Raw genomic sequence first — 286,591 nt, 5'->3', positions numbered from 1 at the left:
CCACATCGATGACATCCTGTAGCACTTTGTGCACTTCTGGCTCCAACTTCTTTGCTGCAGTAGCTTGCCTATGAATGATGCAGGGAATGAATTTCACGTGTGGTGCTATCTCTGTAACCTTACTCCAGAATCCTCTCTTTTTTCCAGTCAAAGCAGCCACTCCATCAGTGGTTACACTTATGCAGTTTTCCCATAAAACATTGTTTTTATTAAAGAAGTCATTTACTGTTGAGAATATATCTTCTCCGGTACATCTTTCCTTTAGTGTTTCACAAAAAAGTAGTTCTTTGTGTATTTCATTATTGAAACAGAATCTAGCAAATACCATAACCTGAGACATGTTAGAAACATCTGTACTTTCATCCAAATGTATAGCAAACCTCCCACACTGCGTAATTTGTTCTAATACTTGTTTCTACAAATCTTCAGCAATGTTTTCTATGTGTCTTCCAACAGTATTTGCTGACACAGGAATGCATTTTAGTTTGTCGCCATATTGTTTTCCGTGTATTATTTCATCCATTTTCACCACAGCAGGAAGAACAAGTGTTTCCCCAATGGTATGTGGCTTTTTGTCTTTCGCTATTAAGTAAGAAACCTCAAAAGAGGCTTCTAAACATTTATCATTAAGTTTAGTGAAATTTTGTAAAGTACTGGATTGAGTATTGCATGACTTTAAACATCGCTGAAAAAATTGTAGAGGTTTGTCTTCATGTTCTGGATGCTTAGTTTTTAAATGTCTTGCTAATCGAGATGGCTTCATACTATCATTAGCTAATATCTCAAGGCACAATATACACTTTGGGCGAGGTTCATCGTTAAAGATAGTGGATGTAAATCCATATTTCAAATAGTCTTCTTGATCATTTCGAATTTTTTGGGCCGACTTCTTGTCAGATCTGATTAGATCATCATTGGTTTTTACCTCGTAATGTGGCTGACGAAGTCCTCGTACTAGGAGCAGGAGAACTGTCAGCTCTGCCATTTTCTTGTTGTTCGCTTGTGCTCGCATTATTAGTATTATCTTCAATCCGCGGTTTCTTTGCAGGAATCTTTTTAAGCCACTTGTCCATTTTGTGAGGGTTAGTTTAGTTAAAACTAGATAATATAATCCGTAAATCCACTTAACCGGGCACACGTAAACTGCAATTCATCGCAATATGCTGAAAGCGAACAAACGAGTGAGGGCGCCACTGTCAACCCCTCCACATTGTGGAACTCCCACTCTTCCCTCAGGATACCTCGCAGGGCCGGATCCAGGCACCAGTGCAAGAAGCATGTGCCTGGGGCCGCACACTGTAAGGGGCGGCATTCCGGCCAATCTCAGGGTGGCTCTCCTCCAGCTGCCCCCCCCTTTTTTCCCTCCGGCGGTGCTCCTCCTGCCGCGTCCCACAATGGATCGTCTTGTGCACCCCCTGGGGTGCGCGCACCCCACTTTGGAGGCCACTGGTCTAGATCACAGAACCACTACTACAGCTGGCACTAATTGGGATCCCTGCTAGAGAGCATAGCTGAGAAGCCAGGGACTGAAGGAACCCGGTGCCCAAACTCATGGATAAGTTCCACCAGAAGAAGATGGAGGCTTGTGGGTGGTGGCAGCATGAGGGAATCACTGCCTGTGCATAAAGAGAGGACCGCAGGGCAGACACATAGATCCAGGCCATCCGCGTTTGAGGCAGACCCTTTGGCCTTTCCTGTGAGGAGGAGCAAACTCTGGCCCCACCGTGAGACAGCGTGGGAAAGCTCTGCAGTGAGATCTTGGTGGACATTTCCTTCAGAGGAACCCCCTCCCCTCCCATGATCTGGGCCATACCCTTGACATTACATTGATCTGATGGAGGCCATATTTGGAGGCCAGTCCTCCGAGACACTGAGATGAATGGTGCCAAGTGCCCTCCTCTCCATTGAAACTGATGAGAGTTGAAGGTGCTCGGTACCTCAATCAGTCAGGTGCTGGGTGTATGCTACAAGGCCCACTGATTCTCTCTGGCAGAGGGAGAGCTGGTTATTATTTTAGGATGGGTGGTTTCCTGGGAGTGCTCTAAGAGAGGACACACACACTGATTGTACCACTGATTTGTAGTGCTGTCTGTTTTAACATGTGAGCACCTAGGACTTGGGACAGGTGCTTTAAAATCACACTAAACAAACAATCCACAGCTACATAGTGCCTTCCTTTGTGGACATCACAGCACTGCACACATGGTAATTAAGCTGCAGGTAGGCAGGGACTATCAGAGCCATTTTATAGTTGGTGTAGCAGGCTGCAGCCCTTCTCCCAGCTGGACACTTTAAACTACCCTCAGTCACTTCCACCCAGGCTGGCAACAAAGTCTTTCAAAACCAAACAGAACAGAACAAAACCTTCCCAACTGAAGCCCCTTCCTGGCATCTGTCTGTGCTGGGGCTCAGCCTTTAGCCTTCCTCCCTGACTTGGAGCCCCGATCTCACCACATCAGCCCTTTCTCTCCTGGGCTAGGGCTGATCAACAGAAGCCGTCCTTCCCTATATGGGAGGAGGCCTGTTATATGCAGCCCACTTTACCAGAGCTTATCCTGATTGGCTGAAAGGGGAGCCTTGTCCCACCCTACACTACAAAGGGTCCCACCTCCTTAAAGAAACAGTAGCCTGGATTTTCCCAGATGCTAATATCACCCCAGGACCACTTCCTCTCTCCTAGCACCTGCCTCTGTCATTTTCTACGCCTATGTCTACTCCTGAATTCCTGGAACAGGACAGCCTGGCCTCTCAGCTTTCCTCCTCTGGCCTTAAGGGGCCAGTACACCCTGTTACAGCTGGGTGTGATAAAGGCACAGAACATTTTTCATTCACAAGCCAGAAGGGACCACTTTGACCATCTAGTCTGTCCTCATGCATAACCTAACACTTTACCAAGGCCACACAGCAAATCAGCAGCAGATGGGAACAGAACCAGCAATCCTGGCTCCCAGTCCCCTATTGTTATTAAACAACACTAATATTATGGTAGCAGCTAGTGAGCACAATCAAACTGGGCCACATTCTGCTAGGGGCTAGAACCCTAGAACACTCTGCCGCTGCTTTGTCTGCTTCATATGCAAGTATCAAAATACTTTAACTCTTTCCCAGAAAAAACAAAGAAACAAAAAATCCCTCTTGTTCACTATACATCGCTCTGTTTGTTGCCCCTCTTGACATTGGATTGCATGCAAAAAGCTTTGTAGAAGTTTCACTGTTCACGTCTCTGAGAACCAGCACTCGTTCTAACCAGCACTCGTAGCCCACAGTGTTTCAGTCAATCAATTTGCAGTTACCATTTTATGGATGTAAGGAATGGTCCTGGGTAATCCTGGCTAATCACGCAGCATTACACAGAGCAAGATATTTTTGCACGTGAGAGAAGAATGACCTAGGCTAGGTCATAACCAGAAATTTGGGCTAAAGCCCAAACTTGGTAATGATTCATGTTTTAACAGCTTCCCTGGAGTTTTAACCTTCATTAGCCTGGCTACTGGCATTATTATTGAAAGAAAAAGAATTTCAAAACAGATTTTCGACTCTTAAAAACAAAAAAAGACTTTAATAAGCTGCTTTATTTCAGAACCACAAAAAGAAGATTCACCCTATATTTCCTGCATTTATGTTCTGTGAGAAAGCACATGTCCAGGTCATAACAGTTCCTTTGTACAGGTGTCTCTGGTTCCATAAGAAATATTGCTTTCTGTTTCATATGTGAATGTTATTAAATGGTGTGCAACAGTATTTACAGCATGTTCGTTGTCGCAGGAAGCGATCTGCGTTTAAAATCTTGAATGTGTGTTCTAACTATAGTGAGATTTCCCCAAGTCCTTGCTCACAAAGCTTTGACTTGAGCTATTTAAAAAAAAGGCTCTTTACTTGGCAAGGGCTTTAATTAGCAGAAATTTCCACGCTAGGAATATTATTCTGCATGAGCAGAAATTGCATAGCTCTTGCCTGTAGATGCCTTAGAGATGCCATTGATTGGCCATATTCAGAACAGGGGAATTATGTGACCCAGTGCTAATTTGAATTCCTTTACCAAACACATTTTTATTTCATCATCTGAGCGGCATAAAAGAGTCAAAGTACTAGAGCTTTAAAGCCTTTGAATTCCTGCTGTTCTGCAATAAAATAAGGCAAGAAATATTAGCCATCCCTGGTTGATTCTTTAATTCTTTCCCAACAATGTCAAAGTATCAGTGTCCTACAGGTTTTAGTGCAGGTTAAAGACTGATACAAAGTGTAGGCTTGAATAGGAGTTTGGAGTGAGTTAAGGGGAGAGAGAACATTTTAATAGGACATTGGTCCAAAATAGCCCAGCTTGTTCCTACCTCCTGCTGCCTCTTCCTCCTTTTCACAGGACCTTGATTGTATAGAAACACTACAGACAAAAACTACAAACAACAAAAGGTTTGCTCATGCCCCCAGTGGAGGTCATGAGCATGCTACCATGGCGAAACAGAAAAAGCATCAAAGGATGGTCTGGATTATTTATAAGCAACGATTAATTAATGGGAGGTTTGATACTTTAGCAACTTACTCTGGGCAAATTTGTATTTGCAAATTGTTCATTTCAGACATGGAAGAGGAGTAGAGCAACTGTAGCCTGGTGCTAATTTTAAAAATGAATCAAACCTTTCTTTGTCCCGGTCCAAAAACGACAAACTTGTGGTTCAGAGGCTTTCAATGGTATCTGCTCCGATCTGACACTCCAAGGTTAGAAAATCACAAAAAGGTTGTGTTATACACAGCAACAGGAGCTTTTTCCAACATTTTTTTTCAATTATTGCATTGTGTACTCTCCAAGAAAAGTAACTTGTCTTGGCTTTGGGAGGAACAGCTTTAAAAAGAGAGGCAGAATGAACTAATTCAGTTCAAATACACCCCTCTCCCTCACAGATCGACTTGAAAACTGCAGTTCACTGTAACTACATTTATATCCACTGGGCAGCTATGACCTGTAGTTCAGAAAAACCTGCATCACATGACGAATTGGCCATGATGCAACATACACCTAACTGAATTCCCAGCCCAAGTAAACCCTTCAGAAATCCCTCCAGCCTCTTCCCCCTTCAGATCACATTCAGAAATGCTTCCAATGCTCTAACTCCAAGACTTTCCTCCCCCTTCAACCCTTGCAACTTAAATACCTGCTTCAGAATTAGCAATGAGCCTTGTTTCATGGCAGGACAGCTCAGGTTAGCTCTCCCAAGAATACATAACAGTTGCTAGCTGATTGATTCACCTCTCCTACATTCTTGCAGCAAACAGAAAGGGGTAATGCCTTTTGAGATTGCACGGTCGGTTTTGCTTTAATCCAACCTAACAATCCCTCTGTTTCTTTCGTCATCTATCAATGTATCCCTCTTGCTTTGTGTGTGTTTCTGCTCCTATCTACCTATCCCTCTCTACTACTTGCTTACTAGGGCGACTTCCTCCTAGCTGTCTTCCGATGATTCTGTTCTAATCTCTGCTCCCTCCTTCCCCTGGCTTTCTGGAACCCAAAGTGCTCCCCTGTTCAGGTTGGGGCCCCAGCCCTGGCTGTGACATGTGTCTCCCATCAGTGGCTGAGCTCGAATTAATGCAGACGCTGTATTGGAAGCAGAGGGAACTAACTGTAGCGCTCCCTGCAAACTTTCCCAGCCCCCGGAAACCCTCGCCCCCCGGCGAGTCAATTTCGGAGCCGCGCATGGTCGGGTGTGTGTGTCCCTCCCCCCGTGCCCCCAGCCCAGCCCGACCTCCCCCCAGCCCCGGTGCCAGCGCTGCTCACCTCGCGGGCCAGGGGATTGGCCGAGCGGGCTCGGCATCAGCAGCGCGGAGGGGTCGCTCCCACCTCCCCACCCCAGCCCGCATCCCGGGGCACCAGGAGAGCGGCTGCAGCAGGGGGAACCTGGAGCCCCAGCCAGCGGGCGCCGCTAGCCAGGCTGCAGCATCCCCGAGCCGGCGCGCGGCTCCGCAGCTCCCCGCGGGTCTCGGTGCAGCAGGATCCCCCCGATGGCCGGCCGCCTGGCGTGCTGGCTGCTGCTCTGGGCGCTGGGGCAGGGGGGCTGCCACACGCTCCCCGCGGAGGAGGAAGGTGCCAGCCGCAAGCCCAGGCCCCCAGCGGCTCCCCTGGCCATCGCCTCCCCCAGCAGGGACCCCCCGGGGGGCTCTTCGCCCTCCCCGGCGCTGGGCAGCCTCGCTCAGGACGCGGTAGCTGTCCACATGCTTAAACTCTACGAGAAGTACAGCCGGGAAGGCAGCCGGCCTGGGGACGGCAACACGGTGCGCAGCTTCAAAGCCAGGCTGGGTAAGCCCCTTGGGGAGATCCGCGTGTGCTGGGGGGGGGGGTCAGAGGCACTGCGGGGATGGGGGGCCCCGGGATCGTGGGCACAGCTCCCGCCCTCCGGTGCAGGCGGACCCCTACGAAGCTGTCCCTAGCTGTGCGGAGTGTCGGTGACGGGGGCTTCCTTGCCTAGATCATTGAATCCTAGACTAGCAAGGTTGGAAGGGACCTCAGGGGTCATCTAGTCCAACCCCTGCTCAAAGCAGGACCAATCCCCAATTTTTACCCCAGATCCCTAAATGGCTGCCTCAGGGATTGAGATAGCAATCTTGGGTTTAGCAGGCCCATGCTCAAACCATTGAGCTATCCCTAAGCAATGCTGGACGTTTCCCTGCTAGTAACACTTACGCTGCCCCGTCGCTTTGCTCCGGGAGCCACGTCCAGTCTCCCTGCGTGCCCAGAAGCCGGCAGAGGACGCATTTGTTTACCAAAAAACTACTGTCCGCCTTTTTGAGAGCAGCCCTTGGCGTGGCAGAAAGCTATCAGCCAGGGGAAGCGGTTGCCCAGATGGCCTCCCGCTAGTTCAGAGGGGTCTCCTCGCTCCTAAGATCATTAAATAGTCCCCAACTAGGATGACAACTGTGCAAACTTCACCATTTTTTTTTTTTTTGCATCCAAGTCTTTCAAAGACTCCCAGAAGCTGCTGTTAGAAACAGCGCCACCTATGGGACTTTCTCTAACGGCTCACTCTCTTCCTGCGTTGTGGTACCTAGTATTAGCTCTAAAAAGAATAGAGCGGGTGGGGGAATCTGTCTTCCTTTGATGTAGGGCAGCAGTAGGAGACCGGCTGCATCCAAAACGCTTTATTCTGAAACGCGTTTGATAAATCAATCTAGGAAACTGTCCGTCACTTAACTGAAGAAAAGCCATGTTCAATATTTAGACTGATGCTTATTTGGCACTTTGTTAAAAAAAAATTACATCACTGACGTTAGTGCCTGGGCCAATGGCATCTTTGGGAAACCTTTTCCAGCACAGGGTTAACATATTGTTTAGACTAATTAGGAAAGATCAGCAAAATTAAAAAAAAAACCCTCCCTTTTGGAATTCCAATACATGTATCATTTTTCTCGCTTCAAAAGAGGCTTTTCATTTTAGTGCATTCAGGATGTTTTAGATAAGCACATTCAAAACTTGAATCTGTGTCAGGATTTCTTAGGTTTTTAAAGACATTTGCATTCTGTGAAGTGCAATGCAGTATGTAAGATTTTATAGTAAGCAGTTATTAGCAAGTCATTGCTATAAAAATGCATGTTAACTTACTTTTCAGCATTGTAAGTATCTGTAAAATGTCATTTAAAATGAACAACATTTTCTGCACAGAGCTGATGCTCAGTTGAATTCATGTAAGGTTAATGTGCACTTCTAGAGTTTTATTAAAAACCCCAGACATTTGGAAGGGAGATGAACCCTCCTGTATCAGAGCATTAGCCAACCACTTACTGACAGGGCCTAGGAAGAAACTTCCCCAATGGCAGATGATTCCCTATCATCCTACTACAGCATTTCTTGCACTTTCCAGTGAAGCAGTTAATACTGGCTACTGCCTGAGACAGGGTCCTGGACCACTGGTCTGATCTGGTAAGCCAATTCCTTCTTTCCTATGATGTAATCTTACTCATACTCTGGTTAATCTGTTTTTAAAGTAACTCGAATAGACTTGGGTGGCTGAGTTTATTTTAAAACACACACACATACCATTTATTGAAATGTAATAGTACTTAGCATTTATGTAGGAGCATTTCTTACCCACAGTCTCACAGATCAACATAACTTCACAAAGGCGGGTATTTTTGTATCCATCTTATTGATAGTCCAGCTGAGGCACTGAACATTGGAAGTAATTTGCCCAGACTCACACAGTGAGTAAACTGCAAAGCCAGGTCTGAAACAAGTGTTCTGACTCCCAACCTAGTGTCTTCTTTACTAGATCTCCTTTCTTCAGCAGCCTGAAAGAGGAAAGCCCCTCCACCAGGCCCCTTGTGGCTGAGTTATTAAGGAAATAACATTCTTTTCTCATTATTGTCCCTGGTAATTTACAAAATATGGATCACTATTTTCTGAGATTAACTATAAGAGTGCCCAAGACCAGTATGGGAGAAATGATCTGATTTTCCCTTCCTTTCCCTCATGCTATTCTAGAGTTCTTGGAAGAGGGGAAATTTGGGGGGCAGGGAAGCATCACTTTCTTTTAGCAACATACATGAAATTTCTGTTCAGATCACACCTATGGCAACCCTTTACTGTGGTAGGCAAAACAATGTGGCAGCTATAAAATCTGTTCATTTCCCTCTTCCAGTGATAGCTCTAGGTTAAAAAAAAATTCTTGGGTACACCCTTCCTAAGATTCATATGGTCCGCTGTAACATAAGGCTGTTTGCATTAGGATATATCATATTACATATTTAAAAGACAGTTGGATCAAGCACTCTGAAGTTAAGAAATGCCAGAATTAGGGTTGCCCATGTGATCTTAATTTGTCCCCCTGGTACATATACATTATGAGACTGTCTTTAATGACAAGATCACTTACTAATGTTTTCCTCCACCGGATCCCTGCCTCATTCACTGCATAGCATGGATGGTGCTCACTGACTGAGTAGTGATTCAATATTTCTCATCTTCCTCATTCAAATGTAGCTCTGTGCCCTATTTGCTACACACCATCTAAACTTTGCACCGAATACCAAGTTAACTTCCTCGTGGGCTCATCTGTAGTGCTCCTTGCTGTAATAAGAGTGCTGCACAAAGACCAATGGCATTACCTCACAGGGGTGTTGGACAACCGGGAGGCATCAACCCTCTGTTCCAAATGGGGATGTGAGGCAAACATATTAAGGCCCAAATTGGCAAAAGTATCCGCTCACTTCGGGCTCCCAATCTGAGACTCCCCAGGCTTGATATTTGTTTCCAAGCACTCAGAACTCCATATGTTCAAAGCACAGCGCCAAACGGCTTCAGCTGCAGTCGTGAGTGCTCAGCAGTTCTGCAAATCTGGCCCCAGATGTTTCCCACTGGGCATCCAGAAAGCCGGATGCACAATTTATGACCACCTGTGACTCGTTGAGAATCACCTACGCTTTTGCAGCGGACAGAATTCAGTTCTCCTGGGCAGTATTCAAGAGTGTCTAAACCACGAGACCATCCTTTCCGTTCATGTCTCATTACTACACGCTTCCCAACTTCGTGAACAAACAAAGCAGGGCTCCAACACACACCAGCCTCCTTTGCTACACAACCCCGACTCATTCCCTGAGTACCTCCATCTTATGCACTGAATAAGACAGGGGTCATGCAGATGTGGGAATAGCAATGCAATCATGTACTTAAAGATTGCATCATAATGCACATGCACAAAGAGAGCCTAATAAAGGCACAGGCAACTTGGTCTCCTGCCACTTTGCCCACATGGCTCTTCCAGGGTCCCATTCCATTTTGTGGAGAACATCAAAATTTTGGACTTTTTGTTCTGAATTGGAATGAAACCAAATTTTGAAATGTTGAAATCCTCCTCAAAATGCAGCCTAGCTCTAGTCTGAAGTCATGCAACTGCTTTGGAGTCCCCTAGTGGAGTGTCTGCTGAACAGCCGGCCTCCTTCATCTGGACCATGGACCTCTATATTGCCAAACCAATGGCTATGTCATCACAGAGAGAGACTTTTTTCCATGCTTTCCTGAGTAGAGCAGTGGCCACGCCTGGTGTCCAGCAGGACATGGAAGTGCTAAGAGGCTGTTTCTGCTTCTGCTCATGGTAGTTGGTACGGGAAAGCTTGTTGATATGTCTAGCCCCACTTTCCCAGTCTCTAGAGGCTTGAATAAACTGGGGCTACCCAAATCAAACCTGAATGCTGACCCTTTGGAGGGTTACCTGTCACTAGACTCCACCGCGTGATTGTATGACTAGACTTAACCCTTGAGACTGGAGCTGGCTGAAAATTTTCCAGTGGGAAAGTTGTTCTGTCGGAAAATGCTGATTCAACAGCGTGACACTTTCTCGGGGATCTTTGGATAAATACTATAAAAGCAATGTGTTGGGTGTAGTGAGTTCATCAGGCCTCTCAGGAGCTACTGTTACAGAACAGTGAACCCTTTTGTCAGGTGGCATTTTGACAGATTCTTAGGGTCACAGACAGAATTGAAATGTTCTGTGGGAATGTGTCAATTCTGTCAACAGGTTCAAAAGAAACCAGCCAGCCTCATTTCCAGCCTGGCAGATGGGCAGGGCAGGCAAGCTGGCTGGCTGCAGGTATGTCACCTGGTAAGCCAACACAAAAGTGGATTGTCTCATGTCATTGGATCATCCCATTTCAATGGAAATTCCACAATGTCAGTGTCTTGTTTTGCCTTGGAACGAAGTGTCACAACTGTGGAATTTCCAGCTAAATGGAAATTCCCTTTTCCAGCCATCTCTGCTTGAAGCACTGTAGCCTTTGGACTTCTTTAAGGCACTGGGCTGAAACTTGGGAGGTCCAGGTTCAGTTCCTGGCTCTGCCACAGGTTTCCTGTGTAATCTTAAGCAAGTCACTTAGCTTCTCCATGCCTCCATCCCCCTTCTATACAATAGGGCTAATACTTCTTCCTTGGTGTCTTTCAACTGTAAGTTCTTTGGGGCAGAGACTGTTTTTTACTGTGTGTGCACCACACTCAGCACAATGGGGCTCTGAGGTTGGTTTAGGCATCCAGATGCTACTGCTGATTAGATGCCTATATTAAAGTGTGAAGAACAGCGGAGATGCTTTGGCTAGCTAACATCAACACTATCAGTTGAAGGCCTGTTTTTCAGCCAGGCCAACTGATGTCAAGGTAGATGTCAATATGATAAGGGGGCAAATGACCCACTACTTCAGAGACTATTGTAAGGCTGATGATGGTGTTTTTAGGGGATGCCATATGTTCTTGGAGCAAGTAAAAAGTTGAGTTTAGCAGGTAAAAGTATTCATTTTGCTGTACATAGCACCAGAGACATCAGGTGGAAATAAACCGATTAGGGAGTTTACTCCATCAACCCTACCCCAAGATATATGGCATTGTACCCTACAAGACATTCTCCAGTGTAATGCCCAGTCTTAAATGTCTCCCAGGAGAACAGAGTGGAAGCTGGACTGCTTGAGGCTATTCCATAGCCTAACGGATCTAACAATTAACAACCAACCTAAGCTTTCCTGTGCTTGCTTTCATCCTGCTACTTTTATTTATATTACCCTAGATCATCCTAATTCTTGCCCTCCTTGGCGTGCTACATTCTGTTGTCAGCCGTGTCCTTGGTTTCCATTGTCTTCAGTGGGAACCCTATGCTATGGGACTCCAAGGACAGACTTTCCCTGTGGTGTTTACACCTTTCAGATCCATGCAGCTCTTGAATATGTAAATGCTTTACACCTAGGGCTATGGATAAATTAGAAGGGAAGCTACCACTCTTTTGAGCCTGGAATGCCCTTACAGCTGTGTCAGAAATAAAAACACCAAAATTTTGTTTTGATATATAACAGATTGAGGGCACAGTCTGCTGATTCTGGTGCCATTTTTAAACGGCCCTCTAAAACTTGAATAACTGTACCTTATGGGACAATTCAGGGGATGGTTTGAATAGTTACTTGCTGCATGGAATAACAGCACACTTTACAATGCTAATTACACAGGTATTTTGCATGCAGAATGTTGCAGTGCTTAGAGGTTAAGAGTCAGGTTTGAATCCTAAGGATTAAATCCTGTGTAATAGGAGTCTTGCCACTGACTACAGTAGGACCAGAACTTGGACATATGTGCCAAAACAAAGTATATTTTCCCCTGTGCATTAAACTAGACCCCCCAAATGCTGCATACAGGGAGGAAGCATGGTCTACTGGCTAAAGTATAGGATTAGAAGTCCCACTGTGCCATAGGTTTGGTGGGTGACCTCAGACAAGCTTTATAGGTGAAAATCTTCAAAGGTTAGAGATTTACATCTATTTTAGGTTCCTAAATGTAGAAGTAACCTCATTTACAGATATGATGAGTTCCCACTGTCCCAGGTGAAGACAACAGGAGCTGTGGGTACTCAGCACCTCTGAAAATCAAACACCCAAGTTTGAAAACATTGGTCTTAAATAGAGAAATAGAAATGAGAGAATGTATTTGTAAAATAGGGAAACATACTAACCTGACTTATAGGAATATTAGTTTTAGTTCCTATCTAAAATACTCTGGGAACCTCAGATGTGTTTTCCATTGTCAGCTGCCCTCCCAAAACAGAGAGCAATATTCCACACCCTCCCATATTCTGCATTGCATCTTCCTTAATCTCCTGTCTGATTATTCCCTGGAAATAGTCATATTAATTACCAGTTGATTTGCATACTTACAAGAAGGCCTGGATGAAGGTGTATCTTCCATTCTGTACTGCAACTGGTGGCTCTTTGGATCAGCTGGTCCCACTGGGACTCAAATCCAGAACCTTGCGCATGTAAAGCAGACATAAGCACTACACTGTGTGCTTGTGGCCGATGGCACCTTACCCCCGATAGTGAGTTCCGCTGGGAATCAGCAACTGATGTTCCCCACTGACCATAACTGATAGGATGGGGCAGAAGGGGAAAGGTAGCCTCAGAAAATAACTGGGTCCCAGGTAACTTCAATAGGAAATGAACTGGCAGCCAGCACTGTGATCAGTCTGGCCTGGTTAAAAGTCTAGCAGCTTCATTTCACACTAGCTAAAGCTGTTCAGAGGCCTTAACCTCCCCAATCCATTTCACCTGGGTCTCTTGCTACTACTTGGCCACTGCAGAAGGACGTCCAACATCTCTTCAGCATCAGCTGTGTGCTTGATTGGTGTGATTATGAATTAGTTTCTGGTGGGGAAGAATTAGCAGAGCCCTGATTTCATGTCCATATCCCTAGTAGTTGGGGGGCGGAGAAAGGGGGCGATGGGGAGAAGGGGTATGAAACTATATTGCACTGAAGTTCTGTGTGTGCACCTGCAGCTATGAAGGCATTTTGTAAACAGTTGCAGCAGAGTCTAGCAGATATTGAACTGGACTGTGAGTAGAACCTGGCTACTAGTCTCAGCTCTTGAGCTACTGTGTGACTGTGACCAACTCACTTCCCTTCTCTCTGCCTCTGTTCTCCCCTCTGTCAAACAGGAGTAGTTTTACCTATCACTTGTGTAAAGTGCCTTCCGATCAATGAATGAGAAGAGCTATATAAGAGCTAAGTATTAAGTCCTGGGAAGTAGGTAAGCACTCATCTCTATTACAGAGATAGGGAAGCTAAGGCAAGGAATATAAGTGACTTAGGCTACAAGTTAGGAGTGTGATTCCCCAGCCCACGTACACATACCTGTGGTAGCCCAATGAGAGCTAGTATGTGTATAAATAGTGTAGCTGGGGAAGCACGGCTTAGCCACGTCGAGTACAAACCTGCCTGAACCCTGTGTTGGAGTAGAACCCATATCTCCTGATTCCCAGTCCTACACTCTGGATCAGTAGATTACTTTCTCTGCAGAAGTGGGAGGGTGGGAATGGGGGGGAGGGTTAGAACCTCCACATCCTTATACCCCTAGGACTGAGTGTTCTAGGGTTACACACCTCCGATCTGTTCTCACTGGCCTCTTTTCCCCCTTGCATCTCTCACCTCTGACTCCCTCTTGCTGCCTTGGCCCTCATCTGCAAAGAAGCTGGAGTACAGACAGGCCTCTCCTGCAATGAAGCTGGTAGCCTTGTGCCGCTGCCCCACCTGTTGTGGCCGCCACAGCCCTGCCCCACTGAGCTATATCCATTCCTCCTAAGGAGGGCTCTGCTTGTTTCCTGTTGGGAACTGGCACTGGGGCAAGGGGGAAGCAGACAGGCAGACGAGTTGCCTGGTAAGGGGAGGCAGAGTTGCTAGAACTCACATAGGGCAAAAATCCCGGCTAGCCCCACTACCTAGCAGCCAGAAACCCTCCCTCCCTATTGGGTTGACTCTCTGGTGGCTCCTCCTTAGTGCCACATAACTGGAGATCCTCTAAGGTACACATGGCCTATGAACTACCCAACTAGTAGCCATGGGCAAGCCCCAAAGCTTGGAACTGGCTCCCAACCTAAATATCCCCAAGTCTCACTCGGGCTGGTTCTGGCCCATCTCCAATTAGAAGCATCTCTATTGCCTCAGTCTCAGAGCTCCATGGGACTTTCCTCGTCCGAGACAAATAGTCCCTTCTTCTTTGCACCGGTGCCCAGAGCAGAGGGAAGGGCGTCCGGGGAGACTGGAACCTTTCACCTAGCAGAAGCAGTGGGGACAAAGCCAGGGATGGCTGAGGGCAGTTATTGGGAACCAGAGGGCCTCTAGGCCAGATGGGGGAAGGAGCAAGAGAGCATGAGGAAGGTCAAAGGGAGGGATGGGAGAGCTTGAAGCAGCCACCCAATCCTGTCTCTGCTTTGCACTTCCCCTCCCTTGTGCCCCATCCTGTTAGTCTGCCCTGTCCTCACTGCATTAATACCCAGCTCTACCTAGCATTCTTCACACATAGATCTCAAAGCACTTTGCAAAGCAGAGCAGGATCCTTGTCTCATTTAAACTGAGGCACAGAGAGATGAAGTGACTTGTCCATGGTCACCCAGCAGGGCAGTGGCAGAGCTAGGAGTAGAACCCAGGTTACCTGAGTCCCAGGCCACTGCTCTGTCCACTATGCCAGGGGTTCTCAAACTTATTTGATCGTGCCCCCCTTCTTTGTGTCTGTAGTATCTTGTGCCCTCCTTGGATGCCCAGCCAGCACCCACCGCTCTCTGTTCGCCCAGCTCTGAAGGCAGAGTGGAGAGCGTCGGCTGTTAGCTGGGCACCAAGCTCTGGTATGGCATTGGAACCCCTACTTCTCTGCTGCTGCTGATGGCAGCGTTGCCTTCAGAGCTGAGGGCCTGGCCAGCAGCCGCTGCTCTCCAGCCACCCAGCTCTGAATGTGCACAGTAAATTTTTTTCGTAACGCTTTTCGCGTTTCCACCAGAATACGTTCCATACCCACTGAGGGGGCATGCCACCCACTTTGAGAACCTCTGCACTATGCCACTCTGCACGCAACAGTCAGGTCAGTTCCTCCTTCTCCGTGCTAGCTGGGCACTCATAGAGGATGCATTATGAGCACAGGAGCTACTGTCTCGCTGCTGTCAGTGCCAGCATCAGAGTCCCTGGTGACTGGGAGGAACCTGCTTGGCTCCAGCACAATGCACAAGGGGAGGAGTAACTGTCATGGGGGGCGTGGCTGCTTTGTCCCAGCCAATGGGAAGATGGTGACACAGCATCAGAATGACCCTTGGGCGTGCATGTGTGTATATAGGCTGAAAGCAAATCCTGGGTGCTGGCTTCCTGAGCTCTGGGCTTGTTGGATTCAAGGCTGTTCCTTCTCTCAGGATGGGGGAGAGGACCTGTGGGAGGGATGTAGCAAAGAGAGCGAGGTAGGGAAGGAATAGGAATGAGGAAGCACAGAAGGAACTGGGAGGAAGGCTGGTCTTTTCGTTAAGGCAGTAGGCCGGAATACAAAAGATCTGGATTCAGTTCCCATCTTTGCCACACACTCCCTGTGTGACCTTGGGCAAGTCACTTAATTTCCCTATGTCTCTGTTCTCCATCTATATAGCAGGGATGATCATCTTTCTTTTCTCTGCCTAGACTATAAACTCTTTTGGAGCAGGGAGTCCTGTGTGTTTACACAGAGGCTAGCAGACTGGGGCACTGACCTTGTTGGGGTCTCTAGGTGCTTTGAGTCTCCTCTCACTTAGCTTGGTTTTAAGCTGGTGTAACTCCATTGAGCCCAGTCACTCTTGGCCTACAGTGGGGTACATGAGAAGAGCATTGGGTCTGTAAGCCCAACTATTTAGCAACACTTCGCATTCATGGTTAATTATATATTGTCCCCTGAGTGTTGATCTGTTGGTCTCTCTTCACTCTCTTGCAGAGCTATTGGACCAGAAGCCCCTGTACTGCTTCAATCTAACGTCCATGCAGGACTCAGAGTTGATCCTCACCGCCACATTCCACTTTTACTCGGACAAGCGCCCCCGGCACCGGGAAGCGTTCTGCAAGCGCTCCAAGAACTCATCCTGCCGCCTCCTCCACTTGCCCCAGATCCCACGGCTCAGCCTCATTTTCCGAAGCATTCTCCAGAACTCCGCCTATGGGCTGGTGAAAGGGAATGTCACAGTGTTCCTCCACAGGCGGGGGGCTTGGCAGATGAAGGACATCTCCCACATCATAAAGGAATCTAAACGGGATGGTGAGCTCATCCTTTGTGCGGAGCTTGACTCTAGAGAGAAATACCAGGGCTTCCCCAAACAGCAAACCAATCACTTACCATACATACTGGTTTATGCTAATGACCTGGCCATATCAGAACCCAACAGTGTGGCCGTGACTCTACAGCGATATGATCCATTCCCTTCCAGTGATGGGGAAACCAGCCTATCCCCCAATGCTTCCACAGACACCCGGGTGAGGAGGGACATATTTCTTTCCAGCTCTATCCAGAACAACGAGCTGCCAGAGGTGGAATATAACAACAACAAATACAACAAACATGACATATGGGAAAGTGCCTACAAGTCCCTAAAACCCAAAACCTCACGCAAGGACCGAAGGAGGAAAGGGCAAGAAAACACAGAGCTGCTCTCAAAATCTCAGATGCTACATTTTGATGAGAAAACCATGAAGAAAGCCAGACGAAAACAGTGGAACGAGCCCAGGATTTGCTCTAGAAGATACATGAAAGTGGACTTTGCTGACATTGGCTGGAATGAATGGATCATATCTCCCAAGTCATTCGATGCATATTACTGTGCTGGGGCTTGCGAGTTTCCAATGCCCAAGGTAGTATGAGTCTCTAGTGCTGATGCACTTGTCTTTATTTGCAATAAGTTGATTTAAGATTACTTAGTCCATCTAACTGCTCCTTCTACAGTGGGATTCTTCTTCACAATGCTGAAATGCGCCGCCCAATCTAGTTTAATGCAAATAACTAGCTCTTCATCCACAGATCTCAAAGCCCTTTTTAAAGTAGGTCAGTATCACTATACCCATTTTACAGTTGGTGAAACTAAGGCACAGAGAGGTGATGTGACTTGCCCAAGGTCACCCAGCAGGCTAGTGCTGAAGCCAGGAAATAAACCCAGGTCTCCTGAGTTCCAGTCCAGTGCTCTGTCCATTATAGGGTTTCCACCAAATTATTCGGAGCCTATTCTGAAACCTAACAGATATAGCCATTAAGGCATTTTTCTTAATATGAATCTGCACCTTACACTTCATCCCAGTATTTCTAGTTTTATGACCTCAAACCACAGGCATACGCAATGAATTAAACTATTATCACCAAATCTTCAACTTGCTTTTGGATGGGAGGGAAGATTCTACATTAATGGGGCTCAAGAATACATCTTACAATAATGTTACTGCAGTGTTCTGAATCCCTTCTATAGAAGTAGATGAAACTTATTAATAAAGTTCCAAGCTGAAGTCCTGTGGGAGCTTTGCCTTCTAGATTTGACCCAAGATGTACATTGTGGTTATTATGATTTCCTGCTTTTCCTCTTTGCTGCTAGAACCCACATATGTCAAAACAATCATCTATCTAACTCCTCATTCAGCAGTACCAGACAAATGAGTTTTCTACACTCACTGGAGATGTCCTTCAACATCCAAGTGTGTAGATATCATTTGTTCCCTCAACAGGGCACCATAATACTAGAAAATACTGGAAAGGATAATCTATGGAGTTCTTATGAGATATGGAGGGAATTAATTTTGTAGAGACTTGGATTTTTAAATAACACACTTTCAAAGCAGGGCACAACTTATACAACTTCAGAAACCTGACAAATGTACATTTGTTGGGGAAGAGTCCACATGGTTTTTGTAAAGGGAAATCATGCCTCCCCAACCCACTAGAATTCTTTGAGGGGGTCAACAAGGGTGATCCAGTGGATATAGCGTACTTAGATTTTCAGAATGCCTTTCATAAGATCCTTCACCAAAGGCTCTTAAGCAAAGTAAGCTGTCATGGGATAAGAGGGAAGGTCATCTCCTGGATCAGTAACTGGTTAAAAGATAGGAAACAAAGGATAGGAATAAATGGCCAGTTTTCGGAATGGAGAGTGGTAAATATTGGTGTCCCCCAGGGTTCTGTACTAGGACCAGTCCTATTCAATATATTTATAAGTGATCTGGAAAACGGGGTAAACAGTGAGGTCACAAAATTTGCAGATGATACAAAACTACTCAAGATAGTTAAATCCAAAGCAGACTGCAAAGAGTTCCAAAGGGATCTCACAGAACTGGGTGACTGGGCAACAAAATGGCAGATGAAATTCAATGTGGATAAATGCAAAGTAATGCACATTGGAAAACATAATCCCAATTATACTTATAAAATGATGGGGTCTAAATTAGCTGTTACCACTCAAGAAAGAGATCTTGGAGTCATTGTGGATAGTTCTTTGAAAACATCCACTCAGTGGCAATCAGAAAAGAGAACAGAATTTGAGAATCATCAGGAAAGGGATAGATAATAAGACAGGAAATATCATATTGCCTCTATATAAATCCATGGTACACCAACATATTGAATATTGCATGCAGATCTGGTCACCCCATCTCAAAAAAGATACATTTGAATTGGAAAAGGTACAGAAAAGGGCAAAAAAAATGATTAGTGGTATGGAACAGCTTCCATATGAGGAGAGATGAAAAAGACTGGGACTCTTCAGCTTGGAAAAGAGACGACTAAGGGGGACATGATAGAGGTCTATAAAATCATGACTGGTGTGGAGAAAGTAAATCAGGAAGTGTTATTTACTCCTTCTCATAACACAAGAACTAGAGGTCACCAAATGAAATTAATAGGCAGCAGGTTTAAAACAAACAAAAGAAAGTATTTCTTCACACAACACACAGTCAACCTCTGGAACTCCTTGCTAGAGGATGTTGTGAAGGCCAAGACTATAACAGGGTTCAAAAAGGAACTAGATAAGTTTGTGGAGGATAGGTCCATCAGTTGCTATTAACCAAGATGAGCAGGGATGGTGTCCTTAGCCTCGGTTTGCCAGAAGCTGTGAATGGTCAACATGGGATAGATCACTTCATGATTATCTTTTCTTTTCATTCCCCTTGAAGCACCTGGCATTGGCCACTCTTGGGAAGACAGGATACTGGGCTAAATGGACCATTGGTCTGATGCAGTATGGTCATTCTTATGTTCTTACATAGAAAATGCTTGTGTACATGCAAACTGCTTAGATGAGCAGTTAAGCATAATGCACATACTGAGGACTTTTGAGTAGCAAGGTTGTATTACCTCTCTATTTGGCAACCACTTCTGCAATACTGTGTCCGGTTCAGATGTCAACAGTTCAACAAGGATGTTGATAGATTGGAGAGGGTTCAGAGAAGAGCCACGAGAATAATTAAAGGCTTGGAAAACATGCCTTATAGTGAGAGACTGAAGGAGCTCAATCTATTTAGTTTACAAAGAGACGGTTAAGGGGTGGCTTAATCACAGCCTATAAGTACCTTTATGAGGAACAAAAATTTGATGATAAAGGGCTCTCAATTCAGCAAACAAACAAGATCCAAAGGCTAGACAAATTCATACTAGAACTAAGGCACAATATTTTAACCATGAGAGTAATTAACCACTGGGGAAAAAATTACCAAGAGTTGTGGTGAATTCTCCATTACTGGCAATTTTAAAATCAAGATTAGATATTTTTCTGAAAAGATCTTCTCTAGTTTGAAAAGGAATTAATTGAGGGAGTCCTATGGCCGGTGTTAAGCAGTGGGTCAGGCTAAATGATCACAGTGGACCCTTCCAGCCTTAGCCTATGAATCACACAAATAACAGATAAAGCTTTACATCAGAGAATCTCCAAAAACTGAAATAGGTGTCATCCCTTTTTACAGATGGGGAAACCAAGGCACAGAGGCACAGAGCCCACCTGTGAAGTCTCTGGCATAGTATGTACATCAGACTCCCAATCCTGTGCTTCAGCCATAAGCCCCTTTGCACCAACAAATCTAGGTTCTTGTGAACAAATTGATTATGTCAGTTTTTCTGTGTTAAACCTGCTGTTCCAGGCCAAAAGTAAGTGAAGAATTCTTAGTCGGAATACAAAAAAATCTTAAATCTGAAATATATCATAAATAGGCTAAGTTGTTTCTAAGGTAAGGAACAGCAAACTATAGACGTAGGTCCCTCTAGTTATTCAGGTGTCAAAACAAATCCAGTTTTCATGCTGTCACTACTTGGCCTTCAGAAGTATTAGGCATGTAGATGTATCTGAGCCACAGAGTTGAAATTCTGATCGATGCAGATCCAAAATTTGTGTGGGTTCAGATCGGTGGTTTTGGTTTGGGCCCGTCTCTTGTTATATCCCACTGTTCTGGAAAGTCTGCTTGCTGGCTGCTCACAACTTGTATTTCAGAGAAAATAAATACAATACTGAGATATAAAGCCAAATTTTCTGTCATTGCTTCTAAGTTTGAGCACCCACAATTTGAGCACAGAGAAGCGAAACTAATTTCTTGGATACAGTCTTCAGCTATCCACTTCCAAGCAGGCAAATTACTTAATTTCCAGGATTTGGGGGGCGGGGGGGGCGGAGAAATACTATTTCTAAGGGCAAATACAAATGTTGGGACATGTAAAAACGTGGTCACCCAAAACGAGGTGGTCAAAAATGTGGGCATGTGATTTTGGATATCATAAAAGTTAGAGGTCAGGTTCAGGCTGCTCTGAAAACTTGTTCTAGACCAGCCAACATGGGAATGGGAGATTGATATACTGTAACTAAAGAACTAAGTGCTCTATTTGTGGAATACAGTGCTGGAGCCATGTGGTACATCTGGGATGCTGAGCATCAACAAGTCAGAAGAGAAGTGTTTTCCTTTCTGCTGGGATCTTAATAATGAACTGACTAGAGAGTGAAGTCCTCAATCTATGCCCAAAACACAGGAATCAGCACTGCACACTGACACCCGTTGCCCAGGTGCCTCTCCCCTGCCCTGGAGAGGCTTCCTGTGAGGTAAGGGATAAGTCCCTTTTCCATGGCCTGTCAAACATTAGCCTGGCTACCGGTATTGCCAAACAATTGCAACTTCTGATGGTGGCCAGTTTTGATTGTGTGGATGCCTGTCTGCTGGGAATTGAGTCCCACTAACCAGTTCACTTTGATCCCCCCAACAAAAGAATCATAGAAATGTTGGGCTGGAAGGGACCTTGAGAGGCCATCAAGTCCAGCCCCCTGTGCGGAGGCAGAACCAAGTAAACCTAGATCATCCCAGACAGATGTTTGTCCAGCCTGTTCTTAAAAACTTCCAGTGACAGGGATTCCACAACCTCCCTTGGAAGCCAATTTCAGAGTTTGACTATCCTTAGAGTTAGAAGGTTTTTCCTAATATCAAACCTAAATCTCCCTTGCTGCAGATTAATCCCATTACTTCTCATCCTAACTTCAGTGGACCTGGAGAATGATTGATCACCATTCTCTTTGTAACAGCCCTTAAGATATCGGAAGACTATCAGGTCCCCCCTCAGTCTTTTCTCAAGAGTAAACATGCCCAGTTTTTTTAACCTTTCCTCATAGCTCAGGTTTCCTAAAGCTTTTATAATTTTTGTCAGTCTCCTCTGGACTCTTTCCATTTTCTCCACATCTTTTCTAAAGTGTGGCACCAGAACTGGACAGAATACTCCAGCTGAGGCCTCAACGGTGCCAAGTAGAGCAAGACAATTAGCTCCCATGTCTTACATACGACACTCTTTTTAATACACCCCAGAATTATATTAGCCTTTTTCTCAAAGGCATCACATTGTTGACTCATACTCAATTTATGATCCACTATAACCACCCCTCCCCGGCCCCATCCTTTTAAGCAGTACTACCACCTACCCAGTTATTCCCCATTTTTTAGTTGTGCATTTGATTTTCCTTCCTAATTGAAGTACTTTGCACTTTATTGAATTTCATCTTGTCCAATTCAGACTAATTCGCCAGTTCATCAAGGTCGTTTTGAATTCTAATCCTATCCTCCAAAGTGTTTGCAGCCCCTCCCAGCTTGGTATCATCTGCAGATTGTATAAACATCCTCTCCACTCCCTTATCCAAGTCATTAATGAAAATATTAAATAGTACCCAGACCCAGGACTGAATCCTGCAGGACCCCATTAGATATACCCACCCAGTGTCACAATAAACAACTGATATTGAGTACGGTCTTTCAACCAGTTGGGCACCCACTTTATAATAAATTCATCTAGATTACATTTCCCTAGTTTGCTTATGAGAATGTCATGTGGGACTCTGTCAAAAGCCTTACTAAAACAAAGATATATTACAGCTACTGCTTCCCACCTATCCTATCCACTAGGCCAGTAACCCTGTCAAAGAAGGAAATTAGGTTGGTTTGGCATGATTTGTTCTTGAAAAATCCATGCAGGCTATCCCTGATAACCCTATTATCCTGCAGGTGCTTTCAAATTGATTGCTTAATAATTTGTTCCAGTATCTTTCCAGGTATCAAAATTAGGCTGATTGGTCAATAATTCCCAGGGTCCTTTTTGTTCCACTTTTTAAAGATAGATACTATGTTTACCCTTCTCCTATCCTCTGGGACCTTGCCCATCCTCCATGAGTTCTCTAAGGTAATTGCTAACGGTTCTTAGATTGCTTCAGCTAGTTCCTTAAGTACTCTAGTATGAATTTCATCTGGTCCTTCCAATTTGAATACATTGAGTGCAGGGTCGGACTCTGGGATGGAGTTTGGGTGCAGCAGGGGGTGAGGAATGCAGGCTCTGGGAGGGAGTTTGGGTGTGAGGGGGTGTGGGACCCGGGAGGGAGTTTGGGTGTGTGTGTGTGGGGGGTGCAGGACCTGGGAGGAAGTTTGGATGTGGGAGGGGGTGCGGGCTCTGGGAGGGAGTTTGGGTGCAGGAGGGGGTGCGGGCTCTAGTCTGGGGCATGGGGTTGGGGTGCACGAGGGGGTGTGGGCTCTAGTCTGGGGCATGGGGTTGGGGTGCAGGAGGGGACCAGGGGGTCAGTGCTTATCTCAGGCAGATCCCGAAAGTGACCGGCACACCCCTCTGGCAACGGCTCCTAGGCAGGGGGCCCAGGGGGTCTCTGTGCGCCGCTGCCCACAGGCACCAACCCCACAGCTCCCATTGGCCACAGTTCCTGGCCAATAGGAGCTGTGGAGTTGGCGCTCGGGGCAGGGACAGCACATGCAGACCCCCTCCCCAGGGCTGCAGGGACGTGCCGGCTGCTTCCGGGAGCAGTGCGGAGCAAGGGCAGGCAGGAAGCCTGCCTTAGCCCCACTGTGCTGCTGGCAGCTGCAGCTGGGGGCCCCAGGGCCCTTTTAAATCTCCCGGGCCCCTGGGCAATTGTCCCTTTTGCCCCCCCGTCGGCGGGCCTGCCTTCAGATTTGTTACCAATTCATCCCTGTTGGTCAGAATCAAGTCTAAAATGGATGTCCGCCTGGTTACTTCCTCCACTTTCTGAAACAAAAAGTTGTCCCCAGTGAATTCCAACAACTTACTGGAAATTTTGTGTTTTGCCATAATACTTTTCCAACAGCTGTCTGGGTAGTTGAAAGAAAAGGAGTACAGCTCACTAGTAGCTCACGAAAGCGTATGCTCAAAAAATTTGTTAGTCTCTAAGGTGCCACAAGTACTCCTTTTCTTTTTGCGAATACAGACTAACACGGCTGCTACTCTGAAACCTGTCATTGGGTAGTTAAAGTCCCCCGTTACTATCATAGAATCATAGAATATCAGGGTTGGAAGGGACCCCAGAAGGTCATCTAGTCCAACCCCCTGCTCGAAGCAGGACCAATTCCCAGTTAAATCATCCCAGCCAGGGCTTTGTCAAGCCTGACCTTAAAAACCTCTAAGGAAGGAGATTCTACCACCTCCCTAGGTAACACATTCCAGTGTTTCACCACCCTCTTAGTGAAAAAGTTTTTCCTAATATCCAATCTAAACCTCCCCCATTGCAACTTGAGACCATTACTCCTCGTTCTGTCATCTGCTACCATTGAGAACAGTCTAGAGCCATCCTCTTTGGAACCCCCTTTCAGGTAGTTGAAAGCAGCTATCAAATCCCCCCTCATTCTTCTCTTCTGCAGACTAAACAATCCCAGCTCCCTCAGCCTCTCCTCATAAGTCATGTGCTCTAGACCCCTAATCATTTTTGTTGCCCTTCGCTGGACTCTCTCCAATTTATCCACATCCTTCTTGTAGTGTGGGGCCCAAAACTGGACACAGTACTCCAGATGAGGCCTCACCAGTGTCGAATAGAGGGGAACGATCACATCCCTCGATCTGCTGGCAATGCCCCTACTTATACATCCCAAAATGCCATTGGCCTGCTTGGCAGCAAGGGCACACTGCTGACTCATATCCAGCTTCTCGTCCACTGTCACCCCTAGGTCCTTTTCCGCAGAACTGCTGCCTAGCCATTCGGTCCCTAGTCTGTAGCGGTGCATTGGATTCTTCCATCCTAAGTGCAGGACCCTGCACTTATCCTTATTGAACCTCATCAGATTTCTTTTGGCCCAATCCTCCAATTTGTCTAGGTCCTTCTGTATCCTATCCCTCCCCTCCAGTGTAACTACCACTCCTCCCAGTTTAGTATCATCCGCAAATTTGCTCAGAGTGCAATCCACACCATCCTCCAGATCATTTATGAAGATATTGAACAAAACTGGCCCCAGGACCGACCCCTGGGGCACTCCACTTGACACCGGCTGCCAACTAGACATGGAGCCATTGATCACTACCCGTTGAGCCCGACAATCTAGCCAGCTTTCTACCCACCTTATAATGCATTCATCCAGCCCATACTTCCTTAACTTGCTGACAAGAATACTGTGGGAGACCGTGTCAAAAGCTTTGCTAAAGTCAAGAAACAATACATCCACTGCTTTCCCTTCATCCACAGAACCAGTAATCTCATCATAAAAGGCGATTAGATTAGTCAGGCATGACCTTCCCTTGGTGAATCCATGCTGACTGTTCCTGATCACTTTCCTCTCATGTAAGTGCTTCAGGATTGATTCTTTGAGGACCTGCTCCATGATTTTTCCAGGGACTGAGGTGAGGCTGACTGGCCTGTAGTTCCCAGGATCCTCCTTCTTCCCTTTTTTAAAGATTGGCACTACATTAGCCTTTTTCCAGTCATCCGGGACTTCCCCCGTTCGCCACGAGTTTTCAAAGATAATGGCCAAGGGCTCTGCAATCACAGCCGCCAATTCCTTCAGCACTCTCGGATGCAACTCGTCCGGCCCCATGGACTTGTGCACGTCCAGCTTTTCTAAATAGTCCCTAACCACCTCTATCTCCACAGAGGGCTGGCCATCTCTTCCCCATTCTGTGATGCCCAGTGCAGCAGTCTGGGAGCTGACCTTGTTAGTGAAAACAGAGGCAAAAAAAGCATTGAGTACATTAGCTTTTTCCACATCCTCTGTCACTAGGTTGCCTCCCTCATTCAGTAAGGGGCCCACACTTTCCTTGGCTTTCTTCTTGTTGCCAACATACCTGAAGAAACCCTTCTTGTTACTCTTGACATCTCTTGCTAGCTGCAGCTCCAGGTGCGATTTGGCCCTCCTGATATCTTTCCTACATGCCCGAGCAATATTTTTATACTCTTCCCTGGTCATATGTCCAACCTTCCACTTCTTGTAAGCTTCTTTTTTATGTTTAAGATCCGCTAGGATTGCACCATTAAGCCAAGCTGGTCGCCTGCCATGTTTACTATTCTTTCGACTCATCCGGATGGTTTGTCCCTGTAACCTCAACAGGGATTCCTTGAAATACAGCTAGCTCTCCTGGACTCCCTTCCCCTTCATGTTAGTCCCCCAGGGGATCCTGGCCATCTGTTCCCTGAGGGAGTCGAAGTCTGCTTTCCTGAAGTCCAGGGTCCGTATCCTGCTGCTTACCTTTCTTCCGTGCGTCAGGATCCTGAACTCAACCAACTCATGGTCACTGCCTCCCAGATTCCCATCCACTTTTGCTTCCCCCACTAATTCTACCCGGTTTGTGAGCAGCAGGTCAAGAAAAGCGCCCCCCCTAGTTGGCTCCCCTAGCACTTGCGCCAGGAAATTGTCCCCTACGCTTTCCAAAAACTTCCTGGATTGTCTATGCACCGCTGTATTGCTCTCCCAGCAGATATCAGGAAAATTAAAGTCACCCATGAGAATCAGGGCATGCGATCTAGGTCTTGTGTTTTGGGTATTTCTGTTATTTGTTCTAAAAAGACCTCATCCACCTCCGCTTCCTGATTTGATGGGCTATAGTAAACCCCTATCAAGATATCACCTCTATTTTTCCCCCTTTTATCTTTACCCAGAGACTATCAACTGATTTTCCTCTCACCTCCTTCTGGACCTCAGCACAAGTGAATATATTCTTGAAGTATAATGCAACAAACATCTCCTCCTTTTTATCCCACCTGCACCAGCTGTAGCCCTCTATACCAGTATTCTAGTCATGAGACTTATCCCACACAACTGGAACCCTTCCTCATGCTGGCAAGCAACCTCTCAGTAGGACTACTCACATAAGTGTTCACCATCATCAGTGAGAATTTCACAAATGAGCCTCATGACTTTCAGTCACTCTGGATTCTACTCCACTTACTAAGGGGAGCAGCTCTGTAGCCACTTACCAACTCCTGGGCCATCCAGTCCCCTCCAGAGAGGCATGGTTTATGTCAGGGAGGACATATTGCTAACAACATCTCCAGGACCGCACCCTTGTCAATGTCAACCACCTAGACCTTCTGGTGATGTAAATCATCACTGCTGCATTGACTTCAGTGCCACTATGCTGACTTACACCAGCTGTGGATCTGGCTCTGTGTCTATAAGCATCTACCTAGCATTGAGTCATTGTGGAAAAATCAGTGCTGTAGTGTGAGAGTATGAACAAAGAGCCACGCTTTAAGCAGCAACTCGAGAACTCCCTCTGCCAAGAAGTTCCTGTGCTTATTAAGCTCCCTTCTACAACACATCCTGGTTCCCTCTGGAGAACCAGGAACTCTACAACCATGCCATATCTGAAAGATTAAAACTTAAATTATAAAACCAACATGTGTACTCCCAACCATTCAAAATAAGCTTATTTACTCTACTGTGTCCTCTTATCAATTCCATGTAAATAGTCCTGAACAGTACTTTAAAGATTAAGCCTTGGAGGTGATCTGATGAATCTCCCAGACCATTTCTCACTTCTGTTGAGAGAGAGAGAGAGTGTGCGAGTGTGGAGTTCCCTGTGTAGGGCACTGGGAAATATTGAAGATGAACCCCTGGAGAAGTCCTTTTGGAGTCTCCTCTAGGTAGGATCCAGGAGTTTCTGCCAAGTTTCAAATGTCTGGATGCTTTTGATCTCCATTTTGTTCCCTGGTCTCCGTTCAGGTAGTGCTTTTGTTATGTGTTGAACACTGATGTTTTGTTGCTGCTGAATTTTTATTTCAGCATCCCATTTTCAAAATTCCTTCAGGTCAGGCCACTTAGGTTCAAGCTTGATCAGTGACACAGGTAAAGCATCTTCAGTCATCTTCCCAGCAGAACTTCTGCTGGAGATAGTCAGGGTGTAAGTGGTGGTTGACCAAAATGCCAAGAGTGCTTTATATGGGTCCACTTATTTTGCAGAAGTCTTTTGAAACTCTGCACCGCTCTCTCCTCCTCCCTGTTGCTCTGGGTTATTGTGGACTACTAGTATGTTGTTCAAAGTCCTGTGAAAGTGCTAGGAATGTTTCAGAGGTAAATTAAGATCCATTATCTGTTATAAGGCCTTCAGGAACTCCATGCTAGCTAATATTGACTTTCATTTCTGGATGACCTGTGCTGATGGAGTCTGTGAAACTATAGCCAAGTCAATATATCTGGAGAAGTAATAAACTATAATAATATATGTATGTCCTTTCCAGAAAAATGAATCTGTGACTACCTGCTGCCAAGGCTGGTCAGGTAGCTTTGTAGAAAGGAATGGTTCTAGTGATTGTTTTATTTTGTTTTGTTTTTCTTGTTTCATATCTTGCAGCCCTAAGATCCGAATTTGCCTACTCAGACTAGGCCACCATATGAATTGTTGTGCTCATACCCCACATATGTTTATACCTTGGTGTCCCTTATGGATTTTGAAGACCACCTCTTTCTGAAGTACCATGGGGATAAGAATGTGGTGTCCTTTCAGAAGCAGGCGATCAGCCATGTGAAGGTTGTTTTGTTCCTGCCTATATGGTGATAGGTCTCTTTAGAGTTGCCTCCTTCCATCGCACCCTCTTTAGCAGAGTTGAGTCATTTTCCTGCAAGTCTCTTCCTTTAGTTGTTCATCTCTAATTTGCTGAAGTCAGCTAGCAGATGTTGAAATTGCTGCCAGGACCAGATCAATGGAGACTTTGACATCTTTCTTTAAAGCCTTTTCTTCTTCCATTGGTGGCTGCTCAACTGGGGCTCTAGGTAGCACCTGCTGCTAGGCGTGCTTTCCCTGATATGTGTTTAATGTTGAAAGAAAATATAGCATCAGCCATAGTGAAAATCTTTGAACCCTAGGTGGATGATCATCCAGTGGTTTTGAACCCAATGATGAGACTAAGAGTGTTTGGTCCGCTTCTGTGTTAAAATTCAAGCCAAACAGTTATTAACTGAGCTATTCAAAAGCACAAGTGATTGCTAGAGCTTCCTTTTCCACTTGAGCATGGTTTCTGTGAGCCTTCTTGATATGAATGCAATGGGTCAGACCAAAGGTCCATCAAGCCCAGTATCCTGTCCTCTGACAGTGGCCAATGGCAGATGCCCCAAAGGGAATGAACAGACAGGTTATCATCAAGTAATCCATGCCCTGTCACCCAATCCCAGCTTCTAACAAACAGAGGCTAGGCACACCATTCCTGCCCATCCTGGTTAATAGCCATTGATGGACCTATCTTCCATTAATCTATCTAGCTCCCTTTTGAACCCTGTTATAGTACTGGCCATCACAACACTCTCTGGCAAGGAGTTCCAGAGGTTGACACTGCATTGTGTGAAAAAATACTTTCTTGTGTTTGTTTTAAACCTGCTACCTATTAATTTCAGTTTAATGCCTTCAGTTTGTCTAAGTCCAGATGAATTCCCTGTTTTCTAATTATGTGTCCTACAAATTTTATCTTCTCCTTTCCAAATTTACACTTCTCATTCAGAGTGATGCCAGCTTGTTGGAAGCATCTCAAAACTGCATATAGTCGCTCATTGGATTCATTTTTATCTCTGCCAATACCAACACATCATCTGCATGGCAGAGGCCGCCAGGCTAACCTGACAGAATCTGTGAGATTCTCCTTTAGAAATGTTCTGGTGCTGAAGATATGCACAATGGAAGATGATTGAAACAGTACCTTCCAAATTGGGTGATGAACGTAGTTAGCCGTATAGATTCTTTAGCCAGGGTTATTTGATAGAAGCCTGCTGTAGCATATAACTCTGAGAGGACTTTCAATTCCGATAACTGAGCTAATGTCTGATCAACTGTGGGAAGCATGTGTCTTTCTCTGCACATGCTTTTTATTAAATTATGTAAGAGCCACACTAATGCAGATTTTGAAATTGGGCTTTGGTACTACACCCATCCCTGCACACCAGTCAGTGGATTCTTCTGTCTGGAACATAACCCCCATATCTTTCATTCTCTTTAATTCTTCTTTGACTTTCCCTCACAAAGGTATAGAGATGCAGCATGGGTCTGAGAGAGCAAAAGGAGTCGCTGATGTCACCAGTTTTATTTTGTACTTTTTGACAGCTTTCCTGGCCCTGTAAAGATATGTGGAAACATCTCCTGTATAGTTTTTGCCATCAAGGCATTCCAGTTTCTCCACTATGTGTAGTCCTTATATTGCTAGCAACCCTAGTAGGGGAGTTTTCAGTCTTTGTTTTACATGTATATATGTTGAAGAACTTTCTGTCCCATCTCCAGTTTTCCAAGGAACTAGCCACAAAACATCCAGTGTTCTAGCCCCACATACAATTTCATTTGGTCTCTGAAGATCTCCAACCCGGGATCAATTACAATTTGTATTTGGAATTGCAGTGACTGTTGCCCCAGTATCAATATTCACTTTAAGATTTTGACTGTTTATTTATGCTTATGTACCAAGGTGTTGTCTGTTCTATCGGAGATGAAGTCCCTAGAAGATTGGATTCATTGTCCTCTGATGATAACACTCATTCTTGGATTGTTTCCGCTACTCTTGGTGACCTGCACACTATTGCAAAATGCCCCCTTTTGTCGCTTCTCCCATGTTCTTCCTCTTTTGCTGAACATTGTTGCCGTTCGTGGCATGGTGTCTTTCCACAACTTCCACAACTTTTCCAAGCTTCCCTACTATAGCAGTTCTTTGGCCTCCCCTGCCGCAGTTGTGCATTGTTCTTATGTTGTAAATTTGGTCTGACTGCTCCATTCATATACATTCTTTTCTGTTTGCTGTGTCAGTGTTTTCTAATGCAGTCTCCCCTACGCTGCTAGCATGTAAGTCACATTGCTATTTCTTTATGGTTTCTTGCATTCTCGCTTTTGCTAGTGTGAGATCAGGATCTAACTGAAGCTGTGCTGATAAATTGGTCTTGCTTATACCAACAACTATCCTGTGTCTTATTAGTTCCTCTAACATTCCATATTTGCAATGTTCTGCAAGGCTATGAACTACTATTACTCCAGTAATAAGTCTTAGCTGTTTCCCATTGTTCTGGGCACCACCTATTACATTTGGCCCTTTCATATATAATATTCTGTCTGCCTATGAAATGGACATCAACAGCTTCTTTCACTTTGGAGTAGTCTTTCTTTTCCTCATCAGTGACTGATAGGGCACATAATTTATCAGCATCACCCATGGCAAATATCAGGGCATTTACCTGCTACTCTTGTATTTTTTCTATTAAACCAGAAATCTATTGGAACTGCTAAAATCTCCAGATCCAGCCAGGCCAGCTGCCTGAGTTGACAAAATCAAATTTCTCTGATGGAGCCATTTGCATTATGGGCTCCATTGCTGTGCTGAGATAAGGCTCTGCCTTCTTCCTGCTCCTGCTTTCATAGGTCTCCTCTCTGATTTTCCAATTCTCTTTTCTTTCCTCTACTCCTTTAGAGAGAGGGATCCACTGCTGACACCATGTAGGGTGAGGTCGTAAACACAAGAATCATGCTTTCAGCAACAAATAGAGAACTCCCTCTGCCAGGAAGTTCCTATATTTATTAAGCTCCCTGCTGCAACTCACCCTCGTCCTATCTGGTAACTGTGGAGGACCAGGAGCTTTATAATCATGCCACAAGTGCCTGTCTGTGAGATCTATGGTAGCGAGAGCTTTTTCACTTTCAGCCTTTGTGAGATTTCAAGCCCATGAGTTTCACTTTGTCCAAGGCTCAAAGCCAAAAATGAAACTTTCCTGAAACTAGTTAAGTGTTGCCTGGTTTTTCTGTTTTCCAGGGGAGAGGGAAGTCAAAACCCTAAGATAACACCCAGTTCTTAGGGTGGCGTGAGTCAGGAAATTGGCATAGTAGGTATAATTTCTTACCTGGTGGGATTGTAGAAGAGGAAAGCAATTAATGAGGGTCTGAAGGTGTAAGATAAAAGGTGTGGGGTGGCTACTTTATCTTATACCTCCTGGCTGTTTTTTTTTCCTGCGTCAGCCCCACCCTTCTGTACTTTTAGGACCAAATTGCTCCTGAAGTGGGACTGGATAAGGAGTAAATGAAGACAGAATTTGACCGGCAATGTGTAGCTTAAACTCACTACCATGTAACATCTGGACCATGACTATACCACTGCCTCAGCACCATCCCTGCTGTGCCTTCAGCTCTGACTCTTGCAAGCTTTCCTGTAAGAGCATGCACTGGCACAAAGATAAAGCAAAAGCTAGCTCACAGTTGCTCAAAACTTGGGCCAGGCTTCCTGCAAGCCTGGCAAAATTCTAAGCCTGGACTGAGTAAGGATAAGGCGCTAGACAAGACTTGTTGTAGGGACACTGTCTTGGAACCTGAAGGACCAGCACATAACGTACTCTCATAGTAGAGCCAAGTTCCTTGGTTTAGTTTGAGAACATTTGAAAATTTTAGCATGGCTGAGTCTGTACTGATGTGCAGCTGTAGCTAAAAAGCAGCAAGAGATATTATGTTATGACTGTTAAAGTAAGAGGATCAAACCTGTTCTCCTAAAACCCTTCCCTGTATATAAAAAAAATCAAATGCATGCCAGGTTTTTCATTTCAGTGAAAGCAGCACTGTTCTTGTTATGGCAGGGAAAAACTAACTCTACCTTCTTAAATCATCCTACAGTTTCAGCTGCATGTGGTATTGTTTCTATCCTAAATAGCTGTGTAATGCTGCTGTGTGCTGTTCAACAGCTGCCATGTTCCATCCTAGAGGTTGCTGCATTTCAATAGTGGGTGAAGGGACTTCCTTCATATGCAACCCTGGATTTTCAGATCTGCAGGCATGTGTTTGCGGAAACTGTGTGCACCAATTTGGTACACAATTGTTCATGGCAAATGTTTCCCCATATGGCCAGATCGAGGTTTGACTATCAAATGTAGTGCTAACTAAGATATGAGCATCCCCAAGTTAAGACAAGCCTGAACAAGGAATTGCTGAAACAATTAACTCTTGTTAGTAAATAAGGAAGGCAGAAACTAACAATTGTGGGTATGTTTATAGAAAGCAACTATTGTGGGTATGTTTATAGTAAGCAAAGTAGGAAGGAATACCCTGAGAGGATGAGCTTGCCTTAAATCTGCAAAGCGATTGGTCTTTACATGCAAGAAGTACAGATGTTAGTAGCTAAGAAAGTTGTATGTAAGTTGGGTAGTGTATGACATGAATTGGAATTGTGGTACCACCTTGTATGTAAACCTCCCTGCAGCTGGGCTTGGCCAGCATAGGCGAAGAGCTGTTATGTACCGAATAAAGTAGCTGAGCAGCAAGCTGGAGCTGAACTGCGTTTTTTGGATTGCAGAATACTGGATGAAGTGTGCTTTCAGTACCTGGATCCAAATACTAAGAACTTATTCCTGGCTTATTTTATTACCTTGTACTTAACTATTTCCATTCTGTCATACCTTTTTAAAGTCTCCCCATTGCTGAACATCACTGGTCTGTTGCTATTAGAAAACCAGTAGTAAAAGTAACACAAGCTGGGTTTAAGTCGTTTAAGGCACCACTATTGCACCAGTTGAACTGCAAACTCACTTCATACCCCTTTTCCTTTTGAGCCAATGGTTTCCTCCAAACATCATGTTAGGCTGCTGGGTGCCAGAGGCCTGCTGAGGTGGAGGAAAAGGGAGAACCTATTGTGAGCAGGCAGGGGCTGGAGGCAGTGAGACCTGTCTACATAGCAGGGAGAGGGAATCCCCTCACTCCAGCTGCAAGTTGTAGTGGCCTAGCCATGCCCCCATCCTAGGTCATGGAGTGCTAGCTGTACTGCCAGTGCTCTCCTATATGCACAAGCTAAAGGGAGTATGAGCACTGCAGTATGACTGATAGCTGCCTCTTGAGTAAGAATCCAGTCCAGGTAAGGGGGCAGGGGGTGTCTCTGTGCTTTGCACCCCTCTGGCTCACTGGCCTGAGAGAAGCCATGATCTGGGCTCATATTTTCATTTGTTCAAAAAAGAAAAAAAAACCCTACTGTTCTTTTCCAAGCCCATGGGAAAGTGACTTCCCGTAAATGAAGGGGTAATTTATTTCCTTCTCTGTTCCAGATTGTGCGGCCATCGAATCATGCCACAATCCAGAGCATTGTAAAAGCCGTGGGAATCATTCCAGGCATTCCCGAACCCTGCTGCGTTCCTGACAAGATGAACTCCCTCAGCGTCTTGTTCTTTGACGAGAACAAAAATGTTGTTTTAAAGGTGTACCCCAATATGTCTGTGGAGACCTGTGCCTGCCGATAAGTCTACACAAATGCTCCTTTAAGGAGACCAGCGCCCCCCGCCCAGCTACACTGGGAAAGTTGTGAATGGGAAATCAATTGGCCTGTGCTCATGAATGAATGCAAGTCTACAACTCCATCCACAGAAAGAATGAGGAGACTCTAAAGTAATACACAAGCTCCCCTCGAAAGATCTCCCTTATTGTCACCATGCGTCTTGCAAATTAACAGGGATTCATCAGCCAGAATTCCCTCACTTTAAAAAACAAAAACAAACAAACAAACAAAAATCCTCTTCTTAACCTGGCTAGCTAAGAAATCTGGCATTTAGCGTAATCACTTCTACTTAAACAATTTGCCATAAACGGAAGACTAAGATACATTCTTAGGTGCTATTTTCCTGACTGTTTTATCTCTTCAGCTAACCAAGAAGGTGAAAAATGGACTCTGCAAAAGCAGGCTTACTCTAGAATCACATTTTTTGTATAAAAATTGTAAGGTTTCTTTTGTGCCTAAAACACTCACTTATACCTTTTAATCCACATATTTATACTGAAAAAGAATGCTGTAATAAAAGGCTTAATATGTACATTTTTCTTTGGGATTCAAATGTAGTGTACTGTATAAGCTTTTATATATACAGTATGTTAATATAACCACTTTTGGTTACCTTTCCCTAATATATATTTTACAAAATTCGTATGTAACTCCTTCCCACCGTCACTTGTTTGCTGGTTAATTTCAGATTGTTAAACATATATATTCTCTGAATAACACAAACTATATAGTAATATGTTTAAATACTAAAAATAACCAAGATTTATATTTTTGTAAGTTATACTTTATATCCTCTAGATCGATTGTTAAATGCTTTTAACAAAAGCTAAATAAATTAAAGGTACAGTAGTATCTAAACTAGTTAAAATGGTTCTCTAAATCTCATGCATGTTTCATGTCTCTAAATATAGATTATTGCATTGTGCTAATTAGAAGGAAAGCAAAGTTATCTTACTTGGAAAAGCCTAGTTATGCTTGTCATTAATAATTTTTAGTAGCTTAAGCTAGAAGGGACCGTTATGATAATCTCTTCTGGCCTCCTTCATAATGCAGGCCAGAGAAAAATGCCCCAGTAACTTCTGCATCAAACCCATAACTTCTGTTTGGAGCTAGAGCAGGTCTTTGAAGGAGATCTAATCTTGATTTAAAGCCTTCAAGTGATGAAGAATCTATCTTTTCCCTAGGTAAGTTGTTCCAATGGTTATTCCTCCTCCCCCCCCCCCCCCCCCCCCCGTTAAAACTGTGCCTCATTTCTAGTCTGAATTTGTCCAGCTTCAAATCACTGGCTCTTATGCCTTTTTCTGCTAGATATAAGATGTCTACTATCAGAAGTTTCTTCCATGTAGGTACAGTAGTTACCTCAGAGTTACGAACTGACCAGTCAACCACACACCTTGTTTGGAACTGGAAGTATGCAATCAGGCAGCAGGAGAGACAAAACAAAAAATCCAAATACAGCAGCACAGTACTGTGTTAAATGTAAACTAGTAAAAAAATAAATAAAGGGAAAGCAGCATGCATAGTAAAGCTTTAAAGCTGTATTAGGGTTTGAGTCAATGTTCAGTTGCAAATTTTTGAAAGAACAACCACAATGTTCAGAGTTAGAAACAACCTCTATTCCTGTGGTGTTCGTAACTCTGAGGTTCTACCGTACTCATATACCATGATCAGGTCACCTCTTACCATTCTCTTGGATAAACTAAATAAAGTTTCTTTAGTCTCTCACTAAGTAGTTTTGAGGTCTGGAAAAATCTCTCACCTGGCTCTTTTCCGAACTCCCAAGTTTAATATCATTCTTTGGCAAATGGAGACCAAACAGGACACGGTATCCAGAAGCGGTCTCACTAATGTCTTATGCAGAAGTAATACCACCTCCCTACTCCTACTTGATATTCCCCAGCTCCTACATCCAAGGCTCTCTAAGCCTCTTTTTTAGCATCACTGCATTCCAGAAGACTGACCCCATCTTGTTTCCCACTTCCACTGACTTGCTGTATAGTGAGACTATAGGACCAGGATTGTAGGTTTTGTTGTTGTTGTTGTTAACTCCACCCACTGAAGTCCATGGGGGTAAGCGAGAGCAGGATGTGGCCCCGTAGTGGTGAGATCTCCCTGCACAATCTCCCTAGACTGACTACTCTGTCAAAAGCTCATGCACCATTTAATTCCAGACTTGTACTGCCCCTCCCCGCTGTGGGGTGAATATTACGCCGTAATTCACCGCTCTCTGCTGAATGTCCCTGTGTGGAGAACACTGCAGGTGTTGGAGAATGTAAGTAACTTAGATAGAAGGGTAAGATCCAAAGGCTTTTGTCTGATGTATCTACATCTTAGGCCAGGGTGCTGATAAGAGTCTTACTTAAAAATACAGGGCCTGATTCTCCTCCCACTTATCTTGCTATAAATCAGGAATAACTCCACTGAAGTCAATGGGAGTACATCCGGCACTGCTTCTGAGGCACAGACTTGCTCACCAAATCATGACGATGCAGGCAGCTGTGAGAAACAGCTCACTGATCCACATAAGGCCTGTGGTCTGCAGGTAAAAATTCCTCCCCTATACACAATGGGTGCACTTAAAAAGCATAAGACCTGGTCTACACTTACAAGTTATGCATGAAGAGCTATGTCAGAAGCGTGAACAAAAGAAATCACAACCCCTGCCCAGCATAGCTATGCCAGCAAAAGCCCTAGTCTAGGCACAGTTGGATACTCAGAGAACTGGTATAAGCCATCCTCTCAAAAGAACTCCTGCCTGCTACCAGCTGCATCTCCACTAGGAGGCTTTACCAGTAGAGATGGACTGGCAAATCTTTTATGTTTTTAAGGCCTAACCCCAGATTTTCAAAACTGATTACTGATTTCTGGACCCTTAATGTTTGGTTGCCCAACTTGAGACATCTGTGCAGAGGCCTGATTTTCAGACAGTGCGGAGCATTTGACAACTCAGAGTCAGGCCCCTTTTTAGGCATGTCAAATTTGGCATCCAAAAATCACGAGTCACTTGAACATCTAGACCCTAAGCTGATGACCTTTGAGCAATAGCACTGTGGAGGGGAATCTGGAATTGGAGCACCTGAAAAAAAATTGCTTCTGGCAAACACTCTGCTGCTTCCGGTGTACTCAGCTCCATCCCTACCTGGCAGCAGGGTGCTACCCATTCCAGGCTTGAATGAACTCCTGTGGACAGAAGCCACCAAGCATTGCATGCTTCCCATCATTGGCTTCAGATTCTACTTGTTTGCTATTTAAACCCAATACAGCATTCCCCCTTCTACACGCAAGTTTGGGTCAGAATCTATCCTTCAAAATGAGTGATAACATGTGCACACCCATCTCGGAGCAGCACTTGTCCTGTGACTCACTGTGCTCTGCCCTTTCACAATGATGGTGGCCAAACATTTCAATTATTGGTGTCAAAACTTAGGTCCCTAAATCTGTATTTAGGCTTGTAGTGGCCTTACTTTCAAAGGTGCTCAGGAACTGAAGCTCCTGTTGACTGCAGAGGGAGTTGCAATTGCTCAGAACATCAGGAATTTATTAAATGCCTAAATATGGATTTAGGAGCTAAAAGCAGCTGTGTTTGAAAACACCGGCTACTGTGCCCAGCATAAGGATCCCCAATCCTTACTGGGGCCTTTGGATGTTACCATAATATAAAAATATTTGCTATTAAACACTTTGGTTTAGTAGGAGTTGGGTCTGAACCAATGAGAGTTGGCTAGATCCTTGTGGCAGTTGACTTTGCTGTAATATGACCATTTTAGCAACTGCACTTGCTCTTAATTTCAGATGTCATCTCTGGTCCATTTAAAATCATTCTTAATGGTGCAGCTGTCACCAGCTGCAATTGGGGGAATGACAGCCTTGCTCCTGTTCCCTGTGTCTGGTCTTCTTTTGAAGTGGATTTGCTCAACCCACTTCCATTCAGGTTCTCTTCTCTTGCTAAGAGTATCCCATAAGCCATTTCGCTGATGACCAAATGAACTGAGGAGATACTTTCCAGTCTGTTAGTTACTGAGGAGGATGTTAGAAAATATCTACGAGGGGTAAACATTTTTTTATATCAGCAGGCCCTGCAAACTTGCACCGAGTGTATGAAAAGAATTGGATGAGGAGACCCACTGATGTTAACGTTTAATAAATTGTAGAATACCTGAGCAATTCCAGAAGACTAGAGGAGTGCTAATGTTGTCCCAATATTCAAAAAGGGCAAATGAGATGACCTGGGTAACTACAGGCTGGTTAACAGGAAATCAGTCCTGGACAATATAATGGAAAAGTGATCTGTGGTTCAATTGCTAAAGAACAAAAAAATGAGAATAAAGTTATGCCAGTTAATGTGGCTCTATGGAAAATACATCTGGCCAAACAAACCTGACTAGATTCAGATTAGAAATGTGGTCGATAAAGGTAAGTGCATGGATGTGATATACTTTGTCTTATCTAAGGTATTTGACCAAGTACCACACAACATTCTGATTTTAATAAATCCGCACTATACAAAAATCAATGGAGACTGTGTTAAATGGATTAAGCTCTAGCTAACTGACAGATCTCAAGTAATAGTTATAAATGAGGAATCAGCATTGAACAGGGCTGTTTTACAGAGATTGTTACTAGGCCTAATGGTATTCAACATTTTCAATGATATCTGAGTAAACATTAAAAAAAATCAATGACAATACATTTGGGGATGACAAAGATTGGTGGAGTGGTTAATGATGAGGAAAGGGCAGTCACACAGAGCAATCTGGATTGCTTGGTAAAGTGGGTCCTTTCAAACAAAATGCATTTTAGTACAGCCAAAAGCAAAGTTCCACATCTAGGAACAAGCCATGAGGTCCATACCTAGAGAGTGGTGGGCTGTGTCCTGAAAGTGGTGAGTCTGAGAAGGATTTAGCAGTCAGTGTGGACAAAGAACTGAACATGAGCTCCCAGTGCAATGCTGTGACAAGAAAGGCTAATGTACAGTTAAATGCATAAACAGGGGACTAGTAAATAGGGAGGTGATTTTCTCTCTTGGTGAGACTAATACTGGAAGACTGCATCCAGTTTTGGTGTCCATATTTTAAGACAGATGTTGAAAAATTGGAGAGGGTGCAGCAAGGAACCACAAAAGTTATTTGAGGGCTGGAGAAAATGCCTTGGGGTGACAGACTTAAAAAGCTCAACCTATTGAGTTTATCAACAAGATTAAGAGCTGACTTGATTACAGTGCCTAAGTACCTTCACAGGGAAAAGATACCAGGTTCTAAGGGGACCTTTAATCTATCAGAGAAAGGCATAACAAGAACCAGTGGCTGGAAGCTGAAGCCAGACAAATTCAAATGAGAAATTAAGCACAAATTTTTAACAGAGAGGGTGATCAACCACTGGAATGAACTCCCAAGGGAAGAATAGATTCTCCATCTCTTGGTGTCTTCTGATCAAGACTGGATGCCTTTCTGGAAGATATGCTGTAGTCAAACGCAACCTGTTGGGCTTATCACACAGGTACATGGGTGAAATTTAATGACCTGTGATAGACAGGAGGACAGACTAGGTGATCGAGTGGTCCCTTCTGGCTTTACGCTTTATGAATCTATGAACCCCCTAGGAACTGCTGCAGGAACCAGAACCAAGGATTCTAGGTCTGCTTTGAAGAGAAATAGGTGGAAGTAACTGAATTACAGAGAGCTTGCATTATGCAATGGGCTAGATATGTCCTGCGAGAAATCTGAAGAATGACCAGCAATGAGACCTAGTTAGAGGCAGAAACTTTCATGAGTCTTTGCAATGAGATATTTTGTTTAGGTGATCTGAGATCTCATAGTACCAATAAGACAACATAGCACCCAGGCACTAGGGGTTAATTGGTTCTCTAAAAATAATACGCAGATAGATTAGGTAAAATGATTATGTACACTTAGATTAGAGCATTAGAATGATTAAATTAAATTAGATTAGATTAAATATCAGGTAATATTTTTAATATTTTAACTGGAGTTTTTCCTCCTTAAGGCACACAAATATATATCATAATTCTTATTTTTTGCCTTGGCCTATATTCACATGGCACACAAACATATCCTTGGCTAGTCTTCAGTGTCTTCACAGGGACTTTATGTTTCACTCAGGCTTAGTAGGCCTGGCTTTATCTTCAAGAACAACCAGTTATTGTTGCAGTGACATAGGAGTGAACTAGTTTAACCAACGACCTCATGTACAAGAATCTAGGAAAATACATTACATAACATACTATAAAGCCAGATTTTTTTTTACCCCCTCCACCAAAGGATGTAAACTAAAAATGGACAAGCTGGCAAACAATTTGAGGCAAACTTGACACAAAACAGATATTTCACTGTGTACAAATAATAGCTCTTGGATGATAAATGGAAGAAAATTTTAAGGCTGTTTGTATTGTCATGAGATCACAGCTTGCAAAAGAACAGGGTTCCATCAGATGATTGATTTTTGGAGGACATACATTAAGGGACCATGGTATAGATTTGAGGGGTGATATTTGCTCCCCGCTAATAGAGCTGTTTGTTCTTACTCCCTATTTTTTATTTTTATGGAGGACTGGGGAAAACCAGTCTTATTCCTCCCTCCCCTTCCCCCCACAAAAAAAGTTCCTCTGAAGCCCTCTCAAAGTTGGCAAAGAAATGATAAAAACATAATTAAGCAATGATGACCCTGAAGTGAAATGTGAATTCTTTACAGTATACAGTGTCCAGCCACATGTGTTTTTTCAGATGTTTATAGAATCTTCATTAACTAAGAGCTTTGCTAGATAACAGAAGCTGAAGCATGGCATCAATGGCTGAGATAAGGGCAAGTGTACAACCAATCTGCTTGACAACTGACAAGAGGCTGGGGTTTGCAACAGACTGCAAGAGAGCTCAAGAAAGTGTTTTGCAAAGGACACTCCAGTTGTTCGCCTTCTGTTTCCCTTTCTTCTGCCTCTAAATGAAAGGAGAGCTCTAATCAACTGGAATATCCCTGTCTTTTTTCCCCCTCCTCCGTTGGAAAGTGAACATATGAAATATGCACTATTTTGGGGTGATGGCTGCATTGTCTGTTTTCAACATCATCACTTGTTTGGCAAGAGGCAAGCCCTTGGAAGCCTGGGGCAAATTATCAGCTATGGAGAACTCTGATAAATCCTTTGGTGATCCCGGAGAGGTGGAGGGTGAGACCCATTTCAACTTTAAAACCTTCCTGGAAAACATGAAAGCGGATTTCCTGAGGAGTTTGAACTTATCGGGTGTCCCTTCGCAAGAGAGGTCTAGAGAGGAGCCACCACAATTCATGATTGACCTGTACAACAGATATGCCAAGGACAAGTCTTCCATCCCTGCATCCAATATTGTGCGGAGCTTCAGTACTGAAGGTATGAGATGTTTTAAGAATATAGGCTGGGGTTTTAAGAGAAGCATGAGAGTCAGTTTCAAATCCCATTGAAATTCAAAGGCAGTTGGGAGCTTAATTCCCTTACGTTTCTTTGAAAATCCCAGCCATACTCTGTTTTGTTATCCTTTCCACCGCTCCCCATTTTATTATAATTTTCAAGGTCTTAAATCCTTTTCTTTGATTTCTCATCAGACCATCTCCCCTTTCTTCTCATACTGATTCAGTTGAGTCACCACAACTTGGTAACCCAGCATTTGTTTCTCAAAGCTAGAGATTTTGAGCTGAGCTGCACAATTTGGGTCTAGATTTTGGAATATTTGAGGATGTTTGGCTCCAGGATGTTGCTCCAGCCCTTTATAAAGAGAGGAGCTGAGCAGGAAATATGGCTCCAGAGTTCAGTTATGAACACCAGCCCTTGCCCTCAGAGTTCTGGAGTGTTTGGATTTGGGGTTTTGGTTCAGGCCCAGCTCAGTTCAGCCCATCAGTAAAATATCCATCCATCCAGTGCTTAATTTGTGCCAGGGCTTGCCAGGGCTGAGCCCCAGCACTTCTGGGCTTGCTGCATCAGTTATGAAGGTAAAAAAATTTTCTTGAGCCCCGGCACCTCTTTCATTACAAACTAAGCACTGCATCCATCTAAGATAACATACAACTCAAAGATTTTAAAAGCCGCATCAAAAGAAGCAATAAAAGCGGGGGGTGCAAGTGTTTTAAGTGAATTTAGTGCTGGCAAAAGGAACCAGCCAAGAAGAATCCAAGCTTCCATTTATTTACAGACTAGACACAGCACAAACAGCACCACAGCCATCTCCACGTTCCCCCACAGCCATACCCAACCCCAATGCAGAAGGACCCTTATAGAGTGCAGTCTCCAGGGCCACGTCCTCTGCTCCTCTGGCCATTGTGAAGATGCTTTTGGCAAGGTGGACACTTGTCCATTAGAAACTGGACTGACACCCATCCACTCATATAGACCAGTAGACAGCCATCAGCTGGGGGAAACTTACCAAAGCACAACCAGCCTGATCTTCCAGACATTCCTAGCACCTCCAGCTCCCATGGACTTCAGCAGGAATTACAGGTGCTCTATTTACCTCTGAATATCAGGCCCTACCAATCTGGGCTGGACCTGAACCATAGACTTAGAGGTGAAAGGTTCCATATCTGATTGCTGAGCCACCAAGCTAGCCAGAACCTGGAGCTTCTAATTCAGACTTTTAAAGGATTGATTGTCTTCTCTAATTCTTCCCCAGTGCAAGATGATTTTTGCGCTAGCTGTATTGGGGAACTCAGCTAAGTTGGCCCAGGGGGGCATAAACTAGAGATATAAATTACAGCTCCCTACACCTGAGAATCCCTCTCCATTGGAAGGGGAATTCACCCCAGGGCAGAGTAATGGCAGTGGAATTGTATTATAAACCTCCATGGATGCTTACAGCTTTAATTCCTGCCGGTGCTCTTTAGGAAGGCCACATGGCAGAGCCTCTATGGGAAGCCACTACATTCACAACCCCCCTCTCCCCGCCCCAGTCATGTCCCCATTATAAGCCAACACCATCTACTTTTGGGGCAGTGCAGGCTCCTTATGTGTGAGCATGCCACACTCATGCACGCACATACAGAGTGTAATTGAAGGTGTGGTTATTGTGGACCACCGCAACTTGATCCCCGGTGGAGTTGCCACCATTAGGGACCGCCATCTGGGTTTTTAACCCATAACTCTGAAGTGAAGCCAGTCCGTTTAATTTAATGCTAGTGGCCACGGTGTAACTTCACTCCCAGCAGCTCCTAGTAGAGGGTGGGCATTTCTTCTGAAATATAGTATGCAGCTTGCTAAGTGCTTTCGTCCTCCTCATTGGATTAGCCTCTCTCATAGGAGGCAGGGTGACAGCTTTTCTTAATTTCCTGTTGCAGATGTTGTTTCTCTGGCTTCCCCGGAAGAAAACCCATTCCAGAAACACATCTTGCTCTTCAACGTCTCTATCCCACGGCACGAAGACGTCACCAGGGCTGAGCTGAGAATCCACATATCCTGTAATAGGGACATTGGGCCTCTCTCTAGACTGGAAGGCAACATGGTAATTTATGATGTTCTGGATGGAGACCTCTGGGAAAATCCAGAAGGCACCAACTCATTCCTTGCCTCCCAAGATATCCAGGAATGTGGATGGGAAATGTTTGAGGTGTCCAGTGCTGTGAAAAGATGGGTCAGGGCAGACAAATCAAAGACTAAAAACAAGCTTGAGGTTGTTGTTGAGAGGAAAACCCTGGGTGACTTCGCTTGTGGGAAGCTGGACATCAGTGTTATGCCCGACACTAAAAATCTGCCCTTGTTAATAGTGTTCTCCAATGACCGAAGCAATGGGACCAAGGAGACCAGAGTGGAGCTCCGGGAGATGATTGTTCATGAGCAGGAGAGCGTGCTAAAGAAGTTAGCAAAGAATAGCACTTTGCCCGAAGAGGAAGAGGAGGCAGAGGAGAAATCCTTATCCGTCACTGGACTCCACCAGCCTTCATCGAGAAGCAAGAGAAGCACTGGTACCAACCACTGCCGGAGAACTTCCCTCCGTGTGAACTTCAAAGACATCGGCTGGGATTCCTGGATCATTGCGCCCAAAGATTACGATGCATTTGAATGCAAAGGGGGATGCTTTTTTCCTCTGACGGACAACGTGACCCCGACAAAACATGCTATCGTCCAAACTTTAGTGCACCTCAAAAACCCCAAGAAAGCTGCCAAGGCCTGTTGTGTTCCTACCAAACTGGATTCGATTTCCATCCTCTACACTGATGATGCTGGGGTACCCACTTTGAAATATAATTACGAGGGGATGAAAGTAGCAGAATGTGGGTGCAGGTAGTACAGGGCAGCAGCTTTGAGAGCAGGATCCAACCTTTCTGCTCTTTTGTAAATCTGTATATTAACGATGTAAATGTAAATCCACACAGGCAAGCTTTTTTGTTTTTAAAACTAAAGCTTTCCAGAATGGCAGTCACTGTAAATAAATTGCACATAACGGGGTACAATGAAACCCGTGTTACAATATTGTGCAATTGAAAGCCCAATACATTATTTAATAACAGACACCAATTCATCCTGCAGAATCTGAATATGGTTTTCTGTTAATTTAATTAAACCTTGTGATTGCAAATCACAGGATTTGCCAACCTGGTTCCTGATTGTCAGAGCAGCCTAAGGGATTGGGAAGCCCAGTTCATTTTAATGGGAACTGAGGCTCTAAGGCCAAGATCCACAAACGGACTTAGGCACCTACAACCCAGTGCCTAAGTCCCAGTTTCAGGTACCACTATGATCCTAAAAACCCCTGCTCAGCTGCCGCCTAACCCTACAGACACCTAAACTCACTTGGCACCCAGGTTTTTGCTGTTAAGGTTTCCTAGGTGCCTATCTCCCACCTAAGCCCCAAGCAATCCATGAGCCAGGAGAAGACAGGCAGAGGAGTGCCTCTCTCACCCCGGGGACCTACTCTGCTTGGCATGCTCAGAGGCCACCGGAATTCACCCAAAACAGTAGGGGAGAGACCAGGCAGTTAGGCTGCTCAGCTGGGATGTGGGAGACCCTTGGTTCAAGTCCCTCACTCTGCCTGATGAGAACGGATTTGAACAGTGACCTCCTACCTCTCAGGTGTGGGCCCTAACCACTGCACTAGAGATGGATTCTTGTGCTCTCTGGCCCAACCAGTATTTTATAATTAATGTGGAACAACCTCAATAGGAGAGACACCCATCAGAATAGCCCAGTGGCTAGGCCACTCACCTGAGAGGCATCAGATCCATGTTCAAATCCCTTCTCCCTATCAGGCAGCCCTACGACTTTAACCAGGGTTCTTCCACAACCAAGGCTAGTACCCTAGCCACTGTGGGGAAGGCTAGGAAGGAGCACCTCCTCCATTGCCGTTGTGTGTGGAGCGAACCAGGCACCTAACTCATTCTCACCAGCTGCGCATCACAAGCAGAGACAGGTGCCTCCCTGAAGTCTGGCCTTCGTCACTGAGCTCCATGACAGCACTGGGGATTAGGCCACAACCTTCTCATCAGGATCTCTGATTGGCTGGCTTCATGGGGGAGCTGAGGCAGCCTAGTGTGCTGGCTTTTGTGGACCACATTCTAAGGTGTCCCCCCCCCCACCCCCCGAGATTGTATAGGAGCCTTTCTAGCCATAAGTATAGTTAACACTGGAACAGGTTGTCAAGCTGCCTACATCACTGTAGTAACCTCAGGGCAGATTGTTAAGAAGCAGGGCACAAACCCCAGACTGCTTGTGAATTCCATCCTTAGATTTCACCAACCAATTATCAAATGTAAACTGCTCAGGCACTGTACAGCCTTAACATGGAAACAGACAGTCCCCTTGGGTACTCCAATCTGTCTTGCCACCCAGATACACCTGCCTTGGTGATAGATGGTCCCTTACACCAAGAATCACAGCAATATTCAGGTTACTCCCAGTCCCAGAGGACCAGTCACTTACCCCAGGTCAATTGCAGCTTAGATCTCACACCAAAGACAATGCTTGTAGCCAAACTATATAGAGATGTATTAATAGGGAAAGGAAATGGGAGAGTTTACAAGATTAAAGTAGGTAAACAGACACGCTAATTACAATCAACTTCAAAAAGATAATTGAAGCTTCTATAATCAGCAAGTTCTAGGGCTAACCCAGGCTAAACAATTGGGGACCTCTGGCTTATGCCTAGAGACCTTGCCCTCCAGAGTCAAGGCGGCATGGAGATACTCATTTCCTTCTGTTTGGGGTTTTTATGCCCCTCCTGCCATATGCACTGAGCTGCAAACTCAGCTGATGGGCAGAATCCACTTGCATGACTCATCTTCATGGTGGGGGCAGGGCAGAGCAAAAAAGCCTTTTGTTCTGTTTAATGTTCCACAATATATTCTGTCTGGTGTCGATGGGCTTTCCCTTTGGGGCAGGACATAATGCATTTGGTTGCCGATCACACTAATTAACGTCTCCCTCCTGTCTGGTGATTTACTTAGTTACGGAGGTTTATAATACCAAGGCAGAAGTATTATCTTACAATAGGAGAAACAGATGTTGCAAGTGAGATTAATGCAGGCAGCAACTCACAAGCATTTCAATAAAGATTAAATTCTTAAAAAGAAAAGGAGTACTTGTGGCACCTTAGAGACTAACCAATTTATTTGAGCATGAGCTTTCGTGAGCTACAGCTCACTTCATCGGATGCATCCGATGAAGTGAGCTGTAGCTCACGAAAGCTCATGCTCAAATAAATTGGTTAGTCTCTAAGGTGCCACAAGTACTCCTTTTCTTTTTGCGAATACAGACTAACACGGCTGTTACTCTGAAACCTGTGATTAAATTCTTATAATTCTCCTACCGATTTTAACACACAGGTGAGCCAAACTGATTCCAGCTAAGTATTTGGCAGTGTTCAGGTGAGACATGGGGACCGCAGCATGGTCTGCCAGCATCACACAGGTTAGCAAGGGCAGTTGTGGGAACCCCCATCATTGGAGCTTTTTAAGAACAGGTTAGACAAACTTAATCCTGCTTTAGCACAGGGGATGGACCAGATGACCTCTTGAGGTCCCTTCCAGCCCTATATGTCTATGATTCTGACTTATTCCTTGTAAGTGATGATTTGCAGTATTCCAGCTGAGGTTCTCAAGTCTTAATTCTTTCCAGTGGCTCCCTTCTGCGTGTGGCAGGTGCCTTGCTTCAGCTTTCTTATCCTCCATGTCCCTATTTTTAACCCCTTTACCACACGTCCTTGAACGATAAGAAGTGCAGCCTTCCGCCTCTAAGACACGGTTTCTTCGGAGGAGCTGCATCCCTTCTTATCTCCACACACAGATAAAAAGCCACTTGGACCTGCTGTACATTCTTAGTACTTCCGCAGGAAAATATGCAGGCAAACGAGATTAATAATTAGAAGCTGCATCCGGCTCCCATTGACGTCAGTGGAAGCTGTGGAGCATTCAGCACTTTTGAAAAGCAGGCCATCTTCTTCAGTGCCGAAGTGTGGACTTAGAAGCCTAACATTAGGCTGCTGTTTTTTAAAATCTTTGTCATTTACCATCCAAAAGCCTCTCTTCCCTAGGTAGAAGCTGAACCATGTTTGGTAAGACATGGCAGCATAAGGGAACGTCTCATCATACAATTTTCCTCCAGTCTTTAGGTTTTTGTCCACTAATCAAGGACCCATTCTTGATGCCTTTAATCAAACAAGACTTACTGAATTCAGTGAGTGTTTTCCCTGAATAAAACCAAAGGTGCTTTCAATTGGGCCCAGCTGGTTGGTTTAAATACTGCACATGCAGTCATTATTTCCTCTCCCCACCCCCCCACCCCACCCCCAGCATTTCTGCTTCTCGTGCAAAGCCTCCCATGAAAATCCTAAAGAACAAAATTCTGTATCTCTAGCCCATAACAAACTCGCCATCTGTTCAAACTGATGTAGCTATCAAGGAGATAAGAATCTGAACAGTAGCTGAATGTATGGCAGGCGATGTGATTTAAATGAATACATGTGTTTTAAATCAGGGCAGCCTGAGGATAAGACAAATTCATTTGACAAGAACCATTCCACTCCAGAATCCAATACACAGTTTATTTACTATTGTTAACTTGATACAGAGCAAATTACAGCCACCTCTGTCATGGCTGCCTGCTATTCCATCAAGAGCTTCTGGTGACATCATAAGCCACGAGAACAAAGCTTGATTCAATAGAATGCTGGGATTGATTTATAGCCCTTTTGTTCAGAACTGGCTTGCAAGACATAGATCGGGGGGGATCTGAAGTCATGCGTGCCCATCACCCACCTTCCACCTCGCCCCCCTCTGGGTTTCCATTGTCTCTTCTCTGCTCCCTCTCCCTGTGTTCTGCTATCTTCACTCCTATTCATTATTGCAACTCCCCTCCCTCTAAGCACCCACTGTTCCTGCTGCCTCGGTTTCCCTACTGTCTCCTAAGAGCCTGATCCTGACAGCAGCCTTTCCTCTCCCCAGTGCACACTTCCAGAAACACACAGTAACATGTCAAGGTGCTGGTAGCTGATAGCTCCCATGTGATTCAAACACAAGGCCTGATTCCATTCCGATTGCAACTGCAGAATGGTGTCCGGAATCAAATAAAAAGGGGGGAGGGAAGAGACACTGTTTTCCTGATAGTAGCTGGGAGAAATGTAATGAGCATCGACATTTCTATTTTCTCTAGCCTGAAGTTATATGTTGATATTTATTTACAGAGCTCATTGGTCCCAAAGGCCAAAATACACATTTTTGGACCCATAGTCAAATTTCAGCCACCCTAGCCTAATTGCAGAGTAACTCCATTGAGCACTCTGGATTTACATCAGTGAAACCAGTTCATCAAGAAAGACGCAGAGCCAGATCCTGGCCTCTAATAAGGCTGCTAAAGTGATGCAAAACAGTCTGAAAGCTGGAGATTCTTTAGGCATCGTGCAATCCCAAACTGGTGAGGAACTGATATACAGCCAACTGATTTTAGGACGGTGGCATGGCCAGGGGAATCCCTGTCTATAGGAATGGCCCCCTGAGAGCTTTGCCTGAGTAAAAATCTCAGGATTTTGTAAAATAATTAAATAAAACAGTTAATTAATGACTGATTTTATTAGAATTTTTTCTGGAGGCTCCTTGAGGCATTCGAGAACAGGCATGGTAAAGCACACAACTGTGTCCTCATTGTTCCTATAGATTCACATTTCATCCCAATGTCCAATAATGCTAAATGCGCTTTAAAAACTGATTACCATCTCTACTGAAATGTAGCCAATTCTTTGGCGGAAGGTGGCAAGTAGTTAACAGTGCACAGGAACACAGGGCTACAGATTTTAGGAAGGGAAGGGAAGCCTACCATATCCAAAGGAAACCATGAAGGGCAGATTTAGGTTGGCAGGATGGAATCACCCATTTCAGATTTGGCCAGGACATCCCTGGTCTAGTGAGTGCTACGGGGTCTTTTGCATCTTTTTACACATCACAACATTTTGGGAAGCGGGGGTGGGAGGGGAATTCTTTTACCTCTAATTCATGGCACACAGTTGAGTTTAGCTTATATAAGTTGCTTCTCCACTACGTATAAGGGAAAGAGTTTTGCCAGCTTCAGAAGCTGGTTTAAGAGGTTTGCCTAGCCCTGAATACTGCCCATTTCCAAGCTTCACTAATCCATGTCTCTATATCTATACATTCTCCCCCAAAAAAACTTTGATAGCTAGCAGCCAAAGTTGACAAAACTCTAAGCAAGACATCACACAAAGCTGGTGCAGATACTGGGCCATGTCTGCACCGTGCTTGACACAGCATAGCAAAGGGTGCTGCAATTGTGCCACATTCATGCCACCCTGATCCTAACCCAGCCTGGTGCAATATACAACCTCAGGGCTGCTCTAAATTAAATTCATCTTCCCCTTTCCAGACTGCTATGGCAGCCAGGGAGCCCTGGAGATTAGGAGTGCATATCCCAATCCTGTCCCCTTCCAGTGGTGGCTCAGCCACTTAGAGGTTGATAAACATGTTCCACACTCAGCTAACAGAAGGGGGTGTTTAATTTTCAGTCAGTAGCAGTTCATGCGTTTAAAACCAGAGATCTGGGATTCAATCCCCATTGCCAACAATCCATCCAGGGCACAGATGCTCCAACCACACCCCCAGTGTCGTTCTTGACGTTAAGGTGAGGAAAGCTTGTGTTAGACAAAGAAGTTCTTTTATGCATAACTGTACATCCACCTAACAGCTCACAAACCTGAGCCTGATCCAGCTCTGATCAGCATTCAGAACCCTGTGCGCCTGTGTGAGCAGTGACCCCTGTTACTCTCCAGCCATCCCATGCACACACACACCCTTGCAGAACTGTTACTCCATAATGCCCCCATGCCTGGGCCTGGCTTGGAGTTGAGCTTAGGGTGACCAGGTGTCCAGTTTTCAACCGGAACAGCCGGTCAAAAAGGGATCCTGGCGGCTCTGCCGTTGACCGTCTGGCTGGCGGCGCCGCACAGCGGGGCTGGCAGGCTCCCTGCTAGCCCCCACGCTGTGCAGCTCCCAAGAAGCAGCCAGCATGTCTGGCTCCGAGGCTTAGGGGCGACCAGGGGGGTCCATGTGCTGTCCCACCCCCCGCCCGCAGGTTGAGCTCCCATTGGCCAGGTCATGGCAGGAGACAAACTAAAGCGACTCACAAGCGCGGCTGTTGAGGGGTCTTGGCGCACGCCTCTCCTGCTGCTGCTGGCCCTCTCCTCCTCGCACTCCTCCTGTGGCTGGGCTTGAGCTGCGGCGCATGCTCCTGCGGCAACCCTGCGGTCTGTCGCCCCATCGCCAGCACCCAGGAGGTGGAGGTATGTATCCCCGTCTCCGAGTGCTGGGAATGGGCCTGCTGGAGAAGAGGGGAGAAGAACGAGACGAACCCAGTGCCCAGTCTGCCCTGGCCACCTCTGGGAGTCGGGGGTGGGCCCGGCCTGGCAGCACCACCCCAGCACCGCCTCCACCCCCACAACACCACCCCCTTATCCCGAGACAGTCCTCCTGAGTCCACTGCTGGCCTCAGCAGCCCCGGATTCTGGGCAACTCCTCCCCCGCAGCCCTGCACCCCTATCCCTGCATCCCTCCCCATCCCAACCTCCCCTACTCCCCCATCCCCCTCACTGCATCCCTCCTTGTCCCAAGCCTCCCACGGGGGCAGGGGCTCGGGAAGGGGCAGGGGTGTTCAGTTTTGTGGAATCAGAAAGTTGGCATCCCTAGTTGAGTTGCCTCACCTGCTCTGTGCCACCTGTATGCTTTCTTCAGCATTCTGGCTGATTTGCACTGCCAGAGCAACCCCAAGCAGCGGCAGCATCGAGGAGAAATCAGGACCATTGTTTTTCTGAAAAACCCACATGTTCTAAACTATGGAAACAGCAGCTAAGACTAACATATACAACACTGATACCAAACATCACATACCATTCATTAATGCAGCCCCCTGTCCCCCCCCAGCCTCCCTTCTGCCCCCCTCAGCCCCTGAACCCCCCAGCCTTCCTCCTGACCCCCCCCACCCATCCCACTGCCCTTCACAGCCCCTGCACCCACCTCAGCCTCTCCCTGCACTCCTACCCAGCCCACTGCCCCACAAATCTCCCTGCACCTCCTCAGCCTCCCTCCTGCCCCCCCAACCCCTGCACCCCTCTCAGTCTCTCCCTGCCCCCAGCCACCTCACAGCCCCCTGCACCTCCTTTAGCCTCCCTCCATAGCCCCCTGCACCCATCCTTAGCCTCCCTCCTGCCCCCATCCCCTGCACCCCCCAGCCTCTCACTGCCCCCCTACCCAGCCCACTACCCCCCACAACTCCCCTTAGCCTCTCTAAGTCTACCTCCAACCCTCACACACTCCCTCCATCTCCCTTTCACAGGGTCTCTGTGCTCCCCTCATCCTATGTCCTGTCCAGCCCCTTGAGCCCTAGACTGGCAGCCATCTTGTCCATGGGCAGCTTCAGTCTTGCTGAAAAACGGTGGGACATGGCAGCAAACTGTACTAAGGGCGGCCTCCCTTCCCCATGCGGGCAGGCTGTGGGGGATGGTGCCCATCGCGCTGGCTTCAGCCCATTGACAATACTAGATGGTGGCCATCTTGAATAAGGGAAAAATTCACACGTTGATGCCTTTCACCATGTTTTCACGAGGCAGGAAAAAACTGCCTGGAGTGGCTGGAGTTGCAATAAAATCGCAAGCATTAGTCATACTGCATCACGTTCTCTTTCCCAGGCAGGGCCACTGCTTCTGGGGGAACAGGCCCCAACTCTCCCCAAGCTCGGCACCTTTCCCCCAAACTGAGTGACTCGCCTCTTTCCCTCTCTGGAGCTATTTTCCCCTTAGCACGCCTGCAACAGTCCCTGGGTTCCTGGGTGCTGCATCTCCTGCTCTCTCTGCAAAGGCATGGGTCTGCTTTATATAGTCCCCTTCCCCCCCCCACCCCAGCAGCAGCCTCTTGAAAGGACTGGTTCATGGGAGTCAGCTGTCTGGTTGCTTGTTTTCTCCCCCAGGTGACAAGCCACGTCTCACACACACCTGTGCTTTGTCATCAACCCAGCCAGCTAGCTGCTGAGAGCTAGTGATGTCACAGAGGCCTGTGCTTTGTCATCAGCCCAGCTAGAAGTGCTGAGCTAGTGACATCACAGAGATCTGTGCCTTGGCTGATCTAGTGATGTCAGACAGGCCTGTCCTATGACATCAGTGCAGTGCACTGGAGTTTGGGAGCTAATAACCGCTCAGAGGCCTACTTCCTGATACCAAACGAACTAGCTAGAGATTCTGTCAACATACATTGGGCATGTTCCTCCTACACCAGAGTGATGGCTAACAGCTCCAAGATCTGTTTGACCTGGGTTCAAAACTGGCAGGCTTTCAGCATGACATGCTCTTAGAATCTGTTAGGCCACAGTCATTTGTGAGTTTTGGCAAAAAAAAAACCCCAAAGAGTATTGGGAGTCACTGGAATTCTCATTGTTTCATGTAATAAGCTAAGAAAGAGAACACTTTATGAGGGTTTAATAATTATTATTTGGCTAACTCTGGCAGTGTGTACCAAACGTTTATGATCTAAACTGGACAAACAAGGGATAGGAAGGTGCACACCAATACATGCTTATTCCCTAGTTTCTTTGGAGAATTACTTGCATCAGGCCCATAATTCAGCATATGGGTCCAAAATTAGTCCAGGTTGTATTGTTGCAATGCATTTTACTTGAAACCCACTTAGAGGTGTCTATTGGTGAGGTATATGGCAGCTCACCTGCTAGGGTTGCCAACTTTCTAATGGCACAAAACTGAACACCCCTGCCCCGCTCCTGCTCAGAGGCCCCACCCTTGCCCCTCCCCTTCTCCAGGGTCCCGCCCCCGCTCACTCCATCCTCCCTCCCTTCGTTGCTTGCTCTCCCCCACCCTCACTCACTTTCACTAGGCTGGGCAGGGGGTTGGGGTGCAGGAGGGGAGTGAGAGCTCTGGCTGGGGGTGCGGGGGATGAGGGGTTTGGGGTGAGGGAGAGGGCTCCAGGCTAGGGCAGGAGGTTGGGGTGTGGGGGGGGGGGGTTGAGGACTCCAGCTGGGGGTGCAGGCTCTGGGGTGGGGCCAAGGGTGAGCAGTTTGGGGTCCAGGCTGGGGCCAAAGGGTTCAGACTGGAGGAGGGGGTGTGGGCTCCCACTGGGGGTGTGGGCTCTGTGGTGGGGCTGGGGATGAGGGGTTTAGGTGAAGGAGGCGGCTCCGGGCTGGGGCAGAGGGTTGGGGTGCAGGGGGGTGAGGGCTCTGGGGTGGGGCCAGGGATGAGAGGTTTGGGGTGCAGGAGGGAGCTCTGGGCTGGGGAAGAGGGTTGGGGTGCAGAAGGGATTGCAGACTCCCGCTGGGGGTGTGGGCTTTGGGGTGGGGCCGGGGATGAGGGGTTTGGAGTGAAGGAGGGGACTCCGGGCTGGGGCAGACGGTTGGGGTGCGGGGGGGTGAGAACTCTGGCTGGGAGTGTGGGCTCTGGGGTGGGGCCAGGAATGAGGGGTTTCATAGAATCATAGAATATCAGGGTTGGAAGGGACCCCAGAAGGTCATCTAGTCCAACCCCCTGCTCGAAGCAGGACCAATTCCCAGTTAAATCATCCCAGCCAGGGCTTTGTCAAGCCTGACCTTAAAAACCTCTAAGGAAGGAGATTCTACCACCTCCCTAGGTAACGCATTCCAGTGTTTCACCACCCTCTTAGTGAAAAAGTTTTTCCTAATATCCAATCTAAACCTCCCCCATTGCAACTTGAGACCATTACTCCTCGTTCTGTCATCTGCTACCATTGAGAACAGTCTAGAGCCATCCTCTTTGGAACCCCCTTTCAGGTAGTTGAAAGCAGCTATCAAATCCCCCCTCATTCTTCTCTTCTGCAGACTAAACAATCCCAGCTCCCTCAGCCTCTCCTCATAAGTCATGTGCTCTAGACCCCTAATCATTTTTGTTGCCCTTCGCTGGACTCTCTCCAATTTATCCACATCCTTCTTGTAGTGTGGGGCCCAAAACTGGACACAGTACTCCAGATGAGGCCTCACCAGTGTCGAATAGAGGGGAACGATCACGTCCCTCGATCTGCTCGCTATGCCCCTACTTATACATCCCAAAATGCCATTGGCCTTCTTGGCAACAAGGGCACACTGTTGACTCATATCCAGCTTCTCGTCCACTGTCACCCCTAGGTCCTTTTCTGCAGAACTGCTGCCTAGCCATTCGGTCCCTAGTCTGTAGCGGTGCATTGGATTCTTCCATCCTAAGTGCAGGACCCTGCACTTATCCTTATTGAACCTCATCAGATTTCTTTTGGCCCAATCCTCCAATTTGTCTAGGTCCTTCTGTATCCTATCCCTCCCCTCCAGCGTATCTACCACTCCTCCCAGTTTAGTATCATCCGCAAATTTGCTGAGAGTGCAATCCACACCATCCTCCAGATCATTTATGAAGATATTGAACAAAACCGGCCCCAGGACCGACCCCTGGGGCACACCACTTGACACTGCCTGCCAACTAGACATGGAGCCATTGATCACTACCCGTTGAGCCCGACAATCTAGCCAGCTTTCTACCCACCTTATAGTGCATTCATCTAGCCCATACTTCCTTAACTTGCTGACAAGAATACTGTGGGAGACCGTGTCAAAAGCTTTGCTAAAGTCAAGAAACAATACATCCACTGCTTTCCCTTCATCCACAGAACCAGTAATCTCATCATAAAAGGCGATTAGATTAGTCAGGCATGACCTTCCCTTGGTGAACCCATGCTGACTGTTCCTGATCACTTTCCTCTCATGTAAGTGCTTCAGGATTGATTCTTTGAGGACCTGCTCCATGATTTTTCCAGGGACTGAGGTGAGGCTGACTGGCCTGTAGTTCCCAGGATCCTCCTTCTTCCCTTTTTTAAAGATTGGCACTACATTAGCCTTTTTCCAGTCATCCGGGACTTCCCCCGTTCGCCACGAGTTTTCAAAGATAGTGGCCAAGGGCTCTGCAATCACAGCCGCCAATTCCTTCAGCACTCTCGGATGCAACTCGTCCGGCCCCATGGACTTGTGCACGTCCAGCTTTTCTAAATAGTCCCTAACCACCTCTATCTCCACAGAGGGCTGGCCATCTCTTCCCCATTCTGTGATGCCCAGCGCAGCAGTCTGGGAGCTGACCTTGTTAGTGAAAACAGAGGCAAAAAAAGCATTGAGTACATTAGCTTTTTCCACATCCTCTGTCACTAGGTTGCCTCCCTCATTCAGTAAGGGGCCCACACTTTCCTTGGCTTCCTTGGTTTCGGGTGCAGGAGGGGGTTCAGGGCTGGGGCAGGGGGTTGGGGTGTGGAGGGTGCAGGGTGTACATTCCAGGAGGGAGTTTGGGTGCAGGACGGGACTCCGGGCTGGGGCAGGGGGTTGGGGTGCAGGTGGGGGTTCAGGGTGCAAAGTCCCGGCAGCACTTACCATGGCTGCCGGGAAGCAACCGCCAGGTCCCTGCAGCCCCTAGGTGCATGGGCGGCCAAGGAGGCTCTGTGCGCTGCTCTCGCGCTGGCAGATGCTGCCCCTGCAGCTCCCATTGGTCACTGTTCCTGGCCAATAGGAGCTGCGGAGCTGGCCCTTGAGGTGGGGGCAGAGTGTGGAGCCTCTCTGGCCGCCCATGCACCTAGGGGCTGCAAGGACTTGGCTCCTGCTTCCAGAAGCCACGAGGAGTTAGGGCAGGCAGGGAGCCTGCCTTAGCCCCGGGACCCTGCTGTACCGATAACCAGAGCCACCAGGGTCCTTTTTTGACCGGGTGTTCTGGTCAAAAAATGGATGCCTAGCAACCCTATCACCTGCTCACGGGAGTAGTTTGGCATGAGCTTGTTATATCTGTGCTCTCTCTGTGGCCTACATGAGCTCCCCATGTGCTTCTGATTGCAACACAAAGTCTTGGCTAAAATTGGAGCTGGTTGAAAAATGATGAGTACATTTGGCTTAAAATTTTGAAATTTTCCAATTTTTCACCAAAATATGATTTTTTTAAAAAAATTTCCCCCTTTTTCTTCCTGTTTTCCTCTTCCCCTTTTCCCTTTTCTCCATTTTGCCCCTAGAAAAGGGAAGGGAGTAAAAATTGGAAAAATACCCCCAACAAATGGAGGAGGGTCATATTTTCATCAAAAAATTAGAAAGTTTCAAAAAGAAAATTTGTCATGAAAAAAAGTTTCAAACAAAAAATTTCAGCTCACTCTAGTTTTAATCTATAAAGGCCTGTACAGTCTGGGATTTGATCGCCTCAGGGACTGTCTCTCCCCACACAACATCATGACAGCAGAAGACCATTTGCTGAGAAAGCCCTACCTAGCCTTAGTTCTTTCAGGTTGGGATAGTTAAAGGAACCTAGGGGAGTTATTAATTATTAATTATTTGTATTACCATAGCAACTAGGAGCCCCAGTCACAGACTCCCATTGTGTTAGGTGCGCTACAAACACAGACAGTTACTGCTCAAAGGAGTTTACAATCTAAATATAAGACAACAGATGGATACAGACCACCAGGACAGTGCTAAGAAATAATGGGATGATATTGGTCAGTGTAATAGGCAGCAGTCTTAGCACATTAGCAGCTGAACCTCTTCCCTGAGTATGTGGGAAGTGTCAAGTTTTTTGTAGGCATCATGGCAAAGGAGAATTTGAAGGAGGGATTTGAAGGAGGAAAATGTTTTGTGGATATTTATGGGGAGCTCCTCCTAAACATGAGGGGAAGCATGGGAGAAAACTAGGAGCCCAATTAATCTTGCCTCCTATTAGTCCAGTCCCCTGGTGATTTCTTTTGCTCTTCCTGGGATTCCATCACTTTGCAATGTTGCAGTTGTGTTGGTCCAAGCCTATTAGAGGGACAAGGTGGGGGAGGTAATATCTTTTATTGGACCAACTTCTGTTGGTGAAAGAGACAAGCACACAGCTGTTCTTCAGAGCTTCTTTTTCAAGCGGCGTCTCTCAAAAGCTTGTCTCTTTCACCAGCATCAGCTTTGTTGACATTTGAGCACCATGGTGGCCCTATAAATTATCATATCTGACCCATAATCTACTTTTTTTCTATTTAGCATCACGGAAACTCTCATTGCCTTAAAATGACTTCCAAGCACATTTCTGTCTATGATACAATATTCTAAATATAGCCATGCTCATTTTCTCAAGCCAAAATCAGTTTGTGTCAAACGTTTTCCTTTAGCCTCTTGACATGTACAACACAGTGCGGAACGTACCAGATGAAGTCAGTGACTGATCTTTATTGATGACAAAGCTGCTCTTTCTGCCACCTTCAGATGACTCTGTTGCTACTGCAGCTTTGGAATGAACTAGGGTTTTAGGATTGGCCTTATAAGAAAAAGGATAGCAATGTTTGCAAAGAGAAGGAAAGTTCACAGGAGCTGAAAATGATTAAATCTGCCCATTGTGGAACCCATTGAGTGTATGGGCTGAGAAATTTGGGACAGGTAAAAGGATGTAAGTTTTTCCTGAGTATGTGGGAAGTTCATACCTACAGGATGTCAGAGAGTGAAATACTTGTGGAAGCTTTCTTAAAAGGGTCACATAATTTTATGATCTATAAAAACTAGAGCTGAGCTTGAGCTATAAAGCTCAGATCCAAACTAGATTAGTTCAGAACTGGGTTTTTGCTTTAGCTTATCATAGAGGTCAGTCTCAGTTGTGAAGTTCCAATAATGGCATAGAGAGTACACTTATAAAGTTTGCAGACGATACCAAGTTGGGAGGGGTTGCAAGTGCTTTGGAGGATAGGATTAAAATTCAAAATGATCTGGACAAACTGGAGAAATTGTCTGAAGTAAATAGGATGAAATTCAATAAGGAAAAATGGAAGGTGTACTGCAGAAAGGGATATGGGGGTCATAGTGGATCACAAGCTGAATATGAGTCAACAGTGTAACACTGTTGCAAAAAAAGCAGACGACATTCTGGGGCGTATTAGCAGGAGGGTTGTAAGCAAGACACGAGAAGTAATTCTTCCACTCTACTCTGCGCTGATTAGGCCTCAACTGGAGTATTGTGTCCAGTTCTGGGTACCACATTTCAGGAAAGATGTGGACAAATTGGAGAAAGTCCAGAGAAGAGCAACAAAAATGATTAAAGATCTAGAAAACATGACCTTATGAGGGAAGATTGAAAAAATTGGGTTTGTTTAGTCTGGAGAAGAGAAGACGGAGAAGGGACATAACAGTTTTCGAGTACATAAAAGGTTGTTACATGGAGGAGGGTGAAAATTTGTTCTCCTTAACCTCTAAGGACAGGACAAGGAGCAATGGGCTTAAAATGCAGTAAGGGCAATTTAGGTTGAACATTAGGAAAAACTTCCTAACTGTCAGGGTAGTTAAGCACTGGAACAAATTACCTAGGGAGGTTGTGGAATCTCCATCATTGGAGGCTTTTAAGAACAGGTCAGACAAACCCCTGTCTAGTTCGGCGGTTCTCAAACTGTGGGTCAGGACCCCAAAGTGGGTCACAACCGCATTTTAATGGGGTCGCCAGGGCTGGCTTAGGCTTGTTGGGATCTGTGGTGGAAGCTGAAGCCTGAGCCCCATTGACTGGGGCCAAAGCCGAAGCCCGAAAGTGACAGTGCTTGGGTGGGCTCCGGCTTTGGTCCCCCCTCCTGGGGTCATGTAGTAATTTTTGTCGTCAGAAGGGGGTCGTGGTGCAATGAAGTTTGACAACCCCATGTCTAGTTATTACTTACTCCTGCTTTGAGTGCAGGGGACTGGACTAGATCAGTGGTTCTCAAAGCTGGTCTGCCGCTTGTTCAGGGAAAGCCCCTGGAGGGCCGAACGGGTGTGTTTACCTGCCGGGTCCGCAGGTTCGGTCGATCACAGCTCCCCCTGGCAGCGGTTCGCTGCTCCAGGCCAATGGGGGCTGTGGGAAGGGCTGCCAGCACGTCCCTTGCCCCGTGCCACTTCCCGCAGCCCCCATTGGCCTGGAGTGGTGAACCACGGTTAGTGGGAGCCACGATCTGCATAACCTGCAGATGTGGAGGGTAAACAAACTGGTCCGGCCCGCCAGGGGCTTTCCCTGAACAAGCGCTGGACCGGCTTTGAGAACCACTGAACTAGATGACCTCTTGAGGTCCCTGCCAGTTCTATACTTCTATGATTCTGGATCAGGGTACTCAGAAACAGGGCTTTGGTTCAGGCCTTTCTCTAATAAAAGTATTAGTAAGGTACATATGTTAAGAAAAGAGGAAGTCAAATTTTGTGCTTCAAGGCACAAGTGTTCCTTTGAGGTCAGAAAGGATTTCCCCATATAAGTGGCTATGAATATAATGGGTCATTTCACCTTCCTCTTAAGCATCAGGTATTGGCCACTGCTGGGGTCAGGGCAATGGAACTGATGGACCAATTGGCTGATCCAGTCTGGAAAATCTTCCGTTCCTGTGTCATGGATGTTGAGTTGTGCAAGTTGGGGAATTTTTCATCACCCATCATGTAGAATTTTTATTGCGTGCCCTGTGTGAAACTAGTTCTGCCTGCATGCCGTTACACTCTAATGTCGGGGGAGGGAGGGGGGGCAACGATCTGAAACGAAAGAATCAACCAAACTGAGATGAAAGCAGTGTTGCCAAGTTTTGAGCTTTAGCATGAGTCTCAAGATATTTGGTATGTTTCTTAAAGCCCCAGTGCCTGGAGTCATGTGAATATGTGAGACTCTCAACTTCCACTTTTTTAAAGTAACTTTCTAGCCTTGATGGTTGCCCAGAAAAGCTTTCAACATAACCAAAATGCACCCTAAAGGTTAACAGAAGGCAATAAAAAGAACCCGAAATGCTTTTGAGCCAATCTTAAAATTTTTTGGTTCCTGACTCATGATTTTTGAACACATAGAGTTGGCAATGCTGGATGAAGGCATTCAGAACCAGGTGGGACCAGGCCCCAAATGGGTACAGGAAACTAAGTAATCAGTTTAACTGTGGATAGACAGAGATCATGTGGGTTTAGGTTGCTACACAGCACTTATTCTGCTTGGGTTCAGTTTGAAAATGCTTGGCCACTCTCAGAGCACAGGCCACACAACCTCCCATCTGTGTCTTGTTCTGTTCAGAGAAGAACAGGGAGAATCTGTAAGCTTCTTTTCATGGCAAGTTGAAGTAGAGCTAAGCCAGGTAATGTTGCGTCGATGTCATGCTACATTACCTAGTGTCCTCCCGCATCACAGAAGCAGGAAGTGACGGAGCACAATGAGCATAACTTGATGTGACAATGCAACACCTCTCAGATATTTTTGAAAGCCCCGTTCATTTTTTGGTACTTTGTTGTGTTTTAAATGGTGAAGAGATGGGACCTCTCCAGACACCAGGAAACTTTGAGTTCCCCTTGTTGTCATTTAGCGCTTTTACTGCCCTTCCCCATACTGATCACCTATCCCCATATGAGCAAGTCTGCATTATGCACTATGTAGTAAAAGATTTTAAAAAGCCATCCCATTGTATGTAAACATGCAACACCATTAATGTTTTCTGGGATGGAAAGGTGGATGCTTGAAGCATTCAGGCTAATGTACAGATGGACAGGAAAAGAGATCGGTGCTGACACATTCTCAGGGACATGGGTTATTGTACTTTTTTTTACTGATTCCTGTCACAATGGATCCATTTTGCAACCCTGCTCTGTGGCTTGTGGGCATACCCTCTTGCAGCAGCATCACTGAAAGAAAGGAAAGAAAGACAGAAAGAAAGAAAACCCAACACCCAACCCCAGGAGGGAAAACATGTTAGTCTTTCATGTTCTGTGTCATTCAGATCACAGGTATTTTGTTCTTAATAATCTTTTTTTTTTTCTTGTTCATAATCAGCCTTGGCCAACATTATGTTTTCTTTTTCAAGTGAAGGTAATGCAGGCAAAAGGGGCCATATTGCCAAACCTGGAAACTGACATACTCTGGCGATTGACAAAGGCAGTTCAATTTTCCCACAGAGTGGGCCCCAACCCTGATCTGAAGGGGCCACATCTAAGGCCGAGAGGTTAAGTTGACCTGCCTCGTTCTCTCTCCAGCCATGGCTATGGGGGCCAGCGTAGATTGGGACAAGGAGCCTAGGAGTGAAGGAGACTGGGACTGGATGCTGGTGGTTGATAGACTGCGTGGGGGAGGCTACGCAAGGAGATTGCAACCTAGGAACTAGGAGGACTAGAACCAGTGGAGGGGAACAAGGAGTCATATGGCCTTTTCCATCAACAAATAGCTATGAAATCCCCTGGCAAAGTGTGTGCCATGCTCCTCTGGTGCCAGTCGACAATAGATGATAACCTACTATTGCTATCAGTTACAATCTTAGCTCAACTGGTGAAGGTCTATGTGGTGGATCTAAAGGTTCCAGCCCTGCTGATGATCTATGTGGATGTTGATTTGATTTCACATGATGGAATTTCTGTTTGCTTTTTATAAAAACCTAAGAAATTTCATGCATAAAATTACACTAAAAAAACATTTCTAAAGGTTGCAAAGTCAAGCACTCAAAAGTTAGGACGTGCCAGAATTAAGATTGTCTGTGCAACCTTAATTTGGCCTCTTGTGCATATGCATTATGAGAGAGTTTTAATTATGTGATCATGTACTATTTTTTTCCCACAGGTCCCCCTCCCTCATTCAGTACAGTTCTCTAAACATAGTGTTGTGTGTGTAATTACTATTATTATTATTACAGAGATCGGGGGCCCATTGCACTATGTGCTGCATATACCCCTAGAATGAGACAGTCCCTGCTCTGAAGAGCTTACAAACTAAACCGACAAGACAGACAGTGGATGGGAGGGGAAACAGAAGCCCCAAGAGGTTAAATGACTTGCCCAAGGTCACATAATGGATCAGTGGCAGCGCTGGGAGTGCCATGACAATCTTTTGAGACCTAATCCACTGCTGTATCCACCGGAGCAAGGTCCCTGGGTATGAAGGTACCATGGTTTTGCCCCACCTCTAAATGCCATTTTTTAAAAGGTATCAGAGAATTCTTAGTTAACAAGCAACCTCTTCTAAGCAATCAGTTTTTGTATCGTTGTGCCAGCCACTCCTGGCCCTTTGGGGTAAGAGGGTTCTGGAGGAGAAAGGGAGCACACCAGGGGTGGGAAAAAGACAATGTGCTTTGGTGATCATAAGCAGCAGGGGGAGCCATTATCTACCTGCACAATTTAGAGCAGTCTCCAGGAGTGGGGGGTGTGGGTGTGTGTGAAAGGTGACTAAAAGCTTCTTCTGCCCTTTCCACCAGGAGTCACCAACCCTGCTCTGGCTCACCCGGGCATCTCACCCTACACCATTACTAATAAATGATCAGCAGCAGCTTTAGCCTCATCTCGGTCCTGCCTTTGGTGACCCAGCTGGCTGCCTTTCTGAGAGCAGGACTGAATCCTGACTGACGCTGGCCCAGCTGCTGCCTGAGACAGCAGCAGACAGAACATCCTGTACTCAGCACTTTGGCCACAGAATGTTCCTTCCTTCAACAGCCTCCTGCCCTGGCTGCTCTGCAGGGCTGCAAGCTGTTGGGGTTTCCCCATTCCCTAGTTAAATCCCAGGGGTGACACTGTGTATTTACGGGAGACGCATCATAACCTTTAAGGAGCGTATTCTTTTGGTAATGGCAGTGTTCTCTATCAGTTTGGATAAACATGGCAGGCCCTGAGTTTCGCAAGCAAACTGAGAGTAGCTCAAAAGGCTAAACTGTTTGAGTCACTCTCGCAGCCTGCAGCACTTCCATTAGCTGTGATTAGGGTTGGCACGTCTCTGAGTGCCACTGCAGCAATAGGCTCGGCCTACATATTGTACGTTTTAGGGCCAGGATCAAAGGGAGGTCCTGACGCTCTTGTGCAATTGGAGATCCCATTGCTTCAGGGACCAGTCAATAGGTCTAACCCCGCAATTCACTGGTGGGATGAAAGTTAATGTTACATTTAAATAGTTAGGACCCAGAAGGGGTGAATACCTACATACTGGGTCATATCAATCCACTGGGGACCTGGCTCATTGAATCCAATGGGACGACACTGATTTACAGTGGCTGGTGTAAATTAGCATCGCCCCATTGGAGCTAATGAGCTAGCTCCTCAGCTGGTGTAAATCAGTGTAGCAATACTAAAGCTGAGGATCTGGCCATTGGAGTTCAGGTTCAGGGTGGAGATGCTTCCTCGGGGTCCAGCTGCTTGTCAGTCACAACCTCTTGAGTCTGCGAAACTGGACTGGAAATTTCATAAGAACATGCTCTCTTGCCAGATTTCTGGCACTGTGATTCTATTTTTATCTTGGGTTCTTGTCTGGCCCGCCCCATCACCACAGCATCTGAGCACCGCACAGCCCTTAATATATTTATCCACACAGCCCCTCTTTGAGGCAGAGCAGTGCTATTATCCCCATTGTACAGATGGGGAACTGAGGCATGGAGAGACCAAGTCATTTATCCAAGGTCACACAGAAAGTCTGTGGCAGAGCCAGGAATTTAATCTGGGTCTCCCAAGCTCGTGGCCAAACCGCTGGACCATCCTTCCCTCCTAGGGTACCGCCTCTTCATAGTATTTCAGTAGTTTCAAGTTGAATCTATCAGCGCTGAGTCCTCAGGAAAAAAAAATTGGCCAAACAGACCTCATGCGTTCATTTCTCAACATGAGCCAAGGTTCAACAGGGAGCCAAGGTCCAAGATACCAATGACCAGAAGTGAAGCTAGACACATTCAGACTGGAAATCAGGTGTAAATTTTTTATAGTGAGGGTAACTGGACCAACTTACCAAGGGTCATGGTGGATTCTACATCACTAGTGATTTTAAAATCAATATTGGAGCTTTTTGAAAAGCTCTGCTCTAGCGCAAACAGAATAATTTAGGGGAGATTCTCTGGTGTGTGTTGTGCAGGAGGTTAGACTGGATGATTACACTGGTCCCTTCAGGCCTTGGGAGCTATGAATCTATGGTTAGACACGGCCAAAATTCTTTTGCTGAAAAAAAATGGAAAGCAAAAAATGTTCAGAAGAAATTTTCAAGACTGAAACTCAAAAAATAGCTATATTACCAAATGTTGATTTTTTTATTTTATTTTATTTTTTTTACTGAAAACAGTTTTTGTTTCAGCTTTTTATCAAAAAAATTTTCATTGGAAATTCCAACGAAAATGACAAAATTAATCCCCCCCCCCAAAATTTCCTGAGAGAAAATTATTGGTATTTTTTAATTATCTCAAGCTATTATTAGAAATTATCTCTGTCTATGTCTATGAAAATGATTTGCCTCCTCCCCGCCCAGCTTACAGAGTGGTGGAGAATTCAGATTTGTAACAAAAACCTCATGGAAATGTTTCTGCATTTTTCTAGCAGCTCCGGTTATTCTATTAGCTAAATCCCCACCCTTACAGCTAATGCACACTCATGTGTGGCATAAACTACATTCATACTAGGCTACAGAAAATGCCTGCACCACTGCCCATAAAGGACACAGGCAGAATATGAGTCACTGGTGAAGCAGATCCCAAGGCCAGGTAGGACCAGTGTGATCATTTAGTCTGAGCTCCTGTGTAATGCAGGCCGTAGAACTTCCCCAAAATAATTCCCATTTGAAGTAGTGCTTTGATCAAAGCAGAAGTCAGCTAGAAGTCAGTCACCACTCCATGACACTGAGTGGGGGTGGCCAGAGCCCCTGTGCACCCACCGGAACATGGCAACAGGTTGATGCACATTCTTCATTCTGGAAGCAAGTGAAAGGGCTGCAGCTCCTTCTCCCTAGGCTATTCTTGCATCTGCCGCATGGCTCAGAGGATCATCACTCAGCCAGCACTTGTCTCAAAGGTAAAGCCAGAATCTGGCCCCTTTGTGTATCTTTGTTATGTCACCCTGTAGCTCGGTATGTTGACAGTTCAAATGGATGCCACCAGCAGCTGCATCCCGCTCGTGCTGATCCGCTTTCAAACTCTTAATACAATGGGGTTCCGAAGACATTGGAGAACAAAGTTCTATTTTAGTATATCAAGTCGAATGTCTATTGGCTGGAAGCTGTTGCCAGACACGACCATATGTTACCCAGTGGTATTACCAGTAAATCCTCATTGAGTGCAAATTATGAAGATTAAAGTCACCTCAGATTTAGCTGCAGTATGTTGAGGCAAATGTATTTTACACAGCCCCATTCAAAATTATGGGAATTGTCACCACTGAAATGAATGGGCTGTTGTTACCTTGCATTTAATAGGCTGTTTCCAAATGTTCTGTGTTTCCAGTTGAGACGCCGTAGTTGCAGACTGTAAATAGAACCTGTTGCAGTCAGTGGGCTGGAAAATACCAAGGACAGAGAATTATAAGTAATCACCAGGGCAAAAATACCAAATTATCTGCTGATCTCGCCTAATTCAAAATGTTCCAGGTATTATTTTGCCACAAGTGACAATAATAGATTGGATTATTGCTCTTCTAATTGTGGTTCTCCGCCAAATGGCTCTGCATTTAAATGATTTGAGGTTGATAAGTCTAGACCAGTTTAAAATGGGCAGTGGTGTATTGAAAGCAGTTAACTGTCAGAGGGAGACCTATAAGTCTAACAACTTGGAATAAACATCTCCTTGAGTGTTCTTCATTACTGTTTCATAAGAGGTTTGGAAAGTGGCATGATGCTGAACTTCATCTATTCATGCACTTTGGCTGATGCACTCCAGTTTAATGAGATTAGAGGTTTAATGCAGATAAAAGACTTATCGAGTCGGTACTCCCAGATTTAACACTGGGCTTTCAGTGCTGATTCACAGACAGAGAGGGTCAGTGGAGAGCTAAACGCGTCTAGATCTACAAGCGTCTCTGGTTTCTTATCAAGGTGCAATTTATTTTCCTCCCTCTAATGATTCAAAATGATTGGGGGACCTCTCTTGTTGTTATCAGCTCTGGTTTTCTGCAACGTATGTACTGAGGAAATCTTCCAGCCAAATCTGGTGCTGGACATGGCCAAGGTCCTTCTGGATAATTACTGCTTCCCTGAAAACCTGGTGGGGATGCAAGATGCTATCGAACAGGCCATCAAGAGTGGGGAGATCCTGGACATCTCAGATCCCAAATTGTTGGCCAATGTCTTGACGGCTGGTGTACAAGGTGCCTTGAACGACCCAAGACTGGTGATCTCCTATGAGCCGTTGGCTCCTGTGGCTCCAAAGCAAGAAGATGAGGCTTCCTTCACTCAGGAGCAGCTCCTGGATCTTATCCAGCATGTGGTCAAGTACGAGCAGCTGGGGGGAAACGTGGGCTATCTGAGGATTGATCACATCATTGGCCAAGATGTTGTGCAGAAGATTGGGGCTTTCCTAGTGGACAAGGTGTGGAAGACTTTGATGGGGACCTCTGCCCTGGTGCTAGACCTGCGCTACAACACTGGGGGGCAGGTCTCCGGCATCCCTTTCATCATCTCCTACCTATACGAAGCCGGCAAGGTGCTGCACGTGGACACGGTGTACAACCGGCCCTCCAACACCACCACGGAGATATGGACCCTGCCCCAGGTGCTGGGTGAGAGGTATGGCAAGGACAAAGATGTTGTCGTGCTGATCAGCCGGCATACCACTGGGGTGGCCGAAGATGTGGCTTACATCCTCAAGCACATGCACAGAGCCATCATCGTGGGGGAGAGGACAGCTGGGGGCTCACTGGACATCCAGAAGCTGCGGATCGGTGCCTCCCATTTCTACATGACAGTGCCCGTATCGCGGTCTGTGAGCCCTCTGAGCGGGGGTGGGCAGAGCTGGGAGGTCACTGGGGTGCCGCCATGTGTAGCCAGCCAGATGGAACAGGCCCTGGAGAAGGCACTGGCCATCCTGTCAGTACGCAGGGCAGTGCCTGGCATGATCAGCCGCCTCATGGGCATACTACAGGACTATTACACCCTAGCAGAGCGGGTGCCCGCGCTGCTGCAACACCTCTCTGCCTTCGACTACTCCTCCGTCCAGTCTGCCGAGGACCTGGCCACCAAGCTCAATGCCGAACTGCAGGCTGTGTCCGAGGACCCACGCCTCCTGCTCCGGGTCACCATGCCAGGTGAGGCTGCTACCTCACCCATGGAGGAGGAGACCCCGGTGGCTGCTGACCTGCCCGACAATGAGGAGTTGCAGCGTGCCCTGGTGGACACCGTGTTCCAGGTGTCAGTGCTGCCAGGCAATGTGGGCTATATGCGCTTTGATGAGTTCGCTGATGCCTCCGTGCTGGCTAAGCTGGGCCCCTACATTGTGCACAAGGTGTGGGAGCCCCTCCAGGCCACCGAGAACCTGATTGTGGACCTGCGCTACAACCCTGGGGGCCCATCCTCAGGCGCCGTGCCCCTGCTGCTCTCCTACTTCCAGGACCCCACCACCGGCCCTGTCCACCTCTTCACTACCTATGACAGGCGCACCAACCACACACAGGAGCACAACAGCTGGGCTGGACTACTGGGCCAGCCCTATGGGGCCCAGCGTGGCATATACCTGCTCACCAGCCACCGCACGGCCACTGCCGCTGAGGAATTCGCCTACCTCATGCAGTCCCTGGGCCGCGCCACTCTGATCGGCGAGATCACAGCGGGCCGCCTCTCACACACCCGCACCTTCCCTCTGCTGCAGCCAGAGGAGGACATCACCCAGGGCCTCAGCATCACCGTGCCCGTCATCACCTTTGTCGACAACCATGGAGACTGCTGGCTCGGTGGCGGCGTGGTGCCAGATGCCATTGTGCTGGCTGACGAGGCTCTCGAGAAAGCCAGGGAGGTGCTGGCTTTCCACCAGGTCATGGGAGCACTTGTGGAAAGCACTGGACAGTTGTTGGAGGCTCACTATGCCATCCCAGAGGTAGCTGGGAAGGCCAGTGTCATGTTAAACACCAAGCAGGCCCAAGGTGGTTACCGCTCAGCTGTGGACTTGGAGACATTGGCCTCCCAGCTCACCAACGACCTGCAGGAGGCCTCAGGGGACCACCGTCTGCACGTCTTCCACAGCCATGTGGAGCCCACCGCCGAGGAACAGTCCCCCAACAAGATCCCCACTCCAGAGGAGCTGGCCTACATCATCGATGCCCTCTTCAAGGTTGACGTGTTGCCAGGCAACCTAGGCTACCTGCGCTTCGACATGATGGCCGAGGCGGAGACAGTGAAGGCCATCGGGCCGCAGCTAGTGCGCCTGGTATGGGACAAATTGGTGGGCACTGACGCGATGATCATCGACATGAGATACAACATGGGTGGCTACTCCACCGCCGTGCCCATCTTCTGCTCCTACTTCTTTGAGCCCGAGCCCCAGCAGCACCTCTACACCATCTTTGACCGCAGCACCTCCCACAGCATTGAGGTGTGGACCCTCTCCCAGGTCACTGGCCAGAGGTACGGCTCCCTGAAGGACATCTATATCTTGACCAGCCACATGAGCGGCTCAGCGGCCGAAGCCTTTGCCCGCTCCATGAAGGATCTGCACCGGGCCACGGTCATTGGTGAGCCCACCATGGGCGGCTCGCTCTCGGGGGGCATCTACCGGGTTGGCAACAGCTCCCTGTATGCCTCCATCCCCAGCCAGGTGGTGCTCAGCCCCCTCACCGGCAAAGTGTGGAGCGTGTCGGGGGTGGAGCCGCACATCACCATCCAGGCGAGCGAAGCCATGGCTGCAGCCCAGCAGATTGCCGCCTTGCGCTTCAAGGTGCCTGGCATGCTGCAGACAGTGGGGAAGCTGGTGGCGGACAACTACGCCTTTGCAGACATGGGGGCCGACATGGCGACCAAGCTTACTGCCCTTGCCCCCAAGGACACTTACAAGATGGTTAATTCCGAAGAGGAGCTGGCCAAGAAGGTGGCAGCTGACCTGCAAGCCCTGTCTGGAGATGCGCACCTGAAAATAGCCCACATCCCAGAGCCCTCCAAGGGCCACATTCCGGGGATCGTGCCAATGCAGGTGAGTCTCTCACACGCTCAGCTAGGGACTCGCTACCATCTGTCACGTGGGTTCTAGGACTGTGTGCAGCGAATTAAGGACCCCAGCTACATTCCTGGCCCATATTTCTAAACCTCCCAGGTTTCCCAGGTTCCAGCACAGAGGCGAAGGCCCAAATGGGTATAGGGCATGCAGGGCTTTGTAGGGGGACCTTGTATGGCCACTGCTCTGGGGCTGCTGAGCTGAGCTCTCCCATGACCAGTGAACATGGAGGGGTTGCTGGGGGTGGGGGGTAGGGAGTGTACCACTGATTACATGGAAGATGTCTCATACCAGGTGACTTCTGACTTCTTCTCAGATGCTCTAGTTTTGCCATGTTGTATTAAGTTGGCCTCAGTAAGTACATTACTTGCATGACCAAGCCTGATGGCATCGATTTTTCGATCTGAGATGAAGTGGTTGCTCTAGGGGTCTTTAACAAGAGACACGTCCATGCATTTTGTAATCTACCCTTCTGCACGTATAAGATAACCTCACCCACCATCTAATTTTCTGTGACTCCCAGGATGGTAGGGAACTCCTTTATATTGACCATCCTCTCCTAATGGGTCTCCTAATCAACATTAGAGAGCTTGGCCGTGCTTTGCCTTGGAAACGTGGCTGGATAGACGCTAGATGACCTCAAAGAGAATTTGATTTTTAATAATTCACTTTTGCCCCCGCTGTGCGGTTTGCCTGGCAGTGCTTCTGCGTCGTTCTCAGCTGAGCTGCTCATACCCGTGGAGTGCCCCAACAAACCCTTTTCTTTGATGTGCTGGAGGGAGCTCCCAGGAGTCACTTGTTAAAATTCCATCACAGATGGACTCAGCCCCTCCTTGGTTACTGCTGTAGCATCCCTGACCCAGACAACTTACCCCTAGGGCTCTTAATGTTGCCTTTGGAAGAGCGCCTTATTTTGCTTTTGGAGCGGACCACATGGTCGGGCATCTTCCTGAGGAAAGAGATCCCTGAGCTTCTCCCTGTGAGGTCTTTGGCTCGTACAATTTATCTTGGGGGGTGACCCTGTGCCATGCTCTCAGCCTCTGTGCCTGGGGATCACGATTGAGCATTTCCAGGGAAGGGCACTTGGTTTAGGTTTGTTTGCCCAGAGGTGCTGCCCCTGTCCTTGGCTGTGAGAAAGAATTTGTGCTAAAAATGGGGAAACTAATCAATGCATTCTCCGTTCCATTGCTCACCCACCTCCCAGTGGTCCTGGGGCATGGGGCATATCCCAGGCTAATGGGGAACTTTTGTGGGAGCTACTTGCTAAAATATGGGCTACACCTCACTGATGATCTGCTGTCAGGTCCGTAAAAGCGCCATCTAGCAAGTCAATCCCCCTACCCCTGCATGTAATAGTTATTTATGAGTGTCTATTATTGCCTGGTGAATGCTGATTGTTGGAAGCAGATTCATAGGATAAAAATCTAACTTAGCACCTCATAGGTGAAATTCCAGCCCCGTGAAGCCAGTGGGACCCCACACTCAGTAATGCTTCTGTTCAGTCCTGCTTGTCCAGGGCAGGCATTGGAAGAGGTAGGATGGCTCCTCCGTAACAGTAGAGGGGGAGAATGGAAAGGGGTCGGTAGCCTCCAAGAGGGAACGCATATCTCAGGAGCAGGGAAGGTCTGACAGTCAGCTACGGGTGGGGAGCAGTCTGGGAGCAGACTCTCTCATGGTAGAGTACGAACTAGGAGAGGGATAAGGGCTGGATAAGGGGAGGCTGGGCTTGGGGAGTTTCCAGAGCCGAGAGCAGGAGTGGACTAAGAGGTGGAAGTGAAAGCCTCAACCTGGTGACAGGGAGAGAGCAGCAGAGGCTGGGGACACTATTGTGCGGAGCACTGGGGCAGCAAGAGGGCCCACGACGCGCCAGCAACGTAGCCTCTTCTCTCTTTCCATAGCCAACTACAGCAGCTGGCCAAGCGCCAGCAGTGAGCGGGCTCAGCCCAGAGTAGCACCATCGGCCCACAACTCAGATGGGGCCCCCGCTCCCCTCTTGACCCTCTTTGCAGGACGGACATTGGCCTCTGCCTTGCTCTAGCTGCCACAAGGGGGTGCTGTCTATGCATTTTTCCTGAGAACCCCAGTGCCACTGTCCAGAGAGCACATACCTCAAGGTCACGTTGAAGCTCGCATTCCCAAGTGGCAGACTGTAGTAGATGAATCTTTCCCAGGGCATCTTCATTCACTGCCATAATAACCCCTCCAGCTTACTGCCTACATCCTTCCTAAAACGAAAGGCACCAACCTTCAGAGCCAGCCAGTCCCTCAAAAGTGGGGTTTGCTTTAGCTTGACCCTGATAATAAAGCAGAAGAAAGCGATGGTGTGCGGGCGGAAGAAGGGGAAGGATGCAGGTGACATGCATGTAGCCCTGGTGTGGCCACCCCATTGAAATAGCTGCTAAACCAGCATTTAGCGAGTGAAGAGATCTCCTCTGTGACAGCGGCAAGGTCAGTGCTAGCTGGAGTTCCCTGGTGCAGAAATGCTAGTTGCCCCAGTCAGGTTTCCCAGGGGCTAGCATTATGTAGGCGTTTGCTGTTCAGAACATAGCCCACACTTTTGCTGTGAAGCAGGGTTCCATATGCTCACAGATGCCTGCTCAGCAACCCTGGCTCCAACTCCCCAGGCTTATCCTCTGGGCTGATTCTCTCGTCTCTCTCCCCCCCCAAACCACAAAGTCTCCAAGGACTTTTCCCTTTGCGTACTGAGACGTCCATGTGAATGAACACCCAGGCCCTGTAAGTTGCATGGGGCTGGGGCAGAAAGGACATGCTGCCCAATTTTTCCGCACGTGATGCACTAAGTTCAGATGACAAGGGTCACAGATGGGGCCCTTGCCTCCAAGCTCCCACTAACCCCCTACATTTGGGGTTTAATTTTCTGAGTCTCCAGCTGAGAATAGGGCCCCTAGTAGCCTCCTCACTGCACATCTCTAGTAAGCAGGATTCATTTTAAACAGCAACTGTCCTTGCATCTCAAATCTTCCCTTTCCTAGGTAAATATTACATATGCACAGTCTCTAACCCCAGGAGTGCTTTCTGGGGTATTGTCAGTATTTGGGGAGGAACGAGGGGGTTTATGGACAGTTCAGTGCGAGTGGGGAAGGGAAGCTTATGTCTTTTTGCTTGGCTACACTAATGAATAAAGGCATAGCTCTTTGCTTAAAGGGACAGTGTCAGGACAGGGGTAAAAAAATCAATATCTATTGTATTACCAGCAGATGAAAGAATTTAACTGTGGGCCCAGTTCTCATCTGGTGTATACAAGTGTAACCCCATTAAAGTCAATGGAACTGTGCCAGTTTACACCATCTTAGAATCTGGCTCCTATACAAATCTAATGGACTCTTTGCTGTTTATTTCCTTTTCACATTTCGCTCGGGCTGGACCACGGCAACGCATTGACCCAGATCTCCAGAGCTCTCTTCCAACCCTAATCTTCTGTGATTCTATGTCCCTTGCTTTTGCCTCTCTCAGATCCTCACCCACTAGCACAATGCAGTTACATGTAGGATTCACAACAACGCAGCCAGAGCCATTTTTTAAAAAAGTAAAAACACCACACACAGTCTGTTTAAAAGTGCCTGTTCATTTTTGGGTTTTGTAAAACTGATTTTGAATGAAATCCTAAATTTGGCTGCCTACAGTGTACTTGCAAGCTTTCCTTTCTATGATAATATGCCACTGTATTTGTCTGGAAATAAAAATGTTGCAAACTAACTCCAGCCAGAATATTAATTTACAGGACACCTGTTCAAATAGCTCTGTAGCAGTGGGCCGGCTAGTGTGTTTGTGCACCACTGCTCCCTGCTGGGTGGAATTAGAACAGCCCAGTTGTGTGTTTTTCTTGACGCTCTGGCTGGTAGAGTGCTGTGATTACATGAGAACCTCAGTTCTCATTTTAAAAAGAAGTAAGTTTCTAGCCTTGCTGGTTGCAGAGAAGACATGACCTGAATGTAATTCTCATGGTTTAAAAACCACATGCAAGAGAAAAAGAACCCAAAATGTATTTTTTTAAAATCTGATGATTTTTAAGCCATCAGGATTTCAAGGCCGTATGGCCCATCATTTTTGGATGCCTGGAACTGGCAAGGCTGTTTGTTTATAGTACAGAAGCACCTAGAGGCTCTGAGATCAGAGGCCCATTGTGCTAGGTGCTGCACAAACACATAGTAAGAGACATTCCCTGCCCCAAAGACAAGAAAAGAGTGGGAGAGGAAACTGAGGCAGGGAGCAAGGAAGTGATATGCCCAAGGCCATAGAGATGATCAGTGGCAGAGCCAGGAATTAAACCCTACTCTTTGAAGGCCAGGCCGACATCTTAATCCTGCATCAAGCCACACCATCGCATTCACGTAGCATTACTATTGTGTACTCAGTGTTTACAGCACAGGGCCCACAGACCCTATCCTGTTAGTTAACAGCAATTCTTCTGTCACTCTGGTGGCATGGGCCTGGTCTGTTGGCACGGGAAAAATCTCCATTCTAATCCCCACTGCTTGCAGTGTTCTTCTTATTAAGGCCCAGAGAGCTTAAATTAAAAGGGTTGAATTGTTACATATAACCATGCTGTAATGAATTTCCAATTGTGTAAGAGGAAATAACTCACTACTGTCAACCACCCATGTTTAAAAAACAAAGCACGCATCAGGCCACTCCAAATCATGAGATTTAGAAAGAAAGGAAAGAAAAAAAGCTTTTTATTTGCCTTCCAGCTTTTGAGCCATTGGGATACCCATATTTTCCAGCTTTTCACTGCAACCATCAAGGCCAGGTGGAGATACTCTCCTGTTCACATGACTCCAGGAGCTGGGGCTTTAAGGCAAACACCAATTAAACACAAGACTAACAATAAAGTCAGGAGAGCTGGCGACACTTCTAACAAGTGTGGCGCTCCGAAATGGGCACAGATTGGTTACAAGCATGTTCAAGGAGCGGGTAAGAAGCTAGATCATAAACCACATAAGTGTGAACAAATACAGAGCTTATTTTTAACCAACATGCTTAGGGGCAGTGGGTCATCCCTGATATAGAGCAAGGCCCCACTCTCAGCTCACTCTTACTTCTCCCAAATAACTTGTTTGCAGTCCAAAGTACTCACAGTAACATTCCCCTACCTAGCATCCAATTTACAGAGTCTCAAAATATCCAGTTTCCTCTAGCCCTTCCCCCCAGCTAAGGGATTCCACAGCCTCCTTTCCCAGGGCTGTGATATAGCTCAAGCCAGCTTCCCCAGCAGGCACATTCCAGCCCCACTTCATAGAGTTTCCCTTCCAGCAAGTCAACTAACAGCTAGGTTTTGATCCTGGTCAGGTGATACCTCTCTAATTACCACCTGGTCCCATTCACTAGCTGGTCCTCTCCTCCCTTAAACACCTATTCCTTAAAGGGGCCATGTCATGGAACAGGATGGGCTGGCCCAGAGGTCCCCCTTACTCTCTAATGGGGCCAGAACATTGTGAAGGTATATTCCAGGGATCTGTGCTTACGGATGAAGTCTTATTTGTAGGGTAATTCTTACTGAGAAGAAACACATCTGTAGATGGGGTTTTTTCTGACCTCTCCATTGCAAGGAGGGGTTCAGCATTTCTGCACCAGACCAAAGCAGCATCAGAACAATGCAATGAATGCTGGCTTTTTTCTTTAAACCCTGGGAAGATCAAGTTGCATGGCTGTCACAGGCGTGAGTGACAAGGTCAGCAGCGATGAACTGATATGTCTGCAGCCCAGACAGCGGGGTTGTTTTCCAGAGGGCACAGAGAGAAAGAGGGGCAGAAAGGGAATCCACTAGGCAGCTCTTGCATTTAGGTCAGTAGCTGGTACCAGCAGGGACTCGGGATCAACAGTCAAAGTTTTGGCTTTGCAAAAGGCACTGGGATGGTGGCAGCAAATAGCTTCAGGAGCAAAAAGGAAGAAAAGCCCTGGGCCTCCAAGTAGCACTGCCTAATGGGCTAGCACTCAGGAGACCTGGTTCATTTCCTACCTTGGGTGAGTTACTTCCCCTCCCTGTATCCCAGTTTTAACATGGGAATAATGATACTCCTTTGTGATGCAGATGGAGATATACTGCTGGGAAGGGGGCATTTGTACTTGCAGAGGCAAAACCACGATCAATAATGTACATTTACCTTAAACTGTTGGGCTGCATTCAGTCTGGGCAGGCTTTTCTTATCACTGCCATAGCTCAGTGTCCCATCAGCGTTTATAAAGGGAGCCTCTCAGCTCTCCGGTAGGGTGGGGACGTTTAATAGGGGGAATAAGGGATTTGCTCAAGGTCACATGGACACTGTGGCAGAGCTGGGATGTGCATCTAGGGACCAAGGACGTTGTTCCATTCTCAGAGGCGTGCAGGCAAAGCACTGAAGTCTGACTGGAGGAGCAGGCTGTGGCCCCACTATAGACAGGGGTTACAGGGACTAGAGCCCTGCCCCCGAACCCGACAGGACCCTACAACAAGTGTCGAGTCTGGGCTGTGCCGGGTGGGAGAACAACTGGATCCTGTTGGACCTGACTCAGATCAGCTGTCCTCCTCCTGCCTGCGGGGTTGTTGTGCTGGCATCTGCATGCCCTGCTCCTGCCAGCCATTGCCACCTAGTTGTGCTGCGAGCGTGCTGAGGAGTGCTCTAAAATTAGGCCCAAGCAGACCTCACCCATGGACACAGTTCTTCTACTCGTTGGCTACACCTTGTCTTTCATTATTTGTTTTCTATGTTTGCCCTGGAACATCCAGATGAACAAAATAAAGTTAATCACTGCCCTGCATGTGAGATTCCAGACACATGTCCCACATAGAAGCATCTTAGCACAAGGGCACCACATGATATTCCTGACACATGTACCATGTATAGGAATCTTAGTACATGGCCACCACATGATACGCCTGACACATGGCCACCACATGACATTCCTGACACATGGCCAACATATCAGCCTCTTAAAACAAGTCTCCCACATGACATTCCTAACACATGCCCACCACATGACATTTTTAACATAAGATTCCTAACATATGCCCAGCATGGGCTAAACCTGACATATGTGATTCCTCTCCAATCTTATGCCAAGAGTGCAGTGCCAGATAATGATTTTTTTTTTTGCAACTCTTTCAGATCCCTTCCCCAGAAGTATTTGAAGATCTGATTAAATTTTCTTTCCGCACCAACGTATTTGAAAACAACATTGGCTACCTGAGATTCGATATGTTTGGAGACTGCGATCTTCTAACCCAGGTTTCTGAGCTGCTGGTGGAGCATGTGTGGAAGAAGATCGTTCACACAGATGCATTAATCATAGACATGAGGTAAATTCTGGACAGAAATTCACCACATATTCTGTTTAAGTATCATTTTATTTGAAACAGTGAACTCACAGATTCCAAGGCCACATGGGACCATTGTAAAAAGAAAAGGAGTACTTGTGGCACCTTCAAGACTAACAAATTTATTTGAGCATAAGCTTTCGTGAGCTACAGCTCACTTCATCGGACCATTGTGATCATCTAGTCCGATCTCCTGTGTAACACAGGCCAGAGAATTTCCCCAAACTATTTTGTAGAGCAGAGCTTTTAAAAACACATCAGATCTTGATTTAAAAATTGCCAGTGATGGAGAATCCACCACGACTCTTGCTACATTGTTCCAATGGTTAATTACTCTCCTTGTTAAAAATGTACACCTTAGTTCCAGTCTGAATTTTCTTCAGAACTAGATTTATGTGGTTCACTGTCATGCCATGTCAGCCAATACTGGGGATGAAATGAAGAAAAGGAAAATTCAGGGTGAATATCCAAGGAAAATTTCCTAACAGTGAGATCTATTAGCATATGGAATGATGTCTCAAGGGAAATTGTTCCATCACTTGGGACACTGAAAACTAGATTGGAAAACTAGGAAATATACCATAGGACAGCGTTTTTCAAAGTTCGGGTCGCGACCCAGTACTGGGTCATGGCATGTCAGGCACTGGTTGCTCTGGTCAGCACCGCCGACCAGGATGTTAATAGTCCCGTTGGCGGTGCTGCCCAGCTAAGGCAGGCTAGTGCCTACGTGCTCCGACACTGCGCTGCGCCCCGGAAGCGGCCAGCAGCTGGTCCGGCTTCTAGGCAGTAGGGCCATGGGGCTCTGCGTGCTGCCACTGCCCCGAGCACCGGCTCTGCACTCCCACTGAGAGCTGGTGAGGGGTGGTGCCTGCGGGCGAGAGCCACACAGAGTCGTTTGCACACTTCCGCCTAGGAGCCAGACCTGCTGCTGGCCACGTCAGGCGCAGCGTGGTCCGCGGTGCCAGGACAGGCGGGAAGCCTGCCTCTGCACCCCAGCGGCGCCGCTGACCGGGAGCCACCCGAGGTAAATCCGTGCCCCAATCCCTGACCCAGCCCTGAGCCCCCTCCCCCCCCAAACCTGGAGCCCCCTCCTGCACCCCAACTCCCTCATCCCAGACCCCACCCCAGAGCCTGCACCCCCAGCCCAAAGCCCTGACCCCCTCCCACACCCCAACCCCCTGCCCCAGCCCTGAGCCCCCCAAAGCCGGAGCCCCTCCTGCATCCCAAACCCCTCATCTTCGGCCCCACCCCAGAGCCTGCATCCCCAGCCCTGACCCCCTCCTGCACCCCAACCCCCTGCTCCAGATCAGAGCCCTCTCCCACGCCCTGAACCTCTCATTCCCAGTCCCACCCCACAGCCCTCACCCCTGCATCCCAACCCTCTGCCCCAGCCCTCCGCCCTTCCCACACCCCCAAACCCCTCATCCCCAGCTCCATTGGATTGCAGGCATCAACAATTATCTTCAGCTGGGTCCCCAGAAAAAAAGTTTGAAAAGCACTGCCATAGGAAACAACCCTGAACTGACACAGCGCTGGGACCTCCCAGCTGTTTTCCATCTCTGATCTCTATACAAGCACTGACTGTATATGCCTTTGTATATGCCTGCTTGTGTTGGTTAATGATATATTTTATTATAGGTGATGGTCAAGCGATTCACTAGTAGAACAATAGATACTACTATGGGCTGCACTAAGTTACACCAGGGGATCAGTGCAGATTGGTCCAAGAGTGAGGAGCACGGAGGTGGCCCACCCACCCCCCAGTAGCCCTCCGGAGCCCAGTTGCAGCAAGGCACTTAATCACATGCCTAACTTTAAACAACAACTTTACTGAGCCGCCCAATGTCTGAAAAATGGTACATGTTCTTAAGGGTGAGTTGCTGCTGCTCTTTGTCTTAGCAACCATCTACAGAGGTGCAAATAGTTCACTTTTACACAGCACTCCCCTCGGTGGTTTTCTTGCCTCAGCCCAGAGCTACCGTATATGAGGCCCCACACAAGTGGCAAATATTTACCTAAAAAATAAACCCAGTGTCAGAAACGGTTTCAAACGCTCAAGAAACGCACATGTCAATTACAGTCAGGAGTCTCGCCGTGTTCGGCATTTTGCTTAAAGCCTCAGCTTCTGGAGTCTGGTGGTTCTATGAGAATCATCTCCGCTTTCATTTTTTAAAAAGTAGATTTCTAGCCCTCGTGGGCGCAGCGAGAAGCTGGAAAAGGAGACACAAGCACATGTCAGGGCACAGAATCCAGTACAAAGGACCCAATGTTTATTATGGTTTTAAAATCTTGTAACTTTTCAGCCAATCTCACGTTTCTCTGAGGGGCCCAATGTCTGATTTGTGAATGCTGGGGACTGGCAATCACATTGTTATCTAGGTCTGGCCCCCACCCCTGTGCTATCTGAGCCCCTTACCATCTTTAATGGATTTATCCCCGCAACACAGAGCTGTTGTCACCATAGTGCAGACAAGGAACTGAGGCACGGAGAGACTAAGGCCCAGATCCTCAAAGGCCTCACTCCTTTTGATTGGGACGTAAGTGACTCGCCTCCCATCATACAGGAAGTCTACGGTCAAGCAGGGACTTGCACCCAGGTCTTGAAAGTCGTAGACTAGCGCTCTAACCATTGGACCATCCAGGCTGGATTTTCCACCGCAGCTCATATTCCTAGAAGCAGGACACATGTACGGTTAGACACACAAGGCGGGGGAGGTGATATCTTTTATTGCACCAACCTCTGTTGGTGAGAGAGCTGAGTAGCTCAAAAGCTTGTCTCTCTCACCACCACAGGCTGGCCCAACGAAAGCTATCACCTCCTCCGCCTTGTCTCTCGGATATCCTGGACTGACACGGCTACACCAGCACTGCGTATAGACAGTTAGTGCTGCTGTATTATTATTATTGTCTTGTCGAAACACTCATCATCCCAGAGCTCTCAACAGTGGGCTAGAAAATTTGCAGTGCCCCCCCTCATGGATTTTCACAGACAGGAGGCATTTGACATTTTCTGCTCCTTCCATGTCCTGTAGACTCGATCAACTCAACACCATGTGAAATCCGCACTGCAGGGCAGGCAGCTGCTCTGTCATCTCACTGCCTGGCTTCAGGATGGCTTTGAAGCTTTGTCTCTCTCTTCCCCAGCCAGCTGCTCTAGATTTGCATTCTGGGGACTCTCCTTAATAGCATCCTGGTGAGAAACGTTTGTCATCCTCCCTACCCGAAGAAAGTGACCTCAGTGATTCAGATAGTCAAAGATCGGAAGGGAAACGGCCAGGGATCTTTGGCTGAATTAAAGTGGTCTTGGATTGATGGCATATGAAAAATAATCACTTTAATTTACAAAGAGGCGTTCCTACACCAAAGGGCTTTACAAGCTGGTTTCAAGGATCACTTCCCCTCTCTCTGAAAGGGGCGCTGCCTGTGGGGGGAAAGCTTGTAACAGTTTAACAACACTCAGCAATGCTACAGGGCAGTTTAAGACAGGAAGTGAAGAAGATTCTCCTCCAATTGTAGGGGAAGTTTAGGCAGGCAGAACGTAATTGCTTGAGATAGACTGGAACTAGGGATGTTAGTGAAGAGGTTCCACTCACTGCTGGTGCACCTCCGTGAGGCTAGGTGTGGGATTAGCTCTCACCCCCTCCTGTCAGTTGCTCATGCTGCGGCCCTTCTCTCGCTCTCTGTGACTCAGGGTGCTCTCTCTTCATGACTCGGCCCTCTGGCCAGGTCACTCTAGTGTTCCCCCCACTTGTGGGGTAACAAAGTCACACCAGACAAGCTGTCTCAGGTGGTCTTTTGTTCCACGTTGCCAGGTCCTGTGCCACTTTCCCAGTGGCTGGTAGGGGAACCCAGGCCCACCCGCTACTCCGGGTTCCAGCCCTATGACTAGCAATCCAGATCTGCTCAATCTCTGTTGCAGTAGCTGTTTTCCTGGGCTCCTTCCTACCCCATTCTTCTCTCTCCTGGCCTATCTCTGGGTTTACCACCAGAGATTCCTCTGCTCTCCGTAGCTACTTCACCCCTCTCAGCTGCTTGTCAAGTTCCCCAGTCCAGGGCAAGACCAGCACTTACTCTCCCCCTGGATCTTCTCCTTGTCCCTGGCCAGATCTCCTTCCCTCTAGGGAGTTTCAGAGTAACAGCCGTGTTAGTCTGTATTCGCAAAAAGAAAAGGAGTACTTGTGGCATCTTAGAGACTAACCAGTTTATTTGAGCATAAGCATCCGATGAAGTGAGCTGCAGCTCACGAAAGCTTATGCTTAAATAAATTGGTTAGTCTCTAAGGTGCCACAAGTACTCCTCCTCTAGGGAGTGACTGCAGACCTCCTCCCTGCTCTCACTTCCTGGCTTTACACTCCTAGCCCTGTTCCCACCTCAGCTGGGCTTCACCTGTCATTAATGCTTAGCAATCCCTGATTCCCTTCCAGGTGCAGTGTCTAAGGTTAACTGGCCCATCCTGGCCCACATTAACCCGCTCAGGGCTTGTGTGGGGTAGACACCCCATCACTCACCCTTCCTGCAAAGGGACCAGAGGACACCAGTTCTCGCTGACAGCACGGTTTGAGGTTTCAACTTTGTCTGGGTTCCATACTGGAACAAAACCAAACCTGTCTGCATTAAAGCAGAACTGGGTCTAAATGCCTCAGAGTGGGCAGTCGGGCATCGGCACATGGGGAAGTCCAGGTTCAAATCCCAGCTCTGCCTGATGCAGGGCACAATTTTTCATTCCCAGATCATGCTGATTCCAACAGAGCAGATACTTGAATCTGGGTTTCCTATACCCCCAGGGCAGCACCCTACCCACCACCCTAGAGAGTGTGAGAGATTCCCTCTCTCCCCAGCCTGACAGGCTTCAGCAAAACTGAAACATCTCGGTTCCAACATTTCATTCTGTCAGAAGTGGTCTGACCCGGCCAGCCTCACCCTGGCCAGCACCTCTAGTTGTTTGGCTCTGCGCTCAGGATTGCTCTACACCTACTGATGAGGAAAATGGCGTGTGCTGAATTACCAATATCACTTGCTGCAGCCACGATGCTCTTTAGTGTGAGTTCCTCAGCCCAGCCCAGCCTAGCCTGATATAGAGCAAAATTCTGCTCTCTGTTACACTGGTGTAAATCTGGAGTACCTGCATCGGAGTCAGCAGAGTTATTCTCAGTTTACACCATTGTAACAGAGAGCAGAATTTGGCCCATGATTCCCCTTCCAAGCCCTTTCTCATTTCATTGTGGGGGGAGAGAGGGGGAGCTCATCTCCTGCCCCCAGCTGGCAGTGAGCTCGTAATGACAGTCCTGCAGGAAAGGGACCATGACTGGAGCCCAGTGTGGTTCAATGGTGTTCATGGTGCATGGCTAGTGAAAAGCTAAGGGTCCGGGCTTATCCGTTCACATCCATTAACCATGGCATTGCCTCCTGCACCCCATTCAGAACCTTCCAGCACTCTGCACACCCCTCATTATAGTGACAACTGCAGCAGCTTGGGCTGTGACAGGTACAGCTGGATCCCTGGGATGTACTGGCAGCAGAGCCTCGCTCTACTCTTCCCCAGCATTTTTCATCCCTAGATCTCCACATGTGTTACAAAGGAGATTGGAATCATTATCCCCATGTTACAGATGGGAAAACTGAGGCACAGTGACAGAAAGTGACTTGCCCAGGGTCACCCAGCAGGCCAGTGGCAGAGCCAGAACTAGAACGCAGGTCTCCTCTGAATCCCAGTCTAGTGCTCTGTCCACTAGCACGCAGGAGAACCATGTCTCAGGCTGATTTGGCTATCACTGACTCCAGCATGAGTCCACTGTGGCCGTTCCCACATTGCGTAGGAAGCTGGGCTGATTTCCCTGTCTATGATGGAGTCACCCCCCTGGATTCTACTAACCCCTCCCTGGGATGGAGAGCCATTTTTTGCCTTGGGGTTTGGCTGGATTGCACTAAATATCAGTTACCGCCAGACCCTACTACAAGGTCTGTGCCTTCCCCCGGATGTTAAATTACAGCCCGGGAACACCTTGCCCTCACTAGCTGGGGAGCAAGGGCTAAACATTTCCAATACAGTGCACCAGACAGTGTTCTGATTGAAAGGGGAAAATAAATTAATTCATTCTCCTCCTCTACACCAGCATGTTGAAATCGGCCCTGGGATGCAGGGCAAAGGGGAAATACTTGTAGCAGCCTCTTGTGACATCTCTGTAGCACATTACATTAATGTGTGTATACGTCTGCTGTGCATGCCGTCAGATATACAGATTAGAGATGCTCCGGACTGCCCACTCAGGGGCGCTTTACACCACAGCACATATGGCATTTATTTACAGGAGAGAAATGGCTGGTGTCATTAATGGGGACGTGTTTAAAAGGAATGGTGTGTCTTTGCGGCAGGAGCTCCATCTGGGGTGACACATCTATGACTTGTATCTTGAGCTGCTGATGTAGAATTAAAAGGGAGACGCTTAGTTTAAAAATCGTGGGCCAAAATTCTCAGCCTTGCATGCCCTAAGTTAGGCACCTGCATGAATATTTAGATACCCAAATCCGCCGGCTGATTCGATGTGGTGCTGAACACTCACAGCTCCGATTGGCTTTCGTGGGTAGGGCAGAGGCTGAAAATCAGGCCCCTTATTCTGGTGCCTAAAAATGGAATCCAGCGTCTAGATTTACACAGCAAAGTTTGAGCGGATTGGCTCATTTTTAAAGGCCTTTGCTTCTGCTAGTAAGAGCCTTAGGTTAATAAACCCGGAGAACTATAAGAATGTCATGTCCCCATTGACGCCGCTTGTTTACTTTGTGCATTTTGGGGCCGGGGAGTGACCCAGGAAAATAAACCTAATGAGTTTCACTTCTTGTTTCTGGTCAGGTTCCCTTTCAGATTCTCAAGGGCCAGCACAGTTCTGCAACGTTAGGGGTGCAAATACTGCAGGGCAGAATGCACTATGTAAATGGAAGCCATGACGTCTAGGCCATATTACTGGAGGTGTGCAAGCAGTTGCACTCGCTGCCACAGCCCCCCCTGCCATCAGGTCAAGGTACTGCAGGGGTCCTCACCTCTAGCACACCTGTCGCTCACCTCTTTGAGCGTTTCTGTCCACAGCTTAGCCCTCTGGCTCAGTCACCTGTAGTCCAGCTCCTTCTGGGGCAACAGAGAGTCCAAACATCCCAACAAAAGACCCTTTCACCCTCTGGAGCTACTCCTCAAAACACCTGTCCTGAGCTCTGTCCTCAGCCCCATCCCAGGTGCAAAAATCCTGGTAGAGGAACTCAGACCCACCTCCTGCTCTTGGTGCCAACCAAGCTAGGTCTGCTCCTTCAGATATGCTGCTGCTTCCATGGGCCACATCCTACCTCCTAGCCCCTTACACTGCTTCCCCGCAACCTGTGGTTCACACAGTCTCTCTTCTGGCTCGCAGCCCTCTCTGCCTTTTCCCTGGGTCTTCTTAGCTCCATGGTCCTCCCCTGGAACCCAGGACTGCCTTTGCCAGGGCCCACCACAGGGACTAGGTCCATCCCTGCAACCCTCTTCAGCTTATCTTCACCATGCCCTTCCCAGAGAGGGGAAACACCCTGCCTCTTCTGTCCTGGCTCTCCTTCTACTGACTGGGTTCTCGTTCTCCTTGTAGTCAGCCTTGACCTGGTCACAGCTGCCTCACTAATGGTAATTAAGCCACCAGATCAGGCTCAGCTTGGGGGTAGCTTAAAGGGCCAGCCAGCCAGTGACAAGGTACTACAAAGCAGACGCTTGTGGGAGGGAGATGGGCAGGGCAGGGCAGGGCAGTTGTACTATTTGCAACTATTTTCAGTTATGTCCTTACATGCTTCAGATGAGGGGTTTTTTTGTTTGCTTTTAAAAAGGTACAATATTGGAGGCCCCACTTCCTCCATAGCAGCCCTGTGCTCCTACTTCTTTGATGAAGGGCACCCAGTTCTCCTGGACAAAGTCTACAACCGACCCAATGACACAATAAGTGAGATCTGGACCCAGCCGCAGCTCGCAGGTGAGTTATCAATTGCTCTTTGTGAGAGCTTTTCCTTTCAGGTGACGACAGGTACTCTCGACCTATTTCCCACACCCATGGAATGCTGGTTTCCTAGCAATCCATCAGAGACAACGTTCCCCTACCACTAATGGCCAAGCCTGTATGGAGAATGGAAAAGCAGTGAGCAGAGGAAAATGATATACTCCAAATGTCTGAGCTCCCTAAATACTGATCTTAATGTTAAGGGGGGAAATTGCAGACAGTGCTGGCGCAAGGTGCTGCACTGTCGGCCATAATTAGACATGGTGAGTGCTCTGGAGCAGCGTGAATTGGTGACCTGTTTGAGCATGCTGCAAACCGCGAGAACGGACAGAATCCCATTGACTTCAGCGGGAGTTGGATCCGGCCCTACGTATCCGCTGTGATGACTGGGGATATCTTCTGGGAGGTGTTCATTTGTTGGTGGCACAGGTTGTTTTTAAAATGAATTCTCTCAGAGAAGCTTCGAGCATGAGGCGGCCCCCTTGCTTATCGCTCAGAGCTGGCTAGCTAATAAGCTCCCAGGACTGTCACTCTGTGCGTGGGTCACGCTGACGTCTAGAATGTCTGTACGGTCCATGTGAAGCAGCTACAAGCACTGCCGAGAGCTTTTTGTTTAGAACATCGCCAGGTTCCATCATCACTGGGTTTGGCAACCGTTCCCGACTAATTTGCATGTTCTCTGCTTTTTCTTTACACTTAATGAATTTGAGCCATGCCACAGCCTGGGCTCTCGCCTAATCATTAACTATAACACCATGGGCACCTATGACAGACAGATACTTAAAGAAGCTTTAAAAGCTTTAAAAAGACCGGATTTTTAAAGGAGCTTAGGATCAGATTTCCAAGTGCTCAGCTCCCCTTGCGACACCTAGAGCTTAGCACCCAACCAGCACTCAGTGTGCTGAACTATTTTGAAAATCTGGCACCAAGAGAAAAATCTACTGCTCCCATCTGATTATGTAAGGGACACGGCCAAGTCAGTTCAGATCCCAATTCGAGATTTTCTATAAAAGGGTTTGGCAAAACCTCTGATCAATGGAAATGTTGTGCCTTTTTTTTTATTGTGTTTGAGCTCCACAGAAAGCCCTGTGAATGTAAAACGTCACCCCTCCCCCACACCCCCCTTTTTCAACTCAAGCACCCTGGCAGTCTTGTTACCGCAGGAGAGCCCGAGAGGGAAACTGACTCTGCACCACAAGTGAAACTGACCGGCCTTGCTTACCATGTGTCATTTGAGAGCAAAAAGCAAATTCATACCCTTCAAGCTAGGGAGTGAGTGAGGGTTTCAAAATTCTTTCAGGGGCTGTAATGCAAGGTGGGACGGGAAAGGGTCAACCTTTAATTGTGCCTCGGCAATTTTTTGAAAGTGGAACTTTGTAAGGACACTTGCTCTTGCCTCTCACAGGTGAACGGTATGGCTCGCAGAAGGGCTTGATCATCCTCACCAGTGCTATGACGGCTGGGGCAGCGGAGGAGTTTGTGTATATCATGAGGAGGCTGGGCAGAGCTTTCATCATCGGAGAAGTGACCAGCGGCGGCTGTCACCCCCCTCAGACATATCATGTGGGTGATACCGGCCTCTACATCACCATCCCCACCTCCAGATCCGTGACCTCTGCTGATGGCACCTCCTGGGAGGGCGCAGGGGTGGCTCCGCACCTGGAGGTGCCAAGCGAGACAGCTCTCATCCAAGCAAAGGAAATGCTCAATGCACACCTGCACAGCTCCCAGTAAACTGGATGGCGCAGCGAGCTCCCCACCAGAGGGATCTAGGTGGCGCTTTTCAAAGGCGCTTAAGGGGGTTAGGTGCCCAAATCTCATTGATTTCCTAACTCCCTTCAGCCCCTTTGAAAATCGCAGCCAAGGCTCACCGGGGGCGTGAAGCACCCCTCTATGGTGGTGTTTGTGCGTGTGTGACGAGGACAGAAAGTCCATCGTGTCTGCTTTGGAAAATAATGTGTATGTTCCCCCTCCTGTGTCCTGAAGAGGAATGAGAAATAGATGCAAGGGCCCAATTCCCAGCTGAGTTCATCTCCCGCCTGGCTCCTTGTTCACGTGCTCCAGAAGGACCCTTCTCCACCAGCCCCGGCACAGCCGCCCTGTATTTCTGGAGTTGTATTCCTAGTACTCACTCCCCCAGCTCACAGAGAGATGGGTAGGGAGTGGGCAGGGAAAAGGCAGTGGTGTGACTCTGCCCCCAGTGTGCCAGCTGGCATAGCTAAACCAGCAGGTCAGGGTAGGAAGAAAGTAACCACCTTCTAGTCAAAGCCAAGAGCAGATTGCGCCCAGCCCAGGAGCAAGGGGGAAAGTGGCGAAGAACCTACCTTGCCAAGGCACAATTCCCTCGCTGGGCTCATCCTGGGATGGAGCAGTTACATGCTTCTCTTGGCACGGAGTTAGTTAAGGGACAAGTGAGCCCATAGCACCCAAGTATGGTAATTGACATGAGCCCCAATCAACTCAATACATCTCTGAACTTCAGGAACCCTCTGATCTAGTAGTTTGTCTGCCTGTGTAGGGATTTATACATACCCTCCGCTCACTGCGATCTGGGTCTGAACTCTGTTGCTCAATCCCATCTCCACTAAATACCTGTTTGAAGGCCCTGAAGGAAGTAGATGAGCTAGCGTAGGCACCCAGGTTTGGAAACTGGTCTTCAGAAGCTGAGTTAAACGTCGCCTTTCTGCAGTATGTAGTGGTTACACGTTGGGTTTGTTGAAACTCAGCGTGCAGATTTAAAAAGAAAAAAAATGCTGTGTTTTAAACACCGAATCACAAAGAATATATTCAAAGATTGACCTGGAAAGAGTTTTAACCATCAAATAGACTTTGTACCATTTCTGTGATGTTCACCTTTTCAACATCACTCAGTGAAACCAGACTGTTCAGACTTGGCTTTCCATTCATTTTCATGGCTGGGTTTCTCGATGCTGCAGGGGGCTGTTTAAATGGATAAAAGTTTGTACAGGACCTTAGCTAGTCAAAGCACTATATAAATGAAAAGTATTAAAAACACTAAATCTGGCAATGCCCACAGTTGTCAATGCATTCATAAAAAACACCATGAAAATATTTGTATCCGTACTAGGTTTTGTAAAAGCCCCTTTAAAGTCTAAATGAGCTAGCTTTGCTTCTTTTGTTTTCCGAAACACAAGTCTATATTTCCATGTGAACAAAGGTCATCAAGGGTGAATGCTCCTATTTGCTGTTACTTACTGGCTATTTATTAATTATTTTCCTGTTTTAAAAATTTCAGTCATCCAGTCAGGGGCCAGAAATTCTGCCATGTGACTTAAGTGACAGCGCTAATAGCAAATAGAGTTAATACTTCAAAACACACCCGTGGACCAAAATTTGTTCCCATGAACTACATGGTGATGATTTACAAATGACAGACACATGACAGAAAATGGGATCAGTCTGGGAAAAGAAACAAAAAAGTTGCATTTTCTAAGCTAATCTATTTGCAATGGATAACTCAGCCAGCTCTGCTGAATCCCACTGGATTTGTCTTCACTAGAAAGTTAGGTCATGTGAGAACGTGACCTTGAAGAGTTGTGTTAACTTACACAATGTTAATCATGATTTAACACTTAATGGACACAAGTACAATTGTGTTTAACACCCCATCAGCTAGTCATGGTTCACCTCTACAGGGCTTAAAATGGACCAGCTGATGGGGTGTTAAACATGGCTTGTCCCTGTCTACACTGACTGCTAAGTCATGATCATCATCATCTATGGTAACACAATGCCCCAAGGTCGTGTTCTAACACGACCTAATTTCTCAACAAGAAAGACGAGGGCCATTGAAAACCATTTGTATGAAGAGAGATTGAAAAGGCTGAGGCTGTTAACCAGAGAGAAGAGATGAATAAAAGGGGATGTGATAAAAATACTCAAGATAATGCATGGGGAAGAGAAGGTTGCCCAGGAGCTCCTGTTTCCCATCTCATAATCCACAAACAATGAAACTGAAAGGAGGCAAATTCAAAATAGAGAAAAAGGAAAGACTTGGAAAGGGAAGCCTGTGGAACTCATTGCCACAAGATGCCATTGAGGCCAAGAGCATAGCAGGATTCAGAAAAGGACTGAACACTTCTATAAACAATTGTAACATCAGGCGTTATAATGGTAAATACTAAAAACACTTTGATGTAAACTCTAAAGATGGAGGGTTTAGATCCCATCCAATCTCCAATGGCTGGGAGTCAGAAAGAAGTTTGTCCTGGGGCAGGTGTCCCACAACTGGCTGCTGCAGGGACCTTGAACCTTCCTCTGAAGCATCTGGTGCTGGAGACAGGATACTGGGCTAGTCTGGGAAGTGCCATGTTCCTCATAGAGAGGAGCCCTGGGTGCAAAGGCACCGTGCAGGGTTGTCTCCCAGACAGCGATGGACATCTGAGAGCACACAACCCCATCCTGAGCAGTGCGTGCCCCAGGCGGGGTTTGTACCATGGGGGAGGTGGGAGGGAGAGACAGGAAATGGAAAACGGAGTACCCTAGGGGTTGGTCTTGGGGCTGGTTTTGTTCAACATCTTCATTAATGATCTGGAAGATGGGATGGATTGCACCCTCAGCAAGTTTGCAGATGACACTAAGCTGTGGGGAGAGGTAGATATGCTGGAGGGTAGGGACAGGTTCCAGAGTGACCTAGACAAATTGGAGGATTGGTCTAAAAGAAATCTGATGAGGTTCAACAAGGACAAGTGCAGAGTCCTGCACTTAGGACGGAAGAATCCCATGCACCGCTACAGGCTGGGGACCAACTGGCTAAGCGGCAGTTCTGCAGAAAAGGACTTGGGGATTACAGTGGATGAGAAGCTGGATATGAGTCAACAGTGTGCCCTTGTTGCCAAGAAGGCTAACGGCATATTGGGCTGCATTAGTAGGAGCATTGTCAGCAGATCGAGGGAAGTGATTATTCCCCTCTATTCGGCACTGGTGAGGCCACATCGGGAGTATTGCGTCCAGTTTTGGGCCCCTCACTACAGAAAGGATGTGGACAAATTGGAGAGAGTCCAGCGCAGGGCAATGAAAATGATCAGGGGTCTGGGGCACATGACATATGAGGAGAGGCTGAGGGAACTGGGCTTGTTTAGTCTGCAGAAGAGAAGAGTGAAGGGGGATTTGATAGCAGCCTTCAACTACCTGAAGGGGGGGTCCAAAGAGGATGGAGCTCAGCTGTTCTCAGTGGTGGTAGATGACAGAACGAGGAGTAATGGTCTCAAGTTGCAGTGGGGGAGGTCTAGGTTGGAAATTAGGAAAAAACTATTTCCCTAGGAGGGTGGTGAAGCACTGGAATGGGTTACCTAGGGAGGTGGTGGAATCTCCATCCTCAGAGGTTTTTAAGGCCCGGCTTGACAAAGCCCTGGCTGAGATGATTTAGTTGGGGATTGGTCCTGCTTTGGGCAGGGGGTTGGACTAGATGACCTCCTGAGGTCTCTTCCTACCCTAATCTTCTATGATTCTAAGGGGCCAATAAGGGCGAAGGAGAGAGACGAGGGAAGGGATGAAGCAAGTGGGGGAGTGAACACACTGAGGAGACGGGCTCAGAGGCAGGCAAAGGGCAAACCAGAGGCAGAATGTGTGGACAGACAGGGGGAGGGGAGTGAAGGGCTGGAGAGAGAGGTTGAGGGGAAGGGAGGGAATGGGAGCAGGAAGGGGAGCGAAAGGGGCCACATGGTGGGAAGGAAAAGGGCAGAGCGGGGAGGAGAGGAGATGGACCGGGATGGGGGGCAGCTATCACTGTCTCACTTGGGCACTGCAAGTTTCTCTCTTCCTGCACTATGAAGGTCATGGGCCAGATCCCCAGCTGGTGTAAATCAGCATTGCTCCCATGAAGCCTGTGCAGCTCAGCTGGTGCCCGCCAGCCAAGGATTACAGCTGGCAAGGCAAGTGGGCCAGAGTAGCCGCATTCAGCGCCGACAGCTGCCGGGGCTTAGGACAGGACGCATGCTGCAGTCCCTGCATCTCAGGGCAGGGGCATCCTGCAGCTCTGGCGGAGATCACTGTGTCACAGTGAAGAGCCGCTGCTCCCAGCGGGGAACGGGTCCCCTCTCACCCATCCTTCAGATTCCCTGCCTGGTAGTTTCCCTTTTCTTGGGTCCATCTGATTTTCGCTGCTCGGGGACGCTGGCCCCAGGTTCCTTGGCCCGAGCACACAGGGCAGGCGACAGGAGCTGTGTTCTGTGGGCCCGGACAGGAAGAGGGACTGTGTATGGATGGCAACCTGGAGCAGTGGACAGGACGCTGGGCTGGAGGCAGAAGATGCAGGCTCCATTCCCAGCTCTGCCATTGACTGGCTGGTGGATCCTGAGCAAGACACTTGTGGTCACATTTGCCAGAGTGGCCTCCGATTTGGGGTGCCTCAGTTTCCCACACTGCAGCCATATGACAGCTCTGAAATGGAGCTGTGAGCTGACAGTGAGGACCCCTCAGGCCTGAAGAGCCCCCCTAGGGCCAATGGAGACAGCAGAGATCTCCCACTGCCTTCCTGCAACCCCAACCACCAGCACTTGTTCAGAGAGCTCTGCCTGAGTCTACTGACCTCCATCTTTGGGCTCCCCTAGTGCCACCCACTTCCAAAGGGGCTAGGAGCCCTGGCATGTTACTGGGGTCAGCAGCTCAGAGCACAGGGACTGGTCTCCCTGACCCCCACCCTTCTGGGGACCACACATTTCCACCAAGGAATGGCTGCCGCTTGATTTATTCGCTCTTTGCAGCTATGGACAGAGACAGTCTCATTCCCTGGATAGTGACCTTGGTGCCTCCGTCTCTGACCACAGCACATCAGCCCTGGGACCACACCTCCCAGCCAAACACCAGCTAATTCACTCAGCCTCCCAGCTCCCCTGCGACTCGCATCTCCCAATTGACTGACTGAGACAGAGAGGCCCAGGGAGGTAGCGGCAGAGCCGGGGCGGAACGCAGAGCTGCTGACCTTCGGTCACAGCCTTTCTTCTCCAGCTTAAAAATCCTGCTCCTTTCCTCCTTCACTCGGGCCTGAGGGGGATGCACAGAGCTGCACTGGACTTAGTCCTCAACCCCTGCATTAAGTCCCTCCACCTCCCCAGCCCCCTCTCTGCTCCCCGGAGTGCCGGCTGGATGTCCTTTCATCTGCACCAAGTTAAGTGTTCGGACTCCTAGACGTGGACTGAAAACACTTCCCGGGTGATGCACTTGTAGGAAGTTTGTTTTTCTTTGTCCCGTTCGGCTTTCTCCTCCTTTCTCCAGCAACAGCTGGTTCTGCAAGAAATCGAATCCCTCCATTCTTGGGCGGACACACTGGATTATGTTAGCAGGCTGAGACGAGAGGCTCTTTAAGCATGGATGCGTGAGGAAAGATGTGGTCCCTCCTTGCACTGGGAGCTTTATGTGTAAGCTCATTGTGCGTACTGGGGCTTCACCAGTGCTCTCTCTTATCAGCACAGGTGGGGCTGACAAGTGAGCTGGGACCATCAAGTCTCTCATCGGTCAATGGTTTGTGTGCATTCCAGCCCTGCTCAGGAGAGCACTGCTGCTTCTGCTTGAAAATAACCATGTACTTTGGTTGACTCAATGTCTGAGATATTGATCACTATTTGCTCCAGCTGCCAATAAGCAAGGGCAACACAGCAGAGATCTGCAGTCTGGGTCCTCCCTATGTGCAAGAGGAAAACTCGCAATCCTCACATGCCAGGGGGCTGCTTTCACTCACCCTTTCACAGGGGAGGAGGGACACGAGGAGTAAACGCTGACCAAAATCACCCTAGCACTTGTTGGTTTTAAATTCTGAATTGCAAGCTGCTTCTGCCACTATTCAGATCTGGTTCTATTTTCTATTGGTGTGTCTAATATAGGGTGACCAGATAGCAAGTGTGAAAAATCGGGACAGGGGTGGGGTGTAATAGGCGCCTATATAAGAAAAAGCCCTGAATATCGGGACTGTCCCTATAAAATCAGGACATCCGGTCACCCTAGTTTAACAGATAGCACTTTAGTGGAGCCATATTCCACCAGACTGTGCAGTTCTGTTGAAATCTAACAGCATTGTGAAATTAGGTCAATTTCACCGGAATTCCATTGAAGGGAAAACAATTTCCAACATCCCGGTTCAAGATCTTCAAAATGAACCATTTCAGGTTTTTATTTAGAAATGACTTGTCACTTCAATTGTTTTTCTGTTGTATCATATTGCATATTGTACTGCAATACACAACATTTTAAAAAGTTAACATGGCCATTAAATATTTTGAACGACTCCAAATGCTTTTTTTTTCCCCTGGAATTTTGAAATTGCTGGGTTTTGTTCTGATTTGGAACACAGCCAAATTTCAAAACTTCAAAGTCCTTCATAAAGTGGAACTTCTGTCTCCCCCCAACCCCCTTCTAATACCGGAGGTATTTACACAGTGCTAATGGCTGAGTTCCTATGGGCAAGGGATTCCCACAAACGGGTTAGCTAAAATATGATTTTTCTCCTCAAAGAAAATAACGGCATTGCATAACCTGTGAAGAAAAGTCTTCAGGGCACCCAAGATGCAGGGCCTTACAGAATCTGGCCCTTTGAGCTGGTATTGAAGCAATTCCCCAACACAGGGGTAGAGAGCAGTGTGCAGCTGGAGGTGCTGACTTCCATGTGACATGCAAGACCAAGGCCCTAACCACATGGTCATTGAAGATCCAGGATTTTTTTTTACAAGAGCGTGAGAAAATGTTATGTCACAACTGCATCAAATGGCCTTTGTCTTACTTATCCTGGGCCGACTCTGATCTCAAAAGATGCAGATGTCAATCTGGAATAGCACCCTGGATTTCAGAGGAGTTATTCCTGGGTTTGCACTGGGGTGAGATCAGAAGCCATAATCCTCCTCATATGTGAACGCTTCTACTCTACTGAGTTCTTCACTATGCTTTATGGATTTTGACCTCTCCTTGACAGGCCAGCTCCCAGCTAAAGCCAGACAGAGCTAAGTTTGGCCCAGAAAACTTAGACAAGAATAAATTCCTTACGTGATAAATTTCATTGGACACAGACGTTAGAGGTGGAAAAGATGCAGGGGGCGAGGAGGGGGGGGAATCACATCTCGCCCTGCCCAATGCAGGATTATTTCTTGCACTGCGTGTTCAGTTCTAAATGACTCCAGGAACAGAGCTTCCACCACATCCCTTGGAAGACAGCTCTACAGTCCAACAGACCTCCCAGACTCAATTTGCTTCCTCTCAGTTCTAGAGCATAAGCCGCAAGCTGTCACATGTAATCATTCCCTTGCCTTATCTTGGGTAAAGCCTGGGCCTGTCTAGCTTGGTTTTTGGCCTGCATTTATATGGATGGGAAACTTCCACCCATGAATGCTGGGAAAAAACACCCCCTGATTCATGGAACTCTCTCAAGAGCTGACAGGGAGTGTAATAGCGCATTGGATCCAACTGCCAGCCACCTAGGCCTTCACAGGTGTGCTCCTGACCACTCCTAATTTCCCAGTGACATCAAGGGAGATCGACTGCTGAGCCACTTGCCCTATATACTTCAGTGGGACTCCTTCAGTTAAGACACCAGGTGCAGCTCTGGTTCCCCGGCTCCCGCAGACTATAGTACAAACAGAAGGGGTTCAGAGACAGACAGCCAGAATTAGGGGCCTGGAAAAGTCACCATCTGAAGAGAGACTGAATAAGCTGGAACTGTTTGTCTTAGACAGGAGATGAGTAAGAGGGGACGTGATAAAGGGATTCAACATCATGCGTGGTATAAAGAGGATCGAGCACTTATTTTTACCTTTGGCATGATACGAGGGCAAGGGGCCACGCAGTGAAACTGAAAGATGACGGATGTAAAAACTGATCGAAGAAAACGCTTATTTTAAAAACACAACATACCATTAGCCCATGGAACTCACTGCCACAAGATAAAGGTCAAGAGCTGAGCAGACCTAAACATTGACAGCCTATAGTGAGACCAGCCACAGTACTATGAGGTAGCATTTCTTTTCATACGGGACCTAGCCCTCATGTTTCAGGGAATAAACTGAGCACTAATTGATGGGGGCTGGAATAAATTTCCCCAGCAGCAGGTTTTTCCATAACTGTCCATTCCTGGGAATTTAACACCTTCTTAACAAACAGCTGTCCCATGTCGGAAATGGGCTATTGGCCTAGATACTCTGCTCCAGTACAACAATTGCTATGTTTCCTTATTACTTTGCAAAAGAACTGCTAGCAGTAGAGGGCCCGTAACTCAGAACTGAGCAGTTCTGATTCCATCTAGCAGAGGGCACTGGTGATACATTCACCCTGGCCAGGGCATTAACATGGCCAGTAGTGAACAATGGACCAAATTCTGCCTCCATTGTATCTGTACAAACCCAGTGAATTTCATGGCTGAATTTGGGCCTGTGTCTATTTGGTAACAGTGAGCACAAGCCACAACATAGAGATCTGGATCTCGGTTTAAAGAAAGACGTTTCAGAGTTTGCAGAGTATGAACAGAACCCAGATCTACTGATGTTCAATCACATCCTCTTCTGAATTTGGTTTGGTCCATTACAGAAGAGGGGTGTTTACACAATTCAGACGGTGTTTGGATCACAACTCCCTTCAACAGCCCTGGGGCAGGCCAGAGTTGAGGTTTCGTTTCAAGCCGATCACTGTAATCAGGTATGTTTATTCCCTTTACACAACCCAAGCTAGGAAAGTGGCACCCTCTAGAGTCTGGTCCACAAAAGAGGATAAAAGTCTACTACATCTGTCAGCAAATGGTGTTATTCCTTTAGTTTAAGTATTTGAGTCTGAAGCTTTTTAATGCTGAGTGTCCCAGGTTCAAGCCTGCTGGCACTCAACCAGCCCCTGTTACTAGAGGTGGGTGAAAATTTTCTGTCAAATACTAAATTCACTGAAAAATGGAGTTTCGGTGCAACCAAAACACTTGACAAATTTGGGTTGAATTCAATGAATAATTTTGGCCAAATAAAAAATGAGAAAACATTTTTTTCAAAAAAGTCAAAATGTCATTTCAAACCAACGTTGGAACGTTTTGTTCAACCCAAAGAAAGCATTGTCATTTTTTTGTTTTGGGGAGAAAAATGGGAAAAAAAATCAGTTTGGGTACAAAACTAATTGATTTTTTTTCAGATGATTAAAAAAAAAATCAATTATTGGCTCAGCTCTAATTGTTGCGTATGCATATAACGGCACATCTCACATGCGGCTGCAACAGATTGTTGTCTGTAAAGCAGCAGCTTCTAGCCTAAATTAATAAAACATTTCAATTAATTTCATCATTTTATTTCCTCAAAAATATACCAACAAGCGCTTGGCTGCATTTTCAAAACCGCCGACCCCTTGGTCTCATGTAAACATATATTTTTTGTGAAGCATCGATTATAAATTATTGTAAACAGCTGTTTCCTATAAGAAATTAATTTAAACACTGGAAAAAATAATAATGATACCAACTAATGTTTTTCCTCCCCGCCCCCCCAAGCTGGTCCTACAGTCAGATCAATCTACCCAGCTCTAATTATGAGAGGTCATGTGTCGGGATAAATGGTGCCGTTCCCGAAAGTACTCGTGGCAGATTGGACATGTCAGCGCCTCCTCCCGTCTCCTCTTGCACTGAGACTCTGCCGAGGAGTAGTCCTTTTTGTGATGGGACCGCATGTGGAAGACTAAGTCGGACGTCATGCGGAAGGAGAGGTTGCATTTTGCGCACCAGTTCTGGGCGGCCACCCCGAAGGACGTGAAAGTGGGCGGCAGGAGAGTCAAGGAGGAAGAAGAAGAGGAGGAGGTGGTGGTGGTGGTTTGCAGCTGCCCCCCAGTTGGTTTTGGCCATGGTTCTGAGGTACATGGGAAAGTGTTGCTTCGGCTGATGCTCGTCTGCAGTGTCTGAGAATTACACAAGTCACCGACAAAGAACGTGGAATTCAAAAGGTTGCCATAGCACATGACATCTGCTGTGGTGATGAAGCCAGACAACTCCCCCAGGCTCTTCGGTAGCTCGTTCATGAGATGGGAAGAATTCCCGGCAGGCTTGTCCACCAGACACTTGGTTGGCTTGCTAAAAGCACTTTTCTGTTCCCCCCGGGCTCGGGTGGGCCATACGAAGGAGAACGCGCTACCTGAGGAGTTCAGTACCACGTCCTTGGGCATCTGCTCTTTGCCAAACTGGCCCAGGCCACCCCCTTGCTCCACCTCCTTTGCTCTCTCATTCCTCAACCGGTCCTTCATCCTCCTGACCTCGGTGAAAGCACTCTGTTTCTGCTCCAAGGCATCCTTCTTCACCGACAGCTTCCCTGAGCTGAGCTTCCAGACGGAGCCAGCCAAGGCGTGTTCCCCCACCGCCTCCTCCTTGCCCCCATAGCTGTGAGCTTCCCCCAGGTTATTTGTCTTCTCCAGCAACACAGATTTCCTGCTCCTGTTGTTCTCTGCCTCTTCCGACTTTGTTCTCTTCTCCCCTGACAGCCCACGGGGGTCATCTCTCCGCATGGCTATTTTGACCTCCAGATCCCTTGCCAGGCTGTGGAAGTTTGTGGCCTGCTCAGGCAAGTGGCCCTTCCAAGCCTTCTGCTCCTGCAGATTTCTCCCCGGCGGGGCGTTCTTCTCTGGGACACAGAGGAAGCGGACATGGGCCAGATAGGAGTGCCCGCCTTTAAAGGCCTGCTCGCATTCCGGGCACCTGAGCTCTGCGGAAACAGAAAATAGCCATTGAGTTTTGCGTAGTCAAAGTCCCGCCTGCCCCTAAGGCCTGGCTGCTCTCGCTGACACTAGTCTAAACCAGGAGCAACTCCATTGCTGGGTCACTGGGGTCAAGCTAACTGGAGTGCAGGGTCAGGTGCCAGCTTGCTACAGGAGGCACCTTGCATACATTTCCTTCCACACGCTCCACAGCCCGATGCTGGCTGCTGAGTCATGTGCTCACAGCAGACACTGGCCTGAATCGACGCTTCGAACTCTGTGGCAGCTCAAAGCCCAAAACCCAGATCTGCGCCTGATCTTGCCAACAGCCAAATCATCTTTACAATGGTCTCAATGAGAAACCCAGCTCCAAGCACCCTGTGGATCCAAAACCAGAATCCAAACGTGGCTGCACCTCTCTCTACTCCATAGATCACTCGGGAAGCCTGCGTACAGGGGACAGCCCCACTACTTATACGGACAGAGTTATGCCGGTGTTCTTAGAACACTCCTATTCTGGGATAAGAGGCCTTTTTTCTATTGCATTTACATCCCCTCCAAAGTGACATAAGCTAAACTGATAAAAAGGCTGTCTTATACTGGATATCTATGTGGGAGGCGGTTATACCAATATAACTCTACTGATTTAAATTCACACCTTAGGTTATATCAAAAAAACGTTCCCACTTTGAGTTGGTGTGATAGGACCCTCAATGGCCGCGAAGCCTAGTGGCTAGATCGTTGGTTAGGGGGGCTGTAGGGAGATCTGAGCCCTCCTTCTCCTTCAGGTCCTGGCCCAGGGTCCTGTGTTGCTCAGCCCCTAAACAGGGGAGATGGCTCTTTCTCCCAGCCATGGTGGGGGGTGTTCAGGGCCTGTTTTCCTGGCCTGCTCCCTATGCAAGTCCTTTTAGTTTGGGGCGTGGCCCCACTAGTCCAGTTGCCCAGGGCCATCCCTACCCATACGCAAAGCACGCAGCTGCGTAGGGCACCAGGAAATTTGGGGCACCAAATTTCCTGATGCCCTTTGCAGCTGCATGCTGCTCCAGCCCTTGCTCTGCCTCTTCCCCGTGGTCCCGCCCCTGCTCCACCCCCAGCCTCTTCCCACCCCTGCTCCGCCCCACTCCCACTCCACCCCTTCCCTAAAGCCCCTTCCCCTGCTCCGCCCCAGCCCCACTCCCACTCCCCTGAGGACTGCAGCAGGGGTCGGGCCTGTACTCACTGGCAGCAGTAAGGGCAGCGACCCGGCCCCAACCCGCTCCCAGCCGTGCCGCTGGTGAGTGCTGGGGGGTGGTTCCCCCCTTCCCCCCCAAGTCCCAAGGCTGGGAGCCATGGGAGCAGAGCGGAGCGGGCTGGAGCCGGGTCGCTCCACTTCCCGCCGCCTCATGAGTGCGGGGTCGGGCCTGCCCTGCACTCACCGGGCAGCGGGAAGTGGAGCGACCCGGCCCCAACCTGCTTCGCTCCGCTGGCTCATGCTGGGGGGAGGTTTCCCGCCTGCCCTCCAAGCCAGCCCCCCACGGAGGCTTGGGACCCCATACACCCACACGGGGCTGCGTAGGGCACCAAAATGGCCTTGACTGAGCCAGGCTCCCTTCTTTTCTCCCCCTCCAGGGCTGGCATTGGCTGCAGATATAACGGGGCGGGACTATTTGAACCCAGAGGTTTTCTTTAACCCCTGCTATGTCCGGCAGCAGGCTTTCTGCTCCTTCACAGTTGGTAAATTTCCAGGCCACTATAACCAATTTTAAACCGCTCTAAGTGTGTCTACACACACACACAAGTTGCACTGCTTTCACTAAAATCAGTTTGAAAGCAGACTGGGTGCAGACTCCTGTGTGGACACACTTCTATCAGTTTAAAATGGGTTAGAGCAGACAGCGAATTTACTAACACAAGCTATCCTGCTACAAGCCAGATTTAAATTAATTCAAGACCCTCCACACTGGGTTTAGCACCAATTTGACAAAGTCCATTTAAATATCACACCATAAGTTACACTACAGCCTTGTGAGTAGATGTGGTGTGAAGCTGTCAATCTTTCCCTAATGCGCAGTGTTTCTTTAAAAGATTGTATTGCTTTCAGTGTTATTCATTTTCAAAGCAATTCATGGAGTATAAGTGAATCTCTCCCAGCCAAATGTGTTCCCAAGAGCCCCTGAGAATTAGGACCATCTGCACTTACCCAGGGCTCAGCTAATTTAAGCAGATTGAGCTGTATCAAGAAGTGTTCAGACCATGAGCTGTTTTCTGTAGCCCAGTTCAGTTACATCATTCGAGCTCACCTCTGACCCTATGGCAGCACACCCGAACCCCTAGGCTCGAGCGGCTAGCCCAAGTCTCCACCGGAGCAGCTATCCTTAGTGAGCTAGCTCAAGCCCTGTTAGCACAAGACTGTCAACCATGGCTGGAAGACTCCCTTCATTGACTCCAGCTCAGTGCACCAATAAAAAGATTTGCTTCTAACTGCCCAGCCCTGAAAGCCCAGCCTGGGATCGGAGAGTCAAGCTGGTCTCTTCCCCGCTTGCCCAGCATCACCTGTAACAAAGATCTTGCTCTCAGTGATACCCACACAACCTCAGCGTCTGGCAATTTTCCCTTCAGTACTCACCAGTTTGGAGAGTCCTGGCTTTGATGGCGCTGAAACCCAGGAGCCTGGAAAGCTCCTCATCGTACCACACAAGGAGCTCCTCGTTTTTGCCTATTTTCCTAGTAGATCGATAATACAACTGGCTGTTTTTTAAGTAGGCTTCCAAGTTCTGTTCCTTGCTATTGGCAGCTGCTTGAACGAGCCTCATCCAGGGCAGTCCAGCGGGGCTATGCACCGAGGTGACATCTACCTGTTAGACACAAGGCAAAAAGAGAGACAATAGGGACCAAGGATGCATAAATTCATCAACTCTCTCAGCAAAGGCTGTCCTTTCTTGTCTTGCACGTGATCCAGTATGTAAGGGCCGTGGCCCTGACGCAGCAAACGCTTACACAATGGGCCTGATCACACTGTCTGCAGCCTTCCTGAACTACACCTCGCGCCCATGGGACCACAGAGCCTGCAGCTGTGGGAAGGCTGGCGAGATGGTGGGGCCATCTGCATCAGCCCATGGAGCAAGACAGAGACACCAGAATGCGGCAGGCGGCACCCTCTTAAATGATGGAGAATCCTGTGCTGTCCTGCTCAAAGAGTGACTCCCCCTGCACCGATACCCACCCTCTCTCCCTGCCCTGCTGCTCCCACTCCGCCTCTCCCCAGTCTTCCTCTGCAGCATATGTGCTCTCAGCCCTGACACAGTCATCTGGGAAATCTCACCTGCCCACTTTCCTCTCTCCTCGGGCTGCAAAGAGAAGGAGCCTCCCCAATACACACAAACACATACGCACAAGGTTCTTCCTCCACAATTTCAGTATCGCCCCATCTCCAACAGGCCATGTCAGGGCAGGGCTGTCTTCAAGTGATTGTGACACTGCTGTTAGTTTGCTGCTCTGGGACAGCAGCTCTTTCCAGACCTGACACACTCACTACACCTAACACACCGTTGTCACAATATATACCCATAAGGTGGCATGTAATATATCACTGGACAACTAATAACTCACTGATCATTAATATTCTTGCATGGTACATGTAGAGGGTCTGTACAAAGAGTTATGGAAAGCAGTGCGTAAGTCCAGCCTGCGCTAGACAAAGGAATGAGTGTCTGATTGACAGGCAGGGAACACAAAGGTACGTTTAAACAAAGCCATCAGCCTCATGAGTGTGGGAGATAGCCTCCGGATTATAAAGTCAGGGGGCCTGAACCTCAGCTGAGAAGTAATTGAATCAGCTGATTACACACAAGATTACTGTATTATAAAAGTGCATCAAGTCAGGTCTTTTCTGAAAGCTAATGACACACTGGTGATTAATATCACTGTGAAATGTCTGTATTAACACTCCATGAGGGATTATGGCTACTCACTGATATTACGCTTTAAAATCTGTGACCACAGGGAGAAACAGGCTCTCTTCCAGACAGGAGGCAGGGAAGGCATCTAGCTACCTATCTCCAGTGAAATTAAGCAAGCCCCATTTCCATACAAATCAGCAGGGACATGAGAAGTTCACAGGAAAGGAAGCGCTGAGTCTGGAGACAAAACAGGGAGCTTGAAAGAACATAAGAAAAGAGAAGAAGCCATCTCAGTATCCACAAGGGGCCAGACCTCTTGCAGGCAGAGAAAGACAGGAAGCTGAAGTCTCTGCAAGACTTGCTATCACTTAACCTAAGCCCTTTTGTTAATAAACGTCTTTTATTTTTACTGGAACCCAACTCGGTGCTGTGCTAGCAGGGCAGGGTGTATTTTCCCCAGCTGTAATGTGCTTTTGTTGGCAACTGCAGGACAAATGGTCTGGGGGAAATTCAGGACTGACGGGTGTTGGGGTCCCCCAGCAAGTAGTAACCCAGGCTGGAGGACAGCAGGGCTGGGCTAGGCTGTTGTGCTGTAGACAGGCTGCTGGGGTCGGAGCGCTGAACCAGGGCTGCATGGCACACAGACACTCAGGGGACTGCACACTTGTCTGCTGGCTGTCGGCATCCAGGCTGTGAGCCCCCGCAGCAGAGCACTGAAGGCACCCAGGGTTACAGGGCTAGCAGTGACACTCCCCCCTCACTGGTGTGGGTTGCCCCCCCTACCCCGAACGTCAGCCCTCCAGGCCCTGTGATGTGCGAAGAGCTGCCCAGAGCAGCCACCTGTTCCTTCCCCTCCCCTGGGAGCCCCTCTCCCCTTGTGCCTGGGGTGCAGTGTCTGCCAGCCAGCGGCACACACAGGTAATTCTAACCCAGCCACTGCCCACCCTCCCAACTGGCAGCTGGCTCCTGTAGTCCCCATGCCAGTCCAGCTTCCAGCTTCCTCTGTCCATCCAGCCCTCCAATCTCTTCTGGCCAGCCTTGGCCATTTTACTCAGAGCTCCCTGTGTTTCCTGCTCCCCACCTGGCTGGCTGGCTGGCCTCTCTCCTGCTCTCCAGCGCCCACTCCCTTGGCAGCATTCAGATCCCCACCGCTACCAGAAATGCGGAGCTCCCTGCCCCTGCAGAGCTCCTTCCCTGAGAGGCTCTCGGATCACCTCACTGCCCAGTCATTCAGCCTCACTCACACCACACCTGCCCACCCCAAGATAGGCCAGGACCATTATCCTTGTGGTACAGATAGGGAAGCTGAGGGAGAGGAGGTGACTTGCCCAGGGTCACCCATCGAGTCAGTGGCAGAGCTGGGAACTCAAGATGCCTGGTCTGCCCTCAAGTCAATAAGCCTCGATCTGGAAAGCATGAGTATGGCATACCAGATAGAAACCAGAAACTCCATTACATTGTTCTCTGTTGTCAATTCACTCCAGAAGAGTAAGTCATAGAGAAATTAATGTAAAATGATAACCTCTCCCTAGGCTATAATGAACAAGCCTATAGAATTTAATAAATAACTAGATCCCTGCCCACTGAATCCTACAGGACAGTTCAAAACCCCTACAGAAATTATCTCATTCTCCATTAAATTGTGGAGGGCTTCAGAATTATTACTGCAGAACCCTATTAAACATCTGTAGAGTTCTTTGGATTTCATCTCTACTAATGCCTATAGAGCTTTTCCATACAGGATATTATTAAACACAACTAATAAGCACTAACCAATTTATTTGAGCATAAGCTTTCGTGAGCTACAGCTCACTTCATCGCATGCATTCATTGGATGTAGCTCACGAAAGCTTATGCTCAAATAAATTGGTTAGTCTCTAAGGTGCCACAAGTCCTCCTGTTCTTTTTGCGAATACAGACTAACACGGCTGCTACTCTGAAACCTGTTAAGAGACCATTAGTGTAAGAGTTAATTAGTGTAAGGGAGAGAATAAATTAGCATGCCCTGCAACTGGTTCTCTTTAAACTATATGGTACTTAATGATGATTGACAAATATGGAAGTCTGATGCCTCCAGTGGTTGTAACTAATAGCTAGGACAAAGGCTGTCCCTAATTAAGGCCTTGTCAGAAGTGCCCAGCACCAACTTCCCACTCTAAGCACAGTCAACGGATGCGCAGGATCTCTGGAAATTAGGCCCTAAGAGAGAGGGCTGAACACATGGAAAGGGGACAGGGAATAAGTGAGAGCACAGGACAGAGCAGAAGAGACATCAAAGCCTAGCTCAGGGTGTTTTGGTCTGCATGTGGACGTACTGCAGTGCCCAAAGCACAGCTCCTCTGCTTATGAGTCCTTTGGACAGTGTGTGTACCTCCCTTGTGGAGGAAAGGGGAAGGCCTCAGTGGCCCAGAGAGGCTCAATCGCAACTCCACTATAAAGAAGTTTGGCTTTCAAGGCCCCTCGGGGAGGGAGGAGAAGGGACCTTTCAAGAGAAGGCAGCCGGCAAAGGACACTGTAACTGGCTGGGCATGGGGCAGGTTGGGTTTAGCAGGCCTGACTGATTTACAGATGGCTGGGAGGAGGACATGGGGTAGATCAAGTTGAGGGAACCCTGTTATTTCTTAGGTCTGGGGTGCAGAAAACATCAAGGGAACTTGTTAAATTGAGGGTCCTGGGACTCCATGGAATCATAGAATATCAGGGTTGGAAGGGACCTCAGGAGGTCATCTAGTCCAACCCCCTGCTCAAAGCAGGACCAATCCCCGACTAAATCATCCCAGCCAGGGCTTTGTCAAGCCTGACCTTAAAAACTTCTAGGGAAGGAGATTCCACCACCTCCCTAGGTAACGCATTCCAGTGTTTCACCACCTTCCTAGTGAAAAAGTTTTTCCTAATATCCAACCTAAATCTCCCCCACTGCAACTTGAGACCATTACTCCTTGTTCTGTCATCTGCTACCACTGAGAACAGTCTAGAGCCATCCTCTTTGGAACCCCCTTTCAGGTAGTTGAAAGCAGCTATCAAATCCCCCCTCATTCTTTTCTTCCGTAGACTAAACATCCCCAGTTCCCTCAGCCTCTCCTCATAAGTCATGTGTTCCAGTCCCCTAATCATTTTTGTTGCCCTCCGCTGGACTCTTTTCAATTTTTCCACATCCTTCTTGTAGTGTGGGGCCCAAAACTGGACACAGTACTCCAGATGAGGCCTCACCAATGTCGAATAGATGGGAACGATCACGTCCCTCGATCTGCTGGCAATGCCCCTACTTATACATCCCAAAATGCCATTGGCCTTCTTGGCAACAAGGGCACACTGTTGACTCATATCCAGCTTCTCGTCCACTGTAACCCCTAGGTCCTTTTCTGAAGAACTGCTGCCTAGCCATTTGGTCCCTAGTCTGTAGCGGTGCATTGGAATCTTCCGTCCTAAGTGCAGGACTCTGCACTTGTCCTTGTTGAACCTCATCAGATTTCTTTTGGACCAATCCTCTAATTTGACTAGGTCCCTCTGTATCCTATCCCTACCCTCCAGCGTATCTACCACTCCTCTCAGTTTAGTGTCGTCTGCAAACTTGCTGAGGGTGCAATCCACACCATCCTCCAGATCATTTATGAAGATATTGAACAAAACCGGCCCCAGGACCGACCCCTGGGGCACTCCACTTAATACTGGCTGCCAACTAGACATGGAGCCATTGATCACTACCCGTTGAGCCCGACAATCTAGCCAGCTTTCTATCCACCTTATCGTCCATTCATCCAGCCCATACTTCTTTAACTTGCTGGCAAGAATACTGTGGGAGACTGTGTCAAAAGCTTTGCTAAAGTCAAGGAAGAACACGTCCACTGCTTTCCCTTCATCCACAGAGCCAGTTATCTTGTCATAGAAGGCAATTAGATTAGTCAGGCATGACTTGCCCTTGATGAAGCCATGCTGACTGTTCCTGATCACTTTCCTCTCCTTTAAGTGCTTCAGAATTGATTCCTTGAGGACCTGCTCCATGATTTTTCCAGGGACTGAGGTGAGGCTGACTGGCCTGTAGTTCCCAGGATCCTCCTTCTTCCCTTTTTTAAAGATGGGCACTACATTAGCCTTTTTCCAGTCATCTGGGACCTCCCCCGATCGCCATGAGTTTTCAAAGATAATGGCCAATGGCTCTGCAATCACATCCGCCAACTCCTTTAGCACTCTCGGATGCAACGCATTCGGCCCCATGGACTTGTGCACGTCCAGCTTTTCTAAATAGTCCCGAACCACTTCTTCCTTCACAGAGGGCTGGCCACCTCCTCCCCATGCTGTGTTGCCCAGTGCAGTAGTCTGGGAGCTGACCTTGTTCGTGAAGACAGAGGCAAAAAAAGTATTGAGTACATTAGCTTTTTCCACATCCTCTGTCACGAAGTTGCCTCCCTCATTCAGTAAGGGGCCCACACTTTCCTTGACTTTCTTCTTGTTAACATACCTGAAGAAACCCTTCTTGTTACTCTTAACATCTCTTGCTAGCTGCAACTCCAGGTGTGATTTGGCCTTCCTGATTTCACTCCTGCAAGCCCGAGCAATATTTTTATACTCATCCCTGGTCATTTGTCCAATCTTCCACTTCTTGTAAGCTTCTTTTTTGTATTTAAGAGCAGCAAGGATTTCACTGTTAAGCCAAGCTGGTCGCCTGCCATATTTACTATTCTTTCTACACATCGGGATGATTTGTCCCTCAATAAGGATTCTTTAAAATACAGCCAGCTCTCCTGGACTCCTTTCCCCCTCATGTTATTCTCCCAGGGGATCTTGCCCATCAGTTCCCTAAGGGAGTCAAAGTCTGCTTTTCTGAAGTCCAGGGTCTGTATTCTGCTGCTCTCCTTTCTTCCTTGTGTTAGGATCCTGAACTCGACCATTTCATGGTCTCTGCCTCCTAGGTTCCCATCCACTTTTGCTTCCCCTACTAATTCTTCCCGGTTTGTGAGCAGCAGGTCAAGAAGGTGACCCACTGAAAAAAACAGCAAGGGGAGAAGAAAAGCATATTCCCTTTGGGACTCAGAGCTAAAGGCTCTCCAGTTGGATAGTCACGGGGCCAGAGACTGAGCGTGAGAATGACTCCATAGCCTGATGGGTAGGGCACTCCCCTTGGGTACAGAAGACCCACGACACAGGCCTCCTGCTCCAATAGCTATTTAATTGTTTAGATACAGTGGAGCAGCTCCAAGAGAGAGAGTGAGGAAGCCCTCACACTGGAATACCCTATCGCTCAGTGATAGGGCACTCATGTGAGAGGTGACAGAGCCTGGTTCAAATCCCTTCTCCCCTGGCAGAAGGAAGAATTAAAGCCAGGTCTCCTCCACCCTTTGTTTCTTTTTGCTTTTGTCCAAATGCACGAAAGTGGAAATGTCTCAGCTTCCAGAGGTTTGGGTTTTGTGACGCTGCAAGGTTCTGATTCACAATTGGGTGGCAATTTTTGTTTCGACTTCTCGCTTCGCTGGACTATTTCATAAAACACTGATTTGGGTTTGACCCAAATGATTTGTTATTTTTCTAAACTGCCAGTGAAACAAGAAATCCCTTATTCACCCCGCGCCTGTCACAACTCCCAGCCAAAATGCCCACGAAGTGTAACCCCTGCTAGTACTATGTGGCTGTGCCACCCTCTAATAGCTGGTCCATGTAACTTAAGAGCCTACTCCACATTGTCAGGAACTCAGCCAGAGGCTGTGTGTGCACTACAGGAGTGGGTGAGTGAGGTCTGTGGCCTGCAATGTGCCGGAGGTCAGAGTAGATGAGCTTGATGGTCCCTTCTGGCCTTCAAGTCTATGAGCTAGCTGCTAAGGGAGGGACTTGTTCAGCTCAAGCAGTAGCAGCTTGCATTTTGGGGGCTGAAGGTGCCAGGTTCAACCCCCCCCCCGCCCAACAGCACGAAAGGGGCTGGTTATGCAATGGGGAACACCCTGGCTACACGTGGAAAGGGAGGTGTGTTTAGCCCAGGTGTGTCAGCTGGCATGGTTGCTAAGAGACAATAGGGCTTTACGCTGCTCTGGCCGTACAGCCCAGAGCTGAGCCTCACCCTGCCAGCCCCAGGCCACTCCAGGGCATCTTTCTCCAGACAGCCCAGACTCCCCTCTGGGCTCTGGTGGCAAAGTCCCAAAAAGCAGCCTGAGAGTCTGGTCCTAGAGTCCAAACACACGCAAACAGCCCTGACTCCTCCCTCCTGGTGCCCAGGCCCCCTCCAGAGATCTAATCTGGCCGCTAGAGGCAAAAGCAAAGGGGAGGAGACCCCCCCATGGGGCTGCAGCTCCCCCTGCGGTGCAAGGAGAGACAGGGTGGAGAAGCATACTCTGCTCACTCCTATGCTCTGTCTGGACAGGAGCAGCCAGGGCCCATACTTAGACTTCAAACCACGGCCCCAGAGCCACTCGCTCTCTCTTGGGGATGGCAGGCAGTCCCTGCAATGGGATAGTGTGACCCCTCCTCCGCCTTGCCAAGCCCTCTTGGATGTTCATCTCCGAGTGAAGACATGCCCCTCATTCCCCCCCATCCCAGATCAGTTCAGCGGCAGGTCCAGGGTGTCTCAGAGTGGGACGGTACTCATGCTTTGGGCTCTTTCCCCCACAGGAACAGTCCTTGCTGGGATCCCCTCAGAATCCAGCCTCCAGGTCAGCACCACGCTGGGCCAGTTTCCCCTCTCGGCGGAGCTATTAGCTGTGCCAAACCAGGGATAAAACTATATCCCATGCCAACGCCACCGGCCGAGAAGAGCAATCCGGAGCAGGCGGGGAGAGGTGACAGCCTTTCCAATACAATATAAAATACCAGGCTCTCCTACCTTAAATACATAATGGATATTTCTTCTCTCGGAGCATTTCAGGGCAATAAAAGCAACAGTGTCCAACAAGGTGTTCTGCAGCATACACGGTCCGAAACTGGCTTCCTCTGGGATGTCTTGAGTGGTATGGACAGTTGCAAATACATCTGGGAAATGATGATGCAGGAGCTTGTTGTCACTCGTCCAGAGGAGTTTAGGCCAAGATGTCAGTTCCATCCTCAGTCTGCAACAAAGCAAGGAATCACTTACACTGGGGATAGGAAATTGAAGGGGGGGGAGGGGGTTAATACCACAAAGGCTGTAAGGAATTGGAATTGAATTATAACCGGATGGGATCTTTAAAGCTACTTTAAAGCTACTGGGGACCAACGCATTGGCATTGGTGGAGATTGCCTGGCACATGGGAGCTTGCGGCTTTATTGATATCCAGCCCAGAAAGAGACAAGCTATTCCGCACTAAAGCAGCAATCTTAATCTGGTGAATAAACCAGTCTATTTTTTCCAGGGCGCTCAGTCAGCTGCTCCCACGGCCCAGTAGCTCCCGCAGTGCTGACCGCTTATACCCAGGATCATGAAGCTTTGGGCACAGTAGGGAAAATCTCCAGTTGATGAAAAGAAAGCCAAGCTAGTCCACCCTAATCTCAGCCCTGTCTATTACAGGATCACAGGCTGTCGGACTTTCTCAAGACACAGTCATTGTCTGCTTCCGCCCCCCAAAATGGAAATGCTGGGATTGTTCCAAACACTTGTGGCTTTTCTACATCAACTGAAGATTTCTCCCACTGTGTGTGCTGCCTTTTATGTCTTGTTTGTACTTTGTAGGGTGTGAGCCCCGGTGTCCTGGCCAGATTCCAGCTGGGGAAATTACGATCCATTACCTAAGATGCCCCTTTCTTTCCTGGCCTGCTTTGTTGAACCTTGATGCTGTGTGCTCTTAAATGGCTGCCGTGCTGCACCCCTGAGGTGGCTGCATTTCAATTTACATTCGATTAGTTAGTAAATAAAGTGATTTGAGATCCTTCTCGGTTAGCGTGAAAGGCACGGTGTAAATTAGAGGTAGAGAAGCAGGAGTGGGTTTTGGTTTGGCAGAACCTCCTCAGTCCAGGTTTGGGTTTTGCAGAACCAAACTAGGGATGGTTTAGATCCGAGGTGGGCAAACTACGGCCCACGGGCCACATCCAGCCCACAGGACCCTCCTGCCCGGCCCCTGAACTCCCGGCCCGGGAGGCTCACCCCTGGCCCCTCCCCTGCTGTTCTCCCTCCCCTGCAGCCACAGCTCACTGCTCCACCAGTGCAATGCTCTGGGCGGTGGGGCTGCGAGCTCCTGGGGCAGCACAGCTGCAGAGCCCGGCCTGACCCGGTGCTCTGTGCTGCACGGTGGCGTGGCTGGCTCCAGCCAGGCGGCGCGGCTGTAGTGCTGCCAGCCACTGGTGCTCCAGGCAGCGCGGTAAGGGGGCAGGGAGCAGGGGGGGGAGGGGGGAAGGGTTTGGATAGAGAGCAAGGGAGTTCGGGGGGACGGTCAGGGGGCGGGGGGGTGGAATGTGGGTAGGGGTCCCGGGGGGTAGTCAGGAATGAGAGGAGGGGTTGGATGGGACAGCAGGGGGCAGTCAGGGGCGCAGGGTCCGGGGGCAGTCAGGGGACAGGGAGTGGTGGATGGGGCAGGAGTCCCAGGGGGGCCATCAGGGGGCGAGAAGCAGGGGGGGTTAGATAGGGGGCGGGGGCCGGGCCACACTGGCCCTCCATACAATTTTGGAAACCTGATGTGACCCTCAGGCCAAAAAGTTTGCCCGTCCCTGGTTTAGATCCAGATTGCTTTCAATCTGAACACCCAGAATCCATGAGGCTTGGATAAAAGGGTTGTTTTGTCGCATTTTATTCTGATTCATTTGTGGCAGTTATGAAGGCCCGGGCAGACTGTGACTCCTCTGCCTATGTCCCGACATGGTGATCTCAGACATCGCTAACAATATAGCCGGGGCAGTATGTTCTTGCAGTTCAGCTGGCTTGCAGGGATTAGTCAGTGACTAGTGGGCAATGCTATTAAATGAATCAGAGCTCAGGGGCTCTCTCTAGCACCTTGGGGCTGGGCCTGGGAATTCCACACATGATTAGGTTGCAGGATTGGGCCCTTAGCCATTTCAGGGTTCTGTGGGTTATTTACAGAGACACAGCTCCATCAAGCTCCCACTGAAGGCAGTGCAAAGATCCTCATTCACTCCAGGGAGAGCTAGATCAGGTCCATAAAGCAGAGAGACTGAAAGAGAACAGTAACAAGCCCTGAAGAGCTCTTGGCCTTAGAAATACCGAGATGGAAGGACAGATGAGCCAATCTAACCTCTCTCACTTTGTGCCAATTGGATTGTTTTGTTACAATGTGATTTAGAGCTTAAGCTAACAGGATGTAAAGCACTCAATATGCAAGGGAGCAGCACTGACCCAATTCCGGTTCTACCTCAATTTAATCAAATCAGAACAGTTTTCTCATATAGGCAAGGTCTGCGTCCCCGTCCTGCAAAGATTTTGTGCTTAATGTAATGCACTGTGAGTAAGTCTTTGCAGGATCACGGTCTAAAAAGACAAGATGCTAAGACAGACAGCAGATGGGAGGGGAAACAAAGGGACAAGGCAGTAAAATGCCAAGTGCCCACAGTTACGTGGCAGGTCAGTGGCAAGATGGGACCAGATCCTAAGTCTCCTGACCCCCAGCGCCAGAGACAACTCACACTGGTGCACGCTGCCTCTGGCTGCATTACGCTCCTCATGGCTGGTGGTGGAACTAGACTGGACAGTTGTGCTTTCAGTTGATCAGTTTCACTTCCTGGTTCCCAAGTACTATCCCATGCCCAGTGCTGCTGTGTTTGTGTGACACCACCACTGGGATACTATATAGCTATAGAATTTCTTTAAACACTGTTTTCATTTAAATGTGTGGGAGGATGGGGTTTACTTAATGAAAACATTCTGCTCACATTCGTTTTCAGAGAGCACTTCAAAAGAAAACAACAGAGCATAAAAATTTTGGCCTAAATTACTAAAAAAAAAAAAAATCTGTGGGAATAAATTGTGGGCCCTGGCCCAGATCCTTTGTCTAGCAAGGTTACTCCCTTATCAAGGCAGGTAAATGCCACAAGCTGGGAATGGTGTTGTCTTCCTGGTATTATTCCATCTACCTACCTAAGTTCCTAGAAAACAGCTCCCCTCCCTGTAACTGGCCAGACCAGTGAACTGGCCTGACTAATACAGTGTTGTTCCCCTTCCCATGCAATGCAGATAGCAGAGTAACCCCCTCGTGAGGAGTAGGGGCATTCCAGGGCAGGCCCGCTCCCTGGTGGAGGAATGTCACAGGCTGACTGGCCCTTTAAGGCAAGAGACGCTCAGCCTGGCCCCTGGCCTAGAAGCAACACCCCTCTCCCCTCCCCTGCAGCTGATGGTAATGTGGCAACTGAATGATAATTAGTGAGCCCAGGTGTGAAAGGGGAGGACCAGACTATACAAGCTGAGGGGGCAACCAGCTAGGGGAGGGGCTTGGCTTGTAGAGTGAAAAGAAAAGAAGCAAAGCGAAGCTACAGGCCATACTGGTGTAGGAGCTCTGAGACAGGCCTAGGCAGGCAGGACAGACAGACAGACAGACCCACCCACCCACCCACAGGGTGCAGGTCTGGCTTCTGTGCAGGAAGCCCTAGGTGAGGGCCTGCAAGGAGCAAGGGGATCCCCAGTGGGAGGGAGTCAGTGAGGGAAGCCCTGCTGAGACAAGAAGCAACAGAGGGAAAGCTCTGCCGGAGCAGGTCAGGCTCCTGTGGGAGAGGCCTTAACTTAGGGTCAGTAAAAGCACCTCAGTGGAGCCAGGGTGGGGTGCAGGAGGAGAGTTACTAGCTGGATGTTTAGCTTTGACTTTCAGTTGGACCTTCTGTTACCCTAGAAGGGAACTGAGCTTTGTGTGGCTTGGTTGGAGGGCTGAGCCCCTGAAGACCTGGTGAGATGCAGGTTGGCCAGCAGGAGGCCCTGGAGACAAGGACCCCTTGAAGCATTGTGCTCTGACACTAGGGGTGTTGAGAACGCTATCTTACAAGGAAGAACTACTGAAGCTGGGTATATTTGAAGTGTAACTTGCTTTACTTACACACACACACACAGGTTCTGGAACAGAGGTGGTTGCAAACTGCACCCAGACAATACCCACTTCTGGATATCTCAGCCCCTGCACCAATGCCTAGTTCCCAGGAAGCTTCTCTGTCCTGAGAATTGCCTCCAACTAGGGCAAAGCGTAAACTGTCTGCTACCTGCCACTTCTCTTCGCTTAACTTTTTCTCCAAGGACTATATACTACATCACAAAACCAACAACCTGCAAGCCTGTCTGCCAAATACTGAAAACTTGCTCATGTGGTAAGAAAAAGAGCACGTGAGGCTATGTGTAACAGTGCCATCTGGTGATGGCTGCCATAATATATTTCCCCAAGACCTGTGCATATCTGGAGTGGTCCACAGAGGCACAAGTCAGTCACATGAAGGCTCAAGGCCTTAGCAGTGCTGCCCAGCCTCCTCTTTGATGCCCCCCCCCCAGCAGCCATGCTACTGGGGCACCCCACTGAGTAATGCCCTCAGGATACCCCCAAAAGGGGCATTTCCAAACTGCATAGGGAAAGTGGGTGTCCTAATACTGACAGCTCCACAGCATATGTGTGTGTGTGTAGTGATGCAACTTCTGCCACAGGCCCAGCCCATCTCCTCTCCTCCAACAAATCCCAACCAACCACGGAGGGTTTCCAGAGGTTTTGGGTCAGAGGAGGGAACTATGTCACGGAGAGCGCAATCCCTACTTCTGCGCCCACTGCCCAGCAGAACCTGCTGGCTGCCTCCCACTCATCTCTGGCCATGGAGGGGAAGGGAAGATATGACTCCTTGTTAAAGGGATCGTATTGTCACACAGACAGCTATAGGGAAGGTTGCTGCAGAGTTCTGTTACTACCCGGGATGACTCCATCTTCTGTAACACTGCACTCTCTCTGCATGACGGAGCATCAGGGAATGAGGATTGATTGGGAATCTCAGCTAGTATCTCATTAGCCCATTTTCACCCCATCCCACCTCTAGCATCTCTCCAATGCAACACGCCAGCTTTGTTTGCTTGTTGCTCAGTGACTGAAATATCCAAAGATCAGTGGCAGACAAAGTCCCCATATCCCGCAGGATTGGATGCCAACGCCTGTGAGTGACAGCTACGGCTGTATTTATACACTGTACAGAAAAGCTGGTTATGTGAAAAGCGGGAAGGGTACTGTCTGTATATAGGAAACAGGCTTGTTGTGGCAAGTCTTGTACTGCCTGCTGGTGCTGAAAGCATCCAGCAAGTGAAACTCTTTAGAAGTTGAATAATTGATTAAATGCACCACCTAGTGTTTTGCCTCAGCATAACACCGCACTCTGAGATAGTCACAGCAGGGCAACCTTCTAGCTTCTGTAGTATACAGGTTCTTATCCTGCCCTCATCACCATGGTATTTGAGACCCAGATCCACGAATCTAAGGAAGATAGGTGCCCCTCCACCTAACTCATCTGTAGGGCATGATCCTGTGGATGGCCTCTGAACATACCCACTGGATCTGACCTGCAAAGACAGATGTTCCTCCACCCATCTTCTCCTGGTTCGTAGATCGCTCTGGGGCTTAGGCAGGAGATAGGCATCCGGGTGCCTACAGGGAGCCAGCAGCGTCCAAGCCCAGAGACTGGAATTTAGGCACCAAGGAAACTCTTATCCTGAAAACACAGGCACCGAGTGAGTTTAGGCACCTACAGAGTTAGGCGAGAGTTTTGTGTGTTGCAGTGATGCCTAAATTGGGACTTAAATGCCTACGTGCCTTTGTGGATCTGGGCCAGACCTCCTTCCAGTAGTGCATTAAGCAATGTGTCTAACATCTATCCCATGTGGTTTGTTCTCTCTCATCCTCTCCCTGCAGGGAGAATTGTGTGTGCAGTGGGGTGGCTTATTGGCGTAGAGTTTTGGTTTGTGGGGGGAGGGGGTATGTTAAATGTACATGTGGTTCTGGGTTTATGTTAGAGAAGGCGGCTGGAACTTGTTGCAGAAGATGGGGAGATCTCGGATGGTCCTTCATTCCTGGGGGAGTCTGTTCCACAGTCTGGGACTGGCCCCTCAGAAGGCTCTGTCTCCTGCCCAGACAAGCTTTACTCTTGTGGTAGAAAGTTCCACTGTACCTGAGGAGCAGCATTATCGACCATGAACTTATGCCAGGGCTACAGGCTTTGAGAGACCTGGTACGCCTTGAAGATAAGGACTAAGACCTTGAATCTGACTTGATAGTGAGAGACTGTCTCCTCCTTGACCTTTTAACCACCCTCCCCTTGAGAAATAAAGGTAAAGGAGCCTCTGCAAAGGAATTAGAGAGAGAAAAGAGGGCTAGAGGAATAGTGTTGAGTGATGGAGAGGAGCCAGACCTCTATGGACGCTTATCAGGCATCATGGACAGGAGGTGGGGCAGGGTTTATCTGCTGGGAGAACGGCAGTGAATAGAAGGACAAAGTTACACTTTAATGGAAAACTGGCTTTTTTTTTCTCTAAACCAAATATTTTTTTTTGCAAAAAAAGTGTGGCTATTATTGAAACCTTTTGGTGGCATTTTTCATAAGTTAAAAAATGATAAATACCATTTGTCACGTACAGAAAGCCACACTTTGCTGTCTGATAACCCTTCCAATCAACATTTCTGGTTGTTGGGTTTTTGTAAAAAACACACAAAAATTCATGAAACTCCCAAATTGGGGCCATTTCAAACCCTGCGAAACACAAACAACTTCAATATGTTTCATAAACTTTTGTTTCCATTATCTGAGCAACTCTAGCATTGAGGGGGAGAGGAGGAAGAGGTCTAGGGTGGAAGACGCTGAAGAATGGAGAAAGAAGGACAAAACTCCATCATGGTTGAAAGAAACTAAGTCTCTGGAGTCAATTCTGCCTCAACTAGCCCAGTGCCACCCCATGGAGTCAAAGCACTCAAGTCAATGATGTGACAGAATAACTCTCCTTGGAGTATGAACACTGGACTGCTCAGGAGCTAATCAGCCCCACACTTTTCCTGTTCTCCCACCACTCCTTCCAAGTCCAAAAAAATACAAACAACTAAGGAGCGGACGTCTGCAAGGTCAGAACTGACTGCTGTCACATAGGAATCTGCTAAATTCTCTGGAGGGGTTTTCAGCAGGTATGTGACTAGTCTATAGCAGAGTGTGATGATCTAATACAAAAAAGCTGCAGCCTAAGAAATGCAATGCAATGTGACAGCTTAACATTGCAAATACACACCGACCCTTATTTAGCATACACACTAGAAAGAAAGGAGCCTAACGGTAAGGTGGTAGAACAAAGTTCATTGTTAGGGATGGGCCAAAATACGGAGCTGAAATATAAATGCCTTTAAATCTAACCTTCCACCAAAATTAAATTCCTGGATATGAACCTACCTCTGTGGGTCTGATTTGCGTTTGGATCCAAAGCCAAAGGGAACACCTGAGTAAGTCTTTGCAGGATCACGGTCCAAACAGACAAGATGCTAAGACAGACAGACAAGATGGGAGCTTGAAATAATCTCAAACCTCAACCTTGAACTGATTCAGCCACAACCCCAAATTCTGAAACACCCTAAACCTCATTTGGGTCCTGATCCAAACCTGGTGTCCTCAGCAACAGAGTCAATACTGATTGAGGAAAGCCACCATCATTATTAATTGAGCACTTTCCATGGGGCCATAATTAATGAAGGAGAAGCCCTATTCAGACACCTAACTTCTCTTGGAAACCAAAGTAGGTGTATTGTTCAGACAATACAGTGATGAGCACAGGAGAGAGAGAGAGAGAGAGAGAGAGAGAGATCTTGTTCTCTGTGGCTTTGTCTAATCTAGCCTTAGCTGACTCAAATGCTGGGACCACCACCACCACCTTTACATGGGAGCTATTTCCTGATATTGAACCATCCCTTCTCTTCGCTCACGACTATCCCATTATTCCCAGATATACTCCGTTAGAATATACTGAACTATTCCTCTCTCACTTTCTGGCACTTACACCTGTCAAATACTTGCTGATGATTATCAGCGTCCGCCTTACTCTTTGTTTGCCCAAGGTAAACACATCTCCTTCTCCTCATTAGTTTCTCAGAAGCCAAAGCTTCCAGCCCTTAAATCAGTCTGCTTGCCCTTCTGTGAAGTCCCTCTGGTACGGAAGTGCCTACAGCTGAACACAGGTTTTTCTGACTATGCTCAGACCTAGATACTGCATTGCCAGATCTACTGATAGATGGGAAGGAGTTCAGGAAAGAAGAACACAATTGAGCAGGCAGCCAGAAGGAGTGATTTGTAAGGAAAGGCAATGTGGTTCATTTAGTGAAGTGACAGCCAAGAGGTGGCATGTTAAGTCTCCAAATAGCTGAAGGCATGGACACCAAAAATGAAGGAGAATTATCTAAGGTGGTAGCCAGGGATACAACTAGCAGCCACCAGTTGAAATTGAGAGGTAAATTGTAATAGATAGAATCTACCTCATACACACACACTTCATCAATAGATCTCAAAGCACTTTACAAAGAAGTTCAGTATCATTATCCCCTTTTACAGATGGGGAAACTGAGGCACAGAGGGTGAAATGACTTTCCCATCATCACCTAGCAGGCCAGCGTCAAAGCCAGGACTCAAACCCAGGTGTGTTGAGTCCCAGGGCAGTCTGCCCTCTTAGGCGTCAGCCATCCCAGTCACATGGCATGGCCCTTTAAGATTCTGGGAGGTTTTGATGTAGCAAAGACCTAGGAAATAAGAGGTATTGGTGCCGAGGAAGCGGTCCGGGGAATAAGTAGCTCGTGGAGAAAGTCAGTTCCTGTTTCTTTAAGGTCCTGTGGCTAGGAGCTTCGCAGAGCGCTGAGCTGGGAGAAGGGGGCGGGCATATATGCTGCTTCATGCCTCAGAGCATCAAAGACAATTGTAGGAGATGACTGCCTTCTGAGCCTGAGGACCAGCTGAAGGAGAAGTTGGCTAAGGCCCTGGAGCTGGCCTGAATTATAACGCAGCCCCAGGGAGGAAGGCTGGGGACTCGCATCTCATGGAGAGGGACTGTTGGAAGCACAAGTTGGCTCCTGGAGGAACTGGGGCACAGAAACCTATTGGGGCTCTTGTATGGACCCAGAGAGGGCATGAACTGGAGCAAGTAAACAGTGAGTGAAGCACTGAAGAAAAGTTGATAAACCAGCCCCGCCCCCAGGGGACAGATGTTCTGAACTAAGCAGGTCTGGCTGGCTGACTGACTGAAAGGGCACTAAAGACAATGCACCTGCAGGGCTGCAAGGGGGTGTGTTTGACTGCAAACCCCCCCACCCCATAGAACTCCCCCCAGAGGCTGAATAGCAGGACAAACTACCTGGCCATGAGTTCTATTAACGCCATGCTGACGCCCCTCCCCAGCTTGGGCAGTGGGGGAAGGAAACAACCCTGCAAGGCCCCACACAGGCACCAGCACTAGATCCTGTGGTGCCCCCACTTCTCCTGCTGCAGGCATGAATTGCAGTCTCCCCAGCAATCCTGACCTGTGCCCCCTTCGATGCAGTTACGTTTACAGAACCTTGTGGCATGCCTCTTGCCACCTCGACAGTGGCGTGCTTCGGTCCAAACGCCACTATTGGGAATGCCCTCACCTCCTGGAGAGACAGCCCTGGTGCGACAGCACCCTGCCAGCACCCTTGCCCCTTTTGTATAAGCAGCTCCCACCTCCCTGTGCTCTCCCTTCGCAAGGGCTTCTCCACCAGTGGGACAAAATGACTATTGACAGGTACTCTCCATACTATGTCACAACTGAAAGCTCTTCATGTGGATGAGCGTAGGGGCTCATTGCTTTATGGATTCCTTGTCCCCCAGAAAGTATCTGATACCCCCGTGTCATGTCCCTGAGTATAGATTTTGCATCTTGATTTTGGAGATAACTGACAGATCTGTCAAACAGCCAGTACCTGTAGGCAGGCAGCTCCCGATGGAGTGTGCACCTGGGGACGTCCCCGTGAATTCTTCACTAGACGGTTCACGAAATAGATGGTGCAGGACCAAGACAACTGCTTGCTCACACTCCCAAGAGCTTTTGTTTGTTTCTTGTGGGCCCAGTTCTGCTACCCTCGTTCACAAGACAAAGTAGCCTCATTGGAATCAGTGGGGCTATAGCAGGGTAAGTGAAAGATACTCCTCAGTGAGTAAGAGTGGCAAAAGCCAGCCCCCAGAGCCAAGCTCTGGCTGTATCTATTCAGTGGAGCTGCCTTTCAGCTATGTCATCCCATCTGCCCTGGATCTGAGGTTCCCTTAGTGTCCCAGGTAATGCTACTCTGAGCAGTCTGGGGTGATCGAGTGTGGTCATGTTTGACATGGATAACACTATACCTGGCACTCACGGAGCTAGTACTTTCCACCCACAGATCACAGTTATTTACAAGGGGGTGCCACTATTGGACGCACAGGAGAGTGGGGCTGCACACAGACAAAGTGGCTTGTCTGCGGTGGTACAGCTAGTCACGGTGGCAGAGTTGGGAACAGAGCCCAGGTCAAAGCACCTGACTGTGTTGCCCTGTATCTAAGCACTTAACTGCCCTCATCACCCCAGGACCGGAGCCCCTGTTCGCATGAGATCTTTGGAAATTAATAATACTGTACATTGATTTGGCACTTTTGATCATAAATCATCCTAGAGGGCTTTACAGACAAGAATGGATGTGCAAACTACATGCAGGGATTGCTTTGTCTACGCCAGGTGGTGAAACCAGAACAGCACTGAACGGCCGAGCCGGTTGAAAATTTTCCAGTGGAACAACTGCATCAAAAAATGCTGATTCAAAACGTTCCACAGGAATGTGTCAATTCTATTGAAATTTCCTATGGGAACCGGGCAGACTGACCGGCCAAGCAACCTACTTGCCTGCTCTCCTGCCAGTTCACCTGCCCACCCACTTCCCTGGGCTTTCCAGCTCCCTGGCATCCCTCTGGCAGGATCCTGGGCTCTCAGGCTCCCTAACAGCCCACCTGGCAGTCTGCCAGCCTCCCTGGGCTTCCTCTGCAGCCCACCTGGTAGGCTGCCAGGGCTTTCTGGGCTCCCTGAGCACCTTGCCGGGCAGGCTGCTGAGCTCCCCAGCTGGCAGGCAAAAAGATGGGCTCCCCAGCTGATGGGCTCTCTGATGCTACCTGGCTGGCCAGCTCCCCAGCAGATGGGAAGCCTGGGATCCCTGTGAGAATCTTTCATTTCAGAAACCCCAAAACGTTCCTACCAGCTGGGCCACCCCTGAAAACATTCTAGGGTGGGTTTGTTTGTTTTTTAAACTTTTTGTCCTTATTCAAGATGCATTTTCCCCCCCAAACACTCAGTTTTTCACAGGATAGAAATACATTTCCTGGCCAGCTGTGCTGAACAGTCCCCACACCGTACACTACACAGCATTACTAGCCCATAGGGCAGAGCGTGAAGAAGTATCCCACCTCCAACTGAAGCTGCAGGGCGAATTTAAAGCAGCATGAATCCAGTTACATACACTGGATCCTGGGTAAGACACCAAAGCTTTAATGACCGCAAACAGGGAGGAGTCACGATCTCAATTCTAACACCCCCACCAAAAGCCAGCGTCTTAAGCACTCGACCAGGGGAGTGACTGTACACACTCTATGGAAGAGTCCCAGATTATCCTGCTGAACACAGCAGGGCTGGAGCTGTCCGGGAGTCATTGATGGCTCCCTGATTCTCCAACTTCTACGGGCTACTCCAACTTCTACTAGCTGGCCACCGTCTGTAGAGGGCCCATACACTAGCTGAGCATAGCCAGAGTGCAGTATGCTATAGCCACACCCCCAACATGCACCCTATACCAGATCCAAAGTGTAGGGAGAAGTGGCACAAGGGCTGGCTATGCCAGCTGAGAGCCCCCTGATGCTGGGGGAGTTCTCAGCAAATGAGCTGGAATGCAACCAGGAATCTGATCCTGAATTACCAGCACCACTGGGTTTTCCTTAGAGGACTCACCTCTGCTTCCAGACCTGACCTCACTTCTGTTGTGAGAGATGACAGCACAGAGTCAAGTGGCTGGCAGACACTGGGGATAGATTTGGCCCATTAAGTATTTCCACTGCTGTATTTACACCAGAGGTCAGTCAGTCAGTCTTGTTTCTATGACTTCCTTGCTTTCTCTCAACAGCAAAGGGATGAACATAGCCTGCAAACAAGGAAAGGCAATGATCACAGCCACTAGGCCAAGTTCTGTTGTGAGTTAGTGGTGTAAACAGAGTAACTCCACTGACGTCAGTGGAAATTAAACCAGTGTAAAACTGATGTGTGAGAGAGGAGAATTAGGCCCTCCAACTTGCTGCCCACTTTTGGCCTTCGAGAGACAGAGCACCACATGGACCGGGTGTGGGTTTCATCTGAAGTGTTCAGGGAGCAGGAGAAGTTGGCAGATCTCCTTTGAGAAGGAGAGAAAAGGACTGAAGAGAAGACAAAATGTTAAGCCCAGAACTAAGACAATACTTTGGTTTGCAACGCGAATTTCATGCAAGGATCTCATTGAACTTTCCAGGCAATTACTTAAGACCCACTACAGCCTTATAGAACAGATCAACATTGCTACCCCCATTTTACAGGTGGGGGAAAACTGAGGGGGTCGTGACTTGCCCAGGATTTCCCAGTGAGTCAGTGGCAAAACTGGGAATGGAATCGAAGATTTGAAACCCAACCTAGAGCTGGGAAGTCAACTGCTTCCCTGATTTTCGGCCCTTTGCACAGGTCAAAAGCAAATTCACAATCTACTGGTTTTTGGTTTTGCTTGATGTTTTTTCTAATGCGAGGCTCAGCTGGAGGGGAGATGATTTCATATGAAGCCCATAAGCAATTTGTCTGTGTTAAGACATAGCCCTGTCACTGAAACATTTTAAAATAATCATTTTCCTGACTTCTCTCATAGTTTAGATCCTAATCCAGGTAAGCCAGCCCCACTCCCAAGGCAGAACACTAGTGCAGATATTTCCTCTCTCTCTTGTAAATGTCTACATTTCCCAGTTCTTGCATTTCCTTTACTCCCATTTGCTAGGAGAATATCTTGGGGTGGCCTGGGAATTTTTCAGGTTGTTCCCTGAGAGATGAGCAAACACTTTCTCCCCCCTACCCAGAAAGGGGAAAAAACAAAACTGTGAATTCATTTTCTGTGCAGCCCTGACTTTCCAGATCCCTGACTTTCCAGTGTTTGACCTTAAGATGTCGCTAGTAGCTCTTGGAAACAGCCTGACTTCCTGAATTTCATCTGTGGGCTTAGTGAAATAGCAAGCTAGAGGCAATCCTAACAGGCGTTCCCCCATCCTCCAGCCTTCATAGAACTTGTCATCATGAAAAAGAGAATAGAGGCAGTTTACTTATTTATTACAGGGAGGGCTGATAGCACCACCTATTAAGTTTGCTCGACACTTCCCATTATCAGACCCTGTTTTCAGTTGCTTATAACTTTTTCAAACTTTAACCATTTGGGCTGAAGTTTTCCATGCCAGGTGTCTACCACAGGCTGAACTGCTGTGGATAACTTCAGCCAAAATGGTTCAGTTGTTGCCAAAAATGAAGCTAAGGAAAAATACATTGTTTCACCCATGCTATAATCTTCCGGTGACTTTTTCTTTGAAAAGCTCTAGCATCCCTGTGCTTTGGAGCAGGGATCTGAGACATGTGGCAGAAGGTGACATTTGTGACAGGGCTGGGCCTTTTGCTGTCACTGTGAATGTCTGCCCAAATTTGGCCAAGTTACAAGCCTGGTGGGAGGGGGGGAAATGGAGTTTGCACATGCTCTGTAGACTTATTAGATTTTAGTAGCTAAATTCCCCCAAGATTCCATCTGCAATGGGCATGCTCCAGCAGAGGGTTGCAGTTGCAGTTCTGGGCTGCTGAGGGCCTTGCTGGGTCCAGGGTCATGCACCTGAACAGAGAACTGGGAGGCTGGCTCTCCCGCGCTCTTAATAACCCTTCTGCTGGGCCCACGCAGTGCAGAGGAAGGAGCTGCCTGATTTGAAAGTGGATGGGACAAAAGCCAAATCTGCAGTGGGGTCAGAGGGAGTAGCGTGCGTGGTGAAGATGCACTACGCTGATGTGACAGGGCTCTCCCATCGGCATAATTACTCCACCTTGGCGAGAAGGAGAAGCTATGTCAGCGGGAGAGCATCCCCCACTGGCACAGCGCCAGTGTGGACAGCACAGAACTTGCATCACTCGGGGAAGGGAGGGGCTTTTTCACACCCTGAGCAACGTAATTTAGATCGACTTAAACAGCAGTGTAGATCTGCCCTGAGTCTCACCATTCCTCTGCTGTCAGCAAATATCAGTGAAACCTACGAGCAAAGTGTCCTATCCTCCACCAGTGCTGCTCCACATAAAGGATGAAAACCTATCAATTCCTTTGTTAGCTCATCTGGCAGAGATCTGTGTGGTGGATTGAAAGGTCTCAGCCTTGCTGATGATGCATGTGAGTGTCAATATAATGCCACATTCTGTCTTTTAAGTTTGCTTTTTTAAAAGCCTACATCTCTCACACACAAGTCTATGTTAAAGGTTGAGAAGTCAAACGCTGAAAAGTTAGCAAATGCCAGAATTAAAGTTGTATATGCAACCTTAATTCAGCCCCCTTGTGCAGATGCAATATGAGGCAGTCTTTATTTACATGATTATGTAGGACTTTTTCCAAATTAAGGTTGCATAGGAAGTGCCAGAATAAATATTGCCTAATGTTTGAGTTCTTGGCTGTGTAACCTTGATAATGTTTTTTAAGCTTAGGTTTTGTGTATATATAGTATGTAACAGGCAGTCTCTGCTCCATATAAATGAATACAATTGTCTCTTCACACTGGGGTTTGAGGAAACATAAATTTAAAATAGAAAGGAACAGGTTTCTGAGAGTTTATGTTTGAATTTATACAAAACTATGAAAAAGTCTGCCACCTGATTTTTGTGTTTTTATTAGCGGCTGTTAACAGTTGGCTACCCCCATTCTCTAACCACTAATAAAACTCTTAGAGGGCAATAATAGTGAAAAGACCAGGATTTGGAAAGCTGACAAAAAGGGTAAAGGTGAACTGATTGATCTAACTGGTTACTTTGTCATTGTAATAAATTAACACTCCAAATCACAGAAGCACTTAAGCACATGCTTAACTTGAAGCCCATGAGTAGTCACGCTGAAGTTCAAACAGTGGTGATCACATGTTTAAAGTTTAGGGTGACCAGATGTCCTGATTTTATAGGGACAGTCCCAATTTTTGGGTCTTTTTCTTATATAGGCTCCTATTACCCCCCACCCCCGTCGCGATTTTTCACATTTGCTATCTGGTCACCCTATTAAAGTTGCTTAAAGTGCTTTGCTGAAATGTGGCCTATTAACCCGTTATAAGAAACATGCACTGTTAGGGCCCAGATGAGCCGTGGCTGTATTAAAGAACTTATTATAAATCCCTAGAACTGGTCAGAAAATACCAAAGATTATTGAAATTTCAACAAAAAAGAGGGGGCGGAAAGCTTTCCCCAAAATTTCTTTTTTCCATCCAGTTGTGTAAAATTTCATTGAAATTGGAGGAGGAAAACTCTCAGTTCCCTTCCTTTTTTTCAACCAGCTCTAGGAAATACCCCTGTGACCCATGATCCCAACTAATATTGGGCAAATCCAGCCATAAGTATTTAAAATTATCCTTGAGGATGAAACTTGCCAGTTAACTTTGCTGATATTCACAAACACGTTAATTCCCATTCATAAACAGGTAAGCAAATTTTGTTTGCAAGAAGGTGCAATGGAAAGCAAATTCATCCTGGATAAATTATTGCTCGTATATTTACACTGGCTTTACTTTCTGCAGTCATTTTGAAAACTTGATTATTCGCATCGATTAGTCAGATAATTTTGATTGATTGCAGATAATTTGTGAACAAAAAAGGGACTTTTGTTTATAGAGTGTTGTTAGATTTGTTTCAAATACTGTGGGGGAAATGTTTATATGCAAATAACTATTTCTTAAAAGCAGGTTGGAAAAGGGACATTCTGTCATACAGGAAATTCTGAAATGTTGATACTTGTTTTCATCCTGAATTGGGACAAAAACTTGAAATAGCATACTTTCATGGAATGAAAAGTTCTGAAAAAAATCTATTTGGAAATGTCTAAAATAGTGGACCTTATTGATCAAACTAAATGTTTTGACATTTCAAAACAAAATATTTCATTTCAAAATGACAATTAAACAAAAGAATTCATTTTGAATTTGCGCTGTTGTTGTAGCCATGTTGGTCCCAGGATATTGCCCTACTATAATTGTAGAGTTATTAACTGCCCACTTCACCCTTGAATGGTCTTTTACAACATGTTAAGTTAACTCCTTATGCTAACAATCTGTTCTACCTTGTTTTTAGCTGTGACACTCTGGGAATGTCTACACTGCCTGCCCACTGACTTGGGCTGTTTCATTGCACTGTAGACTTCCAAGCTGGGGCTTCAGCCTAAGCTCTGGGAACCTTCCACCCTGCAGGGTCCTAGAGCCCCGGCCGCTGCCAGAGCCTGAAAGTCTACACTGTAGCTAAACAGCCCAGCAGTCCAAATTCTATGAGCCTGAGTCAGCTGACACGGGTCAGCCACAGATGTCTAACTGCAATGTAGACATACCCTCTGAGTACCTTTCCCAGACCTGGAGAAGAGCTTTGTGTAGCTCGAAAGCTTGTCTCTCTCACCAACAGAAGTTGGTCCTATAAAAGATATTACCTCCCCCACTGTGTCTTTCATTTTGAATTGATATTTTGACTTAAAATGACTGTCAATATTGATCAGAAACAAAATTTTTCATTTAGATTTTCCTGACAGAAACATTAAAAATTTCATCAGTCGCCATTTTCCTATAGAAAATTTCAATTTCAACTATATCACATTTTCTGATGAGAAAAGTGTTTGGTCAAAAGTTTCAAACAGCTCTACTGTTCCCATTAACATTTATGGGGGGCAGGAATCATGAAAACTTATTTACTTTAGATTTTATAAAAACTTTTAGCAAATCCTTAAATTTGGGTCTAAACTACTTGACACTCAACTTTACTTGTCATGCAATAGGCACTGAAGTAAATGGGTACATATTGTGCCATCAGTTCTTAAGCATAACTCCCCATTGACATAAATTGGAATTTATGCTTAAAAACCATTGGCAGCATATGTCCCAAAGTACATACAACCTCGCTGTCTCACCCTAATCATTTCTCCAGGGCCTGGTGGTTCTTTATCAGCCGAGCCCTGCCTGGGATGTTCTAAGCAAGGCCAGAAAAGCACTTTATGTAGCAGAATCTTCATTTCCTTAGCCTTTGAACTTATTCCTCTAAACTTAAATGTACTGGCAATACATTCCATTTTGCCACCACCCAGCTAAAGGCCTGTGCCCTGGCCTGTTAAGTCCACAGTACAGCTAAATGGGATTTGAGTGCTGTGTCTGTTTTTGTTGACCCCATTGCACAGGTGTGAATCCTAATCCTACCCTTAGAATCCAATCTTTCAGCCTGCCCCAAATCACATTAGAGTCAATTGAAGTCTTTCCATTGACTTCAGTGGGCCTCTTTTGTGTCCCCATCATGGTGAGAAGTGCCCTGATGAGCAGACAGTCCTGGCAGATCCACAGCACGGCCAGCCCAGCTGTGGTGACTGTATTGTTTGTTGGGTCCCAGACCCCCCACCTTCTTCTCCGCACACATATTTGGGACCTAGGCATAGCCCTAGTTTGCCTATGTGATAATCCCCCCTGGGGGCGGGTGAGGAGAAAAATGTGATTGAACCAGCCCTGCTCACGAGAGTAGCTGTTCCCAAGGGATCTCCACTATTCCTGTCTCCCCAGCTGCAGCCACTTACCAGTGATTTGGCAGCTTCCCTAAAAAAGGCAGTGGAGGTAGCAGCTGGCTGGCGCAGCCAGGTGAGACATGGAAGGCTTTGAGTAGGGGCCCAGTTTGCACTTCAGAACCTCGGGAATGGAAACTGACTGGACAGAAATTGGCCTGTTTGGAGGGGATGGGATCCAGTCCAGATCTCTTATTCCAGATCCAAACACCTCCAAGCCTCAGCGGGGTTCAGACTTTTTTAGAGCTATGATGTCATCAACGTCCAGCCCTGGAGCAACTGTGGATTGTAGACCCCGCACACTTTTTAGTCAGTCTCCATTCCCCGTATGCCGCAGTACACACCATACAGTCAGCTGGATTAGGATGAACCAGCAGATCTCAGCTAGATACGCAGCACAGTGACCCACAGTCAAGTGGAATCTCCCCAGAAAACGGTGCGGGGACCGCCACCCTGGATCAGAGTAGGGAGGTGATCTCATGGACTACCGCAAGGGAGCAATTTCATCTGCTGAATCAGAGCCGGGCAACTCCCCCACTGAAGCCCAGAAGTGACATTTCTGAGACTCAGCACTGACATGCGGCTGGGTGAACTGCCTGTGATGCTGTATAAATAGTGAGCTGTGCCCATAAATTCAAAAGGCTGGGATTTGAAAAGAGCCTAAGGACCAAGGCACCCAACTCCCATTGGCTTTCAAATGGAATTGGGAACCTAACTTCCTCTGGTTCCTTCGAAAACCCCAGGTAGAAACTTTACATGGTTTAAAAAGAGGGTCAGCCTTTTTAAAGAGTGAATTCACTAACCCAGCACATCTTACCGAACGGTTGTCTCTTCCCCGACCACACACAACTGCTAGAGCTGACTGAACTATTAAATGGGAACAATTTATCCACTGGGTTTGGCCCTTTCCATTCCAAGGCCTATATACCACCTAAGACCTCAAAATAGAGCTTAACTGGGATTTCACATTGGCTTTGTGCCGGCCCCATGCCCTCCATGAATTGTCTATTAACATATCTTGAATTTTATGAATTGGTTTGTTATTTCTAAGTGAGGGACGAAGGCTTTTTGTGCACGTATTTAGTCTCTGGTGGTTTGCAAACTATTCAAAGCAAGTAGTCCAGAGTATCTGAAATTCAATATTTGAGCTGTGTGCCTGGCCACCTCAGTTGCCTGGTCTGGTTTCTGGTTACCCTGTTAAGCTCGGATAACCCGACCTCTATGAACACAACTTACTGACTGCATCTTTGGGGTGCTGGATCACTCAAGGAGGGGAAACAGCAGGTCTAAGAACTGTCTATTAGCATTTTAAATCTTTTCTGTCCCCTTTTACATGAAAAAAAAAATATATCTGGACAAATACATGGACCTTAGCTTTTTAAATTGCCGAGTTCTCTGGCTGAGGGAAAGAGAAAGCTATAGCCTTGATTTATTCCCCGGCAGAGAGAGGGGAGGGAGGGAGGGAGAGAGAAAGTTACAGACAGTCCCTTGAGTCACTTAATTGAGAGTCCCAGAGCTCTGGCCAGCATGGTTTGGAAAGCTGCATTCAGCAACACAAGCCACTTTGTATAATTGCCAGCTGCACAGAGTGAATTCACTACTATGCACCACCATCGTGTGTAGCTTGCGTGCTATCAGGCAGATGACTGTATGGTCCCAGGACCATCTGCATGATTCCACAGAGTGATTTTCCTCAACATTGACTCTCCTCTAACTGGCCCATATATCTGGGTAGTACCAGGAACAAGTGCAGAGTGCCTTCGAGCAAAGGATCTGTCTGCTGTTTGCGCATCCTGCCACCACCCACCCTACTCCCCCTCTCACTGCTGCTCATGCTGAGGGATTGCTCAGTTGTTTGCATGAAAAAGATCACTGACTTTCTCGTTCTCCTGCTCCCACACAAACACAACCACACAAGCGGACAAGGTGAGCGCTTCCAGGACCAAGATCCTTGTTCTCACAGTTATGTACGTTCACTCACTAGACAAACTGAGCCTGGAACGAAGATATAAATTTTTAATAGTGAGAGTAATTAACCATTGGAACAATTTACCAAGGCTGGTGCAGGATTATCGCTGACAATTTTTAAATCAAGACTGAGTGTTTTTCTAAAAGATCTAGTCTATTCTAGGAATTATTTTGGGGATCTTCTCTGGCCTGTCTTATACAAGATGTCAGACTAGAATCACAATGGTTCCTTCTAGCCTTGGAGTCTATGAATAGCTAGATGCACACAAACATCCGCACAAACAAAAATCAGTTTCATGAATATTCAGAGAAAAAAAATGAACAAAAAAGGTGCTAACAAGGTCAGATTCAACCAAAATTTGTAACTGGTGAAAATGTTCACAAATCATTTCCTTTCACTATTCATGCAATTATAATCCAATTTATAATCATCTTTTTTTTTTTTGACGTTAAAAGGAATTTCATCCTACCGGTTTACAAGATTTTTAAACCACATTTGTGTTGAACAATATTTGTAATAGCCAAGAGCTACCAAAGATACCAGGATTAATATTGGGTTGGCTGTGTGTCTGTTCCTTTCTGAAAGTTCCATACATAGCTATTACATCCTTGGCATACATATATACTTTGAATATTATAAATTATTCTCATTTTCTCGTTATGATGGGGGATATCTGAAAGCAAACATCACTCACTTTTAGGTGCCTAATACTGAAGTGATGGCTGAGGTGAATACTACTATGTAATGTGAAGATTTGGTGAACAAGATAAATATTGAGTTTAAATTACTATGATGAGCAACTTTTATTTTCCTATGAAAGATTTATTTGCAAGAAGCTATGAATAGGACTTAAAATAACTTATGATACACTATTTGCTTTTTCCCTCATGATATTCTAAATAACTTCTAAAATAAGCAGTATATCACGGTGTCATGGGGACATAATTGTACTTGTATTAACAAAAGTATCATTACAAACATTAAAAAAATCTACATATAATATGCTAAGATTTTAGCTAGCCGTTTTCTTTAAAAATTAATTTGTTTTCCTATTCTCTTGTTAAAATAATCACATTCAATTTGCAGAATAGAGTATATTTTGACTTTGCATTCATGTAATGGTAATAATGCTCAATCCTCTTTTTCTATAGGATTTTGGTTCCATTTTGCAACACACATGAACTGTCTTGAAATACTGTAAGTCACTTAAAGCCAATCTATTTTCTCTTTATGATCCAGTTTTTTATTTGATTTACTTGCACACATAAATGACTGACCCAAAAAAATCTCAATATTACTCTCACAGTCTTCATATTGCCTAGAGAAAAATCTCTCTCCCACTCTCGCCTTCTGTGGTACCAATTATCTTTATTAAATGGTGACCAAAGCTGTCAAGCACCATATTTAGTAATTTTTGTGAAAAAAGACTGAACACAAGGGATATTTCCTGAGTGATGGCTCACATTCAAATACTGCATTAACTACAATTGTAACTGATTTTTTCTGGACAACTGAGACCCTAAGAAACAGCTGTAAATTCCGTCTATCAAATGTCTGTTGACATCCGTTTCAAGCAGCAGGTGTTTGATAACAGAAGACATTATTCAAACGTTTCACACACCCATACTAGACTGTTTTCTACCAAGTAAACTCTTCCATGGAAGGACTGGCAGATTTAATGGGGGTTTTTTTAATTGACAATGCAAACAGATTCTTATTTATTTGGCCAGGAGATTTTTGCTAAATGGATTGAATCAGATTTAGAGGTCAATAGGAAGTATAGTTGACCTATGCCAAAGAAAGTTCACCAATACTAAATGGCAGTTAGTCCCTAGATAAAAGTGTCTAAACCATGATTCTATTGTGATAGTCGCCAGATAGTGTTTTGATGAGCTATTGTGGTTGTAAGGGTGACAAGAAAAAAAAGGGGGAAATGATTATTTAAACGGCTCCACTAGAAAACAGCCTATGGGGGGGGAGGGAATGAGAATTGGTTAAAGATTCATGGGGGGAGGGAGTTAAGACAGGTTGTTTTTGTGGGGTAACTTTCCCAAAGTGCCTTCTTTCTGCCCTGCCAGAGGAGAGAGGAGATCTTCTTTGCACAGAGAGATGTGCTATAAAAGAAACACGAAGCTCGGAAAAACACTCTCAAGTGTTAGGGAAGTAAGCTAATTTGATCGTCCTTCTCTGATCATTTTCCCTGCTCCCCACGAGTCCCACACATCTGCCCCTGTTGAGATCTTATCTGAGGTGCAGGAAGTTCTCCCCCACCCCCATCACTTTCCTTGGCTTGAGTTAAACGGGCAGTTCCAAGGAAAGGCCAAGCGAAGGGAAAAGTCTGAGTCCAGGAATGCTTCAGAAGAGCAGCTCTCTGGACCTTCCCCACCCCTGCTCTGTGCAGGGAGGCAGGGCTCGTTCACACGCTGCCCACAGCCCTTCCCAACCCTCCTGGAAGACCAGGGTCAGTCCCCCGAGGAAGGGGCACCACCAAACCCCTCCTGATCCCGCAGTCCCAGGTGCGGGGGGAGTTCACCTTAGACTCCCTGCTGCTCTGGCGGCTCAGCCGGGCTGCCGCCTCCAGCCCTACGAGCCCCAGCCAGCTGCCCTCTCCAGCGCCGGCAGCGAGCGAGGCCAGCCCCAGGCCAGAGCGATCAACTTTCCCAGGTGTCCCAGCGGGCTCCGGGGGCTGATCCCTGCCGCCTGCTGGCTGAGCAGCTGCTCCGCACCCGCCCATCCCATGGGGCACTGCCAGCGTGGTGGTGGCGGGAAGGGCCCCGGCCCCGGCCCCCGCCAGGCGCGGACACACGCTGCCATGCCCCGCGGGGAGCCCGGAGCGCAGCGCAGCGCCCGCCCCCTCCGGCCGCTCGCTTACCAGCTGCCGCCGCCGTTCCGAGGGGGAGCGGGCGGGCGAGGCTGCCACTCAGCAGCGCATCCCGGCTGCGGTCCCAGCCGGAGCGGGAAGCGCCTGGGGGAGCTGGGCGGAGCGGGGCCGCCGGGCGAGAGGCCAGAGCCAGCTCCGGGCGGCGGCTGCAGCCTGCGGTGCCTGCCCCTCGCTCGCCCTGCGCCGGGCTGGCGGAACTCAGCGGCGTGACAGCCCCGGCCCTGCGCCCGCCATGGTCCCAGCCCCTCTCCCCCGCACCCGCCCACACTACCGCACACCACCTGCTCCCCCGCCCGCCTTGGACCCGCCCCCCACGACACAGTTCCACCCACAAGTCCCCTTCCCCCCCCCCTACGGCACACCCCTTTCCCCCCTCCCTTCACTGCATCCGCCCCCTGCACTCCACTCCCCTGCACACACACACAGCACAGCCCCCCCGGCACACACCCCAGCTTCCCCCTTGTTCCCCCCTCCTTCCCCCAGCACATCGCCCACCCTCCCCCTGGTCCCCACCTCCCGGGCACATCCCCCTCCCATCTCCATCCCGCCCCCCCCCCCATGCCACACTCACAGGTCCCATCTCCTGCTTCCCTAAATCTCTTCCTACCCCCATCTGTGGTTTCCATCTTCCCCTCTCCCTATGCTCTGTGTCTGCCGTGCTCCCAGCCCCGTCCTGCGGCGTTGCCCCCCATCCCCAAGACCCAGTCACTGGGCTCCCCATCACGACCTGTGCCCCTCTCGTGCGCCCCATTTCCACTCCCACTGCATCCCGCCCTCGCCCCCCGAATCCACTCTCACCCATCACAGCCCCTCCCCGCCTCAATTCCCCCCCGGGCCGTCTCTGATTGTCTTTGTGCGGGAGGCGAGGTCCCCTCTACAGTCTCCGGACAGACACAGGATCACCGGGGCAGACAGATGCTTCCCAGCGAGTGATCGCTGCAGTTGGTAGCCTGGCACTATCATCGTCTCAAGGAGTTTGATAAGCAAGGAGATCTTCCGAGTGCCTTCCTGGCCTGATTCCCCTGGAATCCTGGGACTCGCCCTCCCCAACACCACACCCCACTGGGAACCCCTGCCCCAGAAACACTCCCACGAGCTAGGGATTTCTCACCCATACACCCCTTCCCAGGAACACTGCAGCCTTCTCACCAGAAATGCCTTCTCTCAAGTCACCCCTTCTTCTCCCAAGAGACACCCCAAGGAGACCCACCTCTCCCCCCAGGAACTAACTCCCCTGCAGGCCCCCCTTCTTCAAAGAATCTCTACCCCAAGAGCCTGGGGGAATTCTGCACCATTGTGCATGCACAGAATTTATGTCCCTTGCAGATTTCTTTGCTTCCCTGCAGAAAAATGACATTCTGAAATGGAACCAAAGGGAAACCACAAGGGCAGTCTTGTGACCCTTCCCAGCAGTATGTTTCGGGGCCCAGGGCAGCCAGCAAAGAGGTAAATCACTATGATGCAGGAGGTGGAACTGGGGAAGACCCAGCTGGTGGCTCCGATCCTGCACCGTGCTCAGCTGCTAGTCCCGGCTGGGCTGGGGAGGATGGGACTGCCTCTTCCCTTGCACAGCATCCAGGGCTGGGTCAGACTCACTCCCAAATTTCTCCCTCAGCTGAAGGAAGCTCTGCAAACTCCGGCCCCGCTTCCTGCACACATCGCTCCTCAACTGCAAGGGGAGGGATCCCTGCACAGGGAGCTGCTCCCACATCCACCCAACCCCTGTGCCTCCACACCCCCTCATACCCAGACCCTCCCACCAAGTCCCACCCCCCTGCACTCAGACCCCCCTCCGATGAGCCCCACTCCCCCCTGCACCTGGACCACCCCAACGAGCCACCCGCACCTGGATCCCCACTCCACCAAGCCCCAACCAGCTGCATCTGGATCCCACACTGAGCCCCCCCATACCCATACCCCCTGCTAAGCTCTATCTCCCCCCAGACCCCCCCACTGAGCCCCAACCACCTTCACTTGGACCCCCTGCAGAGTCCCATTACCATTGCACCCAGAACCCTACAACAAGCCCCTGTGCATCCATATCCCCCCACACCCGGATCCCCCACTGAGCCACCCACACCCAGATTGCCCCACACAGAACCCTTTCAAGCCACACCTGGATCCCTCCACACTTGGTTCCTGCCTTGCTGAGCCTGCCTGCCCTCACCTGGTGCACCTGGAACAGAGGGGCAGAGCCCTGGGGTGTTTCTGGGGCAAGCCCAGTCCTTGCGCTGTGCCAGGGTTGGGTGCGGCATCACCGCTGAGTCCGTGTCCCAGGGGGAGCTGCACAGTGATCTCCCACCTCTGTGCAGCCAGTGGCCTGTGCTCCCCAGTGTCATGCTGGAGCCTCCACATTTATTTGACAAATAAAATTTGCAGAATTTTGCAGAATTTCAAAATATTGTATACAGAATTTTTTTTATTTTTATGTATTTATTTATTTGGGGTGCAGAATGCCCTCAGGAGTAGCCTTTGTATATTACAGGAGGTCTGCACAGCCCGCCTTCCAGAGCAGCTCCGGCCTGTGCTGTCACATGTCCCCTGGTGCCATTGCCGTTCCCAGTCCTGCACTGGTTAGACTGGGTCCTAGGCACACACCTGGTCCAGATTCTGGAAAAGGTGCCAAGAGCTTAGTGGAACTCCTTGATGAATCGGAATGCACTTCTGATGAGGAAATCTTTATCTCACAAGACGAAATACAGTCATTTATGGCAAACAACAAGTCTTTTTACAGCAATAGAGAACAGTACCGACAGCGTCTGAAGGAGAAATTTAATAAATACTGCCGCTTAAATGATCACAAGAGGCCCATTTGTAGGGGTTGGTTGACAACGGCTGGAGCGAAATATATACAATAAAATAGCTCTGTCTTTCATTGACATCCTCAAGATGACTACTGCGCCTTCTCTTTCAAAAACTTAATTTAGTGACTTATGGCAAAATTTTATCTTAAAATCAATGTGATTCTTTTTCTTTTCCTTTTTTTTTTCTTTTCCTTTTTTGGTGGGGAGATTAGTGGAGGTGATTTTGTTAATTTCACCCCACTCTCTTCCAGTCTGCAGAAGATTAAGGGGGTTAGAAAGCAGGTGTTTATTAAATAGTTAACTCTGGTGAGATACTAGGTGCTACTAGACACGCTGCTCAATTCCTCTGGATGGGACTTGGAAGAGAGGTTTCCTTTGGGGCTTTCTTAAAAATGTTCTGTAAATCAGGCGCCCCAATCTCTGACTGAGTGCTCTGATTTACAGGGCTAGTCTAGGGATTGTGGCCACGTCTGGTCTGATGGTAAAAAATGTTTGACAATAAAATAATCTTTGCTTCACAGGAGGCACTCGCAGGAAAGAAATTATGGATCTATTTGGGGTATCAAACGATTTCTGAAACAGCTGGTATGTAAAATAAAACCATCAGCTGTCTTGTCATGATCAAATATTCCCTAAATCTGGGCTAGCAACATTGCTTTTGAAAGATGTCGTTCCCTATAAATGCCTTTAACGCCTGGTAGAAAATTCTTGTGAACATGTTGACAAATGAAATAACCCGGGTTATTTGATTAACGTCCATGTAATCTAAATATTGGCTTGTATTGAGAAAGGAAATGTCAGCTTTGTAATGCTTTTGAAAGGAGGCATTTTCGCAGCAATTCGAGAGTAATTTTATACCAACAAAACCTACACTACGCGAAATATACTGAAGGGATTAAAGAGAGGACAGAGCAGGGATTTTAACTTTCTATAAGAATTCCGATCATGCAGAAAGGAACATAGATAACCTGGTAACGGGTCCAAACATTGCATCCAGCTATTATTCCAGCGGCTCATCACCAATCAAGGGATGGGTTTATCTGGTGCTGCGGCCTTTTAATCTCTCTTTCGACACGTTATCTGTAATTGGATGTATGCGGCCGATAAATGAGATCAGCAAATTCCCATTGCCGGAGCTGTTTGTTTATATTTCTCAAATTGCATGCAAATAGGTTAATAATAGACAGGGAACTCATTAAAAAAACACCCCAAAACCCCGCCCTTTGCATTAGGGCGCGGGAACCATTACAAGAACATGTGCTAAGATTATTTGTGTCGATTCCCTGATGGAAACAGGATCTAGAGAGGTTAGTGTCAGATCAGCTGATGGGATTGGATGCAGTTGGTTTGGTTTTATTTTGAGCAATGCATGAGCAAATGAACATAGGCGTTCTTGTCATTTTCAATCGTGCAGCTCCCCACCCCACGCCCTGTCCCCTCCCGCCCCTGCTACCGCCGCGCGCCCAGTTTGTTTAGACAAAGGAGTTAGACGCCATCTCACCTACCCACCAGTCAGAGGAGTTGTCAAGTTTGCACAGGGCATGAAGCAATGAACCGGTCATCTCTCTATGCTGATGCTGATTTTATCCTCAGAACGTGAACCCTGGAAATATCAAAATGTGAAACAAAAATATAAGCTCTGCAGAGCTGGAGTGGAGCAAGAATTAAGTCAAAATCTCCCCTAACCACTGTGCTGTGCCCTGGCACACATTGGTATATAAAGTATGAAAAAATCATTACCGAGTATTTCTGTAATATCTGGACACAGCAAAGGGGGGTGGGGTGGGGGGTAACAGACTTTTAATTCAGACAGTTCTTGATTCTCAGCTCAACAATTATAGTTGCATGATTATTACACTATCCCCAATTTTATACAGGCCTTCAAGTATGCCCCACTGATGCGCTGCAGGGTCCCAAGGGGCATTAATAGATAGTCGCTGGGGTGTTCTGTTTACTGTCTCTCTGCACGTGTACCCCGTGTATATACAGGAGCAATGCAATCGATTGTTTATGAGGGAGCCGGAATGAAAAAGTGATACCCTGCAGAACGGGTAAGAAACATGGTGAATGTGCAGGAGCCACTTAAATGTCAAAAGATACGCGATGCATACTCCGGTTTATTCCAGGTTGAAAAGCACGGTGTGGGGTAATTATACCTGCAACACTGACAGGAACCAGATCTTTGTCGCGCACCAAAGGGATCCGAAGCGATGAGCATTTGGCTTTGATTTTAAAAGGCAATTTACTGGATGGATTTCAATGCATGTAGAGGGGTGGAAATCTGTTTCTGATCTGCCCTTGGCACATTTGCGCCTCGGACACGTCTGCAGCAGCCCGGGAAAGAGACATTTCCCTTGGAAAGGACGCCTAGTGGGAGGGGATTCTCACTGCCCTGAAGTCACTTTTTCATTTTGTGTGTGTGTCAACATATAGGATGTGGGTTGCTTTTATTTCCATCTCCATGATCTAAGTGAACCATTGGGGCTGAAATGGCCAGGGCAGCAAAAGTGGTTAACACACGCAGTGCATTCAACTTCCGACGGGCATGGTTTATACCGAGCACATTGTCTGCTAAAACCATTTGATCCTCTTTCTTGCTGACCCGCCTACAGCCAGGGCGGTCTGATTTTCTGAACTGGGTCCAGTGAGGAAATGTGAAACGAAATCGGAGCTGGTTTGCTTGTAGCTTTAACGTTGGCTCAAGATTTTCTAGCAGTAACTTACCCAGCAGAGAGGGGAGGTGTGCGTCTGCGCCCAGATGTGAGTGTGATTGCCTCTCCGCGTACATGGGAATGTGTGTGCTTGTGTTGCAGGTGTGTGTGTGTGTGTGTGTGTGTGTGTGTAAGCGGAAAGACTGTGTGTATGTGAAGGCAGTGTGTGTCTGTGTATATGGAGAGGGCTGCAAGTCTGCGTGGGAGGGCTGTGTGTGGTATTTGTGTGTGTAGGCAGAAAGGCTGAGTGTAGGTCTGAGGTCTGTCAGTGTGTGTGTGTTGGTGAGGGTGTGTAGGTGGAAGGGCTGTGTGTGTAGGTGAGTGTGTGGAGATGGGAGAGCTATGTGTGTATTTTGTGTGTGTAGGCAGAAAGGCTGTGTGTATGTGTAGGTGTGAGGACTGTCTCTCTGTGTGTAGGTGGGAGGGCCGTGTGTGTATTTTTGTATGTGTTGGTGGGAGAGCTGTGTGTGTGAGAAGGCTGTGTGTATATGGGGAGGGCTGTGTGTGTATTTGGGGAGATGTAGGTGGGAGGGCTAGCGCTGAGTGTATATGGGGAGGGTTGTGTGTGTATTTTTGTGTGTGTTGGTGGGAGGGTTGTGTGTGTATTTTCGTGTGTGTAGGTGGATGGGTATAGGTGGGAGGGCTGTGTATTTTGCATGTGTTGCTGGAGGGCTGTGTGTGTGAGAAGACTGTGTGTACATGGGGAGGGCTGTGTGTGTATTGGGGGGGTGTAAGTGGGAGGGCTGTGTGGGAGCATTAGTGTGAGGGGGTTGTGTAGGAACAGTTGTGTGTGTGTGGGGGGGTGGATGTAACAGAGCCGGGGGCGCTACGTTCCCGAGCCCCAGCCTGTATCTGGGCAGTGAAGTGACTTGCTGGCCGCGTCTCCCAGCCTGGCCGGGCTGCGGCTGTTGGCGAAGGGGCCCGGCGCCCGCCGCCTTAGCTCGCTCCCTGTCTGCCCCGCCCGGCCGGGCCGGGCCGGACCGCGCCAGCCCGCCGGGAAGCAGGGGAGAGGCTGTAGCCATCCCGGCGCAGAACTAGTGCTGCGGAGCCCCGGGACCCGCCGGCAGGGGGCGGGCGGCGCGGCCTGGGACAGGCGCGGCCGGTGCCATGTGAAGACATACACAGCTACACCCCACATACAGACACACAACACGCACAAGACATGAACGGCAAGATATGCACAGAGTCCTGCACACACACAACACACACTCCTGCACATAACACCCCCAAATGCAGACACAGTCACACAGCACACATACACAACACAGAGTCCTGCACACACACAACACAACCTCCTGCACATGCACACGGTATACACAACACGGTACACACAACACATGCCTGCACACGCCACGCATACACAAAGCCCAGCCCTAACACTACATCTACACACCCTTCCAAATACAGAGACACAACACACACTCCTACGCACACCATACACAACACTCCTGCATGCACACCCCACATACACACGCAACACACACACAGAGCACACATCCCTATACATACACAGAAATATACACACACACTCCTGCACACACACACAACACACACTCCCACATGGTCACACCAAACACCTTCTGCTTCCTATCCATAGGCACAGTCAGCCGCAAATATACACACTCTCTTGCACCCACACACCTCACACAGAAATACACACAATGGTGCATAGAGGCAGCGGTCACAGGTACACAAACACAGCACATCCATACACATTCACATACCACAGACATACACCAGGTTCATATATTCACTGGCAAATCTGGCCCCAACACACACACATACACACACGTGAACGGCACACTGAGACAGCGAGCAACAACATAGAGGGAACCCGCCCTGCTTAGCTTCCCTATAGCAGTGGTTTTTGACCTGTGGTCTACATGGACCCCTGGGGGTCCACAGACTGTGTCTAAGATTTCCAAAGTGGTCAGCACCTCCATTTGAAATTTTTTAGGGGTCTGCAAATGAAAAAAGTTTGAAAACCCACTAGATCAGAGGAATCTTTACCTTGGATCCCACAGGATTGGAGGTGGGAGGACCAGACTGCCCTTCTGATAGTTTCAGCACTAAAGAGGCAAACATCAAGGGATCAGGCTACAACTGAGAGGGATTTAATTCCCACCCGAATGCACACTTCAGCTCAGAACTTTGCCTCTGGCGCTATCTGTTGTGCGACCCCAGGGCAGGAGATGCTAATGTGACACTGTGAAAAGGTTGCTTTGGAACTTAGGAAAGGCCATACTGGGTCAGACCAATGGTCTATCTAGACCACTATCCTGTCTTCTGACACTGGTCAATGCCAGGTGCCCCAGAGGGAATGAACAGAAGAGGTGATCATCAAGTGATCCATCCCCTGTTGCCCATTCCCTGTTTCAGGCAAACAGAGGCTAGGGACACCATCCCTGCCAATCCTGGCTAATAGCCATTGATGGACCTATCCTCCACAAACTTATCTAGTTCCTTTTTGAACCCTGTTATAGTCTTGGCCTTCACAACATCCTCTGGCAAGGAGTTCCACAGGTTGACTGAGTGTTGTGTGGAGAAATACTTCCTTTTGTTTATTTTAAACCTGCTGCCTATTAATTTCATTGTGTTATGAGAAGGAGTAAATAACACTTCATGATTTACTTTCTCCCTACCAATCATGATTTTATAGACCTCTATCATATCCCCCCTAGTCGTCTCTTTTCCAAGCTGAAAAGTCCCAGTCTTATTAATCTCTCCTCATATAGAAGCTGTTCCATACCCTAATCATTTTTGTTACCTTTTTCTGTACTTTTTCCAATCCCAATATGTCTTTTTTGAGATGGAGCGACCAGATCTGCACACAGTATTCAAGATGTGGGCGTACCATGGATTTATAGAGAGGCAACATGATATTTTCTGTCTTATTATCTATCCCTTTCTTAATGATTCCCAACATTCTGTTCGCTTTTTTCACTGCTGCTGCACATTGAGTGGATGTTTTCGGAGAACTGTCCCCAATGACTCCAAGATCTCTTTCTGGAGTGGTAACAGCTAATTTAGACCCCATCACTTTATATGTACGGGGTTATGTTTTCCAGGGTGCATTACTTTGCATTTATCAACACTGAATTTCATCTGCCATTTGTTGCCCAGTCATCCAGTTTTGTGAGATCCCTTTGGAACTCTTCAGCGTCTGCCTGGGACTTAACTAGCTTGAGTAGTTTTCTATCATCTGCAAATTTTGCCACCTCACTGTTTACCCCTTTTTCCAGATCCAGACTCCTCTTTGTCACTGAGAGCAGGGAAACAACCAGACCCGCTCCTGGTCCTCAGAAAGAACTTTGCTGTCTGCAGGGGGAGCGATCTCTCTTGGGGTTGTGATGAGAGGCCGGCTAGGAGTCTTTGGGACAATATAATTGCAGCAATTTGCCTTCCAACCCCCACGATCGCTCTGGGTTCACTCTCTGACAGTGAGCCTTCCCCACAAAGAAAGAGCAATGTCTGTTGCCAGCTCTCTCATCCAAAGTGACTACTCGCACCCTTCCCTGTGGCTCTAGGCATTAACCAGGTCATATAATCCCAGTCCCTTCTCAGGAACTGTGACTGGTGGGGGATTGCGGGAGAGTTAGTTCCCTGCTTGGAGATGGGCGGCTGGAAACTGCTAATTATTCAGATTTCATATGCAGCATCCAGATGGATGCGGGCTTTGGCCAGTTCTTTAAGGGGCATTTTTTGTGGGCGAGGTCCAGGCTGTGTGTTGTGTGGAGAAATCTTAATTCAGTGATTTATTTTAACCGTACCAACACTGCCCATCCGCCCCCGTATATAACACCCACAATACATAAGTCTCTCGGTGTGTGTTCGTTTTTATCATTAGAAGAAAACATTTAAGCGTGGGGTGGCATGACGGGGAGAAAGCAGCAACCTGTACTGCTGTACAACCGGGCATTTTCCTTTGCACGCGGATGGAAAAGGCGTGTGGCAGGGGCAAGGTGGCTTGATAACAGCGGCTGAAAGAGGCACCGATTCGTTATGTTTCGGAAATCGCAAGGTTGCCTCCCGGGCGTAAAATGTTCCCCCTCATCCGCCTCCATGGGGACTCTTTCCCCGACTGGCAATCGCGAGGCACCGAGGGTAATGAGCAGCTAGGGAGCGGACGAGTGTACTGTTATTGACCAGAGGCGTTTGGGCGACTAATCGATCTGCGGCCCAGCCGGATTGTTTTAAAAGCAGGGCTTTAAAAACAATCGATAGCTCGGTAGGAGCCCGAACTGTTTTCATGACACTGGTGAGGGTGGCACCAGTGTTGATTAAATCGATTCCCCTTTAAACAAAAGGGCAGCAGCTGAGTAAACATCCGTGGAGCCAACAGCCTCTCTGCACGACCCGTTCCCAGTGCTAGGGTCCAGACAGATCACTCCAGTTCGTTTGCCTGCGGTCTAGACACATCGCTACCATTCTTCCTCCTAGCCCGTTACCTGTTGCATGATTCCAGAAGGGAGCCCCGGCCGTGCCCATGACAGACACGCCACAAATAGCACAGGGTGACCGGTCCTAGTTGCTTTAGGGTCCCTAAACACAGAGCATGGCTGTGAAACTAGCTGCCTCCGACGGGAAGGGGGAAGCTGCAACAAGCCTAGAGGGAGAGACTTCTAGATTTGCCAGCAAACGAATCCAGAGCTGACTCTCAGGGAGGGAGACGAGGCAGACCCGAGCTGTACCCCGGGCATAGCTCTGGTGTTTGGTAGGTGTGTGTGTTGGGGGGTGGGGGGCATCTCTTGCTAGTTTGCAGCCTTGCTCTCCTTTCCCCGCTCTGGAGCCCGGAACAGGAAAGTCCCAGCTCCGCTTCCCCACCATAAGATCCTGTCTCCCCCTCCCTACGAATCTGTTCGCTCCCTATGGAAGGAGGCACGCAGGAAATCGGGGCTGAGTTGCTACTCTAGCAACCAAGCCCAGCCTGTTAGCGCGGAGCGGGGGGATGGGGCTTTAGGTACCGTCCGCCCGGACCCGGATCCAAGCCCCGCTTCCACCCAAAAATCTCCCCCACCCCCAGCAGCAGCTCTGCCCTTGCATGGACCAGTGGGGTGGGGGAGCCGAGATCTGGTTCTGCGCATGTTTGAGAGGAGATCGGGAACTTTTCCTTTGCTTCTGGACAGACGCCGAGGGCTGCGGGGCGGGGGCGGGGGGCAGAGATTGAGGAAGAAAATGGCGAGTCGTGGGAGTTGCGTGGAGAAAGCGGCTTTCCTCTGCGCCTTCCTGCTGGCCACTTGCAGCCTGGCGTCCTGCGCCCAAGCAGAGCCGGAGGAGGAAGGGCGAGACGACCAGCGCTCCTGTCACGGGGCCTTCGATCTCTACTTCGTCCTGGATAAGTAAGTGACAGTCCCCTTTAAAAGCGGTTATTCACCCTTCACTGCCTTTGCCTTGCTGCTGCTCCTGCGACGGGGATCTTTGCTGGTCTCTGGGCGGATCGCCGGGGCATGCCGGCCTCCCACGCTGCCCGCGCCTTGTGCACAAAGGGAGCACTGTGCAAAGCAAAGGCACCCCCCAGCCAGGGAAGCTACAGGTCACACCCACAGGGGCCCCGGGCTTTTCAGCGCCTCGGTGGCCCAGCAAAGGCAGCCATGCTCCGGGGAGCCCGTGAATGCCGCTAATGCGCGTCTTGCGTTATGTCTGGGCTGTTGAAGGATTTGGAGGGCTCTAGGCTGTAACCCGTTGCATTTACTTAGTTCTAGGCTTAAATCCAAAGAATTTGCTTAGTTCTAGGCTATCACCCATGGCCTTTGGTTAATTCCAGGATACCGTAGAGCCTGTGCAATCTGGTTAATTTTAAGAATCCAACCCGTGTTTGTCCCCATTGCTTACAGCCTTACAGGCATGGTTTAAGGTATTTTAAAACGGGTTAGCTGGTCATGGTTAATATCTGAGGGGTTGTCCACACTAGTGTTTAAAATATGTTAGTTAAAGCATGTTGGCTAACACATTTTTAGACACTATCTGTTATCCTAGTTTAAACATCGCCTAAGGTATGTCTACACTGGAATTTGCAGATATGTTTTAACACGTGGTACTCAAGTCAACTGTAAATTATAGTGTAGACACTACACAAGTATTAGAGGACATGGGTGCTCATTCCTAGTTGTGTTTAACTCTAGCAAGCAGCCTAGGGTTCAGCATGACAAGCAAGAAATGTTTGTGTCCCGTCTACAGTAGAATTTACAATTGTGCTAGTCAAGATGCTTTAGTTAGCACATGTTAAAACATGATTAAAGATTGGAGCTTTTTTCAATGTGAATCTGACCAGGTGATGGCTCTCTCTCTCTCTCTCTCTCTCTCTCTGTGTCTAGCAGGGGAATTGTTCACTCTCTCAGGCCTTCTGCTGAGCTTTGGGCCAAAAAGCACCTTCTCAAAAAAAGATGGTGACTTTGTTTTGCTCTGCAAGCAAAAGGATGCAAAGACTTCCTAAGGCAGTTGTTGTTGTTGTTTTGTAGCAACCTGCATCACAAAATACTCTACTTCCTACTAAGGTTTATTACAAGGCTTTCTGACTCCAGCATCAAATGCACTCCTAGCAAGATTTTGAATTGTTATTATCAGTGTTGTCATGCTGTTCTCCAGCACGTAATAAAAAAAACTTTCAGTAAAAATGGATATTGGTGTTTGGGATTGGGGTACTCTCTATGGCAGGATATGACATGTGTATAACTTTATACAGTGTAATTTCCTTGCCTTAAAATGTCATTGGTATATGCCTAGTCAAATCTAAGGCTTTAGATACTGGTTAAGGTACTGTCAAACCTATACATTGAAATTGTGTTGTAACTTGATCCCCAGACTTGATTGTGACTGTGGTATGGATGATCTATGTGTAGGGTCCAATCCTGCTGCTATTAAAGTCAATAGCAAAACTCCCATCCACTTCAATCATAGCAAGATCAGGCCTTGAAATTCTGCAAGAGAATAAAAGCCGAACTGTTTGGAATGAAAAAATGCAAAAGAGGTAATTTGGCCATTTAAGTTGAAAGAGTTTCTTGTGGTTTTAAGGTCTGAACTTGCTCCCACTGAAACCAATGGTGAAATTCCTGTTGGCCTTTTGGGAGTAGGACTGTTACAATCTGCAGGGATTACGTGAAAGCACCACAGTCTATGGGCTATGCGCTGCCCTTGCGCTGTAGCAGAATGTCCAGGGATGTTGGTGGGAGCTGTGCGTACAAACTGAAGTTGTATTTGGCCCTTACTGCTTTTCTATGTGACTGGTGGTATGGCAGCAAGGGGGTTTCTGAGGACAGATCTCATGGATGGATGGACTCTGGCTCTTGGAACAGTTTAGCCAGATGGAGCCAGATAATAAGTAAGAGTTGACAGGGTGGGGGATATCACTGAGTGTCGGAAGGGAGGATGGCCAATCAGAGGGGGATGGGTGAAACTGAGACTGTAACATTCACATTTTTGGAATCATATTTATTCAGATGTGAATCGGGGAGCGTTTCTGGTTCCAACTTCTAATGGAATAACCCCCAGCAACAGTCAGTGCTAGACATTGTGGTGCCAAGTGGTGCCATCACATCCTATACAGCACATTGTGGATTGCCTTCCTCCATTGTGCCTGGCCAGTTCGGAGTTAGAAACATTCAGCCTTAATTAGATGGATAACAATGGGGTTGAAATGTTGCCATTAAGAAATGTCCCGGCTTGAGTCCTATGGCCCTGTGAGGCCCTCTCTGAATGAATGTCTGAGAAGTCAGCCTGGGTGAACCAGAATGACTTTGTCCTCTCTGTTGGTTTGCTCCCTTATGGGATGTTATCTCACATCAAAAGCAGGCAGACTGAAGGAATACAACACGTTTCTTCCCTTATTGGTGCAGGCACTGTACATTACTGCAATAACTTTGTCAGGGCATGATTTTCTTTTTCATCCCGCCAGCTGGCGTCTGCAGGGATCAAATGCTCAAGACGTCAGCCGGCAGAGGGGAAAAGATCATGCACTGGTGAAGTTATTGGTATAATATATGGTGCCAATTAGAAAGAGAAACTTGCTGAGTTTGTGCAGTTTTTCCTCCTTCTGATGTAGATTACGTCTTCCTGTATTAACTCTATGGAATAGGCAGCTTCGGAGCAAAGAGGCTGAACTGTGGGTATGTGAAGGCTTGGCATGGGAAAAAAGCAAAGACCTATCTCAGACCTCCTAGATGGTGTCATACCACACACAGCAGAAGGTCAGGGCAAAGCTCTTATCCCTGCAGACAAACCTCTTGAAGCTACCCCAGGTAGATACAGTCTGCCCTCTGGTTCTGTATTCTTACCATGGTATGTTGTGCTGGAACAGCCTTAGCCTGTGTTGGTTCTTGGAGGGGACACCTTCAAGTTATGGACAGTGGTGCTGGTGATTCAGAAGGTAGGGCTCTTCTGGTTCAGACTGATACTAGGGGGAATGTCGTAAGGGTAGGGCTCTTAACTCCAGTGTGCTGGTTACAGGGGGCTAGGGGACTCAGAAATCAGAGGGCTGATCTCCAATTGCACTGATGTTTATATAGTAATGCCCTGGTTTTCAGAGAGGCTGAGCACCCACAGTTCCTGCTGTAGGCCATGGAAGCTGTGTGCGCTCAGGAATTGACACTGGACTGGTGCTTAGGTTCTGCCGAACCCATTGCCACGGTCCCTCAAGTTTACAAATTCACAGCTTCTTGGGGTAGTGGCCTCCTGGCTGCTGCTGACAGCCCTCAGGCTGCATAAGAATCCAGCTGCCTGTCTCTGCACTACATCCTCTGCTCAGGGGTTTGGTCACTTGACTCTGTTCAGATCACATGGTGACATCCTTATGCTGTGTTATCCCCCTCTCCTCTGCTATGTTGTTGCTGTTGACATCCAGCTCTTGTTTGCCACTGTGTCGAAATGCACTTGCAAAAAAACAACTGACCTCTAGTGTTTTCTAATTATAGCGGCGCCTGATAGCATCACTATAATTGTCTATCAGTGCAGCAATTATAAGTCCTTAATTTAAAGGGGTTTCTAACTCTGCCATGAACATCTGCTCCTGGCTAGTGCTTGACATGACAGGTCTGAGCCACATAGCTATGTGTATTTTTATTTACTGAATGTGAAGAAATCCTTTTGCTTATTTTTGAACTATGCGGCTGGAGAAAGAAGGAACTGGAGATTTTTTGATATATTTTTGCATTCCTCTAACTGGGGGGTTTCACAAAGATAATTTATATTTTAAGCAAAATTGAGTGGGGCAGACTTGGGGGTTTCAGACTTCTGTTTATCCACAGGACAGACAATGGCTGTGCAAGCTACCCCCGCAGTGTTTTTGCCAGTGTGCATCAACCCTGCTCTGGAAGTGCACTTTCAACAAGGAGACCAATTAGTCCTCTGGGGAAGTGGATTAAGACTCATTGCATCCAGGCCACGCAGTCACCAGATGGGAAGGTCTTTCTGTAACTATTGCCCTTGGTCAGTTTTGGAATGATGACCTAAAGGTTGCTGCAAGCTATTGCCAGTCTCCACAGTCACCCAGTCCCTACACACTGTGTGCTTTATTTTCAAAAGCCCAGGTTGGCAAGGACATTGTATGTGCCAGGAAAGCCAAGAAAACCATCGTTTTGTTTCAAACGTTCTGAGTGAATGTAGTATTCACAAAAATGATGGACTACGGGCACTGGCTAGAGCAGGGGTGGGCAAACTTTTTGGCCTGAGGGCCACATTGGGTTTCCAAAATTGTATGGAGGGCTGGTTAGGGGAGGCTGTGTCTCCCCAAACAGCCTGGCGTGGCCTGGCCTCCGCCTCCCATCCAACCCCCCCCCTGCTTCTCACCCCGTGACGGCCTCCCCGGGACTCCTGCCCCATCCACTGCTCCCTGCCCTCTGACCACCCCTGGATCCCCCACCCCTGACTGCCCCCTGTCGCCCCATCCAACGCCCCCTCCCATTCCTGACTGCCCCCCCGGGACCCCTGCCCCATCCAACCCCCTGTTCCCTGCCCTCTGACCGCCACACCCCTAGCCACACTCCCGCCCCCTGACCACACCCCCAAACTCCCCTGCCCTCTATCCAACCCCCCCTGCTCCCTGCCCCCTTACCGCACCACCCAGAGCACTGGGTCAGGCCACGGCTCTGCAACTGCGCTGCCCGGCTGCCCAGAGCGTTGTGCCGGTGGCGTGGCGCACTGAAGCTGCGGGGGTGGGGGGACAGTGGGGGAGGGGCTAGGGGCTAACCTCCCCAGCCAGGAGCTCAGGGGCCGGGTAGGAGGGTCCCGTGGGCTGTAGTTTGCCCACCTCTGGGCTAGAGCAAATAGGAGCTGTGCAGGTTTCCACCCCCAGTCCTCTCTATGAATCTTTGCCCGTCTTGCAACATTCCCACTGCTCTCGTCCAAGAACTTGACTTCAGCGCAGGGTATTGATCTGTCTCCGGTGCGTCTCCAGCATCTCTCTGCAGGGGCTCTCTGCACTGACTGCCGTTCTGTGTACTGCTTGTGTGCACTGGATCAGAGGGAAACCCACTAGGTTTAGGTAAAAAAATTTAAAAAATGGATGGCTAAATCCAGGCTTGGACACCTAGGAAAGTGGCTAATGGGAGATGCTGGGCTCAGCACATTTGAAAATCACACCACTATTTTAGGTCCCACACTGTGGACTCAGTCACCTAACGTTAGCCTCCGGTTTTGAAAATCCTAGCCTCATTTCGCTCATGGCCTATGTTAAGATGGCATCAACCTATCTAGAAGCCCAAACATTAATATGCTGTACTGCCTAACCCTAATTCATCAGCACATCTGGGATCTGATCCTCAAAACTGACGCAGAAAGATTCCCACTGAAATCTACGGGACTTTTCATGTAAATAAGGCGAGCTGAGTTTGCCCCTTCAACTTAATTGATTATAGCAAGTTTAAATTTCTGAATATGGTGCTATCTATCTATCTATCTATCTATCTATCTATCTATCTATCTATCTATCTATCTATCCCCATACACCCAGTCCATCCATCTATCCATCCCCATCCACCCCATCTATCTATCCACATACACCCTATATATCCATCTATCCATCCCCATCTATCCATCTATTGATCCCAACAAACCCCATCAATCTATCCATCCCCATCCATACATCTATCTCTCCCTATACACCCTATATATACATTTATACATCCCCAACACCCCATCCATCCATCTATCCCCAAACACCCCATCTATCTATCCCCATACACCCTATATAAATATCCATCTATCTGCATACACCACATCAAACTGTCTATTCCCATACACTCAATCTATCCATCTATCTATCCCTATACGCAACATTCATCAATCTATCTATCCCCATAAACCCCATCTATCCATCCCCATACACCATCTCTATCCATTCATCTATCTATCCCCATACACCACATCTATCTATCTATCTATCTATCTATCTATCTATCTATCTATCTATCTATCTATCTATCTATCTATCTATCTATCTATCCCCATGCACCCTATATATCCATTCCCATGTACCCCATCTATCTATCCCCATACACTCTATGTATCCATCTATCTCTCCCCATACACTTAATCTATCCATCTATCCATCCTCACACACCCCATCAATCTATCTATCCATCCCCATCCAACCTTCTATCTATCCCCATACACCCTATATATGCATCTGTCTATCCCCATCTATTCCATTTATCCATCTATCAATCCCCATACAGAGCCATCCATCCCTCTATCCCCATACACCCCATCCGTCTATGTATCTATCCCCATCCATCCTATCTCTCTCTCTGTCTCTCAATCTGTCTCTATACAATGGCCACTCCCATGGCCAATGGGAGGTGCAGTGGTGGTGCCTGTGGATGGGGCAGCATGCAGAGCAGCCTTGTCACTCTTCAGAACAGGAGGGGGGACATGCTTCTGGGAGCTGCTTGCAGTATGCACCGCCCGGAGCCTGCACCCCTGAGCCCCCCCTGCGCCCCAATCCTTTGCCACTGCCCTGATCCCTGTCCTGCCCTCCAAACCCCACAATCCCAGCCCAGAGCTCCCTCTTGTATCCCAAACCCCTCATCCCCAGCCCCACCCCAGAGCCCGCACCCCCAGCCAGAGCACCCCCCCATGCCCCAACAGCTTGTCCCATCCCTGATCCCCGTGTTGCCCTCTGAATCTATTGGTCCCAGCCCGGAGCACCTTCCTGCACCCCAAACTCCTTCATCCCCGGCCCCACCCCAGAACCCGCACCCTCAGCCGGAGCCCTCGTACCCCAACCCCCTGCCCCAGCCCTGATCCCCCTCCCAACCTCCAAACCCCTCGGTCCCAGCCTGGAGCTTCCTCCTGCACCTTAAACCCTCATCCCCAGCCGCCCCTCCCCCCCCCACAGAGCCCTCAGGTCCCCCCCCCAACCTGGAGCCCCCTCTCGCACCCTGAACTCGTAATTTCTGGCCCCACCCCAGAGTCCGCACCCCGAGCCAGAGCCCTCACCCCCTTCTGCACCCCTATCCCAATTTTGTGAGCATTCATGGCCTGTCCTACAATTTCCATACCCCGATGTGGCCCTCAGGCCAAAAAGTTTGCCCACCCTCTGTCTATCCCCATACACCCTATATAGCTATCCATCTATCCCCATATACCCCATCTATCTATCTATCTATCTATCTATCTATCTATCTATCTATGCCTTTCTCTTCCTCAGCATAATGTAACCTAGTCATTTATACCAAATTTATCACTATGTCTGAGGTCAGATTAAATGATCACAGTGGTCCCTTCTGGACTTAAAAATCCATGACTCAAGGAGTCTGAGTGCCTGCAGGTAATATTATGCATTATTATCAAACCCTGATCTGACGGTATTTTTTCCTATCTGCCTTTCTTCGCTGGGGTATAGTGTAGCTGATGTTTAGATTTTATGTAACCAGGTACAATGGCTGGAAAGTTTTGCTGCAAATGTTTGCTTTGTTTTGGACATAGCTTTGTTATTGGAAGCAGGTTGTGTTTCTTTGTACTCTGTCCAATATTACACAAGCAGAGCTGCCTTTTGGCAAAAAGAAAAAAACAATTAAATCCAAAAAGAAAAAGCATAAAGACAGTACAAAGCGAACCAATGAACAGTGATTTTGTTAGATGGCACATGTATATTTAAAAGGGTGAGGAAAAAGGCATAGCAGCATGTCAGCATCTTATCTGCAATATTTAAATAAGGGCATATATCTGTATGGAACTGCATTTAATATAGTAAGAGCCCGAGCCCTACCCAAGGAAGTAAATTGAAAGACTCCGATTGACTTCAGTGGGTTTTGGGTCATGCTCCATAAGCATATAGTTGTAGGGAGTAAGTTATCACTTCTGGGTGTGAGCTTGCATGCCTGAATCTCACAATGTGAATTTGCACAGGGCATGTGAGGACTGGACCCTTTATGCACAAACGGAGAGAAGAAGCATGGCTCTTGCGCATTACACTCAGCAGAAGTGCCTGTTTCCTGGTCAGCAGCAGTGCCTCCTGAGTGACGGAGAGCAGCGGGGAGTAAGGGCCTTGGCTTTGCTGAATAGAACCAGAACTGCTTAACTGTGTGTCCGAGGCCCTGTACTGCGTATAGCAAAAGTTCTAAGAGTAGTGGGCTTGCTGGCTAAATTCCGTGTCTGGCTTTGGGTTTTCTTTCCCCGTGTGCTGCCCATTTCTGTGGGTAGATGTTGGGGAAGTTGCAGGAGGGAGCTGGCTTGGCTGCATGGTCAGACTGATAGTGATCAGACCAGTGACAGTGTTTCGAGGGAGGCACACAGAGTAGATAACAATGTGGAGCTGGGAAATTTTACTGCCATTTTATTTCATGGGAGAAAAGCTCTCTGCAAGGGAATAGTGTCCTGGCCTAGCACTGGTTCCACTCTTAAAACCTTTTGGACTCAGCTACCTTGAGAGGCAGTGTGCATCAGCAGCTAGCCTGCTGGACTGGGACCTAGAAGATTTGGGTTCTAATCCTGACCCTTGCTGAGTTGCTTTTCTGTGCCTTTGTTCCCGCCCCCATCATTTGTCTTGTCTATTTACGTTGTAAGCTCTTTGGGGCAGGGCCTGTCTCCTACGTTATGTTTGGACAGTGGCCAGAATAGCGCAGTCGGATCTCAGCTGGTGTGTCTAGGTGTTATTGGAATACAAATGCTGGTCCCTCTTACCTTGGTGATCCATCCACAAAGGGTCCTTTCCAGGCCAGTGCTCAGGAGAGGAGGAGTCTTGTCACTTCTGATACTCTGCTGGCTCAGGAGAACAGAGCCGTGGGATGGATGGATGTGTATGTGCATGTCTGAAACCATAACAAACTCCGTGCCCTGAGGCTTTGCTTTTATTCCAGAGCCACTAATACCGACGTGCAGAATTCCCCTGCTGCCTAGAATGTGGTTGTGGCTGCAATTAGGTCTCGCCAAATAACAACCAAGCTCCAGATTTCAGTGCAAGGGGCCCTACTCAGACACATGTTCATCCCTGTGACGGGCTGGGCCAGCTTTAGCCCCAGGGTACGCAGGTACTGCACTCCGGGAGTGCAATGGCCCAAGCTAAGCCCAGCACATCTATAGAACAATGGGTTAGAATGGTGGAGTCCATTCTTGCTTTGAGACCACCCTGGAATGCTGCCTTCAGCTTGGAGCGCCTCCATATCAGATAGGCAGGAACTCAGCAAAAAACCTGCTCCCCCACCCGTTTTCAACCTCCCCACTCTTTTCCCACTCTCAGTAGGGGACAGCAGGTCTTTGGCATTACCACCCATTTGTCCCCAGTTCAAGCACTGCCGTTTACATGTATCTGTTGGCTGTAAATGCAGCAGGAAGAGGGACCCTTTAAAGTAGCACAAAAGGGGGTGTAACTAGGAGCAATGGGATGAAACGAATCAAAGGAAACTTCAGGCACAGTCTTCGCAGCATTGATATCTATTGTGCGGTGGAATGAACTCCCCATGGAAGTCCATTGCTTGGGACGTTTAAAACTAGCCTCCATGAAGCGCTGAGAATTACATGCCTGATGCTGCATTTACAGACGTCAGAAGCAGATTAGCAATGGATTTTAACGGCAGCAGGACTGGGGATGGAATAGATGATCTGCAGAAACAGTCGCTGTTCCTAAGTGTGTCCTATTTATCATAGGTGATCAGATAGTATTGGAAATAGTTACTAGCTGGCAAGACCCAGGGCATCCACTTTCACTGCTAAACTATGGAGCTCATACACACTGTACACTGCATCCGATGAAGTGAGCTGTAGCTCACGAAAACTTATGCTCAAATAAATTGGTTAGTCTCTAAGGTGCCACAAGTACTCCTTTTCTTTTTGCGAATACAGACTAACACGGCTGTTACTCTGAACACTGTACCCTGTTGATCTACTTGGTCTCTTCAGGGCAGCCCCTGCCTATATGTTGAGTCACATACGTTCCAGCACAGATTCTATGCTGCGCCTCTCAGGAGATGCAGAGAAAGAGGGGGGCAAAGATGGCTTTATGGAGAGGGGGCTGGCGGCTGGAGCAGAGATCATCCTGTTTTCTGCATGTTGCTGTAAATTGGCTGTGAATGATACCTCTTCTGTGCCAGTTTTGCCTGCCTGGTTTCAGCGGGTATCGGCTTACACCATTCCTTGAGGAGTTGTGCTCTTGTTGTGATCCACCCAGTCTTGCACTTGATCGTCTCACAGACATCCCTAAGGACAGGACAGGCCTGACGAAAGCCTTACGAAAGCTTATGCTCAAATAAATTGGTTAGTCTCTAAGGTGCCACAAGTCCTCCTTTTCTTTTCGCGAATACAGACTAACACGGCTGTTACTCTGAAAACTGTGATAAGTCACCCCAGCTGTGACACAGATATAAAACTCCATTGAGTTAAAAGGAGTCACTCCTGGTTTACTAAGGTGGAAGCAGCGGCAGAATCAGGCCCTGCCTCTCACAGTTCTCCCTTTCCACCCCCTCAGATGCTGATTCACCTCAGCCCCGTTGCCCCAGAGAGGCATCAGTGGGAAATTCAGGCAGGCAGCTGCTGCTCAGGGCTTTCAGTCCCGGATGGGACAGGGAGTGCATTCTTAGCCAGGCTGTGGTTTGCTGACTCTTCTTTTTGTGTCTTGGATAACAGAACTGCACTCCCAGCATGGGGAGCTCACTTGCAGTGCATGGCTTTTGTGGGTTTTGCGTTCATTGGGCCTGATCCTGATCTGGTCCTGGCCGCTTCAGCCTGTGATTGTATTGGGATCACTCTGGATTTACAGCAGAACCTGACCTGGAATGTCTCTTCCGGCACGTCACTGCCCACAGCAGCTGCTTGCTGCCTCATCTTCTACTCCCCCATGAGCCCCATGGGATGGCATGGGGAGGGGCCCAACACATTGGGTAAAGTGTTGCCTCCTGGCTGATAGGCTGCTGCTGAGGGTGATGGCGTGTCTCCTCCCCTGCCCAGAAAGGCAGTGACATAGGCGCTCGGGGTGCTACTGCTACCAGCTGGGGGGGGGGGCACTGCTGCCTCCCTGGGGATCTCCAGGTGCTGCACATGGGGGAGGAGGATGCTCTGGGCTTGCTGTAGGGGAGGGGGCAGACCAAGGAGCCAGCTCTGGGGGTGCCATCGGGAGGGAGGCCTGGATGCTGTATCTGGTGGTGCAGTGCGGGGGTAGGCCCGGATGCTGTATCTGGTGGTGCAGTGCAAGGGGAGGCCCGGATGCCATATCTGGGGGCTCCGTGGGGGTGGGGAGATGCCGAGGAGCCGGCTCTGGGGGCATCATGGGGGAGGGGGCAATAGTGGCCTGGGGAACAGCTTTGCCACTGCCAGGCCTTTTTTACTGATACCATGAGTATCACAGATACCGTGATCCACAGAGAATATCGACTTACTGGGTCGCCACAGCTCCCTGTGGGGAGTGAGGGGGAGTCAGTCAGGTCTGAGCCTGGCTGATGTGACCACCCCACCTGGGCTGACATGTGAGTGAACCAGGGACCTTCCGAGCCAAGAGCACCACTCTACAGCTTGAGCTGGAGAGTGAGGCTGTAACAGACTCTTATCCTCTAGCTCAAGCACAGAGAGGGACCCAGACCACTCTGAGCAGTGTGCTGCAGATGCACTGTATGATCCACCACCTGTCCAAATCCCCAGGCCAGGGACCAGCAGGATTTCATTTCTGCTGCATCGCCGCATGCCTTCCACGAGGGCCTGTGTGGGACTCAGGACTGCATTGTTCCGCGCTGCCATCCGTTCTGCACTCTCAGCGTGGACTGGCTCCATTGCCAGCGTTCAGGAACCTGATTCTGTTACGGCTCTCTCCTGTCAGAACTGTGTGATTTCGCTGATGGTCTGACGCTTGTACAGGCCAGGAGCTCTGCCTTTCTATGCGGCGATTGTGGCTCAGGCATCGGAAGACAGTCATAGAATCATAGAATATCAGGGTTGGAAGGGACCTCAGGAGGTCATCAAGTCCAACCCCCTGCTCAAAGCAGGACCGATCCCCAATTAAATCATCCCAGCCAGGGCTTTGTCAAGCCGGACCTTAAAAACTTCTAAGGAAGGAGATTCCACCACCTCCCTAGGTAACGTATTCCAGTGTTTCACCACCCTCCTAGTGAAAAAGTTTTTCCTAATATCCAACCTAAATCTCCCCCACTGCAACTTGAGACCATTACTCCTTGTTCTGTCATCTGCTACCACTGAGAACAGTCTAGAGCCATCCTCTTTGGAACCCCCTTTCAGGTAGTTTGAAAGCAGCTATCAAATCCCCCCTCATTCTTCTCTTCCGTAGACTAAACATCCCGAGTTCCCTCAGCCTCTCCTCATAACTCATGTGTTCCAGTCCCCTAATAATTTTTGTTGCCCTCCGCTGGACTCTTTCCAATTTTTCCACATCCTTCTTGTAGTGTGGGGCCCAAAACTGGACACAGTACTCCAGATGAGGCCTCACCAATGTCGAATAGAGGGGAACGATCACGTCCCTCAATCTGCTGGCAATGCCCCTACTTATACATTCCAAAATGCCATTGGTCTTCTTGGCAACAAGGGCACACTGTTGACTCATATCCAGCTTCTCGTCCACTGTAACCCCTAGGTCCTTTTCTGCAGAACTGCTGCCGAGCCATTCGGTCCCTAGTCTGTAGCGGTGCATGGGATTCTTCCGTCCTAAGTGCAGGACTCTGCACTTGTCCTTGTTGAACCTCATCAGATTTCTTTTGGCCCAATCCTCCAATTTGTCTAGGTCCCTCTGTATCCTATCCCTACCCTCCAGCATATCTACCTCTCCTCCCAGTTTAGTGTCGTCTGCAAACTTGCTGAGGGTGCAATCCACACCATCATCCAGATCATTTATGAAGATATTGAACAAAACCGGCCCCAGGACCGACCCTTGGGGCACTTGATACCGGCTGCCAACTAGACATGGAGCCATTGATCACTACCCGTTGAGCCCGACAATCTAGCCAGCTTTCTATCCACCTTATAGTCCATTCATCCAGCCCATACTTCTTTAACTTGCTGGCAAGAATACTGTGGGAGACCGTGTCAAAAGCTTTGCTAAAGTCAAGGAACAACACGTCCACTGCTTTCCCTTCATCCACAGAGCCAGTTATCTCGTCATAGAAGGCAATTAGATTAGTCAGGCATGACTTGCCCTTGGTGAATCCATGCTGACTGTTCCTGATCACTTTCCTCTCCTCTAAGTGCTTCAGAATTGATTCCTTGAGGACCTGCTCCATGATTTTTCCAGGGATTAAGATGAGGCTGACTGGCCTGTAGTTCCCAGGATCCTCCTTCTTCCCTTTTTTAAAGATGGGCACTACATTAGCCTTTTTCCAGTCGTCCGGGACTTCCCCCAATCGCCATGAATTTTCAAAGATAATGGCCAATGGCTCTGCAGTCATATCCGCCAACTCCTTTAGCACTCTCGGATGTAGCGCATCCGGCCCCATGGACTTGTGCACGTCCAGCTTTTCTAAATAGTCCCGAACCACTTCTTTCTCCACAGAGGGCTGGTCACCTCCTGCCCATGCTGCGCTGCCCAGTGCAGTAGTCTGGGCAATAATCCAATAATCCAGACTCGTCGGCGGCAGTTATCCATTGTTCATTTGCTGCTCATTTAACAGACTCTGATACTGGCCTGAGTGATTTTAAGGGACTGACAAAAACAGCCAAGAGCAACGACATTCCAGTGCAGGTCCCGATGGGAAAATGTCCATTTATACCCAGTGGAGCTGGAACATTTTTAGTAGTGGGGGTGCTGAAAGCCAGTCCCCTTGCCCCTATCTGCTGTCCTGGGAGCAGGGCCGTGTCTCCGGGAGGGGGAGGACCCGGACAAGGGTAAGGGGGCCGAGGCTGTGGCCACAGCTGGGGGTGGGCGTGGGGCCAGGAGCAGAGCCCCGGGCAGAGGCCGGCAGCCGGGACCCCACGTGTGGGGCTAGGAGCAGAGCCCCAGCTATGGGGCCGGGCGTGGGGCCCTGGGAGTGGAGCCCTGGAAGTCGGGGGCCGGGCACTGGGCCTCAGGAGTGGAGTTCTGGGAGTGGGGGGTGGGGCTAGGCACAGGGCCAGCGGCCGGGGAGTGGGGCCAGTGGCCGGGACCTGAGCCCCAGGTGCTGGGTTGGGGAGCGGAGTGTGGGGCACAGGGCCAGAGGCTGGGGAGTGGGGCTGGCGGCCGGGGGGTGGAGCCGGTGGCCAGGGAACAGAGTCCCGGGCGAAGGGCTGGGAGCTGGGCACTGGGCACGGAGCCATCGGCTGGGGAGTGAGGTGTGGGGCCAACCCCCGGGACCCAAGCTGGGAAGTGGAGCCCTGGGCCTGGGGCCAGCAGTCCTGCCTGCTGCAGCACCCTCCCGCACCCTTACTTCCTGCGCTTATGTTTATACTACAGTACTCTCATCGATTCATAGATTCCAAGGCCAGGCGGAAGCACTGTGATTGTCTCATCTGACCTCCTGTATAACACAGGCCCAGAGAACTGCCCCATTATAATTCCTAGAGCAGAGCTTTTAGAAACACATCCAGTCTTGATTTAAAAGTTGTCAGTGATGGAGAATCCAGCACTCTCACTGTTAAAAACATACAACTACTTTGTGGTGCAAAGCATCTTTCAAAGGCCTGCCACCTTCACTATCCTCGGGCACCAGGAGATGGGTTCAGAATGGGTTTTGCCGGCCTTAGACAGACACGCTAGCTAAGACTTGCCTTGCAATTGTTAGATGCTGATAAAAAAATGTCAGTGATTCTGCAGAAGTAGAGCCCCAAATCTGGCAGCTGCTGAGTACCACAGTAATTTCAGCTGGAGTTGAGGGTGCTTAGGTCCTCACCGGAAGCATTCAGAACCTTGCAGAATGGGGCCTTAGTGCATAGTCTAGCAAATGTTTTACTGTTGTAAGCCCTGTTCTTAGTTGTATTAAAACTGTCATTGATGACAGTGGTGCAGGATCAAGCCTGTAGGGCAGAGGTGGGCAAACTACAGCCCGCGGGCCATATCCGGCCCGCGGGACCATCCTGCCTGGCCCCTGAGCTCCTGGGTTGGAAGGCTAGCCCCCACCCCCTCCCCCATTGTCTCCCCTCCCCCACAGCCACGCCATCATGCGGGCAGCGCGGTTTGCGCCCTCCCACCTCCCAGGCTTTCCAATAGGTCTGTCCTGCCGCTCTGAGCGGTGTGGTAAGGGGGCAGCGGGGGGGGGGGGGCGGGTTGGATAAGGGGCAGGAGGTCCCGGGGGGCAGTCAGGGGACAGGGGGTGGTTGGATGGGGCCGAGGTTCGGGGAGGGGGGCGGTCAGGAGACAGGGAGCAGGGAAGGTTGGATAGGGGTGGGGTCCTAGGGGGGTCAGGGAGTCCTGGGGGGGAGACAGGGAGAAGGGGGGGTTGGATAGGGGGTGGGGTCCTGGGGGGACAGTTAGAGATGGGGGTCCCGGGAAGGGGTGGTCAGGGGACAAGGAGTGGGGGGCGGAATGGGTTAAGGGTCCTGGGGGGGGCTGTCAGGGGGTGTGGATAGGGGGCAGGGCAGTCAGGGGACAGGGAGCAGGGGGTGTTGGATAGGGGTGGGGTCCTGGGGCGGGTGGTTAGGGGTGGGGGTCCCAGGAGGGGGCGGTCAGGGGACAAGGAGTGGGGGGGGTTGGATGGAGCGAGGGTTCTGAGGGAGGCAGTCAGGGGGTGGAAAGTGGGCAGGGTGAGAGCAGGCTGTTTGGGGAGGCACAGACTTCCCTACCTAGCCCTCCATACCGTTTCGCAACCCCGATGTGGCTCTTGGGCCAAAAAGTTTGCCCACCCCTGCTTTAGGGTAACAAATAAGGATATATATATATATATATATATATATATATACACACACATCTATATGGACTTATATATGTAAAAGCAAAAAGACATGGCAAAAACAATGCTATATAGGAAACAAACAGGTTCTTACCTAGCCCGGCCCTTGCAGACCAGCTGTCTGCTCCAGTTGGATTTTGGTGGGTCTGGCATCACCAGTGTAGTCCATACTGGGAGAGGGATAGCTCAGTGGTTTGAGCATTGGCCTACTAAACACAGGGTTGTGAGTTCAATCCTTGAGGGGGCCATTTAGGGATCTGGGCCAAAAATTGGGGATTGGTCCTGCTTTGAGCAGGGGGTTGGACTAGATGACCTCCTGAGGTCCCTTCCATCCCTGATATTCTATGAATCTGTCACACACAGCAAGAGATGACAAGTTTGGACACTTAGGGGCAGGGTGGGGCAGGTCCTTTGATGTTAACTTCCTGCTGAACACTCCTCTGGCGCTGTTTATTTGGAGGCATCCACCAGCTGATTTTCAAGCAGTTGGATTTCCTGACATCTATTTGCAGCCAGCCCTAGCGGTGCTTTCCAGGTGGGAGGGATGGAGTAAGGGATGCATTGTATGGAGGTTTCAGAGTAGCAGCCGTGTTAGTCTGTATCCGCAAAAAGAAAAGGAGTACTTGTGGCACCTTAGAGACTAACAAATTTATTTGAGCATAAGCTTTCATGAGCTACAGCTCACTTCATCGGATGCATACAGTGGAAAATACATTGGGGAGATTTTATATACACAGAGAACATGAAACAATGGGTGTTACCATACACACTGTAACAAGAGTGATCAGGAAAGGTGAGCTATTACCAGCAGGAGAGCGGGGCGGGGTGAGTCAGGGGGGAACCTTTTGTAGTGATAATCAACGTGGGCCATTTCCAGCAGTTGACAAGAACAGTGTATGTGTGGGGGGAATAAACATGGGGAAATAGTTTTTCTTTGTGTAAAAAGAAAAGGAGTACTTGTGGCACCTTAGAGACTAACCAATTTATCTGAGCATAAGCTTTCGTGAGCTACAGCTCACTTCATCGGATGCATCCACTGTAGCTCACGAAAGCTTATGCTCAAATAAATTGGTTAGTCTCTAAGGTGCCACAAGTACTCCTTTTCTTTTTGCGAATACAGACTAACATGGCTGTTACTCTGAAACCTTACTTTGTGTAATGACACATCCACTCCCAGTCTTTATTCAAGCCTAAATTAATTGTATCCAGTTTGCAAATTAATTCCAATTCAGCAGTCTCTTGTTGGAGTCTGTTTCTTAAATTTTTTTGTTGAAGAATTGCCACTTTTAGGTCTGTAATCGAGTGACCAGAGAGATTGAAGTGTTCTCCGACTAGTTTTTGAATGTTATAATTCTTGACGTCTGATTTGTGTCCATTTATTCTTTTATATAGAGACTGTCCAGTTTGGCCAATGTACACGGCAGAGGAGCATTGCTGGCACATGATGGCATATATCATATTCGTAGATTTGCAGGTGAACGAGCCTCTGATAGTGTGGCTGATGTGATTAGGATTATAACATTCAAAAACCAGTCAGAGAACACTTCAATCTCTTTGGGCACCCTCCTCCCCCCCCTCCCCTCCGCTCTACTGCTGGTAATAGCTCACCTTTCCTGATCACTCTCGTTACAGTGTGTATGGTAACACCGATTGTTTCATGTTCTCTGTGTATATAAAATCTCCCCACTGTATTTTCCACTGAATGCATCCAATGAAGTGAGCTGTAGCTCACGAAAGCTTATGCTCAAATAAATTTGTTAGTCTCTAAGGTGCCACAAGTACTCCTTTTCTTATTGTATGGAGGATGCCCCTCAGTGGCAAATCCCACCCGCTGCCTTTTGAAGTGTCTCCAGCCGAAGGGTGGTAAAGCACAGGGATCTGGCGCAACCTCCTTTCGGAGCATTGCAGATTCTCTGGGAGCATCAAATATAAGGACTCCAGCCCACGACAGATCTCAATTGCTTTTCAGACGTAATCCTCCCTCCCCCTGTATGAATCTGATCACAGTCATTTCCATTCACATGCCCCTAGGTGTGCAAAACTCCAACTGGTGTTACACACTCATATGAATTCCAGAACTAGGGCCTTCACTATAGGCAGAGCACATAGCAATGCCTAGCACGAAGGTTGCCTTGCTTAAGCATTTCTATTCTAATGGGCTATTTTCAGCAGCTGAAACATTTCTCCAGCTTTCAACTTCCAGGCTGATATTTATAGGTCTGTTCTCTGCCAGAGGGTGAATTTTTCTTTAAGATTGAGCAAAACCAGTTCAGCTATTTTTGAGTAGGCAGTGGGTGAAAAAGATACATTTTTGGCACTGTAAAGAAAACCTGTTGCGACCATTGTTTTCAAATCGCAGTAACCCCTCAGAAACTTAAAATCCAGCCCCAAATAGTCTCTAAATTGGACATACGAATAATAGCAGGGATCACACTTAGCTCTCAGACGGCGCTTTTCATTAGTAGCTCTCCGAGCACTTCACCAAAGAAGGCAGGATCATTGTACCCATTGTACAGATGGAGAAACTGAGGCCTGGGTAGGCTTGTTCCTTGCAAAGACCCATTGGAAATCTTTTTTGGGTTTAGCTGAGCTATCACGGCTCAGAGTGGATTGTCAAAGGAGCCTAATGGAGTCGGAAGGACACACTGCATTTTTTAATTCACAGGAAAGGGTTCCTCCACTAGCACGACCCCACTGTTCTGGGGGCAGCGCACATGCAAGCGGGAGCGGGTGGAGTAGAATTTCTCTTTCGGCATGTAGGTCCCGTGTGGAATCTGATCTCGGAATGTGCGCCAAGGCAGAGCTCCTAGCTTGGGAGGGCGTGCCTCATTGCAACATGTGTGTGTATCCCCACTGTCCAACGCGGTGCCTGCTGTTTCGTTTAGTACATGGAATCTGATTTCTGCAGTGAATGAGGCAGGGGTCCCCCAGAAAACAATAGCCTGTGATCGTAGGGGCAGGGCTAGATAAGGAGTCCCGTTCTGTCTATTTTAGGTAGTTATATGGCCCCATTACCTTGATAATGGATTTGTCTTCACATCAGCCCTGTGAGATAGGATCAGACTATTCGCCCCATTTTACAGAGGGGGAACTGAGGCATAGAGAGACCAAGTGACTTGCCCAAGATCACACAAAAAGCCTGTGGTGGAGTGGGGAATTGAACCCTGAATCCTACGCGAGCACCCAAACCACTGGACCATGCTTCCTCTGTCAATGCCTGCTTTTCCCATGTTCTGGCAGAGCACAATGGCTAAGGTCAATAAGATTGGCACTTAAGGTAGAGAGCAGTTTATCATGTCTTGCTTGGTGCTGGTTATGCTTTAGTTTGGTTACCTCCTTGTATTTCCCCCTTGCATAGCAGAGGAATTCACATGGTCTAATAAGCCCTTGCTCTGTGATCCTTTGGCAGATGTTGTTTGTTTATGTAACTTTCTCCCTGTGGTTTGCATCTCCTCTGCTTGTGATTCAGTGCTTGGGACACAGGACACATGAATTTGCCCGGCAAAAAGAGCGAATCCAAGCGTGATAGACAGTAGAGTCCAAGGCAGGGCTCCTAAACACTCTGATATCTCACCCTTCAGAGACTTTATAATAGTCTGAAAATGTTCATTGCTACAACATAGGGGTAAAATACTCCTTTCTGACCCACACAGTGGAAATGTACTTCTTATTTGCTTTACAGTAACACCTAGAAGTCCCGCTGCGCTAGGTGCTGTACATACACTTAGTAAGAGACAGTCTCTGACCCAAAGAATTTATAGTCTAAATGGATGAGACACTGGAGGTAATATTATCCCCATTTTACAGATGGGGAACTGACGCACAAAGACTTTTAAGTGACTTACTCAAAGTCATATAAGAAGTCTGGGGTAGATCCAGGAATTGAACTCAGATCTCCTGGGGTCTAGACCTGCACATTAACCACAATATTAGCCTTCCTCTCCATATTACTTTGAAAGTCCACTCTACCTAAATGAGCAGGAATCCATGGATATTTTCTCCCATATATGCTGGGAGAGCAGAAAAATCAGAGCTGAGATTCTTCAGTGTAGCTCTGAGAGCAGAATTGCACCCTGGGAAAGCAAATCCTTCATTTCATCACAAGTCTTAGCAAAATAAAGTAAAAAGAAATTACAGTTTAAAGAAAGGACAGGAATTTTTACACTGTAAAAATGAATAAAAACAACTGGCAGAACACTCTCTTCACGTGGCTTAAAATACGCTATGTACAGTAAAATAATTACGACACAATCCTGCTTCCCTTTAAGTGAGTGGGGAGTTTGCAGTTGATTTCAATGGGTACATGATTGGGCCCATTGTTAAAGTTTAGAATGGAATTGTTGTATTAGGGTGGTATTTTCAAAGGAGCTTCAGCAAGTTAGTTGCCCAGCTCCCACTGATTTGATTCTTATTGCCTTAGAATATCCCATCCTAAATATGCAATAGGTTGCAGTTAATTCCACTGAAGGGGGAAATTAACCTAACTGGTTATAATTTGCATTTAGGTCTGGAAGTGTCAGAAACCACTGGACAGAGATCTACTCTTTTGTCGAGAGCCTGGCTGAGAAGTTTATAAGGTAAAGTTTTCACAAGTGGAGACTTCAGTTACAATATACATAGTGTTTCACCTGCTGCTTTCTTAGAGGCTGCCAAATATGCTGAGACGATCTTGCGTGTGACGTGGATTTGTTCTGTTTGTTTCAGTCCAATGCTGCGCATGTCCTTCATTGTCTTTTCCTCACGAGGCACTACCATCATGAAGCTAACAGAAGACAGGTAAGTACTTCACCTCCTTCAACCCAATAGAGCTAGGGACTCCTTAACTACTGCAAGAGCTCAGGACTGGCTAACGTTAGCTCCTGCGCCTATTGGAATCAACTGAGGAGCTTCCATTGGGAGCAGGATCGAAGGTCATATGCAGAACAGCCCTTTGGTATTCCATTTGCAGCCCTGTGACAAGCAGGTAGCTCAATGCACTGGTGCTCTATCAAGCAACATTTCTAAGGCAAGCCCGGCACTTGCAATCCGGGAGCCAGTTGCCCGCTTTAGGTATGGCAGCGCCACCCCACTGATTTCAGAAGGGCAGTTCTGGGGTAAGAGAGAGCAGGCCCTGGCACTGTGTGCAGAAGACACGGTGTGATAAAGTGCTGCAGTGTTCTCCAGAAGCGGTCCAAAGCATTTCAGCAATCAATCCTGCATGGTTCTGGACCACTGCTAAAGGATATGGCTGGATATTGTTTTGCAAGAAGTGCTTCCTACTCGCACCATTTGCTTCGAATGCCGTGCCGCTGCAAAGCCAGCCAGAGGAGAATTCCATCCTGTGCTCCAGTGAGAGAAAGGGGAGAATCTGAGACTGCAGCAAACCTCCTTTTTCTGCCCCCCTTTGCAACCAGATTCACTCTCTGTTGATTGACTTAGGGCTGAACTTTTGCCCTCACACAGTCTGTTTCCCTCTCCCCTCCGCTATGTCTATCACACTGGCCATCTCTCCCTGTGTGTCTGGTGCTGGTAGTGCTGTGTGCCTACGTCACTCTGAAGCACCTCTTAAAGGGAGGAGAGGGGAATTGGAATGGTCTAACCGACATCTGGAGACAGCCTCTCAGATCCTTCTTCTGCATATTCTGGGGCCTGGCCCTGAAGCCGACTGGAGTGTTTCCATTGACTTCACTGGGCTTCGGATCAGACCCCAAGTGGGTGTCTAGAGGCCGGAGCTAGCTTGTGTTTACCTTGCTCAGGTGGATTTGCCCTTTGCAAGGTGAAAGGTCGATGCTAACCCTGTGGCGATGTTGGAAACTGGCATTAAAACAGTCCCTGATCTAACCCCCCTGCCATATGCCGTTCCCCAAGTGCCATTTCAGCTCGTCCTACACTTTGAAAGGGCAGAATGCACTCCTCGCCCCAGGGACATCCCTTCTCACAGCCTCAGATTTCACCTCTGTCCCACAAAAACTCACACTGCCTTGCTGTTTATTACTGTGCTGCCCAAATGGCTGGATCACCAAACAAAGGCTGGGGAGAATGTCCCGGGTGTTTATGAATGTTTCTCCACAGCATCTGACTTTTGGCCTTCCTAGGTCCTTCCTTTGGGGTCTTTGTTCCACACTGTTGTTGTTAGTGGCCTCAAGACAGGATCAGGGCCCTATTGTGCTAGGCACTGTACATACACAGACAGCTATGATTCTGATGCCCTCAAGTTGAGTGGTACCTTCCATGAGTGGACTTTGAGTGAACCTTCATGGAATAAGGTGCTAGTCAAGATAAAAGTGACAGTACCAGAATATGTCCCATGATAAGGAACAGTTTGTGCCCCAGATGTTTATCAGGGGAAAGAGGGTTGATCACTTTTCAGATTAGGAAGCCCACAACATTCGGATGCTATTTTCATACACTTTGGCCTCTTATCGTTATTTTGGGTCAGATCATAACTCAAGATTTAAGCCCTGAGGGCTGTCCAAATCATGAGTTTTGGTTTGCACTTTATAGTGATTGGGGCCGTCGGAATTTCAACCCCGGCTGAAGTTTGCCAGAATTTATATCTGTTTGTTTTTTTTAATTTGGTCCGATCCCTAATTACAATATACCCCCACTGCAACCACAGAACAGAATCCTTCAAATGTCTTTGCCATGACGTTATATCTTGGATCCATTTCTATATGCCATTGGGTGCAGGGCAGCTTTCAGAATGTTGGGTTGTAGTGATGCTGTTAGTTACTGACCCTTTGGCCCATGTGTCTGTGGTGGTGCATTGTTCTATTCTGATCAAATGCTCTCAGGGGCTGCATATCTTGCTGGGTTTCAGGAATGTCTCAAAGCAGGAAAATGAGATTTTTTTTTTTAAATTCTTCTCTTTTCAAGGGAAGCCATAAGACGGGGGCTTGAGATTCTTCAGTCTGAAGTGCCTGGAGGAGATACATTCATGCATGAAGGATTTAAAAGGGTACACACTGTGGAAACTTCTCGCTTTGATTTATACTTCTTAACTTCTGCTTCTTTTGCCCCTGTTGGACCTAAAAAGAGATAATAACTTTTTACTCTTTGTTGCAGGCAAATGAACAGATTTACCATGAAAACTATGGAGGTAGGGACACTTATCACTGCCATAATTTATTTTCATTGAGAAGCTGGGGAGGATGGGGTTGTCAGCATGACCTGTAATTAACCCGTGGAAGAAAGAAATGTTGGGGGAGGAGCTAGTATTACACTGTCTTTCCATTCCAGCTTGATTAAAGCCCTGCTTTCAAATTCATAGATTCTAAGGCCGGAAGGCACCACTGTGATCTTCTAGTCTTGACTTCCTGCATAACACAAGCTGGAGAATTGCACCCAGTGCTCCATGCAGTGAGCCTAGTAATTGCTCATCTGATTGGACACAGTCTAGAAGTATTGGGCTTTACATGTATCATTCCATTTTGAAGCATCCAATCTTGTCTGCCTGATGTACCCCAAACTCTCATTTGACCGTCAGCATTGCTGTGACTGCGATCTGACACCCATTGCATTCAGTCGGAGATGTCCCATTGATTTCACTGGGCTTGGGATCAGGCTCTCCATCCTTCGGAACTTAAAAGTAACCTAAAGTAGGCGTGGGGGAGTATGTTTGTGTCCTTTTTTGCTTCTGTGCATAAAGGTGGCTTAACATTTAAAGAATGTCTTTTTCCTGCTTGCATTTTACCTTGGCTATATCAGGGATGTCAACACTTTTCTTCCCTATGTTGCTGGAGGTCTCCTGGAAGGATGCAGAGATATGGGTTAGGCACTCACTAGGATCCTAATTGAATTAGTGGTGAGGTTTTAACAAAAGTGCCCTTCTCCCAAGAGTTTCTCTGGTGTTTGAGTTAAGTAGGTGTTAAGAAAAACAGAGTTCTGAAGAGCCTGCATAAAAATGGCCTCTCCTCTCATTCAATCAATGAACCTACTAGTTTTCCAGGGAAAAAAAGAGTCGACATGACAAAGTAAAGTACGAAGAAGAAAAATGTAAAACATAAAATAACAGCAACGATCTTCCCAGCCTTCTTCAACTATTTAAAAAAAAAAAAAAAAGCGAGGTCAAGACCCATTTTTCCCAGCTGCCTTTAAGGCTTCATGTTTGTGGCTATGACATGACATGGCAAGGACTGCATGGCATAAGAAACCTGTCAAAACTCATCAGGCTCTTAAATTTCCGGTAATACTGGAAAGACATTTGAAACGGAAAGAAATTATTTTAAAAAACAACATCCCTGGTCTCCCCCACTGCTTGTATTTTAACTGCTGGACCTAAGAAGTGACATCAGATGTGTGTCTGAACCACAATTTACGTACTGGTTGGGAGTAATTTTGCTAGAGCGCTATATTTGGCTGTACATTGCTCTGCTGTATACTGGGCTACTCACTGTGGCTAAAACTCATCTGGAACAAAGCCGGCACACCCCTTAAGACCTATTTTGAAGATTTAGGTGGGATGTAAGGGGTGCATCAACCATGTGCTGGATGGCCACGCATGGGTGAATTTTATCCCCTCGGCCTGCTCCTGCATTCTTTGCACACCTGGAATCCCCACTGACTTCAGTGTGCATTCTTGCACAAGGAATGCAGGAGTTCTCACACAAATCCTGCTCACTATACTCACCTTGGTGGTGGTGGGGGGAATTGCTCCCCTCTGACCTGCAGGAGGAGACATTGGGATGGCTGGATGCATCCCTTAGGGAGATCACCCCAGCTTGCTCTGTCATGGCACAGGAACTGGCATCCCCTTCTATGAATGAACCCCCTGAACCACAGATCCCTGCTGCCTTTCTCTGCAATGGTCACACTCAGAAATGCTTGTCAAGGGGCGATTCCCCCCTCCCTTTTCCCTCTGGCCTCACCCCACCACAAGGTTCACTGGAGGATCCTCAGTGGGATTCAGGCAGGAAAAGGGGTGACCTGAGGCAGCAGGCTTCTGGGGAGGTCTGTGCATGGATGCTGCTGGAGCAGTACCCTCCCGACCCCCATTGATTCCCTTAAGGAAAAGGAGTACTTGTGGCACCTTAGAGACTAACCAATTTATTTGAGCATAAGCTTTCGTGAGCTAGCTGTAGCTCACGAAAGCTTATGCTCAAATAAATTGGTTAGTCTCTAAGGTGCCACAAGTACTCCTTTTCTTTTTGCGAATACAGACTAACAAGGCTGTTACTCTGAAACCATTGATTCCCTTGTGCTGCTTGTGTGATGATGAGCAGGATTTGGCTCATAACACACTGTTCTGGGTCAGATCTTCAGCTGGCATAGATTGGCATAGCTCCATTGCAGTCACTGTACATCAGCTGAGCTTCAGAGCTCTGTATTCATTTGTCAGCAAAGAAGGATGCATTGCCTAAACTTATTTATCCATTGCCAAAGCTTCTGTAACAGCCATACCTAACCCCAGCCATTTTCACTCTCGCCCCTGCAGGACTTCGGACAGCTAGTGTGATTATTGCTCTGACAGATGGGGAGTTGCAAGAGGTTCAGTTTTATTATGCTGAGAAAGAAGTAAGTCCTCATTGAGTTTACCCAAGTAGCTAAGGGTATGTCTACACTGCAATTAGACACCCATGGTTGGCCCATGCCAGCTGACCTGACCTTGTGTTCCTGGGGCTATTTAACTGCGGCATAGACGTTTGGCTTAGGCTGTATCCCCAGCTCTGGGACTCTCCCACCTTGCAGGGTCCTAGAAACCGGGCTCCAGCCTGAGCCTGAACGTCTGCACTGCAATTAAACAGCCCTTCGCCCGAGCCCAAGTCAGCTGGCACGGGCCAGCAGCGGGTTTTTAATTGCAGTGTAGACATACCCTAAGTAGTTCGTGTCAAACTTGTGAGCATCTGCTCTTGGTTCCAGTTTACGTGGCTTTGCATGTAATGGTGTCTTTCATGTAGGCCGACAGAGCCAGAAGCCTCGGAGCTATCGTTTATTGTGTTGGAGTGAAAGACTTTAATGAAACTCAGGTAATTTGGGAACTTTTTTTTTTTTTGTTCTCCCCACCCATTCACAGCATCAAATGAGGTCATTTACTTAATTACCGGTGCATAAATCCATACCTGTCAGAGCTCTGCCTGTCAGCAAATAGGCTCGGTTTCAGATGCTGCAATTTTGTTTGTCTTGTGCATTTATGATGGTCTTTCTTTGCAGCTGTCGACAATTGCTGACAGCATTGATCACGTTTTCCCGGTAACTGGCGGCTTTTATGCCCTGAGAGGCACAATTGATTCGGTGAGTGGGGTATTCCAAAAGCGAGAGAAATGCGCCCTTTCCCACATTCATTAAGTGGCGAAACAACACCAATGATCAAAAATCCCATTATCTTCATCTCTTAGATTCTGAAGAAGTCCTGTATTGAGATCCTGGCAGCTGAACCATCCAGTGTCTGTGCAGGAGGTGAGCTTATATTGAAATCAAATGATATGGCAAATGAGAGTGGAATTACAAAAATGTCTGATAGCTCCCTACAAAAGCACCAGATCCAAAGCCCATGGAATTCAATGGAAAGTCTCCCACTGGGCTTTAGATAAGGCCTAGTGAGTCCGTGCTCAGCTCAAGAAGGAAGCTACAAATGTAAAGATAGGCTCAGCTTTTCAAAGCCACTGAAGGGAACTGAAATTAGTAGGAATTGGGGTAGTGTTTTCAAAAGTGCCCAAGTGACTTAGGAGCCTATCTCATTTTCCAAAGTGACTCATGGCTGGATTTTCAAAGGTGTCTGGGTGCCTAAAGATACAGAGAGGCACCTAGGCACAGATCCTCAAAGGGTTTTAGGCTCTTTACTCCCATTGGCATCCCACCTGCATAGGTGCTTTTGAAAACCCCACTAGATGCCTGTTTGTAACTTTAGGCACCGATATAGCTTTGAGGATCTGGTCCTTAGGAACCAAATTGTAAGAGAAAGGCAATGGGATTTAGGCTTCTGGGTGGTTACGTCATTTTGGGACCTAGATTCCTATATCCCCAAGCCAACTTTGAAAATTTCAGTCATTTATTACAATATTAGGCTCTGCTCTTATAGCCCTCATATAGATAAGCAATCTTTACTCACGTGAGTAGTCCCAGTGACTTAAATTGGACTACTCAAATGAGTAAAGATTGCTTTGTCTGGGTTTAGAAGCCACACCCATCACTGTACTAACTGAGTAGTTTTCAGGCTGCTTGTTCCTGCTAGCCCATTTCTGGATACCTCCCATCCACAGTCTGACGTAGGCCCAGCCTTGCTTTGCTTGAAAATTAAGCATGAGTAAAGCACAAGGTGATATGATTTTGCATGCATCAGGGGAAGATATTTATTCGAGGAAGGGTTTGCAGAAACAGGGGCATGCTCAAGTGTTACAATCATGGAAAAGATTTTGGAAAGTACTTTACATGAAATTACAGTATTGTGTGGCTGAAATCCAACAGTCCTTACTCAGGAAAAATCTCCCTTGAAATCAGTAGGCATTATACCTGGCTAAGGACTCCAGAATGGAAAGTATTAAGTTGGTTACGAAGGTCAAAAGATTGTGAGCCATTTTCCAAAAATGTTTCCTGATTTATTATTTTTTCAAATTCAAAAATTTTTGACCAGCAATATAACTGGTCAATTAACATAAGGAAATTTAATGGCAATTTTGTTTACATTTTTCCTGATCTTTTCCCAGCATACTGAAATATTGTCAAAATTTCAAAATTTGGAAAATGATGACCAGCTCTGATAATAATGACAGGTTTCAGAGTAGCAGCCATGTTAGTCTGTATTCGCAAAAAGAAAAGGAGGACTTGTGGCACCTTAGAGACTAACCAATTTATTTGGGCATAAGCTTTCATGAGCTACAGCTCACTTCATCGGATGCATGTAGCTCACGAAAGCTTATGCTCAAATAAATTGGTTAGTCTCTAAGGTGCCACAAGTACTCCTTTTCTTTTTTCTGATAAAAATGAAAATAATAATGAAGACACCTCATATCTTGCCTTTCATCTGAAGAATGCCAAGTGCTGCTTATTTTCTGAACAAAAGACCCACTTACTGTACCAATAGATTTGCAACCTGTGTCACAATGTTCAGGAAATATTAGAGTGTTTGGCTCTATTAGAAACTGCAAGCAGTCAAAGCGATGATTTTGTAAAACACACACGGATGTTTCAGGTTTAAGGAAAGGTGATCGGAGCTTTACTGAAACAGAAATAATGAACTGCATAGACCAAGATACCTGGTGGTTTGTAAAGTGTTAGCATTTTGCATATTCGTAATGAAAGAATTGCTGGTGTGTTTGGTAAATGCAAAGTATCCCCAGGGGAGCTGGTGCTAATGACATGCCTTTCGTGTTTAGTATATTGAACATGTAACCCTTCTGGTTTGTGTTAGCAATTCATTTGCTGTGTTTTTGTCTGTTTAGAAGACTATTGCAGCAGAGTAATAATGACACCATAAGCTTGCTGTAAGGTATAATTTACAGCATGGTTATTTAGAGCTTATGCTACCGTCTTGCATTCATTTGCTTATCCATTACAAAAATGAGCACATATAAAATAGCAATGGTGCATGAAAGCTGATTCCGAGCATGTCAGACCAAAGATGTAATTTGAGGAAAATCTAGTAAATATTGCAGAGAAGAGAAATTTTTGTTCAGTCTTCATTCCCACACGTCAATTGCTGGAGGATACTGCATTACATATTTCATTTTAAAACATCCTCTGGTGTTTCCGCTATTCTTCTGAATATTCCCAAAGGAGAAAAGGCGGAGAAGATATTTGCCACAAGACATTATCCATGAATTATTAAAAATGGAAGCTTACTGATTAAAAAAAAAATCCTAGTAGAGCTGGTCAAAAAACAGAGGAAAAACTTGGTGAAAAACCACAAAATTTCAAAGCTGTTTTCCATTAATAAGGGTTTGAAATGGACCCATTTTTTGTTTTATTTATTTGGCAAACATTTTCAATATAAATGTGTATGGAAATGGTTATCAGATTTGTTTGTTTGCTGAAAACCTGGTTTTGTCAAATGAAAAATTTCAGTAACCATTTCAATAACATGCTTTTATACATTTTGATAAAACAGTTATGAAAATTTCATGAAAAATGAAAGATTTTGCAAAGTTGATAATTTTTCTTGAACAGTTCTCTCTCTTCTTCTTCTTTTTTTTTTTTTTTAAAAAAAAGCCATATTTCAAGAAAAATTTTTCCCAGTTCCTCTTCCTGGTTTATTAGTTCTACAACTTTCCCCATTTTGTTGACAGAAATAGATTAAAAGATTAACTGAAATACATATGTGACTTTCGAGGTGAGCAAAATGTTTAATTCGAGCCAAAATGGTTTTTTTTAAAATTTTTTGATTTGCTGAACATTTCTGAAAAATGTTATTTTTGGGTCAGCCCGAAACACTTTAAAATTCAATCAAAATTCAGCAAAACAATCAGTTATTTGCACAGTGCTGGTGGGTCATTTCATTGAAGCGGGGGCCACTGCTCATGGTTCTGTATGAGCTCTGTGCCTATTAATAAATATTTGGAGGATCCAAAAACCTTGATAAAGTGGCAAATCCTTACCTGCATCAATATCCCTGGACAACAATATACAGTTGTTATTTTGTTTAAATGCAGTGTAATTTATACAGTTTATTACTTCATCTTTGTTAACGTCTAACTCATATATGCACACACACACACACTCAGAGATATAGTACAGACAGTCAGATATATAGATACACACACACACACACACACACACACACACACAGATGTGTACATATAAATTCCTATCTCTAGATCTTTTGGAAGTTTCCTTAAACCAACAGTAAAGCTTGTTTGCTTTCAGCGCTGAAATATGCACATCCTGGAGCCAGCCATGCATTTTGCATGAAATTCACCAAAGTGGGAGCGTAGTGGTTAATTGGGGGGTTATTCATAATTCTTACTGACAATTTTAATCTTTATTCTATAATGCCAGATTCTGTGTTACTAAGTCAATGGGACTTTTGCTTGAATAGGGACCACAGCAGGTTTTGCCTGTTCATTATGAACAATAATTACCATTATATGTGTATTTACTATTTAGCAATGATCTCAGATTCGCTTTTGAGGTGCCAGTGGTTTAATAAATTGCTGAGGAAATGACTGCTACGTGGTGTTAGCTGAATTCTGACTAGTTCCAGTCTGGGGGCTGTATGTCTGAGATGGAGCTGGCTGGTACATCCATTTACAAATTGATCTAGCCGGGTTATGACAGCTCTCTGATGCTTAATTCTTTTTGACCCTGCAAATTTATAGTTCCTTATGTGGGGAAATGTACTTAGGTCTTTCTGTTCCCTCTGATTGAAAGTGACCAAGACATGCAGCCTGTAAACAGGCGATCAGTGTGGAATTGGAGGTGCTGGGTCTGCTGTTTGACAGCATCATTGCTTTGATTAGGCTCTCGGTACACAGATGTGATTGAAAGGTTTTGCTGGATGTGGCATCCTACTGGCCCCGTCAACTCCCAGGTGTGGATGCAAGCAGTCAGCTCCTCATCAGAGTCAGAGAAGCGAAGCCGACAGCACAGCCACGGCGCACCAGCTTCAACCCACCATCTCGCTGCCAGCGCTGCCCAGTTATTTCACTGCTGACCTTTTTCCCTTCGCTGTCTTGTCAAAAGCAACAATCTAGAATCTGACAGTAACTAAGAAAGAAAAGGACGCAGCCAGAGCTAGGGCCCAAAATTAAATAGAATTAGCCATTTCAACAGGCCATCATCCCGAATATATTAATGCTCCATAGCATCTGAAGGGGGGACTGCTCAATAGCAACAACACAATCCAGCCTTGACTGTTTACATTTCCATACAAGACTGTTATTGAAACTATATTGTTCCCCATGTGCTCATGTGGACAGGTTATTATGGGGGCTCTGGGCTGCTGTAGCAAGCATCTGTGCAAAGTTGCAGTGACAGTGAGAGGAAGGGCAGGACGGATAAACTGTCTTGACAAGATTAAACTCCCAGATGAGGCCGTTACTGTGAACATTTTGCATTTAGAGTCCTCTGTATTCACAGTGATGGTGTTTTTTAAAAAAAAAAAACCACGAACATTAATAGTAATTACACCTTTGTGGCTGCTGTATTTGAAAGCCTGTTCCTTCAGCAAAGCAAACAGCTGTTTCATTTTAACGTGTTGCTTTTATGTACGGACAAAAAAAATATCATCTTGCCCAGATGGTGAGATCATTTTGAAGTTAGCGGCTGAAGAAACGGGTCAGAGGGCAAGACTTGGTATGCAAGGATATACATGTACAGCTGCCACTAGAGCGTGCCATGCGCCGAGAGGGGAGTGTAACCCACGTTCACATTCTGGGTCAAACGCTGCTGTCAGTTACCTTGGTGTCAAGGAGCAGTCTCTGATTCTGATCAAGAGTAACTGCAGTGAAGTAAGTTGGTTTACGTCAGTGTAAACTGATGCATGATATGAATCAGGCTTGGAGTAACTCGATTATCATCACTGGAGTTAATGCAGGTTAATACTGGGGTAACAGATAGTTAAATTTGGCCTTCAGTCTGTTTTAATTTATTTTAAGGAGCATTGGGTGCTGATGCGAATCATGACATAATAAACAGGCCCACTTCTGTGCGTTCAGCTCCCTGATTCAGACCATCCTTCTGCAGTAAAGCACCAAAGCACATGCTTAACTTTAGGCATGAGCTTGAGCCCCATTGTTTGAAGCACCAGTTTAAACTTCAGCATGTATTTAAGGAGGAGGTTTTCCAAAGTGCCAAAGGGATTTAGGTGCATCAGTCCCATTGGACTTCTGCATCTAAATCCTGTAGACACTCTGGAAATCTCTCTCTAAGTGCTTTGCTGAGTGGGATGGGTTTAAGCACATGCTTAAATTGGGGCCTGAGAGTACAATTTTCAAAGGTGCCTGAGTGACTTAGGGATCTGTCCCATCGACTTTCAAAGGGATTTGGGCTCCTAAGACACTTAGACGCCTTTGAAAAATTTGCCTTGAATGACTTTGCTGGGAGCAGAAAGTGAGTAACTGATGGTAGAATATGGGCTACATGCGTTAATATACAGCACTGAAGCTGCTGCAGGTATTTCCCGTGTGCAGCTCTGCTTTTGCAGATGGGCTGTTCACTACAGGAGCTCCTTTTTCTCTCCAAAATATCTTTCCAGCTCTTCACGTTCTCCTAAATCTTGCATTGTCTCTGTAGAACACCAGAGCAGAAAACCAGTGCCCTCTCCTAGCATGCAGTCTTAGATCATGGAGTACTGATCCACACAAACTCTTAGCAGTCACCTGAGCCGCTGCCTTTGCAGATCCAGATGGAACTTGATAGTAAGCACAGGAGTACATATATGTCCATAAGGAAGCGTGTCTTTGGGCCTTAACCTTTTGGTTGCAGGGCTAACTTGCTGTCCTAGCTGAGGCCCATTTGCATCTGTAGTTCTTAAGAACTTTGTACGATACCACATTTGAAATGTATTTTATGAGACACCGGAGTCCCATTGCCACATTGCAAAGCCTTAACTGAGGACAGGAGGGTCTGATCCTGCTCTTGTTTGCGCTGGGGTCACTTCATTAACTTCAGAGGAGTCACTCCTGATTTGCTCCAGTGCAAGTGAGAGCAGAATCAGGATGAGGCCCCGTGAGTCTGGGCTGAATAAGGAGAATGGCTTGGAGCATGTACGCTGGTTTGCAGTTGCTGAAGTAAATGTCCTAAGGAAATTGTTCAATCCATTATTAAATGTGGTAAACAAAGGTATCTTGGGCCTGATTCTGATCTCACTCAGACTGGGGTAAATCAGGTACAACTCCACTGAAGTCAGTCGGCCTGATTCTCATCTCATTTATGCTGTTCTGCCCCAGGGTGACTATTGGGTCCCATGGATTTAGCCCTGATTTATGCCAGTGTCACAGGAGAATCAGGCCCACTGATGTCAATGGAATTCTACCTTAGTGGCTACGGCGCACCCTGAGCATGGCAGGAAGATTCCATCCTCACCCCTCACCATGACACCCCCGGGCCACTCTTGGCTATCGTGGCACGGTACCACTTCCCCCGAGGAGTGTACCCGAGAGGGGGATGAGCTAATGACGGGTTGGGGATTGGAGCTCCTGGGTCAGACTTCACCTCTGTTCGGTGCGTAGGAGTGAGTGGCAAACCATGGTGTCACAATGGGAATAGTTGGAGACTCGAGGGAACGGTCTCCTCCATGTCCGTTTGGCTGTGGTTGTATCTGATCCATAGGCCCTGTGCATTGCGTCCTCCCTGTCACAACCGACAGCTCCTCAGATCTCCAGCCATTGCAATTCCAGCAGGAGTGTAGACTAGTAAAAGCAGAATTCCCATCTCATCCAGGTTGATGTCCGTGCCAACCTGCTACACAGACAGGGGAGTATGGTGTGGCGCTGAGCCTTTCACTTGTTTGTTCTATGGATGAGGAGTATTTGCCATATTGGGTCTTAGCACTGGGCTCCTGCCTCTAGCAATGGCCTGTGCTGGATGCGTCAGAGGAAACCCCAAATCACCCATTTGCAACCATTGGGGAAGAACCTCAGCTGGGGTAAACCAGCATCATTCCAATTAAGTCAGTTGAACAATGCTGATTTACACCAGCTGAGGCTCTGGCTCTGAAAGAAATTGTAGCAAACTGGTGCGTTTTTTCACCATGGAAGCTGGTTGCGTTTGAGTCAGCTCAGACACTGAAGTGTCCCGGTTGGTTTCATGTCCTGGCTCGCAGGCAGTTACCCTGCTGGGTTTCTCAGCACGGCAAGGGAGTGTTTGGGTGCACACCACTTCAGCTAGTGTGGAGGGCAATGCCAGGGGTGGGCCACTGAAGGAGCTATGGGTTCCACAATTAAAAGGATCGAGGGGCCCTAACACCCCATGCTAATGGCACAGGGAGTTGCACTACAATCCTGCATCCTGCTCCTTCTCTGGGAATTGCATTGCACCCCTTGAACCTCATAGATTTTAAAGCCAGAAGATAATACAGGCCAGGGAATTTCACCCAGTGATTCCTGCCCCAAGCCCATATTCATCGAGTCATAGAAGCCATATCTTGGTGTTTGAGCCAGAGCATATTTTTTTAGAAAGAAACATCACATCTTAATGTAAAAACTCCAAGTGATGGAGGAATCTTTGTTGACAAGTTTGGGATTTTAGCTCCAAAGTCAGTTTCCATGCTCATAAGAATGGCCGTACTGGGTCAGACGAAAGGTCCATTTAGCCCAGTATCCTGTCTTCCGACAGTGGCCAATGCCAGGTGCCCCACAGGGAATGAACAGAACAGGTAATCATCAAGTGATCCATCCCCTGCAGCCCACTCCCAGCCTCTGGCAAACAGAGGCTAGGGACACCATCCCTGCTCATCTTGGCTAATAGGAGTCCCTAGCAGACCCAAACAGCAAGCAATAGGGTTACACTATTAGGTGGGTCTCTCATTCCTATTTAGAGGCCTGCTCTCCCCATAGAACTTGCATTGTTATTATAATGGGATTAATTTTCTCCCCTTCCAAGTGCACAACAGTCTATGACAATAAGAGTTTTGTGTGCCCAGTGAGAGCAAAGCAGCCCATTGATTGTGCAGTCCGTAAGCAGCTTCCATTTCTAATGCACACACTGTGGGCTGGTCCCGTGTTCAGTCGTGCTGTCCTGTGGGTTGAAGGTTTAAACCACTGAAGTGGGGGAAACATGAAAACAAAGACTGAAAAAATCTACCCTTCTTTTCCACTGAATTTAGGCAAGAGCACTAAGAAGTAGAGATAGCCACGTGCTGCGGAACTTAGATCCAGAATTTTGGACATCCCAAGGTTGGGGAGGGTTCGGCTGGAGGTCTTGGGTCAGTGCCTTGTATATATAGGGGCCACTTGCAAGATTCAGAACTGTATGTGCAGCGGGATTACAAACATCCTCCGAGATCAGGGGAGTTCAGGCTACGGGTGGGTTAGAAAACCTGACCTCTGAGGAAAGGTTGAAAAACAACTGGTCATGTTTAGTCTTGAGAAAAGAAGACTGAATGGGACCTGACAACAGTCTGCCAATATCTTAAGGACTTGTATAAAAGAGGACTGTGATTAATTGTTCTCCATGTCCACTGAAGGTAGGATAAGAAGCAATGGGCTTAATCTGCAGCAAGGGAAGTTTAGGTTGGATATTGCAGAAAACTTTCTAATTCTAAGGGTAGTTAAGCTCTGGAATAGGCTTCTAAGGGAGGTAGTGGAGGTAGTCCCCATCACTGGAAGTGTTGATCAAACCCCTGTCAGGAATGGTGTAGGTTTACTTGGTCCTGGCATAGCGCAGGGGGCTGGACTTGACTTCTCGAGGTCCCTTCCAGCCCTGCATTTCTATGATCCTATGACTGGGTTTAGCCCATTATAAAGACTCAGGCTGTCTGGTGATCTAGGGTTCCCATTTCAAACACGTCAAAGTCTGTGTGCCTTTCCGATCAGGCCCTGTTAGAAACAGAAGCTGTTTCTTATTCCCATGGGATCTAGTGGGGAAGTTGGAAATTTCCGCTGCCTTCGAATCCAGGTTTGCTAATGGATGAAGGCAACCCCCCTTTCAGTCCCTCATGTCCCTCACCACTGGAGTGTCTGAGCATCTCCCAGTCCAGTCACTGCTGTGGGGGAAGTACAGTCCCCATTTTAGAGACAGAGAAGTGAGGCACTGAAGAAGCGACTTACCCAGGATCATGCCAGCAGCTTGTTGCAGAGATGGAAATGATCCCAGGCCCCTAAGGCCCAGTCCAGTGCTCTGTCCACTAGACCATCCTTCCTACCTTCTTCTCTTCTGTGCTTGCTTAGGTGACAGGTGGGGGCAATTGAGCTGAAAAGCCTGAAGAGGCATTTCCTGCCGACGGGAGCAAAACACAGTTACTTATGAAGGAAAAATATCACAGGTTTTTGGTTTTTTTCCCCCTTCATAACAGAAGCCGCACAAGCCAGAGCAGCAGCTTTAACGCGTGCTAGCGCTCTGACCAGCAGACAGCTGGGGAGCATCTGATGTGGCCAGCCTTTTCCTGGGCCACCGTTTGTTTCTGCTGGGGACAGGGTGCGGGAGGGAGGGAGAGAGAGCGTGAAGGAAAATGGCAGCTGCCAATCTCTTTGTAACTCCCACGAGGCTCGCACAGGTTGGCCCTTGTGTGGATAGAAAGGTCATGTTTCACCAGGGTTTGTACCAAGGCAAAACTCTCCTCTCTAATCTGCATTGTGTGGGGGAGGAGTCTCCACTCTGCCATTTCTCTGGGAATGGAGCTGCTGCTGGGATAGAAGCATATTGGTGAGGAGATCTCCCATGCGGGTCTGGGAGGAGTATTGTGCCCTGAGTTGTCATGCATAGTTGCCTGGTGCCTCCCTCATTCACATGGGTGTCAACCAAAGTGGAGTCACTTGGGAGGAAATCAGGACTAGCGTGAACCGAATCAGACCCATCATGTTATCATAGCATCTTTTGTCTAAGCATATGGCAGAGCCATACTTTGAAAAGTCACTAAATGCCAAACAGTTGGTCTTGGTACCTGGGGCTGGCCTGCTACAGGGTGGCCCCGGCCACTCCTTCCATAGAATCCTTTAAAGATCACCGTCTGGCCTCGTGGGCTGAACTCCATTGCATAGCACTGAGATCCTGTAGAAGGACCCTCCCATCCTGGTTTTAGTGGCTCAGAAGAGCGCCACCTACTGACAAGCCAGCACCACTTCCTCTAGCACCCAAAGGGGTTGTTTTCTGGAAGGTCGCCCATTCAAATACTGACCGAGGCCAGATGCTGCTTAAAGGTCTGACAAGGCCACGGTGGCAAGGAGAGTCAGCTGCTTCTGAGGAGTGTGCTCGCTTGTCCTGTCCATGGGCAGGAAAGGAAATGATACTGGGATAGGGAGACAAATAGCTGCTCAGCTTGGCTCAGCGTCAAGGCTGCATCCTGGGCAGCCAGACCTAGCAGTCAGAGCCAGAGTCCACTGTCAGCAGTCAAGAGTCAGCTGGGTCAGGATACCAGGGGTCAGAGGCAGGAGCCAAACCAGAGATCAGAACCGCAAGTCAGAGGTCAGGAGCCTTGTCAGGTCAGGACGCCTGGAAATCAAGCTGCGGGAGCAGAAGCAGGAGGCACCAGGTACATAGTCCAGAGCAGAGTAAATCCGGGGTGTTTGGACAGCTTCCTGTTGCTGGCTTAAGTAGGGCTGATGGGCCAGTTGGCTGCTTTGGGACTCTGCTAACAGGACATAAGAGGCGGAGCCTCAAACTGGAGCTGGGCTTCATGCGTCCTGGGTCAGCAGGCTGCCAAGTGGAGGGCTGACACATGGCTACTCCTCTGGCCCCGGGTTTGAGGCCTGTGAGTCATGACAGTCAGAAAGATGAAATAGGTGAGGAGCATCCATCTCACCTGACTCAGGAGGATCTAATGGCCCATGGCCACCTTCTGCCATGAAAAGGAAACAAGTTATATACATCCATCCACTAAATGAAATACTCAGCCCTCCTCTGCTGTGGGACAGAACTATCCTCTAGGCATTCTGAGTCTAATTAGCATCCGCTGGCTTAGACTGTCAGTTCCTTGGAGCTTGTCTTGTACAAGGTCACTTCACACCACTCCAGCAGCACACAGGGGCCGCAGTGTAAATGGGGCTCAGGCTCTGTGTGTGCTCAGCTAATAAGGATCTGGATGCAAATCCCACATTTTGGATGAATATATTATAGGCCAGCTTCCCAGCTGGTGTAAATCAGGGTAGCTCTGTTGATGTCAATGGAGCTGTAGCAATTGACACCAACTGAGGATCTGGGCCTGTGTTTGGACTGAAATATTATTTTGATCTTGAAATATTGGGGAGGAACAAACCCTGGGGAAATGAATTCGCAGGAGGCAAAACATGACACTGTTGAGAATGTTACAAGCAAATATCCCTTAGGGGACTAAAAAAAGTCCTCCACTCTTCTATAGCAATGGTCCATAAACCACTAGTTTGCACTAGCGACCCTGCAGTGCTTTGGGCTATCACTGCAGAGTAGTGTAGTCGTTTATAACAGCAGGGTCAGAGTTAATCATTTGATTCAGACAGAGCAAGATTCAGCTGCTGTCATTTCCTACTTCAGATCCCAGTGGGATTAGACGGAAACGTAGTCTTTGAGAGAGGAGGGGGAAAAGGTCAGTCATTTGTCATCATTCATTCTATTTACTCTTGCAGAATCCTTTCAAGTTGTGGTCAGAGGCAACGGCTTTTATCACGCAAGAAACATCGATCAAGTTCTCTGCAGCTTCAAGATCAATGACACCATAACAATCAGTAAGTTGATGGGCTGGAGATTTTATGCCCTAAATTGCGCAAGGATCCCGACCCAGCTCCTCTCAGAATCAATGCGAGTCTTTGCATGGACTTTGGTGGGCGTTCTTTCTGCAATCCCAAGATCTGGGAATCACTTAAGTCATACTCTGAAGGTAGTGCCCAGGCTTTGTGCTGGGTCTTTCATCCTCACTGCAAGAGTGGAGATGGTTTGACTTGCTGTCCACACAGATACAGCCTGTCTGGTACTGTGGGGGGAGACGTGAAATTGCCCACCACTCTCGTGTCCATTAATAACACAGACTGATGCTGTCCTGATCCAGGGATGCTGTGCTCAGACACACGTCAGTTTCACTGGCTCAGGAGGGAGTGACCAAGTGTCCCTCTGTGAAATGAGTTTGTCTAAAGTATCATAACACAAAACCCAGCACAACTGTGCTAAATTGGGCCCCTTGTGGGCAGTCTCAGCACACAAACTAAGGCTCGAATGGGGCAAAGAGATGCCCCTTTCCCCACCACGCCTGAGAGCTGCTCCTCTCTCAGCCCCAGACGAGTAGGGTGTGGCACGCTGGCCAAGGGACGGTGTGGGGAAACTCACACAGCTGCTGCTTCTGGGGCTCACCCTCCCCTGTGGACAGTATTTGGCCTCCAGGATTGGTATAGGCTGGCACCCCATGCTAGCCCTAAAATCACACCGGGTGGGAGCTCCCTTGGGGCCAGTGGTTGGGCTTCTTTCTAGCCAAGCCTGGTTCCCCTGGGTCTCTCTCTGGCCATACACCTCAGCTGCTCCCTGGGCCCCTCTCCTAGTTCTGAGCTGAGGCTGTGTCTGGGCCTGCTGTGCACCTGCAGACAGCAGCACCAAGCCACCTTTTGCAGGCTCCGCCCAGCCCAGCAAGCCCTCTTCAAGGGTATACCTGAGCCAGCTGGCGCACAGCAGACCAGGTGGCCTGTAGCCAATCATCTGTCTTCACTTGGGTTGGCTGACCTACCCTCCATGGAGTGACACTCCCGCCCTCCAATGGGGAGCTGCAGGGAGTGCCAGATCACTCATCAGCTGCAAAGGAGGAGAAGATAGCTGCTCTCCTCTGGCGATCCTCTCACTAGTCAGTGCCGAGGGGGCAGAGCTGGCCCCATCACGGGCATGCTTTGCATGTGGAGTGGGGGCTCCAGACACAGAGCCACCAAAACATGGAACTGGTATCCTTATTCTGCTGCATCTACCATTGCACACACCCACTGGGTGGTCACTGTAGGGCGGTGGCTGGAGACTTCTCTCTGACACCCTGGGACTCCTCAGAGTGGTACTGGGCTAGAAAACAAGAGGATTTGATTTGGAGGAGGCAGTTAGATGGACTTTGCAAGCAGACAAGATGCTCAATAGAGAGACAAGGGGGGTGAGGTCACATCTTTTATTGGACCAACTTCTGTTGGTGAGAGAAACAGTCAAGAGATTGTCAGTAAAAGATGTGCCCTCACCCACTTTGTCCCTCTAATATCCTGGGACCAGCCCAACTACAACAATACTGTGTCCAATATATACAATACTAAGCCAAACATTTAGGTGACCCATCCTGAGGGTGGCCTTTGAATGGTTTGAGCTGGGCGATGTCACAGCTGGATGTCACAGCTGTGACATGGAATGACAGGTAAGACAGCCCCTAAAGACAAGGACCAGCTCTGAGCCAGGTCCACACTGGGCCTGATCTGGCATCTGCAGTTCTCACTGACGTCAACAGCACCCCTCCGGGTTGAGCCCGTTCGGGAGACACCGCTCTTTCCGTACGTTACAGTCTGTCTTGTTTCCTTTTAGATGAAAAACCGACTATTGTTCAAGACACCTATTTGCTTTGCCCTGCACCAGTAATAGAAGACATTGGACAGTAAGTACGGCTCTGCAGCCTGGGCTGAAGGGGAGGGGGCGTTGGCGGTGGGATCAATAGGCATTTTGCCTTAAAAGGACTAAGCAAGGAGGTCAGGCATGTGCAGCTTTTCAGAAGTTCATTGGCAGGTTCAGCGCCATCCTGATGGACCAGACCCTCCCCTGGGGCGGATCAGCATGGCTCCGTTCAAGGCTGAGCACACTTCAGCGTGGGGCTCCTGCCCCCATTTGAAGTGGTGGTGGTAGGGGCTGCAGCCTGCCCCTCCGGCCTATATTCCCTAACTTGCCAGTGCACTTAGTCGTCGTGATGCCTCCTTGAGGAGCTGGGCCCTGCAGTGCATCATGCAGGAGGGACAGGGATCAGACTGTGCGATGCTTCACCCAAACACATGGGCAGAGCATTGCATCTGGGTCCGCTGGTAAAAAGAGAGTCAAAACCAACATATCGGGTGTCACGGTTCCACAGGGTCAGTGCTGCGGCCCCAGCTTTGGAACAGTCAGTGGGAGGAGCCCTGCAGTGTGCCAGACCCTCTAGGGGTCTCACTCTTCCCCCAGGGTAAGCCACACAGCTTCACCGCCTCCTTAGATGGGACCTCTGGGCCTTCAGCACTCCTGCTTCACACCAGGAGCTCAGCGAGTCCCACTGGGACAGACCCCTGAGGAAGACTTGTGCAGTCTTAGGGAGCAACACACCTCCTCTGCTAGCACCTGCAGGGACATATCCAGCGTTGTTATACTGCCAGGTTTATTAGTCGGCTGGAACGCACATAGGAAGGCCTTGGTTAGCACAGAGGAATGAAGGTTAAAGCACAGTCCAGAGTCCAGCCGAGCTGCAGTGAACCCCACTGTTCAAGCTGTCTCCCCGTCTGTCTGACATGTGTGCCCCTGGAGCCAACGCTTAATGTCCACCTCATCCCCTGCTCCCCCCTAGTCCTTTCTTCCTGACCTGAGGAGAGGCGGCTCAGGCCTCCCTGCTGAGAGGTGGGGCAGTCCATATCTCTCTGGGCCATTGGTTGCTAGGTGTCCATGTCTGGGCAAGTGGCTTTTCCATTGTCTTCTCAAGAGCTCCATTGATATGGGACGTGAGGCCCCAGACAGCTAGGCCCTATTCCTACCTATGTCTTAGCCTGATCTGAGAGCAAACATGCCCTTTTCACCCACTAGGTAGCAATGCCACATATAGGGGAAACTGAGACACACATATTCTTCATACAAATATTCCAAAAAAAGTCCCGCTTCGTCACATTGGGTTTGAAAGTTACGGCTTCCACATCAACCCTACCATAATCGGTTGCGCCACATTTCCATCACCACACACAACTTCCCGCTGTTCATGGGCATGCGGAATAGTATGGATGCATGAGGGGGCTGAATTTCTGGGCATCCTTCTGCTCTCATGTACATTGGTGTAAATCAGGAGTAATGAATGAAGTCTCGCACTAGTGTGGAATCTGTGCCATGGGGCGTAGAATAGTTGCGTTCAGGAGCTTGGATCAGTGCCTCGTAATGAGTTTCACCAGGGCAAAGAGTGGCTGTGAAATGCAGCCATTCTTACCTGGTGGCATGTTACATCCACTCTGCTTAGGCAGAAAGGACTACAGAAGGTGCAGGGCAAGGGGGGGATTGAGCCCTTTGATCCTTTTTGTGCATTGTAAATAAAATCCCTACAAATTCACACCAGCCTAACTGAGGACAGAATTTGGCCCTCTGACTACACTGGCAAACGGCCACATTCTCCTCAGTGCAATGCGATTGATGGTAGTGGTGCTGCACCAGGAGATGTGAGTTCCAAGTCATCTGAGCAGGATGCAAAGCTGCAGATCTCAGAGGTTCGCTTTGTAGGGACCTGTACAGACTTTTCCTTCAGCTTTTCTTTGGGTTGGTTCAAAAGAAATCCGAAAGCAGAAAACTCCCAAGTATTATTTGGTTTGACCCTGCAACTGCAAATTACACAAGGTACCACGGGAACCACGTAAATTTGTCCATGTCTGTGAACCTTTTAGCGCATTCTGGGCTAGGCTTCAAATTTGCAACAAAGCTGGTGCTAGGCAAACTTTATGTGGTTTCAAGTTTCATCTCCCGGAGCTCTAGTCAGGCATTTCGTCTGTCTTCCTGCTTCATGGGAGGTTCAATTTAATTCTCCCTAAACAATCTCTGGTAGCCGAGAGACTAGTTTGTGTAAACAAGACTACTGAGCAGAGAAGGAGGAATTGCTTTAAGTGTTGAGTATGTGCTCCATCAATTTTGAATATCGGCAATTCTGAATGTCAACTGAATGTATGTGATGTCCCCTCCTCCCCGCATTTTGCATCTAACTCTAGAGCGGACTGAGATTGTATTGAATTTCAAGCAAATTTCAAATATTGACACCCCTCCCCCCCAAAAAAGAGGGGGGATGGATTTCAAGTGTCTTTATTTATGAATCAAATTTAGTTTCCTGTGTTTGGATCTTCTCTGCTCTCGCCAATGATGGTGACTCCTCCACCCACCTCAGCAACTTCTTTCGTGACCCAACCCCCTGTTTAAGTTAAAGGGTTGAGTTGTGCTCCATTTTATCCCCCTGCAATCCCATTGGGGGCTCAGATACTATAGTGGGGGTGGGTAGATAAGTATTTAGATAGCTAGGTGGGGTTTAAGCCAGAGCAGAATTAGACTCTTAGGGACAGGTGCTAAACTGGTGTACGCCAATGACAATGTACACCGGCTGAGAACATGCCGTCTAACCTAAGGCCAGATTCTGCTCACAGCTACCCTGGTGTAAATCCAGAGGAGGTCTGTTAATTTCAGTGGCGATGCTCAGGGTTCATCCCTGTGAAAAGGAAAGCCCAGTGTGACCCCACAGTATTCCCTGCTGCAGCTTAAACCTGTAGCTTCCTGTTCTAGCACAGGTCGTATTGCAAATATCTGAGCCGTAGCATTCTAAGTCACTGAATTAGTGCCCTGTACCCCCAGGGAGAGTGGAGTCTCTTAATAAAGAACATATGCCCCAACTCAATTTAGCCAACGTAACAATGTTGGCTTTTGGGCAAGCGAACAGTCAGATGCAGGTGAGCACCTGCAGTCACATAACTGCATTGACTAGGCAGGACATGTGTTCAGGAGCCAATGGCCAGGAAGAAGGGGAACAGTGGGTATAAAGATGACACTAAAAATAAATGTATCTGTTTGTGCTTTAGGGTGGTTTTCCTCCAAGTCAGCATGAACAACGGGCTAACATTCATCTCCAGCTCTGTCAGCATCACCAGCACACAGTGTGTAAGTATGGGATGGAGCCACCTTGAGAAGAAAGGGTTGCTCTCCGGGGAAGGCCTCTTCTCCATCGCGACTGCAGAGCCGATCCTGGCAGCACACTAAAAAGCAGCGAGGGCTGGCTGAGAGCAGTTCATGAGTGATTGCAACCCATGCATGGATCGCGACTGATTCATAAGTGCAAGAATATCCTCCCAGGAAAGAGAGAGAACTGTCGGTCTCAGACCTGGTCTGGGAGAGGCCCATGGGCCCCCCAGAGGAAGCCAACCCCCCAGAAAGTATTGGCAGTCCACCAGTATTCTTCTTCTGTTCCCCTGTCTCATTCCCATTCATTAGGGGGTGGTGTTTGCCACTGGAAGGGGGTGAGGGTTGGCCTTCCTGGCATGGGGAGGACCATAAAGGGACAGTAGCCCCAAGTGCTGGGATAAGCTTTTCCTGGAGGGGTTGTTCTGTCACCCAGCCAAGGGAGAGCTTTCTGTGCTGCTGATACTGATGGGAGAGGGGGAGAGAAAGGGCTGGGCTATGCGGCGGCTCCGTGGCTGGCATCTGTCTGCCATGGGGGAGCAGGACAGGAGTCAAGAGCCCCAGATGACCTTTTAGGGAAGATTAACTTTAGAAGCAATCAAATAATCCAAGCTAAGAAGCCAACTATGATGAGTGATCTGCTCACTGCACCTCAGGGGAGAGAATAGCCCACATCCCCAGCTGGCATAAATCAGCAGAGAAGCAGTGGAGCTACATCAGTTTACACTAGCTGAGGATCTGTACCCATGAGTTGAAGTGACAGGAGGTTTGCCATAATAGCTGGATACCAAGCATTTTACACCCAGGTCATGGGTGTCAAGGTGAGCTTAGTTCTGGTCAGTGTCCGTGCCGCCTGAAGACTTTTGGAAGGGGTTGATGGTCTCAGGCTATGTCACAAAGCTGTCATCACACATGGTATTCCTTCATTGGGCCCCTTTGTGGCAGCGGCAGTGCAGAGGCCATGGAAGGAATGGGTCCCGAAATCCACATGGCTGAGGTGTCTGACTTTTTCAGCTACCACGCTGGGAAATTTAATCCCAGAGCTGTGGGAAAGTCACAGTGTTTAGTCACTTGGAATTGAGCAGGGATATTTTTTGCTGTTTCACCTGGTTTCAAACCCCCCTCCAAACTTGGCAAGAATTGCAATGAGATAGGGATTTGACACCCAGACAGCACGCATTTTACACCTACGTCCCTTTCAAAGCCATCCCAGGCTGCTGCAGCAAAAGCTTTTGCAATGATAGGCCCGGTTTTGGGTCAGTAACGGACCGTGAATTTTAACTCGCTGTGTATTTGGTTACCGGTGCTTCACGCACTTCTAATGGAGATTGAACTCTTAGCTCTAGTGGGGGTCCCTGCAGGTCAGAGCTCAGCCAGGCTGCTGGGGAAGGCATGCATTGCCATTGCCTCGGGGTAAACAGAGGACTGCAATCTCCAAGGCTGTCAATCTGGCACTTTTCACCAGCCCTTCAAGTCACTTGTAGCTTCAAAACAAGCAAGAACAGGGGCCCGATTCTCAGCTGATGTGCAGCAGCCTAGCTCCATTGAAATCAGATCGCACCGCTGAGGGTCTGGCCCACTCTCTGCAAATATGTTTTCAGGCTTGTGCGGAATCTCATGCATTCAGGTCTTTCTTTATCGTTTTAGAGGATCCTTCCGTTTCCTTTCTCTCCTGTTTCCTTTGCTGTGAACAGCAGCAAGCTGGCCTCCTCGGCCCTCATTCTCAGACGGTTCCTCTGTCCTTTTCTGTACAGTAAGTGTCTTTTCTTCCCCTTCCTCCTGAGGTTTCCTCTCCGGCCCCTCCACCAACCTATTTCCAGTCTTATCTTACCGATTTCCTAACCATCTTATCTGATCGGCTCCTAGCCCCTCCTCCATTTCACTCCCAGGTTTTGCATCTTTTCAGCTGGCTGGCCCTGTTACCTTTGTGACACTGAGATCGTCCAACACAAACTTTGACATACCATAACTGACTTTGAGAAGGTTTCCATTAGCATGGATAATAGGATCATGAGGGCAGCTGGGCTAAAGTTTTACTGCTAGCTCTTACCATCACCAGCTGGCCTGATGCAGCCCAGGGAAACTACAGATCCCATCATGCAACATTCCACCTTGTAGCAAGGGTTGCTTTTTGTAGAAAAGGCTCTTTGTTCCTTGAAGAGGTTGTGTTGGGCTGCAGGCTGTGCACAGGGGCCTGTGTGGTGTCACTTAGGGTGAGTGTTTTATTACAGAAAATCTGCAGAGGGATACAGCTAGTGATTGGTTTCGCAAGACTTTCCAGATTAACTCACGAAGACCAGGATTTTCAGAAGGGCTCAGAACTCACAGTCCAAAGAGCTGGGCTCGGATATAGCCACCAAAACCAGCGGCTGTTTTTTCAGAAGAGCTCCGTGGCTTTGGGTGCATGTCTGCTTTGAAAATCTGGTCACAAGTTTCACAGTGAGAGCCTCTGGGGGTTGGGTGCTTTTAAAATCATAGCCCCAGTTATGGGTGCTGAGCACTTGACAATGTGGCATTAAATGCCAACCAGGCTAGAACATTGTCTACACCAGGAAGCAGTTTGAATACAAGAGGCAAGAACTTAAAGTCTTTGTTCCAAAGATTGACATAGTAAGGATGTCAGACATGTCACCTGCACCTAATTTATTGCCCCATGAATGAGAGTATTGTAGCAAAATGGCCCATTAGCACAGTTAAGGGATCGGAAGATACAGTCAGCCATGGCTCGCTGCATGCCTGAGTATCCATAGCAAGATCCTGCAGTCAGAAATCAGGCAAAACGCCCCACCACAGACACTGGGGAATGTTGTCTTCAGGATCACATCCTTAGGTTCCAATTCAGCAAAGCACTTACCCACGTGCTCAAATGCCATTGAAGCCAAAGAGACACAAGCATGTGCATAAATGCCCTTGCTGAACAGGGATGCGATCCTGTATCAGGGCTTGAAATATTAACTCTTGTCCCTGAGCGTAGAATCCAGTCCCAATGACCATAATGATAAATTCTCTATTCTTTGTATAATCTGATTAAAACCTGTAGTGAAGCAAACCAGCTCCTTTTCTCCAGGTCTAACAGCGCAGCCTTCGGGTCTCCTGCCGGTGTTAGCCTGCCAAGCTTGTGCGATATTAAGGTAACCTGGAAACAACTGTCTTGTTTGCAGCTCAGTGGGACGATCCTTTTCATCACACTCTTAATTCTGTTCCTGTTGCTGGCCTTGGCGCTGCTTTGGTGGTTCTGGCCTTTGTGCTGCACGGTGGTGAGTATAGACTTTGATCTTCGTGGCTTAGTTTCCTCTGCTCTCTGCCGGAAGCTGGAGTTAAAAGCCTGGAGAGACGTTCAATAGACAACAAGAGGAGCAGACATGAATCTTCATCTTAGGATATAAACTGATCTATCTGTATGGCCCTGATTCAGCAAAGCACCTAAACCTGTGCCTTCTCCCATTGACTTCAATGGGACTCACGGACACGCTGAAAGTTAAGCAGGTGATGAAGAGCTTTGCTGAATCCGAAGTGAGGCAGCAGGGTGGGTTTGTTAGAGTATAGGACTAGGAAGCGGAAGATGTGAATTGCATCTGCAGCTCTGCACCAAGCTGCAGGGTGACGTGGGCAAGTCACTTCCTCTCTCCATGCCTCCATTTCCCACCTGCGTGGAATGGGGTTAAAGATACTGGTTTTCTTTGTAGAGTGCTGTGAGATCTAGGGATGGAAAGTGCTAGCTATGATGAGGATGCGTGTGTGTATGCTCTTACTTTCATTGGAAATGCATTTCATATGATTGACATTTCAACTCATGGGTTAATGTTTCGCCATAGTGTTGGACTCAAATGACCTGTACAGTTAAGGGAAAGTTTGAACTCACAAAATCTGAGTCTATATTATGGGTGGTTCAGTCTGGTGTATAAGCATTGGTGACTCATCTACTCCAGTTTCACCCCAGTGCCACTGCACTTGCTTCAGTGCCATTATTCCTGACCGCTGGTCCGGGGGAAGCGAGAAGCAAGTCAGGCCCAGTAACATGCCAGTCTAGATGGATAGGGCTGGCTGATGGTAGCTCAGTTCATCAGCAGGCAGGAGAATCCCTGCGATCCCGTCTCTACCAGCTGTCGGAGATCACACATACCACACTGCATGCCAGCCATTGTCCCAAAGGAAAGGTGCCAGCTATCCTGTTCTGCCAGCTGTCTCCTGCCCGCTGATCCATTCAGTGGCACGAAAGGTCACTGTCCAGGGAGCCAGCGCAGCCTGCTGAATGCTGTGGCATCACTGCTGGGAGAGAGAGGACGACCCTCGATCCAAAAATGGGCGCGCACCTAAAATTAGGCTTGGCAGAATTCAGTTTTTATTTTTATCACGACAATGGATATCGATGTTTATTTTTAAGCTTTTATTTTTATCAATTTAACTTTTCACCCTTGCAGGGAACTTTACACAGTTGGGGGGCAGACAATGGTGTGGGGGGAGGCAAACAATGGGCATGGGCCAGACAATAACCTGTTAATGACAGTTCACATTGAGATTCAAATCGTTAAAGCTTTATAACCGCTAAAGCACAACTTGTCAACATCACAAGTCAAAATATACAAAGTAAATATCCTTAAATCAAACTCTCCGGCAGCATTGTTCTCACTTTGTCTATGTGTACATTTCAATGATTATCAATGGAAATATTTTTTCACCGGTTTGTGTGCGCGCGGTTAAACTGATGTTTACTGATAAAAATCAAATCCTTCTGCCCCGACCTGTAATGTGAGCCCAGGGGAAAGAGAAGGACGGAGTCCAGGGGGACAGAGGCAGTGACAGGGATATAAGGTGTACCTTTAACTCTGATTCTTTCCATTGCCTGCATGTCGTAGGTCATCAAGGAGCCTCCGCCACCACCGCCCCCAGAGCCTGTAAGTATTTTATTTTTCAAACCATAATACTACTGTCTGCAGCCACTGCAATGTAACACATTGGCTAGGAACTTGGTGGGATTCATAATGTCAACTCTGAGGCTGTGAGAGAATGTCTCCTGGGATAGGGTTAGCCGTGCCTTCAGGTCCATATATATGTACACAGATGCTCTTCATCCATGGAAAAATACCTGCATAACCCCCAGCGAGATGCCTACAGAATCACTTTTTTGGTCAGACCGATATTTTGGTCCATGCTGCTGAGCATCACGCACGAATGAAAAACCATATTCCCAGACGCTGTGCTCAGTGCTGCAATCCTGGCTCAGGCAAAATTGCCATTATTCTCAACGGGAATTTAACCTGAGGAAGGAGTAAAGGTTAGAGTCCATCATCAGGTACAAGGCAGTGTGGAGGCTGTTGTCTAGTGGATAGGTCGCTGGGCCAGGACTCGGGAGACCTAGAGATTGTGTGCCTGGTTCTGCTACTGATGTCACTTCCTCTCTCACCCTTTGTGTGTTTCGATTGGAAGCTCTTTAGTGCAGGGTTGTGCCTCACTGGGTGTGTGCACAATGGGGCCCTGATCTCAGGTGAGGGGGAGCATCCTGCCTGTTTCCACTCCTTACACGCACACACAGAGTTAATCCATGGCAAAAATAACTGCCTAACCCACACAAGCAGGCTGCAGTTGGCTGCTAACTTGCTGTAACTTGGCATCCATCTGAGGAGGGAACCACAGCTGCCATTTTGAAGTTGCCAAAGGCCACCATTACTGTCTTTGGGAGCCTGTGATATGTCCCGAGCAGCAACTCTGTGGCAATTTAATGTGAGGCCTGGGGGTGGGGGAGGAGGTTCTGTGGAGAGACCTTGCTGAGCCCTTCTCTGTGTCATATGCAATCTGTGCACCAGCAGGTGTCGGGGTCAGACCTTCAGCTGGTAGAAATCGGCCCAGCTCCACTGAAATCAGTTCAATGCTCCGCAGGTGGAGTAAATTGAATTGGAGGCAATGAAGCTCCACTAATGTACCTCAGCTGAGGACCCTGCAACATGTCTCCCGGGATGTCGGTGCAGGATCATTCACCAGCACTGAATTAGGTTAAGCAAGGAAAGAACTATGGCTCTGAAAGAGAACCAAGATCTGGACTTCTTCACATTTTGGGTTTGCTAAAAAACCAGCTCAAATCTTTATAATGGGCCAGATCAAACACCCCAGATCCAAGCCCCCCAAAGGTACAAAATCCAGTGCCTGATCTGAATGGTTGCAGCCTGAGCCCGTCACTGCAAAGAACCAAACAGGGCAGAGGAGCCGGGTACAGCTGCAAGGAAAGAATGCTCCGAGGTGTGTGTTAGTGAGCTCACAGGGATTGCCTTTTCTCCTGTTAGCAACGTGCCGTTCTCAAAGCACAGCTAAGAAAGGGTTTCATTTGGTGAAGTGTTGGACATAGTCTATGGAACATAGCAGCAAGGCCAGTATAATGTGCAATTCATCTCCACTGTGCCTTCTACCCCCTTAAAAGGCAGCTGTGATTTTTGAAGCTTTATGCATATTTGACCATATATAAAAGCAGCCTGAAGAGACGAGAAGAAGGGAACAGACAGTCGGCTTTGGCTTCTCTAGGAAAAATTGCAGCTGCAGAGACAAGAGGCTTTTGTTTGCTGTCAGCACATAAATATAACATACAAAGCCACATAGCCAGGGATAGGGCCATAGGATGTTCGCTTGTTTACATCCCATGCTGTGTGCATGAAAACAACAGAGATTACTCTCCTTCTTTCCCGCAGGAATCGGATGATGAAGATGGATTGCCAAAGAAAAAGTGGCCAACCGTGGATGCATCTTATTACGGAGGCAGAGGTGTTGGTGGAATTAAGAGGATGGAGGTATCAGGCGCTTTCGTTTCCTGCGTCGCAGTAAACAATCAGAACCTTTTTAATTGAAAACCACGGCAAGATGTTTTAAAATGCTTTTTACAGAGTTATCATGATGGAATAGGGAGGCTGTTTTTTAATTAGGACCCATCTACCTAATCACACCTGCCAGCCCAGGAGTCAGCCATCAAGCTGCCATCGTTTGCATCATGCAATTAATTGTGTCTGGAAGTATTAGTGAGTGCAAATTTGCAGATTGAGGAATGGGATGAGGACCAAACACTTTCACTTTATTGGATCAGATCCTCAGCTGGTGTAAATTGGTCTCACCCTATAACTTCAATGGAGTGAGGCCAATGTATACCAGCTGAGGGTCTAGCACTAATTGGCCAAATTGAACAGAAGTGATTGCTTCTTAGCCCCAGAGGCTGGGATTATACAATCAGGCACTGAAACCTGATGCACTATCAGTTTGGCATGGGAGATTCTGACTCTTGAAACCAAGTGGCTAAGCAGCTGCATAGGGTAAATCCTGCCCTGGGATGCATTCACACAGCTCCCATTGAGGTCAGTTGGAACCCAAGGGCAGAAGCATAAAACTATAGGGTTAGAAGGGACTGCAAGTATCATCTAGTCTAACCCTCTGCCAAGATGCAGGATTTGTTGTGTCTAAACCACCCAGGACAGATGGCTATCCAGCCTCCTTTTGAAAACTTTCAGTGAAGGAGCTTCCATGACCTCCCTAGGCATTTGTTCCACTGGCCGACTGTTCTTACAGTTAGGAAGTTTTTCCTGAGATTTTAAAAAGGTAGTCTTCTATTATTGATATGAATTGAAATGTATTATTAGGGAAAATCCAGCCCTCTCCTACGCAGCTATGGAGAGTCCTTTGCTGAAGAACACAGTGTAGTGAACTAGGACTAACTGCCCACCAAGTCTGAGAGCCACTGCTCAAAAGAACCCTTCAGGGCTTTTCCTCATTCCTGGATACTTTTGTCACCTCTGAGTTGGAGGGCTGCAGTGCCCTCTTCTTGGGGCTATTGGTGGAGACCACCCAGGAACGTTAGCTACTCCCCTACCATGGGAGACCATTCGTGGCGTTTGTGTTGCCAGAAGATGCAGACTCTAGCAGATTGCTGCCAGGCTGTTTTCAGTGGAGGATCTTTGACTCTGGAACCTTGATAGACCATGTCTGATGACCTTCAGGGTCCAGTGCAACATGCATCTGACTACCCTGGGTTTTTCCCAAGTAAAGATTTGGATGGGAGGTGCCTGCTGGCTAAAGAGCTAGCTGGGAAATTGGGTGGGGAATTGATTTTTTGGAGTTTCCTCTTTACAGTGATGGTTCATTCGGGGATTTTCCTTCTTCATTAGTTGGTGGCTGCATGTCATGATGGATTGTTCTGACAGTAATTTTGCTTTCAAGGAGGTCACTTCTCCCAGAGGCATGAGCGATTGGTGCATGTTTCACAGACACTGATAGAAACTAGATTAAATAGTAGAAGTGTCTAGTTAAGACGTGTGCCAGCACTGCTCACCAAAGCTTCTGCATCCACGATGTGCTCTTACCACTTCAGGTGAGGTGGGGAGACAAAGGATCAACGGAGGAAGGGGCCAAATTAGAGAAGCCCAAAAATGCCGTCATCAAATTGCCAGAGCAAGAGTATGAGCCATGGGAGCCCAAGCCGAAGAAACACAATGTGAGGAAGCCACCTTCCCAAAGGAAATGGTACACTCCAATCAAGGTAATGTATCTGCACGTCAGCTTTAAAATGTGGGTCATTTATGCCAGGCATGTTACCACGGACAGGTTCCTGAGCACATTTCTCATGGTTGGCCGTGGGGTGGGAGAACTATTGTAGGGGTCCCCATTTCTGGGGCCAGACATCTCAGCAGGCAGTAAAGGCTTGGGAACTTCTTTCACCTGTTTTCCTGTCCCTCTGCACTGATTGGATTCCAGCAGAAAATCCCAGGATCTGTTCTCAGTACAGCACCGGCTCGGTTATGCACACCCAAGAGGGACAGATGATGTAGAGGAGGTGGGAAGGATGGCCGTGTAGTTACGGCCCTGGATTGGGACTCATGGATTTCAGCTCTCGTCTCACCCAGCTGTGCCAAAGATGCAGTGTGCACCTTGGCAAAGCCAGTTAGGGTCAAGTTTTTAAAGGTCTTCAGGCGCCTAACGGTGCAGAAAGATACCTAGAAGGCTTTTCAAAAGTGCCATTGAAATCAGTGGGAGTCAGGTGCCTGTCTGCATCTCTAGGTCTCTAAACACTTTAAAAATCTTAACCTGTCTCAGTTGATGCTGCTGCTGATAATGCATCTTTATCTCCCAGGGTTGGTTCACCAATGTCCGTGTCATACACTGAAATCCTCGATGGGAGCAGCCAGTGAAGTTCAAAGTGTTATGAAAATTGACTAAGCGATCCGTCTTTTGGATGCTTATCTATGACAAGTCTGCTCTCTTCTCCTTTATGGGGCCACCCATCATTGGACTTCCCACAAGCTTCTTTGGTTCTTCAAGTCTTTTCTTAACGCTGTCTAACCCCGTTCACCTAACTGCACCTGCTGGTCTATGTTAACTGTTCATAGTAAGCCAGATGCATCCTTGATGTGACTCCAGTCGGATGGATTTGTTCCATTGTGTGCAATGGCTGGTTCCCCTAGGCACTCAGTATTACAGTGATGGGCATGCCATAAATACACAGACAGATAATAATGAGTATACAAAGAGCAGCGGCCTCCGGGCCAGCCTGTGTGCCGATGGTTAAACACACAGTAATATCACAGCAAGTCGACTGTCGTTTAATTTCACATTGTTCTCTCAAGCATTGTTGGTCATGTCACGTATGTTTGATTCCAGGGCAAACTTGATGCGTTGTGGGCTCTGGTTCGTCGAGGCTACGATCAAGTCTCTCTTATGAGACCACAGCCAGGGGATAAGGTAAGTTGTCATGGACGCACTGTCATGTCGATTCTTTGTGGTCGGCAGTAATGCTCATTTTTTTCCCTCTTCTTGAGAGCTTGTCTCTCTCTGGATTACCCTGAGGCTAAAATCCATCACTAGATCCTGAGGTTTAACAATGAGCTAAAATGTTTGCAGTGGCATCTGTTTAAAAGCATTGTCCCTAATGGTCAATCACTGTCTCTCTGGTGCTGTCCTTTGATCAGACGCATGTAGAGACTGGGTCATTTGAAGATGCCGATTCATCTCTTGACTGATGTTACTTCTCCATGATGCGTTTCTTGCCTTTACTTCTGTAAGCAGAGATGCACTGGAATTACGGGTTGGGTTTCTTCATTTGTGCACTCGAATAGATTGCTGTGTTCTAGTTTCGTATAGAATAGTAAGTGTTAATAGATATTGGATCCTGCATACCAACGGCTCACAAAATGTTTTACTCATTCAATAGCAGAATTCAATGACAGGTAAGAGAAATCATAAATCACACAGGGTCCCATCCTTCTGGGAAAATTCCCTGGAATTGAACAGAGAATAACCTTCCTGTGGGATTCTAGTGCAGGGCTATAATCTGCACACAATCCATACCGTGGGCTTTAACATTCTAGAGAGAGGATCTCCTGCTTTATTCAGTTCCATGGGCCAGATCCTCAGCGGGTGTGAATCACAGGTATGCCAATATGCACCAGCAGAAGATCTAGCACTATAGGATCTATAGAGTGTAATTTCTGAAGGACCCTGTTGGTTTCACCCCTGTTACATTCTGTAGGACTTTTCCATAAGGCAAGCACTCCTCTGCAGGAATGATCCACACAGGGGATGTTAGGTTTCAGAGTAGCAGCCGTGTTAGTCTATATTCGCAAAAAGAAAAGGAGTACTTGTGGCACCTTAGAGACTAACAAATTTATTTGAGCATAAGCTTTCGTGAGCTACAGCTCACTTCATCGGATGCATTAGTGGAAAATACAGTGGGGAGATTTATATACATAGAGAACATGAAACAATGGGTGTTACCATACACACTGTAACGAGAGTGATCACTTAAGGTGAGCTATTTGCACTCTTAGGTTTTCCTTCATGTGCAAGTGACAGGGAGCTCCCATCCCCAGATCTTGCCACCAGCCCAGGTTTTTGACACAGATGCCCTGTGTCTGCATACTGCCTCCTGATTTCCTTGGCAGCAGTTCAGTCAGGATCCAGGCACCATCAGGACCTAATACAGTAATACCGACTCTGTCAGGGATCTTCTGAGGGGAACCATTGCCCAGATACTGGCTGATCCTTCCCTGGGCCCTCCCACCCTCTGATCTGGATTTGTGCAATGGAGATTTAGATGGGCTGCGCGGAGAAGACTGTGAAACTATTTCTCCCCCTTTCTGTGCCCCTCTCGGGCCAGCGGCCCTGGGTTTCAGCACCCCGGCTCTCAGTGGGAGTGTCTGGGTGGGAGTTGCCAATTCCTGCAGCAGAGTTACATCCAGTACAATAATAAAGTGCCTGTCACAGGGGCTGAAGTGGCCTTGTGCTGGGCTTCCACACCTGGGTGAATTTCACCCTTAGTAACCAACAGAAAAGGTGGCTCCGATTTTCCTTTAAAACCAATTAGGTGCATCACTCCTTCTCATAGCAAGACGCTGCTGTGCCCTGGACCAGGAACTCTCCCGCATCAGTATTTAGTCTTCAGCATTCTCCACTTTTCCTTTTGCCATAAATGCAACTCAGCTTCCTATGCTGCTCTGTAAAATTGCCTTTTAACTGGTTTACCAGGCTGCGTTTCCTTAGGCAGCTGCACTAGAGTCACTTATTTACTTCTTAAGCACAGCCCTGGGCTTCTGAATAGACCATTGAGGCCCAGCTGTATTTTGATAGCAGGCACATTGTATAGTAGGATTCTATCCTCCACCTTTCACTCGCGCTGCTGGTAGGTTTCTATCCCTGCAGAGCACAGTCCTGCCACTGTCAGAGCAGTCAGGAAACATGCAAGGGGCTGACTCAAAACAGGGATTCTCAGTTACTTGCCTACAACCCTGCTGTGTGCAAAAGGAAAAGAAACCAGCAAAGAGGCTATTTAAAATGGAGCGAGCTGAAGGATTGTTGTATTCAGGGGAACATTAGAAAATCAACCGTGCATCTGGGGAAATAGGCTGGAAAGAATCTCATTGAGTTACATTCAGTGGAAGAATAAGGGTCATCTCTGTTCTATGGGCTGTGAAATTAACTATCGCTGAAGAATATTGAAAGGGAAACAAGAAAATGACTGGGCACGGTTCTGTTTTCTGAAAAAGGCACTGGCGGAAGTTGCATCTCAATTCTTTTATTCCATTGCAAGAGCCAGCATTGCAGGGAGCAATATTATTGTATATTATTTGTATTCCAGTAGCTCCTACGAGCCCTGAACGAGATGGAGGTCCCGTGCAAAAATATACACCCAGCCCCTGACCTGAAGAGCTTACAGCATTGCAGGACTTTTCATGTTGACAGAACCTCTACCATGCAAGCTAAAGGAATGACACAATTAGTTGTGAGTCAGTAGCAGGTTCTCAACCTCACCAAAGTCAGCCTCTAGAGGAAGACATGGTCATTCTCTCACTCGTATGCACACTGACAGTGCTAAACCGATTTTCTCATTTCATGCTCCTCCAGCTCGTAGGGTGGGCTTACCAGGCATCACAGTTAGAGCTGATCTGAATTTTCTAAATTTGGAATTTTTCACAAGAATTTTGACAGATCCCTGTTCCCTCCGTCCCAGCATTTTGCCGTGTTGCCAACTCTCACGGCTTTATCCCAAGTCTCACAATATTTGGTGTTTTTCTTTAAGCATCAGCTCCTGGAGATTATGCAAGAATCTTGGTTTTCTTGTTTAAAAAAAAAAAGAATAAATTTCTAGCCTTTGTGGTGGCAGTAAAAAGCTTGAAAACATGAGCCCTAAAAGCTCAAAACCCAGCAGGCAAAAAGAACACAACATTGATTATTGATTTAAAAAATCTCATGATTTTTTTAGCCAGGCTTGTGATTTTGGGAGGCTTGGGGTTGGTAATGCTGTGTTTTGTGAGCAGCTTGAATCATGATGTGTCTCGAATGCACAAAACCAGCTCAGACATTGAAGGAAGATTGAAGGTTTCTGTCCGTCAAAGATCTAACAGACAGCACAAGGTGTGAGTTTCTGGCCACTGGGGTGTGTGAAACACAGGGATTTTTTTTAACTCAAAAAGGAAAGTTTTTTGCATTTTGTTTTAAATTTTCAAAAAGCAGCCAAATTTCTCCCTCCCTCCCAAATCCTTTTTTTCATTGAATTTGTAGGGTTCTGTTGGGGGGTGTTTTGTGAAATGATCTTGTGTGGTCCTTTTGTTGAGCAAAACAAATGTGGTTTTCCAATGTTCCAATTCCGTTATTCCTCTTAGGCTTTGCCTGCACTTGGAGCCGAGCGTGTCATTCCCAGCTCCCATAGATGTACCCAAAGCAGCACTGCTCCACCTAGTGCGCTAAAGCTAGCAGTGGAGCTGGGGGGAGCACCGGCGGCAGCTTGGGCCAGCTGTCTGAGCTGGGGCAACGGAAGCTGCCTAAAAGTGCACAGTCAGCGCACAGTCAACCTGTGGAACTCCTTGCCTGAGGAGGTTGTGAAGGCTAGGACTATAACAGGGTTTAAAAGAGAACTGGATAAATTCATGGAGGTTAAGTCCATTAATGGCTATTCGCCAGGATGGGTAAGGAATGGTGTCCCTAGCCTCTGTTTGTCAGAGGGTGGAGCTGGATGGCAGGAGAGAGGTCACTTGATCATTATCTGTTAGGTTCACTCCCTCTGGGGCACCTGGCATTGGCCACTGTCGGCATACAGGAAACTGGGCTGGATGGACCTTTGGTCTGACTCAGTATGGCCTTTCTTATGATCTTATGTGGGGGAGTCACCAGTGCCCGAACTGCTTTTCGACTCAACAGAAATTTTCTTGAGGAAATTTCTATTTTCACCCTCATTGTTTAGAGTTTTTTTTTTTTGAAAAACTGAAAACATAAAAAATGTTTCGGCGTTTTCATGAAAAGCTACAAAAGGTTTTTAAAAAGAAACGCTGATTCCCTCCCTCCCCCGGAAAATACACTGCATGTTTTAATGAGTTCATGGCTTTTTTGCAGCTTGTCCTACAACTCCTGCAGCATAGAGGGTGCCCAGGTCAGCAGGCTCAGTCTTGCGAGGCTCGTGCTTAGCTCTATAGACGTCATAGCTTGGGCTCTGAGGCCTAGGGAGGGGGCTGGGCTCAGAGCCAGGCTCCAGCCGGAGTCGCAGCTTAAAAGTGCCATCTACACAGCTGTGTTTAGTGCCGACGTGCGAGTCTGTTGAGCTGGGTCGGAGGCTCGCTGCCGCTGGCTTTGTAAACGTACCTGAGGGGAGCGTATTAGGCGTCACCCCTGGTTGGCCTGTTCACTGTCCCATCCACGTGGCCCTCTTCCTCTTCTCCCTGTCCTGGGAACGCCAGAACCCCCAAGCAATTACCAGATCACCAGCCCCAGGCATTCAGAAATCATGAGTTGGGTCACGAGATCGGCTTACCATACAGGAGATTTTTTTAAAATTAAAAATCTGTGGGAGGTAGGTTTATTTGCCTGGTCTCTTTTGAGCCTTGTTTGGGGAAGCTGCCCACATCAAAGTGTGCCTGAGCATCTTGAGGGACAAATTCAAGGTGACAGAGAATTCAGAAATTCAGAGCGCCCTGCTGGCTGCTGGGAGGGGACTTGCCACCTCCTCCTCTGAGAACCCTGCTGCCTCTCTACTCTCCTCCTTCCACACTATCCAGTCTCCCCGTCTGGCCCAGTCCCTACAGTCACCTGCCCCCACATTTTCCCCTCCCTTTCCCTTTACAGTATCCTACCCCTGACGCTTTCCCTCTGCCACCCCCAATTCCCCTGCAGCCTCCTCAAGCAGCTGGGTGCCCCCACTCCCACCTGGGCTCTCAGATCCCCTGCCAAGGATCGCTGGGGGGGGGCAAGCCCCGCCCCACAGCCCTGCCCCACAGATATAGTTCCAAAGCGGTGGCTCTAGGCCGGCCCTCTGCAGCCGTAGCAATAGATCACATCTGTGGGAATCAACCCTGGCCTCTCGGTACTGAACAGGTTTCGGGGCGTCCCAAGAGGAATCAGCATCTCCTTAAGAAAAATCCAACGGCACTGGGTCAGACCCATCCCTGCTGTAACTCCACAGACTAAGACCAGGGATGAATGTATCGCTCCTCTCCTAAGATCAGTGAGCAGAGTGGCACAGCCCTGGAATGACCATATGGCAAAATGCTGAGTTTGCTGCCTGGGGAGATGAGTGATTATAACACATCCCTGTATTCCAGTAGCACCAAAAGGCTACAGCCGAGATCAGAGCCTCATTGTGCCAGGCACTGTGCGAACACACGTTGATCCTCAGCTGGTGGGAATGGTCATAGTGAAATGGAGCTATGCCCGGGTCCACCAGCTTAGCCTCTTCTTCGGAAGGAGAGAGAGCCCCTGCCCCGCAGAGTTCACAGTCAATATAGAGGAGGCAGGCAAAGGTGTGGCAGAAAGGAAGAAGTATCCCCATTTCACAGGTGGGAACTGAGGGCCCCTCTCCCTGAAGCATCCGTTGCTGAATGCACTGCTCACCCGAGTTCCCTGCCAGGAGCTCCTCTTCCCCTAGGGATCAGACAGTGAGGGGGAAACACACACAAAGCATTAACCCGTCATTACCAGGCAGGCCGTTGGTTGTGGGTGGTTCTCTAGAGGCAGAGGAGGGAACAGAGTGTGTGTGGCTTGGGTTCACTCTGGGGTTCTCCTCAGCAGTCTGGCCACAGAGGGACCCTGCTGCTGGGTTTGTAGTTATGTTATTTTAGTGCTGGCGAAAGGTGCCGGCTTGATAGCCCTGGGGACCAAGATCCTTCTGAACTACACAGCTGGGAGTGCCAGCAGGCCTTGTCAATGAGGAGGTGGCATGGCCCTGCAGATAGGGCATCAGAGTCAGGGTGCTTGGGTCCTATTCCTCACTGTCATTGATTTGCTGTGTGGCCATGGGTGGCTTGCTCTGTGCCTCAGTTTCCCCTCCTATAGTATGGAGAGAAGGACACCCCTGCCTTTGGAGAACACAAGTGTGTGTGTCTGTGGGGGGGTGTTACATTAATGTCGGCAAAGACAGAGAGCACTGTCTCCCCTGCAATTCACACATACTGCCCTCGGTCTGCGGGAGGAGCATTCTGAGCAGCCCCACAGGTCTGATCCTTCTTGCTCCTTGTGCGCTCATCTACACCAAAGTGGGTGTGATACATCATGGCTGGTACAAGGCGGGAGAGGAGGGGGTCTCCTATGGGCTTTGCACAAGTGTCCAGGATGCCCCAAGATGGGGAAGAATCCAGACCCCTGGGAGGAATCCACTGGTCTCCTTTGGCATGGGGCAGCTGATGGAAAGGGGTCCCCTGCAGGCGGCTTCCCATGGGACCTGCAGAGCCAGCAATGGTGTCTCTGATGTCCCCGCTCCCTCCTGGAGGAGATCAGAGTGTGTGGGGCTGGAGGGGCAAGTAGGTGGAGCACAGTATCTCCCGCCCCTTGCTCTCCTGCATCTGGTGCCATAGAGGCCATTGCAGGAGGGGGGTAAGTTAAAGCAGCCTTGGGGGATGCCCTAGCCTGCCACCAGGGGTCACACCAGCTCCCAGCAGCCCCTGGGTAGGGGAGGAGCCAGCCATGCCCCCTTACCCCTGGGCTGGCATCATGGGTCTGCCTTCCTGAGCTGCGATGTTACAGATGTTGTCTCCCCACCCCCTTTGCTCTGGGATGAAAGTGAGGTGCCCCGTCCAAGGGCCGGCTTAGTTGCTGCTTTCAGCAAATCCACTCTGGTTTGCAGTTCAGCACATACTGTGCCAGGAAATTCTCCACTGCTCAGTTTACCAAAAACCTCAGCTGAAAAAAAAAGAGACATTCTTTTCCCCCGACTGAACGGCTTTGGTTTACTTGAAGCTTTTAGAAAATTATCTTATTTTTGTCTCTGAAAATTACCTGCAAGGAGGTGAGATCTTACACTAGGCTGGCCGCATCCTGCTCTCACTGACACCTTGGGTGACTCCAGTGCCTTCTGCTGTAAGTCAGTGATCCTTCCCCAGCATTAGCCAGCAGTTTGCACGTTCAAGGTTCATCCCAGGGGAACGGAGTTAGCAACCAACTTCACAGGAGAATCTGAAAGCTGCATTTAGCCTGGATTTTTCTCATTCCTCAAAATCAGAGGAACATTTCACAGGCATCAAAGGCTGGCTGGCTAGGAATATAATAACGGGCAGCCAGGACTCCTGGATCCCATTCAGAGCTTAGCCATTGACTCCCTGAGTGAACTTGAATGAATCACTGAGGCCAGTATTTTAAACAGTGGCCTGAGATCTTGCGAGTGTCACTAGTTGGGTCCCTGACTCTGTCCACCTTGGGGCTGGGTTACAAAGGGGCTAAGCCCCCCACTGGCTTGGATGGAGCAGTGGGTGCTCAGCATTTCAAGGCCTCAGGTGTCGCTGCAATTGGGCTGTTGCTTTTTTAAAATGCTGGCCTTAACTGCTCTGTGCCTCAGTTTCCTCACCTGTAAAATGGTTACGGGATGGTGGCAGGCTTATTTAGTTAATTGCTATCAGGCACTTAGGACCCATCAGGTGAAAGCTGCTATAGAAAGACAAAGGATTATTAATTGCTAATAATTATTTCCAGGCTGCTACCCACAGGTGGTCAGCAGGTAGGATCCAGCCTGTGTCTGGTGGCAGCACATGCCCATCAGGCCTCGCTGGCTGCCTGCAGGACAGTACTGTTTGGAGCTCATTCTAATTAGCTCTTTTCAAGTCCCAGAAATAGCCTCTAATAGGATTGGAGCCTGATTTCCTGCCCCTTGCTGGGAGACATGCTGTAGCCGCCCCAGTAGCGATTGGCAGAGCTACACGAGGTGCTGGGACTGCAGAGTTTGCCTCTTTCGGACCACATTCGTCAGAGATCTCTGCGTGGATCTGGGGCTTGCTTTCTTCCCGTAACCCTTGTGGAGCCAATTACTTTCATAAGCCGCTGAAAAATTCAAGAGACGGGACGCCAGCTGCCACGATAGGTGATCTCGCATTGTCACTTCCAATGAGCGTGTGGCGCCCGGGTAACTTTTTGCACTGGTGACCGATGTCTGTAACGCCGGGCTCAGCTGTAACAGGCACCGTGGGAAGCAAAGATCCCCAGCACATGGCCAGTTGCCCAAGTGCGGCCACAGCTGTGCAGATGGGCTGAGCTCACAGCTGGAAACATCTCATCTGTGACCTAAGGAGTTTCCTGTCCTGCAGGGAGCTCCCACACCGGCATCGCTTCTCTCAGGCCCTCTTGTATGGTTTCTGACTTGGAAAAGGAATACACAAGTGGGCTTGGCAGCATCTATCTGTCCTGGGTCTATCTAGGGCTAGCCAGCTCCAGAGCCCAAAAGCTCTCTCCGTAATGACAGCTCACGGATGAACCTGCTGCCTGCATTCTAGGGCCAGAGAACAGAACCAGGGCTGGGTCTACGCTGACAGCAGCATGCCCCAGGGAAAGCAGTGGCTGCATCCACACTTGTCACTGTGGTGTGTGGCCACACGTGGCAGTGAATGGCTCTGCCGGGGCAGGTAGCAGGGAATGGCTCAAAATAGCATCGTAGCTGTTGGAGGCACTGCTTGGGCGTGTACAGAGCCCCTGTAGGATATTTATCTTGGGATTCAGAGGCATAGGGCATCCTACTCCCCTGGGCCGTGCCTCGCCATCTACACTGCTAGCTGGGCCCAGCACGGCTATACTCTGCACACCACCATCAGCGTAGACGTTACCCAAAGCACAAGCAGGAAGGGAGGAGCTTGTGGCTAGGGCGGTGTGCTTGGAGACCCCAGTTCAGTTCCTGGCTCAGCCACAAACTCCCTGTGTGACCTTCACTTCACGCCTCTGTCCCCCCTGGCGGCACTGTGATAATAAAACATCATCCCATTGAGAATGTTTGTGAGGCACTCGGTTACTTCGCACAGGGGGCATGTAAACCGCGAGGAACCTCGGCCTGGCTTTTTAAACCTCTGCTAGTGCAGTGATCTTTATAATACCCAGTGAGCCTCACTGTGAGCAGCTGGCAGACCACAGTCTGAATGCCCCCAAACAGCTGGGCTGCAGAGTCAGACGGTCCCTTATTAACTAGATCCCCCCACTTTAAAACGTCTGCCAGCATCGAGAGCCCCCAATAGCTCATTGGGTCTCAGCAGGCCTGCACTGCAACTGTACAATCTTACTCCTGCCTTCTTAAGTGCAGCACACACCAGCAATAGTGACTCTGATCCAGAGCCCATTGGTATCAATAGAAAGACACTCCCACTCCACACCACTTGACTACAGTGGGCTTTGGAGTGGGCCTATAAATCAAAACACTCCGGGGCCTGATTTTTAACAAAGCTAGGCTCACAGATGCATGTGCATCTGCGCACCAAATGCAGATCAGGTATTGGCACAGGGATATGGCCAGTTATGCATCTCACTGGTCACGCACAAGTACCCAGCACAGATGCACAGTCCTAGTAATTACACATGCAAATTAGGTACACAATTGCACCTGCATTCATATGCATACATTCCAAATGCAAAAAAACCCCTCAGTTTAGAATGACAATCCCGCATAAACTGAGCTCCATTTACATCAGCAAGGCTCGCCTGTGGGTGTCTTTTTCAATCCACTGCTGGGGTTGCAAGTCCCTAAAACTTGGCTGGTCAGTTTTGCATCCAGGCTGTAAAACTAAATAGACTGGTGTGAGCTGAGGTCGTATCTATAGCCTGAGTTGGTGACAAATGCTGTCTGATTTTTGTTTGCATTTCTGTGATGCCTTCCAGTTGAGGATTTCAAAGTACAGTGTGGCCTAGTGGCTAGAGCATGGGAGTGGGACTCAGACAATCTGGGTTTTATTCCCTGCAGGGGAGACCTTGGGCCAGTCACATCACGACTCCGTGCCTCCGTTTCCCGGTATGTAAAATGGGGATAACGCTATCAACCTCCTTTGTGAAGCAGTTTGAGATCTACTGATGAAAAGCTCTAGATAAGAGGTTTCTAACCATCAGAACAGTGAAGTTCTGGAACATGTTTCTAAGGGGAGCAGTGGGAGCAAAAAACCTAATTTGTTTTAAGACAGCTTGATAAATTTATGGAGGGGACAGTACCATGAGCTTGCCTACCATGGCACATGGCCCATCCATGAAAGTTATTAACAAATATCTCCAGTGGCCAGAGATGGGACACTAGATGGGGAGGGCTCTGAGTGACAACAGAGAATTCTTTCCCTACTGTCTGGCCAGTGGGTCTGGCCCACTTGCTCCGGGTCTAACTGATTGGCATACAGTATTTGGGATCAGGAAGGAATTTTCCCCCAGGTCAGATTGGCAGAGACGCTGGGGGCTTTTCGCCTTCCTCTGCAGCACAGAACACGTGTCACTTGTCGGTATGAACTAGAGTAAATGGTGGATTCTGTGTCTTTGGAAGCCTTTAAGTCATGATTTGAGATCTTCAGTAACTCACCCAGAGGTTAGGGGTCTATTACAGGTGTGGGTGGGCGAGGTTCTGGGGCTTCTGATGTGCAGGAGGTCAGACGATGAGTCTAGAGAAACTGGGCCTGAATCTCCAAGTGATACTTAGCTGTACCTGGGCCCAGTTTTATTTATTTATTTGGACTCTTCCTGGCAGTTTTGCCACTTTACTTTCCTGTTGATCTCCACTGGCTAGGGAGCTTCCCGCTGGGCCTGATCCTCAATCACCTGAAGGCAGCATTGGGCCCTGTATTTCAGAATCCTGTGTGATGGTATGAGGCACAAGGAGGAAAATGACTGCTCCTTTGATGTTAATAAATGGAGCAGCAGCACGTGACCTCTACTGGAGACATCAGCAGTACTCCATGAGCAGTAAATAGGGAAGCCAAGCCGTCCTCTGCGTTCTGGGGAGTGGGCTTCAGGCGAGCTGGGTCCACTTTCCAGTATTGCATCAGCCCTCGGGCCAGTCAATTTGATCTCTCTGTCGATAGGGGGATAATGCTTCCCCCACCCTTTATCTCTTTAGGTCCTGATTCGGAAAAGCACTTAAGCATTTGCTACCCAGAACAGGGATGCGTTCCTGAACTGATGCCTTAATTATAAGGCAGGATGTTCTCTTACTATTTAGGGCGTGTCTAGACTAGGACAATGGGGTGTATTTTGAAATGCGTTAGCCGGAGCCCTGCTCTCGGTCATGGCAACTAAGTGCGGCTGTAATGTAGATAACCAATAATAATGTGTTGGATGGAAATGCTCACATTCCCTTACGGATTGCCTGCAAGCTGGTAGGCACTGGGCATTCGCCATCTTTCATTTTTCTATTTGAATTTACCTTAGGTGCTTCTTGGTTTCCCTCTACAGTATCACAGGGGTAGCTGTGTTAGTCTGGATCTGTAAAAGCGGCAAAGAGTCCTGTGGCACCTTATAGACTAACAGATGTATTGGAGCATAAGCTTTCGTGGGTGACGTCATGCATCTGAAGAAGTGGGTATTCACCCATGAAAGCTTATGCTCCAATACATCTGTTAGTCTATAAGGTGCCACAGGACTCTTTGTCCCCCTCTACTGTAGTATCTGAGCTCCTCGCAATCTTTAAGGTACTTATCCTCACAGGACCCCTCTGAGATGGGGACCTGCCGTTATCCCTGCTTGTGTTCTGTGAAACCAGCTCCGTTCATATAGGAAGAGGCCCAAGAAGAGAACAAAGAGTTAAGAAAGAGGTGAAATGGATTTATTTTTCAAATGCCTGGGGGAGTGAGGGGGCTCAGGTGGAAGAATCACATCTTCCTTGTTAGATATCAGCACCTACTTTAGCTTTGGTGTTTAACATTCCCTCACTCTGGTCCACTTCTGTTTATCATACCATTTCATAATTTGCAATTGCAGTGGCCAGGAGCCACCTCCCCAATAATTAGAAAATCATTATCCAGGAGAAAATACTTCTTACATTAGGAGGTATTTAAAATACCCAACCTCTGGGTGGACAGGGGGAAAAAACCCAACCATTTGTGGTGATTATTTTTAATGCTCCAAGTTGAGACGTAAAAACTGAAAATGCAAAAAAATGATCAAAAGCTCAATCAGCAATCAAGTTGCAGCTATTTTAAACCTCTCACATTTCCCTTTATGTTTGATAAGCTTTTCTGTCCTTTAAATACAAAATCAAAGCCCCAGCCATGAATGTAGCAGTTTTCTTTAGTAAGAGTTTTTCCAATCCTGCCTGACATCCAGGCGTACTTAGTTCAAATGACAAGGAGTTTCACTGCTCCACTAATTTCTAACCCTAACGCTATGGGGTAATCACTGCAATTGCAGGGAAAGCGGGGAGGGTTTTAATGAGCCTTGGCATGTTCAGCACACAGTTAGCATGAAGCGATACAGTGCAAGGAAGCTTTTGACAAACACTGATTTGCATAGATTGTGGTTCCTTGAAACTGCACGTTATCGGCCCGATCCTGACGCCATGCCTAGGCAACGTGAACAGCAGATGTTCAGCACCTCTTTGGATCAGCTCCTTCCCCGTAAAATGATTACACCCAAAACGGTTTTGGTGTTTGATCCATGAATTAATCAATTTAAAGCAACCTGTTGATCTCAATGGACTTTGGATCAGGCTCCGATTGTATATTTTGAATTGAATTTTTAGGGAGCAAGGTTCAGATGCTGCCAGCTGGAGGGTTGTTGTTCCCTTAAATCTCTGTTCACTAAAGTTTCCCAAGAATTAACGTCTTAACATAAACTTAGGACCCACAAAGGTCAAATTGCTGAGACCTCCCATTGATTTCACTGCGCTTTGAATTCGGGCTTCCGGTCAGTTGAGTTGATTCTGTGACTCAGCTTATGCATCCAGTCTCAAATATCTCATGCTTTGTAAGTTGACATGTTCATTTTATTTTTAACAGCGACCTGTGTTCCTTTTCTTTTGGGTTGGTAGACAATATTGAGTCACTGTTTGTATTCTTTCGACCTGCCTATCTGTGCTTACAAACAGAAATATCAATGACATTTTATTTTTTTAAAGCAGTTTATAGAGAGTGAAGACGAATGTAGACCTGCTGTGCATATAAGATAAATGTACCCTCGGTAAAAACCTATTGACCTCAATGAAGATAAAATAGTGATGAATTTGGCCCATTTATTTACAGAGACCCAAACGAAATTACATTATTCTCAGTCGTTAATTTCTTAAAAGTAACATTTTGGTTGGTTTTAAAATTATATTTATACAGATATACCAACAGATTGTTTTATTCTAGAGTGACCAAACTTTAAAGGGATGTTTTCAATTAAAATTTTACCCTAAAATTTAAAGGCAAAACAAGATTTTATAGAGTCTACACCCCTCAGAAATGTCCTCAGGGCTTAAAACAAAAATTCCAGTGGAAACAACTAAAACAAATGAAAAGGAGTTCTAGTGGCACCTTAGAGACTAACCAATTTATTTGAGCATAAGCTTTCATGAGCTACAGCTCACTTCATCGGATCCGATGTAGCTCACGAAAGCTTATGCTCAAATAAATTGGTTAGTCTCTAAGGTGCCACTAGAACTCCTTTTCTTTTTGCGAATACAGACTAATACGGCTGCTACTCTGAAACCTAAACAAATGAGTATTCCCTTCCCCAAAGTCAAAATTGCAGTACTAAGAATGTTTAAGTGAAATTGACTATAAATAAAAATTAAACTGACTTTCTTTGCTTTTCATTGTGCAAACTGAGAGTAATGCAAAAAGTCTACAAAATGGCAAATGGAGTAGACTTTTAACCGTCCCCTTTTAATAATCAAAGATGCTGTTAATACCATAAGGAAAGGCATTTGGTTGTTTACAAGGTATGATTTTTAAGTTGTTGGTGTCCCTTTAAATAGTGCTTCCTATTTTATTGACGACTTGTTGCAGATGAAAAAGGGTTTGAAGCAAAGGGTTGGGAATCTAAACACTCAGCACTATGGTGAAGTGGCTTTCAAAAGTTTTTCCCCCCCTGATAAACCACAGACAAAAAACACATCCTAGGTGGTCAAAGAGGCAAAGCAATTGAATTACACATGTGATTGTTACACTGGGATAAAAGCTGCTTTGAATTGCCCTGATTGATCTGGCTAGAGTCAAAACAAGGGCACATTCTGCAGCTTCAGTGTTTGTACCTTTGAAAAGCCAATTTGGCGAACAGCGTAACAAGAGACTAACAAGTGGATAGACATATGGGAAGGCAAAATAATAGTGTATTATAAATACTGTGTAGATGGGAACTGAAGTAAGGGCATAACTCCATATGGCATATTGCTGATCTGCAGTTGGTCCATGAATGACAATAAAGATTTACGGGTCAGACCGTCTGAGCAATTTCATGCCAGCAGTGAGGGTGGAACCAGACAGAACTGGATTTATTCAGATCACTTGCTTCTTAGAAAACAAAAAAGCGGCTACCAACAGCTGTCGAAGTTGGGATCTTTGTGGCGTTACCACAGTTGACAGCTCTGATACCTTCCCTTAAAAGATTTAATGCTGCCATACTTAAGGGGAAAATAATGATAGTTCCACCACTGGTGTGATTGCAGCTGTCAATCCTTATTAATCAATCCCGTTGATCACAGTCCATCGATCATAGGTGTGTGTGGGTAGAAACCTGAGGAAGGAATGCAAAATCTGTATTTAATTTAATCTTTATTCAAATGCACTTTGCAAGCGGTTGAGGGGAGGAATACTTAAATCAAATGTAGGGTATGAAAAAACCCTATAATTTCTGTCTCATAATAAATGGGCTTTTTGTTACTTAATGTATATACTAACCCTGGGCTGATATAGGACTGTGTAACAAACACAAGGCCCTGCAGCCCTTACTCACGAGCATAACCCTTGCCCACAGAAGTAACCGTCTTGGCACCACTTGTTTGATTACAGCTTGCAGGATGTGGCCCGTAGCTTATTGCAAGGCTGAATTCCTCAGCACCGGTAAAGCACTTTGAGATCTGAGGAAGGTGAAAAGCATGACTGATCAGTCGTGATTATCTGCTCCTCTGACTCTCTCTCTAATCCTAATGCAAGGCATCAGTTCAGCTTTGATTGATCAGTGGCTGCTGCGGGTGCTCAGAGGAATTTGCTTTAGTATTAACCAATCGCTTGTTGCCATATGAGATCGGAGCCGTGCGCCGATAATCTGTTGTGAGGAAATGTCACAGTATATACATCGATCATCCCAATTGCGCTCTGTCAAACTCCAAACCCAACTTTATTTTTCATGACACAATGTGAGGCCTGGCCTTTAAATTACCCAGCTGTCTGACAAATCCAAGAGTGTGGCAGAACCTGGCAACAGTTTGACGCCGCCTATCGCTTTAACTGAAGTGAAAGTAATACAAACAGATTTCTGGGCTCCCCTTTGATTATACACTATGAATACATTTGAGACTAATGGTTGGGGTTGAGGAAGGGCACGGGGAGGGAAGACTTGCAGGCAAAAATACTGATGTGCGTTTGAGGCTTTGCACTTACAGAGAGGAAGGGTTCTTTTATTTCATTTTGTATCTGACTTTTTCTATAGGTTGAGCAAATAGACTTCACTCACAAAGTGATTCTTCTAAACCCCTGGCAAATGCACAACCTTGTAAATACAAAGGCAAAAGCATTTGTGTACTAAAGTGGATTTGTGGGGCATGCTGCATGGCTGTAGATCTTGGTGGCTTTATCAGGCATCATTTACTAATCTAGCAGGGAGCAGATTTTGAATATAAAGGAAACCAGTGGAAAAGAAGACAAGTGGCCCTTAGAGACAAAGAAGGATGATGCAATGGTTTGGGTGCTAACCTGGGACTCAGAAGACCCGCGTTCTATTTCCTGATCTGCTACAGGCTCCCTGTTTGATCTTGGGCTTGTCCTCGCTGAAGAGTAAAGCCAGGATCTTTGCTGGGTGTTGCTCCTGTCCATCTACAGAAACTTCTGACACAAGTGTGGTGGTGGTGTACCTGTCTTGGTGGGGCTATAGAGTAAAGCCTGGGTATTGCTTTCACCTGGCCACTTTGTAGTTAGGATGCAGGCTAAACCACTCAGTGCTGATAGCCCTCCAGTGCCTTCCCACAATTCCCCTGGGTGCCCAGAAGGGCAGGAAAGTTCTCCCACAATTCCCTGGGAAAGAATCACAGGGCGGCTCAGCTCAGGGCAGCACAAACAACTGAAGTCCTAGCACCTCCTCTGGGTGAGTACAGCACAGTGTGGCTGCTCGCCCCCAGGCAGGACCACCCAGGGTGCAGATCCCCTCCATTAACTCTGCAGCGCAGACATAGCCTTAGCCTCTTTGTGCTTCGGTTCCCCAGCTGTACAATGGGCATAATATTCCCACTCTGCCTCATCGGGTTCACAAGGATAAACATAGTGACGATTGTGCGGTGCACAGACACTCTAGCAATGGGGGTCCCGGCCAGAGAACTGTATGCGTATACGTTTAAACATAGCTGCCAAGTCTTGCGCAGCTCCGGGTGTGATATTCAGATATTTAATTAACTAATTGGTATAGAACCCTAAACTTCAGCTTCAAACGCTGGAGGCTTTAGTACCAGTGAAAGGCATTAGTCCTTTGTCTGTCTACAGGATAGCAGCCAGGCAGGCTTCCCACATGTGCTGCTCTCAGCCCCTGGTCTGGGAGTAGGGGTTCGTCTAAAGGTAACAGGTGCAGATCAGTCTCCACAGCCCATTCAGGACTTGGCCTCTCTATTCCCTCGGCCACTTAATGCAAAGCCTGGTGGTGAGTTTGTGACAAGGGAGCTGGAACTGAGACCCACCAAACTCATCTCATGCAGGGGCTACCTGGAGTCCATCTGAGGGGAGCAACTTTTAATCACTGTTGAGCTGGGCTGGATTACAGGGCTCGGAATCTCATTAGGAAAGCCTGGAGCCAGGTAGGCAAGTGTAACATTGCCCCGTTTGGGTCATCGGCAGGGATTGAGCCTGGGAATGTACACACCTCCAATGAAGCTATACCCTAACTCTGCTGTCCCGTGCTTGAGTTCCATCTGGGCTCTAACGGGTGATTTCAAAACCCCGCCAGCAAGATGGTCGTGCAGATCGCTTCTTGAACAGCCGGGCAGTGGGCGGAGCCTGCCGCGTTGAATGTTCTCAAGCCTAGAGCTGGGCGGGAAATGGGTTTCCCATCCCACGAACATTGCTGAGATTTCAAAAAACAAATTCCTGTTCTGCCGAGGGATGGCACCGAGGCCTTTTCTGTGAGAAAACAGGGAATGAATGACATAGCCCAGTGGCTAGGGGACTCACATGGGAGACCTGGAATCAAGCCTCTCCAAAGCAGTCAGCTTTGGGGGGGTGAATCTGGGTCTTCCACATCAAATCCTGAGTTGGAGGGATTTGATCCTGGGTCACCTACATCCCAGCTGAGTGTCCTGACGGTTGGCTACTTGGAGCGGGGGCTTACTTTTCATACTTATGGGCGGTGTCACTCCTGCATTTTCAAAAAGCCATCATCTTTAGCCTTTTATTTGCTGGTGAGGGGTGTGGCTCACTCTCATAAGCACAGACTCTTGCCACGGTTAAAGCAACAACTTTGCTGCAAAACTCTCCCTCCCTCCCTGCACCACCAGGAGGATGCAGGGCCAGATCCACACCCGCCGAGTTTAGCAGATCAACCTGGGACATTGGGAATCTGCAAAGGATGTAATGAGTTTCCCCAAGCTGCGGCAGGCGGTAGGATGGGGAGCCATGCAAGACTTGGCAGTTGCAAAGCTGGGCAGGTCAGGAGGTGGGGGAGCGGCTGGGGTGCTGGCATGTGTCTGGGATTGCTGGGTGGGCTCTGGTGCTGGCTGGGTGCTTCTTTCCCTCTTCCTCTCTGGAGCTTGGCTTGAGGGAGCCCAACAGAGCTCTGCTTTGGCTGGGGGAAGCCCGGATGAAAATATGTGTAGCCCTTAAAGAAGCAGGACATCCTTCAACATTTCCTTCTGTTTCCTCTTTGTTTCCCCACGCACTATGGTGTTGAAATGCCACTTAGGCAGCTCCCAACAGCCCAGCCCACGCGATAGGCCACACCCATTTCAAAATCCCCTGAATCGGGAAACACGTTACGCTATCACGTGACTTGCTGATGTTCTCGGTGTGGGACTGGAGGGCTAAGGACCCTAGGCCATGTCCTACATAACCACACCAGCAGGCCTCTTAAGGCGGCTGGTTTGCAGTCCAAGAACTGCGTTGCTTTTGAATGCTAGTGCGTGTGATGTGCATGCGCCCCATAGGGGTACTTTGCCATACCGTGGGCCTTGTCCAAAGCAGGACTTGGACTAGTTTTGGGGCGTTGCCTTCTGCCAGGTCAGAGCTATCGTGCTTTCTCCAGCAGTCTCTTGTACGCACAGAAGACGGGTCGATGTTAGTGTAGATCTAAATGGAGAAGCAAGGCAAGGTGTGGGACTCCTCTTCATTGAGTATACATTGACTTGTCCTGTATATATCACCAGTCCTGAGACACAGTGAGGTCTAGTGGTTAGAGCAGGGGCCTGGGAGTCATGAAACCTGTGTTCTGTCCCCCGGCTCACTGCTTTGCTTTATACAAGTCTGCCCCCGCTCTGTGCCGCTGTTTTCCCAGCTGTCAAATGGCGATACCTGCGGGAAGGGCTTTCAGATCTGTGGCTGACAAGGGACAGTGGAAGTTCAAAGTACTGTAGCATGACTGTGGCAGAGCCACCCACTCAGAGACCCCTTTTCCAATCCCCGCTGAGAGACTTCAGCACAGTAGCTGAATTTCAGGGTGGGCCTTTTTCTCACTAAGAGGCTCAAGCAAAACCTGCGTCAGAACCGTCCCGTGTTTGATAAAGCGAAGGGCTGAACTTTGCTGGTGGGGGCCCAATGAATGTCCAGTGGATGAAGATCGACAGGCATTTCCATAGCAAAAAACAGCATTGCATCCCTTTGGCACCGGGCTTGCTAGCTGCTGCAAAACACATGGAGGTTTTACAAATAACTATTTTTCTTTTTACCAGGGACGATGCATAAACTTCACCCGGGTGAAATCAGACGGAAGCACCACCCCATACCGCCCGCCGCCGAAGCACGACGCCACCCCCCTCAACAACGCTCCGAGGAGTGCCTCGCCTTCCGCCTCTCTGCAGCCTCCTTCCAGGCAGCCGCCTCCTGGACCTCCCCCATCCCGAGTGCCCCCGGGACCTCCTCCGGCGCGCCCGCCCCCACAACCCCTGGCTTAGAGTGTGGCAAAAACCCAGATTGCTCTCTGCTGAGCATGGCATATTTATTGAGGCTTGGTTTACAGTCGAAAGATAGAGAAATTTGTTGCTGGTCAGCAAAAAAAAAAATTGCCAAGTGTCAGTTTTACTGTATAAATATATTTATGCCACACGTGCTGAGTAAACATTCAGTGGATAATTCTGGAGCTACTGGATGTAGAACAAAACCAAAACAATCATCTAGACACAGTAGCAGTGTTTATATAGACAGACACACACACACACACATTCTTCGGATTTATCCACACATGACGTTTGTATGACATTATATGTCCTATCATACATGAAAACCCACGCCAGATACACATGCATCAGTCAGTACAAAGGTGCCACCTGCAAATGAGTTGGGTAAATTGAAAGTCGCTCTTCTCCCCACAAACACAACGCAAACAGGGAGCAGTGATTACAAGGGAGCATTTGCCTGGCTTTGTTCTGCAAGGGGAATTTCCTGGGTAATGACAACAGAGCAAGGTGAGGCTATGCACCATGCAGTTCCAGTGATGTAGGGTGTGGAATCTGCCCTGTAGTTTCTTCCCCCCTTCCCCCCCACCCCCGGAGAAGATCAGTATTGAAACCAAAATCTTTGATTTAACTAGATTTGGCCTTTGTTCTTAATTTCCTCAGACACAAGCCATAAAAGCTAATTTGCGGGTCTGAAAACCTCAGACTGGGGCAGATCTTTCCAACGTTCAGGGGAATGTGGAAAAAAGTTTCTAGGTTTTTTTGCATTTTTAAATTTTCATTTACATAGAAAGGCCTCCCACATGGCACGGACGTATATGTCCCTTATAGGTGACTGCTACTGTACATAAGTAGCATGTTTGATACACCAGACATACGTGGGAACACATAGGGACTGATCCCACGTTTGTTTCCCATAGACTTCACTGCTATCAGGAGCAAAGGATCGAGCTCTTTTGTGATTCAGATGAAAACACATCTGCGTCCTTTTTTTTCACAGAACCTCCCCGTTTCCCCAGTATGGAACATTACTATTTATCTGTGTGTACAAAACACACAGCATCTGACTTGTCAGCATGGGCTTTTCTTTTGTTTTTTCTTCATGCCAATCCTGTGGGACTCCCAAACATTGATGAGCCTCAGTTGTGCCTGACATTAGGCAGAGACATAAGTGCACGCACGTAGGTTGGAATATCTGACGTGGGATTACGGGGTGCCTCATGACTGGGGCTTGCTAAATGCTAAAGCCTGAGTGGGTTGTATCCAGCTCATCCCTAGTGAAGCAAAATAACTCCTGGACTTACATTGCTCTCCCCATCCTGTATTATTCTGCATCAGAAAGGGTGTCTGCAGATCCACATGTAAATGGTATTACTGTAGTCGTAGAGAGGATGTCCATGTTGCATCATAGAATCATAGGACTGGAAGGGACCTTGAGAGATCATCTAGTCCAGTTTCCTGCACTCATGGCAGGACTAAGTATTATATCTTATTGGAATGGTCGGTCTATTTGTGTGGGGGAGCAGATATAACGTTGCACCTGTTCTTGGCCATGTAATCCCAAGAGGAAACTGTAGTAATGCCTTGCATTTACTCTCGCTTTATGGCATGTGCACTCCTGGTGCGACGTAAAGAGGCCAGATCAGGGGATGATAAAGGGCCCAACAAGGCCTAATTGGTATAGACACGCAGCACTATGGCATGCTATTGGGCCGTAAACTCAGCTCACAGGAATCAGCATAACTCCATTGAAGTCAGGGGAGCAGCACCCATTTACACCAGTTAAGGATCTGGTCCCATTGACTGCAATGGAATTGCTCCTGATTTAGACCTGAGACAGCAAAGCACTGAAGAATGTGGTTAAGTTTAAGTCTGTGATTAAATTTCATTGAAGTCAATAGGATTATTTGCATGCTCAAGTTGGGGCCTCACACTGCACTGAGAGGAGAATCAGATACATTACTTATAGCTTGGTCCAGTCCTACCTCCCTTACCCCACATGAGTGCGGTCTGCTGGGTTGGCCCATAGGTGGCAGAGACAGGGGGAATGGCTTGTGGGGGGTTAACATCTCCATACTTCTATCTGGATTGCTCCCCCTCCATTTAAAGCATTTGCTTTGAGAGCAGCACTCCCACATCTGCAGCCAGTGTGACATCTAATTAGTCATCAGTTGTTTGTTCTCACTGCTTTGAGTTGAAAGGCAAAAATAATGTGTCTTATTCTCCATTTTAGTTATGGCAAAACTCCACCGTCTTCAGTGAACGGGACTGGATGAGCCAGGGGGAGAGTGGGAATGGGCTGCCAAGTTTTCCATGGCAAGACCATCCATTTAGTCCAGACTGGGAGTGACTGGAAGTTGGTATTGCCTGATATCTCTTTGGAGGCCTTTGTGGAAAGAGTTTGGTGGGTCTCAGCCCAGCCCCTAGCGGACAGGTGTCTACATCACAATAAGCAGTTGGCATTAACCGCCCCTCTTATTGGCAATCTCAGCGGAGGCCGATAATTGAAATGACAAAGGACACTGAACATCCCTCCCAGCCTCAAGCGCTGTCATCGAGATCTGGCACATGGGTGGCGAAGCTTGTGCGGCTACTGCCTGTGCATACAGAAAGGACATCAGGGCTGTCAGACCTTTCACCAACACTTAATTCACCACCAGGGGGGACTGAGGTACTAGCGAGACCCACAGTGCTGGGAGCAGATAACGAGCAGGGAAAATTAACTTACAAAAATAGGTTCCATTTATAACGTTTTTCTTGACTGGCCAGGACTACTTTTAGCCAGTGATTAAAGCAGGGTGCCAAATTCTGTCATCGCTTACTCCTGTGTAAATCCAGAGTAGCTCCAATGAGTTATGGAGTCACTGCAGATGTACACCAGTGTAAATGCCAGTGGAGTTTGGCCCAGGGATCTGTGTTACATATGCCAATGCCTAGAGGTTTTTCACAAGCTATTCAAACAGCTGACTCATCTGCAGATTGACAGGTATCACAATACCGTTACCTTTGCAAAAATGTGTCTAGTCTTGGCTGTGCAAGGAATCCATCTTCAATAAACTCAGGTGCACAGCTGGGATCGCAATTGTTTGGGATTCCAGATGATGAGATCTATTCGCAGTGCTAAATTCACCACTGCATCACCCAAGCTTTATACTGCTCTGACTCCATCTCTTCTAAAACTATCCCAGCATACAACTGGAGGAGGGCAAGGGGTTTCCATGAGTATCAATAGCTAGAGAGTTACATTCCCAGGAAGTCAGCTTTCGGTTTGTATCGCAAACCTGCCCCTGCAGTGTCTGCCACCCAAGCACTACAGCACTGTGTGAGAGCTGGACAGTGGAATTGGCAAGAAGCAAAAGTGAAACTGACCAGTCTATTTTCATCCTTCAAGCTGAATGCAGCACTAAATGTAAACCTAGGGCACTGGCTGCAAAAAGGACATTTGGACTCGTACAAATCTTTTCCATTTTTATTATTTCAGGAGTTACAATAACACAGGTGTTAAGCAATTTGGGCTTTTTTTTTAAATCTATTTCATCAGATCCTCGGCTGATTTAAATTGATGTTGCTCCATGGACTTCAATGGAGCTATGCCACTTTGCACCAGCTGAGGATCTGGCCTGGGATTTTTAACCTGACAGTGTGCCTTTCACTGGCCTGACGGTTGAATATGCTATTGTTGTTTTCATCTGTATGTTTGGCCAGTTGTGATTACAGTGCTCCATAGCAAACACTGTAAGGAAGTGTTTAAAAGGGAATGATTCGCCAGTACCTTGGAGCCTCCCATCTCATTTTCACCTGTGCACCGTGAGTGTCTAATGCTTTCCCTGGCGTGAGTGCAGAATCTGGATTTGGGAGCATCTGGCACATACTTAACACTGGTGTAAACAATAATGCAAAATGCAAAGCAGTGGAGAATCAGACTCCAAGTGATCAGGATTCATCCAAGACCACTGTGGTTTAGCCTATTAAGGGCTGCATACCAACCGCAGTTCCTGATGCATCAAGATCAAGGCTGTGGGTCAAACAGTCCTAAATTTACAAAGCTTCAGCTCCTCTTATTGGTGAGTGAGCTCAGTGATGGGTTGATTCATGAACTGTACCAGTTCAGATGCACATGCACCTGTTGTTCTCTAAGCCTTTGTATTCTTGTGATGGCTTTTGTCAATGTGATCGGTACCATCCTTTGACTTTTTCATTTAAAAAAAGCATTTTCCTGAGAAAACAGCCCAGCTTCTGTAAATATAGAGAGTTTAACACAGAGGAGACAGGACACTTCTGGACTTTACTGCTGGACAGTTAGAGTAATTTATTAAAAGGGACTTAAGGTGAATAAATACAGGTGGCCCAGGATGTTATGCATGTGAGTGTGATAATAAGGTATGGTATTCTCAAATTGTTCTCTTGTAGCTTTGGGAAATGGGAATTATTGGGTACTGCCTAGTACATTTAGACATTTGTTACTGACCTGATGCTTTTGAGTAATGCAAAATGTAGTATAATTAGGAAAACCAGGAGATTTCTAACCTTTAACAATGCTTGAACAGATAGGTAGATAATGATAGATTTACATTTTGGGGAAGAGAGAAATTGCCTGGTTTATAAGGGAAAACAATGTACTGTACAAATATTTTCTAGAAAGAGGTACGCTCTCAGAAGTAGTGGGGATGTGGGCTGACATGACTGCCATAAAACGCTGGGGACAGAGGAAGTTGATGGATTTCTTATTGCTAAAGTTTAAGGGGGTTCTTCATGGGGGCTTGTTGCCGGTACATGTGGTACAACTTTCTGTAACTAACATGCTGCTTCCACGTTATAATTGTATAACTTTTATGCATTTTGTGCGCCTGCTCCATTTCTCTGAAAAACCCTGCGACAATAATATCTACATGCAAATGTGGGAAATGTAGCCAAAATCTCATAATCCAACGTAATGTAGTCTTAATGGATTTTAAATCAGCAATAAAAGTGCTTAACAGTTACCCATTAGAGCGAATGATTTCACTCCAAGGGACATTTTAAGTGGCCGCAAGTTTATCTGACCCTTTAATATACTGTTCCTCATTAGTACATTCATGTTGTGGGTAGAGCAAGGAACTGGGAGTCAGGGCTCCTGAGTGCTAGCCAGTGCTCTGCTGCTGTGCGAAGGAGTGTCCTGCCTCTGAATGGACAGCCAGGTGCTCACAACCACAACAGGAGATTCCCTGCTTCACCCTAGGGCTGATGTATTTAAACAAAACCAGGGAGCTAGAAGCTATGCAGGTTGTCGGGTGTGTGTGAGCTCCCTCTCCCTGGCTACAGGAGACTAACCCGAGCAAGCAGAGACTTTCTCTAAGGACTTGGGCAAGGAGCTTTGAACCTGAGGCCTCCGAGCTGTGACTGCAAATGCTCCTGCCATGAGACTTTACTAAAGGAGACACACCTATTTTGGTTTTTGTTTTTGGCTTCCCTGGGCCCTGATCCTTTACAGAGGGAATATTTTGATGCACCAACTGGAAAATAAGGTAGGGTTCGCCTGCAGTGCCACACCTGATCCCACGGGGATGTGCAGGAGAGGCCCATCCCTTTACATACTGACCCAATGGGCAGCTGTGTGCCAGCTGCTTGTTCTATGACTCTCTTTTCCCATTCCTGAATGGGAATGACAATCCTTGCCTATCTTGCAGGGCTTAATTACTTAGGAGCATGTTTTGATCTCAGGTGCACGGCTGAAAATTCAGAGTAATTCCACTGAAGTCAACCGCCACATCAGTTCACACTCAGGTCACAATTGCAAGGGTATTTTGCTACCTTGAGGGCTTGAAGTATATTTAAAACAAAAATGAAAGCTGAGATTCCAGAGCATAATTCTGCAGCATGGAGCAAACTCTAGGGCAAATTCTACAGCCGCGGGATCATGGGACACACAGGGCTCTTCCTGTGCGGGAGATCTTGCATTTCTTGCTCAAGCAAAGCTCCCACTGATTTTGGGAGTCTTGCCTGTGTAATGACAGAGGGATTGGCCCTGTAATTTCCCATCCCACGCAGCCTAGCAAGCCCTTTATTTTCTTGCTGGGAGCATTTCCTCTGAATCTCTCTGCATCCCCATGGGGATAGAGACACGGCTTTAGCAGAGACGCAGTGGAAGTGGAGAGGTCATGGGGATAGGCCACAAAAATCTCCAAGCCAGGCAAGCCACAATGACTAGCAACCAAGGCTGTGGCAAAGCTGCACACGGTCCGCACGGCATGTCAGCCACAGCCCCGTATGGAATGAGAGTGGAGAGGAGAGTGGCCAAGAAGCTGATGCATGCAGATCTGAGTGGGCAGATGCAAGCACGCAGCCAGCTGGACAATGCAGAGGCCACAGGGAGGGAAAGCCAGGGAGCACAGAGAGCCAGATTCATCCCTACACTGGCCTATTCAGGGGCTGTTGTCTTGCTTCACAGTCCAAACAGGGCTTTGCTGGGGCACAGAATCCTGCGGGGGGGGCGGGAAGAGAATGCCCTGACCACACCCTCTTCCCGCCCCGTCTACCCCCACCACTCACTGACTACTCTGGCCCTCCCTCCGCTTCTGCAGAACACCTGGGTGTAGAGGCTCTGTGACCCAGGGGAGGGCTGGACACCTGACCTAAGATCCCTTTGCACTGTGAAGGGGTTGCAGGCTAAGGGTCAGTCAGGCTCAGGAAATTGCATCACGCCTAAACCCAATCCTGCTCCCCAGGAAAGCGCCCGGAGTTGGCTTAGTGGATCTGAGTGCAGCGTTAAGTCCTTGCCCCAAAGCAGTGGCAGGCTCTGGCAGGCAGAGCCTGTCCTGTGGCCAAGAGCGGGGGCCATTATTCTGTTCGTCCCTTTAACCTGAGTCGATAGCTTTTGCCCCAGGAGCTGATCCCTTCATCAGCAGCATTGTTGTCTCTGACAAACAGCCTGGCCCAGGGCACAATTCACCCAGTTGGGCTGCATGGCCTCCGCTGTCTTGCCCAGCTCTAACTAACGTTGTGCCGTTGGGGTGTTACGGGAAAGGCAATCCTGAGCTCTTGAAAGAGTTCAGATGCACAAAAAGTCTCCCGGAGCCAGTAACAAACACCAGATGCTTGCTGCAGCTGTTGCTGGTTAGTATTCTCATAACACTAGCTACAGGCCTGAGACGCAGAATTCAGCTCTGACCTGAACTCCTCTAACCATTTGGCTTCAGGGTTTTGGTTCCAGCCTCTCTATAAATAGCCTGTTATGCTGATTTAGCATCTTCCAGCCCAACATACAAAAATGTACCCTAGCCTGCTGCCCCTGAAATCAATGGCAGGACCCTACGGGCTGCAGCATTTGGGGCCAGGAGGTATGCTGCCCTCTAACAGGCAAAGCCAGGTTTTACACTCCTGACTCCTATCACATAACCTTCTCTAGAGCAGACTGTGGGGTGAGAGACCACTGAGAAGCCTCAGCCTCCAACAGCCTCCCAGCCCCCTGTCTGCTCTTGCTGATTGCAGCTGTCCCTCCCTGAAGTAACCCACTGAACACAGGTTGAATTGGCTCTGTTACTGTGTAGCTGGCCTTTTAAGAGGGAAGTGGCTTCAGCCCCATCTGTGACACTGCCTACTCTCCCCCTAGGTGGGAAAAATGAAGTTCATGGGCCCCAGGCAGACTGCAGGGGTAGATATGGGAGAGGCTGTGAGGGGTACAGCAGGGCCTGCTTTGGAAAAGCTGCTGAGAGGAAGAATGTAGCCAGTACATACATGGTCTCTGGAGGGCTGTGGAAGGCCTGCTTCAAGGGGACTTATTTTGGGAGTTGGCCTAGTAAAGTGAATTACATCTGCCTTCCCCCACCCTGCACACTTGTGGGGAATATTGTTTTAAAGCTTCTTTGTTGTGAGTGGATTATTTCTGGGACCCCTGGAGGGAAGTTGAAGTGGGGGGGCTGCAGGGCTGCTCCTGGCCACGCAGGAGGTGCTCTGAATGTGGTAACCCTCTTACAAGCCCATTTCCTTCTATACTTAGCACTGAGGAGTAGCTTGTGTGCTCTGGCTCCAAGGCAGATGATCCCATGAATGGAGAGGGGAGCTCCCAGCAGGATAGTGTCCTAAGTGACCCCAGGTTGTGGGGCTGGCAGTGCCCCCTGAAGGACAATGGTTTTGAGGTGATCCTGCTTGGGTGGTGTTTGCTCTGGGTTCTTGGATAAATTTCTTTGTGTTCCTTTATTAGAGACATTTGCATAGGCTCCCTGTTCTGTAAGGGCCTGATCCAAAACCCATTAGAGCTGACAGATAGAAGGGCTCCCGATCCAACATCAGTGGCCATCTGTTCCTACCCACCTGCTGTTGCCTCAGTCCCCTGGGTGGGGCAGTTCTGAGCGGCAGGGCCTGGCTCACACGCTGCATGAAGCATAAGAAGGACCAGCTAATAGGGAGTCAGGGCTTTATCAATGCACTGCACACGCTCATCACCCCCGCCCCCCCCGCCACAACTTCCACTCCAGCCAGCAGGGGCTGTGTCAGCTCAGCACCCTGATCCTTGGGTCCCTTTAATTTGGGCATCGGAACGTGGATTTAGGTGCCTCGCTGCAGTGACCTGGGGGGTGGGCTGCTGAGTGCTGATCCCAGTTCTGGCACTAATGTACTTCATGGCCTTCGTCAAGCTGTTTTTTGAGTGCCTCAGTTTTCCCATCTGAAATGCTGGGCACTCCAGCCTGAAGCTTTGGGCCCTGGTTCTCAGTGCTCAGCACTAGACACTGCTGCCTCTCCCAAATAGGAGGGTTCCCAGCAGTGCTCGGTGGGCAGCAGCAGCTCTTGGGGTTCACTCAGGGCTGGGTTCCCTGGGGGTGGCTCATGTGTGGCGCTGCAGCAGGGACTAAAATGATATGTAAATATGGCCTGTATGTGTGTTTGGAGCTAAGGAAAGAGCCTGGTGTATGTCTGCTTTCCTGGGCTTTGCTATCCAATGCCTGATGCTTTCCCCAGCAGGAGGCTGCAGCAGTCTGGAAAACATGGGGGTAACATGCTGAGGAGAAACACTGACCCCCATGATCCTGCTGCCTCTGTCTTCCCTGGCTCTGCTGCGGAGGGGTGAATTTCACCCTGTTGCTGCAACCTGCTGACTCTGGGTTTGTTGGCCCTGCTCTGGGCTGGGCATGCTGGTTTCACATCTTTGTTATTCAATCCAAAGGAGATGGAGGAGACTGAATTTCTTCTCCCCCCCGCCCCAAAACAAGGACTGGGGGTGGCTCTCCGCACCCTCTCTGGCTGCTCTTCCAGGCCCTCAGCTGGGAAAGGGGCCATAGCCTTTCACGTTTGTCATGTGGCTAGGGTGACCAGATGCCCTGATTTTATAGGGGCAGTCCTGATATTCAGGACTTTTTCTTATATAGGTGCCTGTTACCCTCCCCTCCCCCCCGTCCAAATTTTTCACACTTGCTGTCTGGTCACCCTACATGTGGCTGGCTCAGATTAATCACTGACTCAGTGGTCAGACCCTTGTCCCATCCCTCCTGCCAAACCCTCCCTGCAATGGATTCTGTGGGGCTGATGTAGCCCAGCTCTCATGGTAGGCTTTCTGTGCCCTACAGTCCATCTCCTCTCCCCACATTGTCTCCCCACTGTGCCATCTGATGTGTGAGGGGATAGATTCAGTCTGGCAAGGGGCCAAGTTTCAGAATCCAGGAATTGCAGGATTAGGGGCATCTAGTCCAGTATCCGGTCTCTGACAGTCACCAATGCTAGCAGCTTCAGAGGAAGGCTCAAGAAGCCGTGCAGCCGGGAGTTATGGGATCTCCCCATCCCTGGAAAATTCCTTCCTGACCCACAATAGCCAGCTGTCCAGTCATGACCTGAAGCAGGTGGATTTATCCCTTCCAGAACTCTTGAGTACATTTTAGTCCTTACTCTGGATATTCTTGTTATCCCTATAAATGATGCGGGTGGGTGGCTGTTTTAGTTGACTCAGTGCTAGCAAGGGGTTGAGTAGAGGGCCTTAAGCAAACCCCCCCATCTGAGCATAACTGTGGTGATGAACCTTTGGCCCCTGTGGCCAACATGGACTGACCCGAAATCCTAGATCTGACCATCCGGCATCTCTGTGGCTCAGGCTCCTCTTATGATCAAAGCTGTGTGTTCCCCTCTTCCTAACAACGAGTCTCTATGCCTGTGGAATGGGCTGGGCATGTCTCTGTTTCCCAGCTGGGTTCCTTTCTCTGAATTTCAGCAGATGCTGGCCTAACATCAGAAATACTTTCCAGCCTTAAACCGCCCCAGCTACATGGCAAATTCGGCCCTCTGCTAATAAATACATAGGTGCAATTCCTATGGCCTTCAGTGGAAGTTGCATTCCTTTCGATAAGGACAGAAATGGGCTTCTTAGGTCTGGGACACTGATGAGTGAAACAGTGCTATTTTTAGATTAGCCACTGGAGGCCAGTACATGACAACGTATTTCCATTAAAGGCACAGCAAAGCCCTGATGTTGTGATTCATAGATTCCAAGGCCAGAAGGGTCCACTGTGATCATCTAGTCTGACCTAAACACCTGCCGGAGGCTCCACTGGGATCTGAATCTTGGCTCTCCTGTTTATTAGGCAGGCACCTTAACCAACTAAATCACAGCACCCTCTAAAAGTGTTTCACTGGTTGATTGTGTGTGGGGGAGGCGGGGCAGCCAAACAGAGACACAGCACCTACCTGCAGCTTGTGTCTAGGAGAGCAGTGTGCTGCTAGAAGAACTTGTTTCAATTTATTAAGACTAACTTATTGGAATTACAGCAGCTCACAGGAGCGCCAGTCATGGACCAGAATTGTTGAAGTAGGTGCTGTACAAGTACTAAATACAGTCCCTGCCCCAAATAGCTTACAATCTAAGCAGAGTCAATATTGCTGTCGGCACGGCAAATGTAACACGATCTAGAAATAGTGTGCTGACATGCAATACTAGTCCAATTAGAAAGGGACCATGCCACCTGAGTAATGTGTACCACAGACCACTGGTGACCTGTGGTGTTCAGAAACCCCCATGCTATCCCAGGCTGTCGGATGTGCTGTGCCTTGCTAGAATGAGTACGGCTGGGTGGAAGGTTTCCAACAATGTTTTTCTGTTGGAAAATGCGGAATTGATTAAATGGACACACGTGGCGAACATGTGTTGATTTCAGTGAAATTTCTCTGGAAACCAGGCAGATTTCTGCCTGCCAGACAAGTTTGCAAACCTACCTGGTTTCTTGTAAGCTCACCTTCCAGATCCTCAGCAGCCTTGTTCTCCCAGGGCTTCCTGGCTCCTCAGCAGTCCAGAAGCCCCAAGAACCTGTTCCCAGACCCCTGAGCTGTCCAGCTCTTCACCTAGTGGGCCGCCAGGGCTTCAGGCATCTCTCAGGAAGCCTTGGAAACATTTCAACGGGGAGAAAATGAATTGTCAGGGTTTTTTAAACAAAATCTTGGAATTTCTTTTCTTTTTCGGTTCCATTTCAGAACAAAGTGGCTGGTTTTGTTCTTTTTTTTTTTTTTAATTTTGAAATTGCCCACTGAATGGGGTTTCCAGCCACTCTAATAATGACCTGCCCTTTGTCAAGGGGTTTGGGGGAATCCACAAACAACGGTTACTCCTCCATGTTTTTAAAACTCATGGGTGCTTGCAAATAACCTATTGCCTCACCAATACTTCCCACCTCTGTGCCACCATGGCAGCACACTGAGAAACAGGGGTTGTATATGCTGGGTGGTTGTTGTTGTGTTGCTTTATGTAATGAATGCTAGATATAAGGAATCAGATTCTCTGCTGGAGTCATCTGGTGCAGTTCCGCTGAAGTCAGTTTCTCCCAGCCCACGCTTCTACAGGCATATCATCTCAGAGGTGCGTTTAATAAGATGCATATGACTTAAATACATCTGTGCATGTCAAGAGAAAGTATTGCTCTTCCTTAGTTGTGGCCAATTTATAAATCCCCTTGGCTAAAAGCTAGGGGAATACTTGTTTTCCTTATGTGGCCTTATGAAGCAGCCATTTTTTTATTTTTTATTTTTTGGGGGGGCGGGGGGGGGAATAGGCTCCTTGCTTCACTCCCACAGGAATCGCATTCGTCACTGAAATCCGGCGCTGTGGTTCTCAAACGTCTGAACAAGCAGAACGTATCAACAATAGCAGGCTTTACAGATGCAACAAGCAAGAGTATGCTGCTCTCCTACAGTCACCGCAGTGACTCGGCAATGAAAAAGAAAGCGACCATCTCCTTATCGTTGGGCAACATTTCCAAATGTGGATGCCCACACATGTGCATACAAGGCACCTCAATCAGAGTGGTCTGATTTTTTTTTTTCCTTCAGGGCTGTTCAGCTCCTGGATAAGCTAATGAAGTGGGAGGTGCTCGGTACTTCTGATGGTCTACATGGGGAAGTTCACCAGCAGAACGACACTGGGCTAATTATGCCGCTAGATTTCAGAGTAACAGCCGTGTTAGTCTGTATTCGCAAAAAGAAAAGGAGTACTTGTGGCACCTTAGAGCTGTAGCTCACGAAAGCTCATGCTCAAATAAATTGGTTAGTCTCTAAGGTGCCACAAGTCCTCCTGTTCTTTATACCACTAGAGTTATAGCATATAACTCCCCAGGTGGCCACACACTCCAGAATAAGTGTCCACATCATACGGCACTCTGCCGGTATAACTTCAGCAATAGAACTATCCCAGTGTAGTTCTGCTGGTCACTTTTCCCCATGTGGATAAGCCTTGAATCTCAGGCCACTTTTATTTGGATGCCTAAATATGGATTTAGCCTAATTTTAGGCTTCCGAGTTTGCAACATTTGGCCATTGTGTACAATACTTGTGATAAAATTAGCGCTGAGGCAGTCACAAATTTTTTTCCCCGTTTCCCATTACTTTTTGCAATTGGTGGAATTTTTGCAACCCTTTCAAACTGAGTAAGGCTGGGGGTCTTATAGCTAAGGCAGTAAGGATGCACAATTTATGGGAAACTGGATATTTTTTTTTTACTTTTTTTTAGCAACAAAGCCACTCTTTGCTTTTGCAGAAGACTTAAAAAACTTCACTTTTTTAAATAGCATTTTTGGGGACCTATTTTTCCTTCTCACTGGTGCACAAATTATTTGTGCACCATGGCAATTCCCTGCCTCCCCCCCAATCAGTCTCCCCCTTTTTGTTTTTTGGGGTTTTTTTCCTTCATTTGCAAGTTCACAATAAAATGTAAAAAACCCTGTATTTCAAGTAGTTTTGTATTTGTCCAGATAAAAACCAGTACTCGAGTTGCCTCAAACAGGACTGTCTGGATTTTTGTTCTACAAGCAAGCATCCACGTTATCAAGAGATCTACCATGAAGAACCACCCGTACCTCTGAACTGCAGGTTGAGCTCACAGTTCTGCTGTGCTGGGCCTACTAAGTAGAAAATGAGCCCTTACCATTGCAGGGCCCAGTTCTCCAAGCCTTGTTCATATCAATGAGTACTCTTGCCAAGTGTCAATGGGACAAAGGTCAATCTGACTGAAGTGAGGGTTGCAGATTCAGCATCAGAGAGAAAGCAGCAGCATGTGTCTATTTATTCCTGCCTCCCATTGCCAAAGGCTTTTGAGAATGCTATTGCCATGATCTGCAGAACATCTAAATGTATAAAACTGGAGGCTGGATTCTGATCTCCGTGTAAATGGGGCATAACTGCACTGACTTTGATGAAGTTGATATGGTTTTCTAGTGATGCAAGTAATGGAAATCTGGCCCCCAGAGCTTAGTGTCTGGTCCAACACCCTTTGAAGTCGGTGCTTCTCTTGACTTCCAGGGGCATTGGATCCAGTCCTCAATCAGGGAACATGAAGAAGTAGCTGAAAAAACAAGTGATTAAGTAACCTGTCTATAATGTTTAAAAAGGCCTGTTTCTTCTGCTGAAGACATGATTTTATATAGTATCTTATTAGATTGTCTCTGCCCCACAGAGATGACAATCTTTTTGTTCTGTGTTTGTACAGCACCTAGTGCCTTTCCTGTTCTACTTATAAGTTTGCCGTTGAGTTCACCATTATCCTAGGCTACTGGACATAGGTACTCCACTTCTGTATCTTTGGTAGTGGCTAACGCCACAATGCTGGAGTTAGCCCCTATTTTTACCAAAGGAATCCTCAGTGACCACATAGTCTTGGTTTCTCCTCTCATCTGCTTTATTATAGACTGTTACTGATGAGTGTAATAAACCTCCTGGCTTATTACTACATGTAACAGTAACTTGCGTCCCCATGATCATTTACAATGTATTAATACACTATTGTTTCATTTCCAGTATCTTTTTTTAAGGTTCTCTCTTTTCAGATGGATCAGTGCAAATGTAAGAGATGCTGCGAGATTGCATTTGGGTTTTGTAGAAATATCAGGCTAATTCGCTTCCCACTTATGTCAGTTTACATTCATGGCTAGCCATTGACTCGCTCCTAATTCTCACCAATGTGAGAGTGGAATCGGGTGTCGGGGTTTTACTAAGCCTTGGTTTCCATGCTTTCTGAACTTTCTTCTATCCTGTTTGCTGTCCTAACACAGCAGTGTCTGACTAGCCTGTTGCAGTAGCCCAGGAAAGTGAATGACTAGAGATAGGCCATGAAAATCTTCACTGTAAAAAATGCACAAAAGGCAGAAGGGAAGTGAACAGCATGGGTGGTGGAACGGAGGTAATCTGAGTTTTTAAAAATATCATTACACTGAAAATTTTTAAACATGACAGCCTTCTGCAAGCTAGAGCCAGCACTGTGTGTTCTGCTTTCTGCAGGCCAAATCCTCCATTACTTCGTGCAGAGACACCCATATCCTTACATAGCAATGACAGCTACTCCACCCAATGATCTCAGGTGCTCTTAATATCCGAGGTAAGGAAAGTTTGTTTAAAAATGTGGTTTGTTGGGGGTTTTTTGTTTTGTTTTTTTTAATGAATGACATGTGGGGTCACATCTTCCCATGCAGCCAAATAGCTAAGTGGGCATTTAGGGCCACCTGGTGGCACAGGGGATGTGGAAGGGGGCATGACTGTGCTGCCCCTACACCCTAGTGATTCTTCATTGGCTTTGATATCCTTCAGATTGTAGCAGGCTGGACCAGGTCGAACAGAGCAGCTCTAAGTTTGAGAGGGCAAAGGTCTCTTAAAGCAGCCTTAGCACCTTCCTCTCCTGAGGGCCCCCACTTTAAAAAATATATTTTAAATCTGTGGAAATTTGAGCAAACTCTTGTCAGTCATTCTTGAATTCCCCAAAGCTGCCAGTGGGGAAATCAGCACAGAGTTTAAACACCACAACCCCAAACCTCTGGCAGTCCTGACAGCAGAACTGAAAAAACTTGAGCACAGAGCTGACCCCAGGGGTGGCCCAGAACTCCAGAGACCCCTGACAATCTGGAGCAGCTTGCACAATAGGCCAGACTCTGGCAACTTCTGCATAATCCTGTGATCATCATGGGAAAACAATGTGAGGGGTGGAGCTGGAGCTGGCAGTGTTGTTCGCTAACTCAGGGCGTGGATGTTGGTCTCCAGAAAGGAATGTTACTGAGACAGTTATTGACCCTGGAGAGCTGGGCACCGCTCCGGGGCATGGGAGGAACCACTCCCTTACAATCTGTCTTCCAAAGCCTTGCAATAACTGCAATTCCCCCATGGCAGCTTGAGCACGTGGTGCCTGGGCCCAGTCTCTGAAGGGGAACAGGGTCTAAAGCGGAGATCAGTCTCTCCAGGTTGGGCTGGTCTGCCTAAGTCAAGGTGGCCGAGGCTGAGGAGGTGGGAGGGCTGGGAGGAGTAGCCGCTAGTCCCTCACTAGAGGGGCCTTACAGTTCACAGTAGTCCAGTCCCTGATTTTCATTGGGCTGCCTGGCATTTTGAGAGCTGTGGGCCCATTACATTTGTATCCATCTTGCTCAGGATGGGCTGATTCCCTCCCCTTTCCCCCCCAGGAAGGCACATGTAACCAGATCTGTGTATCCCACCGAGGGATTTGGAAAAGCCCCAAAGTTTGGCCAGCTTTAGTGGGGGGAGGGAGAGCTTATGAGTCCATCACCCCGAGAGTAGGTGATAGCAATGGAATCTCCACAGGGCTACATCTAGTTGCTTTGGGCCTGGCTAACAGACCACTTCCCTCCTCATTCAGGTGCTGCTGTGATTGTCAGAGGCCCTTGAGTTCCCAGACCTTGCGACGACAGAGAGGGTGCGTCTCGTAGTGCCTTCTCCACGTGGGGCTCTGGAACGCCCTTCCCTCCTGGGTCTTCACAGCCTCAACGTAGTGAGCTTCAGTGCAAGCTGTAGGGCTCCTTTGTTTCTCCTAGGCTTTGCTGGGAGGGATGGGGCACTGGGTGGGGATTAGCTGAGGGAATTAGTGTCTTGTTTTCTTCGGGTACAGGTAGAGAGAGTCCTTTAATAATTAGAGAGCAATTGATCTGAGTGTTTTAGGTGCTCTGGGCCACACTGGTATCTTGACATTATCTGGCTGTCATTTCCATGGTGCACAAGCCCCTGGGGCTAAGGCAGGCACATTGCAAAAATCAGAAGGGGAAATTCAAACTTTAGTCAACCAAGTTTGAAAGTGAGGCTCTTAACCAGGGAAGTCCTGTTACTAAGCAACTGCATCTCTGCCAGTGAGATCATATGTACAAAAACCGGTCGAACCATGTCTTTAAGGTGTTGCCTTGTGGGGTGTATAGAAGAGGAAGGCACATATTTGTACATTTTTTGGTGCAGAGGTGCCAGTTAGACCCTGCAGCGGCCAGTGTGAATAGACCTCCAGAGAGCAGAATTTTTTTTTTCTTATTTTCTAGTGGTGAGTTTGCAGGAAACTTTTTTTTGTCTTTCCAGTTCACACATGCTCAAGACCTTTAACTTTCAAAAGATCCAACATGTAACTTCCTTTATTTACAGGAAAAAAGAATTGCTACCAAGTGTACCATGGCATGGTGGAAGGGCTGGGTAAGTAGAGGAAATATTGGCATGTGAAATTCTCTGTACATGATTTTAGAGGCGCATTGTCATGCCTCAGACAATATATAAATTCTATGTGTAGAGACAGAGTAAAATCCTTCCACTTACAAACTGACCACACCTGATGCATGACCACTCTGTGTGCGTGTGTTTGATTATGAGGAATTTGTTAAATATGTGTGCTGGTTTTTAAGCAACAGGCTAGCACTTTTATTGGCTGTTTGCTTATGAGAAGGGGTTAGGTGGGTGGAGACTTTACTGAAGGACAGCTAAGCTGAGGAAATGAGTTCTGCGTTTAGTTCTGAGAGCTGTGAACAACTTGGTCAGTCTCTTCCCTTGTAGGAGTGAGTTACATAGTCTAGGTCCAGCTCCTGCAAACATTCAACCTCCCATTGTCATCAGCCTCTCGATTGGCCACCGGGTTGATTGCTCCAGCTGTGGTGGTAGATCCTGGTCCTGGAAGGAGATGTGGTTTCAAGTAGCCATTCAAAACCTTCCATGGCAGTTGCCTATCAGTACGGGGAGCTGGACTCAATGGGGAGCCAAGATCACAATGTTCCTTTAAAGTTCACATTACTTTGAAAATGTACATTTCAAATCTGGTCCAGTGGCTGAATGGCTTTCACTGAGGCAGACCCATTCTGTACCTGAGGTCAAAGTGTGGAGGGCAGCAACTGATCAGGTGTGTAATTTAGGCCCCACTGAAATTAATGGCAAAATTCCTGTTACCTTCAGTAGGTTCAGGATTCCACCCTGAGACTTTGTACTGATTTACCAAGAGCTGGAGATAAAGAGGAGACCTAGATGATGATGATGATGATCTGGTCACTGGGAAAGCGTTTACTTCCTGAACGCAGTCACCTACCAGCCACCAGAGTTACCAGGAGCCCTGTCCACAGTCGAACGGGTCAGAAACATTTTGATGATACACTTTCATTTGTTCCATTGGAAGCCTGGCTGGCTTCCTGCCAGCTGGGCTGTCCAGCACCTTCCAGAGCCCACCTGGCAGGCTAATGGCGAGCCAGGGAGATCCAGCTCCCCAAACTATAAGGCACATGGCTCTTAGGCAACATGGGTTCTTGGAGCTTCCAGGATCTCTGGCTCTAGGGCAGCCCAACAGGCAAACTGCCCCAAAGCTGGGCAGAAAATAATTCCCTTCTGCAGAGAACTTCAGAGCTTTGGCTTTTGTTCCAAACTGGAATGAAACCAGATTCTGAAATCTCAAAATTCTCCACAGAATGGTGTTCCAGTTCTCCACCCAGCCGCATTCCAGACACCAGCGCCAAACCGTCATTATCCTGATGGGGTTTGTTTAGCTGTCTTCCATTAACTGTTTTTGTCCCAATGCTGCCTCCTCTTTGTATTGCCCGGTAGCTGGACTCTATGATTCTCATGTGATACAGATGGTGCTTTTACTCTAGCCAGTATAAAATATGGAGAACAGTGAGGGCCAGGATTCTACTTCAAGTGGGGAAAACATTTTGCTCTGGTTTTTGACTGAGAGCATTACTGGTAGAGTTGGTTTGAAAATAGACAAACCATTTCATGAAAAATTTCAAATTTGAACCCTGTGAAATGGAAACAAATGAAAGTTTCCTGTGTGGTTTTTTTTAAATATTGTCTCATTTTGCCCCCCTCCTATTTCTGAATGAAACTTTTGAAATGTCAGCATTCCTCTTCCACCCCACCCGTTTCACCACCAGGTCCAAGAAGATGAATAATGGGTGGAGGGGGGGCATGACTTTTTTTCCTTTTAGTTTTTAATTTTGCTGCTCTGTTACTCTTCCAAAATTGGAGACACTTTGAAAAATGAGAGTGGAAAGAGGAAGCAAAGCACAGAACCACGACCACTCCAAAAGCCCTGGAGATTGTTCCCCCTCCCCCACATTTTTTTTAAATGGACTAAAGTTTGAATTTTCTTTTGCTTTTTGAAAAACAAAGTGAACATTTCAATTCAAAATTTTGAAAAATGAACATTTTGTGAGAAACTTTCCATTTAAAAAAATCCAGGCAAAACCCACATTTTCCCACAGAAAACTTAGGTTTTGGACAAAATGCCACTTTTTCGTGAGAAGAAACTTTGTTTGGAAAATTGTAACTAGAGATAGTCAAGTAAAAAAGCCTAACTGAGGAGCACGTCAGGTGGAGTAGATCCCGCTGCATGCCTGTCTAATGGGGCTTGTTCGTTATGGCAGTGCTGCATATATTGACTCTTTTCAGTCAGCTACCTCTGAGGAGTCACCTGGAAACAGAAAGCCGGATGAGTCTCAGCTGGATTCCTGTCCTAACCTGATATGGCCACACCTTTCTCCCTCCCTCTGCTATGACAGCCAGAGAACACAAATAGAGGACTTGTGTGGCTGTGAGTCATGCCTGATTCCTTCTAGCCAGAACTGACTCAAATCCCTGATTGGGATTTTTTTTCATAAGGGTCATTTAAATTTGTGTGCCTTGCCCCAAGAGCCCTATAAATTAAAACTCACCTTTGCACTTCCCCAATCTCAGAGTCACAGTGCACCAACCGAGAGCATTCCCCAGGCTGCTCTAACTCACACCCAGGCTGCTAACAGTCTGCAGGGACTGAAGCCGCAGCCAACAGTGGGGCATCCCAGTCTTCCCTCCTTTCTTCATCCACATCCCCTCTGCCAGGAGCAAGGAGTGAGTGGCATGGGAGTCTCGATGTTGATTATAAGCAACAGTGTGGTGATCCTTCCGGGGTCAGGAATGCCAGCTGGACCGCCACCTTCCACTGGAAGTAAAGCACAAAGTGGCAACACCTCACTTGAGGATCTGGCCCTTCACATGGTTCCAGAAGAGTGTGAAAAGGAGGACAATGAATTTGAATTTCATGCAGTGGAGAAGTGTGAGTGGGAGGACTGGGGAGACAATGCAATCAACAGGGAGGAAGATGTTTAGCAGGGCAGCTAACTTTGGGTGCCCGTACGGGGATTGATGTAAGTATGAGGATGAGGATAAATAAAGACAAACAGGAATAAACCTAATATTCAAACTATGGGCTAAGTAAACCTAACCCTAGTTAACTAAATCTAGACAGAGGAACTCTATAGGCCCATAATATAGAAGGAAGCAAGCTTCACATACAAGAAAAACTATGCGAGTAACTCTCACTATTCCAACTGCTTCCTGTCCTAGGCTGTGTGTCAAAGGGAGCTAGATATAGTAGCAGGGACATACGCAGACAACTTTCCATCCACACAGACGTTTGCCTTTGTTTCTTTTGCATAGAGCTAGGCCACCCCAACAGCTGCTTTCAGGCAAACATAGTCAGCTGGCAGGAACCTTCGATTCATAGAGAATAAGGCCAGAAGGGACCATTATGATCATCTAGTGAGTCTGACCTCCTCCTGCGTGACATGGGTCATAAGCATTTCACCCTGTGGTTCCTGCTTAAGTATGAATCCCTTCTGCTATTACCACTGGTGCAGCCTTGGACTCCATGCCTCTTTTCCTAGAGATTTACCAAGCAGTCCAAGTTCTTCCCACACACAATCCCTCTTCTGCCCATATCCTTCCACCCCATGGCCATCTCCAAGTGAGCCTTGCCAGGTAGAAGAGCTTGAGAAAGATTCCTCCAGGAATCGCATGCCGGGTTTCTAGTGAGATTTTGCAAGGTCACCAGCATGCAGCTCTGCCCTACAGTTACTATGGGCATAGTTCCCATCTCCTACCTGGTAGGTAGAGCTAACAAAAGCTGAGTAGGGGTGACTATTGGTTCCATTAGCTCTTCATTGGAAAACGGAGTTCAGTGTTGGCAATTGCCTCTCATGGAGGAAAAAGAATGTCAATAAATGCATTTGACTAGTCAAAGAAGAATGCTGACTTCCCTTGTAAGGTTCGGGATAGGCGGGAAGGAAGATGATCTGAAAGTCTAGCAAGATACGACATGTTGCTTTCACAAAAGCAGTCTCCTAGGCCTGAGTCCAGCTGATCTGGAGACTTTGGGGTCTTCTAGATGGGAAAGTTTCACCCATTATATTGAGATGGCTATCCTATATGGACTCCTAGTCTGGCATGAGTGCCTTTTTCGGGTTTAGCGTCAACCCCTCGCAAGCAACATAAACTAACCTGAAAAGGCCCTCTTATACTGGAATAAGGCTGTCCACTGGGGGGTAATACCAGAACAACTGTACTGGTGTAAGTTCACACGTTAATTTGTATCAAAAATCTTTCCCAGGTAGACAAGGCCTAAGGCCCCAAACTATTGGGAGTTGGTGGGTAAATCCAAGCCTGTCCCCGATTAGCTGCATTAGGTGAACCCTACACTGCAAGGCTGGGTTTGGGATGTTTGCATCACAAGGTTGGGATGTATTGAAATGCTACCACTTAATAAACAGCACAGGGAGGAGAGGGCTGGCCATTTCCTTGCGGCTTGCCCAGAGACCCCCCTCTAAGTCAGGACCCCAGGCCGGGGATGGAGGAAAGAGATTCTCGCTCAAGTTTGCTAAACCTGAACGTCTCCAGTTTCATCCACCCTTGCAAAATACACTGGTTCCTCTTGCTTGGCCTGTAGCTCTCCTTTGGGATGCCACACCCTGTGAAGCCAGTCACGCCCAACTCTACCTCAATCAGGAGCCAGGCATGTGAAGCTACAGTACAGAAAAGCCCATGTTTTCAACTGGGATATGCCATGGAACGAATGAAGTTATGTATAAAACTACCCTGCATGATAACACTCTGGTTATAGCAGTAATGTAGTATCACACACAAATACTCAACTGTATTAAACTGTGTTTGTGATTTACATGGTGCTTGGAAAACTGTGTTTAAAATGGCAAGTGATCACTTTAAGATCGAAGGGTTTCTAGGTCTTGCTTGCAGGCTAGGCAGGGAAATTTGTGATCTGGGGCTTGCAGAATCAGTCTGCAAAAAGGCAGCCTAGAACAAAGTGGGGAGAGTTGTGCCTCTGTTTTAGGGAGCAGCCTGCTTTGTCTCTTTCTGTTTTGGGTTCTTGTGTGTTATCATTCTGGATTCTAAGAAATAAAGTTGTTACATTGCATCCTTTCCAGCAAGAGTATTTTGCATGTTTATCTAACTTGTGCGTGTATACGCCATGAACATAACAAGATACCACCTTTCAGGGCAACAGAAAAGTCCAGTTTCGATAGTCAGGTCTTTCTGCTGGGACTGCCATTAAGGAGTTAATCAGCACCTATTGCAATAGTGTAATCTGTGCTCTAAGTCCACCGGGACCTGGACTGAGCCCCATCAAACTAATTTCACATGGGATGCATAGTTGCCTTTTCTTACAGCGTGATGAAGATGGCAGCTCAGTGAAAGGCGCCCTGAGCTTTGACCCCACACCCGATGCCCAAGTACTGTATAAAGCCATGAAAGGACTCGGTGAGTTGACTCTATCTATTACCAGCCATGTTTTTAAAACATTCTACACTTCGGTTATAGCATTAGCACAATTCCCTACAGAAAACCACAGCCATTTGTGCCATCACATGGGAATTCAGAATCCAAGCTGCTCCAAAATGTTCCTAAATCCCCTCCTTGTGAGGACAGTGAGTTTGGGAAGGTTGGATGGGCAATACCCTTGGGAGTTTGACATGTCTTGCCTTATTCTCCTGCACAGCGTGTTTACATCCTATTATCGTTTGTTTCCAGGGACAGATGAACAGGCTATAATCGATGTCCTCACCACAAGGAGGAGCGCACAGCGTCAACAGATTGCCAGATCGTTCAAGGAACAGTTTGGACAGGTTATCCAGAGAAAGGACATGTTTGATCAATTTTCTCTTTGCACTGCATGATGCTTTTCCTGAGAAGGGAGGTGTCAGAGACCATGGGAGCACTGCCCTCTGCTGGACGGAATGTCAGATGTTGTGTGTTTGTGTCACCCATTGGTCTATTGGCACTGGTGTTGTAGCTGTGTTGGTCCCAGGATATTAGAGAAACAAGGTGGGACTGGTAATATCTTTTATTGGACCAACTTCTGTTGGCAATAGGGACAAGCTTCCAAGCTTACACAGACCTTTTGTCTCTCCCCAGTAGAAGCTGGTCCAATAAGATATTCCCTCACTCACCTTGTCTCTCTCTAGGTATTTTATGGAAGGGTACAGAGGTTCTGGGCACTGACCGTACTACAACAGTGCAAGTCTACCTTCTTAATGGAGGTCTGTGTTCTTGGGACCCAAGGTTCTATCTACTGCACGGATGCAGTATAATTAATGACCATGATGTTCTGCAGCATCCAGATTTCTTGTCCAACACCAATCCCCGGATTTATTACCAGGCCTGGGCTGGCCAGGGCATGTGTGCGTGAAGAGCAGAGCCAGTTGGAAAGCCACAAACTTCCCTATGGGAAATATCAAGGATTTGGGTTTGTGGAAGGGTTGTGGGGATGAATTCTATAATGTTTGTGAAGTGCCCAGATATTGCTGTTATTGGAGGAGGCACTACAGAAATACCTAGACACAGTCCACTCATAAGGGTGGCCTCCTGATCAGCCCCATAGGTGCTTGTATAATAAGCCAGTCAACATGACACTGTGCATCAGCTTTATCGCTGTAGCTCATCATGGGGGTTACAAATGGAGATTCAGGGAAAGTGACATGCAACGCAGTGAGCATTGGATGCACTCTTCCCTTAATTAGATCTTTCGTCTTTAGCAGGATCTTATTGCCAGCTTGAAGTCTGAACTGAGTGGCAAGTTTGAGAGGCTCATCATAGCCCTTATGTACCCACCATTCAAATATGATGCCAAGGAATTACATGATGCCCTGAAGGTAAATCAATGACATGCTGCTTATTAAGTGGTAGTAGGAACACTGTGTTAATTTCCTGTGCTAATACAAGTGCTTAGTAGCTGAACTGGATGAACCCTTTCTACTGTATTGTTTCTCAGCAGGCCAATGTTTATAGCAAATATTTGGCTGGATAAGCTATTACAGCACGTCTTTGGTGGAAAGGGCACCCTTTAAAATATTATTTATGCCTTTGACTTGAGGTCAACAGCAGAACTGTGCAAAACTCCGTATTTCTGGTGAAGAATGATTGAAAAATACAGATCTCTATTGCCACTTCTTGCTCTATAAAATTCACAAGTTCCTCTTCTTTCTGCCCAGACAGCCACAGCTCTCATCTAGGCCCTTCTCTGCTGTCTTGTCAACTGTAACCTCCTCTTCTCTTGGGCCTCCCCAACAATGTCAGGTCCCCACAAAACACAGCTTCTAAGATCATCATCCTCACCTTCAATGACCACATCACCACCTTCTTTGAATCCCTCCAAAGGCTCAAGTTCTAAGTCCTTTTCATCCCCTTCCAGGCCCATCACATACGAATGGATATACTGGGTCACACAAAGGTCCATCTAACCCAGTATACTGTCTTTCAACAGTGGCCAATGCCAGGTGCCCCAGAGGGAATGAACAGAGCAGGCAATCATCGAGTGATCCATCCCCTGTCACCCATTCCCAGCTTCTGGCAAACAGAAGCTAGGGACACCATCCCTGTCTGTCCTGGCTAGTAGCCATTGATGGGCCTATCCTCCATGAACTTATCCAGTTCTTTTTTGAACCCTGTTATAGTCTTGGCCTTCACAACATCCTCTGGCAAAGAGTTCCACAGGTTGACTGTGTGTTGTATGAAAAAAATACTTTCTTTTGTTTTGTTTTAAACCTGCTGCCTGTTATTTTCGTTTGGTGACCCCTAGTTCTTGTGTTTTGTGAAGGGGTAAATAACACTTCCTTATTCACTTTCTCCACACCAGTCATGATTTTATAGACCTCTATCATATCCCCCCTTAGCTGTCACTTTTCCAAGCTGAAAAGTCGCAGTCTTATTAATCTCTCCTCATATGGAAGCCGTTCCATACTCCTGATCATTTTTGTTGCCCTTTTCTGAACCTTTTCCAATTCCAATATATCTTTTTTTGAGATGGGGTGACCACATCTGCTTGCAGCAGTCAAGCTGTGGGCGTACCTTGGATTTATATAGAGACAAAGTGGAATTTTCTGTCTTCTTATCTATCCCTTTCTTAATGAGTCCCAATATTCTGTTCACTTTTTTGACTGTTGCTGCACATTGAGTGGATGTTTTCAGAGAACTATCTGCAATGACTCCATGATCTCTTTATTGAGCGATAACAGCTAATTTAAGACCCCATCATTTTATATGTATAGTTGGAATTGTGTTTTCCAGTGTGCATTACTTTGCATTTATCCACATTGAATTTCATCTGCCATTTTGTTGCCAAGTCACCCAGTTTTGTGAGATCCCTTTGTAATTCTTCGCAGTCTGCTTGGGACTCTCAGCACATCCCCTCCCTGCTTGTCCCATTGTCTACTGCAGCCTACTCATCAAATTTGCTCTGCAAGGGAGGCCATCCTCAGCTGCTCATTCATCAGTTTCTAACACCAACATCCCTGCACCTCCTCTCAACCTGCCCTTTGTGCATGGGATGCCCTCCTTGGACCAACCCATAAGGCTACTCCCCTCTCCTCTTTCAAATCCCTAACCTCTGACATGAAGCCCATAAGAAATCAGCCAGTGATGGTGGCTGGAGGGGCAGGATGGGCTGATGTCTTCTTCCGGATACGAAGAGTTTGGTATGGGATGTTTGCATCCCAAGGTTGTGATGTGGGATTTTATTTCTCTACTTCTAATTATTTGCAAAATTACAAGTGGAGAGAAGCTTATGAAAATTGTATGTAGATGGATAGATTTGATTGCATCATTCTCCTCACACCCTTCTAATGCCACTTGTCACTGAAAGCCTTGATGAATGCATTGTACATGGGCAGAGCCCCATAAAATCAACCTCAACTCTAGGATTGCTCAGAGGAGGAGTGAGCCTTAGCAAACAAATCTGTACTGAAACTGAACAAGGTGAATGTGGTTCCAGGTTTCACCGTGACAATTTATCACAGCTCGGCACACAGCCTATGACAACCCTCAGACACTTGAGGGCTATTTTTCTAAAGATAGCTTTAATTGCATGGCAAAGTATTTTCTCCCACTCTTTTTTCCTTTTTCCTCTTAAAGGGTCTAGGAACAAGCGAAGGTGTCATTATAGAGATCCTGGCATCACGGACAAAAGTGCAAATTAAAGAAATAATCAAAGCTTACAAAGAAGGTAAAGCAGCTTACACTACACTGTGTGTGACGGAAGCACTGTGAGGGGGTTTCGTGGCAATTGAATGAACTGCTAACATATTCCATAGTAAGGCGGGATCTTCAAAAGAGCTTGGTGTTGGCTTCCCAATGGAGTCAACGGGAGTTGGGCCAACTCTGGCTGCTTCTGAAAAAATCCCACCTTTAAATGTCCCATCTAGTAACGGGCAAACCTCAAAGGTGTCATGGGTTTAGTTCATGTGGGTAGCAAGCAAACCAATGTTGGTGTAATGGAATCTTCCTGTCTATGGAGCTGTATTTGTTCACCGGGTTTTGCTTTACTGGGACATGCCCCAGTTGGGACTCTGTCAAATTTATGTCCAGGCCCATCCTTTAATCCCTTCAAGGCTCCAGGGCAGCATTTGGCCTTGAGAGAGGGTTTCAGAAAATAAGGCCCAGATTCTATAAGGTACTTAATTAAATACATGCTTGGCTTTTGAGCATATGCTTGGCCCCTTGACTTAATATTAGAAACCCTGCTGACGCATGTTCCTGAGTCGGGGCTAAGTGAGCTGCTCACAGCCATGTGTTTCCCTCAGGTTACCTTCTTGGGGCCTGCCAAGCATTCATTTGGTTCTGGAAGGCATGGTGACACCTCAGTCATTCACTGTGCCTTTCAGTGAACACGTCACCCCCGCCTCTTCTTGGTCCTCTTTCCCTTGCAGAGTATGGTTCTAACCTGGAAGAGGACATCAGATCGGACACAAGTGGCTACTTCGAGCAGATATTGGTTTGCCTCCTTCAGGTAGGGTTGTGATGAAAGAATGGGGATCCAGGACTCTTCATCTCCCCTTCTTCTGATTGGGACTAGCAGTGAGTACAAGCCTCTTATCGCAAGCCCACCTGCTGCAGGTAGCCATCAGAATTATGAGATAAATCACCCGCACAGAGAGACCCCTTGAACTAGATCTCTGCTTTAAAAGCTGATGCAGAGTCGAGAGTTCCTTTAGGCACTAGTAGTTAGCCTCCAAAACTGTTTCTGTGAGCTCCGCCACTGGGGGCACCATCCTATACACCATCCATTCCTATACAGCAACCTGGGCATTGCCCTCCAGCTAGTTTCAAAAGTGATGTACCCCAATTGCATTGTGCCCCCTTTCTATACCCTGCCCCACAATCTTCAGAGAGCATCTCCATGCGTCAGAATTACTGACCTGAGTTAAGCAATAGCAACTGATCGGCTAAAACCACTCATATGATGAGGCGCCAATCACCAGCAAGGATTTTTCTCTTGTATTGTATGTCACAATAAGGCTTATCTACCTGGCAAGGATGAAGGGCTGGGAGGATGAATTCATCCGTCTGTAAAGTGCTTTGAGATCCTCATGCGGGCAACACTGTAGGAAAGCAAATAACCGTGTTTCCATTGTACCTTCCTAGGGCGAGAGGGATGATCCAAGATGCTATATGGATTCAGCGACGGTGCTTCAGGACGCACAGGTATTTCTATAAAGTGACCGGTCCTTTACCATAGCACTGATTCTTAGGGTGTGACCTGAAGGCCCTCGGTAGGGAATGGAATTACTCACCCTGCTGTAACAATTAGCTACTATCCCAGTTTAAACAAAGGCAAGGGTTGTGGTGTGAAAGGGTCTAGCTTGCCTGGCAGCAAGTGGCATGGTAAAATCGGTTATCCAAGCAATACAAGCAGTGCCCCAGCACACATCCAGCGGGAGCGGAAATGCTGCTTTGCACCAAGCCACATGAACCCCTCCCCTGTGAGATCCATGCCTCGAACGTCACTGGGAGCTGTAACCAATGTGTTTCAATCACAGGCTCTTTACGCTGCTGGGGAGAAGATACGGGGCACCGATGAGATCCAATTCATCACCATCCTGTGCACCAGGAGCGCCACCCACTTGCTGAGAGGTACAGAGCAGGGGGATGTATTTTCACACACAGCAGCAGCTTCCAAAATGAAAAAGCATCCCCCACAGAAAGCAGATGCAAGGACGCCCAGGCCAACCGGGACACCCAAAGTTAGGCAGCTAAATCTACATTTAAGCACCTGAATACGTGCCCTGACTTTTTTTTCCCAAGGTGTTGAGCATCCAGAAGCTCCCATTCGCTTTGGTGGGAGATCTGAGCATTCAACACATCTGCAAATCAGTCCATTTACTGAAGAGTTCAGATACCATAGAGACTGGTGTGTTAGACAAAGATGGCTGGAGAGAAAGACCAGGTGGGTGAGGTAATATCTTTCATTGGATCAACTTCTGGTGGAAGGCACAAGTTTTTGAGTTTCATAGAGTTCTTCCTCAGATCTGAAGATGGTAATCGTCGTGTCACCTTCTCCAGACCTGAGGAAGAGCTTTGTGATGCTCAAAAGCTTCTCCCTTCCACCAACAGAAGTTGGTCCAATAAAAGATATCACCTCAGTGAGAGACAGAGAGAGTGTCACTTTCTAAAATGCATTACAACATGCTGTTCATACTTGTGGCATGGTTTTATGTTGAAGAATCACAACACACCCAGGTAGAATCCCTGCACCATGCTCCTAAGAACATGATAGATATCAGTGACAGAAGGAACTACGACATCAGACCGTCCCATGAGCTGCATAGAGCCGCCAATGACCACAGACTGTTCAGCCAAACAGGCTTTGTTACGTTGGCTGTCGTGCCCGTGTTCACAATAGGCCAGTCACCTGGTGCGAAGTCAGACCATGTGCCTGCAGCAGGTGAACCTGAACTTTGCTTCTGTGGCCTCTTGCTAGGAATCTGAGGCCAGCTCCCCCTTACATTTCCAAATGTAACCTCACAGAATCAGTTCAGTATTGCTGACCTCGAGAGATCAAAAATCATGAGGCAGACCCCCCCCCCCAAATCATGCGTTTTAAAAAATGTTGATCAAAGAAGGGCTGGAGGGTAAATAGTTTGAGATCCACTCACCTAATTAAATGTGTCATGATTCACATGCACACATTGCACTTATATTACTTTTTAAGGTCATATTAAAGAACATTGATAGAGGTTTAATCATTCAAATAAGTGATCATGTCACAGTAAAAACAATATGGGTTTGGTTTAGCCTTTTGCAAGAAGCAGCTCTTCTCTGATTTCCCCCCACCGCTCTGAGAGCGGAGTAATGGTATCTATTTAAAATTCAGTTCATTTCAACTCTGTTCCAGCTAAACTTATTTCTGATACAGGCCTGAGCTGAGAAGGTCATCTCCAATCTGTTAGTGTCTTTTACCGTAGTATCTAAGCACTGAGGTTAGAGGAGATAAGCTTGAACGCTGCCCAGATTTATATTTGAAGCTCACTGTGTTACATAGAACCATAGGGTTAGAAGGGACTGTAAGGGTCATCTAGTCTCATCCCTGCCAAGATGCAGGATTTGTTGCATCTCAACCATCCAAGACAGATGGCTAGCCAGCCTTGTTTTGAAACTCTCCAGTGAAGGCGATTCCATGACTTCCCTAATACACAGGTCTTCTTTAACTGCTAGCTCTGTGTGCAGGTCTAGAAGTCAAACTTGAGGCTTAATAATTCCTCACTTGCAGTGTCTACACTCTACCTAGAGAGAAAACAAATCTTCACTGCTGTGGTTCAATATGAACTTTCTACAGGAATCTGAGTAAATCCAAAGATCTTGGAATTTACCTCTGTATTTTTGCTTATGGTTTTCTCACTTAGTGGTTTTTCTTTTTGCAAGGAGGAAAACAAGAAATTCGAGCTTCCCCTGGTGTTTTTCCCCCCATCCAAAAACTGAAGGGCCACGAGCAGCTCAGATCTTGTTAGTTTAGTTTTACTTCAGCTCCCTGAGCCAGTGACAGCAGCAAACACAAAACTGAATGCTAGAGCCATGCAGACCCCTCTGGAACCAGATATAGATCAATAGTCAAACACAGGGATTAAGGGCCAGATTTCCAAATGAACATGCAATGAGCGAACCTGTACTTCCAAATGTAAGCCAGTAATTACGTACACCAGTGCCCATCTTCGTGCATACTTACCCATCATATGCACAAACAGATACTTACTTGTGTTTGTGTGGTGCCAGTATTTTTGTGTTTCACATTTTTTGAACCTCACCTGAAGTCAATGGGAATCAGGCCATCCACTTCTGTGGGCTTTGGGTCAGGCCCCTCAGAAACGCAATCAGTGGAAAAAAGGCACAAAATGCCTGGGGAATTGTTTGGCCTGGATTTAAAAGTCCTTCATTTGTTGTTTCCCACAGTCTTTGATGAATACCAGAAGCTCGCCAGTAAAAGTCTAGAAGACAGCATCCAAAGTGAAACCCACGGCTCACTAGAAGATGCCATGCTGGCTATTGGTAAGGGACACCGGACTCCCTTACTTTTGTCTACGCTTCTCTTCTACTGCGGTAGTGGGCTAAGCACATCCATCCCATAATACCAGCGCACTTCTTAGCTGCCATGATCTCATGGGGAGGTTTAGGGAAGACGATAGGGAATTGAATTACTATAATCTGCTGTCCCTAGGTTAGACTGATCCTGGGCACTAACTGAATGTTTTCCTGTGTCTAGTGAAATGCACAAAGAACATCCACAGTTACTTTGCAGAGCGGCTGTACCATGCCTTGAAGGTAAGACTGTTCTAGCTCAGGCTGTTCAGAGCGGGCCTACTTCTCCTCTCACTTCAGTCCGAAGCGCTGAAGGGGCAGTGGGGTAAAACTGGTGCAAGTGAGAGGAGAGTCCGGCCCAGCCCCTTTGGAAGAAGAGGGACATGTAGAGTTAAAGTCCTGAAGGAGCTTGCTTCTGTGGAGTTGAGACTGCCACAAAGAGTCCAGTTCTACCCTCAGCTACATAAGTGCAACCCCCACAGAGGTCATCGGATTTGCACTGGGTATAAATTAGGGCTGGGTTTTGTCCCTAGTGGTGGTTGAATTGTTCTGGTACCAATAAGTTTCCTGTTTTTTTAGGATGCATTTTTCTCAGTGACATTAAAATAAACAAAAGAAGTCCAGGGGGAAGTACATGGAAATCCCTAAAGCCTTTGGGGCTGAATGTGTCAGTGCTAATGGGGATCTTTAGCCCACTGAGCATAGATGTAACAAAGAAATGTGGGGCCTATGCAGTCTCCTTCCCTGGAAGACTGCAAATGAGAGACGCTTCCCCCAAGTGTTTTGCAACTGATAAATATCCCCTTCTTAAGGGTAAAGGACTAAATGGATTGGCTGGAGTCCTGGGCAGATGCTCTGTAAAGCTATCACGCTTAGCTGTGCTGTATGCACCAATAAACCTCCGTTCCTGCTTGCAACCCTGCAGGTGTTTGCTCCAGAGTTTTTCATGCACAAAGATTGGCAGTCACACCAAACTGCAGGATGGGTTTTGTCACATGAATAGTGAGGCACCAGGATGAGAGGCAGAGATGTGCTAAGTTCATTCCCAGCAGCATCTGAAACCTGGTCTCTTCCATCTTGGACCAATTTGCAAACACTAAATCTGCTTTCTCTTCTCCCCACCCCCCTCCCCCAAAAGAGAGAAAATTAGATCATGCCAACACTCGGTGGCACTGCCAAAGTGATAAATGTGTCATTGCAGGGGGCAGGCACTTGTGATGGGACCCTCATAAGGATCATCGTTTCCAGGAGTGAAATTGACTTAAATCTCATCAAGGCTGAGTTCTTAAAGATTGCAGGCAAATCCCTCTCCACCATGATTCTGGTAAGCAGTAGCTTTGTTGTTATGAATCACTGACATGCCTTTCTGATACATCCATCACCGTGGTGTCTGACGACTGGATGAAGGACTACCCCCCCAAGTAAGATTGTGAGTCTCCCCCGTCCATAAGTCCTCTGAAAAGAGTCAAAGTCTGGAGGGAGTTGGGGATCCTTCCTTGCCCATTAGGGAAACACCTGGCTGAGCAGGTGAGCCATGGAATGTCAGCTGCAGGTGACAGGACTTGTGCTCAGACTAGTTGCTGATGGAAGCTGGTTCTACTGCCATAGGCTCTGCACCAACCAAGCTCTGCTCCCACGTGCTTTGAGCTCTGCCCGCTGAAGCATCATGGTGGAACACAGTCGCCGTCCGCTGTCCTAGCTCCCTTCCCAGCCCGTGTGATTCAGCACACATTGCCCATTCTGCCCTAGTCCCTCTGTCAAGCTGAACGCCACCAGCAGGCCTAGCAGAGCACTTTGGAGCCAGCAGGGGCAAGACAGTCACCCATTTCATCTCTGAGGTTTTGCAGCCAGAGGATGGAGCCAAGCGCAGGGTTTTGCAGAGGGCCGTGGCCCTGTTTGGGTTGGTCAGAAATGTTGCAGGCAGAGCTTTCTGCCTGTCCTCTCCCACGCAGAGCCAAGGGGCATGAAAATCTCTTGGACCAACTCCTCCAGGGGGGAACATCCATGTTGTTCTGTCACAGATCCTAGTGAGCACCCCGTCCAGCCACTCTCTAGGGCTGCAGTGAAGGGAATGCCAGGCTCTGGATTGCCCAGAGTTTTAAGCCCCTGGAGCCTAAATAGCGTCCAGCCATTGCCCTGATGCTGGGTTCCCTAGGCACACTCTCGGGACACAGATCTTCTCTCTGGCACCTCCTGTGGGGAGCTGGAACCCGCTGTCCTGTTCCTAGCCCCTGGGTACAATGGTGACTCCTCAGACTCCAGTGTGTTTGAACGCGCCCTGTCCCAGAACTCCACCCCAGAGGTGTTTGGCTTAACTCACTCAGAGGCACACGGCAGCTGTGAACATACACTTTGCACAGTCTAACGCATTGACACTCTTCTCCTTAATCATGTAAAGCACAAGAGGGCACAGATCATATAAAACAATAAACACCAGATGCCGGTCCCTGCCTGTTTCCTCTCCGCTCTAGGGTTTTCTTTGGGCTGGGGGAGAGACTCTTGCATTGTCCAGAGGCCTTTTGGGTGGACTGGAGGAAAAATGGCTACAGTGAGTTACAACTGCCGGGGATCTGGCCCATATACTGTGTGTGAGAGATCTAGAAACTGAACATTTTCCAACCCCCTGTCCCCCCACGGAATACTTTGGAGTTGGATTTTTTTTTTTTTTTTTTGGTTTCCAAGCTGGTTGCTCATCCCTAGTAAAAAGCCACATTCTACAGTGGGTTGAAATCCCAGCTTTCTCCCATTCTATCATTCAGGGTTGTTCCCTTCCCCTGTGCAAATGGCACAGAGGCCCCTGTATGAGCAGTCCCCTGGGAAATCTTTCTGTAATTAAGGCCCCTTCTTCTAATCTACATTGTCAGTATCTGTCATGTTGATTAATGATCGGTCGTCGATGGTCCTGACTGAATAATAATTCCTGTTGAAACATTGCGGAAGGTCCCCCAAAATATCCCGAGAGGATGAAATGAGCATCTCATCACTTTCTCGTTAACACTCCCCTCAACAGAGACTGAGAGATTTGTCTGTTTCCTAAAAACTTGACTTACAAAGCACATTAACCAAGGAAGAGTTCTACACTGCCAGCGATTGGGGGGCATTAAAACTTTGGTGGTGCAAGGTGATAATCAGTGACGGACGTAGATTGAGCAGCCAGCCAGACCATTTTAAGGATGCTCTGTAGGCCCTTGATCCGTAAGCAGCAATACTCTATGCCCCTTTGGGAGTTGCGGCAATGATGATACCAATTTGATGCTTCACAGCTAAGTGCTCCACTCATTCTTCGCCAGTGAGTGGGGAGAATGGTGCGTAAATGCTCAGGCAGTTTGAACCTTGAGTACAACTGGCTTGAGTCTACTTTACTTTTCATTTACATGATTTTTTTTTTACTCCTGAGTTACTCCATTGACTTAGTGGAGTTAGTCCTGATTGGTTGCAAACCAGTCTAAGTGAGAGGAGAATTGGGCTCAATATATTACACTGAGGGGAAACCCTATTAGGCCTGTTTCTCCTCTCACTTACAACGGGGTGTAAATCAGGAATAAATCCATTGAAGTCAATGTAGTCTGTCTTTCTCAAAGTCCCTGTCAGATGTGAGTGCATTCTATGGGGCTAGAATGCTAGCACGGTCCTCCACCTTCCATTCTATTTTTGCTCTTCCCTCTGTCAGGAGGACACGAGTGGTGATTACAAGACAGCCTTGCTGAATCTCTGTGGCAGTGATAAATGAAGAAATCTGAAGGGAAAAGGCAAGATGTTGAAATGGAGGCACGGAAACCGTTGGCAATGAATAAGTGTCTGGGAATGGATGTCTAGAAAATCCCTAGCACTGAATAAATAGAAAATGGAAAATCTGCTTTAGAGGCTAAGATTTTTAAAGGAATCTATGTGATCTGGGTACCCAACAAAGAGCTGCTCAGGAATTTTTCAACAAATCATTTTTTCCACAGGAAAAGGCCAATTTGTCAAAGTTGAAACAGTTCACAAAACAGTGCCCGTTTCAATTCGATAATTTTTTAATTTCAGAATGATCAAAACATCCCAGTTTGACACTTTCTGAACAAAAGTTCTGGCGTTTTGGCTTGAAATTGCTTTTTTGTTCATTTTGAAATTGGAGTAAATTTTGCCTCAAAAAAAGGTTTGAAATCAAAATGAAACATCTTGGAAGGCTTCAGCGGGGCTGCTCCCAGGAATAAGGGGTGCAGGAGTGGGTGGGTGCTGAACTCATCGTTACAAAACCAATGGAGCTAATTCCTCCCTTGCTGACACCAATGGAAGCCAGGATAACTCAGCTGAAGACAAGGGAGTTACATCCAACTAGTGCGAGATCAGAACTGGGCCCGATATGTTTCCTGTGAACCCACGTTTAGCCACGTTCTGGTCTCAGTGGGCCTGATTCTGCTCCCGCGTACGGAATCGCTCCATTTATCTCGGTGAAGTTCTTCTGCCTTTACTCTGCTGTGACCGAGAGCACAAAATGTGGCTCAGGAGCCAGAGAGTGGCGCAGGGAGAACAAGATGAAATGTTCCTGCAAACTCTGTTCTGCTCTGACCAGCAGTTCACCCCTCGGCTCCTTCCTTGTTCCAAGCAGGCAAATTAAATGCATAATTACCACAAGCCATTATGTGCAACCTGGTGATTTTTCTGATGGGGCAGAGGAATCTGCCTGCGGAAGCCAGTCTCCCTTTTTTGCGCGCCTGAAATTAACAAGGATATGTGTATTTAGGATGGGGTGTTCAAAGAGTCCTAGATCCCCTTGAGCTGGGCCTCCAACTCCCTTAGGAGCCTTTGGTGATGCCATCCTGATACATGACCCTTCCCCCACCCGGACATCCCCAAGGTGGTTGTGCTTGAAGATATTCACGTAAGTCACATGGACTGCAATGAATCATCACAGTCTCCCTCATTGTAAGGTTTCCATCTAGTTTTACAAGAGGAGAGTCAGGAGGATAGGAGGATGTGCCCCCAGCCAGGATGACAACCCCACTTCCTCAGGAAGCTCAGCACCACCTCCAAGCTGTGTGAGCATCGTGTGACTTGCAATCCACACTACGCACCATTGGAGCGTGAGCGATCACACAGGTGTTTCAACCTGTCGGGTGGGGGGCAGGGAAGGTCCTCATGACCTGCCAGCCCGCTGCAGCTGTGGCAACATGTCTCTCCTCCGCAGATATTTCCCTTCCTTGGGGGAAACACTGTGGTAGGAGATCCGTGGGTTTGTGTTCACCCTTTGTGTCATGGGAATGCCTGAGGGGTTTGCCAGCTGGCAGGGATTAGAAGTCAGGGCTTGCTTTCAGGGGGATGCGTGGAAAAATCTAGAAGGGGTGTGGATGCAGAAATGTTACCCAGCCCTTGTAGGCGTCTCAGTGTGAAACTTTTCCTACCCCGTGGCAACAGGGAAATGAAGAGGTTACACAACTCTACCATTAGTATATAGCAGTTGGTAACCCATCGCTTCTACTCTGCTCTCCTGGTCTAGAGGTCAGAGGTTGCGGTGGTAGCCGGGGGGGGGGGGGGTGTTAGACCAAGAGCCCTGTGCTCTAGCCCTCACTTTGCCACTGACTCATATTGTGACCCATGTTACTGCTCTGTGCCTCAGTTTCCCCATTTGTTCAAGGGTGGTAATTACACTTATGGGTGCTGTGGGACCGAACTCCTCTCTGTAGAGTTCTGTGATATGCTCAGGGGCAGGAGAAGCTCTTCTGAGGTGTAGGGCAAAGCAGTGCAAGTCAGACTGTGCCATCATGGTTCATGCCCTATGGTATTCCGCCACGGGGTGGGGGGGGGAGGAGAGACAAAGAACCAAACAAATGCGAACAGGGCCCTGCATCAACGCCGTGCTTGCCGGACGCAGGTGAATGGGGCTGTTCCACCAGAGGCACTTTCCCCTGCTGATAAACAAGCAGGGGCTGGGGGCCACTTACCAGCACGAGATCATGGCTGTGCAACTGGTACAGAGGAGCTCATCTCTTCCCATTTGTGTGGCCGGTTGGCATCTTCTCCAATGGCCACCTGCACTGTCGGGGTCACATCTGTCTAGCGCACCCCTCTGTGCTCCAGCTGGGATCAGCACCAGTGGTCCCAGCCGTGCTCCGCTCCTGGACTGCTCAATGTATTCACTCCATTAAAGTAAGCAAAGCAAGGACAATCTCATCTCTCCCCCCCGCAGTGGGTGCCAAATCAGGGAGGGCAAGAGTGGGGCTTGGAGTACACACCTCTGCAGGACAGGGGAGTGAGAACCCCCCCCCTCCAGCAGGATGGGGTGGAGAATGAGTGAAAGCTTGGCTTCAGCCCCCCCTGCTTGCTGGCCATGCAGGGCCTGTCTTAATTTGTCCCTGGTATAAGCCAGCAACATGTTACTGGAGCAAGGGGCAATCAGAGAGAGGGCTCTGAGCAACAGACCCTCCCCACCCCCACCACGGCAGTTTATGCACCATCCCTCGCTCAGGGGTTGTGACGAAAGGCACAAAAATCTAGCCCTAAAACTATAACCTTTGTATGCCGTCCCTTGAAACCAAAGCCCTGCACAACAGCTGCGGTCAGGAAGGAAAGATGGACAAGGCCAGCGTAAGCAACTGTGGTGCTCTCTAGCTGCAGGGCTTAAAATTCAGGCCCTGCTCCTGCAGTCGGATTCATGGGGCTCCACACTGGAGCTCAGTGCAGGGGTCCAGACTGCAGAATCAGGGCCTAGGGGTGTAGCAGTAACCTATCCCCACCCTCACTGGCCCCAAGCTCTGATGCCCCGACAGCTGGTGGGCTCAGCTCTGGAGTGAGGGGCTGTATGATGTGTGTGCCACCACCACAGGGCTACACGCATTGGACTACGTAGGACAACGAACATCTTGTGCTGTGGCAGACTCAGCTGCTGTTTTTTAGGGGACGATCCTTCTGTCGTTGAAGTCAACGGCAAACCTCCCAGTGACTGCAATGAGGGCAGGATCAGGCCCTTCGCTTTCAAATAAATGGGTGAAAAACCGATCTATTTCTCGGAATGAGACAGCGAGACAAGCAGGTCCCGAATGCTGGATGCCACCAAACAAAACTGGACTTGCAGCACCACCTTGTGGATCACTGGGGTCGGGGAATAACCCAGGTTAGAAAGAACCAGAGATGTGGGGTGAAATCTTCAAAGGGATCTGGACTCCCTGGTGTCCAACAGACTTAATGGGAACTGGGCACTCAAATCCCCCAAGTGATGCTGAAAATCCTATCTGCATTCTCTAAAAGAATGTGAACACCAAGACTGTGCTGGGAACCCCGAAAAGGGGGCAGAAGCAGCCACATTATCCCAACTATTATTATTATTTGTGGTGTGATAGTGTTTAGATGTCTCAGCCATGGACCCAGGCTCCCAACAAAAAGACAGTTCCTGCCACAAGGAGCTGAAGATCAGTACCTCAAAGGTATTTAGGTGCTTAACTTCCATTGGATTAGGTGCCTAAATACCTTTGAGGATCTAGACCTTACTGTCTAAGTAGCCAAGACAGACTGAACTCTTCAGGGCAGGGACTGTCTTTTTGTTCTGGGTTTGTACAGCACCTGGTACACTGGGGTCCTGCTCCATGACTGGGGGGCTCCTAGGTGCTACCACAATGGGGGGGGGAAGAGAAAGTGACTTGCAAAGGTCCCACAGGGAATTAGGGGCAGCGTCGGGAAATGAGGTTGGTAACAGAACAACAGAGGGAAGCCTGGCTTGAACAGCACAAGCACTGGGAAGCGGCATGACTGTAAGACATCGATAAGGATTTAATGATGTATCAATTGCTGGTAGAACATTCGCTAGATAAAAGGTGTTTTAATAAAGAGGAATCAATTCCTAATCACTTTGAGCTGGCCTTTTCAAACCACAAATATTTACACATGGGCCTTTCATTTCATTCACCATTTAATTAATGGGAAAAACTTGAGATAAACGCCAGCATGTGTTAGTGGAATGAACATTCAGGTCTCTGATCCTGTCCAAAATAAATAAACAAAATACAGTCATTGATTTAATTATCACCAAGATCCAGACAGTGTTTGTCATCCTACCTCCACTTACAAACCCTAGGTTTAGTTGGTGCACTGATCCGGAAACCGGGAGTTAGGGGATGATCCCAAACCAAAGTGGGAGCATTCCTGCACAGTGATATTCCTTTCTGCTTCCTACAGTTAAAATTATACACAAATCTTGCAAGCGTTTGTTGAGCAAGATAAATATGGTAGGACAGCCTCACCAGGAGCTGAATCATGGCTGGGATGGTTACAGCCTCACCAGGAGCTGAATCATGGCTGGGATGGTTCTCCTGGGTAAAGATGGATATTGATTACAGGTGCAAGAAGGCTTCTTTGGCTTAAACTTTGCCTGACGTTTTCCCTTCCTTGAGCAATGAGTCCACACAATTTCGTGGGAGTTTAAGTCCACTCTACAAAAACAAATGTCAAGTTTAAGGGGGAAAAAAGGGAAACGTAAAATTCACTTCAACTTTTTACTTTTCCAATGTTTTCCAACCAAAGATCTTAAAACACTTAAGAAACTCCCCCAATAGTTTATCTAACGTACCTTGTTGTTTATCTTCTAGACGTTGACAGTTTTTTTCACTTTATTCTTTGCTCCATTATTTTATTAGGACACTGCCCAACTTACTTGGGGGTGGGTCTTTTGCTCATGGTTTGTGTTATGAATCGTGTTTGTGGTGTTTCCCCAACATAATGCTGCATTGTTTCCCTCCTTTATTAAAAGACTTTTGCTACACTCAGACTCTGTGCTTGAAAGAGGGGAAGTATTGCCTTTTAGAGGCGCCCAGTGGGGTGGTAGGTAATTGTCCCAGGTCACTGGGTGGGGGCTCAAGCCGGTTTTGCATTGTGTTATTGAAAAGGAACCGCTAGATACTGAACCCAGCCTTTGTTGCTCCCAATTCTGATGGGCAGAAGGGTTACATATGATTGTTTGCTATTCCTGATTCACTCTTCATATAGTGTGATTGGTCACCTGAGTCAGATGGCATTGTTTCTATTTTCTGATTGGACAATCTCAGCTTTATAAAGGGGAGTCTTGTCTCTAGTTCTGATCACACCTTAGATTGCTTACTGGTAATTCTTTGATGGACCTTTTGGGCAAATAATAAAAGAGCTTTTCAACATGACTGCCAGAGCATTCTTAGCACAAATACTCCTGTGGCTGCTTATTCACAACAATAATCCTGGTGATTTTGCTTGCTTTTTTTGTGAATAAAGTGTAGTTCACTCAAATGTTCATGATTGAGTGAGTGAATTAAAAGGAAAAAGAATTATCAGGTTTTATTCCTGTCAATGCTTTTGCTTCTTTAACACTTTAAAAAATGAATTAGCTGGTAACAGCCCACCTTAGGAGAGGGTATAAATGCACCAAACCCTGACTATACTAGTTGCTAACATGTTTTTAAACAGCACTTAATTAAAACCTGTTAGCTAACACACCTTTTTCCTGGACTAGACAAGATTCATTAGCAGAAATGTGAAATGAACCCAGAGAATCCTGTCTCTTTTCCCCTTTTCTAGCTACAAAATGTAAAGGTGCGGATAGTACCTGCATGGTCCCTTGTGGTTGAGATTGGCACTGCAGGTGTGGCCCCTTGATTTCCTCTGAGTAGGTTCACTTTGACAGCAGAAGCAGGTGGAGAAGAGGAGAAGCCAATGTGCACTAACAAAATACCATGTTCTCTTTTAATAAGGCTTCAGGACAGACGCAATTACAGCAAACAAGGTCCTCAGCACAGGACCCTTGTCTAGAGCTCCCAAACATAACACCATGTCTTTGAGTTTGTAGGAGCCTCAGAGAAACCATTGCAGTCCACATGACTTCTACTCCCCGCTCTCTCCCCCAGCTCCCTTTTCCTGTTTAGACAGCCCATCCCTAGGGTGGGGCAGGGCATCCTTGATTGCATCCCCAGGGGTAGTACTCCATCATGCCAGACCGCACATAGTCATTTACATCCTGGGCCCTGGTTTTGTTACCGTTTTGCATCTGAGGGGTGAAACCAGATGCTTTGCTTGACCTGAACAACAACAAAAAAAAAATCGCTTTTTCCATGTGAGACAATTTTTGAGACTTTGACTTTTCCCACTCAATTTGGTATGCAAAATTTTTCTGGACTCCTGAAAATATTTCCAGGAAGGGAAACCATTTCCTGCCCAGCTCTGGGCCTTATGTCCCAACAAATGTGTGGGGCTAGGGGCCAAAGCAGGACCCAAAGGCGCCGAACCCTAGACGAGAACACCCTGTAACAAATCACTCTGCAGCTGAAATTGGGATGGATGTCCTCTGGGCCAATGCACTGGAGATTGAACCAGGAACTTCCCAAGCTACAAACTCATGCCCGAGTGCTTAGCTTATCCCTGGTAACTTGAATTCTAGGGTGCAGCTACCATGCCCCATCATGCCTCATTCGTAGCGTCACGCTGGATAATCTTTCCCCTGCAAAACCTCCTGAGCTGGGGCACACGGAAGCCAAGTAGGTGTCAGTGTGAGACATTAGCATTAGCACACTAGGAGGCAGGCTGGGGCCCTTTCCACTGTTGCCACCACTCTGGATTTGGCACCATCTGTAATACAAGCACACGAGCATCCGGCTTTTCCTGGCTCATGGGTTGTTTTGTCTTTGTGTGTGTGGCTGGGGGTGGGCTGTGATTAACAGAAGCAGATGGGGGAAACTGTGGGAGTAGGGTGACCAGACAGCAAATGTGAAAAATCGGGACAGAGGGTGGGGAGCAACAGGAGCCTATAAAAGAAAAAGACCCAAAAATCAGGACTGTCCCTAAAAAATTGGGATATCTGGTCACACTATGTGGGAGACACAGGCAAAGGGAGGCTTTTTTTCCCCTCCCCCTCTAAATGAATTGGCCAAATTATCCCTGTTCCTGTGTAGCTGTGATGGGAGTGGGGGACAGAAGAATGTGCACAAGGCAGCTGTAACTTGGCTGCAGGCACCAGCGAGTGCACAAGCTGGGGGTGTGAGCCAGATCCGCCTAAGGCAGTCAGGGCCCTCCCTGCAGACCAGCAAACACCATAAGGCCTCCAGGGGAGAAGCACTGCTGACACTTTTTTAAAGGGGTAGCAAACCCAAGGCTTGGGGACTTAGCTAAGCACACGCAAACCGCACTCTCTTCGATCTGGCAGAGTGCTGCCTGGATCTCTGCAGAGCTCTTGTGGTGGTCCTTAAGCTTCCGGCAGGCCCTGTCTTCAGCACTGGAGTCTGGTTTGCAGCCGTTACAGGGCGTGGGATGGGGTATCCAGAATGAGTCTCTACAGCCTGTAGACAACAACTGAGGCGAGCTCAGCTGGGCTTGTCCAAGCCACTTGGCTTGTTTTGGGCTCATCTGGTGCAGCTGGCTGCAGGGTCTCAGCTGGGGCAATGCGTGGGCCGCAGCCCAGCCAGCAGATGGAAAGGACTCTGCTGAATGCTTAAGTCCACACTTGTGTCAGGCTGCCAGACACAGAGCAGTTCTTTGGCAACGGAGGCTTAGAGCTGCTGTCCTCTTCCCCTGGGGGTTTCCCAGCGGTCAGAGACCCAGAAGTGAATCTGGGGGGGATAGCAAAACTTTAGCTGTGCACAGCACAGCTATTCCCAAGCATTTCTTTACTCAAGCACCACCAACCACCCCTAGACAGATCTTTGCTCCCTGGGCGAGAGTCATGTTGTAGTGTTCGTGCCCCCCCTAGAGGTGGATGTAGTGGTCATGGTGACTGCCAAGAGCCACTGTTTAGATGGGCCACCAGAGGGCATTATGGGAAATCTATAGATGCTCTAGGCTGGCAGGAACTAAAGGTCACTCAATGCCTCACACCCATTGAAGTGGCCCTTTTGTGCCATGGCTCAGAGCGGGTGAGAAGGAGACAGGAGTATAGCTTTGCACCTTTCCTCACTGTTTTTTTTGTTTTTTTTTTCAAACAGAAAAGAATTTTATTGTAACACTTGCAAAAGTTACCAAAGAAAACAAAACAGATTATGCAACAAAACAATGCAAACAGAAGGTATAACACAGCAGCTTTCAGGAGGGAGAAGTGTTCAGGCTAGCCTGGGCCCAGAGCGGGGGGGCTTCCTCGACACTCATGGTCTTCCACCCTCCTGAGTTACCTGGTGGCCTAGAGCGGGGGGGCTTCCTCTACACTCATGGTCTTCCACCCCCTCGAGTTACCTAGTGCTGCGCCCAGTGTCACCGATTATCCCTCTCCTGAGAGTGCCCGGCAAGATGGGCATGGCTGCGGGGTGGGCAGTTTGGGGGTGGGGGGGTAGACACCCATGTATTATAGGACCCCTCCTAGATGGCAGTAATGATTGTATCCACAGCGGCAACGGCTGGGGCTGGCGTCTCTCGCTCTTCCCCTCAATCAAACGGTCAGACGGAGGGAACCGGATGGGGTCACCGAGCAGAGAACCCCGGACAGCGCCCACCGCTCTTCAAAGGTGTCAAGGGAGTCGGTGGACGCCACCCAGAGGAACTCCGCCTGGATACGTGAATGTACTGAGGATTGGAAAAAGGCCCTACAATCGCAGGACGTTTCATGGGCCAACCTCCTCTCTCTGGTTTTATAAATGGCTGTTTTTGCCAAAGCTAGGAGGAGGTTAACCAGGAGATCCCGCGATTTTGTGGGGCCATGGATGGGGAGTGTATAGATAAAGAGGTGGGGGGAAAAATGAAGCCAGAAGCGCAATAGAATATTTGTGAGGAGCCGAAAAAGGGCTGCAATCTGGCACACTTTAAATATACATGCGCCAGGGTTTCCCTCACATTACAAAAAGGGCAAGTATCCGGGATGGGAGTAAACCGTGTCAAAAACACGCCCGTGCTCACAGCTCCATGAAGGAGCCACCAACTGATGTCCCCGACGGGCCTCGGGACCAAGGTGGAGTACAGGCTGGCCCACCGAGGTTGCTCACCCTCCAAAGGTGGCAGGAGGTCCCGCCACTTTGTATCGGGGCGGGACACCAGGGTGTGGGCGTGAAGGGTGTGAAGCGTGAGTGTATACAAATATTTCCATGGTGCAAGTTGAAAACTGACCGGCTGCAGTTCGTGCAGCCGGCTCGCAGTGAAAGGGTGAGGGGTTTGTCGGGATCGGCAGGGTAGGGGCCCAATGGAAAGGTCCGGCGGGCCTGGGGTAGAGGATGGGCGGGGTGCGCCCTCGCGCAGGGCTCGGGTGACATAAGCCCGAGCAGCGGGGGTCAAGGCGGCCTTCACCTCCTGAAGTACACGCCGGGGGGTATGAGGGCTGGAGAGCCCCATGCGCCGAGCAAGCGTCAGGGGATCCAGCCAGTCTCTCCGGTCGTAGTCCAGGAGGTCTCCGACCTCCTCACTGTTGCCCAGCGTCCGTGACACAGAGGTGACCATTCTTTTTGAAGGGGCAACTTGCACCTCCTCTGTGTGCAACAGGGAGCAGAGGGAAGGACTGTGCCTCTGACAGTTAGGAGGCTCTCCAGTACCCCCAGCCCAGGGCTGTGCTTTAAAGGCAAAAACTAGCCCTACCAATGCAGGAATAGTGGTGAAGTGCCCAAGGAATGAGTGGGAACAGATGTAGGAATTGCTTGTGCCACCTGTGAGTGGAATAGTACAACAGCCCCAGGTTCTTGTGACTAGTGTGATTGCAGGAGTCAACAGGTGGCGCTGGGACACACAGTCTTACAAGTTCTTTTCCTTACTGTGAGAGCACTAGTCGGTCTTTGAACAAATGCTTGAATTATTAGTTTTGTGATCCAGTTTATTTTGAGGGGAGCTGTTGCAAATAGCAGGAGAGTTTGCCCCTTGCCTTAATCTAACTAGCAAACCTCTCCAACAGTTGTTGAGGAAGAGTTGCTCCCTGGGAACTGAGCATTGGAATTTGGCTGATGTTCCTTAAAGAGGGGATTGCCTGATGTGGTTTGTGACCACCTCTGTTCCAGGGCTAATGTATGTAACATACACAAAAAAGTTACAGTAGTAAAATCACCACAGTTCACATCATTGATTTCTCATCCAATAGGGAGCCAATCAGCAAGGCCTGCCCCTCTGCTATTACATGACAAAGAGACAACAATAGTTTGCTTGATGTCCTGATGCCAGGAAGGGATAGAACACTAAGGACTGGCATATTTAAGTCTGGATTTGGGCAAATGCGTTAATTTAAACTGAGTCCCCATACCTCAGAGAGCACTGACAAAGGCAGGAGGGCCTTTTAATTACAGCTGGGCTAGTTGTTCATGGTGAATAAATGATCAGATAGGTGTAGCCCTTTTCTCAGCTTGCTCTGAGATTAGTTTTCTCAGGTCATAGAATCATAGAATACCAGGGTTGGAAGGGACCTCAGTCATGGAGGGGTCATCAGGAAAGATGAGGGGAGGCTGTGTGGTGGAGAAGTTCTGAGCTGTGAGGAGCAGCAGGAATGGGAGATGGATTCTGAGCCTGGAAAGGGAAAGGGAGAAGGTTCAGGGATGAGTGGATCAGAGCCTGACGGGAGGTGGTTCTTAGTGGTGGGGGAAATGGATGCATGGGGGAGTGGGAGGGTTCTGAACAAGGGGTCTGGGTGGATTGGATGGCATCCAAGGACTGGTGGGACTGTGCTCAGAACCAGGTGGGGGATGGGTGGGTGGGTGTGATAGGGTGTTCACCCCCATACTAGCCCAGAAGGGGTTAGTGAGGCTGACAATTAACTGGATAGGCCGCAGCTGAGAGGAATTAGGTGGCCTAAGTAATCACCCTGAATGATGGGCTCAGCTAAGAAGGAACGGATAGGGCTAGGATAAAACCAGGAAGTTGGCAGCAGAAAGGAGACTGCAGTGAGGGAGCCTACAGCTACTCTCTCAATATTAGAGGGAGAAGGAGGGAAACCTAGGGGAGAGGGTATAGGAAAAGGCTTGGGGAAATGGCAGAAAGAGGTCAGCTGGCACAGACCTTAGCTGCTGATTAGAAGGTCCCTGAGCTGGAACCCAAAGTAGAGGGTGGGCCCCCTCTGTGCTCCTAGCCACTGGGGGAGTGGCACAGTCTGGGCAATGGATGGGATGGGGAAGATTGCTGGAGGCAGTGCATATGGAGAGATTTTGATACATCTGGAAGGGGAGGACTAGAGTGACCTAGTTAAAGGGCCATGCCATGAAAATAGAGCATGCTAGAGAGAGAGGTGGCAAGGCACACAAGCGAACAGCAGAAGGGGGTTTTGGACCTGGAGGGAGATACTTCCCCAAGCAGCCAGGAGGAGGGGCCCTAGAGGTGAGTGTACCCCATGACAGAGGGGCTGGCAGGTTACATGAGAGGTGTTGGCTAGAGTGAGTGGATGTATGACCCGGGGAAGTGGCTGGACAGGAGACCTGTCAATGAGGGAGTGAGTGTGAGGGAACTTGTTGTGCGAGTGTATTGGGTGTGGCAGTATGAAGGGGGCCGGCCGCGGGAAGTCCCAAAGCAAGAAGACTTTGATCTCTGCTCCCTCTACAGGGGAAAAGCCAGCTGGGGTCAGCCTCATCTACATGAATGATGGTGTTGCTCACCCCTAGTTCCGCATGCTGTGTTTTGGTGCCTTAGCTGGAATTTGTCTATGGTCTGATTGTATCAACACTAACGGATTGTTACTGTCATTGTTTGCATGAGAGGGAATTGGGCAAGACATGCCCTGGAGAAAGTGGGTCACCCTGAGCATACAGGAGGTGGGCTCTGATTTGGGAATGGGATTCAAATTCAGCATGAGAGGTTGGAGAGCTCTGTTAGCAAGACAGGGAGTGCTATTTCAAGGAGCAGGGACTCTGGATTGGGGCCCTGCTTTGCTCTAGGTTCCTGTTTGGAAGTTCTGAGCCCCATGTGGAGTGATTTTTGGGGGACCAGACTGGTGGCGTTGGCACAAAGCTTCCTTTGGACCAGGCCTGCATGGAGCAATGATGGTAGTACAGAGCTAGTTTTATAGTGAGCTCCAGCTGGAGTGCAGAGCTGGCTGCCCAGTGCCCTGACAGGCAGTGATGGTGCTGAGCTGATTTTGCTGTGGGAACTAATCAGAGCAGCTGCAGCAGAGCTGAGGTCACAGAACTGGCCCAGGGAGAGGCCTGTTGGAGCAGCTGCAGGACTTGGTAGATTTCTCTGGCCTAGACAGATGGGGAGGCAAGTCACCTCCTGATGGCTGCCAGTCTAACTAGACCAGTGAGTGGGGTTTAGGGTGGGGGGACAGTTGTGTGACTAAGTTTTGGACCTCAGCAAACCAAACAATTAATCCTTGGAGCTGTGGGGTTGATGCAGTGAGGGTGCTCAACTCACAGTTCTATCTAAATAGATGTCTACCTATCCTGCTCTTTGTGCTTGGTTATTCCACCCCCCCATTTGCCTTCAGTAAGACTTGAGCACTGGCTCCTAGTTAAGCGCATGCTTTGGTGCTTTGCTGAATCAGGGCCTTAATATAAATCCAATATTGGGCTGGATTTTCAGGGGAGCTGGGAACCCCCAATTCCTCTTGACTTCAATGGGAGCTTGCTCAGCCCTTTGACAATCAGGCTAGACTCTCAGAGCAAGGAGGGGCTTGCGGTGAAGTTGTTGGCCTGCAGTGCAGGAGAGCTGGAGTCATTTCGCAGCACTGGCATTGGCTCCCAGGGTACACTTGGGCAAATTACTTAGAGCATCCACAATAGCAGCTCTTGAATGGACACGGAGCAGTGCACTGTGGGTAGCTGTCCTACTGTACAACTGGCCACGGGGTACTTTGGAAAGGGTTTGCAATGCTTCATAGGGGCAGGTACAGCATCACATGATGCAAGTTTCTCAATCCCATTGTTCCATGGGCATCCTACTAGATTGCCAGCTGCTTTTCAACTGGCCTGGTAACTGTGAGCCAGCCGTCTGTGTCAGAAAGCATGGACCCTGCACTGCTGTTCAGTATTGTGCTCTGTGCCTTAGGATCACAAGGCTATAAGAGGAGACTAATTTGGGGGAGGGAGGCCTATTCGGCTGAGGAAGGCCTTGAAGGAGCATTTTAACACTGAGCCACAGGAATATTTATTGCTGTAGTGGGCTGAGCCTGGCATTGTTGTTTGCACCCTGTTATGACCCTCGTAATGATTGCTCTGAGGGCTCCACCATAACAATGCACACACATCTATTCCTATTGTCTGTGAATATTAGCAGCAGCCACCATGTGATGGAGAATAATGAAGATAAATTCAGTTTCCAAAGTACATTTGTATTCTGCACCCATGCAAACATACCTATGTAATGCTGAGGGAAACATCACACATGCAGGGAAAAGTAATCTGAAAGAAGGGGGATGGAACAGGGAATTCACAAGCACATACACTAACGAGGCTCTCGCAGCTGGGTGTACATGCGGCTGTCATTGTGTTCAGTCTCCGGCGATGGAGTTCCTTGGGTACTGCTGTGACCCTGGAAGATATGTGGGAGGGGGAGAGAATGTAGGGAGGTCCTGGAAGGTGGTTTCTATTCTAATTAAGCTTTGATGATTGGAGAAGGTAAAGCTGTCTTGAAAACTGGATTTTGTTTTAACTTTCACAGCTTCCACTGGAGAATTAAATCTCTTGTCTTCAAAACTTGTACCAATTTCCCCCCTTCCATCAGTAATTTAACCCTGCACAGTTTACATCCATATGAAAAAGTGAAAGGTAGTGGTATCTGCTTTTACTTGTCCAGGGAAGGTTTTAATTCTGTTTTCATTCTTCCTTAAAACCATGCCCTCTCTTCCCACAGCCGGAGGCTAAGACCCTCACCCCCACCTTAACTGGTCTTTCCCCCCCCCCCCCCCCCATATCCCACCACCCTGACTGCGTCCCCACCAGTCTCCCACCCAAACACCACCACCTGACCCCAGCCCTCTCCAGGTCTGCAGCTCTGCACCAGAGCGAGTATTTGCCTTCCTTGCCTTCTGCTATGCCTGCGGCAGCTCTTTGATTATTTTACAGGGCACAGCTGCACGTCCCTAGCATAGCCCTTCCCCTCCATGCCCCAGGCAAGTCCCTGACGCTGGAGCAGAGCTGTGCCTGCACAGCTTCCTCTGCCCACAGACCTAGGAGATCCACCACCTCCCACGGAGTCCAGGCAGGAGCGGGTTTGCTGCATGGACCCGGCATGCTCAGCAGGGCAGTTGCTATGTGGGCTCTCCACACTGAGCTAGGGCAAGTTCAAAACTTCCTGGGGTTTTAACCCTTCCTGAGGAGGGGCGTTCACCTGTGTACCCAGCTGCAGGGCAGTGGAGTTCAAAACAGTGACCAGAGCGGTCATGGTGGGCATTGTGGGACACCTCCTGGAGGCCAGTTACATCGACATAAGCCATGCCATGTCGACACTGATGCTGTGTCGGTCTAACTACGGAGGCGAGTTAAGTAGCGGGAGGAGCATTGCAGGGTGCACGCCTCCATAGTTAGGTTGACATAAGCTGCCTTATGTTGACTTGACTTTGTAGTGTAGACAAGCCCTAAGCCAACGAGGCAGTGGGCCAGAGAGCAAGTATGTGAGAGTGACAGTAGTCTAGTAGCTAGGGCACTCCCCACTCCAGGAGGTGAGACCCTGGGATACAGTCCCCCCGCTCCAATTGCTCTTTAATTATTTATCCACTGTGGAACAGCTTCAGCAGGAGAGATTGAGGGATCCCCACCTCTGAGTACCCCACAGCCTGGTGGTTAAAGCCCTTGCCTGAGGGATGGGAGACTCCTGATCAAATCCCTTCTTCCCTTTAGGCAGAGGGGGGAAGTGAACGTGTGCCTCATGTCCGAGGTGAGTGGACTAAAAGTTATAGGGTGGGCACCCCCCAGATTTAGAATGGGACTCTACCAGATTGGGTTTCACAAGCAGGTTGTGTGGAGAAACACCTCTCTTGCCCTGGTTCATGAATCACTCTGGGGCTAGGGTGCCTAGGGAGACAGCAGTGCTCATGCCCAGAAGCAGAAATGGAGGCACTGAGGGACCTTTCACTGCAGAAACTTAGGCACCAAATAAGTTTAAACACCTACAGGATAGGCAGCAGCCAAGTGGGAGCATTGTGGATCCTAAAACTAGGACCTAGGCACTTCAATTTGGGGTGTGGGGGCCTGTGTACCTTTGTGGAGCTGGGCCTAAGTGGTCATTGGACACCACATTGTCCATAGTGAGAAGCAGGGCTCAGGATTTAATGATCAGTAGTGTAAAGTCTCCAGTCCTGTGGCACAAAACCTTTAAACTAAGTTACTAAGGTGCAGCTCTCCCTGTTTTACCTAGATCACTGCGTTCTGAACCTGCAACCCTTCTCCTTTGTCTCTTTGTTCTTCTGGGGAAAGGTGCTGGCCTGACTGAGGGGACTGAAGTCCATCCCACGTGCAGAGAACAGATACAGCTATGATTCAACCTACTTACACACATGCTTCAGGCAAGCCAGGGTTGGACAGAGTTAGGGTAAAACTTTTCAGACAGCTCTAGCCACAACTCCAAATCCCTCTGTAAAATGTTACTGCAGCAGCAAACAGGGCAAAAAAATAATTGTCTCGAGGATATTGTGTCTTAAAGCTCTCCCATTAGCTAAGAAATACTGTGGCTAAAAACTGGTAGCATTTGGATGACCTTCCTCTTGCTGTTCTTCCAGCTGATCCTAATACTTGACTCTAGTCTATACAGAGGTCACTATCAGCAATAATAAACTCTCAAGTGCTATTACTTCATTGCCAGCATCTGGATTGCTACTTGAGGGATCCAAAGTAATTTAAAATTTCAATAAATTGAAACAAAATCAGTCCGTTGATGGCCCTGCCTGTGGTACCTTTTTAATTCATTTGGGGAGAATGAAATTATCCTAGTCATTAGAGGCAGACACTGGTGATGAATGGGGTAGCATGCGGCACAGATGGCATTAATTAAATCCTCATGAGCACAGATAATATCCCAGCAGGAAACAGGAGAAAACAGAAAAGTTTAATGTAAATATGGCAATAATAACAGGGCTGCTGGCTGGCTAGGATTGCTGGCACCAGCTGAGTGTGTGGGTTTTTTTGTTGTTGTTGTTGTGTGGTTTTTTTTTTTTTTTTTTGCAGGGCGGTTTAAAGAGCAATTATTATTTAAAGTTGCCCCAATCAAGATTAGGGCCAAGCTGTGCTGGGAGCTACATGCACAAATAGTATGAGACAGTCCCTGCCTTGAACAGCTTACAATCTAAATAAGCAAGACACGTAAAGGGTGAGAGAAGACCATATAATTATCCACAGTTCACAGCAGGACTTCATGGAGAGTGAAACTAGATATTTCAAAAGCAGCTGGGTGACACAGGAGCCAAAGGTCAGATTTATTAAAGCATTTAGGGACAGACCTTTTTAGGTACCTAATGATGCAGACAGGTGCCTAATGGGCTGTACAAAGCACCTAAGTGAGTTTCCCATCCTGGATGCTGTTTGTTAACATTCTTGCTAGTGATGGGCCCAAACCAAATCTTTGCACTGGGACAGCCCCAAACTTTTGGGAACAGGAGTTTGGGATCCCAACCCTTATTCAGATCTGAATTTCATAGGTGGTCCCAGTGGGTGAGATTCTGGGCATCTCAGAGGCACAGCACAGGGCTCACCATCCAGGGAGAGGAGAAGCTAAGGTGGTTTTAAGTCCCTTTGTGCCCTTCTAGTTCTGGCTTGTTGTTGGGGCCAAAATATTCCCTGGTGTAACTTATGCAGCCCATCTCCTCCTACTTCTAACAAGTCCTTTCTATCCCTGGAATCCCCCTATTCTGGGGCTAGTTACAGCTGTCCTGAGCCCTGCCTGCTCCAGGAGGATTCTCTTGGGTACAGTGTATAGGGGCTGTAGCTGGAGGGAAATGTTCTGATTAGGTTGAGCCAACATTTTGGACCCATACACCCCCAAACATTGTGAGTGGGATGAGGGGTACAAAATTTGGCTCTACAATAACTGGATTTTAAATAGAGCTTTTCACCTGTAGATCTCTCAGCACTTTAAGCAAAGTAAGCATCATTAGCCCCATTTTACATATGGGGAAACTGAGGCACAGAGTGGGACATGACTTCCAGAAGATGACCTAGCAGTCCAGAGAACCCAGGTCTGCTGATTCCCTGTCCAGTACACTACCTCTGTTTACTTACACCATTCTGTTTTCTTTACAACATGCTGTTTTCCTAATGCAGCTGTAGGAAAGTGCTTTCACAAAGAGGTTAGAAGAGGTTGAAGCTGTAATAGTCACAAACTGAATGACATGAATAGCCATAAAAAAACAACCATTTCAGGGCACTAATTTCATCAGCAAGCTAACTGCAACTATTGCATCTCTACATAGAGTGCTTCCACCGACGTGCACGGGCTGAAATTGTGGAAAAGCAGCATCACTTGCCCCATAACCTCAGCCGTGCAGAACACAATGCCATCCACAGCCTCAGAAACAACTGTCAGCCTTCTTGATTATGATGTCAGAGGAGGTGCTGTCGTCATCATGAATAGGTCGGAATATGAACAAGAGGCTGCTAGGCAGCTCTCCAACACCACTTTCTACAAGCCATTACCCACTGAGGGTTACCAAAAGAAACAACGCCATTTGCTCAAGAAAATCCCTGAAAAAGCACAAGAACAAATCTGCACAGACACCCCTGGAACCCCGACCTGGGGTATTCTATCTGCTACCCAAGATCCATAAACCTGGAAATCCTGGATGCCCCATCATCTCAGGCATTGGCACCCTGACAGCAGGATTGTCTGGCTATGTAGACTCCCTCCTCAGGCCCTACACTACCAGCACTCCCAGCTATCTTCGAGACACCACTGACTTCCTGAGGAAAGTACAATCCATCGGTGATCTTCCTGAAAACACCATCCTGGCCACTGTGGATGTAGAAGCTCTCTACACCAACATTCCACACAAAGATGGACTACAAGCCGTCAGGAACAGTATCCCTGATAATGTCACGGCAAACCTGGTGGCTGAACTTTGACTTTGTCCTCACCCATAACTATTTCACATTTGGGGACAATGTATACCTTCAAATCAGTGGCACTGCTATGGGTACCTGCATGGCCCCACAGTATGCCAACATTTTTATGGCTGACTTAGAACAACGCTTCCTCAGCTCTCGTCCCCTAATGCTCCTACTCTACTTGCACTACATTGATGACATCTTCGTCATCTGGACCCATGGAAAAGAAGCCCTTGAGGAATTCCACCATGATTTCAACAACTTCCATCCCACCATCAACCTCAGCCTGGTCCAGTCCACACAAGAGATCCACTTTCTGGACACTACGGCGCTAATAAGCGATGGTCACATAAACATCACCCTATACCAGAAACCTACTGACCACTATACTTACCTACATGCTTCCAGCTTTCATCCAGACCACACCACACAATCCATGTCTACAGCCAAGCTCTACGATACAACCGCATTTGCTCCAACCCCTCAGAGAGACAAACACTTACAAGATCTCTATCAAGCATTCTTACAACTACAATACCCACCTGCTGAAGTGAAGAAACAGATTGACGGAGCCAGAAGAGTACCCAGAAGTCACCTACTACAGGACAGGCCCAACAAAGAAAATAACGAACGCCACTAGCTGTCATCTTCAGCCCCCAACTAAAACCTCTCCAACGCATCAAGGATCTACAACCTATCCTGAAGGATGACCCATCACTCTCACAGATCTTGGGAGACAGGCCAGTCCTTGCTTACAGATACTCACCAGCAACCACACAACAGAACCACTAACCCAGGAAACTATCCTTGCAACAAAGCCCATTGCCAGCTGTGTCCACATATCTAGTCAGGGGACACCATCATAGGGCCTAATCACATCAGCCACACTATCAGATGCTCGTTCACCTGCACATCTACCAATGTGATATGTGCCGTCATGTGCCAGCAATGCCCCTCTGCCATGTACATTGGTCAAACTGGACAGTCTCTACGTAAAAGAATAAATGGACACAAATCAGACGTCAAGAATTATAACATTCAAAAACCAGTGGGAGAACACTGTTAGGATATAGATATTCAGGCCTGTCTGCAAAAGCCTGTACTTTAAGAATTTAGGGGTATTCTTATCACTTGGCTAGTTCTAGAGGTATAAAAGAAAGAAAGAGAATCAAAATCACTGTCTGCTGGTGTAAGGGCCCTCTCTTACTGTGACTGTTTGAGGCCCTGTTCTTAGGCTAAGGCCTTTGGCTAAGCAGCAGAGGCAGCCATAAGCCAGGAAGCGAACAGTCACATCCTCATATTCCAAACTAGTCACATTGAAAGAAGGTGCTATTGGGCTGTTAGGAATACAATCCTGTCCTGATAATTCCTATCACCTCCAGAGAAAGGGAAGTGCCTAGAAAATGTAAAAGGAAACTTAGTTTGATAGCATCCTGTCTGGCAAGAACTCACTTATCAATAGCTGGGATGTGAAATCCTCACTTCTGTATTGTTTTGTCATTAGAGTTCCCACTTTGCTATTGTTTGTCTGTATAATCTCTGTCTGGTTCTGTGATTGCTTCTGTCTGCTGTATAATTAATTTTGCTGGGTGTAATCTAATTAAGGTGGTGGGATATAATTGGTTTGCTAATCATGTTACAATATGTTAGGATTGGTTAGTTAAATTTCAGTAGAATGATTGGTTAAGGTATAGCTAAGAATATTACTATATAAATTAGGGGCAAACAGGAAGTAAGTTGGGATTTGAAAATAAGGAAAAAGGAACTTGTATTTAAGCTTGGTGGAAGTTCACCCCAATAAACATCGAATTGTTTGCACCTTCGGACTTCGGGTATTGTTGCTCTCTGTTCATGCGAGAAGGACCAGGGAAGTGGGAGAGTGAAGGAATAAGCTCTCTAACAAACACTTCAATCTCTGTGGTCACTCGATTACAGACCTAAAAGTGGCAATTCTTCAACAAAAAAACTTCAAAAACAGACTCCAATGACAGACTGCTGAACTGGAATTAATTTGCAAACTGGATACGATTAACTTAGGCTTGAATAAAGACTGGGAGTGGATGGGTCATTACACAGTAAAATTTCCCCATGTTTATTCCCCTCCCCCCACTGTTCCTCAGACATTCTTGTCAACTGCTGGAAATGGCCCACCTTGATTATCACTACAAAAGGTTCCCCCCCCCCCCCCCCGCTCTCCTGCTGGTAATATCTCGCCTTAAGTGATCACTCTCGTTACAGTGTGTATGGTAACACCCATTGTTTCATGTTCTCTATGTATATAAATCTCCCCACTGTATTTTCCACTGAATGCATCTGATGAAGTGAGCTGTAGCTCACGAAAGCTTATGCTCAAATAAATTTGTTAGTCTCTAAGGTGCCACTAGTACTCCTTTTTCTTTTTGCGAATACAGAATAACACAGCTGCTACTCTGAAATATTGCATCTCAGAACATTTCCAGCCATCTGCAGGAAGGGAATGTCATAGTGCTTGAAAAGCACCATATATTTATGATTGTGTCTTGCTGACAAATCTGCAGTAGGGAGTTTTCATTGAACACAGTCCCTTCCTTTGTCAATCTAAGGTACTTGCACGATCTCCATTACCATAGCATCTGAGCAGCTCTCAGCCTGCAATGTATTATCTTCTCAATACCCTTCTGAGGTATTATCCCCATGTTACAGATGGGGGAAACTGAGGCACAGAAGATTAAATTCATTCCCCATTGGGGAAGTTTTTGCCATTGAATTCAGTGTGGCTCAGAGAGGCTACAAGAGTAGCCCCAGGTCACAAATGACCATCCTTATGCCTTGCTTTTCATGACGCCTAGCTAAACATTTCCATTTTCCAAGCATCTCTTCATCAGAACAGAGAATAAGGTCAAGGAGTGAATGAAATGGGATGAAGAAACTCCTTTCCCCCCCCCCCCCCACACCCCCAAGGTGGTCTCCCCGTGTCAGGGCTGAGATAGTTACAGGACAGTGTGGTGGAAGCTTGCGCGGTCACTGCCTACATTGTATCTGAACTGAGGCTAAATGGAGAACTCTATTTTCTAGAGCAGGGTTTCTCAGACTGGAGTCTGCGAGGCTACTCCAGAGGGTCCACAAATCATGTCCGGGAGGCCGCCAGCCACACTGATCAACTCCTCCCCTGCCCTCCCAGTGCCTCCTGGACACCATGGAACAGATGTTCAGTGACTTGCAGGAGGGAGGGGGAGGAGTGGGGATGGGGTGCATGCAGGGAAGGGGGGGTAGAGCCTTGGGGGGGGGAAGGTGTGGAGTGGGGGGGGGGCCTAGAGCTGAGCAGGGGGCTTGGGAGTTTGTGGAAAAAAATCAAAATGGGGGTCCTCAGGCTGCTAAAGTTTGAGAACCGCTGCTCTAGAGCCATCTCTCTGGCACCTCTTACCAGCACCAAGTTAGGTAAAAGGTAAATAATTTTTTTTAACTAGCGGTTATGGCAGAAGTCCCCTGATAGCACAGTTACACGTAGTATTGCAAATGGAGAGTATGCTTATAAAAATTGTTGATGACTTGAACCTGGGAGGGGTTGCCAGACTTCAAAATGACCTTGACAAATTGGAGAATTGGTCTGAAGCACTACGATGAAATTCAGTAAAGACAGATGCAAAGTATGTCACTTAGGAAGGAAAAATCAAATGCTCAGCTACAAAATGGGGACTAACTGGCTAGGTGATAGTACTGCCAAAAAGGGCTTATAGTGGAACACAAACTGAACATGACCCAGGAATTAACACTTTACCAGCCACTAACCATGAACAATTTACCAAGGATTGTGGTGGATTCTCCATCACTGACAATTAAGTCAAGACTAGACTTTTTTTTTTTTTTAAAAAGGGGGGGGGGCAAAAAGCTGTGCTCTAGGAACTATTGTGGGGCAGTTCTCCAGTCTGCGTGGTCTTGTCTGGCCTTAATCTATGAATCTCTGAATGTGATGCAGCCGTGAACAAGGCTGATCATCTGGGGTTTAGTAACAGGAGCATCCCTGTGTAAGACCCAGGAGGTAATTGCTCTGCTGTAACTGGCACTGACGAGGCCTCGGATGGAGTAGTGTGTCCAGTTTGGGGCACCACACTTTAGGAACAAATTGGAGCAAGTCCAGAGAAAAGCAACAAGAATGACGAGGTTTAGGAAACGTGACCTATGAGGAAAGGTTGAGAGAAGTGGGCATGTTTAGTCTGCAGAAGAGAAGGCTGAGGGAGGAGATGGTAAGTCTTCAAATATTTAAAAGGTTGTGATTAAAAAACAATGGTGATCAATTGTTGTCCTGGCCTTGGCGGGTATGGAGAAGAAAAACATTTGTAGCAAGGGAGATTTAGGAAAATCCTTCTAACTACAGTAGACTCTAGCTATAATGCTCTTTGCAATAGCAAACCTTGGGCTATAGCAAATGTGGTCCCTGGATCCCACCTCCAGTCCCTCCTGCTGTGGCAGGGGGCCGAGAACTTCCCCAGCCCAGGGGCTGTGGCAGGCAGCTGAGAGCTTCTCCGATCCCAGGGCTGCAAGGGGGAGGGGGCTGACCACTTCTCCAGCCTGGGGCTGCAGTGGGGGATTGACAGGTCCTCTAGCCCTGGGGCCATTGCCACGGGGAGCGCTGTCTTCTCCTGTGGCAGCCCTGGGGCTGGGGGAGGGCTGTCAGCTCCTGCAGTGGCCCTGGGGCTGGAGGATCTGTCTCTTCCCCCTTGCTATAACAAACCCCTGGCTATACTGAACAAATGGCTTGGATATTAAAGCGAGGGTGTACTGTATAAGGATAGTGTCAAAGTCAGATTCAAGACTCATTGAATTTGTCAGACCACTCTGTTTATTAGCAAAGCGCTTTGCCAATGCACCCAGATATATGTGAGCCTCCTGCAAAAGCTCAAGCTAACTTATTTATACAGATAAGCCAAAGCTAATTTAACATAGACAAAAGGAAGCAGAAACTGACAAATATACATACATATCTTATTTGCATGCTAACATTTACCAATCTCCTAGCTCAGTAGGAGCTCTAAGTTAATTAGTTTAAGGACCCATTGTCTCACACTCCTTTAATGTTTCTCTTCCTGACAACTATATTTCAACAAATCTTTCAAGCACCATTTCTTTAATGAATTATAATGTCAATATAATTCATTCTACTTTCACAGTCCCTCCTTTTGGTCAAGCTACGCAATGACCAACAATTACTGGGTTCCACATATCAATTGTTCTTTATCTCTTTGTTCATCAGTGATATTTAAAATCATCAAACTAGCACTCTGGTTTGGGGCAACTATCTGTGTAGCATGCCTGACACAATTTTGGATACAACAGGAAAGTAACTGAAAACATACAAAAATTATTAGGTTTCCAAACAGGAGAGTTAGGACTCCCTGAAACAACCAGTTTCCTATGCCAGAGAAACTGAAAAGGTTACTTAGCCACTTCCATAAAGAACTTGGCTCTTCATGGGGAAGATATGCGATTTGTTCTAAGTGGCTAGCACGATCTATTACCTCATTGGTGTTGTCTGGTATATACACACAGCAGTCTTTTCCAATGAGAGCACAAGTCCCACCTTTTGCCACTATGTCCAATGCCTTATGGTTTTGGAGGGCCATCTGTCAGATTGCCCGTTTCTTTGGCCAGGGTTCTTAAACTTTCTCCAGTTTCATTTGCCATTTCAACTACTGCTTGTAACCTTAGGAGCCTTTTTTCATGGTGTATTACTCCCCCCTTCCCAGGTTAAGGGGCTTATGTTATTTACATACTATTGGGCATCTGTTAAGTCCCTTCTTTTTCGCCTGAAATTGCAGAGGCGTTCTCGAGGGAAGGTTCCTAGCACTCAGAATTGTGGGAAGAGTCAGGCAGAATAACAGATTCCTGACCAATTAGCTGGTAGTGCGGTATAAGCTCTGGTCCCACACACCCAGTGATGGCCTATTAAGGCCGGGAAGGGTCGGTTGCACTCGTTTGTCATATAGGTGTTTGCAAAGGAGTAGTAGTATCCCCCAAAGGGTACAGGGTAATTCTCTTTACGAGGAGTGGTGTTATTTGCATGACATTGAAAGATTGTATTTTCACTAAGGTTACTGTAGGGGGAACAAGAGATTGATTTCTCTTTTTGATCCCAGGTTGAGAAAAAAATTCATATCTCCATACCCGGCCTGCCACTTTTTAGTTTTGTTTGAATAATCCCATACACCATTGGCCACAATATCCTGAAGGCAATGGCTTTTCCCCAGATCCAGCCCTGTCCCATTACACACCCAACACCAATGACCTTTTCCCTCCACCACACTTATCCATTTAGATGCATTTATTCCCACTGCTTCCCAAGTGTCATTGTTGTTCCATATTTTGTTAAACGGACGAGGCCCTCCAGTGAGGTCTGGGGACTTGAGTGGGATAGCCAGGACAGGAACACCAGTTTGAGAGTGGGCTGGGATGTGGCTGCAGACCCAGCAATTAGAAATATTAAGGGTCTGAGCTATCCACACCTGCTGCTGGATAAAAATTGTCATCGTGGTCTCCCCAGACCGTAAGATACCAGCAGCCGAGGAACAGGCAGAGGCGCATGTTGGAGGCAAGGCTCCTCTGGTTCTGACAACCTCAACTGAGGGAACCGCAGTCACGGTTTTACGCCCACCAGGCAGTAGGCGCTAGGCTTGCTACTTTTTTTTTTTTCTTTCTTTTCCCCGTTGTCTGCTTCTGGCAACCCTTACGAGAGCGTAGATTGTAAGGTGTTGCAGACCGTTCCTCTACGTCTTCTTCTGGAGTCAAAATTGACTCTGCGTTGTCCTGAGGTGGTGATTGGTTCTCTGGGGATGGTGCCTTCTTACACTGTGAAGCATGTATCCACACTGCGATGCCAGATAGTTTAACAGCCGTCTGTGTAGTGAGCAGTACCTGATGAGGACCCTTCCACCGGGGCGCCAAGGCGTGCTTTCAATGATGGCGCCGTACGTAGACCCAATCACCTGGCTCGAGGTTGTGGCAAGCGTCAGAGGTGGGTTCCGTGGCCCAGGCGGCTCGAACCTGTGAATGGAAGTGACTTACAGCTTGCATTAGTCCCTTGCAATACTGAAGGAGCGCACTGTGAGTCAAGTTCAAATCTGGAACGGGAGTAATGGTAGTCATAGCTCGCATAGGGCGTCCCATAACAATTTCAAAGGGACTTAATTTATGCCTTTGGGATGGAGTGGATCTCATGTCCATAAGGGCTAATGGTAAGGCTACTGGCCAGCTTAATCCTGTAGAGTCACACATTTTAGCTAGCTTATTCTTAAGTACACCATTTAGTCTTTCAACTGCACCTGCACTCTGTGGGTGGTAGGGACAGTGCAACAGGCAATATACGATCCAGGTGTTGAACAAGTTGTCCAGTAAAATGTGTACCCCGATCACTGGACAGAGTAGCAGGAATTCCCTTGGCAGGCATAATATGATTTGCCAAACATTTGGCAACAGACAGTGAGTCAGCCTTGCGACAAGGAAAGGCTTCAATCCAACCAGAGAATAAACATACCATAACCAATATAAAGTCATATTGTTGACACTTAGGCATTTGTACAAAATCAAGTTGCCAATGCAAGAACGGTGCTTGAGGCAGGCCCCGGAACCCCTGGGCCACTTTTACAGGTTTACCAATATTATGGCTTTGGCAAATGGTACAGGCTGCACAGTGGCAGGCTGCAAAAGAGCTAAAATGGGGGGCCCACCATCCGGTCTTAGTTACAGCAGAGACCATCCCCTCCTTTCCGACATGCGAAACACCGTGTAGCAGGGCGGCCAGAGACAGGTAGAGTGACAATGGGGCTACAAAGGTGCCAGTAGGCGAGCGCCAAAGAGAATCGGGATGAAGACAGCAACCTTGGGCAACCCAGGATTCTCTCTCTGTTTCTGGGGCAGAGTCCTGGAGCAGGGTGAGGTCAGTGAGGGACGGCGGCGGTATAGAAACAGAAAGGGAACCTAGAAATGCATCTGGGGAAGGTTCTATGGCAGCAGCATGTTTAGCAGAGATGTCAGCAAATGTGTTACCCTTAGCAACATCAGTATCCGCCATTGAGTGGCCAGGGCACTTAATAGCTAGGGCAGAGGGAAGTAAAACTGCATACAGGAGGGCAGTGATGTAGGGCCCATTTTTAGTAGGGGTACCGGCAGAGGTAAGGAAACCCTGAGTTTGCCAGAGGGTACCAAAGTCACGTACAACCCCAAAAGCGTAGCGGGAGTCAGTGTAAATGGTGGCAGAGCGTCCCTCCGCTAAAAAGTAGGCATGGGTGAGGGCAACTAATTCAGCGACTTGTGCTGAGGTTACAGAAGGTAAAGGCGCAGCTTCCAGAGTTTGAGAGTAAAACTATGGCGTATCCTGCAAGGAGACGACCTTGGTCATCTCGAAAACAGGAACCATCAGTAAATAAAACAAGGTCAGAGTTAGGGAGAGGGACATCAGAAAGGTCAGAGCACGGGACGGTGACAGCAGAGATAGTTGACAGAGAGCAGTCTAATGACTGATCTGAGAACGCTTTATGGTGATATATGAAGCTGATAGTAGTAAAAGTTCATACCTGGTAAGGCGGGCAGAGGAGAGGTGGCCTGTGTTACGTTGTAGCAGGAGAGTTTCTACAGAGTGAGGGACCAGGAGGGTAAGAGGAGAGCGGAGAACAAGGGAATCAGACATTTTGACTAGGCGCGCTGCAGCAGCCACAGCACACAGGCAGGGGGTAAAGCCTTGGGCAACAGGGTCTAAAGTGGCAGAGAAATAAGTCACTGGGCGGTTCTTTTCTCCGTGCATCTGAGTGAGAACTCCAAGTGCACACCCAGATTGTTCGTGGCAGAAAAGGGTAAAAGGCCTAGAATAGTCAGGCAGCCCTAAGGCAGGGGCAGAAGCCAAACCCTGTTTGAGGGGAACAAAGGCAGAATTGGCCTCAGGGGGCCACGGCATGGGGTCAGGCACAGAGAATCGAGTGAGTTCCTGGAGAGGTTTTGCAAGGGAGGCATATTGGGGAATTCATTGTCTGCAAAATCCAGCCATGCCTAAAAACTTCCAGACCTGGTGTGGGGAGTGGGGTTGGGGAAAGCTAAGGATAGCTTGGACACAGGTGGGAGAAAGTGCACGGGAACCCTGGGAGAGGAGAAAGCCAAGGTATGTGACAGAAGCTTGACAGAGTTGTAGTTTAGAGCGAGAAGCTTTGTGACTCTTATTTGCTAGGGCAGTAAGGAGCACTAAAGAGTCAGTTTCAGAGGCAGACAATGAAGGGGAACAGAGGAGTAGATCATCTACATATTGGACTAGTGTGGACCTGAACGGGAAAACAAGGTCAGCAAGGTCTCAGGCTAATGCTTGGGAAAAATATGACGGGCTTTCAGTATACCCCTGGGGCAGTGTGGTCCATGTGTACTGTTGCCCCTTGTAAGAAAAGGCAAAAAGGAACTGGGAGTCAGGGTGAACCGGGACAGAAGAGAGCACAAATCAACAGTAAAATGAGTTGCATCTGGTGGGATAGAAGTCAGAATCGTCACTGGGTTAGGGACAACAGGAAAGGCAGGTATGACAATGCGGTTAATGGCCCGAAGATCCTGAACAAACCGCCACAATTTACCATCAGCTTTTCGAACTGGGAGGATAGGGGTGTTACAGGGGCTGGAGCAGGGGATGATAATGCCTTGTTCCTGCAGGGCGGTCATGACTGGAGCAATTCCAGCCTCAGCTTCGGGGTTTAAAGGGTATTGAGACAGGCGAGGCAGAGGTTTGGAGGAATCAACAGTAATGCAGACAGCGTCAGTATGTAAACGGCCCACTTCAGACGGGTGGGTTGACCACAGAGAGGATGGGACCTGTGAAATTAGGTGTTCAAGGGACGGGACCAATGGGCTGCAGGGGACTGGAGTGGAAAGGGGAGTTTCAGATAGCAGGGAGGCTACAGAATCACTCAGAGGACTGGGGGATTTGTAAGTAGACGCCATCCGGGGAACAGTAAATGGTACAGCCAAGTTTACATAACAGGTCCCAACCCAAAAGGTTCACCGGAGTGGAATCCGAGAGGAGGAATGCATGGTCCGCGGAAAGGGGACCAACCTGGACTGGTAGAGGTTTTGAAAGGGGGTAAGGGGTTGGGACTCCCGTAATGCTCACAGCGGATATGGGTTTTTTTGGAGCGGGGAACCTCAGGCAGGTCGGCAGTATGAACTGTAGAGAGCGAAGCTCCCGTATCAACAAGGAAAGGGAGAGAAAGATCATTAATAGTCAAAACGCATTCACCCATGGGAGTGAGAGGTAGTAAAGGAGCTAACATTTCCTGAGGTTCCCTGGTGTTCTGTCATTGGTGTGGGACAAAGTAAGTCTGGGGACTGTCGGGCTGTGCTGACAGGGGGTCTGGCTGGTTGTTTACAGAGCTATTAGGCCGGCGCGGACACTCGTTTTTCCAATGTCCGGCTTGTTTACAGTAATTACAAACACCCCCAAAACCTGAAAATCCAGTTCCACGGCCACTCCCGTGACCACGTCCCCCTCCCCGGTACTGTTTACCTTGCCCTGAATAATGCTGGATTTGCAGGGCCATTAACTTTTGGAAAGATTGTTCCTCCTTTCCCTTTAGAGTGCGATGGCAGTGTTCTGCCACTGATTGCAATTTATCCATGGTTTCAGTTTTCCACCCAACACTTATTCGCTTCAGCATACTGCCAATAGCACGTAGGAGGCCATTAACAAACGCATGAGCCAGGGCGCCCTTCCCATTTTCACTTGGTTGCTGTATACCAGAATGTTGCAGAAAAACGTCAGTCACCCGGGTGCGATAGTCACCCGGACTTTCTCCCTGTCACTGTTTACAGCAGTGTATGGCTGTCCAGTTTGGTTTTGGAGTCCATACTCGAGGGATGGCCTCATGTAGGTTTTTAGCTCTGTCTTTACACTTTTTTTCCGGTATTCAGCGTCAGGACCGGTGCTGGTAAAGTTGAATGGTGCTCACTGATGGGCCAAATGGCTGCTGTGAGCCATTTTTCATGCTCGCTAGGGGTTACAAGTAGCTTACACAGCTGCAGGAGGTCTGCCTCAGAGGGTTCATAGGTGTCGCACACTAACAAAAATTCCTCTGCAAATGTGGTAGGATTTTTAAGGGGCTTTGGAAAGCCTTTTACAATGGAAAGGAGCTCTGTACGAGTCCAGGGTTTATAGCTCCAAGTGGGACCCTCTTGTTGGCCCCCAGTATGCAGGATTCGGAGGGGAGCCTGGATAGGTTTAGAGCCAGAGTGTAAGCATTGGGCCCAATCAGTGTCCAGGCTATCTTCATATGTATGGGGAAAAACAGAGGAGTCAGGCAGATTGGAGGGTTTCGGGGGGATTGGGGGTTTTTCTTTACGGGTCTGAGTGGTACCGGAGGAATGGGCCTGGGCGGTATTGGACAATCTGGACTGGTCTGAACTGGAGACCCCTGGGAGTTGTTGTGACCGCCTATTGATCCGATGCAAGGATGCCAGGCCAATTAATGCATCTTCCTCATAGTCATCCCCAGAATTTAACAAGGGGTTTTCTTCGTCCTTTCCCACAATGAGATGGGAGTATGAAGGGGAATGGGATTGATCCTGGTTTTCTCGGAGAACGGGATAAAGGGGAGCACTCTGTCTGGCAGCGGCAGAGGAGGCTTCTAATAAAGCTTTTAACTTATCATTTGAATCTTTGAGAGAGGCAAGTTTTGATTCTGTCCACCTATGATTTGCCTCTTCCCACCACTGCAAGAAACAATCAACCTCTCCTTTTGCCGGTTTAGTTTTAGGTTGGCCGAGTTTGTCTTTTAAGACGTCTACTCGGTCTTTGTCCCAAGATCGTAACAGTGGCCACTGAATTTTGGGATTCTCCTGAGTTAGCCTAGACCATTTTTCCAGAAATTTACAGGAGTCCGGACCCTTCCTAAAATACATAAAATGAGCCGGCGTTCCTTTAGGGAACTGTCCCGACTTAGACGTCTGGTTACCCATACAGGAGGACTTTACACACCAATCACACAAGAAGGAAAGTGGGGTTTGTCAGAGCGATGCCCGGTGCAACACACAAAAGGAGCCCACAGGCTACTGCCTCAATCGCCCTTGCTTTCACACCAAGGGTTTTACCCAAGGCGCGGTGCGGCTGCGATTGTGCAGATTTCACTCACTCAAATCGTGGGGACAGGAAACCTTTGGTCAGCAGATCACCAGATGGAAACAGCGCCCAGACTCAAACACACCACAGGGAGGATGCATAGACACAGAGACAAGACAGTCCTCAGTCCGGACAAAACACAGAAATAATTACCTGACCAGATTCCTGATGTCAGATCCCGGGATCCCTACCAGAACAGAGTGGGAAACAACAGGTTTGATGGCGTAGACTTCAGTGTGGTCATGCACCCGTCCGTTCTGGTGAAGGACCGCTCAGGCCAAATGCCCAGGTGCCAGCTTGCCATGGCTGTCCTAAGAATGGTCAGGAGTCACACGGCCCCAGTTAAGATGGTTGCCATCTCGGTGGAACCTCCAAATTGTCAAAGTCAGATTCAAGACTCACTGAATTTGTCAGACCACTCTGTTTATTAGCAAAGCGCTTTGCCAATGCACCCAGATATATGTGAGCCTCCTGCAAAAGCTCAAGCTAACTTATTTATACAGATAAGCCAAAGCCAATTTAACATAGGAGACAAAAGGAAGCAGAAACTGACAAATATACATACATATCTTATTTGCATACTAACATTTACCAATCTCCTAGCTCAGTAGGAGCTCTAAGTTAATTAGTTTAAGGACCCATTGTCTCACACTCCTTAATGTTTCTCTTCCTGACAACTATATTTCAACAAACCTTTCAAGCAGCATTTCTTTAATGAATTATAATTTCAATATAATTCATTCTACTTTCAAGATTGTTAAACACTAGAAAAAGCTACCATGGGAGGTTGTGGAATCCCTATCACAGGAGGCTTTAAAGTACAGGTGAACAAACACCTTTCGGGGATGGCCTACGTTTACTTGGTCTGATCTCAGCGCAGGGGGCTGAATTAGATGACCTCTCAAGATCCCATCCAGCCCTCCATTTCTATTATTCTTAGCAAGCCAGCCATGTTGAGTCTTTGAAGAAAATGCTGAAGCATTGGTGGATTTCTGCTGTTTCTCATCAGGGGAGCTGTGGCAAGTAGTAAGGGCATTACCTGCCTGCCTTAATCTCTCTAGTCCTTGACACGAGTTGCTCCCTGGGAACCTGGAATTGGTATCTGGGCCGAGATCCTTTAGAGGGATTTGTCTGTGTGCCGTTTGTAACCACCTCTGTTCAAGGACTCGTGTAAAATGCAAATACTACAAATTACACTAAGAATATGCTCAGATTTCATGCCACTGTTATTTGGCCCTGACATAGCCCACTGCTTGGGAAAGGGACATGTCATGGTGCGGTTCTCACCCCTGCGGCACCTCCTGCTGGTCTCTCAGTGAATCAGCACATCCAACCTCCAGAGCGCCCTCTAAGGCTGGTGTCCCACTTGCCGCTTGCTCCCATGTCCCTCCCGGACCCTGGTGCCCCTTTTTCCAGGGTGCTGCCCCCTGGCAGTAGCCCCACAGTCTCTGGGTCTCCCCTCCCCGGGGAACCCCACCCACTATCCCCACCTCGCCTCAGTCTTCGGCTACTGCCAGTCACTCTTGAGCCCCCACACGCTGGGGCAGACTGCAGTGTATAAGCCAATCATCACAGGCAAGGTGGGTTTGGACCTGCTGCTTCTGCCTACCCGTGGGCTGCCCCCTGCAACCCCAGTACCCTTTTTGGCCTTACACTAGGCCTTCAGCCTGAGGGGTTTCCAGGCTGGAGCTCCCCAGTCCTCTGGCCTTCCCCCAGCCCTGCTCCACCTTAGGTACCCAGATACACTCCCCAGCAGCCAGGCTCTTCTCCCTCTAAAGGTAGAGGGACTGCTCTAGGCCCACTGCCCTCTTATAAGGGCCAGCTGAGCCCTGATTGGGGCGTGGGCCACAGCTGAGGCTGCTTCCCCCAATCAGCCTGAGCTGCTTGATCCCAGCTACAGCCCTCTCAAGGGCTGTTTTTAAGCCCTTTAAGGCCGGAGTGGGTGACCACCCTGCTACAGGGCAACTTAACAAATAACCCACCAGATTCTCCCAACTCAACCCCTTCTCTGGCTTTGCAAACTGGCGCCTGCAAAATGGAGTAGGAAGGACTGCACAGCCTGGCAGTTCGTCACAGCCACATGCCTGCCTATGAGCCTGCTGGGTTTGGAGGTTGTCCGGTCAAGGAGCTGGGATGTTAATGATGCTGCAGCTCCCATTTTGCTGGAGCTCTATAAAGGTCAGGCAAACAAATCTCTAAGAATGTTTATTGTGGGGTCAGTTCAACTTTCCTCTGCAGCAGCCAAAAAAATGATCAACAGAAACCCCCTGCCTCAAGAACACTGCTAGTGGCTTCTTACAATGGCTGCAAAGCTTGAACTGTGACTTGGGCATTCTGCCAAGTACAAGAGCATTGCTGTGATGGGACAAGGTCAAGTTCTTGGAACTGGGCTGAAGCCTGACTCATGCCAAGAACTAGGGTATTGAGGCCAACTTGGCCACATAGCTCTTAAAAACATGCCCCATTTCCCTACGGGCTGAGCCTGTTGGAACAACTTGGAATTCCATGTTTATTTTAGCAAACCCATGTCAGGGAGAGCAGGAACTGAAGACAATTGTGCAAGTAATGGGCTTTAAAAGGATTGAGCACAGGCCCTGATCCTGCAAGCTGTTCTGCCCAGACAGGCCTTGTAGCCACATTGAGACCTTGTAACTTTTATCTGGCCCTGTGTGGGTGCAGAGATCACCCACACAGGGCCAGTATCATCATGGGACAGTATGCAGCATTGGGGCTTATGGGTCTGATTCCGAGGGGTGCTGAGCATCTGTGGTTCCTGCTGATATCAGGGAGAGCTGTGGGAGCTCAGCTCCTTTCACCATCAGGCTCTCTCAGAATGTGTGTGGATGCAATGGCATTGGAGAGATTGGGCTGGCGTGGTGCAATGGAGCTACGCTGGAGAACCTCTTGGAAGCATTTGCAAGTGATGAACCTGATTGATTGCTCGCTGAGTGGCACTTGCCCTATAGATCATGTTATATACATGCAATGCAATGATCATCAGAAGCCCTAGAGCTGTTCTGCCCACCAACAGACTGTCCTGGGAGCAGAGCTGCTTTTGCTGACAGTCCCTGCCATTTAGCTTTTCCAAGCCAGACAACCCTCTGGCCCTCAGACCTGGAATTTGCTTCCCCTGCTGCTCTGACACAGCCCGGGTTAGCTGGCCACCAGCACCCTGTGTTTTCTGTACATGTGACTTGAGGGTACGTTAGGTGGCATTTTGCAAATCCATTAAATAAGGATGGATTCAGGGTTCATGTTCATGAATGAACATCAGTTCAAGCTCACAGGCCCAGGTTCATGAACCCTCCCCACCCAGTCTCTCTCCCTCTTCCTAACAGTAGCCCCACCTGGACAGACTGCATATTGGGTTGGGGTAAGGTAGACTAAGATGGCCCTCTCTTGTGGCCCCCGCAAACTTTGCAGCAGAAGGGGAGAGAGGAGCTGTGTGCAGCCCATGTGACCTTCACTGCTCTCCACGTTATGTAATGTTAGCTCTTGTTAATTATTAGTGTCGAGGCATGTACGGGTTCGGAGACCCATTTTGCTCAGGGATGTAAAACGCATGGGAAGACACACTCAAGGTATCTACTCTCCAGTTATTCCTCTGAAGTTAGCCTAGCTTAAGTAAGAGCAGCCACACTGGGCATGTCCACACTGCATTGTAAACCTGGGTCTGTGGGACCCAGGCTCCTGGCCCCACTGGTTCCAAGCCCGCGCTTGAGTGTCCACACTGCATTGTAAACCAGCAATTGTAAAATGGCTGGACCTGGGTCTCACAGCTGTGCGAATCATAGAATCATAGAATATCAGGGTTGGAAAGGACCTCAGGAGGTCATCTAGTCCAACCCCCTGCTCAAAGCAGGACCGATCCCCAATTAAATCATCCCAGCCAGGGCTTTGTCAAGCCTGACCTTAAAAACTTCTAAGGAAGGAGATTCCACCACCTCCCTAGGTAACGCATTCCAGTGTTTCACCACCCTCCTAGTGACAAGGTTTTCCTAATATCCAACCTAAACCTCCCCCACTGCAACTTGAGACCATTACTCCTTGTTCTCTCATCTGCTACCACTGAGAACAGTCTAGAGCCATCCTCTTTGGAACCCCCTTTCAGGTAGTTGAAAGCAGCTATCAAATCCCCCCTCATTCTTCTCTTCTGTAGACTAAACATCCCCAGTTCCCTCAGCCTCTCCTCATAACTCATGTGTTCCAGTCCCCTAATCATTTTTGTTGCCCTCTGCTGGACTCTCTTCAATTTTTCCACATCCTTCTTGTAGTGTGGGGCCCAAAACTGGACACAGTACTCCAGATGAGGCCTCACCAATGCCAAATAGATGGGAACGATCACGTCCCTCGATCTGCTGGCAATGCCCCTACTTATACATTCCAAAATGCCATTGGCCTTCTTGGCAAGAAGGGCACACTGTTGACTCATATCCAGCTTCTTGTCCACTGTAACCCCTAGGTCCTTTTCTGCAGAACTGCTGCCGAGCCATTCGGTCCCTAGTCTGTAGCGGTGCATGGGATTCTTCCATCCTAAGTGCAGGACTCTGCACTTGTCCTTGTTGAACCTCATCAGATTTCTTTTGGCCCAATCCTCCAATTTGTCTCTGTCCCTCTGTAACCTATCCCTACCCTCCAGCATATCTACCACTCCTCCCAGTTTAGTGTCATCTGCAAACTTGCTGAGGGTGCAATCCACACCATCCTCCAGATCATTAATGAAGATATTGAACAAAACCGGCCCCAGGACCGACCCTTGGGGCACTCCACTTGATACCGGCTGCCAACTAGACATGGAGCCATTGATCACTACCCATTGAGCCCGACAATCTAGCCAGCTTTCTATCCATCTTATAGTCCATTCATCCAGCCCATACTACTTTAACTTGCTGGCAAGAATACTGTGGGAGACAGTGTCAAAAGCTTTGCTAAAGTCAAAGAACAATGCGTCCACTGCTTTCCCTTCATCCACAGAACCAGTTATCTCATCATAGAAGTCAATTAGATTAGTCAGGCATGACTTGCCCTTGGTGAATTCATGCTGACTGTTCCTGATCACTTTCCTCTCCTCTAAGTGCTTCAGAATTGATTCCTTGAGGACCTGCTCCATGACTTTTCCAGGGACTGCGTCCAGACTGCACTGCTCAGACCTTTTGACTCGAGTCTGTGGCTTGAGCTGTATCCACGCTGCAAAATGACAGGACTTGGACTGGAGTCTAAGCAGGACTTGGGCTCCGACCCACCCCACTAGCAGGGTCCTTGGACCTGGCTCCTAAAGGCTTGCTGACCTGAGTCAGACTGATTTGTGTGCAGAAAGAAGCAGGGCCTGGGCTCAAACCTGAGTCAGAAGCCGGGCTTATTATGCAGTGTAAACAGACCCACTGCAAAATAACCCTCAAGCTGCTGTGTCTAGACTAACGCTTCGCTCACTCACATCTGGCATTAGGACTTCTGTGTTCACAGCCCATGGCTCTTTACACTGCAGCAAGCTGAGCGGCTCTGACTGCTTTCCCAGGGACAACATGTCTGTCCTTGCAGGGCATGTGGGGAGGATTGTGGGAAGGCAGCGGAGGACCAGCAGCACTTGAGTGGTGCGAGTTTGCATCCACACTGCCCAGCGTTAGCAACTTTGTAGTGAAGACAGGCCCTAAGGGCTAAATCCTCAGCTGTTATGAATCAGGGTGGCTCTGCTGAGGCCAGATAAGGAGTATTAACTGACTGCAGGGGAGCTCTGCTGATTTGCACCAGCTGTGGATCTGGCTCTACCTCCACCAAATTTCAGCACCCAAGGTTAGGAAAATTACAAGTGACTGAAAATAATAATGCCTAGATTTTATATAGTGTTTTTCAGTGGTAGATCTCAAAGCACGTCACAATCTTAATGTATTTAGCCTCACAACACCCCTGTGAGGTAGGGCAGCACGGATGGGAAACTGAGGCACAGAGAGACTAAATGACTTGCCCAGAGTTTCAAATGAAAATGCTACTCCAATCTTCCCTACAGGGGTCAGTCCTGCTTTCCCGATAATAATCTTGGCCTTGCTCCCAGGGCTGTTGTGTGGCATCATTAATGTTTGCAACACACCTGGTGATCCTCTATGAAGATGCTACATAAGCATGAAGCACCGCTATTACTTTTAATGCACAAAAATCATAAATGAGGAAGTGGCTCAGTAGTAAGAAGTGGACATAGACTCATCAGCTCTGAGGTTGGAGTGTAGGGAATGGGAGAACAAAGCGAAGATATTGTTCCCATAGGGGAACAATGAAACCCTGGTGAGTGATTATCGCTGAGGAAGGTCTTTGAAGATTTGTCCTCTGGCTCGGCTGCTGCAGAGGTAGAATTTAGGCTCTAGGGAAGCTGTATTTGAAAGCGGAAAAGGTCTGGAGCCACAGGAGTGGGATTGGCATAAGTGGTTGCTGTAGAATCTCTCTTTCATTACCAGAGTGTCATAAATATAAAGGGAAGGGTAACCACCTTTCTGTATACAGTGCTATAAAATCCCTCCTGGCCAGAGGCAACATCCTGTTACCTGTAAAGGGTTAAGAAGCTCAGCTAACCTGGCTGGCACCTGACCCAAAGGACCAATAAGGGGACAAAATACTTTCAAATCTTGGTGGCGGGGAGGCTTTTGTTTGTGTTCTTTGTTTACGTGTGTGTTCTCTCTTGGGACTGAGAGAGGCCAGACAGAAATCCATCTTCTCCAACCCATCCTAATCCAAGTCTCCCATATTGCAACCAGTATAGGTAAGCCAGGCAAGGCGGATTAGTTTATATTTTGTTTTATGTGAATTTTCCCTGTGTTAAGAGGGAGGTTTATTCCTGTTTTCTGTAACTTTAAGGTTTTGCCCAGAGGGGGATCCTCTGTGTTTTGAATCTGAATACCCTGTAAAGTATTTTCCATCCTGATTTTACAGGGATGATTTTTCTTTTTCTTTTTCTTCTTTTTAATAAAATCCTTCTTTTAAGAACCTGACTGATTTTTTTCCATTGTTCCAAGATCCAGGGGTTTGGGTCTTTGATGATTTTGTAACCAATTGGTTAGGATATTATTCTCAAGCCTCCCCAGGAAAGGGGGTGTGTCGGGCTTGGGGGGGATATTTTGGGGGGAAGACGTCTCCAAGTGGTCTCTTTCCCTGTTCTTTGTTTAACACGCTTGGTGGTGGCAGCATACTGTTCAAGGACAAGGCAAAGTTTGTACCTTGGGGAAGTTTTTAACCTAAGCTGATAAGAATAAGCTTAGGGCGTCTTTCATGCGGGTCCCCACATCTGTACCCTAGCGTTCAGAGTGGGGAAGGAACCCTGACAAGGAGTAAACTGAGCTCTAGTGGAGACCAAGCTAAAGCCCAGGATTCCTGAGTGATTCTAACTCCCCTATTTGCAGCAGCTTATCGCTTTTAGAGACGTTCACCAGCTGGGCTGGAAACATCCCGACCTGGTCTCTGCCTGACCGTGTATTTTCTTTGAGCAAGAAAATTTCCCATCGTTTCTGTGCATGGAAAAAGATTCCTGCAGCTGTTGCTCTGTGCTGCTGAAAGCCAGGCCTGAGGTTTCTCATGCAAGGAACCTGGTCATGGAGGTGCCCTCAATCAGGGCACGCTTCTGAAAACTTGGCCGCCTGCGCACCTCTGGGAAGGGGCTGATTTTATCACCCACATAATACAAATGGAGGAACTGAAGAACTAGAGGACAGGATTAAAGGTGGCAGGGCTGGGAATATCGCTCAGATCTTCCAGCTCTCAATCTTAACCAAATGACAACGTACCGTAGAGCTCATCTGCCATGTGGAGCCTACTTGCTGGAGCTGCCCTGTTCTTTCCAATATGTTAAAGGCTCATAATTTTTAGCTGTGTTCTGTGCAAGTGCCATTTCCATGGACCGGTCTCCTGGGACTGACCCCTTCCAAATCTGTTCATCTGAATGGCATTTTAAATGGTAGGGCTTCCTGCAGGGACTAAAAAAGGTTGGAAGGGTCATGAGCTAGTGTAAACGAGGGCAGGATCTGTGCATTCCCACATCTGAAGGAAGCACTGTGAGGAAGCCCATGAGTGTGTGAATAAAGCAAGCCATGTGGGAACGCAGCAACATTAGGGGTTAGTGAAAAATAGCCACAGCTGAAGGGCTACTCTCCAGTCAGGGCATACTAGCTTATGATGAAGAAAGTATGGTCCAGTGGTTGGGTTGGTGCTGTAGAGGCCTAAGTTCAGGTCTTTGATGTGCCCCAGATTCCTGTATGAGTG

General features: G+C 47.8%; 6 protein-coding genes across 15 annotated transcripts; 5 read left to right on the top strand and 1 right to left on the bottom strand.

Annotated features, from left to right (window-relative positions):
* Positions 1-5,885: 5,885 nt before the first annotated feature.
* GDF10 (growth differentiation factor 10) lies at positions 5,886-35,051 on the top strand. Its single transcript, XM_074959910.1, has 3 exons — positions 5,886-6,289; positions 16,227-17,134; positions 34,034-35,051. The coding sequence occupies exons 1-3, from the start codon at positions 5,995-5,997 to the stop codon at positions 34,223-34,225; spliced, it is 1,395 nt and encodes a 464-aa protein (XP_074816011.1). The 5' UTR covers positions 5,886-5,994; the 3' UTR covers positions 34,226-35,051.
* Positions 35,052-41,292: 6,241 nt separating this feature from the next.
* GDF2 (growth differentiation factor 2) lies at positions 41,293-44,519 on the top strand. Its single transcript, XM_074959911.1, has 2 exons — positions 41,293-41,638; positions 43,573-44,519. Exons 1-2 carry the CDS (start codon positions 41,293-41,295, stop codon positions 44,517-44,519), a joined length of 1,293 nt encoding a protein of 430 aa, XP_074816012.1.
* Positions 44,520-66,416: 21,897 nt separating this feature from the next.
* RBP3 (retinol binding protein 3) lies at positions 66,417-87,925 on the top strand. The gene is made up of 4 exons (XM_074959909.1): positions 66,417-69,561; positions 76,689-76,879; positions 84,737-84,879; positions 86,309-87,925. Exons 1-4 carry the CDS (start codon positions 66,514-66,516, stop codon positions 86,635-86,637), a joined length of 3,711 nt encoding a protein of 1,236 aa, XP_074816010.1. The 5' UTR covers positions 66,417-66,513; the 3' UTR covers positions 86,638-87,925.
* An 8,276-nt stretch (positions 87,926-96,201) lies between these two features.
* On the bottom strand, positions 96,202-131,108 carry ZNF488 (zinc finger protein 488). Of its 5 annotated transcripts, XM_074959903.1 has the most exons (6): positions 130,987-131,102; positions 120,286-120,475; positions 113,848-113,996; positions 108,241-108,463; positions 100,160-100,388; positions 96,202-97,562 (listed from the first exon to the last, which is right to left on the bottom strand). In XM_074959903.1, the coding sequence occupies exons 3-6, from the start codon at positions 113,922-113,924 to the stop codon at positions 96,397-96,399; spliced, it is 1,695 nt and encodes a 564-aa protein (XP_074816004.1). In that variant the 5' UTR covers positions 113,925-113,996; positions 120,286-120,475; positions 130,987-131,102; the 3' UTR covers positions 96,202-96,396. The 5 variants fall into 5 exon arrangements, with proteins under 5 accessions (XP_074816004.1, XP_074816006.1, XP_074816007.1 ...); XM_074959905.1 differs by lacking the exons at positions 120,286-120,475; positions 130,987-131,102 and adding an exon at positions 115,716-115,790; XM_074959906.1 differs by lacking the exon at positions 113,848-113,996 and having other exon boundaries at positions 96,203-97,562.
* A 10,239-nt stretch (positions 131,109-141,347) lies between these two features.
* On the top strand, positions 141,348-218,976 carry ANTXRL (ANTXR like). Of its 3 annotated transcripts, XM_074958561.1 has the most exons (18): positions 141,348-141,849; positions 162,240-162,311; positions 162,439-162,510; positions 164,590-164,671; positions 164,779-164,812; positions 167,147-167,226; positions 167,610-167,678; positions 167,863-167,943; positions 168,048-168,108; positions 179,844-179,942; positions 181,750-181,819; positions 184,995-185,073; positions 188,253-188,348; positions 189,948-189,986; positions 191,769-191,867; positions 193,433-193,600; positions 194,719-194,799; positions 213,821-218,976. In XM_074958561.1, exons 1-18 carry the CDS (start codon positions 141,593-141,595, stop codon positions 214,040-214,042), a joined length of 1,761 nt encoding a protein of 586 aa, XP_074814662.1. In that variant the 5' UTR covers positions 141,348-141,592; the 3' UTR covers positions 214,043-218,976. The 3 variants fall into 3 exon arrangements, 2 of the variants coding, with proteins under 2 accessions (XP_074814662.1, XP_074814663.1); XR_012640274.1 differs by lacking the exons at positions 194,719-194,799; positions 213,821-218,976 and adding an exon at positions 186,739-186,844 and having other exon boundaries at positions 193,433-193,473; XM_074958562.1 differs by lacking the exons at positions 167,147-167,226; positions 167,610-167,678; positions 167,863-167,943; positions 168,048-168,108.
* Positions 218,977-228,813: 9,837 nt separating this feature from the next.
* Positions 228,814-248,978, top strand: ANXA8L1 (annexin A8 like 1). Of its 4 annotated transcripts, XM_074959901.1 has the most exons (14): positions 228,814-228,857; positions 230,121-230,177; positions 230,885-230,932; positions 236,215-236,305; positions 236,576-236,670; positions 237,580-237,696; positions 239,954-240,044; positions 240,748-240,827; positions 241,463-241,522; positions 241,858-241,951; positions 244,265-244,360; positions 244,575-244,633; positions 245,592-245,714; positions 248,061-248,978. In XM_074959901.1, the coding sequence occupies exons 3-14, from the start codon at positions 230,912-230,914 to the stop codon at positions 248,118-248,120; spliced, it is 987 nt and encodes a 328-aa protein (XP_074816002.1). In that variant the 5' UTR covers positions 228,814-228,857; positions 230,121-230,177; positions 230,885-230,911; the 3' UTR covers positions 248,121-248,978. The 4 variants fall into 4 exon arrangements, with proteins under 4 accessions (XP_074816002.1, XP_074816001.1, XP_074816003.1 ...); XM_074959900.1 differs by lacking the exons at positions 228,814-228,857; positions 230,121-230,177 and adding an exon at positions 230,445-230,786; XM_074959902.1 differs by lacking the exons at positions 228,814-228,857; positions 230,121-230,177 and having other exon boundaries at positions 230,852-230,932; positions 237,583-237,696.
* The last annotated feature ends 37,613 nt before the right edge of the window (positions 248,979-286,591 follow it).

This window comes from Natator depressus, chromosome 7, assembly GCF_965152275.1.
Source record: "Natator depressus isolate rNatDep1 chromosome 7, rNatDep2.hap1, whole genome shotgun sequence".
Lineage (NCBI taxonomy): Eukaryota > Metazoa > Chordata > Testudines > Cheloniidae > Natator > Natator depressus.
Note: the sequence above shows the minus strand (reverse complement) of the source record. Positions and strands in the feature narration are given on the sequence as shown.

Excerpts from the sequence above, each read along its gene's own strand:
- GDF10 (XM_074959910.1), top strand. The coding sequence starts at position 5,995 with ATGGCCGGCCGCCTGGCGTGCTGGCTGCTGCTCTGGGCGCTGGGGCAG. Across the intron at positions 6,290-16,226 it reads CAGCTTCAAAGCCAGGCTGG|AGCTATTGGACCAGAAGCCC; the intron begins GTAAGCCCCTTG and ends ACTCTCTTGCAG. Across the intron at positions 17,135-34,033 it reads GCGAGTTTCCAATGCCCAAG|ATTGTGCGGCCATCGAATCA; the intron begins GTAGTATGAGTC and ends TCTCTGTTCCAG.
- ANTXRL (XM_074958561.1), top strand. The coding sequence starts at position 141,593 with ATGTTTGAGAGGAGATCGGGAACTTTTCCTTTGCTTCTGGACAGACGC. Across the intron at positions 164,813-167,146 it reads TTACCATGAAAACTATGGAG|GACTTCGGACAGCTAGTGTG; the intron begins GTAGGGACACTT and ends TCGCCCCTGCAG. Across the intron at positions 168,109-179,843 it reads ATCCAGTGTCTGTGCAGGAG|AATCCTTTCAAGTTGTGGTC; the intron begins GTGAGCTTATAT and ends TTACTCTTGCAG.
- ANXA8L1 (XM_074959901.1), top strand. The coding sequence starts at position 230,912 with ATGGCATGGTGGAAGGGCTGG. Across the intron at positions 230,933-236,214 it reads TGGCATGGTGGAAGGGCTGG|CGTGATGAAGATGGCAGCTC; the intron begins GTAAGTAGAGGA and ends CTTTTCTTACAG. Across the intron at positions 240,828-241,462 it reads TATTGGTTTGCCTCCTTCAG|GGCGAGAGGGATGATCCAAG; the intron begins GTAGGGTTGTGA and ends GTACCTTCCTAG.
- ZNF488 (XM_074959903.1), bottom strand. The coding sequence starts at position 113,924 with ATGCCTATCTCCTGCCTAAGCCCCAGAGCGATCTACGAACCAGGAGAA. Across the intron at positions 100,389-108,240 it reads ATATCCATTATGTATTTAAG|GTAGATGTCACCTCGGTGCA; the intron begins GTAGGAGAGCCT and ends TGTGTCTAACAG. Across the intron at positions 97,563-100,159 it reads AGCCAGGACTCTCCAAACTG|AGCTCAGGTGCCCGGAATGC; the intron begins GTGAGTACTGAA and ends CTGTTTCCGCAG.
- GDF2 (XM_074959911.1), top strand. The coding sequence starts at position 41,293 with ATGCACTATTTTGGGGTGATGGCTGCATTGTCTGTTTTCAACATCATC. Across the intron at positions 41,639-43,572 it reads GCGGAGCTTCAGTACTGAAG|ATGTTGTTTCTCTGGCTTCC; the intron begins GTATGAGATGTT and ends TTCCTGTTGCAG.
- RBP3 (XM_074959909.1), top strand. The coding sequence starts at position 66,514 with ATGATTGGGGGACCTCTCTTGTTGTTATCAGCTCTGGTTTTCTGCAAC. Across the intron at positions 69,562-76,688 it reads CGGGGATCGTGCCAATGCAG|ATCCCTTCCCCAGAAGTATT; the intron begins GTGAGTCTCTCA and ends CAACTCTTTCAG. Across the intron at positions 76,880-84,736 it reads GCATTAATCATAGACATGAG|GTACAATATTGGAGGCCCCA; the intron begins GTAAATTCTGGA and ends GCTTTTAAAAAG.